The sequence below is a fragment of the Siniperca chuatsi genome, linkage group LG10 (assembly GCF_020085105.1).
Source record: "Siniperca chuatsi isolate FFG_IHB_CAS linkage group LG10, ASM2008510v1, whole genome shotgun sequence".
In the NCBI taxonomy this organism is placed as follows: Eukaryota; Metazoa; Chordata; class Actinopteri; order Centrarchiformes; family Sinipercidae; genus Siniperca; species Siniperca chuatsi.
Window position 1 is genome coordinate 21,088,061 of NC_058051.1, and position 208,269 is coordinate 21,296,329.

General features: G+C 41.4%; 12 protein-coding genes across 40 annotated transcripts; 3 read left to right on the forward strand and 9 right to left on the reverse strand.

Annotated features, from left to right (window-relative positions):
- The first annotated feature begins 297 nt into the window (after positions 1–297).
- Positions 298–63,452, forward strand: plxnd1 (plexin D1). The gene is made up of 36 exons (XM_044211965.1): positions 298–1,719; positions 3,431–3,607; positions 6,685–6,816; positions 7,300–7,400; positions 11,993–12,122; positions 16,045–16,222; positions 16,499–16,607; positions 21,169–21,268; positions 22,713–22,811; positions 24,362–24,451; positions 24,750–24,858; positions 25,921–26,078; positions 29,585–29,730; positions 34,338–34,443; positions 35,820–35,959; positions 36,466–36,645; positions 37,029–37,113; positions 37,779–38,048; positions 41,141–41,290; positions 44,088–44,202; positions 44,819–44,926; positions 46,502–46,614; positions 47,539–47,643; positions 48,731–48,861; positions 50,353–50,551; positions 50,641–50,787; positions 50,941–51,097; positions 51,464–51,567; positions 54,277–54,340; positions 55,639–55,673; positions 56,309–56,413; positions 56,584–56,747; positions 56,840–56,987; positions 61,052–61,192; positions 61,313–61,387; positions 62,419–63,452. Exons 1-36 carry the CDS (start codon positions 511–513, stop codon positions 62,533–62,535), a joined length of 5,697 nt encoding a protein of 1,898 aa, XP_044067900.1. The 5' UTR covers positions 298–510; the 3' UTR covers positions 62,536–63,452.
- LOC122883384 (rhodopsin-like) lies at positions 63,206–68,463 on the reverse strand. The gene is made up of 5 exons (XM_044211972.1): positions 67,519–68,463; positions 67,054–67,222; positions 66,681–66,846; positions 65,240–65,479; positions 63,206–64,574 (listed from the first exon to the last, which is right to left on the reverse strand). Exons 1-5 carry the CDS (start codon positions 67,877–67,879, stop codon positions 64,446–64,448), a joined length of 1,065 nt encoding a protein of 354 aa, XP_044067907.1. The 5' UTR covers positions 67,880–68,463; the 3' UTR covers positions 63,206–64,445.
- Positions 68,464–68,581: 118 nt separating this feature from the next.
- ift122 (intraflagellar transport 122 homolog (Chlamydomonas)) lies at positions 68,582–87,428 on the reverse strand. The gene is made up of 29 exons (XM_044211966.1): positions 87,243–87,428; positions 86,787–86,853; positions 86,602–86,686; positions 86,437–86,515; positions 86,263–86,339; positions 86,058–86,124; positions 85,823–85,969; positions 84,971–85,046; positions 83,843–84,034; positions 83,323–83,461; positions 82,688–82,890; positions 81,643–81,780; positions 81,239–81,403; positions 80,798–80,995; positions 80,454–80,594; positions 80,060–80,113; positions 79,248–79,409; positions 78,258–78,424; positions 77,238–77,409; positions 75,899–76,001; positions 73,678–73,818; positions 73,465–73,562; positions 72,212–72,312; positions 70,876–71,041; positions 70,622–70,739; positions 70,406–70,534; positions 69,730–69,806; positions 69,442–69,606; positions 68,582–69,264 (listed from the first exon to the last, which is right to left on the reverse strand). The coding sequence occupies exons 1-29, from the start codon at positions 87,284–87,286 to the stop codon at positions 69,178–69,180; spliced, it is 3,558 nt and encodes a 1,185-aa protein (XP_044067901.1). The 5' UTR covers positions 87,287–87,428; the 3' UTR covers positions 68,582–69,177.
- Positions 87,429–87,449: 21 nt separating this feature from the next.
- mbd4 (methyl-CpG binding domain protein 4) lies at positions 87,450–93,422 on the forward strand. Of its 3 annotated transcripts, none has more exons than XM_044211969.1 (13): positions 87,450–87,590; positions 87,772–88,089; positions 88,204–88,955; positions 89,577–89,642; positions 89,758–89,892; positions 90,008–90,207; positions 90,346–90,449; positions 90,555–91,255; positions 91,356–91,492; positions 91,623–91,750; positions 91,880–91,939; positions 92,085–92,274; positions 92,469–93,422. In XM_044211969.1, exons 2-7 carry the CDS (start codon positions 87,794–87,796, stop codon positions 90,355–90,357), a joined length of 1,461 nt encoding a protein of 486 aa, XP_044067904.1. In that variant the 5' UTR covers positions 87,450–87,590; positions 87,772–87,793; the 3' UTR covers positions 90,358–90,449; positions 90,555–91,255; positions 91,356–91,492; positions 91,623–91,750; positions 91,880–91,939; positions 92,085–92,274; positions 92,469–93,422. The 3 variants fall into 3 exon arrangements, with proteins under 3 accessions (XP_044067904.1, XP_044067902.1, XP_044067903.1); XM_044211967.1 differs by having other exon boundaries at positions 90,008–90,157; XM_044211968.1 differs by lacking the exon at positions 92,085–92,274 and having other exon boundaries at positions 90,008–90,157.
- A 7-nt stretch (positions 93,423–93,429) lies between these two features.
- On the reverse strand, positions 93,430–98,997 carry LOC122883383 (protein disulfide isomerase Creld1). The gene is made up of 11 exons (XM_044211971.1): positions 98,696–98,997; positions 97,667–97,787; positions 97,488–97,570; positions 97,029–97,139; positions 96,593–96,684; positions 96,219–96,398; positions 96,014–96,109; positions 95,834–95,917; positions 95,103–95,198; positions 94,867–95,007; positions 93,430–94,776 (listed from the first exon to the last, which is right to left on the reverse strand). Exons 2-11 carry the CDS (start codon positions 97,781–97,783, stop codon positions 94,556–94,558), a joined length of 1,221 nt encoding a protein of 406 aa, XP_044067906.1. The 5' UTR covers positions 97,784–97,787; positions 98,696–98,997; the 3' UTR covers positions 93,430–94,555.
- A 493-nt stretch (positions 98,998–99,490) lies between these two features.
- wu:fl23c11 lies at positions 99,491–109,554 on the reverse strand. 2 transcript variants are annotated; one of them, XM_044211975.1, is made up of 16 exons: positions 108,992–109,554; positions 106,730–106,757; positions 106,492–106,626; positions 106,106–106,225; positions 105,857–105,969; positions 104,769–104,880; positions 104,637–104,678; positions 104,317–104,447; positions 104,196–104,216; positions 104,012–104,069; positions 103,679–103,911; positions 102,676–102,723; positions 102,184–102,235; positions 101,903–101,998; positions 101,782–101,820; positions 99,491–101,015 (listed from the first exon to the last, which is right to left on the reverse strand). In XM_044211975.1, exons 1-16 carry the CDS (start codon positions 109,115–109,117, stop codon positions 100,207–100,209), a joined length of 2,163 nt encoding a protein of 720 aa, XP_044067910.1. In that variant the 5' UTR covers positions 109,118–109,554; the 3' UTR covers positions 99,491–100,206. The 2 variants fall into 2 exon arrangements, with proteins under 2 accessions (XP_044067910.1, XP_044067909.1); XM_044211974.1 differs by having other exon boundaries at positions 104,154–104,216; positions 108,992–109,539.
- A 521-nt stretch (positions 109,555–110,075) lies between these two features.
- On the reverse strand, positions 110,076–120,635 carry LOC122883385. The gene is made up of 18 exons (XM_044211973.1): positions 120,381–120,635; positions 119,267–119,339; positions 118,489–118,504; positions 118,276–118,383; positions 118,064–118,152; positions 117,835–117,927; positions 117,625–117,727; positions 116,849–116,997; positions 116,690–116,758; positions 116,523–116,589; positions 114,157–114,338; positions 113,944–113,991; positions 113,456–113,501; positions 113,206–113,357; positions 113,043–113,111; positions 112,886–112,937; positions 112,619–112,726; positions 110,076–112,473 (listed from the first exon to the last, which is right to left on the reverse strand). Exons 1-18 carry the CDS (start codon positions 120,530–120,532, stop codon positions 111,482–111,484), a joined length of 2,568 nt encoding a protein of 855 aa, XP_044067908.1. The 5' UTR covers positions 120,533–120,635; the 3' UTR covers positions 110,076–111,481.
- A 2,063-nt stretch (positions 120,636–122,698) lies between these two features.
- brpf1 (bromodomain and PHD finger containing, 1) lies at positions 122,699–135,044 on the reverse strand. 4 transcript variants are annotated; one of them, XM_044211994.1, is made up of 16 exons: positions 134,803–135,043; positions 132,685–133,466; positions 132,088–132,277; positions 131,698–131,985; positions 130,725–131,242; positions 130,224–130,413; positions 129,948–130,088; positions 129,206–129,334; positions 128,549–128,942; positions 127,503–127,811; positions 127,085–127,363; positions 126,846–126,993; positions 125,837–125,970; positions 125,023–125,138; positions 124,746–124,900; positions 122,699–123,836 (listed from the first exon to the last, which is right to left on the reverse strand). In XM_044211994.1, exons 2-16 carry the CDS (start codon positions 133,419–133,421, stop codon positions 123,653–123,655), a joined length of 3,912 nt encoding a protein of 1,303 aa, XP_044067929.1. In that variant the 5' UTR covers positions 133,422–133,466; positions 134,803–135,043; the 3' UTR covers positions 122,699–123,652. The 4 variants fall into 4 exon arrangements, with proteins under 4 accessions (XP_044067929.1, XP_044067931.1, XP_044067930.1 ...); XM_044211996.1 differs by having other exon boundaries at positions 129,948–130,079; positions 134,803–135,042; XM_044211995.1 differs by lacking the exon at positions 134,803–135,043 and adding an exon at positions 133,580–134,756.
- A 468-nt stretch (positions 135,045–135,512) lies between these two features.
- LOC122883387 (serine/threonine-protein kinase WNK2-like) lies at positions 135,513–180,618 on the reverse strand. Of its 17 annotated transcripts, XM_044211987.1 has the most exons (32): positions 176,176–176,741; positions 174,956–175,783; positions 161,997–162,169; positions 161,612–161,832; positions 161,365–161,522; positions 159,354–159,442; positions 158,641–158,860; positions 156,133–156,409; positions 155,930–156,045; positions 154,699–155,613; positions 152,837–154,057; positions 152,672–152,710; positions 151,949–152,143; positions 151,277–151,699; positions 150,534–150,860; positions 150,297–150,340; positions 149,176–149,335; positions 148,952–149,068; positions 148,185–148,355; positions 147,874–147,925; positions 147,499–147,597; positions 146,307–147,085; positions 145,807–145,864; positions 145,644–145,717; positions 144,821–145,479; positions 143,691–143,917; positions 143,273–143,488; positions 141,821–141,919; positions 139,200–139,244; positions 138,414–138,718; positions 138,204–138,276; positions 135,513–137,233 (listed from the first exon to the last, which is right to left on the reverse strand). In XM_044211987.1, the coding sequence occupies exons 2-32, from the start codon at positions 175,601–175,603 to the stop codon at positions 137,220–137,222; spliced, it is 8,214 nt and encodes a 2,737-aa protein (XP_044067922.1). In that variant the 5' UTR covers positions 175,604–175,783; positions 176,176–176,741; the 3' UTR covers positions 135,513–137,219. The 17 variants fall into 17 exon arrangements, with proteins under 17 accessions (XP_044067922.1, XP_044067913.1, XP_044067912.1 ...); XM_044211978.1 differs by lacking the exon at positions 176,176–176,741 and adding an exon at positions 180,533–180,618 and having other exon boundaries at positions 135,513–138,276; XM_044211977.1 differs by having other exon boundaries at positions 135,513–138,276; positions 176,457–176,740.
- Positions 176,969–188,136, forward strand: LOC122883393 (ninjurin-1-like). The gene is made up of 4 exons (XM_044212007.1): positions 176,969–177,271; positions 182,417–182,654; positions 185,406–185,564; positions 187,042–188,136. The coding sequence occupies exons 1-3, from the start codon at positions 177,230–177,232 to the stop codon at positions 185,546–185,548; spliced, it is 423 nt and encodes a 140-aa protein (XP_044067942.1). The 5' UTR covers positions 176,969–177,229; the 3' UTR covers positions 185,549–185,564; positions 187,042–188,136.
- Positions 187,635–193,583, reverse strand: LOC122883392 (caspase recruitment domain-containing protein 19-like). Of its 7 annotated transcripts, none has more exons than XM_044212005.1 (7): positions 193,446–193,583; positions 192,862–192,989; positions 191,278–191,423; positions 190,956–191,112; positions 190,271–190,339; positions 188,556–188,621; positions 187,635–188,337 (listed from the first exon to the last, which is right to left on the reverse strand). In XM_044212005.1, the coding sequence occupies exons 2-7, from the start codon at positions 192,866–192,868 to the stop codon at positions 188,222–188,224; spliced, it is 561 nt and encodes a 186-aa protein (XP_044067940.1). In that variant the 5' UTR covers positions 192,869–192,989; positions 193,446–193,583; the 3' UTR covers positions 187,635–188,221. The 7 variants fall into 7 exon arrangements, with proteins under 7 accessions (XP_044067940.1, XP_044067937.1, XP_044067936.1 ...); XM_044212002.1 differs by having other exon boundaries at positions 188,556–188,624; XM_044212001.1 differs by having other exon boundaries at positions 190,887–191,112.
- On the reverse strand, positions 193,101–199,240 carry LOC122883391 (sushi domain-containing protein 3). The gene is made up of 5 exons (XM_044211999.1): positions 198,606–199,240; positions 196,637–196,831; positions 195,663–195,810; positions 194,388–194,552; positions 193,101–194,280 (listed from the first exon to the last, which is right to left on the reverse strand). Exons 1-5 carry the CDS (start codon positions 198,688–198,690, stop codon positions 193,938–193,940), a joined length of 936 nt encoding a protein of 311 aa, XP_044067934.1. The 5' UTR covers positions 198,691–199,240; the 3' UTR covers positions 193,101–193,937.
- Positions 199,241–208,269: the final 9,029 nt, after the last annotated feature.

Below are 208,269 nucleotides of genomic sequence, written 5' to 3' on the forward strand. Positions count from 1 at the left end.
CATGATCAATCACAGCAGAGTGGCAGTGAAGGAGGCAGTACCATTCTTCAGGGTTAATGAGTTGACACCCCTGTTCCCAGTGAAGTCCAAGTTTACTTAAATTTGCACTTTATTAATGCTGATTCTTGAATAAGCCGGCCTAACACATGACTCCAAACAAGTTTGATCACCTTTGTGCGGGCATGACATTGTCCAGAAATTGCGCTTCAACAAATCAACTTTATTTGTCTCTAATAGACTATTGTTTGAAGATCATAAAAATCGCAACGAGGTATTGTGGCTCAGTGTGCCTCGGGAGAGAGGCTGCTGAGCTGCACAGTGGGCAGAGAGGGACAGAGGAGGCAGCCTGAAAAGGAAGCACGACTCGCTTATCGCGTCATTCTGGGTTTAGGCGTTGAGCAGGAAACAGCCTTTCCTCTCGGATTGTCGCAGTAGGAACAAACACACAATTTTGTCTTTGCTCAATGCACCCCTCGGCACAGAACACGCGGAAGCCGGTCAGAAGGAAAAATGCCTCCTTCGATAGAGATAGCTGTTCTGCTCCTCGGCGTCCTGGCTTTGGAGACGCGCCGGAGTGCCAGCGCGCTGCGCATCCAACAGGCATTCGCGTCTCCAAATCAGACCAATAACTTCGTGGTGGACCCGGTGTCCAGAAAGGTCTACCTGGCCACCGTCAACACAGTCTACCAGCTGAACGGGACTTTGAGCGTCGAGGTGGAAAAGAGGACCGGGCCGGTGGAGGACAACCTGTTGTGCCATGCGCCACAGCTGCCCCAGGCTCCGTGCGAGCATCCAAAATCCCTCACTGACAACTACAACAAGCTCTTGAAGCTGGACCGAGAGCAAGGGGTCGTGGTGGTGTGTGGGTCCGTGTATCAAGGCTTCTGTGAGCTCCGAAAAATGGAGAATATTTCGGAGATAGCGGTGGAGTTCCCACCCCAGGGCGAGAAGACTGTTTTCCCCAGCATGCTCAACATCGCTGCCAATCATCCAAACGCATCTACTGTCGGGCTCATCTTCAAGAGCCACGGGGGAAACACCCGGCTTCTTGTCGGGGCGACTTATACAGGGGCTGGTACCCAGTTTTTTCCTAAGAACCACAGCAAGGAGGACCTGCGCTTTGAAAACACCCCGGAGATCGCCATCCGTTCCTTGAACATCAAGGATTTATCCAGACTTTTCACCTATGACATTAACCCTTCAGAGGATAATGTATTCAAGATCAAACAGGAGGTTAAAACCAAAAACAAGCTGAACTTCGTCCACGCTTTCATTCAGAAGGCTTATTCCTACATCGCCTTCAATAATGATGCGAAAATGGGCCACAAGGAGAGCCAGCCCAACAGCATCCTCGCCAGGATATGTCTGGATACCGAGAACCCCCGAAAACCCACCGGGCCGGAGAGCAAGAAGCTCACTGAATCCTACATCCAGATGCCTCTACAATGTGGATTTAACTGGAACATTTACAACCGGCTGCTGTCCGTTTACCCCGCGGAGATCCACACAGACGACGGGAAGTCAGAGCCGTACTTGTTTGGAGTGTTTTCCAAGGGGGACAGAAAGTCCGCCCTGTGCGCTTTCAAGTTTGGAGACATCGAGGAGGAAATCCGACAAGGCCGCAGGAACTGCTCCAACTCTCCCAGCAGCGATGTTCAGGTGCTGGACAGCGTTATCCAGGGCTCCGGGGCAGCCTGCATTCAGAAGGGAAACCTGGTGGTAAGGGTTTATAGATCTCTTTAATTAGCCTACATATAAATATTACATTTGAAATGAGTTTAGTTTAGTTTGATTTCATTTCATGTGGGCGTGGTACGTAAAAACATATACATTTTATCAAGTGACATTGATATAAAAGTCTAATTTAACAGAAAAAATGGGAAGTGGTCCAATAACTGAGGTATAGTAAGTGTGAGTGTGTGTGAAGTGTAAGTATCTTGATGGGGCAGAATAAGTGACAACATTCACAATATGGGAACAAAAGACTCATTATTAACCTCACCAACAAATATTTCCACTTTATTGAAAATTCAGTACAATTGTTCTGACCCTACAAAATAAGACAAACTCACTCAAGTCTGCTTTATCTCTCTGACAGTTTCCATTTTTGCTTACAGCAGTTATCCTCTTTAGCCCCGAGACTCATGAGCTGGAGAGAGGATCTCCCATGTCACTGTGGAGGTCATGATAGCTGGAAAAATGCTCCAGAATCACACTGGGGGTTATGGGAAGGTTGAGATTCCTCTCACATCCAGCAGCTCCCTGTCTTATTAAATATGGAGAGATGAAGGGGTCAATGGTTTACAATTCTTTTTAGTTAAAACTCTTTTTTTTATTGAGTGTGTGCTTCCAAATATAACTCAACCACACATTTAACACAACTTTAGTGAAGAAATGAATGAATAGTGAATATATAGCCGCTTTATCATAAACACATGGTATATTATCTAGTGGTTTTTAATTATATACTTTCCACTCACATACCAGACAAAATATTTGCCCTTAAGGAAACCTAAGCATTGCACACTATATTTGCCCCGTGTGTTTTCCCTCTGTATTGATGGTGTCTGATGATAAAGACAGAGAAAGCTTTGCACAGTTCCATAGAAATGCAGTGATATTCCAGCTTTGCATTGTGGCGGTTTTGACTGACAGAGTTGAGGTTAAAAGAGGCTGTCTGGTGACCACAGTGCTGTCAGGTCAGAAAGTTGCCCTCGTCGCCGGCACTGTCTTGTCGGTTGTTGACTCCTCCCGTGACCAGTTTTCTGAGTACTATCTCAATTGGCCCACAGGCCTTTATGAGAAAGACAACTGCTCAGTTCAAAGTGGTTTAGCGTGGATTTTTTTTTCTCTTGCTGTAATACAACCTCACAGAATAAAGTTAGTCTTTCTTAAGTTTTGCATTTGTGTTGCCATGGCTGCTGAAATGTTATCCTTTTTGTAGTTGACAGTCTGAAGGCCAGCACTGAGGGAAAGCCAGACACAATTTATGATAAGAGAGATGAGGCCGCGAGCAGAAGGGCCCGTGGGAAACGACTCTACAAATATCCACTGTGCTTAATTCTTTTTTTTTTCGCCTGTGCCTGCTCTAAAATATTCAGAGAATTCCCAATAGATCCTGGTGCTCATCCAAGCATGGTACTAATGTTTTATCATTGCCCGCAGAGGATTTAACAAAAGCAGAGTCTTATGAGTGTTGAAGACCCTTGTAAGCCCTTTTCAAGTATTCACTAAGATGTCTAAAAAGTGATTTAGAAGAATGAGCAGCACCATTGTGATAGCTTCTATCAGCTCTTGTTTTCCACTTCACTTTTAATCATGTGGCCCTCTTTTTGTGCTCTGTCCTCTCCTGTTTTTTTTACCTCTATGTAGTGCTTCTATATGAGAGCTGATGAGAATTGATCTCTCTCTCATTTTGTCTATATTCTAGTTGCAGCCCGAGCAGCTGGACTGCGGTGCAGCCCACCTACAGCACCCTCTGGCCCTACGGCGGCCCCTGAGGGCCATTCCTTTGGTTGAATACCTGGGTCTCAGTTCAGTCTCTGTGGACGATGTACACAACCACACTGTAGTTTTTCTGGGAACCAGTAATGGACGACTTCGTAAGGTGAGACACATAAGAATGACCACACACACACACACACACACACACACACAAACACAAGAAACTTTCTAAGCTAACATAACCTCAGGCCCGCAGTTGCAGCAGATGGTCACCGCTGAATGGAGTTAATATTTTTAATGTGATCAAGCCCTTAAGCTTGGAAACAGTGTAATAGTAACAGTTACATAGTGCTGCTTTGATGTGGCGGCTGAGTTAATAAACCAAACTTAGGTGTGTGATGAAACACTTGGAGCAACGGCAAAATGAGCAGGAATGTCTGCTTTCATCTCATAGGTTCTCGGCACTGTCACCCCCTCAACCCACCTCGCTCCATTCATCCATCACCCATCATGGCCCATTAAGTAGTCCTAATCATGTGCTCTAATGTTCCTCAAGCCTGGTTATTGTCTGAGAGATCACCAGAAAGCCATTTAACAAGATCGGTTAACAAAGTATTACTCAGTCCTGCCGTGTTGATCTGCGACCTCAGCTTTAGAACATCTGCAAAGGGTCCAGCTCGTGAAAACCATTTCCCATCCAATTAACAACATTCCTTAATTCTGTTTGAGCCACATTCCTAGTCACCCCTGACTGAGCTTGCTAAGCAGCAGCCGGCCTGCAAGCGCCGCAAGCTGCTTCTCAGCTGTCTGCGGAAACAACATAAACTCTGAAAGCTTTTTGACCCTATTGTTTTGCATTAGGCTGGTACCTATAACATTTACAACATTAAATCCATTCTGCTGGAGGGGTGTTTCGTTTTGGGCCCACTAAAAGAGCTTCTTGTTTTCCTCCCCAGATGAAGGTACTGTTTTAGCCCCAGCTGAGCATGTAGTAATTAGTTTTTGGATGTTTATACCGGATGCACAACATTGGTTGGGATGGTGTAAGCAACTGTGCATATGAGTGTGTTTGTCTGTTTCCTCGCTTGATTGCAGGTTTGACTGTGTCTTTAGGTGTTTGACTCTGTCTGTAGGCCAGTGCGAGTGGTTTAGTGATATGTGTTTACTCAGATGAATGCATGCCCTGTGATTATGTGCTATATGTGTGTGTTCTCTCAGCATGTGAGTCAGCCTTGTTATATAGGGCGCATAGTATTTCTGTGGGTAACAACAGGCTCTGTGCTTTTTAGCTTTATGTGTCTTTTATTGTTTGTGTATGTATCTGTGTGTGTGTGGCAGCGTGTGTGTGTGTGTGTGTGTGTGTGTGAGTCTGTGTGTGCCCCGAGGATAGAGCTGTTACAGAGGTTAATGGTGCTGTTAGTGTGTGTAATGTGATTCTGACTGTGAGTTTGGCTCAGACTAAACACAGGGGAACAGTGGTTGAGATTAAGTTAGGCCTCTTTTACTGTCTTTGAGAGGGCCCTCAGTGAAGTAATTTGTAATTACATGCATTTTTTAATGAAGTCTCTCCCTCCCCATTACAGCTGACTTCCATATTCTGCCTCTCCCAGTGTCCGCCTTTATCTCACTCACTCTCGTCCAATTTTGCTCCCTCAGTTGATCCACCCCTCCACTTCTCAGTTCATCGCTTCATTGTCTCCTCTCTCTGTTCCTCTCTTACTCCATCTCAAATACAAAAAGGCCCTTTGATTCATTTTGCAAACAAACAGACTTTATCGCTTTCTCCCTCTTGTTCTCTCTCTTCTGCCCCACCTCCATCTGTCTTTAATCTCTCTCCTTTACACCCAGGTACACATCCACACAAGCACACACACACACACACACATACAGAGAGAATGAGCGCACAGCAGCTGAGCACTCCTTGGTTGAATAGGGTCTTTCATCTGCAGGCAGATAGACAGAAAATAGAGTCAGAGCGACCTGCCAGTACAGCAGGTGTTTTGTTGGTTGACCTGGTGGTGCACTGTGCCACAGCTCTCCTCACTTTTCCTTCTTTCTGCTCCCTGTCCAGGTGTGTGGGCTGCTGTTTACTCACTCCTCATTGTGTCACTCTGCGTATGTGTTTGTAGTCGCTGCGGCGTGGGGTGAAGACATAGCACAGCTGCTTACTATCTCCAAGGCAGAAGAGTGTGTGTGTGTGTGTGTGTGTGTGTGTGTGTGTGTGTGTGTGTGTGTGTAGATGGTGAGTGGTGTTATAAAAATCAACACAGGTTAAGCCAATGGTTTACTAAGCTTCTGTCTGCTCTGGTTTAACATTAACCAGCACGTCTCAGGTCGTGATGTGTTTTGTGTGTGTGTATGAGGCTGTTTGTGTGTTCAGCTAATGGAGAAGTTACACAGCCCGTGCTTGTCACCAGATGCCGGTCAGTTCGCCAGTTCCTCAGGATGGCAGGATGTCTCCATTGAAGGGAGACTCAACAAATTGCAGAAATAAGAGCTTTCACTGTCTGCGTGACAGGAAGTCTCACTCAGCACAGTTTGTTTTTCTATGCAGCTCTGTGTGTGTGTGTCTGTGTGCACGTATGTTTGTGCGTACGTGAGAACATGTCACCCGTTTTATTATCTTGAGCTGTAGGAAGGCCAGTGTGTAGATAAATCACTGCTTGGCGAAACAAGATTAGGCACACAGCTTGAACAAAGGACCTCCTGTAATATATTTGAAGGTTGAACATATAAAAAAGATTTTGAAATAAAAGATTTGTGATTAAAAAATACATTTCACTAAATCTGACAGCTATTGTTTATACATACATACATTAATTTCATAAACAATTAGAGTTTTTGCTGCTGTCTTGTGTATCTCAGGTAGGTTCAGAGGAGCTAAAGCTTCCATATAAGCAAATGTATTTATCTTGTTAAAGCACCTTAGTGCTAGATACTAGTTACCTCAGAGTTAGAGGAGTTATCATGTGGATTGGTGGTGTGAATCCCCTGCCCTGAAGTGAATAAAAAAGCTGCTTCTTCTGAGGTGTTGCTGAGCAAAACGTCTGGCCCTGAATTTGCACTAACTGAACTGAAAAAGACTGTGGTTATATTGAGCAATTTTTAATATTTTGTATGTTTTTGTATGTAAGTAGTTGACTTTTCCTAGTTGAATTAACCATGAGACAGTATTCATTCTGCACCTGCTCCAATGCTGTAATCCAACCTGTGTCCTCTGCTCTGATGTCTTTTTCACAGCTGACCCTCTTGGCGAACATGACCTTGGCCAATCAGTGGACACTGAAGCTGCCAGCCAGCGAAGCAGTCCACCACATCATGACCTTCGACCCCAACGACAGCAGCTTCCTTTATCTCATGACCTCTCACCATGTAAGAATGTGGCTGCAGACGAGGCTCTGGTCTCAAGATGTCTGTTGATTCTCCCCCGACTTCTGTCACTGATTTATTCATATCTGCATGAAGAAGAATTATAATAGCAACAATCAGACCTCATTTCACGTCCAGTGAATCCTCCTCACCTCAATTTAGCTGAACACTCACATACTTGTGATGAAAATAGCCACATGTAGCCCCCCCTTTATTGTAAGCAATAAGTGCTTATTAATGTATTTGTCATCAGCTATAACTGCTCCTGCTCCTGTTTGTTTTATCTGCCCAAATGTCCAAAACCCAAAGATATTCAATTTACAATTACACAAAACAGAGAAAAGTAGAAAATTCTCACATTTAAGAAGCTGGAACCAGTGAATGTTCCAGTTCTCTGTTAAAGGCCTGCATGAATCTTGTAAAAGGAGTGTTTAAAATTCAGTGTGTGTGTGTATGTGTGTTTTCTGTGTGCGCTGTGGTGTGCAGATGCTCAGGGTGAAAGTGGCAGAGTGTGACCAGTGGAGGAGCTGCAGTGACTGTTTGGGAGCAGGCGACGCCCACTGTGGCTGGTGTACTCTGGAGAATCGGTAAGAAACACACACACACACACACACACACACAGTTTGTTTCTTTTTCTCTGTCTATTGCTCCTCCATCTATCCAGTTAACAGACTTGTTCTCTTTCTCTCTCGGCCTCTCTTCTGCTGCCAGCAAAACATATAATACAATCAAATTATCAAATGCTTTGGTGTCACGCACATGCCACATGCTTTTTGACTTAATCTGCTGAGAAAATGTTCAAATGTCTACTGTCTCTACTGAGTATTTAAGCAGTGATCCAGCTGCAGCTGTTTATATGAGTGATTGATTTAAGTTAATGCTAATTTTCAAGCAATAAAAGATCAGATTGACACCATAATAAAATGATTTGAGCTTGTCCTTTTGATACTTTTAGCGTTTGAATCAATAAAACCACAGATACTCGTTTGCTGGTTTTCATCATCCTCATTCGCCATTTCAAAATGTCGCCCGGCTGAATAAGTCTTGGCAGCGACAGAGTGTGTTTTTGGGTTGGAAGGGTGTTGTTGGATCGAGCAGGATTGATTTGCTTTTCATTAGGCCTCATACTGGGGAGAAACATCACTTTTTGGAGCGGTCCCCTGGGTAGTTTGGGGAGGGAGTGACAGGCCGGGAGTGCCCAGCGAGGAGTGACTTGGCTGAAGTGTTACTGTGAGCGAGCGAGAGTACACTCTGATAAATGTGGCTCTGTCAGGACCAGCTCTCTGGCTCTGTGTTCACTGGCTTTCAGCGAGAATATGTGTGGTGTCGAGATGTGTTTGTTTGTGTGCTGTTGTCTTTGTGTGTGTGTGAGTTGGTTGGTTGCTTGGTGATTAAAGCAGATCAGACGAGATAGTGAATTTTGTGATGAGTTGTGCTGCAGCTCTGGAGGCTCTGGCATTGCCAGGGGCCATTCAGAGCTGGAAGAGTGGAACTGATGAGAGTTGTGTGTCTGTCTGTCTCTGTGTGTGTGTGTGTGTGTGTGTGTGGTCAGACTGTCTCGCTGTCATCTCCCTGTCTCCTCTACTTATTTATCTATCTGTCGTCTCTTTATTCCAGTCCTTTTCTCGCTTCACTGCATTTTTTTTTACCCTTGTGATTCTCTCTCTGTCTTCGGCTTCCTTTTTTCCCTCTTTCTTTTCTTGCCCTCTTATTTTCCAGTAGCTTTGAGAATTTAGCTATCCCTCTGTCAACCTCCCTCTCTGTCTCACTAGTCCGTGTCTCCTCCTCCTCCAGTGCCCTTGTCCTCCTCTCTATCCCTCTACAAAGGAGCGTTGATTGTGATGATGGTGGTGGGAGGGAGAGTGCACACTGGTTCTTTTGACAAGGAAATGTCAAAGTGTGTGAGCCTGTGTGTAAGTGTCAGCGTGTGTGTGTGTGTGTCACTGTCTGGCTCTCGGAGGCCAGGGAGCTGATGTCATGAGTGTGTGTGTGTGTTTGATGCACTGTTTGGCCAGTCATGCCAGCCGCTGGGCAGGCGCTGTGGCCTCATAGCCTGGGGGATCAGGGGGTTGATGTGTGGGGGTGGATGGTCTCCACCATCACCTCGCTGTCTGATACAACTACAGACACTGAGTAGAGGAGAAAAAAAGGACCACTAGAGAACTATCTCACAATCTGTGAAGCCACCCCTGTCTCTGTGGGTGTCTGTTTGATTTTATGCATGGCTCTGACGTCTCTCAGCACGTCTGCATGTAGAGAGAGCATGAAAGCATGTCTGGTCGCTTGTTGGAGTCAGCATTGTTTTCTGAAAAAGAGAAAAGAGCTAGTTTCTCTGACAGAGATACAGCTCAGTCCTTGATCACTCTTTTCATGTTGGAGATGGTTTAATCTGCCACATGTCACAAGAAAGCACTTAAATATCTTTAATTATTTAAGTTATGCATCATGTGCAGTCTTTGCTATTCATAAATTATCACATTTATCTGCATGTGCTTGTCTCATAGTGACTTTGTGTGTGTCTGTGTGTGTTTCTGTGTCTGTGTGTGCAGTTCATATGTTCTCCTGCTGTTTAACAGTCTCACTGGTTTCCCGCCTTATCTGACGCACAGACACAAGAGTGATGAGTGATGAGTTTTCTCAGGTCATATTTTAGCTGCATATGTTGAATCTGTTTATTTTAAGAAGCTGCTTGAAAAGCTTTTAAAGTCAGCATTCTGTAGTGTGGAAGGGGTGTGTGTGTCTACTGTATGTTTATTGTATGTATATTAGTTGTTCCAGCCTTTTAGAGAAGAGAGAAGTGCTTTGAATTTATTTTTTCGCACCACTGCACTTGATCAAATTGTCATTTGAATTAGCAGGAAGAATAGAATAGGAAAAACAGAGAAAGGAAATGATATCAAGATGTGAGTGACTTGGTGAGTTTACTAGCCAGTTGTTACAAATCATATGCTGTTTGCTGATGTTCATCTGAGACAGCAAGTCTTTTTTTCTTTTGAGATTGTAAGCTGAAGTTTCCTGGATGCCTGCTTCAGTTTATACCAAGTGGCATCTATGAGGTATTCGGTACTTCAAGATAAAATCTGGAGTTTACTTGATAAATCTAAATATATTCTTCTAGATGGAAAACAAGGAGGGCCCTTTTGACCCATTGAAGCTCAAGAGGAAGTTGTGTTTTACTTCATGATTTCAAAATGAAATGTAAATAAATCTCAAAACACAACATAATTGTTGAACCTCAATACTTTTTGAGTGCTGACTGAAATGTGCCTGTAGCATGGAGTATCAAAAACAGGCAAACCAGAAGTTAGCATCGAATGCCTTATCAGGTCTTGTTTTGCACTTTTTGGTCAGATATGTCCTGATTTAAGTCATGACTTTGCTAATTTTGTACTATTTTATTTTGGCAATGTTCTTGTTTGAGAAGTTTGGCATGTTTTGTTAAGTGAACAAAATGGGTTTACTGTAGAAGAGAACAAGACTGAAGAGTCTACAGCCATGCTAGCAGCTCAGTGAGGCTGCACAGCTAAATGCTAATGTCAGCATTCTAACATTCTCACAATGACAGTGCTTTCATGCTGATGTTTGGCATGCAACTAATGTTTACCATGTTCACCATCTTAGGCTTGTGGCAATGTCATTAGTTTTGCAGGTATTTGGTCGTACACCAAAGTGTTGGACAAAGTAAAATATTTACCTGATGATGGCATTAGATGAAAAGTCAGGAGGTCACCAAAGTTATTAGAATTCATTCTCTGGGGACCATGAATATCTGTACAAACGTTTGTGCCAATCCATTCAAACAGTTGTTATATGGATTTGGACCAAAGTGGTGAACCAACCAACTGACAAGTGATTATATTCATCAGAGGTATCAAAAAAGGATCATTTTGGTCGGCTATGGCTTAGTGGTAGAGCAGGTCGTCTAACAATCAGAAGGCTGGCGGTTTGATCCCAGCTTCCCCCAGACCACATGTCAAAGTGTCCTTGCCCAATGAATCTTCAGTGTGAGTGTTTGAACTGATGAGCAGTTAGCACCTGCCATCAATGTGTGAATGGCTTAAATATGACGAGAAGTGCTTTGAGTAGTCGGGAAGACTAGAAAGGCACTATACAGTAATACTTATGCTATACTATAAGTATAGAGCATTTACATGACAGCAGTATCAAAAATTTTCAAGCTGTACTCAAAGAACAACTTTCATAATGAAAATGAAATCAATAGCTAAACAAATGGTACATTTCCAGTGTATTACAGTGTAAATCCATTTTAGTGTTGAGTTTCCTGAGAGTGTGTTCAGAGTTTATGAGTTTGTTTGTGTCTAGGGGATTTTTGTGTGGCTCGCAGAGCCACTCAGTTTTATTTTTAGTTCAGCAGCTGACCTCACAGCCCCTCTCAGTCCCTCAGTGCCAATGGGACTGAGAATCTGGACATTCACTTTCCGGACACAAATACACTTACAGCCATGCGGGCACACAGACACACTTTATTCTAAAACAACTATGGAAGTGTGAGAGGGAAGTGGGATGTGCCAAACTCATTATGTGGTGTGTTAGGACGTTGCTAAATGAGGCCTGTTTGGTTTCTCCTTACTCTGAGGTCACTTTGTCCTTCCAGTCTGCACTGCAGATGAACTGAGCTCTGTGCCAATGGCCAGTGAAGTTCATTAGTGAAGCAGAAGTCAGAGCATGAGGCCACCTTGCTTGTTGAATGCCCTACAATTCATCTGTGCTACACCTTCATTATACTCACAGATGGGCACATGCACACTGTAAGCTCTATGCATGTCCACACAAACACACGTTCATGGATGCACTGTTGGTCCACACAGATTGAGAATCAGTTGTATTTTTCGGTATCGGTAACCAGCCCCTGATCCTATCCTGATCCGGTGCCAGCGGGATAGGTTGCCATAGCAATGTGTGTGACCTGGAGTCAAGTAGTCTTTTGTGTTGAGCCAGACAAATTGACAGTTGAGGTCTGAATGTAACATTAAGAGACCAGAGCACCTCATAAATCTGTGGGGTTTTTTTGTCATGTCATTATTCATTTTCCATGACATGTTCAGCACAGGAAATCTCCAAATACCCCAGTGTCTTGTGCTTTAATGTAATCTGCACCTAAATATGATATGATAAATATGATTACTGTACCAAAATTTCTGTCTGTCACCTTGTCCAGATGTACCATCCAGAAGGAGTGTGCTCAGAGGCTGTTGGCACGCTCCTGGATCAGCATGGGTGAAGGCCTCCAGCAGTGTCCCTCCATGACCCTGACACCCCCAGAGATCAGCATCTTTGCAGACATCAAGGTATCATGAACTCCCTCACACCCATTTCATAAGTCAAATAGACATTACTGTTTCTTCATCAAGTTATGTTTGTCATGAGGGCAGTCTATTTAAAGCTGATGTCTCATGATCACCTTTATAACTTGACACCTCTCGCTATTATTATTCACGGTATTATTATTACTCTGCTGATAAAGTCTTGCCAACAGTGTTTGCTGCAGCAGCTCACTCCACCACCCCAACTTCCTCTTTACAGTATATGCTAAGTTTTGGTAAAGCTGACTTTACTAAGATAAAATCGATATCTTTTATAATAACAATGTATCAAATGACAATGTGAAAACAATGTGACAACAACACACTCTCACCGCTCTCATAGCATCAGGCAGCTTTTTCCAGCCACAAATCTACTGTACGCTACCTGGCCAGAAACACAGCTCCAAATAAATGATGATGTTGCTCCATAACAGCTGGATGTGTGAATAAGCAACTTTTGTTAACAAGTTCCCCATATTATATATATTATATATATATTATATACAATATAATATCTTTATTTTCCTCATCACTATCAAACAGGTAGCTCATGTCTGTTTTTGGAAAACACAGTACATGCACATCCTATTAGTTATTATTGATTGAATGTCTCTAGTAAAGAGTGCATATTTCTCGCTATCCTGTACAGTCTCTCCTTTATTCTGCATCATAACAGAAAGCTGAACTTAAATAAAGTTAAATGTGTTGTACAAAGTTAGAATATAATATGATTTACTTTCAGCATCACACATTGCCAATTGTTCTTCTGATCCGTGAAATGAAACTGTGACTGTGGCTGTTAGGGGTGTTACTCATATGATCACTTCTGAATGTGTGTCTCCTTCAATCCACAAACTAATCTGAACACACACGTAATCATTCGTTCTTTCACAGTTAGTTGATCTGTAACCAAGACACTGAGAGCTTGGTTTACATGTATCACGCTGCTCTTAAAACACAAAACCAGCTGTATAAAAGGAGAGTTTACCGGCGGCACAGCGTGAGAGTGCATGCCATACACAGATGTCTCCCTCTTTCCTGAGTGTCGGTGAGCAGGAGCTTTAACCATTTACTGACAGTGATTAACTTGTGTTTTTGGTATTTGTCAGTGCTGTTTGGGCACAGCAGGAAAAAGTTACCTCTAGGTCTCCAGCTGCTGCCTGAAAACACACCTGGTTAACATTTCTTTATGCGCCTCAGATTCATGTAGCCTAATTAGCTTAATTATGATGGACGGTCAGACACCTAATCTCATGCAACACCATCAGATCTAATTCATGTGAAGTTTTCCTATTTGGAATAAGGGGGTGAGGCAAAAATATTACGGATCTCAAGCCCCTCAGAAGCCACAGCTGGTGCCTGTGCCCTGGCGCAGAAAGTCCCACGTGTGCAGCAGGCCCAGATTGCATAGATTTTTCTAAAAATATTCAAATTTGGTGAATGGATTTGTGCAAATTGAAGTTTCTCGTATTTCATGATGTTATGTGGAAAATGCCCCTAGTCAGTCCTGAAACTTTGCAGCCAAGAAATAATGGCTGTTCTATCACACATATTCTCCGTCAGCAACAGCAGTACTCACAGAGAGCAGACTGGACTATAATGTTCATAGTTTGCATTGCATTCCTGTCGCTTTCACACCACATCACAATAAAACCATTCCACATTTTCTAACTCGCAATAAAATTTAGCAGACTTGTGGAAATAAAAAAAGAGCTGGTTACTAAATACTATTACACAATAATATTGCCTCTTAAGATAACTGCACCCTATTTAATTTTCTTCAACATTGTCTCCAACACACCTGGCTATGCAATTCAGCCATCATGTAATTGGTTTATGACATGCAGATATCTTATCATATACAGGTCACACTATAATCTGATGTAATTCATATTTATTTTTATTATTTAAATCGGAGTGGGGTAGCAAAAATTGCGGGGTGTCTGTGCTTGTTTCGCTCATTCATCTACATTTGTAACAACTGTTTATGTCACCTTGTGTAAAAGCCAACTCGGCCGTGAGTAATTTACCAACGTTATTAATGTGTGTTTTGATATATAACGGTGCTCTCTTTGGAACAGCTGTCTGGAAGAAACGTCTTCAACACACCTGCCTGCATCATGTTATTGATTTGATGTCTGATGGACAGTCAGACATCTGATCTCATTCTCATCAGGCTACATCATCATCTGATCCAATTCACATTTATGTTTAGGCTATTTGTTGAAATTCAGGGTTGGGTGAAACTATTGTGGTACTCAAGCCCTTCAGCAGCCACAGAGCTGCAGCCTGTTCACAGTTCACAAATTCAGTGGCTGTAAAACCGTTAATTTAGCAGCTCTTTATTCAGAATTAGATAGTGGCTGTATTTTCACCTATTTGTTATGTTTGCCAAACATGTTTGCTTGTTTTGAGATCTTGGGGGGAGGGTATTGCATTTTTGTCAATGTCAAGAGGAGGCCAACGAAAATATTATTTTTTTAATATATTTTTATAAAATTAAATATATGAGTCAGCCCCCCTCCCCGCCCCAATAATTTTCATACTGTCCCTAAGTCAATAGCAACAGTAAAACAAACATAAATCAATGCAAAACTTTAATAAACCATCACGTTAGCATAATTTAGCATTAGCATGCCAGATTATCTTAAGGGGGTGGTTAATTGACCAATAAGATTTTTATCAATCACTAAAAATACTGTGGAAATTGATAGCAACAAAATGAGTTACATTATCAAGAACATATCCAGCATGATTCCTTTTAAATGTGGTTCTGCTGTGCAATTGAAGAAATGTTAAGTTTTCAGACAAACGAAAAGACGCAAAGGCTCTCCTGCCGCACTGAACATGAACCTTAAAGTAGGATAAGCTTCATCATCAGCTTCTTGACTTGGATGATGAGCATCGCCTGTAAAAACCTGTGATCTTATACACTTCACCTACAGATATGTCGTATTGTATGGATTTGGGACACAGAATATTGAGTGCTACATAACACCACCAGTTTGATTTTTATCAAACCCGGCAGGATAATATATTCTGGCAAAAAGAGTGCCTGCATCATACTTGGGGTATGACATGTAAACTGTTGTTTTTCATTTCTTCCAATTAGTATATCCTGTAACAGAAGCATAATAACAATATGATAATGAGTTCAGTGAATTTTGACACTTGGAATATATTTGACCTTTAATTACAGCTCATAATTAGACGAGGCTGAGAGACGACAGGTCATTAATTGGTTCATTAATTGTGGATATTTGCTTGTTATGTAGGTCAGTTTGGCTGGGCTGTAATAGATCTACCAGCTGCCTGGTCCACAGCCATCCTTCAGAGGAACAGGAAGCTCAGTTCAAGGTTGTCTCCCCAAACAGGAAGCAGCAGGCAGGAAGTCAGGGCCTTAGCCAGGAAATGATCAATTCCACTGGACAATAGAGCAGATTTTTTAAAACATGTTAGCACATGTCGCTGGCCACTTCAGCTCTTATCTGCTGAGCCACAGCATATGTCATCTTGCGCTCCCTCTCTGCTTCACCATCTTTGTCTGCCTGCCCCCCCTCTTACTTTTTTCTCACATTGAAATCATTTAACTGAAATTCAGTCATGTCAGTGAGGTGTTATGTTTCTCATTATACGCCTGTCATACTTCATCACAGCCAGATTTAGATGTGAATGTAGCACTGTGCCATCTGTTTCTTCATTGCATATTAGTTTCTCTATTTCTCTTCCTGAACTCCTGAACAAACTTGAAGTAATGCCATAGCCGTTTGCCCACTACCAAAGACTAACTGTACTTACACTGGATTTGAAAATATGTGTGTGGGGATGTGGAATCGAATTTGTAATTAATTTCTATGAAGATGAGCAGCGATTTATATTTATGCTCCTATCTCTCTTTCTGTCGTAGGATGTCGGCATACTGATAAATGGCAGTGTTCCTGATCTGGCCGGCTCCCAAGTAGAGTGTGAATATGGGCCGGGTGTTTCTACAGCTGCTACAGTGCACCTGGACTACGGTCTCACTCAGATCCAGACCTGTCCCCTGCTCCCTCGAGAAAACTACCAACCAATCCTCCCTGGCACAGGTGAGACTGAGCACAGGAATCCATTTGGCTGTGTGCCCATGCTGTCATACATTTCTCACAATACAATTACAGTTACAATATGTGATTCTTTTTATTTTTTGTTTACAAGATCTTGAGCTATATTAGAACAAATGTAATTTCCCCTTTCATCATTCAAAATACAGAAAAGTCAGTTTAGCATGAGGATGTATTGCTGTCTAGTTTGTGTTATGACAGTGATACTAATCTCGAATGCTTGACACATGCAGCGTTGTTTACATGCCTTTGTTTCTCCAGATCATCTTACTGTTTCTGTGGCGATAAAAGTGAATGGCACATCCGTGGTATCTGGTAGCTTCATCGTCTATGATTGCAATAGGACTGGAGCAATACACCCCAAGACACCGTGAGTCACACGTCCATTGTCACCGCTATTGATCCTATACTTCTTGATTTATTCGGAGTTGGTGATGCTTGGCCAACTTACAGCATCATTCTGAACCCTTACATTCAATTTCATTCACTTAGACACAGTGGTGGAATTTACTCAAGTACTGTAGTTAAGTATAGTTTTGAGGTACTTCTACTTTACTTGAGTACAGTTTATACTCATTTATACTTATTCTCCACTTCATTCCAGAGGGACGTTTTGTACTTTTTCCATCACTATGTTTATCTGACAGCTAGTGCCTAGTTACGAGTAAGATTAAGATTTCACATAAAAACTACATATGATCTCTACCTCAACCAGCTATAACCAGAAAATGCTGCTTACACATTGATGTATTAGTATTAAAAATATAATAATAAAGTCACAGGGGCTGTACTTTTCATGGCGTATTTTTTCATTGTTTTATTTGTACTTTTACTTAAGTACAGGATCTGAGTACTTCTTCCACCACTGCTTAAACCTTCATCTACTGGCTACTTGATTTACAGGCGATCCCTCAAAACAAACCTTCCTAAATGAGACCAAAATACCAATAAACTACAATTATAGCCATCCCTAAACAGAGGGCTCTGCCAAACTAAAGCACCACTCAAATGTCAGCATGAGTCTCTGTGTGATTGTAGATGCACAACGATAGCTGGAAACTGAAAGAACAGCAAAGCTTCTCAACTCTGTCTCAAAGGCCTTTCCGCTTTGTCCCTAACCTCTTCCTCTCATGTTTTCCCCCCTGCTTTCTATTTAGGCCTCAGTGTGTAAATATTGCCGACACATCCTCTTGGAGGGCTTATTGTGTATTTGGCTTACTCAAGGTTTCTCAGTGCAGGATCCAATGTGGGATTAATATGCTGTAAACGTTAAGCCAAAGGAAATTGGATATGTATGTCTGGCTGGTCATGTTGATGTTTGTTTTTGTGAAGGACTGCGACTTGTATGGCCTGGTCACAAAGAGGGTTTTCTCATATCTGGAGGCAATCCAGCTGGCTTCCTCTTGCATGCTGGACCATGTCAGAGCAGAGGATCCACTTTATCTGATGGGCAGATCTTAGGCTTAGAGGGGCATCTGTGTGTGTGTGTTTGACTGATTCACTGAGACTGAAATCGTTTGGGTGTGTCCCTTTTGTTAACTTTTTGAAAACAGCCTGTAGGTGTGAACACAGGAGTTGCAGGTACATGTGTGCAAGACTGCAACCAATATGTGCACGTGGCCTTGGTGCTCGGCGAGGTCCAGGAGTGTGAAATTAGATGGTGGTTTGTTGAAGGTGATAATGAGCAAAGTGCCATTCTCACAGGATGAGCATTGGGCTGCAAACTGCAGAGCTATACTCTATCTGATTTTAATCACTTCAAGCTGTTTTTTTTAATAATCCCTAAAGAGAGTCTTATGAGCCAATTCTCCTTAATGAAACTAGATAGTAGAATCTTTGTTTTTTACTTTATGAAAAAAGCCATTACTTAGGTTTTTTCATATATTATTTTTTCATAAGCTGAAATGTTACATTTTTTGGGTAAAAATCTTTTATGTCATCTGCCAATGCTTGTTCGACCAACAGTCCAAAACCCAAAGAGACTCAATTTACTATCACATAAAGCAGCAAATCCTCACTATTGAGAAAAAGACAAACGATTATCAAACTAGTTGCACATTAATTTTCTCTCAATCAACTAATCAATTAATTGACTAATCATTTCAGCTCTACTATGTTTAATGAAGTATTGACAATATGAATCTTTTTTTCCAAGCTAGATTTTCTCATGCCCATGTAATTAATTGAGAATAGCTCAACAACCAATGACAGCTGACAAACCAACTGATTTTACACATAAAGAATACTACTCATGCTGTGAACACAGTTGTATAATGTCTTGTAGCTCTGACAGGAGCTTTTTAAAGTCTGACAAAATAACCCTGATGATGTCATAGTGATGTCATCAGGGTTATCTCAAATTGAGCTTGAGTCTTTTAATAGTGTTAACTGTGTTGAAAGATGTGAAACTTAACCAGTCAGGGAGTGTCTAAAGAAAGACGCTATTAAGTTGCATTAGGGGAAATGTAAGATCCAGTTTTTGATCCGGGAGCTTGGCCCATACTAGGAGCTAAAATTCAGAATATCTCTGCCTTTTTTGATTCAATTTTGACCATTATTTTACGTGTCGCTTGTGAGTCCACCAAATTATCAAAAGTGGAGTCCCCCTTTTAACTAGTCCTACTGTAATAAACCAGGATATTAGAAATGAGCCGACATAAGAGAGGAAATATCCACTGATGTAGTAAAAAAACAAAAGTCACCACTACGATTATCATCATCAAAGTAAATGTGTATGCATTATTTTTACTTGAAGTTTGAAAAAACAAATCTGTGTGTTTTGTGTATGTGTGTGTATATGTGTGTGGGGGAGAGTGTTTAGACAGTTCTCCCATGACCCATTGAAAGTGGTCACTAGGCAGAGTGTTAATGACAACCAGACCATAGCATTCCAGTCTCACCAAACAGCCCAGTAGGACAACCACCTAACCTGCCCTCTCACTCTGTTTCTCTCACTCCCTTAAGCCCCCCCCCCACACACACACACACACAAACACGCACTCTTTCTCTGTTTTATTTGCTTTTTATGTCTCTCTCTGTGTCTCAAGTGTTTGGCACTTCTTTCTTTCCCCCCTTTCCCTCATCTGTCTCTGTTCCTCTATGTTGCTCCCCCTGAAACTGGTCTTTTCTTCTGGACGTATTTCTCTTTGACAGAGACGTGATTGAGGATGTATGTTTAACTGCTGTGTCCACTGAGAGGCCCTGAGAGTGCGAGCCTGACTGTGTATTTAGTGTGTGTGTGTGTGTGTGTGTGTGTGTGTGTGTGTGTGCATGGTTATTATGAGTATGAGTGGGCAGTGTCACAGAGTATTTACTGTCAGCGTGAGGTCAAGCAGAGAGAGAGTGTGCGAACAATCTGTATATGTGTGTGTGTGTGTGTGTGTGTGTGTGTGTGTGTGTGTGTGTATAAAGGTGTTTTAGTAGGACAGAAAGGGAGTCAGGGAAAACAGAAAAGCTGCAGCTGATAAGAGCCTTGAGGAGGTCGTCTGCTTCTAATCAGAACACACACACACACACACACGTTTTGATTACGTTTCTGCATCCCCTTACACCCATACCACTCCACTTCCCCCAGTCTAAAGACCCCCTCGGAGTGCTGCTATCACTGGAGGCGCTATTATTCCTAGTGTGAGACATCTGTCTCTTTCCGGAGGCAATACAGTGATACACACTCGACTCACACACATACTGTACAGTAGAGTTCCACTTAAGGTAGTTTATCTGGAAACACACACACACACGTTTGTACACCATCCACAGCAAGGATTAATACAGTACAATCCATATTCCCAAACGCTACCCTTAATCTTCTCAACTACATGTCTAACCTTAACTCATAGCCTATGTTAAACAGTTGATCAACCAAATCAAGACAAAGCAAATTTTCATATATATTTATATTGAGGTGGTGGCAGAAATAAATAAGGTAAGAGTAGCGCAAGTAGACCATAAGTGTGTCAGACAAGTCAGCTACAGCAATATCTATCTATAGTTTGTTAACATTAGCCACCATACGCTACTGGTCATATCAGACCAAGTGTGGCTGAAGTAGCAAAAGTGTATTGAATGGAGCAAGGGTGTGTATTATTGCATATGAATTCAACATTTCATTTGTAAGAAGAAGAATGTGTTATTTCTTCTTTCAAAAGTTACATAGTGTTGCTTAAAAGGATAAGGCTGGCAATATTTTCTATTTTTGCTATTGTCAACAAATCCCATAAAAAGACCAAAGCCAACAATGTGTTAGTCCGTCTCTCAATACTTTCCGACTTCCCTACCCTGTCTGTGGCTCTCAGACCCAAGCCGATTCATTCCTACTGAACGTAAATCTTTAAAAACTGGTCATGAATGTATAGTTCAATTTTTTTTAAAGGCTAAGTAATTTCTTAAAACAGCTCAGCACTGTAGTTTTTAGCACGTTACTCAAACATATTTAGCAATTTGTTCAGGACCAATGAGCATGAATTGTATGGAATCCACAGGCTGCTGATGGAACTTCTTGCCAAAATGTCCTCACTTAGGTGGAACTAAGACTCCAAATGGTTCTCACAAAGATAGAAATACAGGAGACAGCACTCACACACACATCATCATTTACCAGTCTGAGTGTTTATAGAGACGTGCTTTGTTTCATCTCAGCAGATTTGGCCCAGTTTGACCTCCTGGCTGGCTGTGTTGTAACTGTGGAATGAATGTGTCTGCTACTGTGACTAATCATTACTTCCTTTTATTAAAGCTAAACTTTGATGCCTGTAATCGGTTCAGCCTCTCAGTTTGTGTTACACTCGAAACATACTCAACTTTTAAAAAGACTGTATTTACTGCATGGGAAAAGATCAGGGGGATGATACAGGGGAGAAATTATGCCAGATTTGGCTAATTGTGATCCTCGTTTCTCAACTCATCCATGCATGTGTGTCCATCTATGTCAGATGTGTGAGCTGCCTGAGTACCAGATGGAAGTGTTACTGGGACCAAGAGAAACACCTATGTGTCTCCAATAAAGATGAGTCAAAGCAGGATCTGCTAGAGGTGAGTAATTCCTTTTTTTTAATTCATCAACTAAACAGATGCCTGGAGGATCTCATAATATTAAGATCCCACTAGTCAGAGCCTCAGACATAATCCAGACTCTTCTGTCCAACAACTCCAAGTGTGCTGTAATGATCTGAGTCCACACAGGTTAGGCAAGAGCAATCATGTGGTAATTCAGTATGAGGTTTCAAGTGTCTCAACTACAGTATGTAGAAATGTTGAAACCCGCTATAAAATCTCAGGAGGTTCTGATTTAACAGACTCCTTACAGGGTAATGTACCATTTTAAAGCTCCTCTGACCTCCTCTAAAGTTTCTCTTTTTGGCAGTTTAGTTTGATATCCCAGCATGTGGAAGAGTAGGTTCACTGTGTCCCAATTTTTATAGGGAATTATTACTAAATGTCAAGACTGCTTGTTGCCAACAAAGAGATAAATCTACACCTACATTTTCAGCCATGGTTTTAAATAACCTTTCGTTTTAAGTAGGTGACTGTAGAAATGGATTATGTAGATGTATATTTGGCAATGTAAAGCCCCATGAGGGTGTAAACTACTCTGAAAAGCAAACAAACCGAATAGTGTTAAAGGCTTGGCATGAAAAGGCTGTGAAACTGGGAAAATTATCCAAAACTAGAGTAGCCTCAGTGAAACCAATTACAGCTCCCCAGACACCACTGTGCTTTGTGCGTGTTCCTGACAACATCAAGACCAACTCAGCCATCGTATTATTCCTGTCCCTTCTGGAGTTTCATTGCTGTGTGAGGAGGTATCCTCCCAGCAGACTTTGGCCCTGAGGGTGCAGGGGTCTGACTGAGTCCACTCACAGTACTTGTCCCAGTTAGAGTGGAGAGGATGTGACTCACAGTCCTCTGGTCAGCTGTTGGTCTTATTGTAGCGGTTAAGTGTTTTATTGCTGTGAATGTTTATGCTCGCCATTATATCACAAGACCTCCTGAAAAGGGAAAGAGCTGTTTTTGTTAAACAACAGAACTGATACAGACATCATTGCATTTTTCTAAGCAAACGCAATAAATGCTAGTCAGGCATGCTGTTTCACATCCCAAGATACACAAAAACAAACATATTAAAGCACAAGAGGTTTGTGGTTTTTAAGTCAATTTTAATTATTTAAATTTTAGGTTCTTTTTAAACATGAAAAAACTGAATTAGGTATTTGTAATTTAGATCATAAGGAGATGAGGATGTGGGTTTTTTTTCCCTCTTCTGCTGAGCCCATCACAGTGTCCGGTGGGTCTGTTTTTCTAATCCCTCATCGTCTCTCTATTTGAAGCTATTGTTGTTTCCTTCAGTGCAAGACTTTACCCTCTCATTTCCTCCTCCTCCAGATAAACAGGACAGGTATTTTGGGTTGCGGATGTGTGCAGAGGAGCCATTGTTTTCTTTAACTCCTATATGTCACTTCCTGCCCTTACACCACAGAATGCAGCTTCCTGTCCCAGCCTGGTTGCCTCCGAGGTTCCTCCATCACCATCAGGAATGGCCCAGGACTTCACCGTATCCCTCAGCAACATCCAGGAGGTACAACAGTCAACCTCCAGCTATGGAGCTGGACTTGGACTTTGTCCAAAATGCGTGTTGTGAAAATGATTGGAATAAAACAGAAGCATATGGCGTGTTTGCTTCAAGCTGAGTTAAACACAGATGGATATTTGTGTGCTGTGATTTGGGTCAATGAATGAGCGAAACCTGAATTTGGGTGATCTCCATGTTGTGAGATGGATATGAAAACGAAGAATGAGCGAGTATCTTTATGCTTATGTTGCTCACTGCTCAGCTGTCTGGGCCCACCGTGCATCTGGTATCTAACTGTGACTAGCTGAGTTGTGCCTTCATCAGCACAGTGTACAATGTGCAGTCGGTCTGAGGCAGCACACGGGGCAGGAGCTTTATTTCACTCGTGTTCATTTTAAATTCGACTAGTCCTTCCAAATCAGTTTTTTTAAACTCCTATTCTCATCCTTAATCCACACTGAGCGAGTCAAACGCTGATCCTGCATCACTGATAAGGACACGACTGGGATCTTCTAAAAATTCCAATACTGACTAGTTGCCAGGCGTGGTCAGTCACACGCCTAACCCTGGCTGGCCTTTTGAGCCCTCTCCTGGTGTGTTGCTATGGTGACAGACACTGAGTCACATACAAACCCCCACACACACACACTTCCTCAGGGCAGCCTGGATATGATTGGCTACTAATATTACTCTTATTATTATGGAAGTTTATACAAACTGACGCTGTTTGAATAATGTCTTCATCTTGTCGGCAAGTCAGTACAGCAGGAAATGTGATGTCACTCATGTTCGTGCTCTTCAATAAGCATCGCCATCACTCAGACCCCTCTGGAATTTGTGGTGAATTTTGGTTTGGTTCTCACACTTATTTTGACAAACCTAAAATAAACTGTTTAGACTTTACTGTGATAAACAGTCATACCAAAACATTTAGCAACAAGCAGATGCTTGCAAATTTCTCCAGTATCTATTAGTTTTCAGTCTGAACATAAGTCCAGGGAACATTTTAATGTGTGGGAAAAAGAACCTGCCAAATGCCAAAAATATCAAGCTTCTCTATTGTCAAAAAGCACAGAGATATAGGAAAGTGTGAAGAGGACAAATTATTTCTTCCTCTTTAAGTGCTTATTCTTTACTGCTCTTACCTACCATCTTAGCTTCTTTATGGGCTTACCTTCACATATCTTGGCTCAGTTAAACTCTGGGCACTCATTTTATGAAGAATGAATTCATATTCATTACTCTGGCTCCCAGATGACTTGCAGAGGTGTGGGAGTCCAGATGTTTATGAATATGAATTTTGAATGGATTGCATCTTTTCCTGGCAGGGACAATTATTGTGGGTTATTTCAGTTTCCTGGTACTTTTTCTGAACGGTCAATTGTTACCAGACATGTTTTAGAGAGCATTTCTTTGCAGAAGCTTTCTCTAATTCTCGGATTTTGGGTACTAAAGCAGTGATTATCTCATTCTGAGAACAGAATAATGTCACAGTTTGCTTGCTTGTTATTGTTGAAATACTGAATATTGTTTAAAATATGTGCTTTCCATAACAGGGGGAGGAGCTGGAGTGTGATTTTGGGACGGAGCAGCGATATGAGGCCACATGGCTGAACAGCTCGACTGTCAAGTGCAGTGTAGTAACAGTAAGTACCTACCAGAAATAACTAGTAAGTCTGAATAAAGGTTAGTTAAGTTCTAGCGCAGTTACTGTGCATTTACTGGTTCAGTGTGCTCATTATTGTTAGGTTTAAGCCTTGTTTGTAAGTTGTTTTTATTGCAATTATTTTAAACCCTTGCTGACTAAGTTGACTAAGAACCCATTATTATCTAGAGCAACAGCAAGAGGGAGTAAATGCATGTGGAAGCAAAATGACATACAATACACACACATTCGTAACACAACCTGTTTTATTGTTTCCTCCTACCTATCCGTCCATGTAGCTGTCTACCAATCAGAGGAGTCAGGTTTACCACCTCAACCTGAGGAGGAGAGGATATTTAAGTAGACTGGGGGAGGATATTTTTGTCGACAGCCCTCAGCCCATGAGAGGTAAGACATTGCACTCATGGTGATGTAGACCAAAAAAAAACACAAATGAAAAATACTGTTGCCATCTGCTATGCTTCAGCTATTTGCTCAGTTCTCCCGTATTTGCAGCATAATTAGACACTCGCAAAAACAAGAAAAAATCTGACACTGTTGCTCCCAGAATGCATTTCACCTGTGCACAAATGTTTTCTGATGAGACTGGTGGATTTAATTAAACCTGGAGAAAAATAAAGAATCGCTTACAGGGACAAACAGTGTTAGACTGCCTTTCCCTTGCAATAATAGTAGTTGATGTATTACAACATATAATTTGCCAACAACTAGTAATTTACCATAATATCATATTCTGCTACTGTCTAATTACACATAATGATTATAGAACATGGGACCTGCAATTTAAGGTGTTATCAATGCCTCATACAAGCTATGTCCATATGTATTGTTGCAAATACAATTTGAGCTCCATGACAACAGTGAGATCATAAAAAGTGGCTTGCATGTTGTTGATGTTGGCATGTTGTCTACAGTGCAGCTACAAGCCAATCCTTGCCTATCCCAGTCCCAGATGTGCTGTTCACAGGCCATGTGTCTACCATGTGAACAACAGCCCTGGGCCGCTGCCAGACTCTCTGCACTGTCACATGTTGGTTTTTTCGTAACATGCAGAGTCATCAAATTTTAAAAAGACACACACTTTATCACACACATGCAGGCACATACACACTGTGATATGCACACAAATGCATGCACAGATGCACATGCAGTGATACAAATGGAACTTTTCACTGGGCACATTGGAACATGAACAAAATCATCTGTTTCTGGCTGACTTTGTTCTCTCTCTTTTTTCCTGATTTATTTTTTTAGCCATGTATCATCCTGCAAATGCTTATGCTGTGTATTTAAAGCATGCAACCCATATGGTTCATATAAGCTATAAAAGAAACTAAGGAATCTACAGTACCTTAAGTTAACCAGATAAGGCAAACACAGTTCAGTAATGCTGTATTACAATAATAATTGCCTCTCTGTCTCCCCCCCCTACCTCCCATCTCCCTGTAGTGGAGGTGTACAACTGTAAAGTGGGTAGTTCGGACTGTTCCCAGTGCTGGGGCCGGGAGGATCAGGGCCACCTCTGTGGCTGGTGTGAAAACAGCTGTAGGCCAAGGAATGACTGCCAGCCAATCAAAGCTCTATGTCCTGCTCCTGAGATCCACAAAGTAAGATCACAAGTTAAACATGCATGAATGTAGGCTAAAAATGTTTGCATTAATCCTCCTATACTCTGCACCTCCTTTCTGTCCTCCAGCCTCTATTTTCAGTCCATAAAATGGTGAATCATTTGGTCACTCGCATGGTGCGGTGCCCCCATGTCCAGTGTCTGCTGCTGAGGGAGCCTTTGACAAGAGTCATATTAAAACAGTTCATGCAGTAATAACACTAACACTCACTTAGCCACAGCCCTCAGGGGACACAGCAGAGTCGATCTGCAGTCACTCAGAAGGGCATGGGAACACCTTCTGCCCTGTGTAACTACAGTATGTGTGTGTGTAAAATGTGTGGATGGTGTTTGAAAGCTATATGTGTAGAGCTCTTTGTGTAGAAAACCTCAGGAACTAAAAGAAAGCAAACAAGAACCATGAGGGATTTTAGATTTGTGGCCACAAAAAGAGCAAAACCACACTGGTAAAAAGGAATTAAGGAGTGTTTATCTTACACAGGATCTTACTGCAGTCACGTCAAAATGTTCCATCGTGATTACAGGCGGGGCCTTTCTTTAAACTGTTTATGGAGCTCATTTGCATGATCATATTCATTTGTTTGTCCAACTGTAACACGAGTGAGCCATTCTGCTGCTACCGAACGTTATATCAGCACGGCCACGGTAGACGGTCATGGGAAGCACGCCTCACATGAGACCTAGTCGGCCTGAACTTCCTGTAGATAAAACCTGGTCGGCCCAGGAGAATAAGTGAGCAGAACAAAGCGGGCAGACACACTCACACTCACACAGGCCCACAATATGTCACACAAATAGGCCATATTGAAGCATTCATGATTATCCCTCATTCTTTGTAGCTGTCAGCGTACTGTGACTAACAGGATGCTCTGTGAGAGTCTAACTTATGTGGACTTACGCAACTGAAGTTAGCTGGGCTGAGGTGCCGTATGCGTGGGTAGACCATTGTTGCAATACTCTCTCTCTCTCTCTCTCTCTGTCTCTCTCTCTCTCTCACTCACATAAACGCACACACACACACACACACATCCCACTGGCTTTATAAGGAGAGCCAGTTGCAGAAATGATACTGAGGCTGTGGTTATGTGGGGTGTGTGATGCAATGCTTTGGCAGCCATGTTTTCCCAGAGAATCCACCGGGGTTTAAGCCCGAGTACTCCGGCTTACGGAGGAAAAGATCAGCTCTCCCTAAACATTCACACACACACATACCACAGCAGCTCTTTATTATATAGTCCTAGTGACTGCGTGTACGGCTACGATGATTAAACGTTTTTTTTCTTGCTCTGCTTTGTCACATACAATCTATATCACAATATACTAGCACCAAAAAATCAATAATATGGAGGAGGATTTCATTATTCCCTAAACTTTGCCACACACCACCTAATTGTGAAAAATGCTCTTCGTTCAATGCAGTGATGTAAGACAATGGAGACATTTATTATCTCTGCAGGCCCTTTATTCTCATTTTATGTGTGGGCTAGTCTACTGTTTAAAAAAAAAACATTGATTAGAGGTACTTCAGCATCCAAAACAGGAACTGCCAAACATAGTTTATCCACGACATGAAAAGAAAGAGAGAACAGAGAGATCTGGGTGAGACATGAATGGTTTGGGAGAGAGGATGGAGAGGTATTTGGACGGAGAAAGGGTTGAGAAGGGTACAGTATAGTGAGAAGCCTTTTCCTGTTATTGTCCTCACGTCCTCTGTGATTAGTGTGATGCAGAGGAACTTGAGTGAGGAAAGGAAGATAAAAGCTCTGGCCTCAAAGCGATATATTCAGAACAAAAAATAACAAAAAGAAAACATTTTATCAGTTAGGTAGTTTATCTGGTGCAGGTTGCATATCTGCATGTGCAATACATTTGGAATATTTTTGGATGTGGAATAATTTAGTCCTCAGATGTGTTTAATAGCTCCAACATTCCTTGTGGAGGTTTTTTCGCAGAGACACATTCACACCATGTGATCTCCCTGGAGCCCTGGCAGTTTCTGCTGTAAATCAAGTCTAGGTGTAAGAACAGCAGAGGTGTAAATGAACAGCATGCCAGCTGATGTTGATGTCAATGCTCAATGGCACCACATAGATACACTAGGGAGCTATAAGATGCATAGTGATAATAAATAACTCTCTCTGGGTGGGTGCTTTTCTGTGTTTGACTGCCATGCTACAGTATGTGTGCATATGTGCTTGTACATTACATGTGTATGAAAGAATGTGAGTATGTGTTTTTGTCAAAGGAAGTATATATATGTGGTGTAAGTAGGCACAGGGTGGTCACACTTAATATCCAAAAGCTTAAAATAACCACCAAAACTTTTGCATCATTTGGTGTAGATCCCAGAGAAATACTGTAAGTAAAGGGTTTCCACCAGTTTATTTTCACACGATATTAAAAGTAATACACTCTTTCTTTACTTAACCGCCTCCCCCCTTTTAACTGGGAAATATATGGTTTATTTATCTGCGCTGTCACTCTTGCGGGATCCAAATTATCTGAATGCAGAGCCAAACCTTGTCCTCTCACCTAGACCAAACAGAAGTGCTGTTTTCATTCTTAAGCTCAGTTTCTGATAGAGCCGGAGCCAGGCTAATAACACAGAGGGGTCACACTGACCTCGGCTCAGCCAGGGGGGTCATTCAGAAAAGCATCCATGCTGCCGGGCTAGCTATGCTACAGTGGCAAGATGATGGTAGATTGCTTATGTCTGGGCGTTGGAGATGCTATCTCTGAAGCTGTGTTTCTGTGGTGATTGGAGAGGTGACGTCCTCTCTTTTCTTTCCACAGCTCCTGAGTGGAAAGTTAAGAGACCAAAGGCGAGGGCTGAAATGATGCGTGAGAGTATGCCCCTGAACAACAGCAGAAATAGGACTAAGGAATTTGACAGAGCAGACACAGGAAAACAGATGAAAGGGAATAGCACTGTGCATTAATTCCCCTCTTAAGGCTTTGCTCTCTCACCACCACCATCAGCATTCACTCTCCTCTCGACACTCAGTTCCCTAAATTGCCTCCCCACTCATCCACCTTTCTGCTGTGCTCTCCACCTCGCCTCTCCAGCCCTCTCTCTCTCACTCTGTCTGTCTCTTGTGGGATGTGAAGGGGGCTCTTAGGCTGCTCTTTATTTGCATGTGCTGTAGAGGATTAGAGGCTGAAGAGTCTCAGACTGGCACAGTTAAGAGTCTGCTTTGTGTGTGTATATACCTAAACCACGTGTCTATTCTGTTAGATCTCAGTCTTAAGCAGAAGGACACTTATACAGGCCACTTGTCCTTATCTCTCTTTGTGTCACACTCCATGTCAGCATCAGAGACAGCATCTCCATTCTCTTAATTCTCTGCAATGTTCATTATCACCTGTCATTAGTGGAACATTTTTAGGGAGGTAAGCTACTTATGAGCTCTAATTTATTGTGCATTTTACAGGGTTTTCACAGGCTTTTCTTTCTCCCTGTTCATTACTTTATTATATCTTTGTCAGATCTTCCCCCTGAGGGGTCCAGTGGAAGGAGGCACCCTGCTGACAGTACAGGGCAGGAACCTGGGCCGGAGGGCTGGAGAAGTAAAGGTCTCTATTGGAGATGTGCCATGTACTCTCCTGCCCGAGCTCTACACTGTCTCTGTGGAGTAAGTACTATAACATATGGCTGAATTATGATTGATACATTTGCACATATGGGTTTATGTCAGCTGTTTCCAAAGTGTTTGCTGAAGCAGAAAAGAAAAGATGGAAGAAATAAGAAATAAGTACGTCCGATACATCAATATCATTTGTATTTAAAACCCTGCTAAAATATGCAGTTATGCTGCAGCTAGGACTGGGGAGATGATAGCTAACAATTACCTGTTGTCATGGTAACCTGGCATGCTTTCATGCAGGTGAGTGGTCAGATGGACGGCAGGCATAAATAGAGACTATCAGAATACTGATATACCTTTAAAGAAATCCTGACATATATATATATATATATATATATATAGATCTCAGCCCTGTGAAACCAGACTTGAACCAGTGAAAATAAAACTAAAGAGCTACCTGAGTTATTACATTTAATAGAAAGAGGAAGCTAGCTGTCCCTCACTGGAAGGCCTTATCTGCAGGCCCATGCATTAAAAAAGTTTGGGAACCAGTGCAAACTCTTGAATACCTGTAATACAGGAGTTACAGTATATTTAAAGAGAAACACCACCAATGAGCTTACCAGACCTCTGTAGCCCACTCCTCATCTCTGCTTGAGACTAGCAGCTCGAGGCTACATTAGCCGCTAATAGCATAACACACCAGCCTGTCTGCAGTTGAGTTGCATTGTAGGTAATGTAAGCACCCGGTTTTGACAAGGAAGAAGAATGCGTGGAATAAAGAAGATATCTTCTATCTCTGGTTCTGTTGCATCAATTGTGGTTATTTTTTTAAACTGTCCATTGTGACTCTGAGTCTATGTTATAGGAGTGCATATATGTGGAGTACTGTTTTAACTCTGAGCAAATGAAAAGTTGAGAGTTGCCATTGGTATATTACAATCCTGGCAACAAATTAATAGACAGAATTGCAAATTGCAAAATCGCCATTAAAAGCAGCATATGTGAGCCCATTATACTTTTCAGTTTGTAATTGACAAGCTTTTATTTAAAGAATACCCCAGATGAGCCACCTTTAAATGAGTTACTAAACTTCCTCTCACATATCACCATCATAGAGCATTAACAGAATCTGCCTCTTACAATCTCCATCAGTCTTGAAAATAAAATGGTAACCATCCCTGCATGGTTTAGTTTTCATGTATTCATGAGGCTAATTTTCACAAATATTATTATGCAGCACACTTCTCATTTTAAATGACTCCATCGCCATCCCTCCGTAGCTCAGGGACCATCACACTGTCACCATGGAGACAGCAGGACCCGGCTTTGACACCTGCATAACAGAACTCAGTGGAAGTCAGTAACTCTAGAGTTACATCCAAACTTCCATTAAGTATCTGTAATGTTCCTTGAATGGAACTGTTTATCTGGTCTTGCTCCACTGAAGCCAATCATTGTATTAAGACCAGTTGGAGGGTGACCTGCAGGTCTTACCTGTCACTCCAGCTGCCTGACACATTCAGCAAAACCGCACGTGTTGAAAACAGCGAATCGCGTTTCACTCCTGGGGTGTTCTCATCTTGTGTCGTCATTCCTCATTGGCTCCTGAGGCTGGTTGTTATGACAGCAAAGCATAGCCTCGTTGCTGGAAGTGACAGTGACAAATCATAACACGTCAGTGCATCTGACAATGTCAGCACATTTGACTTGCACACATACACACACATATGCACGAACACACGTACGTCTTTATATTTCTATCCGTGAGGGGACTTCCCATTGATTTGATTATATATTTTAAACCTTATTTAGAAAAAAAACTAAACCTATTCATACCACATCCCTAAAGCCGCTTGATTATGTGAGGACTGTATAAAATAACCCTGTTTCACAAAAATATCCTCATTCAGAAGCTCAAAATTGGAACTGGCTATTGCAGAAATGCCATACACAAACTCACCAGCACAGACACACCTGCACATGTGACCTCATTTACGAGGGCTGTTGAAACAGGTGTCTGCTCGTGTGCTGAGAGGTGAAAGTTCACATCTGTGTGCCAAAAGGAAAATGTGCAGCACTGGAAAGACTGCACTCCACTCACTCGGTGTCAACATTTTAATTAATGGCACAGTCAGTCTGGGCACACCTCATTTACTGGAGTACTTCTCTGAATTTGGCTCAGATCCTCCATGCTGCCCTCACTATCATTTTAATATGAGCCTTGAGTGGCATTCACCCTGTCCATTTAGCTGCACCGCAGACAACACTCACATCCAAACACACACAGACTTGATTGTTGATAATCTTCATCATCCACTCAAGGGAAATGATCAGAGACATCTTCAAAAAACTAGTCAAAATATCACCCTCTGAAACCCAAAATGTCTCCACAGTGGGGCGGTGCTGGAATGTGGAGCAGAGGTCACTCCAGGCTCTGTCTCTGCTCTGTGTCCTTTGACTGGGATCACACTGCATCAACATCACACTCAGCTCACACACACACCAGGGTATCTGTAGGTCTGCAAAAGTCTTAAAAAGCATGGAATCCAGTATATCTAAAAGAAAATTTAAAAAAGGCCTTAGAAGGTGTTAAAAAGTCTTAAATTTCATTTACAATCATAGTGGGCTGTTGAGAGACACCTATAAATTAAAAGTGGGATTGTTGACAGTGGATTGTGCGCTTAATTGATTAGTCGATCGACAGAAAACTAATCGGCATCTATTTTGATGGCTGATTAATCTTTTTAAGCAACTATTTTCTGGTTTCAGCTTCAACGTGTATATTTTTTGCTTTTCTCTGTTTTATATCATGCAAAGTGAATATCGTTTCGTTTTGGACTGTTGTTCGGACTAAACAAGACATCTGAAAACAAAACCTCACCTTGGACTCACTATTTTGTGGTATTTTATACTATTAATTGGGAAAATAATTGTCAGAATATTCGATAATGAAAATAATCGTTAGTTGCAGCCCTAACTGCAGGGAAGTACAGGGAAAAAGATGTGATATAATGATAAATAACTCTAAGGCCATAGCGTCCCTACTGGGTTTCCATCATACTTTCATACTTTGGCTGGTATGATGCTGAAACAGGTATTAAACTGCATTCACTGTGCTATTAAAAAGGTCTTAAAAAGTCTTAAATTTAACTTGGTAAACCCTGCAGAAACCCTGACACACCCAGCGTATGTGTACTGCTACAGGCTGACTTCATCATACCTTCTATTTGTTGATAAGCCTTTGTCTGTACTCTTCAAGAAATATTGTTTTTATGTTTGTCTTTTTTGCACAGAATAATGCTCAAAATTATGGTTCAATAGCAGATATCTCATAATGTGATGTGATAACAGCTTGATTCTCAGCCTGAATCCAGTTAGGCCTGAAGCAACCCTATAGGTTCAGGCTGATTCAGGCTCCAATTTCTCTTGTTTTCCTCAGGCTTAAATCTGTGAATAGTGATGCTTCATTTTTTTATTTTTTTATTTTTTATTTATTTTTTTCCCAAAATCAGCGCACGTGAAATGATGCATTTTTTTCAAACAGGTGCGCTTCTGCCCTTGTGCCACGTAACTGACAGGAGTGTAATCTGAGTGTAACGACATTCTTTAACTGATGCTCAAGTAATTAATGAGCAGAAATGTAGACCCTGCTATCAACAGATGGCTGATACTGCAGGTTATTTTAGAATAGTTTTAACAGCTATTTGGGCTTATAAAGAAAACCCATGTTTTAATTGGGCTCATTAAATTCTGCAGTGGTTTGAGCTTGGGTTCGGTTAAAACAGAGAATTTCTTTGAGTAGTATCAGGCCTGACATTTAAAAACTCAGACACAGCTTTCTCCCTAGTCTCAAACCTGACAGCTTGACCCCAGCCAAGCCCAACTCTGTCCAGCCTAGCCTCATCTTACCGTATGTCCTGCCAGGTCCTCCTACATAAAACACAGCTCCTCCGCTTATGTAAATTCCCTACAGTTCCTCTGTCAATCATACGATCACTTGCTGAGAATTTATAACCATTGTGGCACCAGGCACCTGACTAAATAAACCGACAGGGTGTCAAGCTGGAAGGGGATCATGTGAGGTGATAAAGGTTGTGTTACCCCCCAGTACATGTATCCCAGTGAGGCCCCTGAACAGTAGATCCCTGTGCCTCGGGAAACCACTGTGTCATTAATATGAGACGTCCCTGTAGAGTGTGCACTGATGACACAAGGCTTAATCACAGCCAGGAGGCGAGAGAACAAGCCGCAGCAGCCCCTTAATCTCCTCTGTGGTTAGACACATCTGGTCTGAGGAGCTTTGAACTTTACATCTCCTGATATCAGATACTGCAAGGCTTTATTGGATTCCATATGTAAATGCAATATGGTTTGATGAATTAGTTCATAACCACCATTTCTCCAAGACTAATTATGTGTCTTTGTTTAGCAGTCATGATCAAAATCTCTTTCTTCATCTTCATATTGGTTCCCCTCACTTTCAATTTGAGTTGAGCAACTCCTTTATTTCAAATTAGTTTATTAAAATAAAATTATAAGCTGCTTTTTTGAGTGTTCTTTTCCATGATCATTGTTTCTTTTTATTAACCGATGTCTGATTATGGTGTTTTGACAACCAAACAAGGAGGTCACACTCTTTTTAAATTCCCCAGGCTGGTGTGTGTAACTGGGCGGTCGCAACATGACAGGACAGATATTGTCCAAGTGGATGTGGATCCGAGTGAGATGGGGACGTCAAAGGAGAGCTTCTCATACTTAGTGAGTATTCTCCAGACATCTACCCTTCTGCTGATCTTTGCTGTCTATTCGATCTGTCTCTCCCTCCACATTCTTCTTCTTATATGCTCTCTTGTTCCTTGTTCCCCACTGGGAAAACCTTCCCAAGTGTGTCAGTTGAGTGTTAACAGATGCATTTTATGATTCTGAAGAATGCGAGTGTGTGGGATTCTTCAAACGTTCATCTGAGCTGCAAATAAGCACCATTGTCATTCTGCACTCGCTGCCAGCAAAAACAAATATGGCGATTGTTGGAATGTCCCTTTGCTCTGAATTCATCACTGGTTAAGGCGAGCTAGCCAGCATTGTGTTAATGGACCTCGACCCACACAGTCTCCCATTGGATTTTGAGTATTCATCCAGTGGAAATACCCATATAAACCATTTGTGTCTTTTTGTTTATAGACAGAAGAGTTTTTTATAATTCAGTGCTGGAACGGTCTATTATTTCAATGGCTTCTTAGAGCGGCTCTGCCTGTGAGTCATCCCACAGAGAAATCACCCCAATCTTGAAGCCCTCCTTGATACATGAGGATAAGGAAAATCCAGAACAACAAACATTATACTGTTGTGGGAACTCCTCTCTGGATTCCTTATCCAACTCTGAGATGCTCAGTGTGAGAGGGTTTTTTACTACGGGGTGTTGAGGAGACGATGTGGGAGAAAGAGAAAATTGTTTTGGAGACAGGATATGCGTCTCTACTGCATCTCCTTCCTCGAACCTTTAGACGGAAACATCTGCCTCCTTACGCCCACTCTGACACACAAACACACAATAGGTCTCCTCCATCCGTGCATACTGAGGAAGTGAATCCTGTCAGTGAGGATAAGAGGTTTCCCTGGAGGCGAGGTTCATGGCGGGGATAGAAAGTTTGGGAAGAGCAGGAATGCTGATGCTGGTAGCTGCAGAGCTGGACAGGGATATTCATCTTCGCCCCAGGAGCCTTTGTGTGTGTGTGTGCGTGTGTGTGTGTTTGCATGTGCATATATGACTGCGTGTACAGTGCAGTTTTTCTTGTGTATGCTTGAACATTATTGCTTCTTACCAGTATAGCTGTACTGCAAGCTTGGGCCCAAAGGCCTGTTGGCTTCAGTAGCACTTTAACATACTGCAGCATGGGCTGTCTTCAGAGTTTTCTTCAGTAATTTACTGTAATAGTCAGCAGCTGTCTAAACCAATCTGCAAAGACAAGATATTTGAACCTCAAAGGATGAGGAAAGATTTTATTTGGTGTCAGGAAAAGCATCATAGAGCACAAACACAGTTTTAAGTAAGCCTATCTTTTCCAGTGACAGCAGCTGTCAGATGTCTAGTGGTACATCTGATGTCATGTGCTGTATCTCTCGTCTGTATTCAGGTTCCAAAGCTGCTGTCGATGGAGCCGAGGAAGGGCTCTCGTGCTGGAGGAACTAGAGTGTCCATCAGGGGGGAACACCTGGACATTGGCTCTCAGGTCAGAGTCATGGTCAACAACACGCTGGAATGTAGCATCACAGAGTGAGTACTTATTTTAAATTGCTTGTAGTCTTTGAGGCAAGTCCAGGTCAAGTCTCAAGTCTGATAGAGCAGCAAGTCTTCATGTCTCTTAATGCTCTAAATGACACAACATTTGAAGGTGCTTTCCTTGTATTGATAGTTTTTTTTACATAGCTGACACCAAATGTTGTCTTCAAGCTGTGTGGCTATGCATGGCTTGCATTAAGCTGGGGGGGGGGGGCAGAACTTGAGACTTGAAAGTTTTTTGCTTTCAAAGCTCCAGTAAGTAAAGTCTCAGTAAAGCCCAAGTCAAGTCTCAAGTCCTCATATTTTTGACTTAAGTGTCAAGTTTAAAATCTGCTGCTCTGCATAGCTAAAGTAGTGTGTATTTCAAAAGAGTGCTTGTATGAAAATCTGCCATCCAACTGCAATAAACATAACTTTTAATCTAAGAGGAAACATTTTGTGGTTTGAACACTTGTAGACATCACAAGATGTGCGGTTACAATGTTTTCCACATTTTTTAGGAAAACAGATGAAACCATTGAGTGCACCATGCCTCCAGCCTTACAGGCACACACTGACTCAGTGGCAGTGTGTGTGGAGTTTGAAAACCTTCCCTGTCTAAGTGCCGAGCTCAGCGCCACCTACACCTATGAGAAGAACCCCACCATCAGCTTCATCCACCCCAAAAAGAGCTACCTCAGGTAGGTAGACTGCTATACACACCACAAGCATTAAAACCAAAATGTCTTAAACATCTCAAGCTGGATAACTCTGCGGTTCACCTCCCAGAGTCACTGACATAAGTCGTTATTGTAATGTCATCCTGATGTGCAGCATTTTCTCCCTATTGTGTTCTAAATAGCAGCATGTGTGTGACAGGGTAGATGGCATGTCTTTGATGACGTGCAAGTGGATTTTCACTGCAGTCAAACTGTTTTGCATTATTATCTGGTCCCCTGTTTATCTCTTATTGTGGTGCAGTGTCCCAAAGTATTTGTATCCCAGTATGAATTTGGCATATTTCTATCATGGCTGAGATGTGACTCTCTGTCTACTTGTTTGTCTGTGTGTGTGTGTGTCACAGTGGTGGCAGGACCATCACAGTGACAGGCCAGGGTTTTGATCTGGTGCAGAGTGTCACCATGCAGGCGCTGGGAATTGGACAAACAGTGAGTAATCAGCTAGTGTTTCCTTTTTTACCCTGTGTAAGAAAGTCATCACACTTCTAGCAACCCAAAAAACATACAGGACTATTTTGACATTTTGGGAATTATGCTCATTTGCTCTCTTGCAGATAGTTAGATGAGAAGATCAACACTGCTCTCCTATTTGTTGGTTTAATATGAAGCTACAGCCAGCAACTGGTTAGCTTAGCTTAGCATAAAGTCTCGAAACAGGGGGAAAACAGGTAGCCTTCCGTCTGTCCAAAGGTAACAAAGGTAAATAAAGGTAACTAAAGTGTCAGGAAGTCACTGCACCGGCCAAGATATTGCCTCGCAAATAACCCCCATAAAACTACAAATTGTAATTCTTACACATTTTGTATGAACTTAACAAATGAAATATAACATGTTAAATGTACTTAGTGAGCTGTATGTTGCTGGTAGGCTGATTTTTTTACCTTTGGTATGGATTTTCTCATCTAACTCTCTCTCTTCACTCCAAGAAAGTGAATAAGCATATTTCCCAAAATGTCAAACTATTCCGTTAAGAAAGATACACAAATTGACAGTTTAAAATTAATTATGTTGCAGGTAGATGATGTCATTAACGATCTGATAGGTAAATGGAAAATGCATTTTAAGCTACCTTGTCCTCTCTGGTCCTTCTTCAGCACTGCACAGTGGTCTCCCCCTCCATGATTACCTGCCCATCCCATGCATCCAGCCAGTCCCAGCAGACCTCGGTGCAGTTCTTCCTGAATGGAGTCCTCTACACGGGTGACAGCCCCTCCTCCTTTGACAGCGAGCCAGAGGAAGAGGAGGGGGAGCCTCATAAAGGTCACTTCCTGTTGGAGTACGTGGAGGATCCTCAGTTCTTCACTGCCAACAAGGAGAAGCTGATTAAACACCACCCTGGAGAGCCACTGACACTCATCATCAATGTGAGTGACACTGCTGAGACAGGTAGTTCAGATTAGTGCTTCACTGTTATGGTGGTTTCCTGATAAGTCAAATGTTCACCACTAATTGGATGGGTATAGGGTGCTGTTTTATTGATTACATATACTATATATTGTGTGGTTGGTAAAAGCAGTAGTTATAGTAGTATAGTATAGTAGTAGTTTGAATTACTTAACTTTTTAGGTAAGCTTAGAACATGTTTAAGTAACAGCCATTACCATTGACCTCATGGTTTCACTAGATGACAAGTAAAAGGATAACCAAAGGAGACTACATCCTCTGGGGACCATGAGTACCTGTACAATGTCTGAACAACTATCTATAATAGTTGTTGAGATATTTCAGTCTGGACCAAAGACGTGAACTGACCAACCAACAATGCCATCCCTAGAGCGAGAAATCGGACAAAAACAGTGACAAGTCGACATTTTTTTGTGAGAAAAACAGTCAAACTTGAAGTTACTATCAGCAGAAAACACTTGGAAATTCCATGTTCAAAGTCTACATAGAACAAGTGATGGTATTTTCTTAGGGTTGCTTGTTTCTTGGCTTCAAAAGCACCACTGCTGTAAACAGACTGCCCCCACTGTGAATAACAGACAAGGCTGAACATTCCTTTATTCATATTCACATAAACCAGAGGCGCATAAAAAACATCAAAGGCCCACTTTCACTGAAACGTGTGGATTTCTGGTGGAGGTCCGAGGGGGGAAGGATGCAGTGGCAGCTCAGTGGGAGGTCCCTTGTTCCTATGGTCTGGCTGATCTAAGCACCTGTCTGCATGGATTCATCACCCTAAAGGGCTGCCAGCTGTGACACCTTGTATGACATGCATATGCTAACAGCACAGACAGGGAAGTTTGAACATAATGCAGCTTCCTCTTGATGTGTTTGTGTGTGTCAGGATGAGGCCCCTGCAGGAATCGCTGCCTCAGCCTCTCTACTTGGGTGACTCGTCTGTCGTTTCCTGTTTTCTTTAGGAAGGTGGATTCTACTTGTGGTGGACCTGAAGGGGGGAAAGAGACTGGAGAGAGAATGTGTGTGTTTGTTTAATAGGGAGCTTGTTAGTCAGCCAGAACCTATATTAAGGACCTGAGCTGGAATGTGGGTGGGTTTTGTTTGCTTTCATCCTGTTTTGGCCTCTAGAATCCATTGTTTTGGTGTGTGAAAATGTTGTGTTGAATATGGAGGTTATACAGTATATTTTACAATATGTTTATACATATTTTGTATGATAGTTTGATGCTCTTTGTATCTGTATGTGTGTATGACGAATGTGTATGTAATGTGTGTGTGTGTGTTGTGTTGTGTTAGGAAGCATTTGTTGACAGAGACCCAGGGGGTGGCATCCTGCAGTAGGGACAGGACAGGGCCCTAAGGGTGTAATCAAAGCAAGGAAGCACACTGGGGATGAACACACACACACACACACACACTTCCTCACTTGTCATTCTTTTATTAAAGGGAAATTGCAGTTTCATACAAATTATTTTTGTAGTTGTGGGTGGCCATTATTCTTATATATTTATAATAACATGGTACATACAAGTTAATTGCAGCTATCTAGGCATGCTGATATTGCTAAAAAGAAGTCCCCTAGGTTAACCAAACTTATTTAGAAGAGAAAACAAAGGAGAATAGTCAAATGATTCAGTTTGAAACATCCATCAGATTTTACAGGCTTCCTGGTTCTGTTTTAGCTCCAAATACAGAGTTTTAGATATGTAGCTAAACTGTTGGCTTGTTTACAACCTGTCTGATCGTCTGTCCAGTCATGTTTCTTGCCCTTTCGAACTAAGTTGTAGCAATGTTGCCGCATTCCCTGATCCCAGCAGTCACTTTTGGGACTACAATGATGGCCAAACCTCTAAAAATAAGAGCCAAGTTGCAACCAGAGATTTTCCTGTAGAACCAATCTGAGTGTCCTGTGAATTAAACATTCACTGAACATACTGTATAATCTTAGCGGCGCCCCAGTAGCTCACCTGGTAGAGTGCGCGCGCCGCATGTACAAGGCTGAGTCCTTACTGCCGTGACCTGGGTTTGAATCCAGCCTGCAGCCCTTTGCTGCATGTCACCCCACCCCCACCAGCCCTCTCGCACACTTCCTGTTTCTCTTCAGCTGTTCCTGTCAAATAAAGGCAAAAAAGTAATCTTTAAAAAAACATATTGTACAATCTTATAGCCTCATGTTCTGTTAACTGTAAATTAAGTATGGAGACTTGCTAAGTAGAAATCCATAGAGACTTGATGCTATTCACATTAAAGGGGTATTCCAGTGATTTAGTATTGCTCTGCCAGAGAGTTTGGGGACTTTAGAGAGACAAAAACAGGTCAAATAGAAGCAGCAGAGGCTGAGATATCCCGGGATTTACTCTCTAGTATGGAACAAGCTCTGAAAAAACACTGGATCCTACATTTCCAATGATGAACTTAAGAGCATCTTTCATTAAACCTTAGAGTAATTTTTCCAGATCTTAGAATGCTCCCTCCTGAGCCACAGAAGACATTGTGCAACTGTTTTGTTGTTTGTTTCTGTTTCTGTCATTTGTACAACAGGTTGAGTAGTACTCTTCATGACTAGTAAACTGAACTTTGGTGGAGTGCCCCTTAATTAAAATAGAAGTTAGTTGTGAGAGGCGGGGCTTGGATTGACACAGGACAGAGTTGGATTGATAAAAAAGGGCTTAAAAGTTTATTCCAACAGTCTCCTGTAAAGGCCCTGAGAATATTATTTTGGGCAGAGGCAGAGATGACTGTCAGCGAGTTTGTTTGTAGAAATTTCCCTGGCCATGTGAGAGAGGCAGCGGGAATGTTTGCTGCTTTAAGCTGAACTCTAGCCCAAACTAGATGAGTTTTCTGCTGGCTTCCTCTGTGTCACAGCTGTGTCACAGGCCTGCCGCAGCTCGGTTTCTGTGTGTGTGTATACAAGAATGCGTATGTGTCTGCACATATGTGTGGGTTAAACCTGTTTTGGTCTTTATGAATGTTATCTGTGCCTGTTCAAACCAGACCCCCTCTGGTCTCTTACCACTGACCCGCTGACGGCTGTTTTTGTTCGTTTCTGGAGCAGAAAGGGCCGAGCGATCTGGAGCTGGTGCCGGAGGAATACTCTGTGATGGTTGGCTCCTATCCCTGTAACATCAGCTTCCATAATGACCAGCTGTTCCACTGCACCATCAACGGACTGCTGAGCTCCAGCGAGAGCGAGCTGCCTGTCACTGTAAGTACACAAGCATGTAAAACACCACAATAAAATACAAAAACACATACAACCTCGTGTTGAAAATGTTGTTAGATAGACCCTGATAATTTAAGGATATCACCCATCTGTCACGCAGTACTCAAGCAAAACGTCAGAATCCAGACCATCTGTGGTGTCCATTGAAACAAATTTGTTCTGCACAGGTCTCTCTCCATGCATTATGAATGGTTTGTAGTCTCTGAGCATGCCGCCATGAATCAGCAGTTAGTGGGGGTGGTGCCACAGTAGAACACTGCAATGTTTACCACGTCCCCTTTATCTCTTTAATCCTTAATCAGTCCCTCTATCATCACTGACACAAACGCCTATCACACAGACACTATCGGCTCTCAGCGAGACCCAAGTCTTCTGACTCAGTGATGATCTCACTCCTCGCTTGTGTTTTTGTTTTGTCTCCAAGTTCTCACCATCACTATTAACGGTCTTAATCAAGATGTGGTCGAGCCCTGCACTGTCCTGATAAAACCAGACACTTGCTTTTCTCTACCCACGTTTCCCATCTGTTGTTGTCCATTCTGGTCTGTTTTGATAGGGCTTTATTAAAAGGGGAAAGCATTCATCTATTTTTAAACTGAGCTAAACTGTGAGTGGCTTGCTGAAATAGCTCAGAAACATATGTTAGTGTGTCTCTGTCTGTCAGTTGAGTTGTACTGTAAGAACCATTTCCCCACTTTGACAGAAATAGGAGAGCTATTCTATTTCTCTCCCTCCCTCCCTCCCTCCCTCCCTCATTCTCTTTCTCTCCCTCCCTCCCTCCCTCCCTCCCTCATTCTCTTTCTCTCTCCTTCTCTCTCTCTCTCTCTTTGGTACCTGTGGCTCATTCTTGTACCCCCCACACACACACACACACACACACACACACACACACCTCTGTCTCTCAGGATGTCTGTGAATAACACAGGCAATTAGCAAAGACATAAAGGCAGGGCAAGGGTCAAATGAGATGTCATAACACAAATGGGTGGGCTGCCTGCGTGTGAGCAGTGAGGATGATTAGTGTGCACATTCAACAGGGGCATAAACAGAGCGCATGTCCATTTTCCTTTGTGTCAGCGCATTTGAATAAATGCAAATATGTTGGGCTGTTGTATGGCTTATGGCCATTTGTGTTTCCTCACTTACTTTCGGTGGCAGATCTATTTTTACATGCTTGCATTTTGCTTGGCTCTGAAGTGGAGCTGAACTGCAGAAAATGGATGTGGGGAAGCAGTGTTTTTTTTTGTTTGTTTTTTTTGGTACCCCAAGCGAAACAGGAACATGGAACAATAGCATTTTCCCCTCCATTACACTAGACTTGAGTGGTGCAGTCTCTGGAAGAAGGCCCTCTCTCACTGGTCTTGGTAAATAAATTCCTGGACCAGAAAGAGAAAGAGGGAATGAGAAAAGAAGGAGGGAGCCCAGTGAGCCAGTTTCCCCCTCATAGTAAGACCAGTGTTAGAGGGATTTGGTCTGGCTTTTTAACTGAGGCTCTTTTTATTAAGTATGTTCAGATTGGGGAAGGAGAGGGAAAGATGTGAGGAGGGACCACAGAGACCCTGCTGACTAATCAGAAGGCAGAAGTGAAAGTCATTTTCTTGTCACATCTGGGTTACTCTGAACTGGGTGACTCCACCAGCACGGTGCAGTGAGAGACCATTTTTCAAAATCTACAGTGTGTGATTTTTTTCTGTGTCTGCACCTGTGTCCATGAAAACAATTATGCATCTGCGCATATGTGCATGTCTGCAGGCACTTGCGTTCCCATTAAGAACTGCCATGATATATTATTATTATTATACTGCATGCATTTTTACACTGTATTACAGTTTACAATAGTATAATGCTGAATTTTTAAGAAAAAACACAACAAAGGATTATATTTGACTCCAAGTATCCAGGGAGGTTAACAGCAGCAGATCGTGAGAAAGAAGTCCATGCCTGTATTTCCGACTACTGTAATTCTCTTTACTGCTACTATAAGTCAATTGCTTGTCTCCAGCTTATCCATTTTAAAAAACTTTAGTAAAACAGATCACATCTCTCGTATTCTTGCATCTTTGCACAGCTTTGGCATAGACTTGTGACAATATCTGAGCAGCAGCTCACCCAAAGGATCTTATACTTGGTGTATTGTACATGGGCGTCCTGGACTAGTGAGATTTCATCTTTAATTTGTTTAGTGTATGGTAAAATTCATAAAACGCAAATGTTTCCTGTGTTGGAACGACGGTCTGTTACAGATCTAAATTATTGCCTCATCAAGACAACTTAAGTTTGGAGCATTATGTGAAGCAGAATTTAAGTTTATGTTATTTAGGTTCAGGTACACTACTATTAGCTATAGGTGGGGTTGGTTTAATGGGCTCCCTTAAGAAGATAAGCTTTGTTTGTTATGTGATTTAAGTTAATTTTATTGTTCTATATATGATGATTTAAGGGATATATAAAATGTCCTTCATCTCTTATGACTTCTTTTAGTTGGATGATGAAACACTTGAGTTTAGTTTTTTGGGAAGGGAGCCTTTTGTAGTTTTTTTGTTTTATGTAAGAAGTTATGTTATTTTTCTGACAAATTTCACCCCTGCAACGGTATATTTGGTCTCCATGTGGGCTGCACAAAAAAAATGAAATAAAATAATATATATGACATGATGACTTTAGCATGTAAAGGTAATGGTGAGAACCATAGAAGAAAAGCGATAAAAGAAAACAAAAGAGAAGGCAAGTTTTTGAGGAGTTCAGTCCACTCATGTGTTGTTCCTCTTTCAATTTCTAGGTGCAAGTGGGGAACTTTCGTCACACCATCGCCAAAGTGCAGCTTGGCGGCAGCGAGCTGGCCATTGTGGTATCCATTGTGGTGTGCTGCGTGCTGCTGCTGCTGTGCACTGTGGGTAGGTTGTGTACACATGCTAACCAGCAGATGATGGATGTGTGCCTGCTGTAGCAATGGATGCTCCAGATGTGGAACAGATAAAAGGAATTCGGGGGTCATAGTTTCACGCAATTGCTTCATCCCTCCTCAGTACCCAAAGCACAAAGACCCCACTGTTTCCCTCACTGTCTTCTCTGTCTGTGTGCTTATGTGTGTCTGTGTACTCTATTCTGTAATCGTAGTGTGAGTGTGTGTGCAGGGCAGGTGTAAGGGTGAAAATTGGTGCCAGTGTGGATTTTCACACAGTTTCCTGCTTTGAATCTGTTCTCAGATATTCACAGAATGCTTTTTTTCTTTTTAGACTTTGTATGTGACACAACTGTTGAAATACTATGTGCATCAAAAACATTCGCAAACTTGAATGTTCTCACAGTCAGAAACATTCTTGCAAATATTTTTCACAGGCTCACAAAAGGTGATATAAAACCGTTTCTGAACATCATTTCATTAACTCAAAATCTTAATTTTTTCATTTTTGATCCTATTCATTGCATCCTGATTTACTGGAAGCTGTTAGTGATAACAGTCTTTGTGTTGAAACATGCTGTATATAAACTGCATTTTGTCTTTCTCAGCTCTTGTTGTGTACTGCACAAAGAGCCGAAGGGCGGAACGCTACTGGCAGAAAACTCTACTCCAAATGGAGGAGATGGAGTCCCAGATCAGAGATGAAATCCGTAAAGGTGTGTTTACACAAAAACCCATGCAGAGACACGCACACACACACCTCTACTATTGTACAAGCTCTGGTAGAGTTTTTTAGACCTCAAATGATGTTTTGTGTCGATTGACATGAAAAAAGAGCTTGTGGGAAGACAGAAATATTGACCACATATATTTGTGTTTGTGCACGTCCTTTTGTGTGTGTGCGTATGCGTGCAAAATGTGTGTTTGTTTGAGATTTGTTCTAGTCTGAAGTGGGAGGGAGATACAACAGTTGACAGATTTGTGCTTAGTAAGTGTGACTCATAAAACACTGTCTGACAAATGATCAGTCACACGCAAGACGGACCAAGTGGCCGCATTGCCTCTGCTGTGTCTACCCTGTAGGAACAAGGCCTGTGTGTGTGTGTGTGTGTCTGTGTGTGTCTAGGGCATTAGAGTAAAGCCGTGTGAAGGCCACTTTGTGTCTGAGCACCCAGATTTATGGTGTAGAGATAGGGGGGACGGATAGAGAAAGAGAAATGGAGGGAGGAAGCGATAGGAGCGGGAGTCAGGGCTGTTAGTCCGGGGAGAAGCAGAGGCGTGGGAGGGAGAGGAGGAGAGGTTATTTAGTCAGAGGACACAGATAGATTTGTGGACGAGTTCAGGGTGAGTGTGCAAAAAGCGAGGGATAGTTCTGCTGAGACGCAAGATGTGATAAAAGAAGAAGTGGAGGGAGTGAAGGATGATGGGAAATTGACATATTCCAGGTTACAGGAATGGGGGGTTGGTATTTGTCTGAAAAGTGAGGCAGAGGGGAGGTTTGGTATTCGGGCCTGCTGCATCCAATCAGGAGCTGACGGTGTGAACTGACTGGTGGTTTAAAGGACGCTTTAGTGAGCAGGAAGATAAATAACCTGGAGGAGTGATGAAATATGCTTTAACTCCCCTAGGTCTAGTATTCCCTTATTTCTACACAAACACAGTCTGAAGAAACTGGCATTGTAACCCGAATATGTCTCTCATCCTGCGACAGGAAGAGCCTTTCCATAAAGGGATCTCCAGCGTCTCATTAGAGCAGAACATTATCCTCTCTTGGAACATGCTATCCAATAAAGTGGCTACAATATTAGCATGCAGATTCAAGTCAGTGTCTGGATATGCTGATACTGTTTCCGCAGCATGTTAAGCTCAGCCTGCACACATGTTTTGGATGAGGGCCTCCGACTGGATTTGGCTACTCTGATTGTTGTTTGGTAAATATTTGCCTGCATGCCGTGCTGGACTGCAGAATCTGGCAAAGAGAGAGAGGAAGAGAGAAAAAGAGAGGATCAGAGCATCAGTGTTTGGTACATTTAGTATTCAACCAGAACATGACACTAGGTCTAGGAAATTAAATGATACATTTCTGGGTCCGATCTGAAATCTCTTTAGTCAGCCAGATTCTTACAGATCCCACGGCAGCCTGGGAAAATTTGATAGTTATTGCATTAGCCTGTGAACAGATTTCTGACTCATTTGGCTTGGCAACAAATGAAGCTTGAGGAGACAGAAACAGGACTGTGATTTAAAAACAGTCCCAGGATCCATGCCCTACTGTTTTTTTGTCCTTTCAGGCTTTGCAGAGCTGCAGACGGACATGACAGACCTCACCAAGGAGCTGAATCGCAGCCAGGGCATCCCCTTTTTGGAGTACAAACAGTTTGTCACACGCACGTTCTTCCCCAAGGTGAGAAAGCCTATTTTTTCCCCGCTATCTGATTTCGCCTGGCACACTGACAATACCATTTTTCTCAATGGGGTTTTAATATTTTTTCCCCTACATGTCCCATTTCACATTTCCCACTGCTTGTAATATGCAGGATAAAAATTCACCTTGGAACTTTTAAACACACAGTAGACGTCTAGCAAAGTGTAGCTCAGTTTGGCACCCTGCAGGAGAGTTAATGCATTCTCTATAGGTAAGCGTTTTTCTGATGTGTGATCCACCCTGAAGGTAGATTGTGGGTCTATCTGTTGGTGGGTGTTTTTCCACCGATACAGACAGACACAACTCAGCAGGCTTTGTCTTCCAACCACAGGCATGGATTTTCAAGGAGACAGAACAATGGCGGGCACTGAGACAAGGAAACTTTCCCCCTGATTTCTCAAAACACACTCCTCACTCAGCTCACACACCCACACTCTGTTTTGCAAGTATACATGCTCTTGCGCAACGGCAGCCGTACTGGTTTATTGCAGTGGACACTGTTTTCTGTTGTGAAGGAAGTTAGTGGGGAGGGTGTTGAAAAGCTGCATGAAGGGAAACATAAATTCAAGTGTTGCTGCTTCAGTATCGTTTCTCCGTAACACTCTACTCATGACCCTTTTTTCCACGAGAGCTTCTGGTTCTCTTAGATTATACACAAACACACACACACACACAAAACAGTGTTAGACACAGACGTAGACACAATTAGAATCCAAGCCAAATGTAGCTCACCTATTCAGGGCCTTGTCAAGAAATTCTGACCTTTGGGTCCAGACTGCAAATTTACTGCCAAAGTCTAAAGGCCAGATCTTTTTGTTTTCCCTGTCCTCTCCATCTTCCTGTGTTTACAACCAGAGATGACTTTGTATTACAGTTTTCTCGGTGTGTTTATGTGTGTTTCAGATGTGTTCAGATTACGAGAAGAGTCTGGTCCAGCCCGCCTACGAGAATGATGGTCTGGGCCCTCGAGCGCTGCCAGAGACCCACCCGCTGCTGCAGGACTGGCAGGTGAGGGGTTAAGCCATTAGGATGTTAGGTTAGGTTGCACTTTCATCTGCCAGAGTGCCTCGATTTGGGTTCTTTTTCACCCCTTTGCTTCTCAACTGGGTCACACTGAAGCTTGTTAAGGTTTCACAGTGGGGTATGTTGTTGATGAGTAGTAAAGAAAAGCATATTGTGCATTTTTGCCTTTTGCATGCTTGTTATAATGTGTGCGTGTGTGGAGTATGTCAGTGTACTGTATGTGTCTGTGTGAACTCACATGCTCTTGTGTGTGTGCATATGAATACTAATGCATATCATTCATTGGTTTCTAGTGAGCGAGACACAAAAAATGTTTAGCTTGTCAAAAAAACACGCCGCCCACCAAGTTGATGGCAGGTTCTTGGACAACCGAACAGTATGCTTTTCATAGAAATCTATCTCTAGTTGTTGTGTGTGTGTAATGGAGGGGAGTGAGAGTTATAAAGAGGGAGTAGGAGAGGGAGCATGCACTTTCACACAAACTCTGTGTGAACGTATGCTGAAAGTGAAAGCACGTGCATTGTGTGTGTGTGCACATAGGGAAGAGAGAAAGTAACGATTGAAGCGCTAGTTTTGGGTCAGCAGCCGGGGGAGACTGTCTAACCGTGATGAAGTGCCTTGGATCCACATCGTCTTCCCAGGAAGTGTTTTCCAGGTCACAGCAAATAAATCTCACAGGCGGGCATTTATCTTAATGGACACCCCTGTTCTCCTTCTGTCAGGCTACAAACCACACCATATGGCTGCAGTCCAGAGGGAAGACTTCATCACGCTGCTGCTTAGTCGCACCCATAGATAGGCCATATTCATTAAGTCGACTCAGCACATTTAGACACAATCACACACAGTCAGGGACCGGAGCGGGAGATACAGACACTGTAGAGAGAACCGGAGAGGGAGGTGCCTGAAGAGGCAGGCGGAAGAGCTGTGATAGAAAGATGAGGTGTTCACAAGATGGGTCACTCGAGACAAGAGGTGGTGGTACAGATTAGGGAGGCTGCAGCGGGTGTGTAATGCAGTCTGGGTGAAATCACGCAGAGAAATAACTGGTTCTTCCACATTCTGTCATCAGGCCACCAACACAACAAGGCCGAACATAGAGGAGGGCATCACTCTGTTCTCCACTCTTCTCAATAACAAGCACTTCCTGATCACGTTTGTCCACGCCTTGGAACAGCAGAAGGACTTTGCTATACGGGACAGGTAAATGCATCAACTGATATATGTTTGGCAGTTAAACAAGAAACAGAAAAGACATTCATCCAGACTGACTTTAGGTCATTAAATCAGTAGAATTTGCAGATTTACAAGATTTAATTGCACTATACTAGTAACCACTGTCAGAAAGATGTTAATTCAATTCTGTGGTCATTTTTTAAAGCAGTGGCAGTGGTGTTGTATTGGATTGTGAGGCGTTTTTAAAGCTGCTATAATCAATTAACTGATCAAAGGACTACATGTATGTGAAAGGTTTTGCTTGTAGGAACACACCTACAGAGAAATATCACCTGCTTCTGCAGTTCCCCTCAGTTCTACAGAGTGTTTTACCATCTTTCAGCTCATTGTTTTGGTTTTCCAGCCCACAACTTTGCTGTTTTGGTTGACTCTCATCAACCTTGTTTCCAGCCCAGGACCAAGCAGCAGACAGACAAAGTTAGCGACTAGCTGGTGAACATAGTGGAGCAAATACAAGCTAAATATATATATATATATATATATATATATATATATATATATATATATATATATATACAGATATATATATACAGTTATATATCTCAGGAGTTGTTTGAGACCGAAAAAGAGCAGTGGCCAAAAAGTTAATGCAGGTTTAATGTTTTAACGCCTCTATAATTTTTTTTTAAATGAATTGGATAAAACATTTAAAACACATTTCAATACAACAGAAGCACAAACTACAGCCTCATCACTTACACAACCAAAGCAGTAGTCTTATATATCTATCTATCTATCTATATATATATCTATCTATATATATAAATCTATCTATATATATATATATATATATATATATATATGTTTGTATATATACATATATGTATATATATACATATACATGTATATATATATATATATATATATATATATATATATATATATATACATACATATGTATGTATACATATATATGTATATATATGTATATATATATATATATATATATATATATATATATACACACACACATATATGTATATATTTAGCTGCTGTATACAGCACAAAAATATCTTCACTGTTCAGAAAAGTGGTTGCTCCAGTTTTATAAATATTTGGTCATTTATCTGTGTAGCTGTTTTGGTCCTGATGTCCTAAAACTAACCAGTCATTGTGGAGGATCAGAGAAAAATTCCAGAGGCAAGACCACATCCCTGTCCCAGCTCGGCGTCAGCACTTACTGACTAATGTGGCCCTTTCTCCTGGATTAAAGGGGCTTTGTTAGGGAAATCCCCTGCACCTCTGGATTTACTCACCCAGACACTCCCTGCATTAGATCAGGCCTTTATTTAGTTCTGCAGTCACAGGTACTACTGCGGGGAGGACGAAACCTTGTTGTTGTTTCTGTAATGTAGTCATTTTTTAAATCTCCACTGACCACACACTGACAGGGCATGTTTGTAAAAGCATGTTTTTGCTCATCTGTCTCCTCTGCTAATCTGTTTTCTCACCCTTCAGATGCAGCCTGGCGTCTTTGCTCACCATCGCTCTCCATGGAAAACTCGAGTACTACACCAGTATCATGAAAGATCTGCTGGTGGACCTGATTGATGCTTCGGCTTCCAAGAACCCCAAACTGATGCTGCGCCGCACTGAGTCTGTTGTGGAGAAAATGCTGACCAACTGGATGTCCATCTGCATGTACAGTTACCTCAAGGTGAGGATGGAAAAGAAGGAGGCTCAGCAAAGTTATGAGGTAGGATTGATTAAAAGGAATTACCTTCACCTCTCTGCTACATTCTTCAGGAAACAGTGGGTGAGCCGTTCTTCCTGCTGCTGTGTGCAATCAAGCAGCAGATCAACAAGGGCTCCATAGACGCCATCACAGGGAAGGCCCGCTACACGCTCAATGAGGAGTGGCTGCTCCGCGAGAATGTTGAGGCCAAGCCACAGGTCTGATACCTCACACACTTTCAGTTCATCTTTCAATGTCAAACTTACACGTTCAACTAAGTGGACTGCCAGAAAGTTTCAGTCGTGTTAAAATTCAAAACTTGCACATTTTTGCAAAGTATGAAATGTATTGCTCCCTGTTTGTTTTTGCAGAACATCAACGTATCCTTCCAGGGCTGTGGCATGGACTCGCTGTCTGTCAGGGTCATGAATACAGACACAGTCGGCCAGGTGAAGGAAAAAATCCTAGAGGTCTTTTATAAAAACCTGCCATTCTCCCAGTGGCCCCGAGCAGAGGATGTAGACCTGGGTAAGAGCACATTTTCTCTGATTATTTTCATCCTTTCCCCTTGCCAACCCTCCGAGATATAGTAATCTCCTTTGCAAAAGGTCAATTCCTCTCATGAAGCTCAACTAACCTGAGGCTGCAATATAATAAATGACAAAATGCATTGAGGACAGTGTACAGTCATAATCACAAAGAGTTATTGCTTTCAAAAGCTGTGGAGCCTGCAGAGCTGATTTGATTAATGGCTCAAGAATATTTCCACAGGTCGTGACACGGAGAGTCAGAGCACGGCTGCCCTCTGTCTCGCATATTCTTTTCCAAATTTAGGAAGAAATTGTTTAATATCACTCTCCTCCTCCTCACCCCCACCCCCCCCCCCACACACAGAGTGGTTTGACTCTGGCAGCAACAGTAAGCTTCTGCAGGACCTGGATAACTCCTCAGTGATGGAGGATGGCAGGAAGAAACTCAACACAGTCTTCCATTACCAGGTGTGTGTGTATGTATGTGTGTGTATTTGTGTGAGACCACTGTGGTGGGTGTTGTAATGGTGTACCTGTATATCCCTGATATTGTCACAGTAACAGCAAGGGTGTTGAAGGTGAGAAGTCCTTATAAATGGTGTCACTGGCTGTCCACAGGCGTGAGGATAGTCTCTGTTTCTATGTGGCCGTACACAGTTAGTTGTAGGTGCTTCTGTATGACTTTTCTCTTTATGTACAGATTTACTGCAGCATAGTAGTAGCAGAGCTGCTGTTTTTATACTTAGACATACGGAATACAGTGTGTTTATGTAATTATTACAGTAATTAGGTAACATTTTAAGATAAAAAATTATTGTTGATAATTAGTCGTCAGTGAATTGTAATGTCTAACAATTATTACTGAATACAAAATAATGTTATTTTCAAATTAGTTACTTGTTAATTAACAGTAACTATGACAACATACATGATTTAATCACTGATCACAACATTTTGATAATTAATGTAAAGCTTGCCTCCAGACGTGTTTTAAAACATAGAAAAATATTCAGCTTGGAATAATAATTTGTGTCTAATATGTTTTTTCCACAAAAAGATTACCTACCTTTTGTTAAGAATTCCTAAAATGACATCTGTGAATATGCAAATATTGTTCATTTCAAAAGTTTCAAGAAAAAAGGGCACTTGCACACTGAATAGATGCTCCCAAAAAGACAATTTATTAAGTACAATCACGATGTTTCAGGTAATATGAATGACAATTATGTCATAACTGTAACATTTTTGCCCACTCACCTGATATCATATTGGGATGTGCATACACTACCTTGAAGCATTCTTTTCAAAAGTTTAACTGCTGGACACTGAAAGGTCCATGCTCAGTGTTTGTGACCAGGAGGTATCACGTTTCCACATCACACTTGAGTAAGTTGCACATTGGACTAATGATTGGCTTCCACCGAGTTGTGATGTCACAAAATCCTGTACGTACGTACATGACTTAAACTCAGATTTAAGGTGAGCACCACTTTAGCAGACCAATGTTAGAAAAAAAATACACATACATCATTCTGCACAGTGAAGGTCAAACATTCAAGTGACTTCAAGTAACAATAAGCAAAACACATTTTTGAGTGGAGGGGGACTTTAATGACTTATATGTTTTGTTAACTGTTAAAGATGAAGTCATTAATAATGAAAGTTTGAATTTATTAGCCAGGTTTGACACCTAAATACTTGGCTGAGTTCTTGTGAACTAATGTCACATAAATGTGTTTTGCTTATTGTTACGTCACTTGGATGTTTGACCTTCACTGTGCAGAATGATGTGTGTGCAGAGTTTGTTTTCACATTCATCTGTTGAAGGAGGTAAGTTTCTCTGTGTTCACCTTAAAATCTGAGTTTATAACGTGGATGTACATGATTACTAGACTGGAAGCCAGTCGTGGTCCGATATGTAACTGACACAAGTGTGATGTGGAAACTAAAGAAACTTACAGTGCACATATTCTGACAATGGACTTTACATTGAAGTAGGAGACGTCTTGTGTCCAGCAGTTAAACTTTAAAAATGAATAATGTTTCCATATTCATAGATTCTGGATTTTTCAATGAGGGAGAAGAAGTAGATGTTAGATGTCATTGTAAGAATTTGTAATAATCTTTTATTGTGGAAAAAAATATTATTCAAAGCAGAGTATTTTTATGTCTTAAAACATGTCTGATGGGAAACAACTGACATAATATGAGCCCTTAAGAAGTTGTATCTGATATGTATAATGCTTAATCATTAATTAATATGTACTTTAATCATTTACTACACACTGCATACTACAATGCAGGAAATGAACCAATCATCACTTACATATTTAATAAATGTACTTTAATATACATCATTTTATAATCAAATCAAGTTTATTTATAAAGCACATTTAAAAACAACCAAAGCTGACCAAAGTGCTGTACAATAAATTAACATAGAATAAAATCACATTACAAGGTAGCCAGCATAAAAATACTATCCCACACACAAATAAATAGGTAAAGGAGAAATTAATAATAAAATTAATAATGATAATAATAGTAATAATATGCATACATACATATTCATTATTACAAATACTTAAATAAATAATTAAAGAAATGCAGGAAATTAAATAATTCTGAATTAAATTTACAATACATATATTGTAAATAATAAAATAATAAATATGTGTTATTTTTAACGCTCACTGTGAAGTTTTATAGACACTTTTTTTTTAAATATAACAATGTCATGCCTGGTATCCCATTAAGAATATCTTTATGTGTATGTTTGTATGTGAGTAAACAGTCGTTCAGTGACCCTTGACCTTTGACCCTTTACCTGTACTTGTTAAGTGCTCTGTTTAGTTTTTGCTGAGCCATGGGGACAGAGCTATGAAAGCAGTGAGCTGCAGCATGTACTAACAGTCTGGGTTCACTGGCAAGGCTGTTCAATCCATTTCACCACAGGTTGACTTTAATGAGCCCAGCCAGGCTCCCGCAGACTTACCACCACTCTAGATGCACGCAAGACTGACACACACACCAACATATGCACCTCTCAACACCACACTCTCCTCAAGGGCATGCTTAATAACTGTTCTGGTGCACCTAAGCTCACCCCTGACCCCTTGCCCTCTGTCCTCTCTCGTCTTTCCTCCCTACCTCCCTCCTTCCTCTCTCCCTTCACAGATCCCAGAGGGGGCATCGCTGGCTATGAGCATGAAAGACAAGAGAGACAACACCCTGGGGAGAGGTACGTCGCCTTCAAATGCACCCACTCCCCGTCCTTTGTCACACACACTCACCCACACTTGGATAAATACACGCACTCATTCGATCACAGGAAACACCACATGCTTAGTTGAACACAAGAACATGATACGCTCATGTAAACCTGCATGAAACCACACACCCTCCCGTCCCCAGAAGACACAGTGGACACCTAAACACACTCGCACCTAATAAATCACAACACATACTCTCCTGCTTCGCACACGAGTTATGCCACCGCTTCATTTAGCTATTTTTCCGTGTATTCCATTAGCAAATGTCAGCTTGAGGGAAAAAAATGCGACACAAGTTGGCCCATTGTCCAGCCTCAACCCAGAATATAATGACTGCTCTGCCTGTTGACAGATGAGTTTACATACAGTCTTTAATGGGCTTGTCCATTCGTTGTCTTGGGTCTACCTTACATAATCAGTACCAGACCAGAGCTCAGTTCTGCTCAGGCTCTGTCCATCAAAGCCTCTCCTCTCATTCACACTGGGCCAAAAATAGGCTTATGTGGACCAAACCTGGCTCTGGCTTCAAAGCACCAAGGGGGTGTTATGAGCCTGTAGTGCTCCCTGGCTAATATAAAACACTGTCCTGTCTGCCTGTGATCAGTGTTGAGGGTCTGGACTGAGGCCCGGTGGGCAGGAGCATCTCTGGCAGAGCAGGCTGTAATGAGAACACACTACACCACTACACTGTTTGTGTGTGTATCTGCACAAAATGCCTGTCTTTGTTTTTGCTGGTGTGTGTGTGTGTGTGTGTGTGTGTATGTACAATAATTTACTGTATTTATTTGTGTCTGCTTTGAGTTTGTATTTGGACATGTGTCTACATGTATTTGGGTATTCGTACGTGTTCATGCATGCATATGAGTGTGTTTGTGTTTAGGTCTATATATAAACCAGCAAGTTTAATGCTCTTTCCCAGCGTTGGCTGAGCATTACCATCTCATTACACCGGCTCCAGAACCAATCACAGACTCTGTGTGTCTGTCTCCCCTAATCTCTCTCTTTTCTCTCTCCTTTCACTCGTAATCTTTCTCTTTCATTCTCTCAGACAGCTCCCCTCCCCTACCGGCCCACAGTCCACCTTAATCACTTTCTTCTCTTGCATGTACTCTATCTCCCTTGCTCTCCTGTCAATCTTGTTTTTTTTCTCTCCCGCCTATCTGTCACACTCCTCTGTGCTCCCTCCTCCTGTCTCCTCTCATTCTCTCAGGTCTCGACCTTGCTGATTGCACATTGTTTCATGCTATATATTTCTTTTTCTCCTTAGTTAAAGATCTGGATACAGAGAAGTATGTCCACTTGGTGAGTATCTCCACATAGGTAATCAGAATGTTTCTATAAGTGTGCTCTGAGTTTATTACCAGAGCTTTTCCTGTGTGTGCCACTGTTAGTCAGCCCGGAGCAGGCCTGACGACAGAGAGAATGGGGGTGAATGGAGGTGAAAAGGAAAGCTGCTGAGAGGACATGACAGCACTAATGCAGCTTAAGCTCTTTTATAAACGTCAGCCAAGATATGGGCCCTTTGACTTTAGAATAATGAGTTCCTTGGAACACAATTTGCCGGCTGAATAGTTAGTTTTACAGGACAGTTCTGTAGTCCTTTTTTGACACAAGTCTGTGGATTTTGACTCCTTCTTTCTTTCCCCATCCCCTATTTAGACCTGTATGAGCAAGTCAGAGATATGATCCTGTACACAGCAACCAGAGAAAACCATGAGAATTTCCCAACTCCCATCACTTCCTCAATTCTGTATATTATTTATGCTTCAAAATACCATCATGTGGTTTCTGGATCATGTGTCTAATGCAAGAAACAGAAAATTCCCCTCTGACAACTGAGACAGCAGAGACAGTAGAGCATTCATTTAGCTACTTATGTGGGGTTTTATTACCTAAATTTTTGAGCAGTATGTTGACCTCTGCCTCTGCTTTTCTAGGTCCTACCTCATGATGAGCTAATGGAGACCAAGAGGTCACACAGGCAGAGCCACCGCAAGAAGGTCCTGCCTGAAATCTACCTGACACGCCTGCTGTCTACCAAGGTGAACACAAGAAACAAGAGACTGTTTGTTAAAACTAGAAAGAGACTTAAGTCACAGCTTGATATCTAAGTCTTCTTTTTATGTCTTGTTTTCATGGCCCATATTGTCCCCACATCTCATGAAACCATGTCTACGTATGTATGAGCTGCCTTTTTTCTTTTCCTCCACAGGGAACTCTTCAGAAGTTCTTGGATGACCTCTTTCAAGCTATCCTCAGCATCCCTCCGGACCGCCCCCCTCTGGCTGTCAAATACTTCTTTGACTTCCTGGAGGAGCAGGCTGACAAACGGGGCATCACAGACCCTGACACCCTGCACATCTGGAAAACCAACAGGTAGATGACTAAACTGTTTATTAAAGTCCCCTTTGGTCACCTCACTGTGTAAGTACAAGGTTTTAAAGGCTTACCTTTCACTGTCTGTGCAGTTTACCTCTACGTTTCTGGGTGAACATCTTGAAGAATCCTCAGTTTGTGTTTGACATTGATAAGACGGATCACATGGACGCCTGTCTGTCTGTCATTGCCCAGGCCTTCATAGATGCCTGCTCCATTTCTGACCTGCAGCTTGGCAAGGTGAGATTATCTATCTATCTATCTATCTATCTATCTATCTATCTATCTATCTATCTATCTATCTATCTATCTATCTATCTATCTATCTATCTATCTATCTATCTATCTATCTATCTATCTATCTATCTATCTGTCACAGGGGTTTTCAGAGTCTGACACTTTGGGCTCCCCCTCAATTGAGAGAACTGACACCCCTTTTTTAGCCTGTATTTATTTATATATTTGGCAAGTTGGCCCGTAGTGTACCCGTAGATGTACAGACAGCTATCACTGTGATTTGATGTTATGTCCAAATTTTGACACAACTGTCCCTTTCACCTCATACAGTGTCTTTCCCTGACATCTCTCCCTCCACACCCCTCTGAGGAGGCGCATCTCACAAACCTCTGATCTATTGTACTGTACCTATGTATCATATTTACCTGATTAATGAATAAGTTCCTGATTAAATAAAGGTTATATATACTGACAGATACATATACAGCTCTGGAAAAAATTAAGAGACCACTGCAAAATTATCAGTTTCTCTGGTTTTACTATTTATAGGTATGTGTTTGGGTAAAATTAACATTTTTGTTTTATTCTATAAACTACTGACAACATTTTTCCCAAATTCCAAATAAAAATATTGTAATTTAGAGCATTTATTTGCCGAAAGCAACAACTGGTCAAAATAACAAAAAAGATGCAGTGTTGTCAGACCTCGAATAATGGAAAGAAAATAAGTTCATATTCATTTTTAAACAACACAATACTAATGTTTTAACTTAGGAAGAGTTCAGAAATCAATATTTGGTGGAATAACCCTGATTTTGAATCACAGCTTTCATGCGTCTTGGCATGCTCTCCACCAGTCTTTCACATTGATGTTGGGTGACTTTTTGCCACTCCTGGTGCAAAGATTCACGCAGCTCAGATTTGTTTGATGGCTTGTGACCATCCATCTTCCTCTTGATCACATTCCAGAGGTTTTCAATGGGGTTCAGGTCTGGAGATTGGGCTGGCCATGACAGGGTCTTGATCTGGTGGTCCTCCATCCACACCTTGATTGACCTGGCTGTGTGGCATGGAGCATTGTCCTGCTGGAAAAACCAGTCCTCGGAGTTGGGGAACATCGTCAGAGCAGAAGGAAGCAAGTTTTCTTCCAGGACAACCTTGTATGTGGTTTGATTCATGCGTCCTTCACAAAGACAAATCTGCCCGATTCCAGCCTTGCTGAAGCACCCCCAGATCATCACCGATCCTCCACCAAATTTCACAGTGGGTGCAAGACACTGTGGCTTGTAGGCCTGTCCAGGCCTCCGTCTAACCATTAGACGACCAGGTGTTGGACAAAGCTGAAAATTGGACTCACCAGAGAAGATGACCTTACTCCAGTCCTCTACAGTCCAATCCTTATGGTCTCTTGCAAACCTCAGCCTGGCTCTTCTTTGCTTCTCATTGATGAAGGGCTTTTTTCTAGCATTGCACGACTTCAGCCCTGTCCCTAGGAGCCTGTTTCGAACCGTCCTCGCTGTGCACTTCACCCCAGCTGCCTTTTGCCATTCTTTTTGTCGGTCACTTGATGTCATCCTATGGTTGTTGAGTGACATTCGAATGAGTTGGCGGTCATTCCGGTCAGTGGAGAGTCGTTTTCGCCCTCTGCCGGTCTGTAGCTTTGTTGTCCCCAATGTCTGCTGCTTGACCTTGTTCTTATGAACCGCCGTCTTTGAAATTTTAAGGATGGAAGCAACCCGACGCTCACTGTATCCCTCTGCCAGTAAAGCCAGAATTGAACCCTTCTTTTCCTCACTCAAAACTTTCCTTTTCAACTTTTTGGCATGGTCAATAATTATTTTTTGATTCCAATTACTTTTGAGGTACTACTAGCACTGTTTTTGCCATCCAGCTGGACCCACTGCAAGAGGATAGTGATGACCACAGAAGTGTTTTTTTTAAACTTTTCCTTATTAAATAAGATTTGGTTCAGGTGATCACCTAATCAGCTCCTCATTCAGTAGAATGAGGTGTGCCTGTGTTGGAATTCAACAGACATTGGAATGGAATGGCTTCCATACTTGTAGAGATGCTGATTTAAGAAAAAATTGCAGTGGTCTCTTATTTTTTTCCAGAGCTGTATATATATATATACACACACACACACACATATCTATTTATCTGTCTATCTATCTGTCCATCTATCTATGTATGTATCTATGTATGTATCAATCTAATGCACACACACACACACACCTCCCAAGTCCCCCTGTGAAACCTTATCCCTAAGCCTTCAGACTGTCAGCTCCATCTACCTCTCCTCATGTTATTTCAGCCGAGTCGGCTGATCCAAGGTCATGAGCATCAGGGATCTCTTTTTGTGCTGCACGCGGGTGCATGCGTGTATGTGTGCGTGTGTGTGTGTGTGTGTGTGTGTGCGTGCGTGTGTGTGTGTGTGTGTGTGTGTGTGTGTTCAAGCATGTATATGTCTGTCTGTCTCTGTGTGTGTGCTTGCATGTCAATGTCCTCACTGCTCACAAATCCGTCTCATCCCTCAGACACCGTGACCCTGAACACGCTCTGCTTCCTGTCTCTCTCTGACTGGCTTCCTCCCTGGAGGGAGCCGAGGACTCATCAAATAATGCTCCTCTTTCACAGAGAAACAGTCTGATTTATATACTTCAGTTCAGAGCCAAAGAGCCAGTGCACTCACGGCAGCAATATTCACATGTATGTGCAGGCAGGTACATACCTATGGATGCACAGAAACACATAAAACCTCTAGCGATGAGACATTCTGTACAGATTTTGTCTACTGCCTCCTCATTAGCATCTCACATCTGGCTGTGCACGTATTGTAGAGTCACCAGGTTCAAGGATATGGCCACGTTTTCGCCTGTAGTTCAAGGAGACTGGCATGACACACCTCTTCATTTTCCTCAAGTGTTTACAGTTGCTTGTTTGTGCACGAGTGTGTGTGATGGCCTCGGGAAAGGGCAGTGAAGGGTACGGGGTCTGGATTAGCAGGAGCATAGCAGGGGTGAGAGAGAGGGGTAGCAAACCAAGCAACGCTCGCTGTTTCCACGGAAACCCTCTTATCTGGCGAGATGCAGACATGGAGGGCCACGGGGTCACAGGGGGGTTACCAGGCAGATGGGTGAACAGCAGGAAGTGACCTTGTGGACAGGAAGAGAGAGGGTTCCCTATCAGAAGGAGCGACGGTGGCCACAGCCTTTCCACTCCCCCAGCACCTTTAAAACATACAAACACGCACACACATGCAAACAAACACACATATTAGGTGACACAAATAACTCATGACACATAGAAATATTAAGGTGCGCTGTAAGCACATTCACTGATGTTGAAAGCTGAGGCTGGCCGCCTCTTTTTCCCTGTCCTACTTTCCCTCTTGTCCCTTTCTCTTTCACACACACACACAGCTCACAACAGTAGTCACCACTAAAACCAGAGTATGCCCACAACCTCTTAGCCCCGCTATTTTTCTTCCTGCTTGAATAAGCACCAGTGCGGGAGCCTGAAGTGACTGTGGAGAGAGTGGCAGAGGTATGAAGGAGTATTGTTTAGACTGGAATGTTCCTTCTCTGGCTCCGAGTTTTTGAGTCTCCTGTTGTGTGGAAAGGAAACTGTTCCCTCCCCTCATTGTCTCACTTTAGGCTAGTTTGGACTGGGTCATCAACAAATAACATCCAGTCTAACCGAACAGCTCCTTATTAGGACATTAGCACCTGATTGCAGACTGCACAATAACATACAAGTCTCTTTATTAAAGTATGAGGTCCAGTGCTAAATTATTAATCATCACGTCATGTCCATGACAACAACAATGCTGAGCTCTGCATCCTCGCTACTACATTGCTTTCAGCCTCCTCCTGTTTTAGCATTTAGTTGTACATGAATTTTGAACATGTGTTCATATTCATCAAATGCTGTGTATCTCAGGCTCTGCCAGGGGGGGTTAGTGAGCTCAGAGCCACACTGCCAAACTAAAATGTATATTGCTGCAATATGTGGTTAAAACTTTGACGGTAGTGTCTTGACTGAAATGTGTTGGGTTTTTTTTTCAGGACTCCCCTACAAACAAGCTGCTGTATGCCAAGGAGATCCCTGAGTATAAGAAGAGAGTGCAGTGCTACTACCTGCAGATACAGGAAATGGCACCTCTCAGCGAGCAGGAGATGAATGCTCACCTGGCTGAGGAGTCACGAGTGAGTACAGTGTTCAGAAAGTCCCTGTGTGTTAGTCATCTGGCTCCACAAAAGCCTGCAATTACATGCAAGTTTTATTTTGGAAGTGAATCTAATATAAGTCTGTTGTCCATCCTGCAGAAATACAGAAATGAATTCAACACCAACCTGGCCTTGACAGAAATCTACAAATACGCCAAGAGATACAGAAACCAGGTAAGAGAAGAGATTCTTAAATTACTTCTCTGTCTTTCTGATCTCAGATTCAGATTAGATATGTTACTCATGTTTAAACTGGCCCCTTTTCTGCAGCCACAACACCTCAGTCAACCCCTTTTGCTGTTTTAAGTTTCGCAGACGGGTATCAGAGCGTGACATATCAGCGTGGAAAATCATGTGCATGTTGAGAGATGTAGCACACTGTAAATAGCCTTTCAACCTGTCTCTCAATTGCCTGATCATATAACCTCAAATATCTGCACTAAATAACTCTTTTCTTTCCAAGCGGAAATAATCAGATGTGAACTATCTTTCCAGCAGCAGCCACCATTTAATGTGTCCAATCCTCCCTTCCAGCCCACATATACCTTTCACTTTAAGCAAACAACGTGCTGTTTACCTTCTCTTTATCCGCCACCCCTATCTGCTTAATGACACTGTTAAGTTGCTGCTTCATATCTCCTGTTTCTCTTTGAACTAGCCCTCTTCAAGCCCCTGCTGTCCTCCCCCATGTTTCCTTACTGCTGTGACTATTCTCAGGAGAGGCTTAGTCAGTGGTGACTGTGCCTTAATGGAGCACCCTCATGATAATACCATTTAGCTGCTTTCCTCTGTCATGCTACTGTACTGACGTGGGCCAGGGGCTTATAGACTGATTCACAGAGCTCTCTGAATGCCCCCTGATTGCCTATTCTCTCGCCCCAGCTCAGTTCGCTCTGCCTGGTAGCACACTGCCACTGAGAGCCCCTAAATCCCACTGACACGGTGACAACTATTGGGCATGAATAACAGAGCAGATGTGGGTTTTGTAAATATGTGAAGAGCAAAGGCTTTTGTGGTGTGGAGGCATGCGTGAAGGCTGGAGAAGAGGCAGAAGCACTTCAGTTGTTCCTCTGCTTTCTCTCGTTCAACTTTCTATGTCCAGGCAGGTGGCTGATTTCCTCCCTCTCCTACATAGATAGATGCATGAATGCTCGACAGCCACTGAAAGTCATCTTTGTTGTGTTTTTCTTTTCTCCCTCCGTCAGGTGGTGAGCGCTCTGGAGTCTAACCCCACCGCACGTCGTACTCAGCTGCACCACAAGTTCGAGCAGGTCATTGCCCTTGTGGAGGACAACATCTACGAGTGCTGCAGTGAAGCCTGAACCTGCCAGTGTCTTTTCTACTAGCCATCTCTTTTTCCTGCTGACAGCTGCCTTCCACTTACCTACATAGTTACTTGGGAATGTCAGCCACTAAGGAGTTAGCCTTTATAAGTGTCATTATTGTTCCCACAGACTTTAAGAAGCGTGAAAAGTGGCAGAGCAAAGGACTTAAACCTGCCTCTCAAGTTTCATGCATTTGTGAGGTGTTCCTCCTCTGATCTGGGAATACCAAGCAACTTTTCCCTAATCGTTCCCCCATCATACGGACAGAATTCCAGTCTGGCTCAGCTATGCTTTAGAGGAAAAAGTGTAGGAGCATGAAGATGAGGCTTTTTCTGGATGTCTTTACAGTTACTGGGACCTACAGTAAGCCCTGGTGGCAATCTTAACGCACTGAACCCTTTTCTTAAGGGAACTAGCCAATGATGCACTGTACTGTATTATAATGTCCATAGCAATATTTATAGATGTGTTATAATGCTTTCAAGTTGCCTGTTCATCAGGATGAGTCGGAAGGGCCGCGATAAACTCCTCCCATCTCCTAAAGCCTGCAATGTTCTCAGGTTTGATTGGTGAAGATGGGTGACTCACTCCCATCGGTGCTTTGAACAATGCGTCCCAGTGTGCTTTGCGGGTTGATGATGGGTTGAGGAGGAGTGGAGAGAGGAATATAAATGACAAAAATTTATGAAATCGGATGTAATGCAGTTTACTGGGAAGAGCTGCATCAGTATAGAAGTGTCGATCAGTGTGGTTGTAAACGAATTAATTTCATGGTGGATTCTGACCAATTTCAAAGAGGGAAATTTACATTTATGAGAAAAAAAAATGTGAGCTCAATATAATCTGAGGAGAGACTGTATTTGTGATGCCAAATGACTTGTTAGAGTTTGTGAAATAAATTACAGTATTTAGGATTTATTGTGTTTAATGATGACAATGTTTATTGTACTAAGTCTCAAAGTGCTTCATATCTAAATGCATTACAGCATAGCAAATTATAACATTTGAGAACCATTAACATCTGGCCTGCCACCCAAAAGCCCGCAAACTAGCATCTGGAACTTCTCAGAAAGCCTTGTAAAAAAGCGAGTAAGGGAAAAGTTGTGCAGACATTTAGCTTTGTTTTTATTGCAGGACACAGAACAACTTCCACAACAGACTAGCCTTTACATAATGAACAAAATAATATCTCTTTAAGACACACAGTGACATTCTTACATCCATTCAAACACATAAACATCTTCCACACACACACACACACACTCTCTTGCAGGAGGCACCTTCTCCCTGTAGAGGCTCTTTTCAGGTCCATCTGTTTACACTCATGCCTCAGTCGAGGGCAAAAGAAAACAACAACCTCAGCTTTGTCACCATAAAGACAAGAACAGAGACAGAGAGACCAGAGGACAGCCCCCGTCTGATGCCTTATAAACTCATCTGAGATATCTAAACAAATTCCTGACTAAGTTCACCTAAGTATTCATAAAATCGATTGTTTAAAGCGCATTTTGAGGATACATAGCTGCAACAATTACTTGAACAAGAGCTGATGAGGATGAAATCATGCAGTGTTGAATTAGATTTTCACCTATTATGTGTTTTTTGGGTAGCGGGGAACTTGGAATGGGTTCAGTTGGATAATCACACAGACAACACCCCTTTGATGCCGGGTTAAACTCTGTGAGGCCAGCTGAACTCTTTCCATGATTAAAGTGGATTGAAAATACACATGCTGGCTCTTGAGTATTTCAGTCCCACCAAAAGGTGCGGTTGTGCCGCTGCAGTGGAGACACATGGAGAGGTAAGTCAAGAGGATTGGCCAATAGAACGCAGTGCTGCTTGGCGGTGGTGGGTCCCTAGGTGTGCAGGGACAGATGGGACATTGAGGGGGGAGGAGGGGGTACAGGTCAAGCGGGGGCCACCTGGCTGGAGGAGACTGATGAAGTCTGAGTTTTGGAGACAGCAGTAGCGGTTGCCTCATCGTCTCCAAATGGGTTTTTTCCACAGCACACCGTGGTGATCATGCAGTTTCTGAACTGGAGGCCAAAAAGCAGTAGAACATCAGAATCACAGTTATGATACACCTTCACTCAGTGGTAGAAGAAGTATTCAGATCCTTTACTTGAGTAAAAGTACCACTATATGTAAAAATACTCAATTAGAAGTAAAAGTCCTGCATTCAAAATCCTACTTAAGTAAAGATAAGCCTTTATTTATCCCCAAAGGGGAAATTCGGATGTATTAGACGTACATAAAATAAAAATAAGAATAGAAATAAAAATAGAAACTATACAAATTTAAGTCAAAATTACAAGGCAAAATGTACTTAAAGTATGAAATGTAAACGTACTGGTTAGATAGAAAAATTGTCAATTTTTTGTAATGGGTCACAACCCAAAAAGGTTGGGAGCCACTGATTTAATCTTTAACAAGAGTTTTATTTTATAAGTTTATTATACATGTTTAACATATAATGTTAATCTGAAAGTAACTACACCTGTCAGATAAATGTAGTGCAGTAAAAAGTCCAATATTTGCTTCTGAAATGTAGTGCAGTGGAAAAATAAAGTCGCATAAAATGGAAATACTCAAGTAAAGTGCAAGTACCTCAAAATTGTAAGTACAATACTTTCCACCACTGCCTTCACTACAGCTCTCTCTTACACTAAAATAACCAAACCAGGATATTTGCTTTACACACCTGTCTGTTTAGCAGAATGTAGATTACTGGATTGTACAGAGCAGCACTCTTGGCGAAGAAGGCTGGGGCAGTCATGAAAACTGGTCCGAACTCAGTTCCCTGATTGGCAAAGATGTACCAAGCCACACTGGCATAGGGCACCCAGCACACCAGGAAGGAGATCACCATGACAATAACCATACGTGTCACCTCTTTCTCCGCTCTCTGGGTGGTTTCAGACTCCTGCTGCTGGGCAGCAGCCTGAGCACAGACAGATGCAGGTATTTTAATCAATGGACAATATAATCTACAGTAAGTTAGTCATGTTTTCTCATGCTGTTGAAGGCTTGTTTACATATGTGATGGTTTCAAACACAGCATTAAAACGTATTTTTAAATATTAAGCCAAACTCTCCAATTATACATGCAAATATATCTGTAATTGATGTGTCAAATCACAGATTGAACCTTTAGGAACACAAAGGCCAGTGCTTTATCAGATTTTAATTTACGATAACTGATAACTTTTTGGCCACTTGGGGGCAGCGGAAACAAGCTGTGAATCACCTATTAAATTGATATTGCGAACTTGTCAGCAAATAGTTGCTTATTTACACATCCAGCAGTTACAGAACAACATCATCATTCATTTGGACTTGTGTTTCTGGCAAATGTGAATATTAAATTCACCAGGTAGCAATATTCACTCTCTTTAGCTCTGTTTTCGGTCTCCACTAGCCACAGTTTGTGCCTCTCATGTATTAGCATACATTTGGATCACAGAGGTAACTGTTACCTCTGTATGCTAATACATGAGAGGCACACACTGGGGCTAGGTATCCACCAACTCCTGAGGGAGATATCTGGCTCTTTAGCTGCTAAATGCTCCACTATGTTCACCAGCTAGTTGCTAACTTTGTCTGCCTGGCTTTTTGTGCTGAACAGGTAACGTACAGAGGGTTTTGGGGGCGTTTTCACTGAAAACGGCGCTATGAGAGCAGCACTCTGAAGCTCCGTAAAGCCAACTGGAGCTGCAGATTCAGGTGACAATTCCCTGTAGGTTCATCACTAAGAGCGTCCCTTTCACATTGTCATTTGATAGATTTTTAATATAAAAATATAAATTACAGCCACTTTAATTAAGAATTTAAGCATTATTTTTTAACTATTTATGACTGCTAATACATTATCAATGTTGTTATACTATTATTAATGAGGGCATCAGAATGACACAGTGAACAGGCAGACTGCCCTCCAGCTGGAGGGCCTTGGTATAAGCTGCTATGTTGGCAATGATCTGCCCTCCTGAGGTGTCCTTGAGCCATTAAATCCCTCACATCTCCAGAGACTGCTCTGTGATGCTGCTAACCTCCCTGTGGAGGGTAGAAAGGTAAAAAGAATTTTTCTAAACAAGGTATCACATCCTTATTATTAATATTGCATATGGCAGTGGTTTTCTTACCGCTCGCACAGTGCAGAGCAGGCGACCATAGCAGAAGAAAATGATGAAGAGGGGGATAGAGAAATGGAGGACAAACATATAAATGACGAATGAGGTGTTGTTGATCTCAGGCTTGGGAGTGTAGTAGTCAATCCCACAGGAACATTGCATTCCCTCTGGGATGTACCTGCATCCACACATACAACAATAACATAAGAATTTCTATCAACACCATCACACACAGTATTTGATACTAGATATGTGTCTCTGAGTAAGTGTGCTTCAAGTAAATAAAGATAATGTCTAAGGTGCTTTAGTGTGCAAATGATCAGTACAGTATTTGTATGGTTTTAAAACCTTGCAAGCACAGTCTAGACACTGAAACATACAGTACCGGGACCATCCCAACAAAGGGGGAACTGCACAGGTCAGCGCCATGATCCATGTGAATGCCAGCCCAGCGATGGCATGTTTCTCCCCAAAGCGGAAGTTGGTCATTGGCTTACAGACCACAATGTAGCGCTCAATAGCCAAAACCACCAGAGACCAGAGAGCAATCTCTCCTGAGACATAAAATAAAGCAGGTGTACATTTTAAATACAGCACATTTTTACTTGATATTAAACACTTGTAATTATGCAGACACAGTATTTTAGATTTCAAGTATTCACACTCACCAAATTTTCTCAAAAATAAAATATTAATAATATAAAATAATGTACATAATAAAATATATATTAAAATATTGTCAATTACGAAATTGACACATAAGGGGCAACATTTATATTAATTAATTAAAATCTAAATGAAAGCATTTAACACACAAGGTACATTTATGAACAATTTCCCCATCTCTTACCTCCTAAGGTGGCAAAGAATCCTTCAATGTAGCAGCCAATGACTCCTAAAATGAAGTATCCATGCAGGGCTGTGTAGAGGGTGACGGTGAAGCCTCCAATGATCATGAAGAGGTCGGCCACCGCCAGGTTGAGCAGGACGTAGTTCAGAGGGGTCCTTAGCTTTTTTTGTTTGATGGTGACATAGAGGGTGAGAAAGTTGATGGGGAAGGAAGTGATCATGAGGAACAGCATGTACGCAGCCACAAGAGAGTACTTCCAGGGTTCAGCCAGGTAGTACTGAGGGTGCTCAAATGGGCTGCGAACCAACCCAGTCTTGTTAGACATGGGGACATAAAAGTTGGGTCCTTCTGTGCCATTCATGACTGCAGCTGGTGAAGTTTTTTCTCTCCTTCTGAGACTTTGACACAAGATAAAACAGTCTGTGCCTCTTCTCAGAATAAAATACTATGAGGGAGTGTTGTCGTGCAGCTGCAGTGCAAATGGGGGGGAAAGGATGGCTGGATCCTGTGAAAGTAAGATGTGCTCTGCAGCCCCCTGAAGTGGTGTGGCACCTTTTAACAGGCCGGTCGGATTAGGGACGTGCATGGTGCAAAGTGTTAGCAGAGATGGAATTAAGACACTCAATCTCAGTCTCCCTCTCTCTCACATTCGCTCACACACACACATAAAGCTTTACAGGAGAAATAGCTATGCAATATCTTAAGCATTTTCAAGGTGCATTTTCAATGCATTATTAGAATGAGAGTTGGGAGTGGGAGGGAAGGCAAAGACGGAACCAGCCTATTTGTGATTTAAACTGTTCAGAGTGGACAAACTACAAATGAAATTTCTTGAGCAATCCAAATGATTTGCATCCATTAAAGCCTAATCCCTAACCACTGCAAAATGCAGAGCTCAACTCATAGCCTTAACTGTAATCGGAATCAGTGGGGCATACCGCCCATAGCATGCACTCTCACTCCAGTTCTCTCTTTCACAGACACAAATCCTAAAGTTCAATCTGCAAGAGTAAGACGTAAATATTACTCAAGTTGTCTTTGTAACATCATTAAGAAAACCCACTGTCATACCAAAATATTTTATTGAAAAGGCTTGTTTCCTTTGTAACAATATAAAAAATACATTCTCATGACTAAACAACAGATGACATGCCCCATACTGTCATAAAACATACAGTACAGCTTCAGTATTCATTCACAAATGAAGCAAACAGATGTATTCTATTAGGTTAAAATAGGTTTTTTTTACAATAAATTTGTTATTATAGTGATATTTTTTTACACTATACACCCATGTTTCCTTTAAATTGATGATGTAATCAGTGACAGACGAAGGTAATCTGATCCTAATAATCCAATTGGGTTGATTGGCTGATGGTGCACTTTTCTTACACTCTATAATGACCAACACACAAACACTACAGGTATTACTTCAGTCAGTCATCCTTGGAGGACAAAGGGCTGCTCCTGAGGATGCATGTAACACATTCACATTAATTTGACAATAAACAGATGTCTATGTATATTACAGTGACAACTACAGTATATTACAATGAAAAAGAATAATGACAAAATGTCAGAAAATCTAAAGGACAAAAAGATTAGCGTGATCGTACAAAAATTGTAATGTTTTAAATAGCTGCTCCAGTTTTAAGTAGATCAGTTTGGTTCGTCGATGGGTCTGCGACAGTAAGGACAGCAGTTGTGCTGAAGCACCAGGAGCTCATAATCCTCACTGTGAAACATCTACGAGGAATAAATAAACAGAATAAACAGATCTGAAAAGAAATGTTATCTATAGAAGATGAGCAACGTGACAGAAAAGTGTTAGTGAAAGAGACAAGTGAAAGAAAAAAAGACAGATAAACTTTGTCTGTGGTTCACACCAGGTTATATGAGCCGTGTGTGTTATAAAGGCTGTACCTTGAAGCAGGTGGGGCACATGGTGATGCTCACGTCAGGCAGCAGGGAGCGGAAGTATTCCCAGTTGAGCGGCCTGGGCCAGCGTTTGATCAGGACGTCCCTTCTACTCATTGAGCGCAGCACCAAGCGACTCACCTTGACTGGGACGAAGTTCGAGCCCCCCTGCTGTTTGGACACACACATGAACACATCCACATTCTATTATGGACCCCGTCCTTTCACCCTCTCCAGCTGGTTTGCCCAGTTGGTGGAATATTAATCGCCCTCATCTATTCTGACCTTTCTTACCTCAAAGCTCATTTTGGCTGTAAATGGATCTTCCTCTGCATCATCCAAACCATCATCCATCCTCAAAGCCTGCATATCTGATTGGTGTTAATTAAGCTCAAGCAATGCATACATTTCACACAGTTCAACATCATATTTTACTTGTTATGTATGTTTTCTGTAATTCTATATTTTCAAAACAGGAAAAACCCTGAGAGACTATTCTAAAAATGAGAATCAAATGAGAAAGCAGTCATGCCTGTCAGTCACGTCACAGCTCCGGGGGAACAGAGCAGACCTCAGTGCCCTTGAGTGTCTGCCGGTTAATGCAGGTTAATCCCTGCACTAGGGCTGTGGCTACGGCTCTCGGAGGGTTAGTGTCATTAAGATGAGACAGGAGAGCCTCACTAACCCTATTAGCTCAAGAGCTAAGATGACTTAGCTCTGACAGCTTACCCACCAGCACAGAATCGAGGCCAGTGCAGACTAAACTGCTTCTTAGAACTGTCACAAGGTGGAGGGGAGTCACGTGCTTCATTTCGAAGAGATGTGCAGTGTGTTAGGGAGATACAGACTCTCAGCACCAACAGAGTGAGGAGTTAATAATTCATACAAAGCATGTGAATCATCTGTTACTCTCTGTGTGAGTGTGTATGTATTTATGTGCAGTTAAACATTGTATATGGCCAAAGGATACCGCCATTGTCCATATTGGGCCAGTGTGCGTCCCTCTGATCCGTGTGAGGAACTTCTAGGTCAATCAGAGACACAGCCTCTTCATCACTGATGCCCTCCTCCAGGTAGAACTGCACCAGAGGCAACACCTCTGTACAAGGACATACGCTACATTAAAAACACAAATGGAGACCTCTCTGTGCAAATACTGCACACAACATGTTTGTGTGTCACTGACCATACGATGAAGCTGAGTAGATGAAAGGCTGCCTGCAGTTGATGCACACACTCCCCTGGTTGTTCAGCAGGGGGTTGTTGGTGGAGCAGCGGTAGCACATCATGCCCTCAATCAAGTCCTGCAGTAAACACATGGAAGTTTAACCTACACATTTAAGAACACAGGGCAGGGATAACTGCTCTAATATTCAGAGAGTATTTATGAACAATATTTCAGAACAAGTTAAATATACCAGCCAACATCTTAAAACACACCTCGCTGTCGTGGAAGGGTTTGGAGCGAATGGTGAGGCTGCCCAGTTCGATGGACTCCTGGAAGCGAGAGGGAATGTGCAGCTCCTGGAGCTTCTCGTAGGAATACCTGGCAAGCTTATAGGCACCCAGTTTTCGACTCTGCTTTGCCAACGCATACAAGGTGTTACTAATAAAGAGGTCAAGGAAAACTAATGTAAAAGGAATAGTTGGCAGTCTAAATATAGTTTCACTGGGACATTGATTTCTAGATGTCTCATTTTAAAATTAGTTGTTTTTTAAGTGGAAAAACTACACTTGTGTGCATTTATAAATAGGTATAATGGTATATTCCCTCATTTCTCTTAATGAGTAGAACAACAGACGTGCTGAGCCAGCAACACTGGCTAAATGCCTTGAAAGTAATACCTTGGTAAGGTTGTTTATGGGCTTGTGTGTGTGCTTATACAGGCCTGTGTGCCTGATTTTGTGTTTGACTCGAGGAAATTGTTGCTTATTCGTATTTATATGGAGACAGATTGTTAAGAGAGCAGCTCTGAGAGTGGCAATGACAGGTCAATGAGTTGCAGCTGCAACAGCTCTAAATTGGCACTCCTCCATCACCGAAAACTTAACACTACTCCTCTCCTTTCCTCTCCACTCAGCTACTCTCCAGCTCCTCCCACACACCCAGTTCTGTTCCACGGCTGGGACTGTTGATAAATGCATGTCCTCCTATTGTGTAAGTTGTTTAGTGCAGCTTTTCTGTGACATTGTGTTTAATTGTTCAAACCAAGTCCAACGCAGCACGGCTGACTCTATAAATCTAAGTTCAAAGTTTTTTGAACACCTCAGTTTGGCCACAGAGGATCCCAGCTGCTCAGCCTGATTTCCTCTTCAAAGGCTGGGCTTTCCTTCCTCATGCTCTGCCTCCACTGTGTGTGACCACATGGATTTGTCTGTGTGGCTGTGGGTGTGGGTGGCTTTGTGTGTGTATTTTTTCAAATTAAAGCACATTGTTTAGTGTGTTTATGTATGTACACGTACGCACAAAGTTGAGTAATCAAAGCATTTGTCTAGATAACGGAGAATGTGCCTCTTGCTGGCATCGTCTCCTCCTCCCCATCATCACCCCTTCTCTTTCTCTCAGCAGCAGCATGGTTTCCGCAGTGGCGCCAACTCTTCCGTTTTCTCTTTTCCACCACTTTATCACCACTGTCTCTGCCAGTCTTGATTTCAGATTGGCATGTTTGTTCTTGAGAGTTTTCTAGAGAGGAAGGGCCCGAGAATACTTTATTCTTTAAATATTCGCTTGACATCTTACACTACATTAGGTCTACTTTCTCAATTGCAAGGATACACTTTAGAAATGCCTGGTGGTATGTCCTTGGTGAGGTTGTTCAGGAGGAACCTGCAGATGTTGAAGAGCGTCTCTGGCATGTGGGAACTGAAGGGCTCATCCTGAAGATGAGTTAAGAAATGAGAGATGGCAGGTGAAGGGATTATAAAATGAGAGAAATCTCTGATAACAATTTGCATTTACATTTTTTTAAAAGCTCTATCTCTCCTACTCCCTTTCTTAATTTGTTCATCTTTTAAACTGGTCTAAAAGCAGCCCAACCCCTTGCAGTGCCTCATCCCACCTCACAATGCCCTGAAAGACAAAAAGGAATTTGCTACAGCAATCACTAACAGCACTTTATCCCAAAAGTTGATAGTTCAAATCTATAGCGCCTGCTGCCCATGAGAGTTAAAGTGAGATATAGAGGTTTCCTGCTCTGCTCTGGATCACAGAGATGCCTCACTATTGCAGGGGTGTGACCACAGCCGAGCAGAAAGCTGAAACAACAAACTGAGGACACTGACACAGGCCAGGTCACCCATATAGTGCTCATAACCACGAATTGCTTGTTTGTAAGTAGGTTACGGCTGGGGGCTGGGAGAAGACCACTGATTAGGTAGCCATCATGATCAATCAAGCAGCTGGTTACCATGGAGATAGGGGTCAGAGAGGTTGCAGAAAGCGAACCATTTTGACTGTTGCATAAAGGGCATATCTATCACTACTAGCAGTTAGGTGTAGTATGTCCATCTGAAATTTCCCATCAGTCAACTTTTAAGTAGAACGATTGCGGAAAAAAAAAAGGTAATAATGGCGGTTCCTGAGTAGTTCAAGCTGATTAATTCCCCTTCAGTGGTCTCCACCTGAACACCTAAACTCTCTTTGGTTCACTTTACCTAACAACTTCTGTGCATATCTTAATTTCCCCTTTACCCAGAGTCTCATTTTTGGATTGACATAATCTTGCAGAGCCAGACCTCCCTCTTGTCAAACTCACAACGTTCTGAAGAAATTTGAGTACAACGGTTGATTAGAAAGTGGGCAGAAACGCAGAGAGGCTGTCAGTATACTTCAAGTTAAAATAAACCTATATTAGGAGCATGAATGTGTTTCGTACCCAAACAGAAATCTAACCAGATATTAGGTACTGTTTCCAGGGCTTTTAATTTGACAGCCAATAGTATGGCTGCCTTGTAACATCTAAGGCCTCATCCCACTTTTGTCTGGTCTGGCTGTGAAAGATTAGGGTTGACAAAGTAGCACGTTCTCACCGTGTAGCGCTGAATGGAGCGATAGACATGGTAGAGCTCAGCAAGATGCTGAAAACGCTCAAACTTCTTCAGCATTTCATCCCTCTGGTCTTCACTTTCTGATTCAGACAAACACAGACATAGCAAAGGGTTTAGTAAAAATCAACAAATGCATCAAGCTTTACAGCAAAAACTAATTGTGCTTCTTTCCAGTGCAGAGAAGATGGGTCTCACCTCTAGCGATGTCCAGACACTGCATAGACAGCATCCAGTAATAGTATCCTGCGTCGTTGAACCTGTTCTCCACCACTGCATTGTGGGTAAGCTGCTCCAAGACTTTCACAGCTTCGTTCTGTCGCCCTGCCTTGTGAAATGCTAAAGAGTGAAAGAAAGAAAGTGGTGATGGATGGATTGTTATTATGTGCCCTTGAAAAACTGTCTAGTCTTGAGGTAATGCGGGATTTAAAGTTTCCACCCAAGACACCCTGCTTTATTTTTGGGTGACATCTTTGGTGCTAAGTTGTTATTGTGTGGTGTTTTTGCACTGTACTTTATTATTATTATTTCACAGTCAAACATTAGGCAGGTATTATGACAACTTTTTTCTTTCTTTTAATTAAGTTTCCATTTGAGTAGGAAGTGCTCTTTGTTTTGGCTGTTCAGCAGTGGTGCCTCTCGTGTCCTGAAAGAGGTACCAGACACTGTTAAGAACAACATAGTTTTCATGAATAGGCTTTGGGTTGATTATATTACATCAGTAACACAGAGTACAAAAGCAGTCATTTGTGTTGTGTCTATACTCACATGCATCTATAAAGAATCATTAAAGATTAGCTGTGTTTTCTGATAAAATTGCATTCTCAAACTACAGAATTTTATAGTTATAAAAAAAAGCATATAAAAGTGTACAAGTATATAGTAATAAACACACACACACACACACTAACTAAATGCCAAGATCAATTGTACTTAATGGACACAAGACAAAGTTTTCCTAATTTTTTTACATCTAATACCTAACATAAGTCTTTTTCCAAACAGGGAGGTTGCTCCTGAATAACAAAAACAACAACACACTGACTTTAACGCCCTAATAACCATGAGCTCTATTCTTCATGCTCCTATCAGAGGGTGATTAGAAGCAGCTTTAGGGAGTCGACCCCACCAGTGACCCTGCCCCTGCAACCATAGCAGGGGTCAGGATATATTAGTGACAAATATTTATCAGTTTACCTGGATAATAACTACATTCAGCTGCTGCTGGTTAATGTTAGGAAGGACCACACACCCCTTTCCCCCTTACAGAAACACAAAACACAGGCTGACAAAGATGCAGAGTACAGCAGTGCTTCTCAACATTATCTTGTCAAAGCTCAGACAAACACACTTTACCATGTGCTATAATGGTGAATAAAGATAACAAGGTCATCTTTAGGAGAATTGTAATCTCAGCACCCATTATGTTTTTCTATGTGTATAGCAGAATTCAGGTCAATCAACAACTTTGTGAAACTTTACTGTCTGCTTTTCATTTACTGAGGTGAATTACCTTTATCAGTCAGTTAGAAGACTTAATCCAGTTTTGCAAGGTTTGGAATTATGACAATTATAACATGGCAACTGTTAAAAATATCTTCAAACTAAAGACATGGGAAATGTGAACAATGAGAAAACAATCAAACAGCCTTTTGGTGATGGTGAAAATGCTGCAGATCCGCTAGAAACTCTTGATGAACCCTTGGAGGTCCAGAACCCCATTTTGGAAACAACTGAGCTACACTTGAAGCCCCCAAAATATGTACCCAGCCAATTCAGTCTAGCGTTAACCATTTCTAAGGCTGTAATTGATAAATATCAGCACAGTGGACGGGGGACAAGCCAGAATCTTTGACTTAGTTGCAATCACTAGTAACACAATACTGCGTCACTCACCGGCTGACAAAAATACACACAATCAACAAAATGCATGACCATAAGCAAGCTCCAATACAATCAGGCCTGTTCAGTCATGTATCCCATGTCGAGACAGGCAGAGGAAGATTATGTAGGAGAGGAAATATGCCTGCTGAGATCATAATTATAAATCTATGAGCTGATTATAACTATGGTTACAGTTGGTAATCATCATCAGAGCTGCTTGTAGTACTGGTGATTAGAGGCATGCATGCATGTCATTCAGTTAACAAGCAGCCCAGCTCTGTTCTGCTCTGCTCCTGCAAAGGGGATCATGTTTTACAGTGGATACAGAAAATCTTAAGGAAGTAGTGAAAAATGTCTGCATCCAGAGCTGGCCAGGCTTTATCACTTCCATATGTAAACACTGGCTGTTGCTGTAGACTTTAATGTTCACTGAAATAAAATAAATTTAAAAAAAGAATGTGAATGTATACATCAGAGCAACCCATACAGGCATACTCAAGTTGAAGGTGTAGCCCTGATGGTGATGCAAACTCACCTTTTTGTGCTTCTTCAAAGCGGTCGTTCTCAGCCAACCACTGGGCATAAGGCACATAGATGTCATTTTTGAACTGGGGGTGCTTCTCCACCAGTGAGAAGGCCTGAGAAATGGACAGCAAATGGAGAGCAAAGAAGAGAGATGTAATAAAGTACATGTGACAAGCGTCAGACTGTCCTGGGTAATTACAGCTGAACTGCAGTTGATTTAGGGACAGACGAGTTGCCACACATTATTCAGAGAAACACACATTACTTCCTGTCAAAACATTGCTACAGTATTATCAATTAGTTGAGAACAAAGAAAAGTGTATGAGCGAAGTTGATTTCACACTCAACTAGAACCACAACTACAGCTCTTACACTGTTTGACTGACAGAATATAAAGAGCTGTTGTAGTGTCCTGTGGACACATATTTGCCTGTCATAGTGACTGATTAATCTAAATGTCCTGTGGCAAAACCTGAGCCAAGAAACACACATCACTCATACAATACAGTAAAAAAGAGACAGGGAGGGTGTGTGTCCAAGGCCTGTGAGCCCAAAGTCATTTAAAGAAATACTTTGTTTTAGAAAAGAGTGGGTGCAGTGAATAGCATCCATATGGCCCATGCTGTAACTCTAGTCTGTGCTCTGTCCTGCCTTGGTGTCCACCACCCCACCCCCGTGAGGCACATAAAGCCTAACAGTTCTCTCGACCTCTGCCTCCTCTGCTCTCTTTTTTCCTCTCTGAGGATCATATAAATATCCAGGAAGACTTTCTCAGACACTACAGCAGAACCATGTGATCATGATTTGATGTTCTGTTTTGGACTCTCTTTCAGCATGCAAATGCCAATGTGCATCTCTGTAACGCCTTTAACTCGATTAAAGACTGCAGATGGATTAAAGAAATTCAATATTTTCTTCATGTCTGAGCAACAAAATCCACCCTGATGGAGGAATTTGATTGGAAGCAGAATAAAGCTTTAAGCCGATACTCTTTCACTGCAGTAGACTGTATGGATTCAGAGAAATCCAAAGCTGGATGATTAGTTCTGGAGTGTGTGCATGGTTTAAGTTTGTCAGTATATAAGGAAATTAGGCAGATGTATTGTCTTGTTTGCATTCAGCTGCGATAACAAATACAATACACTTTTCTGGAGATCCCTGCAAAAATTGAACAAGCCATGAACATCAAGTGGTTTACAATATGGGTTTCTGAATACCACAGTAGTTTATTTAGCACAGTGGCTCACATTATATTTATGTGATTGTCTAAGGACACTATATATAAGCCATGATGTGCGGAGCAGGTGTGCGGAGCAGGTGTGCCTCCCGTGTGCGTAAGTGTGTCAGACCTCTTCCCAGTGCCGGGTTTCCACATGCAGCTGCACTAGAGCCTGCAAGTCTCCCATCTTGGAATAAGTCTCTGAGGCATAGCCATGGTGCTTCAACCTCTTGAAGTAGAGCGCACACTTTGCCAGTGGTTCACGCTCAGCCTTGTCCAACTTACGAGTGATGTCGATCAACCTAGATGAGAGAAGAGAGGAATGAGAACACACAGAGAGGGCGAGTGCAGATAAACCCTTACATGGGGGTCCATTGTATCAAACTATGCTTATGACCCCAAAAAGAATATGAACCAGTCAGGGTCACTAGCTGAATCAGATTCAGGTTAAAGAGCCCTGACTCTGTTCAGCTGAAGTGTTTGTTGTGCTGACCCACTGGTAGCACCACAGGAGGCTTACCGCATGCAGACAATCGGTCAGATGGAGTCAATAGGGAGTTCTGATATGACTAAAAGACACTGGCTTATCAGTTTGCCTCACATCCCACATTCTCACTACACATGTATGAGTGAAAGCTAATGGAAAGGTAATCATTTTGTATGTACTTTCTTAGCTACTGTAGCTTTCAGCATGTCAAATATATCATTTAATACTGATCCTCTGAGTGAGAGATACGTGTTCTGGATATTTATTATTTTATTACTTGTTGAATCTTGATGGCTTAGTTGGCTAAGTGTGCATCTGTATCAGATTCAACCCTGAGGTTCAGGGTTTGAATGTGCATCAGGGTTTAAATCTGGCTCTTTATCATTTGCCCCCTCTCTGTCCCAAGCTAGCTTTACTCCCCTACTTAAAATAAAAACTAAATTATGGTCTTCTGACCATATTACACATACCTTTTGTTCAGTTATGAACAAGAAAATGTGCCTATTTACTATATTGAAAGAAGTATTTTGAACGACATTGATAGACATAGATTTGGGAAAATCACGCACACAAATCTATAAAAGGCGGTTTAGAAAAGGTCAAACAGTGTATCTTATGGTGGAAGACTGATCTAGAATGTTTCATACATTGACTGACACCTACATATCTGCCCAGCCGTGTTCGCCTATAATGTCTATGGCTTTGAGATGTTCTCCTGCTGACAGGTACATCTCTGCAGCTGCCCGGGGCTCCTTGCTGCTCTGAGCCCAGTCTGCCTGCTTGGTCATCAGGATCCGAGAGCTCTTAGGGTCTGTCGCTCCAACAAAGTCCTGCGAGAAAGACACACTGAGAGTCTTTTCACACAGTTACAAACTTGTAATTTTACAACTACAATCCTAATGCTAATCTGGAAGGAGAGCAAGAGAAGTCCAGTTCAGACAGCCAGAACCATGTGGGTCAAGGCCGAGACAGGAGGAAGAGAGTCCCACAAACAGCAGGGGGCTAGAAGGCCTTTCCCTCCGGTGTCCATCCTACCTAAAACAAACAGCCTGTAGGACCAGATGGCCGCACAGCCACATAAATATACAGCAGCCACATCAAACACACATACAATCTGATACACACGCGCACACAAATATACATGAACAAGTCGTGGCTGTGTCATCTGCTCCAGCAATGTGAATGTAAGGCTGGTGATCAAAGTGTCCCCCCACATGTAAACATAATAAAGCATGAATTTGTCTCAACTCCCACTGACCTCATCATCAAAGTGTTCATGTAAAAGCAGGCGCTCGCCTTATTTCTCTGCATTTGTGCTCTATTTCCAACTGTAACTATGTGTGTAAGTTACCCTTGTGTTGTACATGGATATATGTGTAAAAGCAAGATGTGTGCGTGTGTGTGTGTGTGTGTACTGATCAGATGATATATGTGGAGATTCCAGTGATATATGAGGAGATGAAAGACAGACGGTAAAGGGGGGCCGTTTGAACACAGTGCAGGGCCCCAACTTGGCATAACTGCACATGATGAAGAAAAACATATGTTTTACACCCCTAAAACATGCAGCGCTTTACAGGTCATTCTGTCCATATTGATACAAAGGTATGTTGTACATGCTTATGTGTTTTTGTCGATCGATGATTTAATCACCTTGGCGTACTCAAACATGCGCAGGTCAGTGTACATGCTCAGGGCTCTGGATTCGTGGCCAGTGTGTTTGTAAAGCTTGGCTGCCTCGTGGAATTTCCCCTGGTAGGCATAGACGTCTGCCAGGAACAGCTCATTGTCGTTCTCACCCCGCTTCTTCCTCTCCTGCAAATCAGTCAACACAAACACTGGCATATGTGCAGAGATAAACACTCGAAGGTATGTACACACACTCACACACAACAGTTATGCATGTGTTCACGCACACAATGAGTCAATCTATTGGCTTCCTGGACGCAATCAGCCGCACTTTTGAACCCATGCTAGACTCATATACCATCAGTCATAACGAAATTCGAGAACAAATACTATTTTTATAGAATACAATGAACATTTCTTTCATATCACTGAAAAAAGCACACTTTCAAAGTAGGATATTTCCCCTTTTCAGGAGAAACTTTCTCCTGGCACTAGCCAAGTTGAAAAAGACTTTCCTCTGCTCTGCATGCATATTGTCAATATTGAATGTGTGTGTGCTTTGCTGTGTGCATATATTTGCTTGCATGTGTGGGTGGATTGGATGCAAGAAGGTCATTCAGGATACAGGTTCCTCCCTTGTTCCAGGGTTTTTAAGTGTGACCAAGGGCAAAGCCTAGCAATTAAACGTATGATGACCATAATTGTGATTGGCCCAGTCTCCCCCAAGCCTTGTCTAACTTTGATGATGTCAGCTCTGGTCGGAGCAGAAATCAGCAAACAAAAAAATATGAACTTGGCTTTACACAATTTTCCCCTTTCTGAAGAGTAGGTATTACCTCGATACTATTGATGAGCTCCAGGTAGCGCAGGTCTCTGATTCTAATGAAGGCCTGAAAAAGGGAAAAGATAAGAAATTATTTACAGGATGGCCTCTCTGAACCTGATGTATTGTGTTTTCTTTTGCAATACCAACTTCTTAAAAATCCTGCCTCAAAGATTTAATTTGAACATTGCTTGTGTTTATATTTGGCTGCCTGGATTATGTACATGATGTCAATTGGTGGTGCCTGTTGCAAATGACATGAAGAGTAAGGCCAAGGTACTGACACCACATTTGGAGGAGTTGCTGCTATTTGCCCGTTTTTATTATTCTGTGAAGATCAAATTAGTAAAATGAGTGGGTCGATGACACTGGTCTTCATCAGGACGATTTGTGTGTGTCTGACTGGCCTTCTTGGCGGTGTCAAAGTCAAGTCCTTCCAGGGCCTCTGTAGCTAAATCCCTCCAGTCACTGTCTGTCACACCTAGACAAGCGATCTGGTAGGCCTCCTTAAACATCTTCCTCTCCAGGTACTGGTACATGGGTGCTGACTGGGAAGAGCAAAACCACCATCAAAAACCATTAAAAACTATACATTGTGAAAACAGCAGCAAACAAATCTTCTTGTTAGTACAAACAAATATCATGATATTTAAGATATTCCGACCACTGGCAATGTTGTGCTATAATTTCTACATTATGACCACGTGGAACACAGTTATTGACTAGGACCAGCTGACAATATACTACACACCTGAGGCACCTCCACAGCAGACATGGAATAGACATGGAGACAGAAGATCTTAGAGCCGTTGTAGCCGACCATAAAGCCTTGCATCTTCTGCTGGTGCACAGGAAAGTTGCTAGCCTTGATGTTGAGATAGCCGTTGCCAGAGAAGCACAGCATGTCCTCACACTGGGTGTTCCAGGCCACGCTGTTAGCATTAGGCTCCTACAGGGAAAGCATAAGAGAGGTGGCAGGTAAAGGAGGGTAGCGGGAAAATAAGGTCTAGAGGTGAGTGTGGAACACAGACCAGGCAGGAGTACATGAGAAAGATATGTACCTGTACCTAATGCAAATACGTATACATACCTGCATGTTTCTATTTTATTCCATCCCACTGCACCTCTGAAATGTGGTTTAAAAGTTAGGTTCCTCCACTATACCCTCAATCCTACTCCACTGCCTGCTGACCTGAAAAAGCAGTTCTTTACTGTTGATGTCGTAGACCAGGAGAGTGTTGTGCTCATCCACCACAGCCAGTTTATTGCGGGAGGCGCTCATGTCCAGGCAGCGCACTGACGTTGACAGCTTCAGCAGTGTGATGGGAAATGGGTTGTCAACAAATATCTTCAGGATCTACATCACAAAAACAATGACCAGCAGAGTGAAATCAGAATACAGCATCAGTACTAATGCTAGTTAAATCCAGTTGCAATAAATGCAAACACTACACCTGCAGTCCCATCATCATACTCATCTTCTTCAAGAAGATAGCTGTTTCTTTTATGTTCAAATTCATGGACCACTGGCTTGTGACCATGAGTGCCACTTCTAAGGTTACTTAATGTAGGAATGTATTTTCTCAAAATACTCACAGCTCCATTCTTTAACCCTACTAGTAGGCCCTCTCTGCCTGGCGGACCCCCAATCACTTTGATGTAGCGAATTAGAGACTCCATCACCCATTCTTTTTCCCTGACACTGGTGAAGGACATGCACTGGAGCCTCTTCTCCTGCACAAGAGCATAGTGGGAAAGGTGAGACCACAATTACATATAATACACATACATTTACATACTCTAACATGTCTAACAAATCTTAGCACATTGTTTTTCTAAAACTGCAAAGTGTGGCTCAACGTCAGAAAGCAATGCTATAAAGATAAAAAATGATTTGATTTGACACAGACACACACAGCCATTACGAGCACAGCCCATTTCTATGGTCTAAAAGCTGTCTGAGGCATGAAACACAAGCATGCCTGTTAAAGAAAGATCTGAAGCACCTCTGTCACACACAGACAGATTTAAAGAGAAATAACCTCCGTGTTATGGCTGCTCCGCCTCCCTACCAGCCTCTGTCAAACACATAGAGACAAGAAGCAGAGAGGAACCCCGAGGGACACCCACTGGTTCAGCAGACTGTGGTCCTTCCCCTTCATTCAACTGTCGTGTTTTATCCAGTTTGAAGAGGGTTGAGAAGGGGACAGAGACAGAGCCTACAGAGCACATGCACAGCTGGAGCCTTTTGCAAACTAGGCAGAAACATCTGGGAAACCAGCAATTTAATAATATCATTATTGTTCTCTGGACTGTTCGGGCTAGTGTGGAATGGCTAAATACTGATTCACTCTGCTTCCATCATGTTAATAGTGCTCAAATGTCTCTACAGCCTCTTGCGCAGTCTGTCAAATGTGCATTAGTCTGATTTACAAAGAACAAGGGTGTCACTGCAGGTCAGTAGAATTTAGTCTGAGGAGAATAACTGAAGGAAAACTTTTTTTTTTATTATGTGAGGAAAGATCCAAAACACAAACAGGCTCTGGCAGAAGCAAGAAAGATATTTACATTAGTGTTTAGGATGCTTTGTTTTGATGAGCATTACACTGCACAATGGCTATGGAACTTTATCTCTTCTGACCTGACATAGGATGATATGCTGGGAGCAGACCACCAGCAAGTTGCATTCAAACTTCCTGCAAATTTTCTCCTTGATGCGATAGTGCATGTCTGAGGAGTCATCTGAATAGAGCTCATAGATGAGAATCTTCTCGGGCAGCTGGATAGCAAGACGGTTTCTGTAGATGGCGATCTTCTTCACCAGCTCACGACACTTGATCCTCACTAGGGAAAGAAGGAAATGAAGGGAGAGAGTGGACATGTGAGAAGGGTGAGGAAAGTCCAATTATCTTAGCCAATGCATCCTGCTGAATGAGTCTTCTCAGGGGTGATTGTTACAATTCCAGCTATGCTATCATGCTGCTCTTTCCTATATGTGTAAAATATTAAATACTCCTTTATACAAATAGATTGCAGACTACCTACCCTTACAAAATAGTAATTGGATGACTGTTGATAGGACAGATGTGGTTGATATGAAAAATTATAGTATATTCCTATTAAAGTTATTGGTGATGTTTAAAGTTTAGTTCAGAAAATACTGCCTCTATACCCTTACACATACACACACAAGACACATACAACCTATCATTTGGAGTGGCATCACAATAGGTCCTCTATGAAACTTAATATCCTGTTGCTAAAGCAAAAATGCACCTTTTTGTTCAGTGATGAGGTGCTGGACAATGACATCAGTCATGCTGTCTCTATAAGCATAGCGATCTTTGTAGAGGCCATGAACTGTACTGAAGATAAGTTGGTAGCAGGCGATGGTCCCATCCTGGCAGCCCAACACCTAGATAAGAGATAACAATGTAGCAGTACATCCTATTAACACCTCTAAGAAAAGACTGTGAGAGTGGGAAAATGTTCCTGTTGTTAAAGCATCTACACAGTAGAACTGAGAGAATCTGCCAACAACCAATTCTCTCTTGTATGCCTCATCACTTTCAGTTAAATATGGTAAAAGGAAAACCTGCTAAGGTGTTACTGTAAAATAAAATGACTTGTGTATCCATGTAGCTAAAGAGTTGTTCAAGAAAATGTATCAAATGCATACTGTCACTCTGAGTTTTATCAGTGTTTTTTGCATTACATTTCCCTACTTCTTCTTCACTATTATTTAAGGGCAGGGATAACTTCTCTAGACATATGGCTTCACAAGCTGTGGACCCACCACAAAGTTGGAGTCAGGCTTTACCCGGCACGTCCACACCCAGGCATTCTGCTCTCCAATGGTACCTAGACGCACACCATCTTTAGTGTAGAGGGAGGCCTGTTTATCAGAGCCACCCATGACTATATATTCGCCCTTGGAGAAGTAGCTGACGCAACAAGGGTCATAGGTAAGGGTCCTGTCTTTTCCAATCTGAGAGAGACAAAGAGAGAAGTAGACATTAAATCAAGAATAAAACAAGTATTTCTCATATTTATTGCCCATGGGCCTAGGCCAACACTTCCCACTGTCTGGGCTGAAACACATCAAAGTTCACAGTACATTCAACCATCCCTTTGAGTGTTTGATGAAAAGATAAACAAAAAATAAAGTGCTTCTCTGGTTTAAATAGCCTCTATTGTATTAATGTTCAAAGGCCATTTGCACAACATCATATTAGTTCCCCAACTCCATGCATCTGTTTTTCCTCACTCTGGAAAAAAGCTGTCTGACAATCCATAGTTATTTTCTTTTATTGCGAAAAATTCCTGCTGTTGTAATCAAAACAGGGTGATCACTTGAATAGATAGATAGGCCGATGACAATATATGAACCTAAGGCATAACGGCAGAGTAATGAACAGTGCATATTTGTCTATAATTACAGTATTGCCCACAGGGAATTAAGGAGGAAGGAGGGACAGTGAAGGGGCCATTAAAGCATAGCAGGATCACTTCCAATGTACTGTTATGGTTTCAATAGACCCTGACAGTTTGATTACAACAGGAAACACACATCTTAAACTATGTAAAGTGTTTGCAGTACCATGGACAAACAGACAGACTCAAGTATTCTTGTTTCTTATTGAGTGATAGCACATACAGTGAGCTGATAGTGTTTCAAAGTGTTATTAGTCTTCTGGTTTATCCCAAACAATGTAATGGGACTGCCTATATTCAGTCACCTAAAAGCCCTTTTAAACAGTATGACGTGGCAGAGGAGAAAGGTTTGTTTTACTAGAACATATAGTATATACAGTATGTATGTATATGTATATGTACATTGCACAAGTTATTATGTTGGTTGTTCTTAAGTATACCATATGGTAATTTGGGATTCAGGATTATTATGTAGTCCTGTGGTATTCACCTGCTTTCCACTGAGCTGATAGAAGGAGAGCTTCTGACCCCAGTCTGCCACAGCCAGAATGTCATTGTGCTCATCCCTGTGAAAATACAACAAAAATGACTTTAGGCATAAGTACTCCTGTCAACATACTGTCCTGATGGGGCTTTGGTTGTTTAGGTAATGATGACAGTGTTAATGAAAGCAGAGAGGCCACCCTTCAACTAGGGGACATATGGCACCTGTCAACTAGGGAACGTATGGTCAAGCTCTTTCCCCTAACAATGGAAAGCTTTTATCTTTGATATGTTTGGGTCCTCAACAATTGTAATTGCATGTCAGGACAGAAGATTGTATATATCTTTATTATTATCATAAACTGTAAGCGTATGAGTCTATCTATCTAAGCCCTTGTGCAGAGAAGAATTCACCCTGTCGAAGCAAGACACTGAATCCCTAGCAGCCCAAGAGAAACTATTCCCTGGCTGACCTCTGTGTGATAACCAATCATATTAAAATAAAGCAACCCAATAATAATATCTCTGGTGCATCTTATCATTGTCTCTCATCATTTGCCCTTCCTCCTGCATCTTCCTGTCTGCCCTTTTCGCTCAAATAACCAGTTCAGTAGTCCTGTGCAGTGGCTATAGCTGAGTTCCTGGCTTTGGCTATAGGGGGTATCAAAGAGCAGAGACAGCTGCTCCAAGGCATCATAATCCTCTCCCTCACAGAAACAGTACCACCACTCACTGGTTGACCACTGCCACCTGCTGGCCCCACACAAGCTATTCACTTAAAATGCAATGTACTCTCATTCGCACATCATTACTTAAAATAAAGTAAAGTGTGTGTGGCAGTGTGAGGAGAATGACTAACTTAGAGGGGTTCCAGGCTATGGACCAGATAGGAGATGAGGAGCCTCCTGGACGTTCTATCTTGACCTTCTCCTCTCCGTTTTTGTTCCGAATGCTCACCACTCCATTCATCATACCAAGGGCAAGGTACTGGCCATCATTTGTCCACCTTCAATCAAATGAAACCCTTCAACATAAATGTGTCACCTTAAAGTGTACCAATGTTGCAGACAATTATAACTACAGACTTCACTTACCCACAACATGTTATTTTGCTGCTCACTTTATGTTTGTTCACAGATTTTTGTTCCGGGGACCACAGACCTAAAAATGCAAAAGTTACAAAGATGTCCAGTGCCCCATGGGGGCAATCTCTCCTTTTAAAAATATTTATAGGTTTACAGAATATTATTTACAAGATTTTAAAAGTCCAGAATAGACTCAAACTCATGGTGCACTCACCAAAGTCACCAGAAGAGCAGGAGGCAAGTTGGTGAGTGACAGGGTTGTAGGCAACGCACTGGATAGAGTCATTGTGACTACAGACGAACACATGAAAGAAAAAAAATGAGGTAAAGGAATACACACTGCAGAGGATGCCTTAATACTAAAGTGATGAGCAAAAGTGACACTTACGTATATTTTAAAATACCCTCCAGTTTAGACGTCCAGATGATGATGCTTTTGTCTGCTGACCCGGAGGCAAACCTTTTACCTGCAGAAGAATGCAGTAGTTAGTAAGATAACAATGACAACTGATACAGGAAAATGTAGTGTACAAATGGAAAGCCAGTTGAGTACCATCTTTAGCATAGGCCACACAGTACACTGTGTCTTTGTGTCCTTTTAAAGGCTGGATTATAGCTCCATCTGTTGTGTCATAAACCTACAACAAAAATACAATACATTAAATGTAATAATAATGTATGTATTCTTTAAATAAGTGCCTTGGCCAAAGAAAACAAAAGAAAACAAGAAAGCCTTACCAGGACACGAAGCCCTGCAGCAATGATGAGTTGGCTGCCATCTGGCTTGAAGGCAAGGTCATAAACACTGCAAAAGAGAATAATGGTGAAATGGTTACCCAATTAATCGATTAGTCGATAAACAACCATTTTTGATGATCCGTTCATTGTGTAAGTCATTTATTAAGGAATTCGTTAGCTCCGACCTAACGTTATATCGTGCGACATAAGAAAGGTGACATGCTTCACTATTGATAGGACACATATAATGCATGTTATTTTAGATACAAGAAATATACACCAGCTTTAGTATCTTTATCATTTATGAACGATAATATTATTGCTGTGGGGCTAATGCTAGCTTACGTAGCTGGCTAACACTAGTTTACATGGCAACCGCCGTTGCTAACCGCCTAGCGTTAAATCCTAGTATCGGACCCAGGTTGACAACGAAAACCTAAAAATCTAGATTCTCACCATTGTTCACGAATTGTTTCTTTCCATGCTAGAACGGCTCTCATTTCCACCTTTTAAAAGAAAATAGGACTGATGGGTTTTTATCAACAGGTTGTTGTTGCTTGTTCTGTCGGTTTTTCATACTAAGCTCCGTTTTCACGATTTGTTCTTACTGCGCAGACTCGGATCTGCTCGCTACTTCCTGCGTGGTGCAAAGCAAGCCTGGTGTGTTTGTTCGCCAAAACTACACTTCCGCTCCGGTGTTGACACCAGGAAAGTAAGCGGGAGGACAGAGCATAGACATCAGTCCCCACATTTGTCCTACGCGGTTGTAAGGAAAGAAGGATCTCGGGGTTGACCAGTATTCATGTATGTCGTGTAAACCTTAGAATAAGTCTATTATATATTTTTGTGCTTTTCTACTTATCATGTCAACCTCTGCTCTTCAGTAACATCCATAACATTTTGTGTGGTGTTACTTGCCTACTTTATGTGATACTGTACAATGGAGATATGTCGAGATGTGTCATGTATATGTTGTAAATTGTAGGTAAAGATGACACAGACCAGGAATGGCTGCTGATGTGGAAGTAAAAAGTCAGCTGCTGGACAATGACTTCAACACTGACTCCACCACTTCAGATTCCACAACTGTCTCAACTGGGTTCAGAAACAACAACACCCTTCTGAAAATGCACCCTACTAGCTGTGATATCCAGCTGGAGACCAGTGAAGACATAAATACCCAAAGTCACAAGGACAAGGATGATTCTTGCCACACTTCCACAATGCCCCCTGGCTGGATCAGAGAGGTAAAGCAGAGGAAAGCAGGCAAGACAGCAGGCAAACTGGACATCTACATTACAAGGTGACTCAGTGTTTTCTTGTAATCCTCTCTGTATGTAATCATACCGAGCATCATGACTAAGTGCATTGCAGATTCAGTTAGATCAGTGTCTAATGGATCTTTCTGTCATTTAAGTCCCCAAGGGCTGAAGTTCCGGTCAAGAGCATCCCTGCACGCTTTCCTCCTAAAAGATGGAGATGGGAACTTAGACATAAACCTTTTTGATTTCACTGCATCCAAATGCAATGATGTCACCACTTCCTCCCAAGTGAAAGAGAGGAGAAGAAAGAAAAAGCATGCAGAAGCACAGCAGGAGAAGACAACAGAAATACTGGATCCACCTCCAAATAAATCTAAAAGAGCCTCTTCCTCCGTCAGAAGTATTAAAGAAGAAAAAGTAAAGCCTGCAGAAGATACTAACCATATTAATACTGACATTGTACTAAAGGGGATTACACACGTACTTGAAGTGTGTAGTGACAAAACTGATGAGACGGTGAAGTGTTGCATACAAGCTGCACCTTCAACTACAGTGGGTGACATCAAACTGCAGAAGAGCTCTCAGAGGGTGGGTCTGCTGAGAGAGAAGCTACTCAGACTGGCTCCTTCCAGTAACCAAGAAAACACTTTCAGTGTTCACAAGGACGATCAGGCAGCAGACTCGCAGCGTTCTGTCCCGACTCTGAATGTTGAACCTGCCGCCGAGAGTGTGAACAAGAGTGCGGATGAACGAGGCAGAGATGAGATACAGATTCACACCGAAGGTGACAACAAGCCTAATTCTGAACTGGAGGCTAATGTTGACAGTCACCAGGATGTGGAAGGGGAGGTGTTGTTACCTGACATCACTCGTGGGAGCTGCACACCAGTGAGAGATTCCCAGAATAGTAAGTATGAGCTACACTGTCGGACAGCTTGTAAAACTTTTTTTTGGGGTCAGCATATTATACAGTGGAGTACAATTTTACATTTTAACATGTCAGTTTTTCTTTATCCAGTTTCCAGCTGCCTTCACATTTTTCCAGTTATAAATGCATAGATATTCAAAGAAACTAAGTACAGAACCTAAAGAAAAATAGGCCTTAGTGCATATGTGATTTGTTCCATTAGAGTTCCCACAGTTTTTGAATCCATATGCTGTATGAGGCCAGATCAGGTTTCAAGTAATAACTAATATGATTTGTAACAACTAATGTACTTCTTTAAGAGCATCAAACACATAAATGATGAGTATGCTTTATCTCTGATGTCAGGAAGTGTTTTGTAGTTAGTTATTTCAAGTATTTGAAATAGTCAGCAACTGTGCCTCCCTACATTATTTTCTTCTTTATTTGTAAGATGTTGTTTGGGTTCATGCACAGAACTATTTGATATACATTGGAGATTACTTTTACATCCTCATTTCTAATTTTTAATTCTGTAAGGAACTGTTCTGTTGGAGTGGGAAACATTTTCCCATTACCTTTATTATTATTGTTTAGAAACATACATGTTCTCTGTCTGCCTAGAGTCCAAGAGCATGGAGGACAAACGGAAAACAAGCTCTTACTTCAGCAGGAAACCCCTCGGGGATGGTAATGTTAAAATGGTTCATTTAATACAAGAAGCAGAGGAAACCTGTGTATATAAAGTATACCTCAACATTTTAAAGTTGAGGCTTCAGGAGACATGTACACTGTCTGTACACAGGCCTTAGCCCACCCAAGAGGAAGGCCTTCAAGAAGTGGACGCCCCCTCGCTCTCCCTACAACCTCGTACAGGAAACCCTTTTCCACGACTACTGGAAGCTCCTGGTGGCCACCATTTTTCTGAATAAAACCAGTGGTAAGATCTAACATACACATACACACATTGCATTGCAACAGTATTGTACCAACCACTACTCAAGTCTAGCATTTGTCTTTATTTTATTTTTATTTATTTTTTTACAATACTCCAGGAAAGATGGCCATACCAGTACTGTGGCAGTTCTTTGAGCGTTACCCGTCTGCAGAGGTGACTCGGGAGGCCGAATGGAAGCCCATGTCTGAACTTATGAAGCCACTAGGCCTGTATGAGCTTAGAGCCAAAACGCTCATCCGCTTCTCAGGTGATTGTGCTTGTCCACTGTATGTGATGGATTACAGTTTCAACTTCTGGGTACGTGCAGTATGTTTGTGCACAGTATTTACAGTATTATTGAAATGTTGTCACTGTAGGCCTGAATGGTTTTAGTCAGAATATATGAAGCAATATCAGTGGCCAGAAAAACCTCACAATCTATTCTCTCCTGTGTAGATGAATATCTAACTAAACAGTGGCGTTACCCCATCGAGCTGCATGGTATTGGGAAGTATGGCAACGACTCCTACAGGATATTCTGTGTGGGAGAATGGAGACAGGTGAGCGTAATCCCAAAAACTATTTTACTTTCAGTGGATAACATTAGCTTTGTAATAATAATTAATTCCAATTCTGACATTTTATTGTTATTTTTTCTATCACAGGTGACACCTGAAGATCACATGTTAAACAAATACCACACCTGGCTGTGGAAGAACCATGAAATGCTCGGAATCTGAAACACAAAGTATGAGGAACTGCAAGGTTTTATCACATAAACAGTTATTTAACAATGTTAGTATTTTGATGAACTTGCCTCCTAAATTGCTTTAAAATTATGCAGTGACATTCTGAAGCTATCAGAATCAGTGTTAGCCTTTCTGTAAAAAGTTTGACTCAATGTGTAATAAAATGTCTTAAATGGTTTAAAAGATCAAACGCTTCACGAGTGCATTATTCAGTCAGTCTTCTGACTTGTTTTCTTGTGCCATCCGGAGACTTCTGACTGTATCTGGTTAGTCCATTGTCACAGGCTAATAATCTTTCTTTTTAAGTGCACGGATGCATGACCTTACACTCCACGCAGCAGCTTTCTTTTGGTGGGGGGTAACGTGATTCCCAAGGCAACTGTTGCCACCGCAAAACACTGAGTGAATGCACAGGTCCTGGTTTAATCTCTAACTAGTACCAGTACAGTAATTAGCTATATTTACATTTGGTGTTGTGTTATGATTTACTGTCAATATAATTGCAACTTTAAGAAGATAATTAAATACTGCAGGATTTGACACTTTGGAAAGTTTCATTCTACAGACTGGACTTCTCTGGTGGGCGAACAGAAGATCTTGAATGAAAATGAAACTACGTAAGAAAACAGTTTTGTTTTTCCATTTGTTGTGTATTTTGGTGTTACTAGCAAACATGTTAAACATGTGCTGTAATTCTGTTTATCTTCAATACCGCAGCAGCCATCTCTATACCTTCCACACCAGTGCGTATTCCTCACGACACACCTCCTGTCCGGCAGAGTCGCTGCCTGGTGGTCACTCCCATGACCTTTCCCATTATCTCAGACTCTGCTCGGATGTGGACAAGCACTCAGGTGAGCAGAGATTCATTGACACTTCATTCATTGTCTGCCTGTTCTCCTGTTTCTTAGGAAGATGGTGTTTGCTTTGAGGTAAAAAAAAAGAAGAAGAAGAAAATAATACTTTCATAAATCTGCTCCGTAGAGTATTCCAAGACTGAACCCTTTACATCCACCTTTGGTCCATAAACGCACCGTCAGTCTGGAGACACCAGCTGTTCACCACCACAACCACCAGAGGACACTCATCTTGCAGAGGAGAGAGCATTACAGGTAGGAGCATCTGACCAATACCTCACTGTAATTATTTTTTTATATTGAGAATTACTGATGCCATTGCCATCTTTGCTTTGGAGAGCTGAGTTAAAAGTCACTGACTTGTAGTTGGTTGGTTGGTGTTAGGTATCATCAAGTGTGGCGAAAACCCTTTTATGGAACCAGCAGTGAGAGAGAAGAATACAGGTAAAGTATTGAACACTTTTACTTCACCTCCTGTACTGATGGGTCTTTTTTCTTTTCTCCTTTAAATCTCTCCTAAATGAGGAATGCATTACATTCTGCACATATACTTCTTAATGACAAAGAAAAGTTGTTCGCTTTCCTGTAGGAAGGAGTTGCGAGAGCAGTTAAAGAGGCAGATAGAGGAGAAATGTGTAGCACTGAAGCTGCAGCTGGCCAGTAAAGTGAAGGAAGCAGATTATCTACGAGAAGTGGACCGCCTTGCCCTGTCCAGTGAAAAAGAGCAAAGAATCCAACACAGCAAAGCAATGACAGCTTACAGAGACGAGAACAAGAGGGTATAGTCCCACACATACATTATGTATCCACTGCTAATGCTTTTGTATTTATGCCCCTTATGGTTGTGTCCTGAAAATGCTTTAACATGCTAGCTGCTCTCAGATTACTACAATATAGGGAGTGTTTGAGGTTTTTCTCTTGTCTCTGCTGTGTGTGTGTGTGTGTGTGTGTGTGTGTGTGTGTGTGTGTGTAGCTAATGGAGCAGAGCTGGAGGGACAGAGCACTAATACGCTCTCAGGAGGCCCTGAAGGAGAGAGAGCTGCTGTGCTTCAACCCCATTAACTGGAGTGGAACACTGAAATAGGTTGAACCTCAACATCCAGAGTCACAACTTCAGGCTCAGGCCTTGCTGTAGCACTTGGGCATGCATGAATGGGATGCAACATATATAGTACATGTAATTAATGTTGTGATACCTATTGAAGGACCTTAAGAGACCTTAGGATTTTCTAAACTGGGAAGAACCAAATTAAGCTCTTCACCTTTATTCTTAATATATAAGAATACTGATTTATTTCCAATCTTTCTTTATAATTATTTAAAAATATATTATATAGGTATATCTTTATATATTATATAGGTTCTTTTATCTGCTGCTCTGGGTACAATACAGTAAATCCAAGATTAAAGAATACCGATTCAGCATTGCACTCCTATAACATTGCCAGACTTATGGACAGTTTTTAAATAATAGTATCAAAATCCATACACAGAACCAGAGATATCGTCTTTTTTTATTCCATGCATTCTTCTTCTTCTTCCTCATCAAAACCTACATTATCCACAATGCAACTCGACCGCCAACAGTTCTGTTGGAGATTTGTGTCTTATGCTAGTAGCGGCTAATTTAGCCGAGCAGAGATGAGGAGCAGGCTAGAGGTCTAGTAAGCTCACTTCTTTCTAACTCCACACCCCCTCATTTTTTTCATTTTCAAACTTGTAGTCTTCAGTCCCAGACAGACTTTGATGTGTAAAATCTGTGGTTACCCTTTAAGGGTTTCTCCCAGTCACCAGTAATTTATGGTGCAACATTCTACACAACTGTAGAAAATAATACTCCACAAGCTAAAATGTTTTTCCTCATTCTGTTTATGTAAAGAGCAGAGGAAGCTTGACAAATTAAATTTTAAAAAATTGAAATAAAAAACATGGAGTGATGGATTTTTTTTTATTGTAAAGCAAACATCTGTAATTAATAATGACACTCTGGACAACTTTCCACTCTAGGAAAACCAAAGATAAATAAATATGGGCGGGTATGAAGTGATGCTTCAGTGGCTTTCTTACATGATGCTACTATATCTGCTGCTAGAATTACAATTGAACAGATTAAAAAACTGCATTGAAAATGTACACAAATACACAGAGGAAATGTCAAGAGCAAAATATGATAAACATCTTTCCAATAAATATTGCTTTCAAAATAAATTAAAGGCAACAGAAAATGGCTTCAATCATCCAGATTAAAGCTGGTATTTAACTAAGCACATTCCCTCACACTCATTAAGTGGTCAATAGCAGTAATGTTGATGATCCAACAGTCTTCCATGCCAAAGTAAGACAATAAATAAATAATACATACTGTGTAGTATCTTTCATTTCAAATCCTATTTTCATGCATTACTAAAAAGAATCGTTCAGTAAGTAAGGAGGTAAAAAGTCATTCTGTGAACATAAATAACCAGTAGTTCATAATGGAAATATCCCAGAGTTTCGTTGAGCTTTCTTTATGGGGTGATTTGAGGAAATTCTTAAAATTCCCTTATCCAACCCTGTGCCCAACCTGACACAGCCAAAACTTGCGTACCATTCAATCTATGTGAAAACCTCTGCTTCGTAGCATTGATATAATGAAAAACATGATGGACATGATGACTGGAGGTTTTGATTGTGTGGAAGAAAACGACATCATTTCTTGAGCAACATCGAGGCCAAATGAGACATCCAAATGCATAATAAATTTTAACAATCAGTAGTCACAATGTCACCCTTGTTCCCAACAAAGTTGAGGTAGGTGATTAAGTTCAATTCTTTTATATCAGTGCTTTGTTATTCCTCTTCAAGACTGTTGGCTTCATAGCCTTAAAGTTCTCACTTTTTCCTGCATTATCCTATTCATTAACATAAATGAACCCAAGCCCTTTCAAGTAACTCCCCACTCCCAAATGAATCCCTGAAAGGCTAGCATTGTAGGGATAGTTTCCTGCCCCCAGTTGAGTCTTATTTACCCTAAATAGCTGGTATTTCAAGGTCTTTTCTCAAATCGTGGCCCCAGACAGTCTAGCGTCCCTTCAGAAATCCATCCAGCATGTAGTCTCCCTTTTCTGTCAGCCAGTATCCAGCCATAGCAGCCACACCTCCAATGAAAATGGCTGTGAAAACCATGTCACCCTTAGCAGCGAGCGTAGCTAGGGCACAGATTACAACGCCAAAGAACATCTGCTGCAGTACAAGGACCTCATCATCTGTCATGTCGTCAAACAGCCCCTTCTCTGGGCCAGCTACGGAGGTAGACAACAATAAAATTAGCCAACAGATCTAAGAAGCTGTCAACGTTACATGTTTGTATATTTACTGCTACGACTACTTACCAGGGGGCTTATTCTCAACACAGATGCTATCTCTTCTAATGAATCCATCAGCACAGTCACAGTGGAAGGAGCCCTCCTCATTGATACAGGCCTCATTGAGTCCAGGGCATGCTATTGCACGTTCGCTACATTCATCTATATCTGTGTGAGGAAGCAAAGAAAAACTGTTGAAGGAAATCAGGAAAAGGTACAGATGTGTGGCATAAAGATTCAGTAAATAAGTGGTATATCCTTACCGAGACACTTGGCTCCATTCAATCTGTAGCCACGTGAACATTTCTTACAGCGGGCAGGACCACTACCCATGCAGCCCACACATGCCTGGTCACAGCCTGGATACAACAAAAGCACAATGGTCAACATTACATACTAAACTGGGCATTAAGTGCTATATTGTATGAATAACTATGAATTTGTTGCACATTGGAAAATGTTTACATTCCCAATAAAAAAAAAAAAACACTACAACTTGTGAATTCTAACCTAACCACCTAACTAGAGCTGCAACGATAGTCAACAGAAAATTCATTTGCAGCTATTTTAATTATCGTTTGTCATTTTTCAAGCAAAAATGCCAAACATTCACTGATTCTAGTTTCTCAAATGTGAATATTTGCTGCTTTTCTTTGTCATATATGACTGTAAACTCAATGTATTTGGGTTTTAGACTGTTGATCATATAAAACAGGCAGTTTGCATACAAATTCATAAACATTATTTTCTGACATTTTATAGACGAAACAATGAATTGAGAAAAAGAAAAAAAAAATCAGCAGATTAACTGATAATTAAAATAATCTTTAGTTGCAGCCCTTAACCATACCAACACAGAAAACCATTCATATTTTGTGACACCTCTTATCGTTAAAAAAAAATTTGAAAAAAAGAAAAATCATACCAGCTGCAGAAAATCTAGCATGCTTACAATACAGTACGCTGACACCAGTAACTACACAAGAGAGCATACCTCTGCATTCATATGATCCCTCTGTGTTGTGGCAGTAGGTGTTAGAAGGACAACGAGCCAGCTCTGTACCACACTCGTCAATGTCTAAGAGACATACAAGGGTAGTCAAACAACACACATCCAGAAAACTGGCACAGAGTCAGTGAAATGTTACCACATGACCTCTAAAGCCAAACTCACCCACGCACTTGTTGTCATGAAGGATCCAACCGGGTTTACAGTCAAGGCATTTGTAGTCCTGCGGGCCGGAGCATTTCTTACATGAGTGGTAGCAAGCTACAAAGGATGAAAGACAAGGACACAGTGGGAGGGTCAATTTTAGATGACCTCAAAACAGAATCAAACACAGGTAGAGGGTTGAAACAGTTGTCTGAATCTGGGGCACCTGCACAGGCTCCTGTGCTGTCGTTGGAGCTTTTCTCTCTGTAGTAGCCATCAGCACAGCTCTGGCATAGACGGCCCGAGTATCCGGGATCACAGACACACTCTCCATCTCCCAGGCGAGTCCCTTCCCCTTCGCAGCGGCCAAGACCTCCACACACACCACCAGGGCCGGAGGGACATTCTGTATTGGATAAATATGCTATAAATGGGACTTCAAGGCAAAACCAAGGCTCTGAATTAGCATGGTGATTTTTACATATTTATGAAGTCTATATCGTTCTTCACATGGGGCAACCAAGGATAAATGAGATTTGGCATGGTAAAGTTTTCTATACTGATATCAGGAAGCTTCTGTTTAATGCTTTGTTTTCACACCTTTGCAGTGAGGTCCAAAGCGTCCAGGTGGACAGCAGAGTCTCAGCTCCTCTATGCACAGCCACTCAAACAGGTCCGGTGCCTCCTGCTGCCTACAGTACACATACATTACATCATGGCAGTCATGACAGTTAACACAGGGGCATGGTAATACATCTTAACAAAACATAACTACACACACAGCTAGGGCTAATACTGTCTCAATTTAAAAAATAAATGTAGGATTAAAACTAATTTAATTACAGGATATCCAAATTTAAGACAGACTACTTGAGATTAAAACAATAAGGTCACTCATTACTTAAATACTGAATGAGGATATTCCTAATATTTGTTTTCCCATGTTTTTTTGTTTTTTTTTCACAGAGAGGAACAGCGAGATGAGTGATGTGATTCACCAAAAAATTCTACTACATAATGCACATATCACATTTACCTGTGGAACCACCATGTCTCCACTTGGTCCTCTATCTGCTCCAGCAGCTGGTTACATTCAAAATCTGTTTTCTCACAAGCAGCTTCTACTATCTCTAGGAGCCGAGTCTCACTGAAACAAGAGGCTAGCAATTAGAAATGCACAACAAAAGTAAAATTCAGAAGAGATGCTGTCCCACTTCCCCAAAGAATAGTGGAGCATTTCACTGGTCCACTGAGAGAATTCACTCCCATCAGTGGGCTGTAACATTTGAGACATGTCTTATGTAATCACTCACATATTACAAAAATATACAATCAATACATTTTCTACGATAATTAGCATTATCTGTTTGTCTTACTTTCTGGCATTTGTGATATAAAGTACTAACTGACTGCACACTCAAGTAAATAATGATAAAGTTATGATTTTCAAGAAACTCAAAGTGTAGGTGTGACTCCAATTAAAACTTTCTCTTACCTGCGTGCATACTTAGCCAGCTTTTCTTCTTCCCAGGCAGTGTTACCTCCCCCAAAGTTCTTGTTGGCAGTTTTCTCCAAGCCCTAAAAAGGAGGAACATTTCAGGACTCAGGAATACTGAAAAACTTGGCCCAAGAAGACGAGCATGAACTTAAGGTACTGCGGTTAAGTTAATGTACCATAATAAAACTCTCTGTGAGTTTTCGGCAGGTCTGGCATGGCGCAGTCTGGACTCTCACCACAGAGAGCTCTGAGAGAAGCACCAGAGCAGGCAGGAATGGCCAGGCCCACCACATGATCCTTCAGAAAACACACACACAAAACCAGTAATGTATGACAAATGATCGGGTTTAAATACTTCTCATTGATGGTGTAGTCCCTCATTCGTCCAGGAGTGTTCTATCGTAGAAAAGGTTTCAGTCATAGTCACTGGACACTGTTTTCAAAACAGTGTCCAGTGACTATGACTGAAACCTTTTCTACGACTTCTCATTGATATACATGTATACTTTCAGAAAAGCTTTACCTTTCATGTTTCCTAGTGGAGACCCTGACATAACTTACAAACAGTACAAACTGGCTGCTACATACAACACAGAGCAATCCAAAGCCATGCAATATACAGTATACTAGCATTACTTTTGTGAAGCATAATGTTCAGTATTTATTGGGATAGAGTGGTGATAATTTCACTATCTTTTTTAAGCTGTAGTATTTGTAGTTGAACTGCTGTCCTGTTATTCAGTTCACCCTCACGTCAAAGGTATTAATGTTATTTTCATACAGTTTAAATTGTTTTCATAATTTGGGTGAAATTTAAACAGAGGGCCCTTCACACAATGTAATCCTCAAGTAGCTCAGTGACGGGTCTCCAAATGCTGTTACAATCATTCAATCTTGTTAGAAAAGCTTTACACACACAGTTTCGCCTGGATGCTCTTCTTTCACGGTTAGCTTAGCTAGCTCAGCATCAACACCACACAAAATTAGCCAACTAGCAGCTGGCTAAAGTCAATATATTTAGCTGTTAGCCTAAGCTAACGTTGTCTATCACAGTCTGCTCATCTGTCCGGTCTATCTTTAAAGCCTATTGAACTCAGCGATAGCGTCCTCCTGGCTTTAACATTAGATATCTGCTAAATTATCTTTATTGCCGTTATTCTGAAATTAGCTAGCCGAACTGTTTTTATCGGTTATTCTGGTTTTACCTTATTGCAAAGCCACCACGTCCGCAGCACCACTGATGATTGTCTGATTCCCTGCTGGTTCACACAATGCAGGAAGAGTTTCACATTTTGGACAGCCACTTTTAATGCTTCAAGTGTGCCATTTTAGTTGGTTAAGCCAGAGCAATGGCCAACCAGCTGAATGGCTAGCTAGCTAAAGCTGATAGTGCTCGTGCAGGCTGGTGTGGCGCGAGGATGCGCTGGGAATGGATGAATGAATGAATGAACAGCTTCCAGTTGGTTCTCTGTTTTCCATGCAGCTGAGCCACACAGAATATGGCACCGCCCAAACCCGCTGGGATTTAATTCATCAACCAATCACTCAACATCCAATTTTAAACAGATGGTCCCGTATGTCAGTGATGTCATATTGAGAATACAGACGCATCATGTTTATCAACCAATTTAAATAATGTCGCAGCTCTTGTCTATAATAACAGTTTAGATATTTTTAAAATACATTTTAACGACCTATATGTAAACATTTAGACAATTTAAGATATCTGCAATTACTGATCAAAACTAATAATTCATATTATATGCTATATTAATATGCTAATTAATTTTTACATGTCAAAACCTGACAGGCACATTGTCCCGCACAGATAATTTTACAAAATGTAGACTTACCCCATAGCAGGATGTAGTTTGTGGGTTCCCTTGTAAGAATGCTCCCACAACAACCTGAAGCCATTTTTGCTGAACATGAACAAGTTTTTTTTGTTGTTTTTTTAATGAATAAGAATTGACGCCGTTTTGTAGTCAGAAGAGCATCTGTCTACATTATTCAGACACATTCTTTATTCAATCCCACTTTAAAGGGTAAGACAAAACACAGTATAAAATGGACTCACCATGCCTGGACACGGAATTGATAATACTCATGAGCAAACTCAGAAGGGAAATAGCTTACTTTTGTTTAGTATTTTTCTTCATGTCTCTAAGGGCTTTCATATGCAATACATGTGCATGCAGAATGTCAACTCATAAATACTTCAAACACACAATGGCTTGGACTGAAAAACGGCTTAAATAAACAATGTAGTGTCAGGACAAAAACAATGAGGCAATTTGCTTCATTGAGATTCTTGTTTTGCATCTTAGTGTAATTTTGGTAGTCTACTAAGGCATGCTGTTTTTGAAATACAGTATATTCACCAATTTGTGATCAAACTGTATCAACTGATGTATTTTTCTTTGAATTTACTTTTAGAAGTAGTGTGAAGTTGTAGTGTTGTGCACATTTATTTCTCTGGAGCAGCAGGAGCTCAACCTATAACAAACCAGCTTTTATTTGAAAAAGAAACTACTGTTTCTGCTGCCAGAAACATAAAACACTTCACCCCCTTTTCAACAGCCACTAGACCCCAGATGTTTAGACAAGCAAATGCAAAAGCTGCAGACCTATATTGATTTGTCTGAGCATCTCCCAGAGCATCACTTCAACTCATTACTGGCGGCTCATCCCAAAACTGAAGCGCCCTCTCCTGCTGTCAGACCCATTCTATTTCACTGACCTTAGGGCTTGTGTCAGGGCTGGAAGGAGTAAAAAGACATGGCTGCAAGGGCACTGTTTCCCCAGAGTCTTCCCCTCCCACCCCAACACAACTCTTGGACACTCCTGCAAGGTGTAATACAGATGTCCCCGCTGTGAACCCCGACAGCCCTCGTGCCAGAGCTCGGGATGCCATCCTGAGCCCCCCTGCTCTTTTCCGTCTGGCTGATGCTTTAGCCATTTGCCGAGAACCAGCAAGTTCAGTCAGAAAACCCAGGCTCTGGGAGGGGAGGCTGTAGACATGAAGGCCGCGGAAAAGTTCTGGCAGCGGCCGGAAACCACCTGGAGGCTCAGGTGGAAGTGATTCAAACTGCACCAACATAAACCGCTCTCCAGCGCGGCCCTGTAAATAGTCAGCTAGAATACAGCTCAATGAAGCAGTAAACACATCTACACAGGGAGAAGAGGCAGTGTAGCTTCTTCCCGCTTCCTCTTCCTCCATGTCTCTGTTCCTCTCCCTGGGAGTGTTTCTGTCCCAGCTCCGAGCTCCCCATTCTTCAGCCCTTATCCAGGCGGCCTGGGTTAGGACTAGCACCACTTTGCCCCCCTGCCTTTGCAGTCTGTTCAGTCTTGAGTGGAGCCAAGGCACAGGGCCCAGTACGCTTAGCTCGGCCTGGCTCCACAGGTCTAAAGACACGCTGAAGCCCAGGCCTTGGAGGGATGTGCCCAGGTGACTCATCAGCTCTGGAAAAGCCAGGTTGTCATCAGGTGGGTACAGCAACAGCACATGACCACCACCCACAGCACCTAAACAAATGAAGATTAAAACCTTTTATAAAGTTTAAAGGAATAGTTTGACATTTTGAGAACTACGCTTGTTTGCTTTCTGTTAGACGAGAAAATCGATACCACACTCATATCTATCCGTTAAATACAAAGCTACAGCTAGGAGACAGTCTGCATAATTTAGTTTAGCTGTATCTTGTTTGTTTAATCTGTGTAAAAACAAAATATAAAAATGACAATTTGTCATTTTACAGGGGGGTTATGTGCCAGACTATTTCTTGGCTGGGGGCAGTAGTCATTCTTCGCTGGTTGCCTGGCAACTGTTCAGAGGTAGATTTTGTTACCGTTGAACAGAGCCAAGCTAGCTGTTTCCCCCTGTTTCCAGTCTTTGTGCTAAGCTAAGCTAACCGGCTGCTGGCTGTAGCTTCATATTTAACGGACAGATACGAGGGTCATATCGACCTTCTCTTCTAACTCTCTCTGTGTTTCCCAAAATGTTGAACTATTCCTTTAAGAATATTTAAACTATGAGATAGGATAAGAGGAGATTATTTTTTTGGATTCCTTCAGAGAAGAATGAGCCATAATGTTTTCAGTAGCTATCAGAAAAGATGAGAATTTAGGAAGAAAGGGTAATAAATGCAAGTGAAAATTTAAATACAAGAACATTAATATTCATACATCTCTACACATGTATGAATAAAAGTATGAACATGTAAACAGTATAAAGGGGATGTGCAAAATAGTGGTTGCCCAGTATGAAATAGATGGTCAGGCTTTCTCATACCTTTAACATCATCTTCTTTCAGCCATTTCCACACATAGCCTAAAAGGAAAACAGAAGTACACATTGAGGTATTTTGCTAAGGTGCTATTAATATTCAGTGACCTACAAATAGAAAACTGACCTTTTAGGACACCTTGTATAAAATAGGCTCCTAGTATGGCCAAACACATCAGTAGTACTACGACGAGGAGTGGCAGACTCCATCTCCATCGAGATGCTGGAAAATAAATTAATGATTAAGTATAGAAGTTTCACAGACACTGCTAATGTTCCAAGTGTACAGTGAATTAACAATGATTTATCTGTCATATTCTGATGACATAATTTAGCTTGTTTTAGCTGATAAGAGTTGAACATTAAAACACACTTAATCTGGGTGTGGACAATAATTAATAGTCTTACTTGCAAATGGACACTGGGGCTCTGAGTATGACTCCAACCCATGTATCATTATCTAAAAAAATGAGTGAAAGAGTTAAGGTTAGTACAGCATGTACTGTAGGAAGAAGTGAAACATGTTTACAATTGTATGTATAAATTGTATATTATATTTAAAGAGTAACGAAACCCCAAAGTTTTGGCCTGGAAATTCAAAAAAATGCCTCTAGAGGTTGGTTGGTGAGGAAAGCTGCCTCCATATACCTCACCTGCCTCGAGATCAGCCAATAGCAAAATTCAATTGCAATAGTCGGGTTTCAACCTGTAGAGGGCGGTCGCTATGCCTATTTATAACACAATATGTAGAATTTAAATACTTTGCACTAAAATGTCAAGATTTGGACCTGAATCCATCAACAACACTACTAAATACCTATATAAAGTGGTTTTCAGCTGAAAAAAGTGGTTTTGGGGTTTAGTTACTCTTTAATATATCAGGACAAAGACAAGGATCACCTGAACACAAAGCAGAGGATGTGACGACACATTGAACTCTCCTGTTTTCTGAAAAGTAAATTAAGAAATAAATCAATGAATAAATAAAGTGAAGATTCATCATTAAACATAATGTGTCACAAATGATCTTAAGAGTTTACACTGAAACATTACAACTGAGATTATGTAATTATTTTGTCTCAATTCATGGACGGTTTTTCATTATTTCACTTTTTAAATCAAATGAACACCATGTGTAACTTTAGTTATCAGTTACTTTGCCAATTCAGATTAATAATAAAAATAAAATCAACAATTAAATTGTGATGTATTATTATAGGTTAAGATAAGACTTAATTTATCCCCTGGGGGAAATTCAGAAGCTACCCAGCAGTATATGAATTAATTCAAAGTATCCACTTTTGCCAGCTGCAACATTAAAGTGATGAACACATTAATGCATCATAATTATAATCCAATAATATAATTTCTATAAATTATCTATAAACTAATATTCTGAAAGTGCAGTTAGTGCAGTCAATGCCACAATGTAAAAATACTTCTGCAAGTAAGTCATGCATTCAAAATGTTACTTAAGTAAAAGTACATAAGTAGGATCATCAAAATGTACTTACAGTATTAGAATTAAAAATATTCTTTAGTCAGAAAAATGGTTATATTAAGCACAAGTGTTATATTATAAAATATTATATTATTGGATTATTGTTACTGATGCATTAATGTGTAAGCAGCATTTTAATGTTGTATCTAGTCTTGATGGAGTTTAACTGATTTATATTAGGTAGTTTAATCTGTAACTGTCAGATAAATGTAGTGGGGAAAAAAGTATTTCACTCTGAAATGTAGTGGAGTACAAAGTAAATTTAAATATTTAAGTAAAGTAGTACCTCAAAATTCTATGTAAGTAAGTACAGAACCTGAATGAATCTACTTAGTTACTTTCCACTACTACTGAGGATGTGACAGCTTGCAAATAAAGCAAAGTTTTCCTTGATGTTTTTACCCAATGTCCGTTGCGCGTTGCTCTCCAGCCAGCGTGTACATGGTTGTGCAGTCTCTGTCTGGAGCCCAACACCTCTTCACAGCGGCCTCCTGCCAGGTCTTTCTTGCACAGCCACACCTCTGCCTCCAGTCTGCAGGGGGCAGTCACATTCCAGCTCAGCCCCGTGCCACCATCCCTCATCTGAGATTCCACCACAAACACAGAAACGTTGTGCTGCATTCTTTCTAGTGCATCTGGGGAAAAAAAAAGATAAGAAACATTACTACGCCGTGAAATCGTTTTTCATGCAAAATGTATCTTGCTCTCAGGTTGACCCCAGTGAACACCCTTTACCTTGTTGGTTTTTGAAAGGGCAGTATTGTCGTCGGAACGCCTGTCCCTTCCACCACATCTGAAAACAAAACGTTTTTTTAAACATCCAAAGAATGTTTGTAGCTGTCTTTTTCTTGTCAGTTACAATTAACATGTCAGATACCTGGAAGCACAGGCATGGTGCAACAAAGTTCGACGAAATTACCATTTCTCTCTCGCCTTTGGGCTGCAAAGGTAAATAGAATAAAAAGTTAAAGAGATACACAGAGAATATTGATTTTCGGCTAAGAGTGCAGATTGATATGAATAGTTTAGCATTGACTGACCCATGCAAGAACTTCTCCAGGCATTTCATTCCAAACCATCTGGCACATGGGTTCATCTTGTCTGGCATCAGTGTTTTCCAGTTGGAGGACAACATTTCTCTTATGATCAGTCAAAGCTCGGAGTCTGGGAGCTGAGACAGTGGACAGATCAGTCATCATAAGTTCTAATTGAGCTGTATCACTCTCACAAGGATCGCTGTCCCTATATGCTAGTCTCAAAAAACAACAGGTGGAAGCAGAGCACACCTAAGTATTTTAAAATATGTTATCTTAATACATTTGACAACAAAGATTCTTTTCGATTTTAAAACACCTCTTACCATCACATTCCTTTACAGTCCCGTCCAGTTTCATGGAGCAAACTAAAAGAAAGAGGGAGGAGTGGATGTTCAGTGATAATAGTAGTCGGCAATTCAGCGTGTCTTTTCTTATATTACACCACTTAACCTCACCTTCTTCTAAAGATGGCATTGTGATATTTTGAATGTTGTGTGCTTCATTTGAATGTGTGTGGACGTGGACCACAACAGGAATGCCAAACTTCACTTCCTCTGTCAACAGCAGCTGCATTTGCAGAAAATATATGCATATTGTAAACTTTAAGTATGTAAAAGACAAAGATATTTTGGAAACTTCCTTTACTTGAGTAAAAGTATCAATACAACAATGTAAAAATACTCCATTACAAATAAAAGTCTGGCATTGAAAATCCTACTTAAAAGTTCTGTAAAAGTACAGAAGAATTATCATCAAAATATACTTAAAGTATGAAAAGTGCAGTAAAAATGCTCCCTGTGACTACTATTATATTATTCAATTTTTAATGCTGTAGGCAGCATTTTACTGTTGTAGCTGGTCAAGCTGGAGATAGCTGATCTATTTGAAATACAATTGGGTAGTTTTGTACAGTGGTTCCCAATCTCGGGGCCGGGCCCCTCTTAAGAGTCACAAGATAAATCTTGAGGGGTCATGAGATAATTAATTGGAGAGGAAAGAAGAAGAAAAACAAAGTTCTGCTAAATAAATCTGTATTCATTTTTTGGACTTTTCTCTAATCTTTGCTTTTTTGTGTGAAATAATGGATACTTTTACCTTTTGGGGCCTTGAACAGTAATATTAAGCCATCTGAGAAGTTTAGAGATGAAATGTTTCTTTGGTGGAAATGCTAACAACTCATGGACATCTGAAAAGTGGCAAAGTGATCCAACCAGACACCGCTTTTTTGTAAAGAGTCACAAGCTGACTTGTTGGAAACCACTGGTTTAATCTTAACATTGTGCTGTATGTTATAAGCTTATCATATGTTTTTTTATGTAAAATCTGTCAAATAAATATAGGCGAGTACAATATTTTCCACTGAAATGTAGTGGAGTAGAAGTATGTAACATAAAATGGATGTACTCAAGTAAGGTACCTCCAGTACAGTTCTTGAGTAAATCTACTTAATTACTTTCCACCACTGGAGACTAGTTAATTAATTAATCAACAGAAACACCAACCAAATTAGGTAGTTCCTTCACACCTGCCCAATATTAGCTACCTTATGTGTGGGTTGTTGAGAAGCTTGGTCTAAACCGGAGTAGTTTGGCTTAAACCGGAGTGTCTTGCAAAATTCTATGGAGCCTGGGGAGCTGAGACACACTTTCACCAAAGCTGTAACACAGAGAGTAGAGAAGAAGAAGAGTTAACTGTGTAACTAGAATGAAGAAGTCAGAAAAAGTACTCTATCGAAAACAATGTGTTTGACTTTGTGTGTGTTTTGGGTTGACCATATGGTTCTACACTGTACCTCTTGGCTCAGGAAGCACAAACTGACCACTTCCCTCTGCCATTGGATCCGTGCCAAACAACACATCTTCATCATTATGTTCACCAGAATCCTCAGAAACCTCCTTTGCATTATCTACTTCTGCAACGACAATGCGACAGTAAATACCACAGCAGAGGACACAATGTTTTAAAACCACACGAGCAGCCTGGTAGACAAGTCCAACAACTATGATAAGAATGGAGGAAACAGCTACTCAAGAAATGATTTGACAATAATAGTAGCACCAACAAAGATATCTACTGTGATAAGGAAAATGCATGATGCAGTTAGGAAAACTGATTCAAAAAGTTCAAGTGTGTCACCCTCGCTGATATCAAAGACATAAGCTTTATGACAATGTTTACCTTGGACTGTGATGACGATTTGCAGGCAAGGTTTACAATCACGTGCAGCTGAACAGCACAGAATCACTTTAAGCTGCAAATGTGTAACATTCACTGTATCATCTGGATCGGGCAGGGCAGCAGTGTACAGATGGGCTGTGGAAACAAGAGTGTTTCTGCTTTAGACAAACTGTAGGCTTTTTCTAGCAGGAGGTTATTACCATGATATGAGATGCACTTGTGTTGACCGTGTTGCTACCTGAGCTCACATCGCAGTCCGTCAAACCCTGAAGAAAGGAAAGTTGTGGATGAGAACTGAATGTTCAACAATTCCACTCACCCATAACGAAACACACAGTGAGTACACTGTTGACAGGTGTCAACAGTGGTATTCAGATTCTTTATATGAGTGAAAGCAGCACTGCCACAAGTAAAAGTCCTAATTATTAAAAGTAAAATTGCTTATTATGCAGGGATTAATTCTTTAAAAATCATTGTATTTCAGTCAAAAAGGAGGAGCTTCAGAAGTTTAGAAGATGATTAGAAATAACTAAATAAAACACATTTTTAAAAATGCATGATCAAAATGGAATTTTGAAATAAGTATGGTAGGGATGTGGCTGTTAGATCAGATGCCAAATACTTTGTGTATTGTAAGATGGGTATGTGTAATAAATAAAACTATTTTATAAGGACCACAGCATTTGACCAACATTATCTCTCCTCATCTTGGCCCATTGGCCCCCTCTGTCAAATCACATGCAAAAAACCTTGGAGCCGTAATCAATTCAGGATTGAAGTTTAACATACAAATCAATCAGGTAGTAAAATTAAGTTTCATGCAGCTCCACATCATCTCCAAACTCAGATATATTCTCTGTACTTCTGACCTGGAGAAAGTCATCCATGCCTTCAAATCCTCTTGCCTTGATTACTGTAACTCGTATTTTTTCTTGTTTATCCCGTCTCCAACTAGTTCAAAATGCAGCAGCAAGAGTTTTAACAAGGTCAAAAAAGAGGGAGCACATTACTCCCATTCTTGCCTCCCTTCACTGACTGCCTGTTAGTTACAGGATTGATTTTAAAATCCTGATGTTTGTCTGCAAAGTGTTAAATGGTCGTGCTTCCTCTTACGTTACAGAACTCCTGTCCCCATATCACACTGTGAGAGAACTGAGATCATCTGACCAAAGACTTCTGCCGGTCCCGAGATGCAGAACTAAGTGTTATAGGGACAGGGCTTTCTCTATCGCTGCCCTAAAACTATGGAATTCTCTTCCTCCCACCATCCGATTCTCCCCCACTATTGAGACTTTCAAGAGTCACCTTAAAACACACTTTTATTCACTAGCCTTTAAACTGTGCCTAACTTAACCAGCCCAGGTATTTCCCCTGAAGGCTCTATAGGTCTGTGTTGTCACTATGGGCTCTGTGTAACCATGTGCTTTACTATAACTATTGTTGTTGTTGTTATTGTTATTGTTATTATTAGTATTATCATCACTCTGACTTTTATTCTCGTTTTTGTTTCATTCTTTCTTGATTTTTTTCTGTGTGTGCTGTAAAGCGTGTGTTGTGTGTTAAGTGCTATATAAATAAAGTTGAGTAATAAGCTGTAGCTTCAGCCTGTAGAAGATATTTTATGTTGTATTGTTTTATTCTGTACTGTTAGTTGGGAGTAATTGCCTTTTGTGTATAATTATTTACAGACTGCATTTCAATGGCTCCTTTCAAAGTTTTATACATATAATAGCAATGGAAACTACAGACAGGTGGCAAATTAAAAGGAAAAAGAGTATTTAGTTGAGCACTTCAGTAAGAACAGTGACTAGAGTGACATCTGCATTCAGATCTACTCTATGGAAGTGACATCAATTCCTCTCTTCCTATTTAAAACCTTTGTAATGTTTAATCTCGTCTATTGTTGTAAAGTTTTGATTGTCGCATGTGCTTGTAAGTATAAATGATACATACATACTGATGTTTCCTTTCAAACAAAATTCAGTGAAAATTCAAGCTATAACAACCCTCCTTGAAAGTGGAGCAGTGGAGTAAGGTGTCATGCTCAGGTACCATAGTAAATAAATAATGGACATTATCTGATCTCTCTGTGTCTGTCTGTCTTGTCTCTCCAAACTGGCTAGACAATATAGATAGGTGGTAACACATTTAATTTAGAGTCCAAACAATACACATTCTTTGATATAAACAATATTTATATTAAAGAAAAACTAGATGAACTAAATTATAAACAACCTATAACTTAATTTATATTTGGCAGTTGTTTTGTATCATAAAGGGCACATTTTATAATATAAGAAAAGGTAGTTTAACAAATGACCCAATACAAACAAACAACAATATGGCCTATATATTATAATAAGACGTATTAAACTCACTACCACGTACATAATATACAAATACACGAAACAGAGTAGTAGTCACTCTGTTACAGCCTGGTTCCATAGTAGGATTTCTTAAGATATTAAGAAACCAGAGAATTATCATGGTGACTTGTTACCTTGCTACAGTTCAATTCAGGTGTGTCTTGGTCAATCATCTCCAGCGCTCTCGCGGACATGAACAGCCAGAAGTACAGCAGTGACAGCAGAGAACCACGTGGCACCCGAAGGAGCGTGAGAGCCATTTCTTGGAGAGCGTCTCTGCGCCTGGCACAGGGTGCCTCTCTCCGGCGCACGTTTCCTGCTCCACGGCTAAACTCTCCTCATCCGAAACACAAAGAGCGACAGCCTTGTAACACTTATATCCACCCAGCAGCACGACATGACAGTGGTATTTCCTCCGAGAAACCAGTGACCAGGGCTTGTCCCACGCTGGCCAACTGTTGTGCCCTAACCTAACCTTCCTGGGTTTTTGTTCCACACGTCCTTCCCGATGATTGACAGCTCGGGTGTGGGGCGTGTCGCAGCGTTCTGGAAGACGTAACTTGTCAAACACATCACAACATACGTCTGATTTGTAATAACAAACAGCCAAAGACAGGTCTGCTTGACTCATGCATGGCGATTCAGATCGTTGCAAGGTGACAAGGATAAGGTAAAATATTTAGGTTACCTCACAGACAGTGGTGGCAACAATGAAAAGGGCATGTCAGTTCTGTGGCCCATCAATGTGCTAAGATTTATTACGGCCATTTGTTTTGAAGCATCCAGCTGAAACTCTTACAAGGAGAATGTGGACGGGGGTTCAGTGTATTACTCAACAGCATACGTCACTCAACATATTGGCTGTTGCGGGAATTCAACCTGTCAGTATTTGTTCACAGGGTTTGGCCCATTAACTCTAAACCACCTCTGCACCCAATTTATATTAATATATAGGAAAGCATTCGGTTAACATCTAACTGAAATCTTTCAGCTGGATTGCTGAAGTTTAATCATTAATTAAGTAGGTAAGTTAAATCCACGGTTAGAGATAAGTTGCAGTCTTGCTTATCTGCTGCACATTATGAAGCCCTAACATCTGTGTTAACTGTGTGCCTGTGGTCCTTAGGGCCAGTTAGTGTGCAAAAATGCAAAATCATTGTGGATCTTAAACGTATTTGTTTTCCATTATAGCCACGTGCCCAAAGAACACACTCAAACTCTGCATTCAGCTCTTTATTATAATAAAGCCATGTGACTAAATTGACCTAGTTTGTAGGGGATCCTGTTTTCATATAAACTTAAAAGTCAATTGATACTGTATTGGCAGAATAAATAACCTTTTTTCCCCATTTTATGACTATTACTCATACTTTGTATGATTTACACCTTGAATTTACATCAGCCTAATAAAAGGTTATGAAAAATCTGTCTTAGTTCAGTGTCCACGTAGTAAGTTACTCGCCTGACACGAGATTAACCTTTACGTGCTGAACTTGGATGTTTTTGCAGTAATGGGTAGTTCCCGTGTTTTATCTACTGTGATGATTTACTTCCTCATTAATCCTGGCTAGCAGACCTGTCACTCAGCTCCACAGTAGTGGAGTCTTGTCAATGTTGTAGTTGTTCCACATAACTCATTTGAATAAACAGGTTTCAGGAAACACATGAAGCTTATAAAATAGAGACTCATAACAAGAAAAAAAACAAAAAAACATTTCAGTTATATAAAAAGCAGGTTTGCCTCTCATTTCTTGTCATCACAAGTCATTTCTGTAGATAAACATGAATCTTTTTTATTAAAAGCATTTATTATTTTCTATACAGAATTGTATAATGCCAACAGTGTTAGGCTAATATCCCAACATTGTTCCTTGAAACAGGAAAAACAAATTATGGAGTCACTTAAGACATTGTACAAATAATTCTTCAACGGACAATTAAATGTTTACTGAATAAAAAAAAAAGTGCAGTATGCCGGTAAATAAAATTAAATAAAACACTGACTTATACTTTTTAGTAGGTAGCATGTGTGCAAATATTTAATAATAGGGCTGCAGACAGTTTATGTAATATGTAAAACACTTGAACACATGTCCACATTAATTAACTGCCAAATAGTCAAGCACACATCAGCACAAGTAATTTCCTCTTTGCACCTGTTGCATTAACACTGAAAATCCTGGGGCAGCTTTGGCACAACATCTGTTTAGGAAATCCTATGCAAATTTGCATGTTCCTGTAAACAGCATTCATACAGTTTCTCACCTGTGCACGCAACATTTTCAAACATTAAATGCACTCATGAAGAAAGTGAGGTGTAATTTGCAAACAGTTTTTCATAGCAGTTAGCCTATTTAGAGAGATAAGGCAGGTGTTCACTATGGCTTCAGTCAGGAGAGCAACATAAAGAGCCTCTGTTAGAGGCTAAGTGCAGGGGACAGGACAGTATTTCTCTTCTTAATATGCAAAACAAGTGGTGGCATTTTTGATATGATAGCACCAAGTAATGTATAGTTCTTGCAGAGTGATTGGCTCCGAAGTGCTCACAATGGATCATCAGGCCCCGTGTCTCATGTACGTATTTTGTTTCCAGTCTGTCCCCATCAGAAACGTGAAACCTGAGATTAAAGCTTCTCTGCTCTCCATAGTGACCCGTGGAGAGGCTCATGCTTTTGTACAGGTCTTGGCCTTGCCCTGTTGGCTGCCAGTGGCAACTTGAGCCTGCTCTGTGTCTTATCTGACATCATTTTCAGTGATGAAGTGACACTCGGCCCTTGCATTTTATTTCCCTGCATTTGAGGCACCAGTGTTTGTAGTTTTTGGGCTAGCTGCCGTGCCAGCCATATTGACAGCACTTTAGACAGGAGTCTGGGCCAGCAGTGCCTCCTGAATTTACCGGCCTTTGTCTGCCTTCTCATCCCTCCCAGCTCCTGTATTAAACCCCTGAAATCCTGTGGTAAGCAGTACCGAGGGACACCTCTGAAGGCCTTCGGAATGTCCCTGCTGTGGCAAAGGCCCTGGAAATAGACAAAGGCCACTCCTTGACCTTTGCAACCCTGCAGCTCCCCCTCTAGGCAGGCCAGAGCAGCCGTAAACACTGGTGCTATCACAGCAGAGGGCTCGTTCTGGGAGTACCAGTCTTTATCATCACATAATTTAACACAATCTTTTTTTCCTGCAGCCTTCTCTTTTTTGCTTTTTGCCAGGCTTCTTTCATTTTGTTTCAAATCCTCTTCCACCTCTACTCTTATTGTCTCATGTCTCACCTTTGCTTTGCTGCAATCTTCCGTTTTTCTCACATTCTTATCCACATTTTCCCTCTCCACCCTCCAGTTCTCATAGGTCTTCTTGGCTTCAGGACTCCAGATAATCAGTACTTTCCCTTGTGCCTTACGCACAGATTCCCACTGCCCGTACAGCCAGGGAAGTGGACCCAGATCTGCCACTCCATTCCTGACCCCGGCCTTTGTTTGAGAGCTTTGGGCCCACAAAGCCATGTTCACTTTGGCACTTAGCTCCCCCTGCAGGATTGAGGCTAAAGCACACACAGCAGAGATATGGGCTGACTGCTCTGATGAGCACACCAGCAACACTGGCTTCTGGATACAAAGCCAGCCTAGAGATATGGGAAAAGACAGAAGAATAAAATAATGTATTATTTTGTTAAGGCAATACAATGTAATTAAAATTATTTGAAATCTGAAGATGGAGACATGCAACCACTGCCTTGAAATAGTATTTAAGGAGGTAACTGAACTAACCTGCAGCTCCACTCTTGGTGAGACGGTGGATGAAAATTCCCAGTAATGAAACAATAACCACAAATATCAAAGCTGCCACAGCATATACACCACATCTGTTGTGCGTGTCTATAGAAACACAGAAAAGGCAATGTGTCTATTTACTTTGTAGGAGTTGTGTGTACATTCATGCATGGATTGCTACTCAAAAGTTCATATGTTGGTACACTTGGGCTTCTGTGTGTGTGTGTGTGTGTGTGTGTGTGTCTCTCTCTTTAGTACACTTACAGTCTGGGCACAGAATTCTTTTACCACGAAGAGCAGGATTTGACTGCCACACCTGCAGAAAAGCAGATTGAAATTGTTGAGAAGAAAGAAAAAGGTAACGCACCAGGTCCAGAAAGACCTCTCTCAGTCTTGCACAAAGTTATGGCATGTACTTGACCTGCACACACAGCTTCTCAGCAAGAAAGTGAAGAGGCACATTTATCCTCGATTGAGTAGTATTTCCATCCTGTAAAATTGATAAGAGTCATATTTGCTCTCATTAACAATTGAAATTGTTGTCTCTTTAGCACTCTCTCTCACAAACACATATGTATGTTTACCATTGTTACTGAGTGGACCTGCCCCATGGGTGTACATCCCCTCTCATTAAGGACGCAGAGTTGAGCGGAGAACTTTGCTGGAACAGAAGAGGTGAGATACAAAAACACACTTTTTCTGCCCGGTCCAATATACACCTCCCATGATGACATATCTGTGAAGGACAAGGAGGGAGTCAAGAGAGGGAAACAGATAGATACATTGAGACTTAGCACAGCTATAAACAAAATAAGCTCCCTCTGTGTGACTCACCAGCCTGGAAGGGGCAAGAGATATGATGGCTGCCTTGTAGAGAAAACTGCAAAAATGAAACACATGTGAATCTGCAACTCAACAAAAAGGTAGGCAACTGGGTATACAGTGCATCCAAAAAGTATTCACAGCGCTGCAAAGAAGAATGGGAGAAACTGCCCAAAAATAGGTGTGCCAAGCTTGTAGCATCATACTCAGAGACTTGAGGCTGTAATTAGCACCAAAGGTGCTTCAACAAAGTATTGAGCAAAGGCTGTGAATACTTATGGACATTTGATTTTGTTTTCATTTTTTATTTAATAAATTTGCAAAGATTTCAGATAAACTTCATGCTGTCATTATGGGGCATTGTTTATAGAATTTGAGGAAAATAATGAATTTAATTCATTTGGAATAAGACTAACATAACAAAATGTGGAAAAATTGAAGCGCTGTGAATACTTTCCAGATGCACTATATCAATGCAAGCACATTTGGCTAGTTCTCACCTGCACACACATCTGAGGGTGTTTGTCCACTTCAGATGTGCTATATATCTGTTGAGGAGACACAGTGGGTGTTTGAGAAAGCTTTATTCATTTTAAGTCAAGTTTATTTCTGGAGCACATTTAAAAACAAACATTGACCAAGTGCTTTACAAAGAGATTAAATAAAAACACAGGAATCTATCACCAATACCACTGCTGTCCTGCCAAACTTACCAGGTTTGGTCCACCTCCCTTCTCTTCCAGTGTGGAGTTGAGTACAGGTGTGCAGAGGTGTTCTTGTTGCCACCAGCAGAGGGACGCAGAGATCTTCAGGTCACTGACAGGACACTGAGAGCTCAACTTGAAAATTGACTCATACAGTGTGACTTTAGAGGAGGCCCAAACATCTCTGACATCTGTAGAGGCAATATGGACACAGATGTTTACAACACTGACAACATTAGGATATTTGTCTCTGAAACAGTCAAACCTTTTAATTCCATTCACCGCCATCGAGGTGAATGGAATTAAAAGGAATAGTTTGACAATTTGGGAAATACGCTTATTCGCTTTATTGCCGAGAATTAGATAAAAAGGATTGATGCCACTCATATCTGCTCATTAAATATAAAGCTACAGCCAGGTGACCATTAGCTTAGCATAAAAACTGGAAACCAGGCAAACGCTTAACCCTCTGTAAAACTGTCACCCCGAGCTAAGCTATGTGCTGGAGATATTTCTTGGCTGGGAATAGCGACTTTCTGGACTCGCCGCTGGTTCCTTGGCAACGTCACTGTGTCACGGTCAAGAAATTGTCCAGCACATAACCCCCTGTAAAACCTTGTCATTTTTACAGTTCAGTTTTTGTTCAGACTAAACAAACAAGATATGAAGCATTAATTAGTGAGCTTTATAGGTGCTGGTAGGCAGGTTTTCTTTCCAGTCTTTAGGCTGTTGCCTTATATTTACCGTACAGATGACATTGGTATCGATCTTTTCTAACTCTCGGCAAGATATAAGCATATTTCCCAAAATACTATACTTTTCCTTCAAATTTGTGCCTCTTACAGCAATAAAAAAAATAAAAGAAAAATGTAATTTGAAAACCTCAATATCACACCGTTGGCAAGCAGGAAACAGGGAAAGGACCCAAACGCAGACAGAGGAGGCAGAACAATGACTTGAGTGGTTTATTAAGAGCTTACTGGCAGAGACAGGCGACAAATAGGTTATAGGCAGGTAGCATTAATTCCAAAAGGCAGACAAAACCGAGCCAAAATAGGATAATAATAATAAAAATAAATAAAAACAGGAAGCAAAACTACCCAACACATGAGGGAAGGGGAGTCTTTCAAAATAAAACAGGAAATAACATACATAAACCCTCAAACCACAACACAAAAGCAACTTGTCTTTCCAGAGACAATGCCCTCTTTTTCTTTGCTATTAGTTTCAGTAAAAGGAGAGGGAAATTGTTCCAGTGAAATCTGTACACAATGAGGTCTATTATCGATGAGTTTTTTCAAATGTCCTTTTTCTGTGCTGTAAGTGCCACAAAGTTCTTAAAACCTTGACACACATTAAACCAAAACTATTTGCATGGCTAGATACCACTTAGTAATTTATTATTAATTATTATTATTATTATTATTATTATTATTATTATTATTATTATTATTATTATTATTATCATCATTATTATTATTATTAGAATTTTGGTTAAAACTCATGATTTCCTCAGAATATAATTCTCAAAACAACAACAAAAACAAAAAAACACAAAAAAAACCTCCAACTAAAACACTGATGGCAGTGCCTTGCTGAAACATTTGGGCGCTAAACAAAATGTCAAACAGGAGCAAGTCTGTGTCTATAATTAATTCCAGTTTTACCTCATCTAACATCTTTGCTTGGCTATGTTCTCTTCCTTATATCTTTTTGAAAATGTAGCAATGTGAAAAGACACTACAGTTTGTATACTAGTTTACAACCTATAAGATTGTGCACTTTTACAAAAGCTGCTGATGTACAGTGAGCCCTGTGATCAGCAGTGTAGCATTGAGGCATTAGAACATGCCAAATGAAAGATTTTTATGCTAATTTTTTTCCCCTCCAAAACTAGAAAAGTAGCTAAATGGGTCACATTTAAAATGCTCTTGATTCAAGGTTTAGGTCATTGCGATAAAGGCTACGTTTGCTTTATTTCCTGCCAGTAAATTCATCAGGCCCATCTGCAGGAATGGGATAACATCTCACACTGCAGAATCCTACATTAGATTAGCCATATTTTTAAATACCTCTAAATAACAGAGTGTGATTGTGTGTCGTGTTAGAAATGGACAGAAGGAAATGACATATACAGTAAATGATAGGGTTATGAATTCTAACGAAATCTAAAACATAGCCTCTGGTGGGATTTCTGTTTTCTGGTCTCGTGAAAGAATGCAAGACACCCATTAAACAGATGAAGGGGAACACCCCTGTTTTGTATTTCTGAATCTCAGTTGTCAATTACAAAACAATGGTAAAGTAACAAAAAGTCCCCACAAGATGTTATTATTTTCAATCTGACTCTGACATGAATCATACGTCACACTCACCTGCGAGGCTTTTCTTTTGAAATGGGCACTTTTTTTGTCGCCGGGCATCTGTATGGGTGTAATATACCTGTCAACACAGACACCGCATGTACAGGCGTGAAAAACAGACTGATTCAACAAAATAATAATATTTCCTGCATCAAAAAAGTATTGGGAGCAGAAAGTACCTCCACGCACACACAGGGCAGCAGGTAAGGGATTTTAACAAGAGCTGATCGAGACTGAGATGGATCAATCTGAAAAGAACACACAAATACATTACAGAAAAAAAACTTTTAGTGTGTACAAGTGCATATATGCAGATAAAATGTGCCACTGATACTTACAGTAATTGGTGGGGAAAGTGCCCCGCCAGTGCAGTCCACTGCATTTTGTTGGTAACACCATCTGGCATGGACTTTGTCTCCAGACTCCACAATGACAGTGATGGATTTAGACGATTGATTCACAGACAGATCAAAGTCCGGTATGGGATCTAAGTGGCACACACAAAAGAAAAATAGCAACAGGCTATGATCATTACCGCTTGGCAGGTCAAAACATACAGACAGGTAACACATTGAAGGAAAAACTTGTTTTGTTTCCAGCATAACAATCCGCCCCCATTCACAGGGCATGAGGGGTGACTGAATGTTTTGATGAGTATGAAAATTATGTGAATCATATGCTTCAGCCTTTGCAGTGACCATATCTGAATCTAAATGGGCACATATGGATGATTTTGGACAGATGTGTGAGACAGCGCTCTCCACCACCATTGTCAACACACCAAATGAGGGAATATTTTTTGGAACAATTCTGTTTGATCCATTTAGATCAGTTCAGATACTTGTAGAAATTATACCAAGAAGCATTGTAGCTGTTCTGGAGGCTCATGGTAGCCCAATTTATGTTGTTTTTTTCCTTTTAAATTTGTCACCCATCTGAGATAGGACACATCACACAAGACACTTAACCTTGCCTTTGTGCTATAGGCTGCTCTGATGGAGAAAGAATCAGGGAGAATGTATTAAAAAACAAACAAATGGAAGATCAGTTTGTTGCAGAAAGGAAAGATGAAACCAAAACATGAGGCCTGATGCCAGAAATCCTAAACACACACCTGGTACTGTGTAACTGACATTGCAGCTCGTTGATGTGGTCTTGTAGGACACAGAAACAACACTATCTGTTTCAGCCTTGACACAATCATGCACCAGCTCCCACTGGACAAAAAAAAAAATAATAGGGAACACAAATACACAATCATCAGAATTATCTTCATAAAACCATCTTCAGTGTTTTAGAGCCTAAAACAGGAAATTCAACTTACCACAGCAAAACTGGTATTGCTATGTGGCAACAGCTGTGTGACACCCCTGTAACACTTGACTCTGGTATCACCTAGTTTTCTTACATTGTCACACTAAGAAAGAGAGAATAGAGAAAAAGAGATAATACAATTGCACCTCACCCTCTTGAACTACAATGAACTGTAGGCTCTTAGTGACATTTTGCATATATACAGAGTTTGGGGCAGGTACAAAGAAAATAAATCCAACCTTTTCTTTGTTTTTCCTTTTTTTCATGGTAGGCCTAATTATCTCTGTAATTGGGGAGAGAATTTTAATCTCTGGGGCCTTAAGGAAGTCTGGAAGAAAGCAGTGCGACATAAGTTTCAGCATTTTGTCAGACATGCAACATTGAAAGCTTTAGAGATGATGAAATGTATGATGAACAAAATGGACTTTGCAGCTATGGTGTGACTCCGTACCGTCAGCCTTCATCCAAACACGGACAGTGACACATTCTGAGTAACCCCCCCAAGGGTCCTGGGACAGGGCTGAGGTCAGTTTCACAGGGCAGTGTCCCTCAGCATAATCTGTCCAGACAGAAAAGAGCATTAGTACAGCACACATGGCTTCCACATGTAGTCAGTGAAATTAAGCTGTGGGATGAGAAAACCTATATTAATTAGAAAACTTACCATTTTGATTTCCCATCTAAAAGTAAGGAAAAAAGAAAGACATTTTTTTATTTAGTTAAATGAATGTACAATGTGTGAATGTCATACCAGTTCATTTAACAAAAAGAAAAATAGCTACATCAGAAAGTGATAATAAAAAATAAAGATTCATTTTGACTTCTTCAGATAAACATCTGAGAAAAACTACTGACTCTTAAGTGTTACATATTTAGAGAATCAAAATAACATTTTTCAATTAGAAAGAGGTTGAATTAATTAAGAAATGTTGTTTTGAATATAAAATACCCCTTATAAAAAGAAAAAAGTTAATAGCACATAAATTGCTATCATTACATTCAAAACAAGTGATAATATTTCCCCCCCTCAATGATAATAGCATGTGTTGTTTTGCACAATATATAATTCGCCAGTCTTTTCCCCAGTCTGCCACCATAGAACAGACGAGTTATACTTTCTTGTTCAGTATTGCAGATAGTATATTTGTTAAGAACATCTAGAAATCTTGAAATGCTTATAGATGTTTGTTGGATATATTTTGTGTAATATTTTCAGATGTATTTCTCTAATATTAAGAAAGACAAGGAAATATCAACCATTCATAAAACGGCATATGGATTTGCCCATTTACCCACCATGCACTTATCACAATATTTTGCTCTCAGTGTTTTGGATAGAATATATCTAATCTTATTTAAATATTTACAGTGATCTCTCCCAGGTACTACCCTAACGCCTCTACTGTATGGTCCACTCTGTAGCAACACTGATTTAAACTTACCTGACATGTCGTGGTACATCCCAACAGCGGAGACACCATGACGCCAATAAATGCCACCGTGGTGACAATGCGCCTTTTAAACAAATGAAACATTGAAATTAGGAGATTTGCGTAGTTAAAATCCAGGATTTTGTGCCCTCGCGAAGCCATGGTTTTCTGCGGGTAAGATCCAAAACGTGTGCAATGGCTGTATCCTCTGTGTTAAGCTGCTACACCGAGACGCTCTGCATGACAGCTTGTGGGGTAATCAGCTACCCCAAGTTCTCAGATCATGCGAAATGACTAAACCATGAGGGCCTATGTAAAGAAACAACAACAACATTTTGGATGACTATGCGCTGCGACCTCAGCTCCGTGTCATCATCAGGAGGAAACGACTCTGAATTCAAGCCCCGTTTTTTTCCTCTCTGAGGCCACTTTTGTGTTGACGCCCATTAGCAGAAAGTAACGTGCACTGCTCGTAAGCCTAGTGGAGCATACTTAAAAATAGGATGTTCTGCTGTAGGATAACACCCACCACAGGAAGTGATGGTGAAGGCCCCAGAAGATTTTTGTCTCTCTCTCTTTTAGTCACTCACTCACACACACACACAAAGCCCAGGTAAGCCTACAATCTCCCCCCTCGGTTCCAGTTAGCAATACAAACATTTCACCAAGACACCCACCTTCAGTCATATAAAATTTAATCACTCCTCTTTGAAGTAGAGTTCATGTGGCTTTTTTTTACGCTGATCAACAGAGAAATACCCCTTAATGTCAAAGTGAAAACACATGTCACACATAACACATGTCTACAAAAGTGGTCTTAATTAATTTGAATTTTACAAAACACATGTTTGTTGCAAGTATTCGACCCCGCCCCGCCCCCCTTAAATATGACACAAAGCATCACTGGTGCAGCCAATAGTTTTAGAAGTGACATAATTAGTTAAATGGAGACCTGTGTGCAGCCAACGCGTGTCATCAGGCCGAGTCCGCAAATTGCGCAAGGGTCCCGCCGCCCCCTCGTCCCAAAAGTCTCGATGTCTACGACCTCGATGCGCGAGGCGGAAGTAACCGTCCGGCCACAAAAAGATAAACAAACACCGTGAGAGTGAATTGCGGGAACAGTTACCAAGTAAACGGGTGTGCTCTCCTCTCTCGTGTGTCTGTCCTGCTAACGTTAGCTGGGCGGTGCATCTCTTGCTCCGTCTGTGTCTCGCTTGTTTGCCAGCCACTTCCAGGGCTGTGACTTTGTGCCTGACAGAAGTGGGAGTGAAATACCATCGAAAGCCACAGGGCTCACAGTTCATCTCAGTTTCCCAGGCACCTAACTTTTACCAACAATGAGCACATGTTGTTCTTTTATCTGTAGGTTAATTTTGGTTGATACATGAATGGGTTAGGCTTTGTTTTGTTTTGTCTCATCTAATTTATGTCCTGAGTTTTGTTGAATTCTTAAGTTGGTTTAGTAATATCAGGACACTGTGACAAAAATCTACACCAACCTATAACAACAGTTGGCCTGGTGCTTCACAGCTTTATGGGAAAGTGGCAATGAGAAAGCCACTCCTAAAAAAAAAAAAAAAACCCACATGATGTCTCGGCTACAGTTTGCCAAAAGCTGGAAGAAGCTTCAATGGTCTGATTTGCAGTTTTGCAAAGTAGATGTAAAGCTGACAGAGACACATCCACACAGACTCAAGGCTGTAATTTCTGCCAAAGATGCAATTATTAAATACTGACTTGGAGGAGGTGAATACTTCTGCAAATTAGTACTATATTTGTAATGAGATCTGTTTTCACTTTGACATCATTTTTTTTGTTTTTGTTGATCATTTGATTTAATGTTGTATAAGAATAAAACATGAAAATTTCCAAGGGGAGTGAATACTTTTATACTTCATTGTAGACTGTAAGTACCAAGTAGTGAACCTAAGTACACCTTTGAGGTACTTTACAACTTTATACTCCACTACATATCTGAGGAACCTCCATTTCCTTTATCTGAGAGACTAGTTGCTAGTTACTTGCAGATGACTTTATCAAATATTTGTTCTTTTAGCATCTGGCAAAGCCTTTTAGCCAGGTGAGCAGTGGACACTTAAGCTCTTCAGGTAAAGATACATAAAAACACGAGTGCATAAAAGATTTGGTTTAGCTTAACTAGCTGCTGTGGCATTACCTAAATTATCTGGTTTGTGGTTTATTTCATCCATTAAATAAAAACATATAACCGCACTAAACACATACACATAGCCCATGCATTATTGTGTACATGTGTGTAGAGATAGGGTACAGTAGATGTAGCCACAGTTAAAACGGAAAGCTAAAACAGGTTGAAATAGTTGAAAAAAAAAACCCATCACCATGAGGTCACCTCATGTGCCGATGCTTATCAGTTGTTTCCACTCACATTCTGAGCATTGCTCAGGGCAGGAAACAAGGTGTCTTTACTCAGAGGGGTGTTGTTTTGGTTGCAAATATGAAGACATAGATGTTGTGGTGAGTGGGCGTTCCAGTCGTGTGGGGAATCTTTATCGTGCATGGAAAAAAAATATCTGAAATGTTTGGTTTGGGGAAAGGAAATTCACATTGGTTGTTGATTTTAATCATCATGGGCAAATGAGCTCACAGCAACTGATAATGTAAATAGTCAGGCAATTTATGGGAAATGTAATTAAAATGGCATCAAAAAGTACTACTATAAAGGTATTATACCTGAAAATACAGTGACATCCTGTATCTTTTAAGGCCTGTTTAAATAATTTTACGTTTTTATTTTGACAGGTTATTACATTATCTGGGATTATTATGGACATAAAAATCAGGTATAATTCTCAGGCAACCAAACCACTACCTTAACATCTGCATTCACATTCACACAGTGCACAAGACTTAGCAAACACCCTCTGCAAAAAAAACTTTTAAAGAGACACAGTACCTGTGTGTTTTTGTAAAGGCTGTCCAACCAGTAGAACCAGTGTACAGTAAGCTTGTGCTTTATATACCATAAAATACTTCACAAGGCAAGAAACCTGCAGAACCAATGTGAAGCCCCGATTGTAACTCTACATTAAGGTTTCAGATGTTGGGACACATAGTGTTTATCCTTATTATAAAAGAGGAAGTTAACTTGAGTGTTTAGGCAAATACGGACCCTAAAGAATAGACAATACTTCCAAAGAAACATAAAACCTGACCCGTCAAATCTTGCACCTGAAGTGTTGTGCTGTCAGTCTACGTGGATCAGTATCGGAAAAAAACAGCGCAACAAGTCATGAGAAGCACTTGTGAGTCATAATTTCTTTGAAAAGAGGTAATGGGTGGGTAAGAAATTTCTGCTTAACAGAGAGAGAGATATTCCACAGAATGGTCTCCAGCAATCAACAAGGAAACCAGGAAGAACACTGAAGGTGAACAGACACAGTGACCACAACACGACCCACAAAGTTTAAAAAACTCAATTCTTTTTATTAAACTTCTATCTTTATGCAATCTGTGTATATATAAAAGTTCTAAAGCCATCAGCCTGAGACTAAGACAGACAGTGAGGCAATCATGTGTTTCAGTTTAGTCCTCATTATTCATTGACCAGCGGCCTGTGTGACACAGACGTATGTTAACAAAACCGTAAAAACAGCAGACATGATGAACACAGAGTGACAGACGAAAAAGACCACGCAATGATGTCTTGTGTAGCCGGAGTGAGTAGAAGTAGTCCATGATAAAAACGAGTTTGTGGACCTTGTTAAGAAGGAGTAAGCTGAATAAATAACATCAACATTGGTTTGCCCACAGTTCAGGCTGCAACAGTCTCTCTTTGTGCTCATCTAACAAATGACTAGACACTAGCACCAGGCCTGTTTTTTAGTTTTGTTTTTTGGAGCGGTGGACGATGGAAGTGCAGATGTGCTGGGGCGATGGCACTCGCAGCCATACCCACAGTGTGTGCATTTAATGTACACTACATGCATTTCCCTGTTCAAATGTAAAATTACACGTGTGAATGTATGTGTAAGAATGACAGGGAGTTGTGTATGCATCATAGTGTAATACTATGTTCATCTTTTGAGTCTGTAAACCATCATCTCATTTGTTATTAAACATATCGACCACACACAAAGAATATTTTGATTGGTGATTCTGAACATAGCATATTTTTCCATCATTATTAGTAATACAATTTTTTTCAATTCTCTTAAATACAATATTTTACATGTCAGATTAAATACGGCTTAGTGTGCATGAGTGTGTGAGTCTTGGAGCCAATTTTAGTGGATGTTTTGTCCCACTCTGTGCTACTGGCACTGTTTCATGTGTTCTGAGATAGAGGGCTGTGCTCTCGATAGAGAAACGTATACTCCACAACACCTGCAAGGACCGAGACATAAAAGGTGTGTGTGTTCAGTCACTGTCACTGGTCTCGCTGCTGGGGTCTCCCTGCACCTTGCTGCGGTGCTGCATGGCACGGTGGTAGGCCACCTGCACTGACTTGCGGATGTTGGATTTCCTGCCCTCCAGCATCTTCTCCTTGTCAAGCTCCTGGTCCACCCCGAGCGGCACCAGCTTAGAGCGCGGCAGCCACTGCCTGGATACACGCAGACATATACATACATGTTTTCAATTATTTCCAATCAAACAGAGGTAATGTACACTTAATCTACAATAAAAAACATGCATCAAAAGCAAAAACAAAATGCACAGTGAGATTGTCCCAACATACATGCATCGTCTGTAATTCCAGACTTTTAATAGCTTGTTAAAGTGTCCTAAGATACAAGATAGTTTTTTTGATCGTTTTACAACACAGGGTTGTATATTGAGATTTTGTTTTGTAGTTCCCTTTATGCTACTCCAAAATAATTTATATACAGTGGATCAATGAATAAATAAGTCATAGAAAAAAAATCCTCTGTAGGCATAAGAGGCCAAGTCATTTCATGTGGAAGCTGAAATGGCTAAAGTTCCTGATTCTTTAACTCTTGAGTTAAAGTGCTTTAACTCAAGAGGGTACGACCTGAAAGCAGTTCAACTTCCGAATGCCGTCTAAGGGGATCATCATCAAGGCGGTTAAGAATGGCTGTTGTCATCATTTTTTCTCACAGATTTCTTTTGAACTTAGGAGCAAACATTGAACAGAAGTGATTGCGCAGCACACAATGACCTAAAATAAGATGCATTTCTTCCCTCGTCTTCTATTCTCAAAAAACACATTTGCCCTATTTCTGCTAAATGTTCTGTCGTCTTGCACTTTAAAATAAGGAGTACAGTTTCCTTTGAACTGCTGCCACTGAGTTACTTGTGTGCACACATCCAGTAACATCAGAAGCATATTTTGCTTGCGTCTTGTGTTTTACTGTACTTCATCATTTTGGGGGGGGAATCACAGAATGTCAGTGAGAACAAACAAAGAAGAGACAAACTTTAAGAATGATATACAATGACAATACAATTAGTGAATACAAAAAGATGAGATAAGAGGACCCAGAGCACTGACCAAGTTCTCTTGTTGTCAAAGAAGAGGACCAGGAACAGGTGCTCCCTGGCCTCCTGGGTCATTTGCTCCCCTAGTTTCAGCACATCCAAAGGGGGGACAGGGATTGGGACACCCCGGTGGAACACCCCCTCCCTGGGCATTTTCGGGTCAATTATCTGCAGGCAAACGGTGGCAAGAGCAGGGTTAGACAAACAGTCATTAACCTACAGGATGTCCTAAAGTGACCAGGTCTCTTGACTTTGGTCCATGCTATTTGCAGAGTCCACCTGTGCCTCACCAGAGCAGGATATGAAGGATAGCCTCTGCATTTGGCCCACACCAGGTCCAGAGCTTCCAGAGAAGAATAGTCATCAGAGGTCATCCAGCATCCTGACCTGGCCCGACCACGCACCACTGATGGATGGTATGGAACACAAAAACAGGAAGTCATCATTGCGCAACCTCACTTCTAGCTAAACAATGGTTATGTACACAATCACCCTATTCTACATGGGTATTACAAGATACAACTGTAATGTGTCGGAAAAACATTATGTAGCTTTTGTTATTGTTTCATTTCCCCTCCATATCATACACAACAACTACAGCAGATATGCCTTTGTCTAGTGTTGAAAATGTCATGTTTTCTGTGCACCTATGCTGCTCATGAGTTATTCTCAGCTTTTTCATTAGAGTTTTTAGTTTTTACAGCAGACTATTGCAACATCAACCACAGAAAATAAGTAGTTGTGTCATGACATGGAAGAGGCACTGTGTTTCTTTTTTTTTGTGGGCAAAAGCAAAAGTACATTATAAGTCGCAGAGCAGCCTGTAAGAAATATCAGTTATTTATATTATTTTGAATAGTGCATAACTCCGAACCAGTGTCATGACAACATCATTAGTCAGTTTACAATTGGTACTCAAGGCCCTGAGTCAGATCATATTGGATTAGTTACAAAGATACTGCAGCTTGCCTGTACTGAATCACTGAAAAACTACATTAAGATTAAAATCATTCTGAGAAGACACTCACTGACTACATAAATAGAAACTATTTGCATGTGCACTGTCACATGGATGCGTGGGTCTGTGTGTTAATACGTGCTTACAATGTGAAACGCTCCGTGATCCTCCAACTGAGTAGGAATCATTTTCAGTGCCTGATGTCTCCTCACTGCTGTCCTCCTGGAAGGCAGAGCGAGAGAACGACGCCTTCCCTCTGCCCTGCTTAGAGGGGGTAGTACTGAGAGAGAGAAGAGAGACTGGGCTATAAAGATGCATATAACTTGTAGGTAACTTGTGGTAAACAAGAGGTTGCTAATGATCTTATTTTCTTATAATTTTATACTTGTAGCAGTTTAGTGCTACTAAAAACAATTATTACATGTTATTAACCACTGCATAAAAGCCATAATACCCTTGAGATGATGACTTGGTTGGCTGACACTACTGCAACATTATATCTGTAAGCACTTTAAAAAGGAATAGTTTGACATTTTGAGAAATACGCTAATTTGCTTTCTTGGCAAGAGTGAGAGGATAGGATCAGTACAACTCTCATAACTGTGTATTAACTATGGAACTATCTTAGCTTAGCATAAAACAGCCTACCAGCACCTCAAAAGCTTAGTAATTAACACACTGCATCTTGGTTTCTTAATCTGTACAAAAACTGCAAAAATGAAAAGTTGCAGTTGTACAGGGAGTGACATGCTGGAACTGTTTCTTGATGACCAGCTGCTGGATGCAGTGACTTGCTGGAGTCTCCGCTGGCTGGCTGGCAACCTCAAAGTGATGACAAGACTCCAGGAAGTCATTGGAAAGCAAATAAGTGTATGTCCTTTTAAAACTGCATTAATAGATTTTTTTGGCAACTTGGGAGGCAGAAGAACTCCACAACAAGGTTACAGACACACTGCCCTGGTATGGCTAATGTGTCACCTGTTAATTGCTAACTTTGTCTGTCTGCTATACAGTGGGTTCATCTAGTAGCAGTGGGTTCACATGTAGTCATTTGATTCATTGGTAAAAATCTATGGATTAGAGGAGCTCTTAAGAACAACAGCTACGTACCGCTCTGTATCTAATGAACATCCAGTATGTTTGTGCACTAATCACCTGGTCCTGTCAGAAGCTGCACTGCTGCTGCTGCTGGTTGTGGACTCAGAGTCTGAGCTGGAACGAGGGAGACGAGGCTCATTTCTGTACACACGGAAGCTCTCGGTTACTGGCTGGTTTCCTCCATCAAAACCGTTACTTGGCAAACCTGAGGAAAAGAGACAGAAAGAGAGAATCAAGTGAGTGTGTGTGACTGAAAAATTGTAGGTTAACGTTTATTGTGAATCTGTTTACTTTACCTGGGAGCAGGTCATCATTGTCACTGTCGCTGTCAGAGCTCGAGCTGCTGCGGGGGCTGCGGGGCCTCTTCCTCTGCCTGGTTGTTGACAGCATGGGCAGCTGAGGGGGGCCGATAGGGCTTTGGCTCACCCCCGCCCCAGCGTAGCCAGCATCCCGGTTCTTGGGGGGGCGTCCTGGCCTTTTGGGGGGTCCAGCCATTTTTTGGTTCTTCTTGGAGAAGAGGACAGATGTCCGACGGCCAACCTCTGGAGCAAGGGCAGACGAGGACACACTCAGATCTGGAAGGAGAGAGAGGTCTACAGGTTAAAATTCAAGCGAATGTTTAGTATGTTACTTTCCTTTAATAGCGATTATCTTTTTCATGTTGCACATCAATGATATTTTATTTTTATATTTTATTGATCTTTCTAAATTCACCTTTTCCACCAATCTCCTGGCTGCTGCTTTCTCCCCCCTCATCGTGGTGTATTGCAGAGGATGGGTGATGAGGGAGGGAAGAACCCCGGTCTCCTCCTCCCACAGACTCCCTGCTCCCCATACCGGAGCCTCCCTCCCGCTGGTGCGCGAGCTTCCTCTTGATGACACTGATCTCCTTTCTCAGAGCTTTGGCTCTACGAGATTGACCAATGCTGTGCTTTCCCGAGCTCACCTCATCAAGACGCACCTGCAGGTAATGCAGCTGCTCTTCCAGTGGTAGCCGTCGCCTGTTCTCTGGCAGGAGCAGGTCTGTGGGAGGCAGAGAGAGAAAGGCTGTTACGCATCTTCCGAATGTATGATGAATGAAGAATGAAAATGGCTATGAAGAAAGTCAAATATGACTAGACACTGACAAAGGGAGGTATGTGGGCTCTTTAAGAAACCAAGTTTTTACAAGCAAATATGATTTGTGATAATGATCTGTGATAATGTTTTTTGTGAACTGAATGAATGCGCCACCTACTGGTCAAGAGGCTTTACTGTGCCAAAGATCTACAACATCTTTTTATTCAGCATCTTACTCCACATATGTCCAGTACTGTTTCAGTGCTCAACGCTTGTGACAAGGAATTTATTGTAATTGACATTCAATCACTGAAAGGAGAAAAAAAACAAATCCCACCAACAATAACAAAAATCGAGCCTAGAAAGAAGAGCATAAAAAAATAATAAATACACTTCACCTCCCATCCTCCTCCCATTTCTCTCCCACCCTAATTCCCTCCAGTATTTTACTCACATTTGTGTGATACAGTGAAATGAAGCTCAAGTGTAAATTTTCATCTAGCTTCTAGCCTGCCAAATGTTCGTCTCCATATGGGAGTTATTAATTGGCCACCAAAATGTGGTCGGACGGCCGAGAAGTTCTCTTTGCCAAAGATAAATCATTTGAAATATTTTGCCTCTCACCTATTTTTTCACTTTGTTGCTTGACAAAAAAAAATGCTTTGGCTGCCATAAACTTCCCAACCAAAGTGTTTACTTACCATCTTCATTAGAGGACAATAACCGGTCTCTTTCTCTATCCCTGTCTCGCTCCCGTTCTCGCTCCCTTTCCCGCTCCCTCTCTCTGTCTCTGTCTTGGTCACGCTGACTGTCTGGGCTCAGCTCTCGGGGGAGGTGCATGCCAGCCTCGTAGTCAAAGCCTATCCGTTCAGCGTGGCGCCTGGCGGTTCTTATGACGGCCCCGCCCATCTCTCTGAGTCGCAGGGCAGCACGGTAGAAGACTGTGTCCTTGGCGTTGTACTTGAGGCAGTTGTTGACAATGAGGCCAAAGTCGGCCTCAAAGGCCTCAAAAGTGAGGTAGCGATGGGACTCCAGCAGGTTCCACATGGTCTGGAAGTCCATTGGAGTGTCAATATGGTCCAGGTAGTCTGGCACCTGGATAGTTGAGGGTAGAGATCAGGCAGAGGCATCACCCGCATGGTCCAAGAAGCTTTTGTTTAGTACAGTGAATTTTCAGTGCAGATGTGAGTGTGCAGAAGTCAGAGCGAATACATAATTGAGAATGTGATTGTATTCCAGACATGAAATGCTAAGTCAGGATTAAGACAGCTATGAAATGGGCAATATAACAGCTGATATTTGTTCTCTACATAAACACACAAAAGTTTTTGGCAATCAAATGTATTTATTATATTCACCTCTGCCAGCGGTACAGGCTCAGTAAAAAAGTTGTTAGTGTCTCTTTCCTGTAGCTGTTCCAACGTACTCCTCAACAGCACCAGGAAGGGAGTCAGCTGCATCTCCAGCGCCATCTGCTGCACTTTAATCTGAACACAGACACATTTTTTTTAACAACATACACCTGCTGACTGAATAAATAAAACAGAGAGAAATCTGTGTGGTGAGAACTGTGTACACAAACTCAATTCACATTTATGCATGTACATACTCCTATGTGACTGCACTAAGCTGTAGCAAAGGAAAGTTTTGCTTTTCATGTACAGAGTTTATTTTATTTGACAAGTGGAATGGGCGTGTGTGCACTCATGTAGATCAGTTGTTTTGCAGCTGATTCTTAAAAGTCAAATGTTGTCAGAACTTCCCGGCAGCACCTAACCCTCCCACGCCCCAAAGACCTGACCACAACAAATAAATTCTTCACCTCTGAGAAAAACTGATGAATGAGAGAAAAAGGAGGTAGAAAAACAGAAAATATGACTGAAATAGCTAAAATGGCTTTTAGAAAAGTAGTCTTTTATTTGGACCTAATTATTGAGATGGTGTTACATTGCCTGTATAGAAGAAAGTCTAATCCAAAGAGAATACTTGCATACTAACCACTGTCCTATACAGCTCACTGGGAAAATCATAGTGTGCTATTGTCAGTGTTACGGTTTTGATATTTGTTAGTGACAGAAATAAAGCTAATTTGTGTCTCACTGTCTCCCTCTTGAGTTTTTCCCTCTTGCGGATGAGCTCCACCAGTAGCCTGGCTCTCTCCAGGTCGTGTCTCAGTCTCTGCCATGCCTTCAGCTGCTCCTTTAAAGCACTTTGTTTCTCCTCGCTGTCCCTCTGCACCACCAACATGCACAAACCCACAAACATGTTAGACAGCTGAATGAGGCAAGTACAGAATTAACATACACTAAAAGAAGTTGCTGCATATATATATATATATATATATATATTTTTTTTTTTTACAATTACACAGGTTACCGAAGGGAGTTGTGATGGAGGTTGTGGTGGGAGTGGCTCAATATGTCGTTGTGACTGCAGGTGGGTTTGGAGCCGGCGTAGCAGAGGTACACCATTTCGACTTTGCCTCTTCAGGGTCCAGTAGCTGTGAAGTCGTTGCATGAACTGGCTCTTCCTGGGTACCGTCAAGTTACTGGTGATTTTGCTCAGCCTAGAGAGAAACAAACACTTCTTGAACTCTTGTACTCTCATGTCATAAATGTAAGTTTCTTTTTTGTTATAGGGAAAGTTTCCCCTGATCCAGGAGGTAACGGAGATTTACAGTGCATCTATTGCTAGCAGAGATTGGTATGCAATGAAAAAACACAGGGACCTAAGTCATCCTAATAAGTGACAATTTTGGTTCCGGTCAACCTGCTGTTCCACATACAGTTTTGTATAAAAAGGTAAACAGGCATATGTGTGTCTTGGAGCTGTGAAACACATACAGTTCAGGTGAAACATGTAGTGTATACCACGCACCTGTGCGGAGGTATGCAGGGCACAGACACCACTGGCGCAGCAGCTCTTCTCTCAGCTAAGATCTTCCTCGCTCTTTTCATCTTCAGCCTGGACTTGGCCTTCGCCCTCTTGGCTCGCTCGGAGCTCCAGCCCTTAGAGTCATCATCATGGCCGATGCTGGGCTCGTCATCCTCCTCCAGCTCTCCTTCACTGTGAGATGAACCCATGCTGGCCCCGCCTACTCCTCCCAAAGGTCGGGCTGATCCTGGGGGCGTGTGGATGTCACAGTAAGCCGTCTTGCGGACGCTGAAAGAGGTGCCATTGGCCCCAGTTTCTCTGACAGGCTCCATTTTCATATAGAGGCCCGCCTGCTGGGCACAGGTGACGTGGAAGGCTGTGTAACAGTTGGCTTTGTGACACTGGATGCAGGCGCCTGAACCACGCTGCTTGCAGATGTAGCAGGTGAGCTTCCAGCGTGCAGGAGGAATGTGCTCAATACTATCGATTGGCTCCAGAAAGACTGTGTTAGCAAAGCAGACCTGAGGAAAGGCAGCAAAATGAATTTCATTGCAATACTCTAATCAAAGGGTTCGGGTAGTAACAAGATAAGAGGCTGAGCCCTGCTAAACTGTACACTGATGTTATTCATATGGGTGTTCATTTTAGTTGTGTTTTGCTATAATTCATGCATCTAGTGCTATTTCTCAAACCACTTGCACTTAACATGCGACTTAACTGCTGAACAACCATACATATACTGTATGTGCAGTATCTCATATCATCCTCACAGTCTTGGACTGTGTAAGCATCAGTTAATAAGGTTAAATCCTTATGCACCCACTGCAGAAAACAAGAAACTTTGATTCTGAAGGCAACAGACTAATACTAAAAGCTGTGTGCACCACAGATGAACACAGCACAATGCAGAGCACCTCAATATCTGCATAATTGTGTAGTTCTGATCAAGAATTCATGTAGTGGTGTATGAATTTACCTCTGGGATCCAGAGGGCACACACTACATGCGCCCAGCGTGAATCGTCTGTCTGTTTGAAAGCGCCTCCCTTGTTGGGACAGAGAGCACAGTCCACAGCTCTACTTGGTGACTGCAGGCAGCGACGACATAACCACTGGCCCTCTGGTATGTAGGGCACACCATAGCACTCTTGGTGTACTGCCAGGTTACACATGTCGCAGAACAAGATCACATTGCTGTTCTGACACTCTCCATCGTTACAGATACAGCAGACAGCATCTTCATCGATTAGGGTACTAGGGTCTGCCTGGGAGAACGGAGGATCAGGAGAGATCAGAATTGGATGCATTCTAAATATATATTTCAGTGTTAAAATATTATTTTCCCCTCAGCTTCCAAGTTCAGGTACCTTGTTGTGGCTCTCGAAGTAAGACTCCTTCTCTAAGCGGTCCATGAGGTACTCAAAGACCTCCTGAGGGATGGGTGTCACACCGTCACGCCGCCTCTTGTCGTTCATGATGTCAAGCCAGATGTAGTCCTCCTCATCAATGTCATACTCTACCTCCTCATCCAGCTCCTCCACAGACTTATCAATGTACCTGAACACCAGAGTTTAAACGAAGAGGGAAATGTGCTTGCATTATTACACTATAGTACATGGGTAGAAAAGAAGTGTAATTAATTGGGAGTATAGGACTGGCGCCAACTTCAACTTTCTGTAGACAGAGGAAATAATGACAGATTAAAAGGAATCTGAGGTCAAATTAATTTCCTTTACATGCACAACAATGAGCTGTACAACTGCAAACAAGTGGTGACTGTGTGACTCACCAAAATTTATGACTCACCAAATCTATTTTCTGTTTCAAAAAACATTCTCTACACATGCACCCCATTACAAATTGTCTTTAAAATGCCTGCCATGTACTTATCAATAATCCTGCGTCTAATTCTCATAGCTGCTATGTAATTATTAATGAACCAGATTATAATTCTCAATGCAGACCTGTAGTAAGATAATGGCCGAGGAGGGGCATCAGGTCTCTCTTGGTCCAGTTCTCTGAACACCGCCTCAGGGAGCTTGACTGCAGGCCCGGACTGAGCGCTGTGATGATGAGATGAGCCATCCTTCTTCTTTTCTTTACTCTTATGCTTCCCAGACTTTGGCGTGGATTTGCCCCCATTAGAAGATGGGATATCTGGGCGGTCCTTGCCGCTACCTCCTAACTCGCTACCTCCACCATCACTACCGTTACACACCCCTCCACTAATACCACCGGTACCAGATGGTGGAGCATCCTCCACATCACTGTCTTCCTCTGACACCACATCAATGTTCTCAAAGATGCTAATGCGGTGGATCCGTCCTTGGATCTCCAGCTCCACCATGCGTTGTGCCTGGGCATAGGTCATTGTCTCTCTGCCCGGGGAGTGAGAGCGATCTGACCGGTTGGGACTACCAGGTGTGTTCCCCTCGTGCCCTGGTCCTCCACCTCCGTTACCTCCACCATCATCTGTATCCCCTGACCCAGCCAATGAGGCGCGAGGAGGCCGTCCTTTTCTCTTCTTCTGGGGCACAGCCTGAGCAGGAGTTGGATTGTCATGGTCATAGTGGTATAGGTGATACTCAATGCCACTGTAGCTCTTGTAGACCTTACGGCAAGTCTCCACAGGGCACTCATAAGGGGGCTTGGTGGCCCGCAGATTGTGACAGAATGTCTTTACATCAAAGTCCAGCCCCATTGTGCCAACAGCCACTGCTGGGACAGATGCTGTTCAAGTTTACATCTGAAAGAGGGGAACACAAAGGAGGACCATTGGAGGATCAATTCCAGAGATTTAATACCGATTGCTATTTTATGTGTTCAAAATACAATACATTAGTTAACAGAGATACTCACTAATGTCACTGAACTGTAGCAATTAGAGACACCAGTCTAGACAAGTCGTGCCTTCGCATTGTACACCTGTTATGGTGCAGTCACGTGACCATGTCCCCTACTCCCGGTAGCAAACAAATTACGTTCGGTCACACAATAACAGGTGCAATTTAGGTCAATATTTTTGCTTCTGTTCCTTACTAACTACAGTTGTGTTCGGTTAACGTGCAGTGAAACAAATGGCATAACAGTAAGTCTAGTTGACAGACTACTGTCAAGCTTCTTTACAGCCCATGATTTAGAAAGATATCTGGCTAAGACAGGACAAAATTTAGTTTGAAAATCCCAAAGCTAACCATAGGAATTAAAGGCACTCTAATCCAGCTAACGTTAGCCTTAGCATTTTGCTGATGCTTCCTCAAACAATGAAACATTGCAGCCTGACGCTGTTAGCTAGAAAGCTAACAGCAGCTAGCAAACAACAACACCAATTCATTCTCCAAACAGCATAGCTACAGAGAATATAGCTACTACTCACGAGTTAACGTTACAAACTAGCTACTGCTAGCTTCCGTTAATTTTTCATCTTAGTCGAAGCTCAATGTTTCATTCAGCTCAGTAACGTTAACTACGTTTGTTTAATTGGCGTGCTAAATTGTGGTTGTATCTGTATTCACAGTGCAGACGTTAGCTGCACAAAGAGAAGTGTCACTTTAACGTTACAGAGCATTTTTGTTATAATTAATAACAAATAATAACCAAAGGAGTGTTTAAAGTTATATACACTGCAGCCTGACTGTAACTTAAATGACCATTCAGCTCTCTAACGTTACAGTGTTTCCCTCCACAATGACCTCACCCTGTGAATCCAAGATACTAGCAGCAAAATTACAGCATAACGTCTAATTTCATAAGGTTACCACACTACTACCGCATGGTTGAAAAGGTCTATTACTTAATTAATTAGCCAAGGTCGATCAACCAATTAATTATCCTTCAATGTGGCGAAATAGCTCTGAAATGTTGTGCGATACGAGGAAAATAGCCAGGCATGCTTATTTTGTATTAGGGCTTTACTACTTCGTGTATTTCAGGGTACAGTGGGTTAAGACGCAATACTGAAATTATCGCAAAATTACACCAAGAATTTAGCTTTCAACTGTGAAAATGTGACCCAATTTTCCACAAAACGAGCCTTCCACCGTACAACGCTACAGATCTGGACTAACGTTATAAACACTTACTACTCCACGTTCTTCAAGACTGCGTGCTTCGGAAACCTCACACCAGATCGGAAGGGTTGCAGATCGATTTTATTTCATTAGATAATCCCAAGTGAGATCACAGCAAGCGTAGGTACACTGAAATGTTTTTATGAAACAATATAATATCCCGATCATTTCATTGTGTTAGGAATTATTCAGGAACTCGGTTGAACAAAAGGGGCAACCGTTGCTGTAACGTTACGCCGCAGACGCGGGTTGACACATTCGCCACACAAAGCAGGCTCTATTTCTCGGCTTTTGGTATTAAAATAGAGCCTGTATGCACATTTTAACCAAGATTTCATAATAATATAAATGATATTATATTCGACACGTCTATCGAATAATTTATTTTTCCTCGGCCGATAATTTCCCACAGGTTATTTTGTGTTGAATGTTGCGAATCTGTGGCTTTGTTTCAAAGATGTCGGCAGGACTGAGTGAAAACCAGTCTATGTTGAAAACACAAGTCTGACCTGAGCGAATGTCGCACTTTCACATAAATACACAAAAACTTGAACATCCTTTTAAAGCGAAAAATGTAGCCACTCCTGATATAGATTTTATTGATGCAAGTGATCCTAATTGTTAATCTTAACTTCATACTGCATACGCTTGTATTAATGTACTTTTAAAAGTGATATAGCCTCGAGAAATAAAAATGGAAATAAAAACAATGAAACATACCATCAAGCACAAAATATTTATTTCTCTCTCAACATACAGTCTGTGATTAGAGTGCAGCAGGGTGGGGTGGGGTAATGCAGTGGGACATAGAGCAGGCAGAAGCAATCCCACAGTTTAAATACAAGCCTTTGACAATCAGAGTATATTCACCAGGGGGCAATGTTGTCCAGAGAGAAGTGACATGAGCAGAGTAGGAAGTGTCAGGGTTCTCCTCCTCTGTGCATCTCAGCTCTCCGTTTTATTACGGCATCCAAATGAATATGCAAGCAATAGTTACTCCCTCCTCTGCTCCCCATGAGTTAAGCCTGGCTTAAGTCCAATTTATACTTTCCACGTCACGTAAATTTCGTCATCAGAGGGTGTACGCGTAGGCTCTGTGCAGACATCCGCGGTACAGCGAGGGAGGTGGAACAAAACATACTAAATACAAGTGACAGAGAACAGAAATCTCTTACTGCTGGAAGTATTTCACCAAAGCAGACGACTCTGCATAATATCCTATAAAAGTCCAATTCAAACCGAATTGATGGAATACTATACATCAAAGCAACCCCTCCACCACCACCACCCCTCAACAGTCAAACAAAATGTACAAATATAGACTACAAGAAAACTGTACAGTTCACACCTTGGCAGGATTGGGGTGCTGAAACATTTCAAATGTGTTGTGGAGATGTGAAATTTTTAACCATAGTAGCTGTATTGTTTATCTTTGCTTTGTGGAACATGAAAAGTTGGCCATGCTTGTCAGTGATAAAAAAGTACAGGCGGTGAAACCCACTATATACAGTGTAGGAAACTCTTAAACATTGGTTAGAATTAAGGGAGACTATATATTGTGCAAATGTCCTGCATAATGTATCATTTTAATTTTTCAATAATATATTACTGAAAAGAAAATGAAAAAAAAAAAGGCTGTCATCAAAAGCAACCTGGGAAAGAAACTGATCAAAATTTCAACAAGGCAATAACACTGCTTTGTGAGCATCTCGTTCGTTAATTTAATTTGAGGAGTTTTCTTTAAGTATCATCGTATGTGAGTAGAATGCTTAACTGTACAGTGAAATCACCTCAGACGATAGCAGCATAAAAAATAAATAAATAATCAAGCTTTAAACATCAAATAATTTCAAAAAAGTCAGACTTAACTGGTGATTGCACAAAACATTTTACATATACACTGTATGCTGAGTAATAGGACAGCCAAGTTGAAAGAACATTTAGCAGTAGTGGCTTCAGAGTTTGAGCTTGGTGCTTTGTAATGTTTATACTTTGCCTGGTAACTTATGTCTGTTGCTTGGTGATTTGTAACTTTTCAGCTTGCTCCTGTTGCACACATCAGAGATAAGGCTTGTGGCAAGGCCACGATCAAAGCTTTGTGGAGGGGTTAAATTGCACTTTTAAGCCTCAAGCCTTCACATATTAATTGCTACATTCTGATCAGAACACTACCAGAGGCATATACTGTAGATATAACTATGTATAGCATATATGGCTCTGAACACTGCCTTTCCTCTGTGCACAAAGCTACAACAATGCCAACTCTTGTGCTGTCCAACACATCAGTTGTCCTATCAAAAAAAAGACTGTTTCAACTGAACCATTAGACCTGAAAGAGTAGATTTTGGCTGCTGGCATAATTCTTTTTCTTCCTCTCATCAGTCGTACATTAACCATTTGTTTCTGCAAGGCATCGGTACATCTCACCACTATGGCATTCCATCTGTCACAGGGGTGGAAAGTAAACAAGGGTTAAACCATGATTTTATTATTTAAATAAGAGCATATACTGTGTTAATAGTGCAGTACTACAAGGGCATTCATATGTAAACCAAAAAAACCAAAAACACCAAAGTGTTTGTAATGCATAAGAAAAAAAAAGACTGCACTCAAGCTACCATCAAATAAAATAACTTAGATGCAGACATGTTTTGTTTCACAGAAGAAAAAAAAATATAAATCAATGTTCAAGGCACTACATTCCTTCTTCATCATAAATACTGTCCTGTTACTGTATCTCAAATCACTGGTATTTGGATTCCAATGTAGTGTTTAACATGTACGTAACACAGAGAAAGGCTAAATCAATGTGAAAACTGCAGTAATAAAGAACAGTGAAATATGTTTTTGTGACCACAGACAAAATGTCTTGTATGGCTGAGTTTAGTCAAGACCAAAGCCAAAAAGCATTAGGTATTCAGACATACATACGTAACATGTACTGTATAGTATACACACATACGTACACACACACACACACACACACACACACAATTAACTACAGATATAAGTGTTGTATAAAGAATATCAACACTCGCGTCATTATTTACAAGATCAGATTATGTACATGTGTTGCTCTGGTGAACCAGAACAGACTATCCTGCCCATACACATGAACACATTTTAGTTAGTAGATTAAGTAGTCCTAGTGGTTTTTAGACAGCAGCCATTCTCAGGGTCGTGCACGACCAGAGGGTAGGCTTTGATTCCTGGGTTTGCCATTGTGGCATAGGGCATCATTCTTGCAGCACCAACCAAGCCTACAGGACCCATGGACCCTACAGGACTAGGCATGCCAGGCCACTGCTGGGAGTAAAGAGGACCAGGAACCATCCCGCCATAGGAGCCTGCTGGCAAAAGGTACCCAGGAGGGAGCATTGCTGAGGAGTTGTTAGCTAGGGTTGTTGGCATACCAGGGCCTAAAGCAGCAGTCAGGGGGCAGGAAAGAGGCAGCTTGAACTTGCTGGGACCAACATGGCATTTAATCTGAAACAGAAGGAAGTTGTTGTACAAAGTAGTGCATAGACCGCCTCATAAGTACATCAAATGTTGTAGATTAAAGTACCACTCAAAAACTGATCCTTAATCATATATCCCTGAGTGCACATCTCCATTTCGAATACCTCATGCGCTGCAGCTGCTCCCATGGGCGGCGCTCTGCCTTCCAGGTCCTGCTGGCGTCTCTGCTGTTTGATCTGGTTCAGGGAGGGGCGCGATTGATTGGCTGCCGCAACAGTCTCCTTCGTCCAGTCGTCTACCAGTTTGTGAAGATCGTCGGTGAACGTGCCTCTCTTGTTGTTGCTGTTGTTGGTCTGGACCTGAGCAAGTCGTGTGATTGGCTGAGGAGATGGTGAGGGTGTGGCTGTAGTGAGTGACGGCTGTGGCTGACTCGAGGCCGTTGGAGCTGTGTTGGTGTTGAGAGAAGACCCTGAAAAGACACCAAGGTCTTAAAAATCTGGCCAGTTCAAAAAATTGATGGTCAAATCACTTGGCTGCTGTATGGCGTAATTTAAGGCACTTGACACAATGAACTTTAATACTTTAAGAATCGTCCCAATGGTTTTGTTGGGGCCAGAGCAAACGTGTATACAACTTATTTATCGTGACACATATTTTGCCAACATAGCAGCCAAAGGATTACAACATAAATTACTTTCATGAGTAGTTATAGACAAATGAAATGTTTGATATGCAAGCAATGACAAAATTCAGCAATCAAGACATTGAGGCTGCCATGCAAAACAACAACAAACGTAAATGAATGCAACAATCTGCAGAGTACTGACATTTTCAACAATAACCGAAACAAAACAAAGAGAAAAAAGTGCACGTACAAACATAAGGAGGACTAAAATAGTGAGGACAGAGTAAGAAAGACAGAGAGTAAGAAGAAAAAATTAGATAGTTACTACTACTGCGCTCTTTGCCTAGACATAGTCGTTTCAGAGTGGACCCTATAAAAAGGTAAAACAGCACAAGACAGAAACAGTTAGGCCAGGACACACTGCACACCACTAGTATGTGGACAAGCTGCTTCAAAAGCACATTCAGCTATCAAAACAATTGGGGAGAGAGAAATAGGAAAAGGAGGACAAGGGGTTTGTTTAAAAATCAGTGAGGAGGATTGGAAGAAACAGCCTAGGTGTTCTCTTTAAAATGGGCAATCATTTGAAAAGTTGACTGTTACTGTAGAAAGTGTACCTGACAAGCTTAAGAAAGAGAGCACACCTAGTCTTAGTTTGTGATGTTGCATGCTAATTAGTTCCTGCATTTCTAGCAACCTTGTCAGGATGAAGACCATCATATTTTATGCTGCCTTGTAAATTAACTTTCTGAAAACAAATGAAAGAATGTCTCTCTCTCTCTTTTTTTTAAACACTGTTGTGTTGGACAGAAATCTGGTAAAATGCAGTCACTATTATCTTAATTGCCTTTACTAATAATTCTGATTTATTTGTTTGTAACATTTGGTATGAATTATTGGTCCATGAGTTCGGAGAGGAGAGACCATAACAAGATAATAGTGTTTTCTAAGAAAGGAATGGAGCCTGGATTAAAAAGAGATCCCTTTGTCGATGTGAGAATGCCTGTGAAACAAAACATGAAACCAAAATAAATAAAACTTAAAAGAGCACACAGATACTAGCTGGAACTCATCAGAGTCAGCACTTGTCAGAAACATGCAGGTAACTCAGGAGAGGTGGAAGGAGGGGAAAAAAAAGTAGTAATAGTAATATTGATGATACAGCCCTTCGTATGGCGGAGCAAGTCTCCATCAGTGCCCTGCCTGGCGCCTGCACCATGCACGTCTTCTCCGTCCAAACATGAGGGACAGAGAGAGCTCTCCTCTATCACAGCAAAGGGCCTGCCTATCAGGGAAGGGCTGGTTGGGGTTTTTTCTCTGTGTTAGTATACAGAGGATTGCTGACTTGGGCAAAGTGCCTTGACTTGGGAGATGTTCTACAATCAAAATTAACAGTGGATGGAAACACAACAAATAAATAGGGTATAAAGGCTTTGGCATTTTCTCACACATGTACACACACACACACACACACACACACAGTCTTGTTTTAGATCTGACCTCAGGCCCATGTTTGGAGAGAAGTAGCCCCAGTGTGCTCGTGGGGTCTATTTTTTTAAAGCCAGAAGCACTGCACCAAGCATTTGCATGGGGGGGGGATTATACCCACAAATTAATGGTTATGAATGTAACTGTGGTTCTGTGGATTGTTGATGATTGCCAGAGGAAAGATCTACAGATAAATACCTATGACATCAAAGTCACTTGCAGCCCTGCAGCCACACACACAGACTTATAAGAGGCATGCGCACCCTAGAAATGTTTCCTTTTCAACCTTCATGCAAAGAAACTGAATGGTGGTCAGACAGAAAAGTCACTGCTTTGATAAGACATAGCATCTTAGTTCAGCATAACATACAAAGCAAAAAATCTGACTGCTGAAACCCATCTCAATCTAAATGCCTTAAGTCATCCTGCAACTGTTCTACAAATATATATATATATGTATGTGTGTGTGTGTGTGTGTCAGTGAATTTGCAACTCTGTTAAACATGCGTAGATTGCTGTCTGCCAGTGTCTTTCTCAATACTACCACTGGGGAGCACCAAAGTCAGAAAAATTCAAATTCTACATGTAGTGTCTTTAATCAAATTCACAAAATGGCGATAACAGAGGTGCAGGATGAATTTATCATGCTGATAGCAATAAAATTACTTGCAATAAAAAGATACTATCAAACTAAAAGCCTGATTTATATAAGGAGGGTATTTGGAGGGAGTAACAGGTCACATATTTACTCCTGTCCCATCAGGAGTCAAGTGTAAATACTTATGACTCTTGGACAACAGACGCTTAGCAAAGGCAAAACCCAGAGTTCTAACAGCCGTTTCAAATCCCTTGGTCCCAAGATTTTAAATAAAAGCTGAAACAGAACTTCAAGCACCAAGACTGCACAGATTTTATGAACGGAAGTCATGAGCTCTTTCCAGGATGTGACAAACAAGACTGGGAACCGATCATGCCATTACCTACCTTTAAGTGCCACAAACACTTCTGCACCATCTGCAGTGTCTAACAGCAGTAACAGGTGAAGGAACTTTCAGCAAAGTCATAAGGTAAAACACAAGCAACACAGAAATATGACCTGCTTCATTGATTGCTTGAAGATGAAAAGGAAACACATCCTGGCTGTACAAGCCTTTTATTCTAGTGACGTGTGCCTATGTCAGCTAGATTCAGTTGTCTTTGTAGATATGAGTTTTGAATACCAACATCGCATGTGCATGTGATGGATATCCTCTGGCGGTCAGAAAAATAAAATCATACAGAACACAAGGTTTGAGGTCATTTAGGGAGGGTAGGAATAGAAAATGGGTGATGTATGACAGGTGAGAAGGATCCATTATATTACATATAAATTAAAAAAAGTTGGTTGAAGAGAGAGGCAGGTTAAATAAAGAGAAGATGTAAATGAGTGTGGGGAAATAGAAAAGAACAAATACAAACAGATGGACAGAGACACAGGTCCACTGAGGAATCTAGTGCGTGGTTTGCTACTAGATTTATAGGTGACTCTCTCTGACGTTTGGTGGTAAACCGTCCAGCCTGTAAAAATGAATATAAGAGGGAAGAAGAGAAGAAACAAGAGAAACACTTTGTAAAAGTGCACAGAGACTGGGATGAGAAATCCCCACCATCAAAAGCACCAGCAAAGGATAGTAAGAAGGAGTGCAGGATCCCACTATATTATCTGGTAATTAATGGGAAATTTCAGCCAATAATTACAAGTGATAATACAGAGTCTTATTAAGGGAGCTGGGAAGGGTATTGTGGTTGTGTCCTTGGGATAGACTTTGACTGAGGCTTAGATCTAACAAAAAAGATTTTAGACAGACATCTACATTCATCAACTGCACAAAGCTGTTGAGTTCTATTTTAATGTAAGTTGAACTACAGTATATTAAAACATTTCAAACTAAAAACTATGGAAAACTGCAACAGCTTCAAGCACAAAACCAGTGTCCTGCGGAAGAATTTAAGAGGTACAATGACATTTTACGAGGGTGGATACTGTGGTCACTAAAAAGTCTTTCCCTTCTCATTGCTAACTCCAAAATACTGTCAGCAAACTACAAAAAGTATTTATTATCTGTCAGTTGTCAGCAGGTGTTATTGTCTGTTAGAATGGAGACACAGCTCGTGGGTTTTATAATAGCCAAGAGTACAGTGACCAACCTTTTAGCCTTAAAATGTCTCTATTTCTGTGCATTTGTCTAACTTACAGTAGACTAATACATGGCTTGGTTAATAATTTGGTTGTAATGGCTACTGAGAAAACAATGAGAAATATTTATTAAGTACTATTTATTATCAAATCATTATCCTCTATGCTACTGATTGTAGTAGATTAAATGTGAATCACTTTCCATGTATTCCTGTATTTTATGTTTTATTTTTAGCACCAGTGTACGTGTCATTTTTACATCAAGTTCTTAGCATGAACTGAATATTAACTATCATTATCAGCTCAGAAATTCCACATTGGTGCATTCGTATTACTTGCGACACAGATGGTGTCATACCAGGACACAATGCCCATATTGATGTATATCACAAAAGTGCCACTTCTGTCAATCTGACAGATGCTAGCCATCTGATAAACATACACATTTGTAAATTTACTTAACACATGGTTTTAATGTTAAATATGTAGTATTTTAAGTGGTTCTACATACAGTATGAAGTTAACAGTTGTTCAGTTAAAATTAGGTGATCCTGTTTGTGTCTGTAATCCTTCAGGGTGAGACTCTTGATCCTTCTACTTGCAAAATGTTGTCCATGGACAGTATGGACAACATTAACACTGTTAAGCATTTACCTTAGCCCTAGTGGCTGTTTTGTATATAGCATGTCCCATCCACACACACATCAGCATGCACATGAACCTATAATGTGTACCTTGGCCAGGGCCTGCTAGGTTGGCCATTCCATCACCGTGTAGCCCTGCATAGATGTTGTCTGAGGAGAAAGAGCCCTTCAAGGAACATGGTTGCTGGGTGTGGACCTGCTCTGGGGCTGTGCTGGGCTTGCTGGAACTGCCACTGCAGTGGGCAGAGCCATCTGACAGAACTGTACTTTTGGCCAGGGAGCCAGATGAACTGGCAGCACTCTCACCTTGGTGCAAAAAACAAAAAAAGGAACACAAAAAAAGAAAAAAGTGTGAGTCAGAGTGAATCACTCACTCCTACGGTTTACTGTACCTGACGCCATTCCTGTGTTTTCCACTTGTGTACTTCAGACTGAAAATGCTCTCCCATACACACAAATCATCACAAGCCACTTATCACCCCACCCTCCACCCTCCCCACCCACACACCTTTCCTCTCTGCGGAGGTGTTAAGATTGTTTTTGAGCTGCTGCACCATCGGATTGAGCAGTTTTCCAGCCTTCAGCTTGTGTTTGCTGGCCCTGCGTCTGCGGCCACTTGGGGGTGCTGCGTGAAGTAGACCAACATTGGGGGGTAGTGTTTTGCCCAGCTCCTTGTACAGACTCTCAATCTCACTCTTCTGGAATGCCTGTAGCTCAGAGATCTCCTTCATGTGTCTAGTGAGAAGGTACAGGGAGAGAAGAGACAGAAATTAACTTAAAATATTTTTGACAGGCTGCTAGTCAATGTCCTCGTCTTTTTTTCAAGCATTCCCTCAGAGGCTTTATTGGACTACTTGGAGAGTAAACTCCTGTCATTAGGGCTTGCAAACTTGATACCTGTGTCAAGGGACATCCTCTTCTACTGTGTGTGCAGGATTACTGAGTCATTCAAAAACCTCTCCATGTCTTACAGAAACAAGTGTCAACTCGACAAACTTCAACTTAGTGGCATCTGATCATTTTATGGGCTTCTACATGATCATTAATGTCACTGAAAATACTGAGAGAAGGCAATAGCAAAAAATAAATAAAAACACACAACAACACTGAAGCTTTTGATGAGATCACAGTAATGTCAAACATTTGCATCTGGCAGCCAAAAACTGCAGTCATGAGTTTCATAGTGTATTTGGGTGTATCATGTTATGAAAGTTAAATAAGACATAAATTTCATTATTAACGCCATGATTTTAGCATGGCCTGTCTGCTTGTTGATAATTGGCTATTTCAGCAGGATACAAGTAATTTTTTTCATACCATTACAAACCATTACGTTTGGATTTCTCTGCTACTAGCACAGAAAAACACACAACCAAGTCATGGCTACTACTGTTGCTGATGAACTTGAATGTGTGGCATCTACAATAAATTAAAACAATTTCGCAAGCACTCACTACTGTGGGAAATATGAACAATCACATCTTCTCTTTTTTAAATGAAGTCAGTAAAAAACAAGTACTGTAACATAATGTGCACAGTTTAGATTCAAGTGAATAATGTTTCATGAAAATAAAAAAACTCCTACACAACACGTTTGTGTAGCTGTGGCTGAGTGCATATGTGCGTATGTTACTTTACTTTTCTCTCAATTTCTGTAGTTCTTTCCTCATATCTGCATCCTCAAACTCGGAGTCATTGTCACTGCTGATGTAGGATGAGTGTCCTGCAGAAGGCGAGGGAGCATGACCATTCATTGCCACGGGCTGTCGGCTTGGTGAATCAGAGCTTTGCTCACTTTTACTCCGACCAGAGCGCCGCAGGAAGGCTACTGCCCTCTTCATGAGGTCGCTTCCACTGTGCTCAGACAGGGCATGAGCTGGGGGAGCAGGGTGGGCTGGAGGAAGAGCTATGCTGCTGCTGTCCTCATCTGCTGAGTCAGAGCAGAGGTGAGAGGAGTGGTGGTAGTGGTGATGGGTCGGAGTGTCGATGGTCTGGGCCCGGGGGATATGGCGTGGGGTGACATCAGGGCTGGAAGTGGGGGAGGCGTGGTAGAAGTTCGGTGGGGCAGAGTAACGGTTACTACTGTGGGGTTTGGATGTTCCTGCATTCTCATTATCAGCTGCAGCTGTCACAGAGGACCTATCCACAGCCACACCGCCCTTCTCTTTCCTGCCTGGGCCCTGGGTCTGGCTGTGAGACCCTCCAGAACCACTAGAGGGAGCTGGAGAACTGTGGGTGCTGCAGCTCGTCTTGCTTTTCTCTAAACGAAAAATTACATCTGGTGGAGTGGGAATGATCTGGAAGGAAGAGAAGCCCACGTTCATAACAAAATAAGGGTCAATAAACATCAGCAACCCAGGACAAACAATGGCATTAAGTCATGGCCTGTAATATAATTCAACTTGGTCAAATTACATTTATATTGAGCAGATTTGCTCAGACTTTGAAAGTGGGTTCTTACTTGAAAACGGCTTTTGGCGCTATATGAACTTGAGCTGGTGGTCATATCTCTTCTGTTTAAAACCCTGTTAGTGGCTAAAGGACCAGGAAGAAGACAACACATGATTCTCAAACTATCATTTGTAATAATGTGATACGGACATTACATAAATAATGTTACCTACCTGCCACTGCAGAGTCACTTAGTGCACCCACACTATCTGTGCGCTCAGGAATCTGAGGCTAACAGAGAAAAAGAGAAGGGTATGCGTGTGGGAGGTTGCAATCATTTGAATAGTGACAAGATAAAACACTAGATAACGGTATGCTAAATCAGTGTGGTAAGGGTTAGCCATTATCCTCTCCTGATCTCAGTTTTTACTGAATGAGTCAGACCCTGATTTGCTTTTGGTAGCATTCATGCACACAAAGAAACACACATATAAACTGAAGCTGCCACAGAGAGATCATGATAAATTATCATGTTGTCAGCAGTAATTTTGTTACCCTTCCCTATTTCTAAAGACAGTATTAGTCTTGCTCTTTACAGCCAATAGTCAAATCAATAACACAGTGCAGGGAAACAATTCAATTATGCTGCTATTAACTTAGCTCCTAACCAATGTCTGAATGTTCAGATTTCTCTCTCTCACTCATTCACTCACTCACACACAGTGTATTTTACCAGTGGCTCCCCTTTCTTCTTTGTAAGTGCTCCCTCGGTGCTCTGGCCGTCTGAGACTGGAGGTGAGCTGACTCCCTCTGTACTGGAGACGTGGGGGTCAGATGCAGTGCTGGAGGGCTGGGAGGGGGCATGCTCCTGATACAACAGGTTTCTCAGCTTCTCATCCAAAGTCTTGATGGTGCGGTCAACAAACTCCACCCTGCGTGGTCCCTCACTGTCCGACTCTCCTGGCCCCCCGCTCACTGGCTGCTGGTGGCTTGAAGACTGGGAGTTCTGATGTGCTGGACTCTGAGGCTGGGAGGTGACTGTACCAGGCTGCATGGGCGTGGCATAGGGTTGCTGCAGGACCACCGACTGATGGGAGGTCAGGTGAGGGGGTAGTTCTCCAGTAGGACTGACCTTCTGATTAGTTTGAGAGGAGGCCAAACCACCAGAAGCTCCTTTATCAACAGAATTCACATCCAGAGACACAGGTGGCACAATAGCGCAGCATGGCATGTCTGTTACCATAGAGACAGCAGAGATGCAAGGCTCTTCCACGGGAAGGGAGCTATGATGGCTGACACCAGCAGCAGCAAGGGCATGTTTAGTTAGACAGGGCTGAGGCTGCTGGATCCGGGCTTTGTCAGTGTTTTGGTCTTGTGGTTGCACTGAGGTCTGAGCTGCAGGGGGCAGAGAGGAGGAGGATGGACTTTGGGAGGATAAAGATGCGAATGGGGTAGTCACTGCAGTTGTGTTGCTGTTGGGCCTGACTGATGATGAGGCAGACTTTTCAGGTTCTGGAGAAATAAAAAGGTTTATTAGGAGAAGAACAGATTTGGAGTTAAACAGCCAAGACCATGAAGAAGAGGAGCTGGGGTCCTGTGAGTTCATTGCTTGTCTTCCCCCATCAGGCTCTCTCAGCTGGAGTATAAATCCTGCCCTTCATTTCTGCCTAGAACTACTGCAGAAGCACTCTTATATAACTGACCCCAACAGATGAACCACACACACACACACACAAATACATGCGCAGCGTCTTCACTATATCAACTGCAGCAAGTAAGACACAAACTATTCAGTTTATTTCATAGACAATACACTCCTGGCAGAGAAAGCAAATCCTTGTATTAAGTAATTTTGCTTAGTAAGTAGTAAACCTGTAGACATGAAGGAAGCATGAATGATATGTATTTCTGAGTGTGCAGCATACCCTGGGCTGTAGAGGTGTGAGATGTAGTCTTCTCTTTGTCTAACATGGGCGTCTCAGCCACAGGGCAGATGATAAACCAGCGCTTGCCAGTGTGGAGGACTGTCAAGGACAGAGAGAAAGAAAAAATCCACATCTACTATGAAATCAATTCAAGAAGATCTAAAAAAAAGGTACTGATTGACCGCTTTAAAAGCAAAATAACAAAGAATGGGAGAATACAAACAGATTTAAAAGTAAATCATTTGCATTCCAATGTTGCACCATAACAGGCCTCTTAAGAATACAAATGTACAGGGAAGCAACTGAGCTTAACTAGAACGGAAATGTTTGAGTTGATTTTGTTTGAGTTAAGTTTCAGGTGGCTCAGAGTCTTACCATTTTGCTGGTACACCAGCTGTGAGGTGCTGGGTGTGGATGCCTTCAATCCCTAAAGAAAAGGAATGGTTACTACACAGTTTTGATGCATCACTTTAAAAGACATTTAAAAGGTTTCCCTGAGCTGAACCTCAGAAATTCAGTTAGCTCAAAATGTCACATCAGCAAGAATGGTATTTTTGGCAGCTTCTTGGCAGCATTGCATGCAAAGTCATCTCGAGAGTGCTCTCAGGATGATGTATCCGAGGTACAGCCACTTGTAGACAGATTGCGCCATCTCAACTATTAACTATCAACAGTTACTTTCTCACCTCAGTTCCCAGTGTGCCAGCTCCCTCACTCTGTTTGGGACTCCCTCCCTGGTCAGAGTTCCTCTCACCCTCAGTGTCTTCACTCAGCATGTCCTCAGCCTTGTCGACAATGTCCTTCAGCTGCTCGATAAACACTTCTTTTTCTAAAGGCAGAATGAAATCATTCTCCACCTGAGGGTCACAATAGCGAAAAGGGCAACAGAACATTAAAGTTATTAGCTTAACAAGCTTAAAATACAAGCATGTAAAAGGGGGTAAAAACACTGTAGAGTAAACAAAATTATTGAAATTCCAGATATATTCTCTTAATGTAGTTTGCTGTCAAGATAAAGCAAATGTTATAATGTTAAATATTCAATGTAAGGCATACGAAAATCCAAGGACTACTTTTGCATCATTTGTTAGTTTATTAAGTATTTATATTTCTAAGCATTTTACATCATAAAAACATATTTAGATATATTGCTTTAGTAAGCTTCACAAGTAGGTATTTGCCTTCGACCACCCATTTTACACATAATAAGTTGGTGGAGCAGTTATAAATATTCATCTATCTATAAATATGAGCCCAATATGAATTGGTTGGGATTGGATGAGAGAGAAGGAACAAGAGAGAGACAGACAAAGATTTTTTGCTGCATTGCAGCTGAGAACAGCAACACAGGGAGTTTCAGTTCTGAGCCATAAGAAAATATCTCAGACAATGCACAGCTTACAGCACGCTACAAAAACCTTTGCATCAATTGAAGTAGCAGTGACCTACATACCATGTATGTAGCAATCTCTTCCGGTGCATCTCCATCCAGGTCAAACTTGAAAGTGACCATTTTATGGTTATGAGTTTCCAACTGACACTCTACCATCTTATCGCCAGTGTTACACACCTGCAACAAAAGCAGATACAATAAATATATTTGTCTACTTTTACATTATTTTTGAACATGGGCTTAAAGAAATATGTTCCTTGTTGGAATATATTTTGGGTACCCACATTGAGCATACTGAGTTTTGGCCTGTTGATCTTCTCTTGCCGAGAACGAGTGCGTGTGGACCTGCGGTGGTGTTTGCGGACTTTTCCTTCGCCTTTACCTCCATGTGTCCCCTCATATCCATCACTCATCTCCTTCCCTGATGTGGCATCAGAGTTGACACTGATTTTGGTGAGGAAAAGCAAGTACATCAGTGTAATATTGTTATATTCATGAATACCTGAATACCGAACACACTACATTTAGGGGGGCTATTGTGGTTTCAAGATTAAAATGTGCCTGCAGTTGTACTCAGTGCCTAACAGAAACTAACAAGCAACAAATATGCACAAACACGTTCAAACTGTTATGGCTAAATAAAAATGGTGGCTTGACAAAGGGTGAAATAGTAAACAAGGCATGTGATAAATAAAAGGGAATTATCTAAGTGAAATTTGAGACAACTCTTTCTAACGTAACACAATCTTCTGGGTGCAACAGAAAGAAATGTACTGGAAATGGAAACAGGCTAATGGTCTTTACCTCCCCTCCTCGATACAGAGCTTAGTGAAAAAGTTAAGGAAACATTTATTGCTGCTCTGGAATGCCTGCAGAATTTGGCAAAACTGATATATCAGCCATGGGTGACGCTAAACTCCACATGACCTTAAAGGGGATATAGATTTGTGGGGGATTAGCTATCTGCTATCTATTATGAAGGTACAACTGAACTTTCTGAAATTAAAACGAGTCTTAGCTGCTGCTGGTCACAATGATCTGAAAGACCAACAGATGCCATCAGAGTGTTCATCAGACTGCACTCTTGTTTTACAGACATGTTTGTGTCTAGCTGGAAAGCTGTCCTTTGGTCAAAACACTGCCAGAGAAAGTTAGCATAGACGGCTGTCAACTAGGTCCAAAACAAAACAACACAACTGACAGAGGAAGGAAAACTGTTTAAGACCAAATGCATTGTGTCAACATTTATGTCACTGCTTATCAAGCAGAATGTTGCTCTAGGGATTAATGTCCATTTGACGGCACCTGAGAGCTGACTGAGATGACTCATCCGAAATGCGTTTCTTAGAACTACAATCACTGGCTTGTCACCTGCAAAGATGGCTGAGGGGAAATAAGATAGTACCTGTCATAGCTCTGTCCTCCAGTGTGTTTCTCTGCGGCTTGATCCTACAGACAGAAAAAATAAAGAAACAAACAACCAGAGAGAATGAATAAAAGAGTAACATGTCAGACAGTGACTTGAGAGGAAGTACAGTGATATTACATGTGAGTGCACTGGTATCTTTGCAAATCAAGGTGGGCAGAGGAAGAAATAAGCAGTGAGAACTAATAAGTGTGGGAGTGAGTCATGTGTGCATACCTCTGTGTTGGTCTCTGCTGGACCCTGACCTGCAGTTCCTGTGAGAGTAGTGAGCTGTTTCTGCTGAGTCAGAGTGGAACTGCCAGACCCAGATGATGCTCTTTGAGAGTCAGAGGGCTGCATCACAGGAACCTGGCTCTGAACCTGACTCTGGGACTGGGCCTGCGGGGGCAGCTGGCATGGGTTCCTGTTGTCCAGCTGGGCAGCAGTGGTGGCTGTGCCCAGGTCTGACCCATTCTGCACAGGTGAGGAGAAGACTGCAGGTTGGGTGAGCTGAGCAGAGGGGACAAGCTCAGAATGGTTGACCTTGGCCTGCTGGGGAACCTGCTATAAAAGACAAATTATTATAATAATAATAATAATTATTATTATTATTCACAATGAGGTTATCTTGAAAGGCTCTAAATCCTTTGTACACATTTTGAGATATTTAAACATTTGGCTGTTATGGCGTTTATTGATAATACCTCCAAAAATATTCTACAGCATTTTCATCTATGAAGTACAGTTTGCATCAACAACAAACATTTTTTCATCTGTATTATTTAATTAACCTTACTTTGACACGTAAACATTCATTATCCTTCAGCCATAGAACAACAGCACAGTGACTCTAAATATACAGCTTTTTTGTGATGCAAACAAAGATGTAGAAACAATGTGACAAAGTATCATAAACAAAAAGGTTCCAGTTCACACGTTCTTGGTAAACATCTGCACTCCATTGCAGCCATCATAATTACCTGTATCAGAGGCTGAGTGCTGCCATTTGTGGGAGGGTGTGTGTTCTGGGATGGGGCAGGGTGTGTGTGTATGGGATGGGTGGTAGTTAGTGCTGATATAAATGCAGGTTGTGAATGAGAAGCTTCAGATCTAATACTCTGCTGCAGAGCAGCAGTGAGCTGGTGCTGCGGGGATGTTGATCCCGCCTTACCCAGCACAGGTGAGGGGGAAGGTACGAGGGACACTGGGATAGGTGAAACTAACACATTTTCAATGTGCAGAGGAGAAAGGGGGGAGACAGAGGAGGACACAGGGAGAGTCTGTCCAGGAGAAAGGAAGATGGAATTAAGAGAAGAGGAGGTTGAAGGGTGAGGGGTAGTGCAGGAGTGAGGGTAGGAGGATTCACAGTCAGTCACAGTTGTCATCACCTGGACTGTGGGATACTGTGAAGGAAATGGAAGGGAAAGGGAAAAAGAGGAAGAAAAAGAGACATCAAATAATCTAGAGAACAAAGTTCAAACATAGGAGGATGATGCATCAAGATAACTTTTCTTTCAAGTCTATATTGTTATTGGTCTGTATAATCCAAGCTAGAAAAAACTGCTGAGACATCTGATAACTCAGACATAAGAAAATTAACCGGTATCATCCGGGTAAGATATTTGTGAAAGCAATGAGAAGACTGACAATACCTGGGATGGATGTGTTGGTGGTAGAGAGTTTGACATCTGCAGAGGTTGGAGTTGTTGGTGGACAGTAGCCTGAGCCATTGACTGCTGAGGAGGAAGTGCCTGGACTGGCACACCAGAAGCTGACTGGCTGAGATTCTGCCCATGGCCCTGTCCATCTTGTCCAAGCTTTGAAATGCTCTGACCAGCAGGGATATTCTACAGAAGAAAATGAAGAAGAGGGAGAAAAAGAGGGAGGAAGTTCAATAATGGCAGGGATTCCAGTGTCATCTCTCAGTTTGGAAATCTGCATTTCCTGCTATTGACCCAGATCAGAATAGCTCACAATTTTCCATCCTGTCACTAAGTCTGGAATCAGTCTGAATCTGCTGCACACACTGGAGCACTGTGTTCGAAAGACACAGAGCAAGCCTGGGAGGGCTGGCGGATGCAGTGGCTAAAACCAGTGTTATTGTTTTCATTACTGTTTCCATTATCTCCCTGCTGGCTGTTGTCCGAGGAAACTCTTGTTTATTGGGCTGTTCATTTTTTCATTCACCTACTGTCCACCACCAACACAGCTGCTTCCAATTCAGCTGCACCAAATCAAAACCAGGCACAATAATATGAGTAGCTCCAAAACTAATAACAGCACTGCCATAACCAACATGTTCAAATGCATTATTTTCTGTCCCTCCCACATTGAGTTCCACAGTGACAAAGTGTGTTGAGACAAAGGCGTTCTACCTGATTCAGGAAAGCAGCGATGCAAAGATAGGGTTGAAACTGATGAAAAATGAAAATAGGGTGAGGTCAGAGGAGGGAAACAAACATAAAATTCAGAACTGGGGCACTATGTATGCTACCTAGCTGCAATGTACTGTATAGTGATCATCAACGCTGTACACTCACCTGTTGGGTGAGATGTGCAGCCTGGCTATGCTGGGAAGAGGCTTGAAGGCTCTGATGAGTCACTACCTGGTTAGCTCCTCCATAGCTCTGTGGAGCAGCAGTAGACTGTGAGGGCAGGTACTGGCTCTGAGCTGGAGCAGTCTGTTGCTGCAGCGCATTGATGGCAGAATGTGCATAGCTCTGAGAGGCAGCATCAGGTAGACCTGCAGCATGGTAACTCTGGTGTGTGGCTGCAACTTGCACAACTGTGGTTGCTGTAGGATGAGGCTGAGAAGCTGGGGTCTGGACCTGTTGGACTGTAGACTGGGACACATCCTGGCTCTGTTGTGGAACTGCTATGTGCATGGTTTTCTGACTGTGCTTCTGTAGAGTTGGGGTGTGTACTTGTTGCTGACCAGGAGACTCAAGACTTTGAGAATGGTGGGTAGGCTTTTGTGCCATTTGTTGATGTATAGTATGCTGAGTTTCTTGGCTATGCTGGAGTTGAGGCTGAATATAAGCCTGCCCAGCATGTTGTATTAGTTGTATATTGGACTGAGTGTTTTGCAGTAAGGGCTGCTGGTGCTCTTGCTGAACAGGTATCTGTTGGCTGTAAAGTGCTGGTGTAGAGGAGCTCTGACCAGGCTGCTGACTTGGAAGTTTGACTGCACCTTGGACCTGTTGCAGTGCGCTGGGAGCTTGTGCAGGATGACACTGGGCCATGGTTGCCATAGTTGGGGCTACAGATGCAAGAGGGTAGCTTTGTGCTGACTGCTGTGCTGGCAGGGTGTTTGCTGCTGCAGCAATCTGTTGGTGAACTGGAGTAGGATATCCTGATGCAGAGTGAGCCTGTTGTTGAGTTGGGGCCGCACGGTTCTGACAAGTCTGTTGGACTTTCAAAGGAAAATTCAAAGAGCTTGCTGCTGTTGCCTGCTGCTGTTGATGGCCTGGTGCTTGGTAGCTCTGTGCAACATGTTGTGGCACAGCTGATGCTGGAATACCTGCTGCAGTTTGGGTCTGTTGCACACTTGGAGGTGTGTAGCTAGCAACACTGACTGTATGCTGGATGTTGACTGAACACAGACTGGCTGGAGCTGGTGTTGCAGCACTGTGTTGGCCAGCATATGGAGCAGCAGGGTAGCTGTGTCCAGGCTGGAGGTACTGCAGTGGTGTGTGGACTGCTGTGCTAGAAGAAGGCAGGCCCTGGATAGATGGTTGATTCTGGTGACCTGAAGAACTGGCCTAAGTACACACAGGAGAGAAATTCAAATTAGACTCTCTAGGGAGGGAATTTTACTGGTCAAGGATAAAATCCCACAAAAGCTAATACGTGTGCCAATTACATTAACTCATATCGGATGCAAGTATAATGAGAGGATGAGGGATAAAAATAAGTTAATGAAACATCTGTTTCAGCAATGAGAAAGCGGTGGCAGGTGTGCGCTAAAATAAGAACACAAGGTAGAAATGGTAGTAGAGACCAAGAGGAGGGAGATCAGACAGGCCGCCCCTTCTTCTTCAATCAGAGGCTGTCTATCCAAGGCAAGCTATGGAGCAAGACAGCTGTAGCATTGGCCCAGTAAAGCAGAAAGGGAAAATGTTAAAATTACGGTCAGTTCTAAAAGTGATTGATTAAGGTTAATCAGCAGGGAAACTTGGCCTGTTAAAGATTGCGGCATTGTCCTCAGACAGGAGCAAGCTTATTTTTACGAGGATGGTCAGCTGTGTAGGCCTATGCAGGCAGCAACCCAGACAGTAGAGAGGAGACCAGACCAGCTCCATGCAGAATAATGCTGTACCTCCTTCAGGCTGGGAGAAATCAGTTAAGCAGGTGTTGGCCACATATGGGAAACTAAAGCAACTTGTTTGTTATTGTGACCTACCACTCCCACAGCCCTGGTAACTTGCTGATCTCCAGCACAGAATCTATCCTCGCATTCCTGGAGTGGATCTTGGTGCCCAACCAAACTGCCACTCAGGAGATGACTCTTCAGGCTGCCGTCTCCATCACTGCAGGCAGGCTTGTGGGCAGCTGAGGAGTGTAGCAGGTAGGCTTGGGTGGGTGTGGTGTGACAAGGGGCTGCTTTGCGGCTAATTATATTGAACAGGGACTGCTGAAACAGTGAGAAATCGGAACAATCACTTGAGCCTTTCAGCCTTCCATAACCAGGGGTGGTCATTGTTCCACCAGAGGACGAGTGGTGTCTAAAGTCACATGGACAATGGTGTGTTGGTATGCCAATAGAAGGACAGCGGAGGCTCACTTCTCGTGACCTTAGAAGAAGCAAAGAGAGGCAGGCCTGGCACACGTGGCTTCTATGCATTGCAAAATGGTGGTTATGAGAGTTTAGATTCAGAAGACTACTAAGGTCAGAGTGTCTGCGTCCACTTGGCACAGGCAGTGTTAAGTTCTCACTGGTGGCCCCTGATGACAGTCTGATGCTGATGTCACTGAAGCGGCGGTACTCAGAGGACGAGGAGACAGGGGAGACCTGCAGTACTGGCAGAGCACTCTGGGGAGGGGGCCCATCCTTAGTCTCTGAGTGAAGCTCAGAGGGGCTGAGTTCCGACTGGTTCTCTAGTACTGTGGGGGTGGGACTGATTGATCTCTGAGACTGAATGAGGGCATGGAGTTGAGCAATGTGGTTTGCCCTTTGAGTGTCAATAACAGGGGCACTTGCTCTCCGGGCTGCAGCTCCCAATCGAGTCCTCAGCTCTGGGCTCAGTGTTGCCCCCCACACTTCACCCTTCTCACAGGAGTGAGGTCGATCTTTCAGAGAAGGGCTACTGCTCTGGCACTGATCGAGGAGCAACCCAAAAGCAAAAAACATGTTACTCAAAATGAACGATGAGGAGATGAGGACAAACAAACTTGCTTGCAATGACACGAGAATGAGAAATGCATATGCATGTAATGTTATGTTAATGAAGACTGACCTGCACCAAAAATGTGTAATGGTGGTAACTGTGCAGATGAATGTGTAATAGTGTGAATACATCGCCTGTGTTCAGATTCAAGACCACGTGAGCAATGGCTGCCTTCAAAGAGTGTGTGTATTTTAATAAATCTGAATGTACATGGTCCACCTGTATGTGTATGCTACTAATACAGACCTGCTGTGTTGCCATAGTAATAGGCTCCAGCAGGGACTGGTAGAGGACACTCTGTTGGCTGCTGTGGGAGTCTGAATACACAGTAGAGCCCATGCCACTGTCAAGTGTGCCGTCTGCTGCAGAGACACACAAATAATGCACTCATAAAAAGGTCAAAGATTAAGCTCATTTGTTTCAGAGTGGAGGAGAACAGAATCTCTCACATGTCACTGAGGTTGCACTGGCTGGTAGGTTACGCAGCCTGTTGTGCTGGTCTGCCTCTGGCTCTTCTGGTTCCAGCAAAGGCTGTCCTACATGTGCAGCCCCAGCAGAGATGCCCTGAGATGGTGTCATCTGGACCCTGTGTCCCCCTTCACCTTGATCCACTGCAACTGCAGCAGACACTGTTCTCTCTCTTCTCCATTTGATCAGTGTCACACGGTCCCTGATCGACTTTCCCACAGTCTTAGCATCACTCTCGTGAAAGAAGCCAGACTCCACCTGACAAAAAAAAAGGGAATAGCATGACTTCCAGGATATTTTTAGCGTGGAGCATGAGAGAGAAGATGGGGCGCATTAAAAAGGGGAGTGTGTGAGGTAGAGAGAAAGAGCATGAAAAGGAAGGAATAGAAAATCTATTTTAAGGGGATAAGAGCAGTGGGGAACTATTCCCTTTGTCAGCATCTTGCTTCATTGTTCACAACAGAATTGTCTGGACTGTTACATCTGTAAATAAAGATGGAGACAATGCATAGAACACATGTACAATGCACAAAGCACATGCACGTTATAAAATGTAATTTAAAACACATAGTGTGGAGGAAAAATACAGATCCTGCTCTGCTAGGCATGCTCTGACATAGTCAGAGCATCCTGACATTGCGTTGAATGTAGGCTGATAAAACAAACACGACTTCTGAAAAATGTAACTAAAGCAGAGCTTCCTCAAAATCCTATGTACGTTTTTCTTTTAGTGATGTGATTTGTCATAACCAATAAGATTGTTCCTACGTACGGGCTTCTGAGTATATAAAGATTGACTGCTAAAAATGATATTTTGCCTTTTAACTGAGACAGCTCTGTGTTATCCCTTGGTATCATACCCACTTGCAAGTGTAAGAAATAAACACAGAAAAGCCACTTCCTCTCTTGTGAGTCTTTTACTACAGAGTTTCCACGACACATAGTAAGAGATCCAGGCGCATCAATGGAGACAAGTCACATATCTTATGTTGCCTGTCTGTAGAGAAATGACTCAGAGTGGATGACAAGTGACTTGACATGGGAGCATGCTGGCCATACAATCTCATTGTGCTAATTGTCTGCTCTCATCCCCAAGGCCATTGTTACAGAGAGGCCTTCAAATTTTTCCCCAGCTTCATAGCCTGGTCAAGGCTAAAACAGCACAGTAAAATGAAGGGAGAGAGATGTGTGGGAGAAAGAGAGAGCAACAACTAAAAGGAAGACACTGGTTAAAACAAGAGACAGAAAAAGCACCTTACTGTGATTAGTGATTAATATGTAGACCTCTCAGCTGACAAACCTCAATGTCTTTCGTTCCTCACCATGCATGGAGGGTTCCATCCCAAATCCAGCACCCTGAGACTGTACGCTAGCCGTAAGGAAGCGGCCGTGGACTAGTGAGTGAGAGCCACTATCCAGGATGAAACATCCAAGATCCACAAGTACATCAAAAATAAAGCCCCAACAGATGACGTGCTCAGTGAATGTCTCAGGCAATGGGGAACAGAGGAAGAGGTGCTGGAGGAGGGACCATCATGGGAGGACAAACCCCTACATGAGATGTACCACCGGAACATAACTGAAGTGGCTGATATAAAGAAATTCTACCAATGGCTAGAGCGGGACGGACTGAATGACAGCACAGAGGCACTCATCATGGCTGCACAGGAGCAGGCCCTGAGCACCAGAGCAATAGAGGCCCAGATCTACCACACCAGACAAGACCCAAGGTGTAGGCTGTGCAAAGAGGCCCCTGAGACAATCCAGCACATAACTGCAGGGTGTAAGATGCTGGCAGGGAAAGCATACATGGCGCGCCATAACCAAGTGGCTGGCATAGTGTACAGAAAATGACTGTTTACATTCTCCAGCTGAAGTCGAGCTGTGTTAACTCTCCCATACCCCAATAAATAATTTCATGGTGCAGCAGAATGTTAGATAAGTGATATAAATGCTTCAGGTCGGTATTATCATGGCTCCCACACTAAGAGAAATCTTCATTGAACATCATCAGATAAGGTACTCCGAGGCCCTGCAATAAAAACCTGGCCCAGAAACATTTGAAAAAAAACATGTAAACAACAGGGAAAAAATAAAACCTCAAATCATTGTATTCCTGGAAGAGCAGAGTAAGTTATCACCAGCAATCTGCATTTGAGTGCATTCCCTGATGAGGAGATAGGAGTACTCCCAGCAGCTAGAACACCAACCAAGCCACAAAGACATGCAAAGCATGGCAAACTGCATTAACTAGCATGGGTTAAAACTAATGTATTTTTGAAACTAAAATTATGTAAAGGATTTTGAAAAGGTCAAACAATGTCTAGATGACAGTCAATATTTTTAAGGTAGACAGCACAATGTAAAACAAAGAAGTACATAAGACAAGTTGCAGGATTCCAAATCGAAATTTATCTCTAAATATTTTTAGATTTTTAAGTATTTGTATGAATAAGCTCTTCTGACTAAAATTTCAATTATTCACTCACCATCTCTTGTGCCACATTCTCAGGGATCTCCTTTTCCAGATCAAACGTGAACTCGATGGCTCCACTCTCCTTGTACTTCCCTTTTAACTTCTTGTGGTCCTCCACCCACAGTTTCAGGGCTATGGAGGCCTTTTTCCCATCATCCTCCTCAGCAAGCTCCACCCTTACACCTGTGTCCTCAGCAAAGAAAGCATGGTTCAACAAGTCCTTGATGGTGTACCTGGGAGAAGGAACACCAAAGCTCAAGACTCAAGACTCTGGCACAAACGTGTACTACAAACACTGATGCCATTTATCTGTAATGTACAGTGTTTGCAGATAGCGTTGACATCAATATGGTTAGCTGTAGTACAAAAATTCTGGTGTGTTGATAGTGAAAGGAAATCTTGGCCTAGTCTAACATAGTAATATGGACATGGATTACCTGTGCTGCCATGACAAAGTCACTCACTGAACCCAATCATGCTTCAATTTAAAAAAAAGCCACTGGAAGCTAATTAAGGGTTATTTTCCCCCTCTGTACATAAGCTCATTATGTAACAGAAATGAAAGACACCCTGCAGATATGGTGGGAGACTGCAGTGCTGCTGACAGCCCAACTGTCAGCGCCACAGCAATGAAGCGGGGGAGGTAAGTCAAGGCATGGAAGATGAGAGGGCACCTTGTGGGCCCTTTTGGCTGGACATTGGACAATGATGGGGACAGTCACTCACCGCTCCTCTTTCTTTTGGCAGATACACTCCCCAATAATCTCCTTGATTTCAGGATCCATGACCTTGTTGTAGCTCGCTGGCTTCACTCCCTGAGGAAAAGGAAATATAAACAAAATGCTGAGGACACGCCATGAAAGGATACTGTGTTGATGAAAAATAATGACGAAGGAAAAACAAAGGACAGACAGTGCGGGGATGTTTTTGTTATACTCCACCCCAAATGTTATCTTTTAAGTATCACACACACTCGCACTAGGCTTGGCGACCTTGACAGAGCATGGCAGCTGTGGTCAGCTTGAATCCATGTCAGTTGCAATGGATTCCAAAAAGCATAAAAGCATCCATAGAAACTTCTAAAACCACTCCTGCAGCATAGTCAACTTCTCTTTATTTAAGAGCTCAGTATGTTCACCCAATTATAGCTTAACACACAACTTCCACCTCAATTCTCTGACACTCCCTTGATGCGTTCTTTGGGAGGTTCGAGCACCTGTCTCCTGCTCTTCCATTGGTCAGGAGAAGCAGCTGTCTTGAGTCTGCCCTGGTTCCTGATGCTGTTTTGTTTGTAAACTACAATTAAACCACCATAGGAATTAAGGCCAACTGTGTTCTGACTGCTCAGAACATCCTGAGCATATGAATGGACGCTGACAGCAGTAGTGGTTTGTGAAGTTTCTATAGACATTTTCAGACTTTTTTTCAACTGTGAGTGTTTGATACTCAGTAGATTTTGGTTGGAGTACTACTTTTAAAATGGTGGCATTTTTGGTGATACTACTATTTTCTTAGCTCAGCACTCTGACCTTCCTTACTAATCTATTTTGTTGCAGGGACATCTTGCCCAGTTTTACTCTCCATGGTGCAGCATTATCTGTGGTGATGAAATAACTTGTGAGATCATTAATTCTTAAAAGAGACACTTTCTGCATTTATGATATTAAGTATATGCATCCTCTGGATTAACATTCCTACGAGTTATGCAGCTGCATGCTGTATGTGCTCAGGGAGTAGTATAAAGCTATCAGGATTTCTCTTTGATCAATCTCCTATTAATATCCTGCAGTGGTCCCTGCAGGGCACTCTAATGTGCATATGGCAACAATGCAGAGAACAGTATCTAGAGGCAGCTGCACTGATGCTGCCCGACCATTAATATGGGAATAGAGGTCTTCTCTTTTCTAACAGCAGGTGAAAGAGTCATCGCTCAGATTCCAACCCTGCCAAGTCGCAAGAGTGGAAAATCAATACTCTTCATTAAATCAGGAAGTCTATCATGACTTTAGACACCCCCTAATCTAAAAACAGTTTGCAGTATGCTTTGCTAGAAGCGACACACACATTGAAATGGAATGGAATACAGCCTTTAGGCTTTATCTAAAAAACAAAGGAGATTTGGACTCCCTCTGTGACTCCATATGGCTCATTAGATTCTTCACCCAAGAAATTCAAGGCTGAGGATCCATCTAGCTGAAAACACCAGAGCAGATCTTGTAATAAAAAGTTGCATTTCTGCAATTAAAACTCGCTGGACTTATTATGTTGTGAAGCAGCTAAAAACATCCCTGACATTACTATGGCCTATATTATGGGTTCACTAAGTATGACCCTGAATTATTACAAAATGCATGCTACAAGCAGGTTTCTTTTAGAGGACTGTGGCATAAACAAGCTTTTTTGCTGACAATTTTAGAAACAAAATTATAGAGTTACACTGTATGGCTAGGAGAATGAGGAGAATATTTGTAACGGTTTTGTTATTGATATAGGATTACTTCTGATACATTTAATTTATTTATAAATGTATTGGCTAAAAGTTGTTGTATAAAATGTGTGACAGTTAATGCACAATTGCAGGCCCTGTTTTGTCTGTATAATAATAGCACAATTATCAGTACGCTCTCACAGCTGGTTTACAAGGTTATTATGGTTAATTTATCTGTTATCATTTTGGGTTACTGAACTTATCTATTATCTGAAACAAACTGAAAAAATGTACGGTATCTGGACTTACACTAGTGACTTTGCGGTATATCTGAGCAGCATTCTGGCACTCGGAGTAGGGGTATTCTGAGGTGGCCATCTCTAGCATACACATGCCAAAGGCGTAGACATCCACAGCCTCATCATAGTGTTCCTCATACATCTCTGGAGCCATGAACTCTGGGGTGCCTGAAGAGAGAAGAGTTCCCAATGGATGTCATTTACTTCTTTACTGTAAGAACCATTTATCAGCCAAATTACATTTCAAAGTTTCCTACCTATGACACTCTTAGCAAAGGAAGCCGCCTTGAGTGTTGCCAGTCCTAAATCCCCTATCTTGACCGAGCCTGTAGGTCCAGTGATAAAGATGTTATCACATTTGAGGTCCCTATGGATGATGGGAGGGGTCCTGGTGTGGAGAAAGTGAAGGCCTTTCAGGATCTGTCTGCACCAGCTCCTCAGCACCTTGGGCTTCATTACCTTGAAACGCTTTAGGTAGCTGTAGGAAGGAGAGGGAAACATTAGCTTACAATCATATGGGTTTCAAAATCATGTGTAAAAATCTGTCTAAGGCACAAATTGTTATTTGAATATGTGATATTTTCTTTCCACTTATTTGTCAGAGGAATTGTCTGTACAATATCTGCCTTCATCAGTACTCACGTTTTTAGTGTTCCTGACGTCATGAGCTCTGTTACTAAAACAATGCACTTCTTCCCTTTAAGGGGTGATTCCCAAAAGTCATAGAAACGGACAATGTTGGGATGTTGAAGACCCTTCAACATCTCTGCCTCTTCCTTAAAGCGCTGACGTTCCACTTTTGACAGTTTGCGATCCTAGAGGAAAGACGACAGATGCAGCGGAAAGAAATAATGAATATAAAGCCCTAATGATTAGATACTTATTATATCATATTTGCTTCACAGGAACTAGCAGATGGAAGAGGCCGTCACCTTGGAGGCACTTCCCTGCACATTTTAAATTCATGCATCCAGTATGTTTTTAGGAAGTGGGAAAGACAGAATGGGTCAGAGAGAGGTTAGTGTCAGTCTTTGAGCCATATACACATCTCTAATTGGACCATATGTATATCAAAGCTAATGACGGTCTGCAGTTTGTGTGTCGGGAAGAATTAAAATCAGTGGCTTTCTCAAGCTGTAAGAAGATTCAGCCTAAATATCATGCATGTGTATTATATTTAAAGTATACCAGTCAGACATGATCTCTCACTTGTTAGCTCTCTTTCTTCCATCCTTCTCCATCTCCCTCACGTGCTTGCTCACTCTCATCCACTACCTTTTGCTCCTTTCCCCCCTCCCCCCATATCTGCAATTTGTCTCCCTGTATGCACCCCTAACACCAACCACTCCCTCTTCCATAACCAAACATCCTCCGCTCCCTCTCAATCCCTTCCCTCACCGACTCTATAAGGCTGACCCTACTCTGAGAGCACCTTGCTCTAGGTAGTGCCAAGGGTTTCTTTACTGTGATTTCCCTTTTTCTTTTTTACCACCACAGCAACGACTTATGTAACACACATACATACACTCAGCACTGAGCATGGACTAGAAGCACGACCCCACCCCTCACAGAGATGAACGACACTGACAGTGGAATGCAATGAACACAACCTAGCGAGATCTAATCTATTTAATTATTCAACCACAGTGGACTCCCTGTGAGATGGCACAGCAGAACAAATACGAAATCAGCCTGAATAACCTAAAAATTAACAGTGAAGCAAGATGTGCTGTGATGCAATGTGTTGTGAAGTGGAATGATAAAGCATGGTGTGTGTGTGTAAATGTGGGATATCAGGTTGTGTGTGCAAGTGTGTGGGGGGTGGGGATTTTCACTGCACTCTTCTAAAGTCCTATGAATAATTCAGTTCTGCAGAGAACCCTTTCTACTGAGGCGAGCTGAGCAATAGAAGGCTGGGGCCAAATTGGGCTGGGTTATCCCCAAGGGCTCTTTGCTGCACAAGAGCAGCACATGGACCGAAGTTTACCTGAACCACAGGTCTAAAAGGAGAGACACTGAGGAATGAGACAGACAGCTAAAGCACATTTTAACCCTTGAGCACTACAGCTTTTTTATATCTCTCATCATCTCTGCGCTCATCTTTCAGGACTCTTGCTGCTGCTTTTTCTAAAAAACCCCCACCACAGAGTGTTCCCCCAAGTCCCAATCACTTCTGTTTTCCCTCTCAGCAGACACTGGGGCTTCTGCATAATTCAGAAGCCACATGTAGGCCTCAGAGGTGTTGTGCACAGCATGGCGAGATACACAGACAGATACATATGCACACTGAGACACTAGAAGAATGTCACTCCCAAGGCACGCACACACACACACACATCAGACAATGGCTATCACAGAAGCAAATATATCAGACTTGTAAACTGTTTCATAGTTACTGTGAGGGATGTGAGCTTTTAACAAGTGTGACTCATTATTACATTAGATTTGAAATCCAAGCAGTGCTGCAAACAATCATATAGTGTTTGTGTGGATGTATGATTTCAGAATATTATCAAGCCTGCACTGTACACTTGGATAAAGAAAAGGCTGAGCTGGCCACAGCAAGGTGTGGAGCCACCCAGGCAGGGTTAAACACACACATAAGAAAAACAAAAGGCAGCAGGGACAGAAAAATAGATTGTGACATTAGCAGGAAGCAATCTATAAAGCTGTGCTCCACTCTGCTGCCACCCACTACATCTGTGTGCTGAACTCTATTAGTTCCACAGCTCTGGTAACTCATACAGCAACGCAGACATATCAGAATAAGATACCAAAACAGGGGGGCCTCGGGGGTACAGGGACCAGGTAATAGATTAAAATATTAGTCCTGGGAACTTTGCAGGCTAATATACCATGTAATTGCAAAACTATGTGTTCAAATCAAGTTCTTGGCCTAATGTCACATGTCATCTTTAAGGCATACTGTCCATTTAAGAGGAAAGCGCCCTTATTGTGGCGAAACAGCTGAGCTACTTTACCTGAGGATCTAAGGGTAGATACAACAAAGCTGTAAGACTGACAGTTCCCAGATAGAGAAGTTAATTGGTTTTATTTAAAAATGCTCTAGCTGTTTCCCTGCCAGATACTGAAATAATCAGCAATGAATAATATAACACTATGGGCAGAGTATGGCACAAACACTGCCGTAATTTGGAGTTTGAATTCCACTGAGGCCACCTATGCTAGAGAATGTATGGTATGCACTGGTAGATGATATCACTCCAGGTGCCTTACAGTGCCAGCAAAGTGGATATTTTGTTAATCAGTACAATTCCTAGCTAAGTCCACTTTTAAGTACCCGTATTTATCTGGACACTTGTTAAACAATACGTTTTAAGTTTGTAAGTACAACATACTGGAGCTGAAGCCATGCCATTGGTGAACCTTTGATACATAAATAGCTTAGATTATTGAAGAGAGTGATGTGAACCTTTTAAAAAGAAAAAACAAGCCTGGAAACTAGTCTGTGTAATGTAGTCAGCATTGCTGATCAAGCTTGATTATTGGCTTATCAAACTCATGCAGAGAGCAGAGAAAACACACATACATAAATCAACATAAATCTGTCGAAAAAGGAACATCCTTCATGTGAAAATAGCTCTGGAATATCCAGCTCTCCAACAAACACAAGTATGAAGCAGTAGAGAGAACTGGAATTTCTGCCATGAACAGAAGCGTAAAAAAACAAAAACAACTTGTCATGCTCAAACATCATCACAAACACAAAAAGTGTGTACAAACACACAGTGCAGGCACAATTATGTGTATACAGGTGAGTCAAAACATTGTTTCATTGACAACAGAATGACGCAGCCAATTGTTCCTCAAGGGGACACTTCACAAAAATGTAGTGAAGTACCACAGGGATTGAATTGTCTATAGCAGGATGAGTATCTACTATTGATTATCCACTAATAGAATCAGACTGCCCGGGGGAGGGGGTGTTGAGGCAGGCCACCTCTCTGGAGCGTCAATCTAAGATATTTGACAGACTCACACAAGTGTACGTGCACACACACGCGCACACACACACACACACACACACACACACACGAATGATAGATGCTGATGTCGTTCTTAAGCAGAGAAAACTTTATGAATGCAAATTCTGAAACTGAAAACTCATGGGTAGTGTATTATTAACACTAACTCCCATCTGTCATCATACACAAAATTCACATTCTCACACACACACACACATTGTTTTAGAAATGCAAAAAAGGTGAGTAATGGCATTTATCAAGATGGATTCTTCACATCTCATAACTGAAATTACATACCCCAAATTAAGGGTGTGAATAATTCTACACAAGCCAGATTTCAGTAGACTTAGAGCAGGTAAACAGACAATAACCACTTTCTATTAAATGAGTTTATTACTGTAAAATGTCAGAGGTAAACAACAGCCAAATGAATGAAACATAAAATAATTGCTGACTGTAAATGATATATTGTTAAATATTTGAGTTTCTAAGTCACTCGTGATATTCTGAAATATGGGAAAGGCAAAAACAAAATTTAAAAATTCTGCTGATTAGTCTCTTGTATTAATGGGCCTTTATGAGGGGGTGTCAAGTACCCGCTTCTCAACAAATAAGGTTGGTACTGTCACTGGTTTGTGTGTTGTTGTGTTTATAAATGATCAAAAACAATCTGCCTTTCTTGACACTCACACAAAAATATGGGACTGGATCTTTATTTTCAACCCCACAAAAGTACCCTCTATGAAATGAACAGTCCTTTCCTTTGGCTTAATGCTTATGGTGCACACACAGCATAAAACAGAAAAGGCCAGTAGCAAAGCAGAGACAAAGATAACAGGCTTTATTAAGAAATAGTAAGAAAGTAAGAGATCTTAGGACCATAATGTTTTTGTACATTGGCCCAGATGGGTCTATAAAATGACCAAGCAGCTGACCCAACTCACCATCTAAACACCAACCAGTCTGTCTTACGTAGTGCTCCTTATTCTCACAGTACCACAGATGAGAGAAAAACAGTTCACAGGTCTTTACCTAATATTCAGATCTCTAAGATCAGCGGACTAGTGAGATCCACAACCAGAGGAGGAAACTCATTAGGAGTGTAACAGGTTTCAGCATTAGTCCTAATTATGGCAGCCAAATTACACGCTCTAAACGTGGTCTCAACTTGGTCTCTCTCCACAGCTTTGTGTTCCTAATTACAATTTCCTCTTTCCCCCATTAACCTGGCCTCATTTTGACCCTTGGTTAACAAGGAGCAGATTAGCATCATTTGGCTTTAGTAACAATAGTATGACAGGGATTTATATTCAAACAACCTCCATTGTAAAACCTAGACAGCTAAACCCAGTGTGCTCGATATGTGTCACAACATTTGGCCAAGGAGAATTAAGAAAGGAAATATTTCACTCCAGGATGTACTTGTAAAACAAACTAAAACCAGACTCTGATGAAATCATAAAGACATTTAAAAAATTTCAATAATGAGGATGTTTGGAATCATGGGACATGAACCCTGGTTGCCAGGTTGAAGAAGGTATGCTAAATTACTTGGCCACCCTGCCACCGTCTGCACCCATCCTCCATAACAGATGACTATTGCAGTGCTTCCGCTGCCGTAACAAAAGCTGGTGCAGGGCAAGCCATGAGCCAGCAGACTGCCCGCAGCTGAATGGTATCCCATCAGTCATGACTGCAGGAGAATTTGGCCAGCAGCTGTGCTGGTTACTCTGTTTTCTCTATTTCACTGTTACCCTGACATGCAGCATCTCTACACCCAAGCTGTGCTAACTGGCATACTGGCACTCAGGGTGGTACAGTATAATATTTTAAACGAGGAAGAGCTGCTGAAAGGTACAAAAATGTGCATGCATCACCTAGCCTTGTCAAAGAGGAGCCTGAAAGACAGGAACACCGTCATGAATGACAAGCCACTGCGATACTGTGATAATAAGACAAGAATACTATTGAAACCAGCTTATGACCAAATGACTACTCTACTGTTTGGGTGTGAATGGAGTGAGCTAAGAAAAATGAGGGGAAAGAGATAAGGAGAAGCCACGAGGAGGAGATGTATGATACCACCACATGCACAGTTAGTTAACAGGAATAAAACAGGGCAACAACAAAGCATTATGTCACATATGCACTTATAACTAAAATGAACTGTAAGTAGACCTTAGTGAAAGGCACTTATGTATTATGTATTTGTTGCATGGGTGTTTACGTGTATGAGTGTGTCTGGCTGATTGTGACCGGTAGTTAGCCAATGTGGATTAGGGCATACAAACCTCCTATAAACCTCTTTTCTGTCACAGACTAAAAGCGTAGGCTGACAAACAAACATTTCTTTGACGCAGAGACAAAGAAACAAAAAATTCAGATTACACACTTGCCTCCTCACAAGACTAATGCTGCTTATGCAATGACCATGACAACTGCCAACTGATCACATCTTTGTTTAGAGCGTGACTGACGCTGGATTTTTGAGGCCAACGCTGATATAAATATTTGAGTTTTAAGGATCAGATAAGTACCTTTAAATACCTGGCAATATTACTATTTTTCTCACATACACACACACAAACAGATAGTCTACTCTCAACAAGGATCACTCAAATTTGCTGCAGTGTTATGACAAAGATATGTAATGAGGTATAGGATATTTTACAGTTGAACTTAATAATTAAAGCTGACTGTAACAGAAAATATAACATCAGCAACAACAACAGCAAATTTCTGAATTGCAAACTTTACTGGAAATTCATTTTCTAAAAATAGATGTAAACAAAAAGGCTTGTAAAATTATATTAAATAATGGTCAAATATACATTAAAAAAATCATAAAAATATTTGTGTACTGCAATATTCTTTTTGCATTTCTGCTAATGTACATACATATGTATATACGGACACATCTGTGATAAGCCAATTAGGGCTGCAACAAGTGATTAATTAAATATTAATTAATTTATTAATTAATGAATTAACAATTGATTAGTCTGTCCATTATTTCTTTGATTAATTGATTACTATTTCCCCCCAGGGATCAATAAAGTATTTCTGATTCTGATAATGATTTAGTCTATAAAAAGTCAGAAAATAGGGAGAAATGGCCATAATAATTTCCAATAGCCCAAGGTGATGTCTTCACATTGTTTTGTCTATCCAACAATCCATATATATAAAAAAAATTACATTCAATTTACAATGACATAAACCAGAGAAAACTAGCAAATCCTCACATTTGGCATTTTTGCAATTTGATTCGACTAACTGAGTAACTGAAATCTTTTCAGCACTAAAGCCAAAACAGGCCTGCTAATGTATTGGCTAGGCTCCAATCTTCTAAAGGTAACTCTGTAAAGAGAAACAGTGAAACAGAGAAAGAGACAGAGAGGGACCCCATGGTGTTCTAATGATTGTTGAAAGCCTCCACCATTAACATATAAAATGAATACACTTTTATAAATAAACTCCAGGGAAAAAGCAGAGGCACTACTTCACACAGCAAATACCTCATATTCAATGAGGGTGATTATTGTTTAGACCATCATCTGCTGACTAAATTGATTACAAGACAAGATGCTCGAACCCTAACCCAAAATCCAACTGGCTCACCACCTTGGCTAAACAACTACCTGAGGGAAACCTTGGTGTTTCTACACCATAACTACTAATGCGGTAATAATCACTAACATCATTTATCCTATATTGTGATTCTACAGTCAAGCAGCAAAGATCAAAATAGGCCATGTTTTCTTAGCTTTTTCATTTTTAATTAACAAGGCTTCATAGTGGACAGGAGGCAGCATTAACCAGTGTGTCCAGCAGAACCTGAGGCACGACAGCTGATGGTGACATCTTCAACAGACACTCCAGCACAGACACTAAACATCCATGGTTAATGGTAACACACAGATATTCAGACGCATTGTAAAAACCATACAGTAGCTAATACAGCTAGCTACAAATAACTGTGGTGCTATGATACCCAGGGTGGCAATTTCACCCAGCTGCTCTGAACTTCAAATATTCACAAATGTGCTCAGTGTAAATGACTAAAGCCTAATGAAGCCAGAGTGGACTTGTGCAAGCCAGAAAGTGTGGACAGTGGTGCACATGTGCCCCTTTTCCCACATCACTGATGATGAGTGTTGGAGCTGAGACAAGGCAGAGAAGAGTGGTGTGCTGTGTGTAGAAGTCCTGAGCCGAACTGGGCAGCCTGGCCAACCCCCCTCCCTTGACCATTTTATCAGCCGCTGCAGTGTGGGGGCACAGAGCCAGAGAGACAGCCTTGATTCAGCATAATACCCTGACCCAGACTAAACACCACACAGGCAAAACACAAGCAAGGGTTTTTCCTGCATGGATAATTTAAAAGCAGCCCTCGTCCTTAATGTCCGAGGCACCTTTGCTAAAACTCGCCCAGGTCATCAATAATAAAACCAATTTCAAGAACACTGTGTTAAATGCATCACTGCCAACTGTAACTGCAACTACTACTCAGAGTTGCCATAGGTAAAAAGACAGCATAGCAGCAGGATATGCTGGCTTATAAAATCATATTCATACTAAAAAGATGGCTTAAATTTGTCAGGTTTGACAGACAGAGGGTCCTGGGGCTAAAGACCGCAGTATTTCTAATCACGCTGCAGCCTCTGCCCGGCTTGCTGTGTCATAGCCGAGGTCCTACACACACATGCACACACAAGCACTGCGTGCTAGCTCCGCACGCTATTAATAGCAGATTGTTATTAACAAGCTAAAACGAAGCTGTCCGTATGTAGTCTGCTTCTTTGTTTGCCACGTAAGTAGTTTGCCTTAAAATTTGGCAGATTCTTGTAAACTTATTGCTGCTTACCAGCAGGTGAATCACAGCAGAAGCAGAGGGAGGAGGACAGCGGATAGGAGGAGGGACTAATACTGACTGACGTCTGTGTTCTTCATTCTTTCTAAACTTCACTCAGTATTTTGATGTATATGTTTTAGTGTATATGGTGTTTTTATGTATAGGATTTATTTTATTAACATTTTACATTTGTTTCCAGTGAGATATTGAGTTGATTTAGTGACTTTGCTGTTACTGCTCTTGAAAGAATATTTTGTTATATTTAAAATATTCATTTTATTTATCGCAAATCATATAGTCATCGCAATATTGAACAAAGTTATCGCACATCGCAGATTTTCCTCATATCATACTCACTGAATCCTGTTATGATCAATGAAGACAACACTATAACAATCAATCAGTCAGATGTTAAAGCACAGCAAGCACAATTTCATATTTTGACCACTTGATAAGCAATATGTGTCAGCTATAATAAAAGTCTGTCCATTGCTGTTTTTTTGTTTTTGTATTTGCAGTATACTGTAAGGCGTTTCTTTAATTTATTTTTCTTTTTTTTTTAAACACAAATACTCATAATCAGCATAACCTTGCTTGTGGGCTCTTCAACTGTAGTAAATGAGGGGGAGAGCTTTCCCCATTTGACAACACTCTAATTCTCGCAACACTAACTACAAGTGGTGTGTGCATGCGTGTGTTCCTAATGGCCTTTACCAAAATATGAATATATACAAAAACTGGTTGCACAAAGCATAAATTAGTTTAAGAGGAAAAGTAAGCTGATTTTGGAACATTTATTTCCAGGCATTCGTTCCCTTTAGACAATGTGGGACTAAGGCTATGGTGTCAGACTAAACTGACATGCCAGGTTAGTCACGTTTTAACAGTCAAGACCTGCTCTGGTTTTACAACTCTGAGCTACATGGCTTTGATAGCTATTTCTTACTATATGCAGCCACCCCAGGGAAGGAGAGGGTGAGGAAGAGCAGGTAGAAAAATTCCCACTTGTACTAATATACTATACACACTTCTTTCGACTTCTGAGATTGTATTTGCGTTGTTCATTCAAATTAGTCTCAACTTTTACCTCTCTTCTCTTTTTTTTTCCTAATTTTTTCTGACAGTGCAAAAAGTTTTTAATAATGCTAGAAAAAGACTGTCTCATATGTAGGTAGATCTAGATTCCATTAACAAGCCTTTTAACAAGCCTGTTGGAGCTATACCACAGGCCATATTGCTGTGGCTCTAACAGGCCTGTCCTCCTTCCCTCAGGGTCTTCAGTTGGCTGAGTGGCACGGGAGCTCAGGCATGCCTGAAGATGAGGCCATTGATAAGGCACGGTTAGCTACAGCCACTGGGTCTGGCTGCCCTTGCTTCCCTGGGCCTCTTAATGCCAAATGGGCTGCAACTAATGACCCACTTGGGCATCTCCAACTTTTTTTTTTCTTTTGCCATCTGAGAAGTCAAGAAAAAGTCTTGTTGTTAGCGCTATACATGTTAATCCGAAGAGACAGCCATAAACTATGCTCAGAAACACATTACCATCCTATAAGATGGCTCAGTCTAATCTACCATTACAGCAAAATCCAGTGTTTGGAACCAAGACATTGACCTTGTGAGTCATGGTGTCATTTGCTGGGTTTGTTTGGTTCAAGAACGCCCAAATCTCCAGCACACACTTAAGCGATAGGCAGCTTCGTATCACTGCCGTGGTATCTTTGCCAGCTCTGCGTTCACAAGCTGAGAACCATCTTAATCAGAACAACAAGCTCACTGCCAAATACCACAGAGAAGTCTGCACAAAGTCAGAAGTAAACTGTCTGCCAGTGTGCACACAGCATTCAATACGAGATAAAAATCTATACACAGAGCCACAATTGGGAGAAACGGGAAGCTTCCAAAGTTTAAAAAATAAATTCCAGTGAGCAATGATAGAATGAGACAAGGCCGACAGAAACACAAGAAGTGTTTCTTCTCGACAATGAAAAACTCACAACAGGCATCTTTCTCTCAGATTAACATCCTTGCCTGAGCCAGGGCCATCTGTGTTATGCCAGGAGCCTGGCACAGAAACAGTAATGTGGGGGAGATGGGCATGGGAGGAAAGGGGCAGGGGGGAGGAAGAGCGAGAGAAAGAATAAACACAGGACTAGATTAAAATTTCTAGGCAAGAAAGCCATGTGACCATTGGAAGGAGGGAAAACAGTGGAAAAACACAGTCATATCTCTTTCTCTCTGTCTTCCACAGAAAGCTCCTCTGTCTTTCACAACAGTTCTCTGAACAAGGAAAAACTGGCATCATCTACATGAAACACTGAAGAGTAAACACGCATAACATAACAGCAGAAATCTTGCTGTTGAATTTGACCAAGAACATCTGGCGGGATTGTGGGCAGCGTGGGTTCTTGGCTCAGACAACCAGTCTTTATAGTGACTCCTCACATGACACAGAACAACATTAAGCATGCTGATAAATCCCACTGGAGCTACAAACTTTCTCTTTAAGGAAGTCAATAAAACATTGCTGCACTAAGATGAAGAGTCCTCTGGCCAAGCTTAGTACACCTACTCAGATCTAGGATGTGTTCAGTGTACACCATTACACAATGAAGCACCTCTAAACCTTGTCCAAATGACTTTACATTAAATGGCACTTTGATTGTGGCTTTATGTTCTAGAATAGCTCAAACATACTTTGAAATATCCAAAATGACTAGAGCTGAAACGATTATTCGATTAATAGATTGCTGCCAATTAATCTGTCAAATTTGATAATCAGTTAATTGTTCAAGTCATTTTTTAAGCAAAAATGCCAAAATTCCCTGTTTCTAGCTTCTCAAATGTGAATAGTTGCTGGTACGGTTTTGGACTGTTGGTCAGACAAAACAAGACATCTGAAATAGAGCTTCATGTTAAATTTATTATCGATTAATATGCAGATTATCTTCTCAATTAATTATCTGGTTTATAAAACACCAGAGAAGAATGAAAAATAACCATTACAATTTCTTAGAGCCTGAGGTGACATCATTATATGTCTTGGTTTGTCCAACCAACAGTCCAAAATCCAAAGAGAATTGATTTACTCTAATGTAAGACAAGGAAAAAGGAACAGATTCTCACATTTTAGAACCTGGAACCATCACAATATTTCGATCGACTAACTGATTTATCGACAAATAGTCGCAGCTGTAATCTGAAAATATCACCTTATCCAACTGTTTTTTAATGGAAGACCGTCAGCTCAAAGTTACAATACATGTGAGAGCAACCAGATGAGAACATGTTTGTGAGAGAGGACCATTTGTATTGTGATTAACATCCATTATTGATTGTCCACTAGAGGGAGTTTTAATATGTGGCACTAGGGGAGACTAAAATACAATAAATTGCTTCCGGTTCCACATCCTATCATCCGCTGAGTCCAGTTGCAGCTCAGTTGAGGGAGTTGAGGGAGATGTGGGATTGCTCACCGCTACTATCAGTCTGCATGACATCATCATCCAAATGAAGTCATCATGACAGTGCTACTGTATCTTTACTCATTCCTAGCCATTGGCATGTTATCGTCAAAGTCCAGTGATGAGATGTGTCACTGCCTTGTGATGCTAGTCATACAAAAACAGGTGTAGTTCTTTCAATGCATCGAACAGTCTGCATTCTTTAGTCTCTCAGGCTACTGACGCAGCATGTTTTCAGTACCCTAGGCATTAGTATTCATTGAGGCCACAGGACCACCAAACGGTTCCCAGCAGGTTACAGCTGACTTCAGCTGCTTCCTGTCTGCATGTTATGAGCTGTGCTACTGCCTACCTCCTGTTGCACAGAGGGAGGGAGGTAGGCAGTAGCACAGCTCATAACATGCAGACACACTGCTGGGACAGAGCACATACAAGCATCTCCTGCACTGTCCGATCTAATAAGTATGCTCAGTGTCATTACATTATCAGCTGGGCAAATGACTAGAGCAAAAATGAAGGATGGTTGAACGTAAACTGTTGAAAATGAATCCTTAACAATTTAAATCTTAATGGTGAAAGAATAACAAATCACAGTACAGGTTTTCTTCCTTTGAGGGGACCAGTGATGCTCACTGTAGTCCCCCTTAAGCCTCCTGGGAGAGAGAGGGAGAGAGAGAGAGATAATCCCTGCTGCAGTCTCCAAAGGACGGAAATAATTAGTTAATACCTTTGCACAGTCTAAGCTAGTGATTTTCCTGTGTCTGTGTAATGCGACAAGGTAGACTCTCCTTGTGCATTTGCAAAATTGCTGATCACTATACTTTAGTGGTTGGTGCGTCTCCACGTCAGCAGCTAATGCTTGTAGATCACTTTTTCTGTGTAAACCATTTAAAATTTAGTGGGAATCCATTTACACTTTAGTGGACTCCCTTGTGAGACTGATTGACAGCTCCCTGAAGACATCACCATTATACTATCATGATGTGTGAACCTTGACTGACAGAGAGGTGAGCACAGAGAGAGAGAGCTTCCTGTGAGAATCAGGCATTCCTCCACTAATATAAATCACTGATTAAAAATAAAAAAAACTATTTGTTGTAGAGAACAAAAACGTAAAGACAGCTAATACTAAATTACATTTATTGTTTGAAAGTGTTTTCCACGCTCATCTGCAAGTATAAGAATTAGGAAAAAAGGTGGTGTGTGTGGCTGTTGCATATGCTTTGTCTATTCTGTACTTACACTATGCTTGTGTGTCACAGAGAGAGATTGTAAATCAGATAGACAGTTTTAGTACTTTACCTGCAGCTCACACCAGGCAACTTCCACCCAGGTCTCAGTATCCAGGCCCTTGTAGACCGTCTTAAAGGACCCTCTCCCCAGCTCAATGTCAAATTTGAGGAATCTTCCTCCTGGAGATGTGGAGACTGCCTTCATCTCTGCCTCCTCCTCATTCTCCTCACTGGCTGCCTTGATAGCGGTTTTACCAGCATCATTGCATGTAAGATTTAATGCATCTCCACCTTTCTCCTTCTCCTCATCGGCACTGGCGCTCTCTGTTGCACTGTCTTTTTGCCCACCTTGACTTTCAGTGCTGGAACCTTCCTGTATCCCGCAACTAGTCCCCCGCGTCCTGTCTACTATTGTTCGCAGGTTTATGTTTAGGATCTTACTCCTGTTATCACATTCAGGTGCTTCAAAGGCCTGTTCATCTGTGTCCGAGAACCACAGACTTCTCCTGATGAATCTCTGATGCACATTCTTCTGATAACTGGAGGAAGGATATGCACTGGGGCCACTCCCACCTCTCACTACTGAGTCCACAAGATTGACATTTCCATCACTCATAGTCTCATACATATTTAAGGCCAGTTCACACTGAGAGTTGGGTACAGATGGACATTTCAGTTCTTGGTGGACCTCGGAGTTTGAATTAGCTTCCGGCTCCATGGTGATTTAAAAGTTCAGTCACTTAGGTTTCCAGGTCATTCGTGCCATGGCTAGACTTCCCAACATGCAGATTTAGAGATGAGTACCTGCAGCGCCCACTCGGTGACGCAGTTTGCCAGCAGAGGCCCCTAACAACACTGGGATGGATGGCATGGATGAGATTTCATCCAATATCAAGAGCTGCAAAAGAAATGTTGCCAGTTAGTGAAACAGAATCCAACAATTTCCGGATGTGTAGGGCAATGCTGAAGCTAATGTTAGCCTATGTATTGGTTTTATGGGTGTCAATAACGTTACGGAGTTTAAGTTAGTTGGTGTCAATAAAAGCAGGTGGATGAAAAGACAAGCCCACGAGTTAAACCCATATTGTTAGCAGAAGCCATCACCGACCAGGTGAACGAAAAACTAGCAAGCTGGCTGTGACGACACAAGTTAACGTTAAGTTTGGCAATACATAACTAGCTAACGTTTTATGGCGTCAACTTACCGTCACCATTCAGAAAACAATAGGTTAACTAGTCTTCTAACATGCTATTTACAGTTACATTTAACCAAGGTGGGACACGACTTACCCTAGTTCAAAAAGCGAGGAAAATCGACCAAACAACCTCGGCTACAGTCACGCTAACGATACACGAAACAGACAGACCTGCCAGGTCCAGTATTAAAAAAACTCGCTAACATTAGCCGATTGTCCATGGGAAAATGTGGACTTTAAAACGCCCTATCTGTATATTATCCCCATTTTCACGTACAAGAGCCACCCAAACGACCACAAATAAATGCAGGTTCAGCTCTGCCTTTGCTAACTAAACACAGACCCCATATTAACGAGAGAAAAAAAGACCAATACGTTGTATTTATCTCCTTTCTAGTCCCCGCATCCCTCTCCTCGGTTACAGCCAACGATGCCGCGTCTCTCCTTCGTGGCTGCTGTATGCGGAGCGTGTAGCTAAAGACCAGTCGGTCCGCTTTAAGACACGGGAAATTAGTTTGCCTGTCGTCCCGTCGGCAATTAATTTACGTGGAGAACTGTTTTCGCTTGTCATCGCCTCTCCCCATTAGGTTAAAACAACGACGAGGCGCACAAATGTGTTTCCCATTCAGCTCGCTTGGTTCCACGCCCCTAGTAACGTCTGGAGGGACCGTCCAATAACACAGCACGCTGGGACACCACAGAGAGCCAACTCACTGCTGCACTGTTCAACAGCAATAGTGACACATATCTCACATGAAAAGACCATTAAATACTGTCTACAATCAATGCAAGTAAACGACAAAGCGGTTAAATGATTATTCCTTGCAAAAGCCGGTTATTGTCTGTAAAACTGCCTTCACCAACTCGTCCAATCCAATCACGTGCCTCTCTGCCTCTCACTCAGAGCTCAACAACTTGCTGAACAAAACAATTTTCTAAAAAAAAAAAATAATTATAATAATATAGTAATAATATTGTTACTGTTGTTGTGGCACATCATAGAATAACTGCATGTGCATCTGCTATTATGTCAGGTAGGCTATATTCTTCCCGTCCCGTCTTTACTTCCCCTACAACAGGACACTTTGCAGCTCAATTTCTCAGAGCTGCAGCCTGCAGCTGAGGTGCAGTAGCATACCTATTGGAAAATGATGAACATCAGCAGCAGCAACAGGGGAAGTGGGGCTGAGGTAAGATATTTGAAGCCATTTTTATAAGAGAAACAGTTAAATCCTGGGTTGTGCCATACTAGGCTGTATATGTGACCGATTTTTGAAATACAATAGTATGATAAGTTGCGGGTTGGACAACTTAAAACTGCCTACCAGGGGGTTTTTCATTCTTGTTTTCTTGCAAACAACTGTATCAAAATCCAAACATAGGGAAATCCAGCAAGTGCCAAACAAGTGCTTAGAGATGGACACAGGAGTACCTGGAAAATTCAATGCAGCAGTCATTAAACTTACATTGTTAAATTTTTGTTTGGACTCTGTCAAAGAGGTGTTGATTGATTTTTGTGGTTTCTGAAACCATAGTCTGTGGTGTTGTTGCATTTCTATGCAAGGTGATCATGTTAAAGTATTCACCCCTGTGTTTTCTGCATTTTCATGCCACTTTTGTCTTGTCATATTACATGTCATATATATGAGGGTAAAAAAAAAGTACATTAAAACTTTGCAGAACATAAATGATGCTGAACGGGATAGATTGCAAGTCTACACAGAAACAAGTCAGTAAAAGAGAACATTTAAACAGAGATCTTCACGTCTGTTTCAGACATGCTGGGTCAGATGACATTCTGGTTCGGTTGAGGAGTGCAACATTGTTGGCACCTGAGTGACCTTATAAATAATGAATGTGCTCTTTTGTTTCCACTTCACTGGCCAAAATGTACACACACAGTTTCACTTTTACATAATGTCATCCTACTTCATGCTACAACTAGATTGTTGCAGGACAAGGAGTGTTTATTGTGTTTTATGTGGCGATTGAAATTGCCATTTGACAAGTAATTACAATATAGTAGTTCAGAGCTGCATCCAGTTTTACAGGGCAAGGAAATGAGCGTCACTAGGTCATCTCCATATAGTCACTGTTTTAATAGCGGCATTTACTTTCAGATAGATGTATAAGTGTGTGTGAAGAAGAAGGGAAGAGGAAGAGAGAGAGAGACCCTGGCAGTGGAGATACTTCCTTGTGACTGTCAGAGCTCAGCCAACAGATGCAGAATGTAATACCCTCACGCTCAATAAAATGAGCAATTGGTCTCATTTACAATGTGTCTCCCAACAGCATGAGTCAATAAGAATGGAATCAATCCATGGTTGTGGAGTGAAGATCTTATATGCAGACCTCCCATAGACTTTTAATATCTGTGCCTGTTATAAACTGAAATCTAAGACCGATCAGATTCTGTGTCAGATTTTGGTACAGCACTAGCACATTCCTGAGCATGTCATTTTGTCTTTTTTGATAATCAGTAGGTTTTACATTGCAACTTTCTCTAGAATAAGTGCCATGGCGGGATGGACCACACTCTGAAACAGCCATGTTTGCTGTGTGCACTGTGTAAGGCTGTAAAAACTAAAAGCCCTACAGAGAATCATGGAAATTAGATTTACAGTTGGGTCGATACTCATCTGGAGGAGGGCCAGAGTTTGAGGTGAGTAAGAGAGGAAGGCCACTGATAGGACGTGATGGATGGGAAGCAAAGAAGTGCTGATGTATAAGAAAGGGAAAAAAAACAAAAAGGAAGCGAAACACACACCCATGCAGTTACAGATGCAAGTTAATTTTCATTTTTCATCATGTTGCTGAACAGCAGCAAGTTCAGTTAACTACGGTAAATAATAAATGTAGGGTCTTAAGTGGTGGCTTCCATTGTTGCTGCAAAGAGCTTTCTACATGTCAGATACAGAATGGTACAAAGCAATAGTCATGACATACTCTCACAGCAACTGACATGCAGGTATTTAGCTTAGCTGTAATCAGTTAGTGTGACAATGTGGGAAAAGGGGAAACGTTTAGGATTAGGTGTGCAAGTTGAATGAGTTAATTTATTTTGCATGGAAATAAGCCAAAACTTTTGTTGGCCTTTAAATACACAATGAATTTCTATGGTTCACTTAGGTTTAAGGTTTAGGTTCAATCTCAGAAATGTAGAAATTGCAGCCTTTCCAGAGGCTTCAAAGCAGGTAGCCTATTATACTGCAACTATCTATAAAGCAGACAAAGATAGTTATTTATGATGGGACACACCTTTATTCAATTTACTTTTAGAATCCTGTTTATCAGAAATACTTTATTGATCCCCGAGGGGAAACTCTTTTGTTGTTGTTGTAGAAAGATCTGTTTTATTAAATCTACATAACTATTAAGCAACTATGATTGTCCATATTTAATCTGTTGTATGTGTTCTTTGTACTGTGCATTTTATGTCTATATTAAAAAAATATTATATTCAAACATAATTTTAAAATAGGAACATATTTCATATTACCTAGTCCAGGTTGTTTGGGTAGTATTTATTTATTCATCAAGTCATTTAAGTTATATAAATGTATCTGAACTTCTCAGTATAGTACTTTGGTCAATATTAATCATTTTAAGAAGTCCTCTATAAATAAATTACATGACCATTTGATTTCCTTTCTCTTACTTCCACACACTGTAATATTAGTGACACCTGATCTGATTCTGCAGAAAGCAGCATATGTTAAATATTACTGCACAAAGCTAGTTGCTACTCCACAGTGATGCATAACTGAGAGTTAATACACATTCAAACAACTTTTCTCACTCTGTCTTTCCTCCCCTCCACATCCTCCTTCCTTTCTCTCTCTGTGGTGTGTCCCCTGAGTCTATTTCAGACAAGGAATGCAGTGTGAATAATTCATCACAAAAATAAGCATTGAAACTTAGGACCAGTACAGAGCGATTGACTTAATGAGAACCTTTCGTTTTGGATTGTGCAAAATAACAATACATCTGTAATAGCTGGGTGACTGACAAGCGCTCTGCTTCTCAAATGGGAACACAAAAGTCAGTGCAAATATGCAAATGTGGGTTTTCTTCTGCGTTTCTCAATTTGAAGCCTGGATCAGATGTATCCTCTAATATGGTTTTTGCACGTGTAGCACTGTTTTTTTCCCCCAACATGAAAGCACAGTGTGACATACCATGACCTATATTCACTATCTTTTTGTTCTACATTGTCTCCTCAGCTGTGATTAGTTATTATCCTATGTTCTCAGCCATATGATATGAGTAGACAGCAGGCTATCCTGACAAAAAGCTTGGACTGACTGAGTAGGTGTCCTTTAGTCTTGGCCTAGTACATACTAAACCATAGTATAAACATCAAAAAGAGTGCTTTCAATTCATCTGCTGTGTTTCTAGACATACTGACTGCACGTTACAAACCTGTGATCTCACAACAACTATTATCTTACCGTGGTCTGTTGACTTGGAGATAAAGGGCTGTCTTTTGAAAATCCTGTCAGAATGAGAGCAGAATGGCTGACCCTGACACGTCATGACAGTGTGCCATTTTGTAGCATTTGGCACAAATCACAGTCACATGGGCACTACAACACACCACACTGCTTTTCCCACGGAATGTAGGGAAACATGTTTTGAAGAGCTGTTTATTTCCTTGTTATGAGTCTTTCCACAGGGCATTACGGCTCAGAGTGAAAAAGATTTAGAGAAAGCCCATGTAGACGTTTTTTTTTTTGAAGGTACGATGAGGTATGCTGCCAGATGAAGAACTTGGCCAGTGACATGTGTAATCCATGTCCTAAAAAGCAATGGCTTATGAAGAGAATTAAACATTGCTTGTCCAGTAGTTATCACAGGAAAAGAAACTCATAAGAATAATTACTGCAACCAGAGTACTAGCTCTTCTCCAACCCACACGACCAAACTTTCTGTGCAGTTTGTACTTCCCTCTCATACATCAACTTAACCATGCCAACTGATTGTTGTGAATCTCCTAAAGACATTGTAATTCAGCTGTAGCCTACCCTGTAGCAAATTAGAGGGTGCAGCTCTTCTTTTCTCTCTTTTTTTGTCTATCCCTGGAGCAGAGGGAAGACAGTTCTTACCAGCTCTGTGGTTTGGTTAATCCCCGACAAACTGGGCTCCCTGCAGCTGCAGGGGTGTGTTGTGAGAAAAAGGGAAGGCTTCAGTGTCGAGGAAGAGAGTGCAAGCACTGCTGAATATTTCATGTTCGCAGAGAGTGTGTGAACATGCAGGTTTTGGCCTTGACACGACCAAATTTTCAGTGATGGTGCTCAGGTGTTGCTGAACAGTAGGTCCAAGTGGATGTTCATTCAGCAGCAGTGCTCTGAAGTAAGATGCATTTTCCTCATTTTAAAGGAGAGTGGTTTCTTATTCATCAACATGCAGACTGTTTATCCAGCACCTGCTGAACCAGTACATGTTTTTCTCTTTACGGTGCAGAGTCCAATGGGATGGAGTGGACACACACACTAGCTTAGCTTTTGTTACATAATCATCACCCACACAAGAATCAATATGTTGTAGAATTCAATGTAAAACTAAGATTTCCTTTTTTTCCATAATGCTTTTGGTTATGGCCTGTTGATCATTCATAGACAGCCTAAATTACTCTCCTCATTCCTAAGTCCCTGCTATGTAGAATATGTAATATAATAAATCAAATACTCTGTTTGGGTGCATTTTGTTATCTGCTTGATATACAGTACAAATAAAATGTTGATACTGTTGATAAAAGAGCTGTTCTGGCTTTTACTGAGTGCAGTCACTGCTAACTCTGTTACCCTGTATCGAGAGACCGGGATATATGAGCAGGATATGACCTAAGGGTCACGGTATCATCCACTATTAGTATGTTTACAACCACAAGACAGCAAAACATACAGTATAATATGCTTGGAGCTCACTGAGCTTTGACAGAGAACAACAAAATGTGCAGACTAAATGTGATCATTTGAAACCGTAGCTAGTGGAAAGCCTTGAACACTGCATATGCTTCATGTTAACCGTGTTTCAATGGGCCTGTTACCAGTGTGTCAGTATCTCTTTGCTGTGCTAATGGCTCTGTTTTTAAAGGTCACTCTTCTGTAATGACTGCATGTTGCGTTAATTAGGTCAGAATGATAACCAGATCCTCACCATCAATGCACAGGAAGCACAAAATTACTGCTAGTGTCATCAACATGCTGCCTTGTTGCTCTGTTGGGAGAACAAAACACAGCAGCACGGAGCATGCCTTTGTGTTTATTTTCACACATTCTTCTTTCAGGCGTTATCTTGAAGCCATAAACTTTATTACTTTCTTCTCTCCCTAGGCCTCACATCCAGATGCTTGGCCCAGCAGCCCAGCCCCTCTGAACATGAACCACTATGCCAATAAGAAGAGTGCAGCTGAGAGCATGCTGGATGTGGCTCTACTGATGGCCAACGCTTCCCAGCTAAAGGCTGTGCTGGAGCAGGGGCCAAACTTCTCCTTTTATACCCCCATAATCGCCCTAATCAGCATCTCCCTCTGTCTGCAGGTCACAGTCGGGGTTCTGCTTATCTTCATAGGTGAGAAAATAAATAGAACCCGAGCCCTTTTGGTGTCTTTGTCGCCTGGCAAGCTTCACAACTTTCACTTGCCCTTTGTGTTTCATCCCCTCCACCCTGTCCCTCAGCAAGATTCACCAAGTCAAGTCCACTGACTCCTGACAAACAGCCCTCTGGACTCTAGCTGTAACCATGGCAACCAGGCCTGACACCAGGTCAGAGTTCATTAGGTTTTAGTGCTGCTGGGAGTCCAGGGAGGGAGGTTATTTCGTTTCTCTGCTGTGTATGTGTGTAAATGTGTCAATGTGTCAGTCTGCATGTCTTGGTGTAAATGGAAAGAAAGTAAAAAATAAACTATATATAAAACCATTTAACAGCCACAGCTGGGGTCGGAGAAACAGGTCCATTAAGATGGGAAGATGAGTTAGGATGAGGTGTAATATAACCCTACTGGTATATACTAACCTATATCTCTTGTACTCCTCTCTCAATAGTAATCTATAATCTTAATAATCTCAAAAAAGATATTTTAGGTCATATGAATGTTGGGTTTATTTTCCTTCTGTCTTACTTGAACCTCTCTTTCTATATATTTCTACAATTGAAATATTAATTATTTACCAGTTTCTAAATTTGCTCTGTGTTAAAAAAACACAACAGCCCTATTTAATCATTATTATTATCAATCATAATCAACTCTAACTAAAATAAGATTTTGTTTTTGTATTCTAAAGGATCACATGTCAGAAAGACGGTCGGTCAGCATGTGAGAGTCATCACACATTCATGAAGCCCCCTTTGACCCCCTCCATCCACCAAATCCTCTGACTCCACCGGCCCCCCCAACAGCCCCCCTCGTCTCCACCAGAATATCAAACACATCTCATTCTCATCGCTCTTTTCATTCCTCTTCCTTCATTTTCTTTGACTGTTCTGAACCCTGCTGCCCTCTGTGCACTCCCTCCCCCTCTCACCCTCCCCTCCCTCTCCTGTGGATCCAGCTCTGTCTAATGGAGCCAGTGGTGCGTGATGTGAGTGGCCTACATACATACACCCCCCCCCCCCCAACCACAGTCCACCCCACCCCAGGCAGATCAGACACACACACACAGCCAGGCGGGGTCCTTACACCGTTTAACCTTTGGTAATCTCCCCACAACCACACATGTACACGCACGTACACATAACTTGTGCCTGTGGAGTCACAGCTACTGTATACTCCCCCCTACACACACCCTGGTCACAGTTTAACATTATTCATCGTCCAGCCCCTGTGATGATGGAGATGACTACTTTTATTAATTATTGTTATTCATTATCACAACACGGATTAGTTGTTTTTTTTCCATAATCTTGTTTGGATCAAGGTGTTAACAAATGAAATGAAGCAGTATTATACAGGAAATACAAGTTTCCCTTAATTACTTTTCCCTGTATTGTTCTTTCTGTGTGCTTTGAATCAGAAGCTTGTTGTCTTAAATGAATGAATCCACAATGATAGACTGATGCCCAAAAATACATATTTGGATGTTAAGTCAAAAGTAAAAATACATAAAAACGGTTTGTTGTACCATTTTATACCATACATGCCCATTGCATTTCTGAAAAATATATTCTTCTTATATGATAACCATTTGTTTTGTTGACATTAGCTTTACCACTACTGATTTTTTGGGGTCTCACAGACTCCACTGCTGTATGTATAAAAATAACAGTAAGTAGTGAAAAATCAAATTACTTTTTTTTTCCTGACCTTATTAAAACCCAAGTATTGAAATGGTAACCCTTCCTTTGCCAACTGAGTTTACACATTTGATGAATGTACCTGGAGAGGTAGACCCCAGAGAGGTTTAACCTCCTGTTATTACCTAAACAAACTGTTGTAAAACAGAAATCTAAATAGACTTATTTGGGATTTGGTAGGGTGGTGCTGCGTAAACAGTACTGTCAACACCAATCACAGATATATAGAGCAGATGAATCCATTGTATTTAACCTGGTTAGGAGTCTCTGACACCTCAAATAGAAGTTATGCATCATTTTCTATAACGCTCATCTGAAACATGTCATCAGTTCAAAATCATGTTTATAAGCAATTCTCATAGAATTAGGAAAAGTAGTATCAAGGTGATAAAACAATGTTAAGTATATTTTTTAAACTATTAAAGAGGGCCCCGGGTCTTCAGGAGCCCAAACATTAATATTGAATATTAGTATTAACAAACATATCTCATCATTTAAAAAAGTTTTTGTCATTTACTTTGTGATATATTTTATACAAACATGAGTTTACATACTGTAGTGTAAGCTATTCATAAAAAAAATATTTAAAAAATTATTTGTGAAATTGAAATTATATAAATGTACACATTTTCAAAGAAATAGTTTCCAATTTTCATTTGGTGATGACAAAATATGTAAAATTCATAATACAAACGTTTTTTTGTGTTTCTGTCATTCATTCATGACAAGTTTCAGTTACATAGAATGAAAGTTGTTTTTTCATCCTACTCATCTGTGTTCTGCAAAAAACTGAATCATATTACTCCTTTATCCTCATTTGCCCTTGTCAAAATGAAATATTTGATACTCATTTGTGTGGGATCACTCAGCTTCGTGCACCCAGAATTAAGTATATATGGATTAATGGTTGACAGTAAATCTGTATATAATGAGTTGGCTTGAGTCCCAGAATAAAGTAGATTGCTGATGTTTGATTAGACTTTCATTGGGAGTGTGTTATTAAATTATATTTCATGGTTTTGTCCACAGTTCGATGGAACCTGAATGATGAGCAAAAGCATCGGAGACTGAACATTATGGAAAACCTGGCCACAGGCTTGGTTTTTATGATAGTGGTAGTCAACGTCTTCATCACAGCCTTTGGAGTCCACAGGGCGAACCGCAGCGACTGACCAAGAACACACACAGGTATTCTTTTTTTTTTGCTAATCACATACATTCTTTATGTTCACCCTCTTTCTCTGCTCCCCTCTCTCTATACAAACAGGTATTTTCTCTCCTGCCTTACTGTGCAGTTTGCTCCTATAGACATCCATGTAGTCAGCAAGTTTTTGGTCCTCTCCTACCTGACCTACAAACACACTGACCTCTCCAGGCTCTCAGAGAAATTTCCACCGGAAAAACAACTTAAAAAACTAACTCCAAGCAATGTTCATTTACCAGAAAAGCATTGTCCTGCACTGCTGCAGGCAAGGAGAGAAAACAGCGAACAAGAGAGAAACAGCAGTAGCAACAAAGGGGTCTGTTATGTAAACAACACAACATTTGTTGCTAGTGGACAAACAGGAAAGTGGAGACAACCGGCACATGTGACCTCACACTGTCTGTCTCCTTTGCTGCCCAAGAGTGACCCCAAGCACTGGCCAGACACAAATGCACACCCACCGTTACACACAAATGCTGACAGCTGAACAGGCTTCATTTTTTAATTGCATTGATGACGTCCGAGCAAGATGTCATTGGTCTTTTCCAGACAGCTCATACACAGAGGCTTGATGGGTCTGCTGAGCAAATGTATGCAGAGCAGGGTGTGCCTCATCTGACTCAAAGCTCCGATACACCTCCGCAGCTTTAACCTTACCGACACATCTGTCCCGACCACAGGCGTCATGCCTAACATTCAATTATAACAATGTTTGGTTGTGCCATGACCCTCTATGCTATGAGCTAAAAGCTGGAGTGTGTCTGTGGTTCTCTGGACCAGCAGCTGGTGAGTCAGAGTCAACACAGCACAGACCCCAGCAGAAGTGCTTGTTAAAATGGAACCCTTAATTAGACTGTTTCAGCAATGTCACCGAAACCCCAATTAGAGCCAAAGCAAATGCTCAATTTATACACTTCAGTGGTTTAACACAAGAATATATAAGCAGTTTGAGCCTGTTTCACATCTGCTAAACACCTGAAGAATATTCATGTTCGTATCTAATCTAATCTAATTTCTTCAACGTGATTGTGACAAAGCACCTTTGAGATGACAAACCAACGTCACAATCTGATCCTTTTCCTCCTCCACAACTATCATTGGTAACCGTGGAAACAGCGAGATGAGCCGAGTGATGACACACACAGCTCCACTCAGGGCAGATCTGTAGACTGATATATATACATAATGTATGTGTATGGCTCCTACACTTCTGGCTCCATCTCAGTTCTGAAGTTTAACAAACTGGCTAACTGGCTAACATCAGAGGATGCTGATGATGAACGAGGAGTTTTAGGTCATGTGAAGCAAGACTATTAATTGCTCCCTCGTGGGAATGTGGATGCCAGTATTCAAACTGGACAATCACCCTGGTGACACTTCCAACCCTCTTTAGCACCTCTCCATCCCTCATCTCTCTCTCTCTCTGACTCCCCTCTCTCATCTGTTGCTCTCTCTTTGCAGAGAAGACAGAGGCAGAAAAGTCTCCTGAGATCACACACCTGAGCTCACCTCCACAGCTGTACTGTATATACCATCTTTGATGTGGCCATTTGCCTACTGATACATTATTATAAAAAATAACTGAAAGGGCTTCAAGTGAGTATGAAAGTCATCCACCCTGCACACAAGTCTGTCTTGAGCAGTCAACAGCGTTTAATGTAGCATTTAATTAACTTTATTCATTCAATCAATTTGATTGTCATTATTAATTAATGCGGGCTGTCTGTTGCCCTCGATTGTCATTGTTATAGCACACCAGAACATTTTCCATTATCCTTGTTTCCCTCTTTGTTGCGCTGAATGAGGGAGCAGTGCCCTCTAGTGTATATATTGATGCTGTTTAGTCAGTGAGATAAATGTTTTATCATCATCTCCATTTCACAGCAGACAAAACAGTGCCAGACACAAACTTAGAAAAGCTAATCACTATACTGCTCATTACTGTGATTTTTCCTATTAGACTACAATACCGTACAGTGTTTGATACTAATTAATTGTATACATTTCTATGTATATCTTTGTATACTAGATTAAAAATAAGATACAACTCCAAGTGATGTCAAAATGTTTTGTGCTTTATTTGAGCAAAAGTTGAACATTGTTATAGTGAATCAAATTCTTGGTCCCTGCACACCAACACAGGTGTTTTCACTTATGTTGCCTAATTTGACCTCTTCTCAGGAAGGTGTGGGTGTGTGCAAACTGCACTTGATTTGAATCTCCCTCACCCTTCTGTTGGTTTTGTTGTACAACTTTAGTTGGGACATCTTAACCCTTACAGGTACATAGTGTTTGGCTACATCATGTAATTCCCAGCATAGCTCCACCCAGCTTCAACCTGAGCAGATGTCTAATTAGGCAGAGTGATTGAAAACACCTGTGTGGGTGTGAGGTTAGTCAGTTAATATTAGGCTTCATTTTAGCTGAAAATGGAATTGGAGTCCTTAGTGCTGCACACCCAGTAAATCCAGGTAAGACTCACACATACAAGTATTATAGTAGAACATTATAAATGTTTTTCATATAAAGAGGTGTCAGTTGTTCTCAAAGTGTATATGAGTTTGGCACAGCAAAGTGGCAAATTGCATGGCTTGTTGTTCTCACAGGGCTCGTTCTTAAATTTTTCCGCACCTTAACAGATTTATTTTTTCTGTTTTCCAACCTCAGCACAGGAAATTAAAACATTTTTAGCACCTTCACTAAGTCTTGCTGCAGAGCGCTGAAGAAGTGGACCGCTGCATCTCAACGTCTCACCCTCTGTGGGCAAAAAAGAGTGGTAACAAAGAGTTAAATATGAAGAGCGTGGTTTAGAAATGAACAGAGTGGAAAGTAAATGCTTTGTTTGTTTTATTTTAAACATAATTTAAAAAGTTACAGGGGGCTTTGGATGCTTTTGTACACTGATAATTCTTGGATGTTCCAAAGTAATTTTGAAAACAAGTCTGAACACTTCTCCTTTATTCTGTATGACTCACCTCTGTAATAGTAGAGCATTGCAATACCAACTACAAAACTGAAACAGCTCAGAAAGAACAATGGTCCTGCTGAAGGAAAGAGAGGAAGTTCTCATCAGTGACTAATAAATTTTGTTAACTTAAAAAAAAATACTAACATGGAAATGTACTATATATGGTGAGGCAAGAGTCCAAAGCTGCTCTGTGAAAAGGAAAATTGTCTTGTTGTTCAGTCTAAACAAGCCAATAATTTTTGTATGACTTATGATTGGGAGTCAGTGTGTTTCACTACATCAGTGATGACCCGTTTCCCTGCTGACACTTTTGACGCAGTAGCTGTGCCCCTGACTGTATGCAGGACAGAGGAAGCTGTTTTGGAGAGGGGTTTACACATGACTCACAAAGCCAGAGCCCTGGATGCAATGGGATGATGACTGGTGGAGCAGAGCAGTGGGGCCCACATTCTGATGCTCAGGGTTAAAAGGTTCAGCAGACAACTACATTTGCTGAAGAACAAAGCTTAGTTGGGCTTAAGGGGCTTATCTGAGGATCAGTGAGGGGTACAGAGGCACCCTGACACACACAAACTGTAAGACCACCATATATTTAAAAAAAAAAAACACCCTAGTAGTCATGTTGCCAAATTAAACTTATACAACTGCAGATTAAAGGTGTGTTTTAGCCCAATTATTACATTACACTACTGCCCATCACTTCCCAAAGTTTAACTTTAGTTTTTGACTTGCTACTTTCCAGGTAGCAACTGGTTTCAGTTCATGCCAGTATAAGATTAAAAGAGACTAGACATGTTCTTTAAACAGATAATCCATCACAATGCCCATTTTGTTTGACTGTGTTTGAACTCTCTTTTTTTGGGGGGGGAAATCATGAAATAAAAACAAATAGAATAAAGTAACAGAACAGATTTTATCACCAAGGACAATATATACATAAGGGTGTATTTATGGTATGTTATGGGTTACTTTCCCAATTTTCACAAAATTAATACATGTCATTATTAAGGCCTCTACCACCTCCATACAAACACAAAACTCCACAATGCCCGTTTTTTTTGCCTCACTTCAAAGTTATGTTATCACATTTGAATGCTGTTTTGAGCATGGACATCTAGGGAGATGGCTGTTATGTTACAGTCACGCACTTATGAGCTCTGTTGTCATGCAATCAAATATAAATTAGTCACGTCTATATAAAACAATCATGGATATTGAGAAAAGATTGTGCATTTTGTAGTTTCTTGGTTAACAAGATTGGTTTTGGCATACAATCATCAAATCTCATGTCAAAGTGTTCTTGACTGCACCAGAGAGGAAGTGTATTCATATTAGTTCCTGCTTGCAACTGCCTTTCTACATGGTGATAACATAAACTTGACAAACTAAAGCTGACTGACTACATATTGTGATGGATTACTATTAACTATTCTCAATTAAGTTTAAAATCACTGCAAGGTGATTTTCCTTATTCTAAAATTAAAAACTACCAAGAAAACAGGTAATCAGTCCAAAAACAAATGGTGTGCTTTGTTTGCAGTAAAGTCAAGTGTACATGGATTGTACATACTTGGCTAAAACCACTGGTGTTGTCCTTTTGTTACACTAACACTCAGATAGTAGATGTCTATATTTGCAATTTAACTTAGAAATATAAATCAAAAACAGAAAGCACATATGTTCTACTGCACTCAGCAGTAGTATGAGATGTTTTATATTTACCATAGTCATTAAGCACATATCGGTCTGGGTAGATTGCCACATTGTATGTCCATTTTGGATCTGCCATCTCTAGAACAGAGTAAAAATGGTTAATGGGTAAACCCCACACTTTAAATAACAGCCTGTGTAATGTCAGATCCACTACTTGAACTGCAGTCCATGTCTGTATCTTAAATAGGATAAGCCTACATAAGGCCAGACAAGGCAATTACACAGCAGGGAACCACCATTATGGGACACCGGAGAGGTTGCTAGTGTCATTTGCCATCTCTATCTATCCAACCATCTCACTTAAAACATACTGGATAAATGACAGTCTCCAATATGATACATGGAGCTAGAAAAGTAAAACACTCTATATAGTAACAATCAAATGTACCCCAAAATGCTTACAATTTTTGATCCACTCATCCCTCTCCTACACACCTGTCTCTCTTCTGACTCATTTTATTTACCAGGATATACTTTTTATTGTTAAATTGCTATAAATAAAACCTGCTCTGATTCTACTGTACATTTAATTTGATCTCCCCACTAAACTACTGCAAAGCATTTCTGCGCTAAATTACATCTCAACAATACATTCAGTAAGTCTGCAGGACCAGAGGGTTCTCACCTGACTGCAGTTCTATGTGGCAATCTTCAGTCACTAAAACGTCTGAGAAGCCCTGCTCAGTGTTTTTACCTCTTTGTGTGACTCTGGTGGGCAGGCTGGAGTAGACGTCCTCAGCGTGGATGTGAAGTCCTCTGTAGAATTCATGACATGCCTCCTCGCCTTTCCCATGCAGGTGCTTCAACAGCTCAGCTAACCGCACCTTGGTGGGCACGCTGAGGTTCCTGAACTGCAGGGAGACACATGCTGAATTGAATCACTGCACATTCCTACACACTGTGCTTCTGTTCCAAGTCCAAATACAGTTTAGCAGATTCAAGTGTAGGACATGTCAAAGGACTGTCAAAACAGGATGTTTTTTGTTGGAATGGTGTCATATATTATCTGTAGTGACCCTGTGGGCTTCCTTGTCATTGAGTATCTGGGGGTGGATCCTGTTCAGCTGCAGAACCAGTCTGTCAACCAGTTCAGTGTCCATTCTCTGATCTGAGCACAGGAAATGGGCGTCCCTCCGGAGCTGCTCATGGTAATCGTCAATGTCTAGCCAAGAATGAAAGAGACGAGCAAGAGACAGTGTTAAATAAAATGCTCTCTAAACTACATACGCACTTTAATTCCTAAATTAATATTCTTAAAAGGCATGAATGTGCCATAGTGTGGAGGATTCAGGTTATGACACTTTACAATTGGAGCATGCTACAAAGCTCTAATTGAAGGCCTGCAGATTTTATGTCTAGTCTTAAGTAGTTTCCTAGTAAGCTGGTCTTGGCATCAGTCCTGTTCTGAAAATAAATGACTAAGAGGTTTATTCTCCCATTTAGAAAGGTGAACACACTTACTGCAAAATTGTCTATTTGGCCACACTTTATTTGAAAAGCTTAATGCTAATACGATATGAGTGACATGTCTACTGAGTTAAGGCATGCACAAAATAACGGATAGACTTTAGGATACAAAGCCTGTGAGGCTATAATACAAGATTGGTGAATTTCTGAAGCTTTAAAACTGAATTATCAACAGTGAGGTAGAAAAACCGTGAGCTTACTGGGCAGTGAAGATATTTGAGGGCATGAATGGGGGTTAAGGGATGAAAAGCAGTGTTTAATGGCAATTTTCCTGTTAAGTATCCTTCAGTGAGTCTTGAATGAGGGTTTAATTATGACCACTGTTTCTGCTGCTTTCATGTGCAGTTGTGTGTTTGATCTGTTATCATGATTTTTGATGAGCTTCTGCCACATTACACAGGTTGCTATGAACAGCCTGTAGAACTGCAGAAAATAGGCAGGTTGAGTTAGTTAAGCACCAGCTATTAGCAAAATTAAGTAGGTAAGTACTTGGTGAAGTAATATTTTGTCCAGTGTTATATTTTATCATCCATTTAATCTCTAATCTGTATAGTTCTTCCACTGTGGCTAAGATCACTTCAACTTTTCTTTATTTGATACAGCTGCAACATTTGAACAAAGTGGGGCAGAATACCCTGACATAAAAACAAATTATGTAAATAAATGCTTTCAACAGGATTAAATAAAATTATCTCATCCCAATGACAGATGTATGCCAGTTCTTTATTAAAATTTTAATTGGGACTCTTACCCAAACCAAATTTGGATGCGACTGACATAAGGAGCTCATGCATGCATCATGCATATTTTTAATAAAGGTCTGGATAGCGCTGACGAGAAAGGCAGTCCATATCGTATTAAATAAGGCATTAATAAATAGACCAGTCTATCAAACTGCTCATGCTTTATTTATAGGCTGTACATTTGGACAGTATTAAAGCTATTTCAAGTGGCGTTAAGTAACGCCAATAACATACCGCTATAGCAGCGACTAAACTGTATGCAACAAGTGGCGCACCCACGCAGCACAGTGGGCGGTCAGCGATCCTCTGTATCCTAGAAGTCAGCGCGCAGGGATTATTGTTGTAACTGATCAAAAACAAGACAAAACATCTTACCCTTGATTCACAAACCTGTCATACTGACAAACAAACGGCGTGTGGGACTTGCTCTTTCCGACCGACAGCCTCCCGGTAAAACTTCCTGTTCTCCCCGGTGTGACGGTCTCTGCTGAGCCGTTGCATCAGCACGCCGCGCCGCCCTGCGCCACATGACATGATAATGATGATTGCGTCCGCAGACTGAGCTGACAGGCGGATTACCACGAGCAGCAGCTAAACTTTCCATTGCAAAAACTGAACCTGGACAGAGGTGTCATTTATCACTTTATTTCATTCCCTTCTTCCATTTATAGGCTACTAATGACAACTGCAATGGGTCAATTAGACCTGGCAATAATAATAATGATAAGTTGCGTTTTTTCTTCACAGTAATACATTCTTTACCATTTCACTTGAAGTTCATGTGTGTAAGCTACATTATTACACAGTCAAAATCAATGCACTACTGCCGCATAATGTTGACTTGTAAACAATTGCATACGTCCCTCAGAGGGAAATGTACACCGTTGCACTCCTTCCATTGCAATACAGTCTCACTCGTTATCAGTAGAAGTCTTTAATTTATTTACATTCTTTAAAAAATTATATTTACATACTTGCCAGTGCTTTCCAGCTGCTCTCCTCGTCCAACAAACTGGACTCTCCTGCCCTGAGATGAGTTTCTCGGACTCCTACCTCAGCCGCCTACAGTGTGTTATGAACTATGTCAATAAACACCTTAATTGTTAACTTTAACCGCAACATAACATTTTACATTGGTTTTTGAAAAGCTCAATTAAGGGCATGGAAGTGCCTTGACCTTCTAATTACAAGGGAGTGCCATCCAACAAGGCTGGTGTCCTGAAAGTGCAATGGCTTCCCTTTTCAGACAGAGGGCAGTGTGCCATTACAGTTTACAAAAGGCACATAAGTCTGTCAGATCAGCATGCCTATAGAGCCTTCATATTGTGTAGAACTGCAGACATAATCATGACAACTTCTCATAGTCCTTGTGCACAGTCCTCATCGATACAGTTGACACTGTTGTACATATTTGGTCAGTAAACAAGTTTTTGACTGATGGAATTCACCTCCTGTGTAACGTGTCCTCACACTGATATAATCCGTATGGAAAATTCTTTGGCAGAGTTTATATTCCTCGTGTTGGACTCATTTGTGGTTGATGGGTTCAATTCTGACAAACTGCTCTGCTGTCCTCCATACTGCCACACCAAACCAGGCCCTACTGCTGAGATTTGGACCAGGCCTGGGCCAGTAGGTTGACAGGACAACTGAGAAGGTCCGAAGTATTGAGGTGGAGGACCAGAGATCTGTGCGGATTCAGGGTTTCGGGGTAAAAGAGGCTGGTCGTAGTCATGGCCGGGGAGAGCAGAAAGCGGAGGAGTGGGGCCATATGTGCAGACAGGAGCATAGGCGTACTGCTGATGACATCTGTGGAGGAAAAGACAGGAAGTACTGTAATGTTTCTGCTGATCTGGTTGTCTTCAGGGATATTTTGAATTCCCCCCTTTTGATCGTTTAAGCAGCCCATGTCTCACCTGCAGGCTTGCATGTTGTCACAAATGTGTGGGTTACCGGTGTCCCACAGTGAAAGCACCTTCTCCTGGGTGTTGTTGTTATTGTTCCTGCCTTTATGGCTGTAGTGAGACCTGTTGTCCTCCTGATGTTGGGCCTGCTCCTCCCACTGCCACACATCTGACTCCCTGTTTAGACCCCAATTAAGAGCTGCATGTCAGTATTTCAGTTTGAAAATGCATCACAGGAAATGGACTGATAACTCTCTTATTTTTTTCTCTCCATCCTTTACTTCCAGTGATGGAAAGTCACTAAGTACATTTACTCAAGTACTGTACTTAAGTGCAATTTTGAGGTACTTGTACTTGACTATTTCCATTTTATGTTACTTAATACTTCTACTTCACACCATTTCAGAGGGGAATGTTGTAGTTTTTATTCCACAACTATCTATTTGACAGCTATAGTTATTAGTTACTTAACAGATTTTACATTAAAACATTGTAAGCTTGTAAAATACAATATATCGTTCAAGATGGTCTCAAACACACCAGCGGCCTCCATTTGGTGTGTGACCTTTTACAAAAGTGTTTACTAGGTGCCCCTTGTCATGTTTCAGATGTCTACGAGTTGTTTTATTAAAGAGACATTTCATCTCTAATCTTCTAATCTTCCCAGATGGTTCCATATACAGTAAATACTTGTTTTAAATCCAAAGAGGTATACTTATCCAATATTTCACCAAAAAAGGAAAGATTAAAGTAATTTGTGTAGCAGAACTTTGTTTTTTCTTCTTTCCTACCCCATTATTCATCTCACAACCCCACAGATTTATCTTGTGACGCTTTGGAGGGGGCTCGACCCCCCATGTTGGGAACCACTGGACTAAACTACCTAACTTCATAAGGTAGTTCAAACTAGCTCCACCTCAACTGCTACTTACGCATGATGCATCAGTATTAACAATCTAATAATGTTATGCAATACATATCAGTCACAGGAACCATTTTTCTGCATAATGAGCATTGAGCACTTGGATGTAAAGGATCTTAAGGAAATACACGAGGACATACAAACACATTTGTTAGAGCTCAAGGATACACACAATGCATTTTGGTGAGTAACACTGAATGTCAACATAACTTTTGTTTTATTTACAAGAAAACTCCACAGGGCACTTTTTAAGTAGGATTTTAAATGAAGGACTTTTATTTGTCATATAGTACTTTTACACTGTGGTATTAATACTTTTAAGTTACTTTGAGTACTTCTTCCACCACTGTTTGCTTCTCACTCACCTCTCCTGCTTTTTCCTTTTGTCCTCTTTGATGCAGTCAATCAAACAGCAGGTGATGAAGGCCATGGACATGAAAAATATTATGGCTGAGCTTACAATGGATGCCAGCACAGCCACACGGAAACCATAGTCCCCATAGGAAGACAGAGCTGGAGTGTGAGAGAAGAAGACTGTTGACTGATTTATCGACTTAATTTCCATGTCATGCACTCAAAGTATTAGACAACTCCATCCATCATGCTGCAAAATCTATGTATAACAATTCCTAATCAGACTGAAGTACCACACAAAACACTGTCACCTTGCTTAGGCTGCCACATGGACTGCTATATCACAAGTCTTTCTTTGTCATTCACCCAGAGGAGATTGGCAGAAATATAGTCATTTTGTAACAAAGTTCACCTGCCAGCTCATCATGGAAAGGACAATAAAACATAAATTCCATTATTAATTTCTTTCAGTTTCAGGCAGCTTCTTCTCTCCCAAGATGATTGATCCTGAAACATAATTAAGATTATGCTCTCATTTATTCCACTCGCTCACCAAAAAAATTACTAACTGTGCACCTGCTTGAAATTATTCCTCTCTACCTGCATTAGCATTAATATGCCCCTTAAATGAGCCTCATCCCCAAGCAACAAATTATTTTCTCTCACATAATTTAGAACAATCATTATTCCAAGCCAAATAATAGTGTCTTCGTGTAACATTGCCTATAGCCACAATACCTATCACATAATGTTTAATATATATTCCATCTCTTCAGAATAATGAGCGACGGACAGTTCAGTTTTGCAGCCGCTGCAATTCTCCCAGTAAAAGCATTAGAATCATTTAATCTGCACACAAACACATTTTGGTTATAAAGTGTATGAATAATTAGATTCATACAGTACCCTAGCTACAAACAGGCGACTCAACGAGTGCCATTCTTTCTGTATTAACTGTCATGTCTGGGTCTCAGTTTCTACTTACGTTTACAGTAGGTCTCCCCCACCCAGTGGGTGCTGTTGGTGCCCATGACACACATCAGCTCACTTCCTATCAGTTTGTGTTTGGCCGGGCACTGCAGGGAAATGACTGTGCCCACATTGGTACCGTTGCCCTGGATGATCCTCTGGGTGCCCAGGGCTGGCAGTGGCATGGGTGCACACTGAGCCTGGGGCTGACCTAAAAGAAAGAGCTGATGGTCAGTTGGTGATGCATCAGACTGTGCGTATCAGAAACAGTGGTTGTGATTGAATTATGTTGCAGATGTGATTAGATGTGCATTAATCACCAAAAGTTCACTCAAAGTGTGAATACATGCATAATTCATGTATCTTCAAAAGAAACAGGGATGATCAGACAACTCAGAATTCAAAAGTAGCACAACAACAATTCAGGGTGAACAGTGTGAACAACTAAGAAGAATGGAGCACTGCATAAAATGTTCAGTGTAGAATGGGACAGTCATTCCACAGCTATCAGCGCTGAACCCCTGTAGGGCTGCACAACGCTGCATGACAAAACACTGCCCCTCCTGTAACAGCCTGGTGCTGCGCTGCATCAAATTCTAACCGTATCGAAGCAGGAAATGTGATAAATCGTTAAACAAAAGGCCTGCGAGGCTGGTGGAAACACACAGGCCATCTGGAGCCATGCTAAACAATCCGTTATCCTACAGCACAGCACAGCGCTCAGCATATTACAGGAGGGGAGGTCTCTCACTGTGTCAGCTCAGTATGCCAGCAGTCTGGCACGACGACCCTACAACATAAGAGTATCACTTCATCATGACACAAGCTGTTGGAATGCAAATAAACACAGTGACATCAGTTCTGTGGTTTCCAACAGAACTGGGAAGGATAATGTGATCACGCCCAGGAAAAGTCAAAACCAGCTTGTTTACTTTGGGAATCCTGCTTTCTGGTTTTCATTAAAAACAATGGACTTGAGACATAGGAGAGATTTTGCAATGTTCTTCTTTGTAACTATTAGATGAAGGAAAATATCCAAGAATGTGAGAGGGGCTGTGCACTTCTGGTAAAAACATGTAGTGCACTTTCATCACCACAAGGGGCGTCAAATCACACCAAAAGTTCGTGGTTTCATTGACAGACAGAAAGAAAGAAATGAGGTTAAGGAAGTGTATGCGCATTTTCTTTTTAAAGAACTACACAAGCTTCTGATCACATTTTACAACAGCACTGGGCCAACTTGGATAAATACTCCCCTGAGGGCCATTAGCATTAGCCCACCATTTTCAAGTTTATGTAACACAAGGGCGCACTTCTTTGCAGATAAGTAGAGAGCATCATTTTTATGCAACGCGTGTGTGTGTGTGCGTGCGTGTGTGTGTGTGTGTGTGTGGCTGCATGTGCGTGCGTGTGAGACACCCAGCTGTGCATAAGAAGTTTCTGATGTTAAAACCACCGGCGTTGCCTCTCTTTTTTTCACTTCCTCTTTGTAATTATGAGAGCTAGAAGAAAGGTGTGCATGAAGTTCATTCAATTTCCCCTCAACAACCCCAGATGACACTCAGTGTGTGATGAAGAGTGTATTTATTAATGCGATATATATTTCTCAGAAATGATTACACGCCCATCGATAAAAGACAATCTATTAATCCTAGAGTAATTGTTAGGAAACGGCTATCACAGCAAGTACTGCAAGTCCCTAAAGGGATATTGTACACGAGGAAATATAGCTCTAGCATTAAGGTAACCCACACACATTAAATCTCTTCTTTAGGGGTCAGTGTTTGAATGAGATGCACAACTTGTAGATTACCTTCTCGTAAAATTTGTTTATGTAAAATCCTAAAAATACAGGCCTTTATGTTAATGAACAGAAGTGCAAAGGTCCAAAAACAACTCTCCGTAGTACCACACACATCCTACACATTCAGCTGATGGAGCCTATGAATTAGACACCATTTGGTTTGCTATTTCATCTGTTTTACCTGATTTAATCCGGTCACGGCTGTCATCTTTGTTTGTAAAATCAGTCCTGGACACATCTGCTATAGAAGCTGTTGCCGCTGACATGGTGGTGACAGACAGACGCCCCACAGTCCGCTCTTTGGTTGTGCGTAAAGACTGCGCAACGGTGCTCCTCTGCTCCCGGTACAGGGTAAACAAGTCGGAATTCTGTAGCTGGAGTTTTGCCTGAGCTTTTCCGTGCGATTTTGTTCGCCTCTCTACATCCCAGTGAACAGCTTGTCATCCACTGAGTCCTCCCACAATGCTTTCTCACCGCATCATTCACTTCTTCTAATGCCCCGGTTTGGCCAGCGCGCTGTGGCAACTGTCGCGCGAGCGGATGAGCCCTCGAGAGGACGAAGAGAGATGAACGTGATCGGTCGAGACCTTGTCGACCAAAGCAACAATGACTTTGTGGATTACACCAGGTCAGGTCAAGTTGAATACCAGAGCTGCGCTTTGTGAGCAGGACAGCGACGAGTAACTACAGCAGCAATGAACCGCTCTTTCTTGGCAGGATGTCGCACCGCTGTTCTTTTTGAGCCTGTCAGTAAATGCTGCTTCAGACAGCGTTGGGAATATGCAAAACACACATAATCAGTGACGTACAGCTCATCTTTAAGGACAATGAGGCCAATAAGAGTGTTCTATTTGCCACTGCACAGTTTATAATCCTGACATGAATATCCACATTTCTAGAATTAAAATCAAGCTCAAGGAGTTGAGTGAGTGAGTTCCAAATCAATTAGAGCTGGTTTATAAAGACATGAGTTGCTTGATTATATCCAAACTGGCTTTTGGTAGCCTCTATAGCATCCATAAGGAGTTCATACTTATGAACTGATGCTCAACATCAGCTTCAAAGTAGGAGATACAGGAGGTTCATTTAAATGATTCTGGCAAGTTGCAACTGTAGCAGTGCCAAATACAGAGGGAAGACAAGTCAGACTGATTGTAATGGGGAAGGGTCTTATAAAAGGTGCTAGAGGGAGAGACCTTTCAGCTGAGCCCAGTCAGTAGTGTTTGTGCATTGTACAACACATTTTCCGTGAAGTTAACTGCATGGACTACATTGGACTGTACAGTCTCTTCTGTTTCTCAACCACATTGCTTCTTACTACACCTGTGTCTGACTACATCTCAGACAGAATTTTTTCACTTCCCTCTGTGTCAGGCTGTGTCACTGCTAGGTCGGTTAGGCTTGTGGTGAATGTGCTAACTGGTGGCCTGAACGATATGAATCATTTAAATGTGTAACTCTTACTGACAGGTTTCTTAATAGAATGAAGCCAGTCAACATCAGCTTAGAGAATGCGCAAACAGCTCCGACTGGGGCTTCATTACACAATGAGTAACCATGGATGGTTTCTACGTGGAAATGTAATGACGATGATAAACAGCTATAAATGAAACTAAAGCAATTTCAAAATGTCAGGAAGGAAAAAGTACCTGATGCATTTCCTGTTCTTTAACATGAGGAAAATCTATCTTTACACACACGCACACACACACACACACACACACACACACATTACAGAAAAAAAAACAAACAAAAAACATATAAACTCTACACTCATAACACTATGGTCCCTGTTTTCACTTTGCATTCTGAAAGCAGTACTTTTCTCTTGTTCAAACTGCATGTGGGTCTAATGTCATTGAGAATTCTGGGCATGCATGAGACTGTGTCTGCTGTGGGTGATAAGTGTCTCCACAGGCGCAGCCCTGTTCACCTGAGCAGACCACCACACACCACCTCAGACACACACTGGGAGCCTCTGTTCAGACAGCAGTTTGCCTCATCATTCATGAATATATTAGCATTGCTGATTAAAAGTGTTCATACGCGAGACTTAAGGACTATGTAAATGCTCAAGAGTTATGTCCATACCTGTCCTAAAATATGCTGTTTATTGTACCCTCTGTGTAATGGAGGAACACTGTTCTTTAGGACGCCCTTATCTAGAGAAAACTTGTCAAGTTAGGAAGCAGAGGTATATGTTATGGTTGTTTTCTCTTCATCAGTCTGAAACAAGCCACAACTCTGAAAGAGAGGCTGGAGTTCAGCTCCCAATGTCACTGGTAGTCATAGAATTTATTTTTTACGAGTAATGTATTGAATTTTAATGAAGATAAAGTTGAAAGCAAGCCAAATCTCAGAATGTGTGCCTCTCCCTTTTTGTTATATTTCATTAACTGCTGAGTGCCCACAGTTATACCACTTTGGATTTTATGAATTCAGTGTTTAAGAATATTTTATATCACCTTTAGAGGTAGACAAGGAGGAGGAGGAAGATAGAGAAAGAGACACAGTGGATGAGGACATTTTGAGAAATTAGTCTGCTTAAAGTGTTCGAGTTTTCTCTTCTGATTTGGAAACGGTTGCTACAGCAACAGTTAATGTGGTCTGGCATAGTCTCAGCGGGTACAGTTTGGATCTCAGTGCCTTCCACTTTATTCCCCGCGCAGGCTTGTGTGCTCTGTACTCTGTGCACTCCAATAGATATATAATGAAGCCCGGGGCAGTTAATGATGCCTCTTTTTTGATATTGAGTATTTTGTTTACCAAGTGGCATCATCACCAAATTAAACTGAAAGAAACAGTAAGAGGCAAAAATAGATTGGAGAAAAGCAGAAATAGATGATGAAAGATTCACCAAAAGGAAATTGCTCTCCGGCTGTTGTTTTAAAAAAATGTATTATCTGACAAGATAAAGAAAGGTGAGGCAGGTGAGACTGGTCAGCTCCGCGTGTCCGCACTGCCCCTGACACAGTGTGACACAGTGACTCTGCTGTTGGGTGAACCACTCCATCACACAGGTAATTAAGTAGAGCAGGAGGGGCCCCGTCAACATCGCTGCTTGAACCAGGCCACATATGGCTGGAGGTCTGGGTGGGGGAGACCGAAGGTGCCCTCTCCGAAGTGTCCTTGGTTAGTTTCTGAAGTGATAAAACAAAACAAAAAAGTGAGATGTTATTGTTAATTGCTTGACTACCCAGCACCGCCATGAGGCAATTATTTTATACAAAGATTTCTTCTACATAGGGGATGAAGGGCTTTGTTGAGTGATATGCAAATAAGGCCGACTGTGGGTCACTGTTAGAAGTATGAGTCATCATAAACCTGCAAAGCTCTATTTTCGACAAGTGAAACATGAAGTTTTTTTAAGAATAGAATGCTTAAGAATGAAATTCTTCCCAGAAACCATTTAATGTTAACGCCAGAGTCTCATTAAGGATGGATTGTCTCTGTACTGCAGAGAAAGGCATATAGTTGACAACACTTGTGAAACAGAGACCATCTCTCTCTCTCTCTCTCTCTCTCTCTCTCTCTCTCTCACACACACACACACACCTGGTGATCTGTCCATAACATCATTAATGCTCCTTTCTCTTCTGTGTCTGTAATCTCCGAACAAATCACTTGTTCAGGCTGGATTGTGGCCACCAGCAACTGGGCTGCTCCATAAATCTGCACCTCCATACACTTGCTGGGAGAGAGCAAAAATAGAAGAGAGAGGAGACTGGAAACGGATGGCAGGTAAGAAGAATGAGACTTTAGGAGGAAATTGAGTTGATCAAGCATTTCTTTGCCACAGTGCTTCCTCAGACGTGCACAGTTTGCAAGGCATGGGTTGCAGATGCACAGCATTTCTCAGACACCACAGAGGAAAAGGGACAGTATGTGCTGGGAGGAGAAATTGAGTCAGTTAGGCATACTTTTTGGCAGTGATTTGTTGAATTGCACCATTACTTTAATATCCATAAGCTTATATGATACAGAATTTCCTATCCAGATGGTGATTGTTTTTTTTTATCACACATGCATACTATTTGAAACATTAAATGTAAGAATCACTAAAAGAAATAGCCTTGGTTAAACAGGATTTGGCTTTTGTTGCTGACACAAAGAAAACAAGACATGTTAGCTGCTCTGTGAGGCTGTACTTAGGCTGTCGGCTGTATTAGCTAAATGCTAATGTCAGCATCATAGGTCAGCATACAAACATCATAACAGTGACAATGTTAACATGCTGATGTTTAGCAGGCAATGTTTACCATGTTTACCATTATAGTTTAGCATGTTAGCTTCTATTTTATACAGTCTATAGTTAGCATGCTACCTGTAGCCCTGGGTGCAGATCCGGGGGGGGGGGGTCAAAGGGGACGACTAATTGAAAATATATATTTAATAGAAACTCCACTCACACATAAACGCGACACTTTTTATACTTATACTAAACTAGTGGGAATTTGGGAAATTAAGTTAACAGTTTACCTAATCCTGATACCTTTGCATCTCCGTAGCATGTGAGTTGCGTCTTCGGTGACTGCTAGGACCATAGGCTAGTCCTGTGACAGATGCCTAGTGGATGGAGCGGGCGGGACCGGGAATCATAGGTCTGTTTTTATATATAAATATGCAGTTCTAATCTGAAAAAAAAAATCAGGAACGGGATGGGAGTCATTATTTGATCCAATAATTGTTGAGATATTTCAGTCTAGACCAAAGTGGTGGACTGAACAACATTTCCATTCCTAAAGCCACACTGCTAGCCTGGCTAAAAATGTAAATATTGTCAATAATTTCTGACTTTGTTGACCACAGAGGAGAAAGTCTCATTTTTTTACACCCTTCATAGGCAGCTAAGAGTGACCAGTCAGCTGTTATATCACATTGCTGCAATACTTCCAGTTAAATACATCCTCCTGCAGCCCTTCACCCAGAGGGCCATGTCCTTTCACCACCCCTCACCAGAGAGGAAGAGAAATGTATGAAGACAAAAAAAGATAAAGACATAAATAAAGAGGGAGAAAGTGAAGGAAAGCATGAAACATAGCAAAGCATATTGCACCACTTTCATTGTGTCACAGCTATCCTGCAGGTTCCTTAAGTGCTTGGACATCCATGTCTGCCGAGCAGTGTTAATATGACTAGTGCAACCGGGGACAATTCCCACTGAGGTATTGACAGAGCTGACAGCAGGGCGGCCCAAAGGTGCTTTAGACAACAAATGAAAGATGAGAGAGTCTGGAGGGTGGCAGGAATAGATGTGCTGAAAGAAAACAGGAGAGAAAGGAAAGAGATAAAGCTTGGCCTGAACATAGAAGCTGGCAAAACTAAGGAATACTTTAGAGTTTTGCAAAGGAACGACAAATCAGAAAACGAAAAGACAAGGCACTGAATTTGATGACAGAGAAAATAGAAATCTGCTTTTCATACCAGGGCTGCCATGGTCTGGTGGCTCCACTGTGAACTTTCATCCACTTCTTATCTTGGGTCTGTGTCTCTGTGCGTTTATCTTCCTCTATTCACAGCACAAAATATACAAGCTGCACCTTATTATTTAGGACATTTGAAGAACATGGCCTCAGCAAACCTTTTTATTACAGTACATAATGTCCACACAGATTTCTAAACTCAACACTGAACATAGTCTCTGGGTCCAGTAGAGCTTTTACTAAAACTGGTTCCTTGAGTAATTGCTCAAGTAGTGACTGGATGCATTTCTATAATAAACATTTTGTGTATCTTAGAAAAACAGTGCCTTTCTAGGTTCTGTTTGTGTATGTGCACATTGTGATTTTGTTTAGTTGCATCTCACTTGACATTTTATTTACATGCTACTGCCAAATGACTCATTCTGAAATGAATATTCCAAACGGCTCCTTGTTTCTTTCAGTGAGCTTTGGTGCTGCCATGTTGCTCCACGTCATTTCACGACGTTCCATACAAGTTCATGGGATGTTAGGTGTTCCGTATATTAAGATATTCAGGTCGAGTGTTTTACAACATCATTTGTTCAATGGCCCAGAGTAGACAGTGTTCAGTTATGGATGGTGTTTTCGTCATCAGACATGCTCATTTAGGCGGCAGCATAATTTAATATAGTGCAAGTGCGTACAAGTTCACACACATTTACATATCTGTCAGAATAAAAACATAATAATAATGATAAATCAGATATTAGGTTTACTTAAGAATTAATTGAGAAGTACTCCATGTTCCATGAAATAATGCAGTTTTGTCTTGTGGGAGGGTGTAACTAGATTTAGACAGATTTAAAAAGAGGCAAAGTCAAAGTCGGGGTGCTCTAGCTAATGGGACCATAGATAATACAGCTCTTCTGAGGCCATTCTGGTCATTTGCTTAAATAGACCTCAAATTGTCATCATCAAATCCAGCTCAACGATTTCTAATTAGTATATAATGATAGGACCAACCCTCTCCAGTGGCTGTGAATGTGAATGAGGTGTCTTTTTTTCCCACCTCCACTTAGGCTGTGAAGATGAAGATGTGAATGATGTTTTCTCTGGTGATGTATTGTAACTATTACAGCAATTCATCACCATCTTCTTGTAAATTTCTATCATGTACCTTCAGATTCTGTGAATGAATGTAGGATATTTCTCCAGGGTGTCTGGTGGAGCTTCATTTCAGCGACGAGGCCAAAGTGTGACATGTTCAGATCCTACCAAGAACTACGGTTATGAAATTCTATTGTGTCTAGGATCTCACTTCCAGAGAGTTTTGTTTGGTGAGTTGTGAAAACGTCATGCATCAACTTGCATCAACCTCACACAGGAAATGAAACGGGGGTGGGGGGTGGTGTTACATGTATGGAGTCCAGCACACGAAAATGGCAGGAAACAGTCGCAACCACTTCCTTCACAGAAATGGAGAACTGTTGACTTGCTTCACTACAGAATACAGGCTTCAGCATTTGCATTTGTGCTGCTGCAGATATGATGGCAGCATGATGCAACACATCCTGACTATATTGTACATATGACCCTTGGTTAGCCAATTCATCATGTTTTTAACCAAGAATGAATGGTCCAAGTGGAAAATGAACCCAAACAAAAACACTAAACTAAAATTGTTGGATGGGTGAAAACATGGAGAGAACATTTGCTGTTTCATCCATACTACATGATACAAAAAATGTAACGTTTGGTCTGAGGGTGATGCCAGAAGGGCTTATCAATAACTTAAATTTTAAGATTTAGAGGTGTTCAGGGTTACACCAAAGTTATTAGGAATCATCCTCAAGGGACCAAGAATGTCTGTACCAAATTTCATGTCAATCCATCCCAATGGTTTTTGGGATATGTAACCGACATCGCTGACAAGGCACTACTTGTGTGGCTAAAAAGAAAAATGCAAATGTTTCTGGGCCACACAGATGCATATACACATGCACACACACACACAAACACACAGAAACAGCTGGTAAGAGGCTTACGCTCCAGTGGCATATGACAGCTTCCATTAAAACCATTCTCCTCAGCTGTTATGAGAGAGGAACAAGCCTCACAGGCCACAACCTGAAACCCTGAACCCTGCTTTGCTGTGCTTTCACCTACACTAACAACAATTGTTTCTGGCAACAATAATGGCTCAGTTCAACCAACCCTGCCTTTTGTGCTCATTCAAAGAGGTTGGTGCCCTTGATGAATAGAGCCATTAAGAGAAGCCTTGAGGCCTCTGATAGAGGTCAATTCGACATGTTACAGTTCCACTGCAACCTTGGTGGAAATAGCTGTTACCGGCAAAGACACATAAAGAACTGAAAGCATGAAAGAGAGGTGTGAGAGGGAGGTAAATACAGCTCTACAGTGAGAAAACACCCACTCATAAACAATTAGGAAGAAGAAAAACATCCTGCCATAAATTCAGGTTGTCAATTGACTAAAACTCCTATTCTACTGTTGAGGAAAGAGTTTCTCAGATACTCTATATCTTCAAAGAAAAAAAAAGTCAAAGATTAGTTAGAAAGAAAAACAGCAATACAGAGACTTGAGTTTTCTAGGAGAGGACTCTGGAGAGATGATGAGAGGCTGATCTCAGCATGGTCTCCGTCCTGCAGTAGACACAGCACCCACCCTGCTCCACTCTGTTCTAGATGTACAGCATGTAAAACTATGCCAGAAGGAGGCAGTCAGCAGTTCGCTCTCTATCTCTGCAACACAGCTCTACAGAGACGCCAGCCTTCCACTTCATCATTTTGACACTTAGTGTTTACTTGCTAAATAAAGAAGTTATGGTTCATACCACCTATCAATAGCTGTCCTCTCCTTTTTTTGTAAATGTACATCAATACATTTATGGCCACCAGAACTGTAAAAACAAGCGTGATGACTGCAAAGTGCAGCCAAAACAGAGGGAGGGAGGATGAAACTGAATTAAATCAAGATGTAGAAAAATGGAGCTAAGGCGGCTGAAACAGCTTTCTACACACTTTCCACACCTTCTTTTATATACACACATATCTGAGCTGAAATCAGCCATAGTTCAAGTACCCAACCCTTTCAGTGAATCAGATTTTCCTATAATTTATATCTTTCCTTTCTTAGTTTCGTTTTCTTCTGTCTCTTGAAGGCTGCATAACTTGCACAAGTTGACTACACATGCGCACACACACACACACACACACACACACACACACACAGATCACCAGCATAAACCAAAGCCTGTGTGTTCAGTTGATTGATATGGTATTGTTTAAATTGCTTGAACAGCACTTTTCTTAGTATGAAACAGATCACTTTATGTTGCATACAAGCAGGTGATTTACTGTACAGCTGTGGCTCTCTGGAATCATTATCTTCTGACATCAGATTGAAACAGCAGTAATGAGAAGACCATTAAGTGCTCTAGCTGTATTACTTTTCATGTTGAGAAGCTTGTCATAAGTCATCAAAGTACAGCGAGTTTCAGTGCTGTCCTCATGGCGACAGGTGGCTATATATTGCTGCACACAGCAGGCAACGTGTTCATGACTTCATGTCAATAAAGGCTTTTGTTCCCACAGTTGCTATAGGTCTATATTGTTCAGCAGCTTGAATCCACAAAACACACTCACGCCAACAAGAAAACGCACTGAGCCAAAGCAACGGAATCACAGCTGACAAAAACTGAAAAAAAAGTAAACAGGAAGGTGGAAAGCCTGACATCTAAACTGAAAAAATAATATTAGGCTAGCGGCGTGGCTCTAGGGATGGCAAAGTCAGTCTGTCCACCACTTTTCTATAGAGGATGAATTCTACTGACTTTGGTGATCCCTTGCCTTTCCATCTAGCGCCACCAGCAGGACAAATGTTTTAATCCAGTGAAATATCTTTACATATACAAGATGGATTACCATAAAATCTGGTACACATTCATGTCCCCCTCAGGATGAACTGTAATCACTTTGATGATCCCTTAACTTTTCACCCAGCTGAATCATCAGGTTTTAATTTAAATTTGTCCAATACTTTGGTTTTATAAAAAAATATTCTCATTAATCTCAGCTGTACTTTGTGTGTGTACTGTGTTTAGTGCTAATTCGCAAATGTTAGCATGCATGCAAAACTATAGGATTATCACCATGGTAAACATACCTGCTAAACATCAGCATGTTAGCATTGCCATTGTGAGCATGTTAGCATGCTGATGTTTATCTCAAAGCACCACTGTGCCTAAGTGCAGCCTCACAGAGCCGCTAGCATGGCAGCAGACTCTAAGTCTTGTTTTTTAAATGAACATTGTTTTTTTGTTTTGCCCTCTGCTATTGGGTGCAAAGTAGAAAGAACGATTCAGGCAAAATACCGAATACCAAACCCATCCACAATTTTCAGTTACAATGAATAAACCAAACT

What these genes read in the sequence shown, in the direction of transcription:
- LOC122883391 (XM_044211999.1), bottom strand. Translation starts at nt 198,690, where the DNA reads ATGTCAGCGGCAACAGCTTCTATAGCAGATGTGTCCAGGACTGATTTT. An exon ending in AAAAGGAAAAAGCAGGAGAG is followed by an intron (nt 194,553 to 195,662) that starts GTGAGTGAGAAG and finishes GGGTCTAAACAG; the next exon opens with GGAGTCAGATGTGTGGCAGT. An exon ending in GACAACATGCAAGCCTGCAG is followed by an intron (nt 194,281 to 194,387) that starts GTGAGACATGGG and finishes TTTCCTCCACAG; the next exon opens with ATGTCATCAGCAGTACGCCT.
- ift122 (XM_044211966.1), bottom strand. Translation starts at nt 87,286, where the DNA reads ATGAGAGCCGTTCTAGCATGGAAAGAAACAATTCGTGAACAATG. An exon ending in ATAGCCTGGAACCCCTCTAA is followed by an intron (nt 85,047 to 85,822) that starts GTTAGTCATTCT and finishes GTATTTTCACAG; the next exon opens with GGATGAGCACAATGACATTC. An exon ending in CAGCCAAAATGAGCTTTGAG is followed by an intron (nt 69,607 to 69,729) that starts GTAAGAAAGGTC and finishes GTGTCCAAACAG; the next exon opens with CAGGGGGGCTCGAACTTCGT.
- LOC122883384 (XM_044211972.1), bottom strand. Translation starts at nt 67,879, where the DNA reads ATGAATGGCACAGAAGGACCCAACTTTTATGTCCCCATGTCTAACAAG. An exon ending in ATTCTTTGCCACCTTAGGAG is followed by an intron (nt 67,223 to 67,518) that starts GTAAGAGATGGG and finishes TTTATGTCTCAG; the next exon opens with GAGAGATTGCTCTCTGGTCT. An exon ending in ACATTCTGCTAAACAGACAG is followed by an intron (nt 64,575 to 65,239) that starts GTGTGTAAAGCA and finishes TTTGGCCTCCAG; the next exon opens with TTCAGAAACTGCATGATCAC.
- mbd4 (XM_044211967.1), top strand. Translation starts at nt 87,794, where the DNA reads ATGGCTGCTGATGTGGAAGTAAAAAGTCAGCTGCTGGACAATGACTTC. An exon ending in CAGGAAACCCCTCGGGGATG is followed by an intron (nt 89,643 to 89,757) that starts GTAATGTTAAAA and finishes GTCTGTACACAG; the next exon opens with GCCTTAGCCCACCCAAGAGG. An exon ending in AACGCTCATCCGCTTCTCAG is followed by an intron (nt 90,158 to 90,345) that starts GTGATTGTGCTT and finishes TCTCCTGTGTAG; the next exon opens with ATGAATATCTAACTAAACAG.
- wu:fl23c11 (XM_044211974.1), bottom strand. Translation starts at nt 109,117, where the DNA reads ATGGCTCTCACGCTCCTTCGGGTGCCACGTGGTTCTCTGCTGTCACTG. An exon ending in CTGGAGAAGTTCTTGCATGG is followed by an intron (nt 104,217 to 104,316) that starts GTCAGTCAATGC and finishes TTACCTTTGCAG; the next exon opens with CCCAAAGGCGAGAGAGAAAT. An exon ending in CAACGCGCAACGGACATTGG is followed by an intron (nt 102,724 to 103,678) that starts GTAAAAACATCA and finishes TTTACTTTTCAG; the next exon opens with AAAACAGGAGAGTTCAATGT.
- LOC122883385 (XM_044211973.1), bottom strand. Translation starts at nt 120,532, where the DNA reads ATGGTATTTCACTCCCACTTCTGTCAGGCACAAAGTCACAGCCCTGGA. An exon ending in TGTCAGTTACACAGTACCAG is followed by an intron (nt 116,998 to 117,624) that starts GTGTGTGTTTAG and finishes TGTGCCACTTAG; the next exon opens with ATCCCATACCGGACTTTGAT. An exon ending in CTGAGAAGCTGTGTGTGCAG is followed by an intron (nt 112,938 to 113,042) that starts GTCAAGTACATG and finishes GCTTTTCTGCAG; the next exon opens with GTGTGGCAGTCAAATCCTGC.
- LOC122883387 (XM_044211978.1), bottom strand. Translation starts at nt 175,603, where the DNA reads ATGGAGCCGGAAGCTAATTCAAACTCCGAGGTCCACCAAGAACTGAAA. An exon ending in CCTAGCAGGCCCTGGCCAAG is followed by an intron (nt 141,920 to 143,272) that starts GTACACATTATA and finishes TCATTTTTACAG; the next exon opens with GCTGGACGGTTTACCACCAA. An exon ending in AGGCAAAGAGCGCAGTAGTA is followed by an intron (nt 138,719 to 139,199) that starts GTAACTATCTAA and finishes GTGTCTTTTCAG; the next exon opens with GGTCTTCTCTCAACACCAAC.
- LOC122883383 (XM_044211971.1), bottom strand. Translation starts at nt 97,783, where the DNA reads ATGTGGTGGGCCTGGCCATTCCTGCCTGCTCTGGTGCTTCTCTCAGAG. An exon ending in TCACAGAGAGTTTTATTATG is followed by an intron (nt 97,571 to 97,666) that starts GTACATTAACTT and finishes CCTCCTTTTTAG; the next exon opens with GGCTTGGAGAAAACTGCCAA. An exon ending in GAATGGAGCCAAGTGTCTCG is followed by an intron (nt 95,008 to 95,102) that starts GTAAGGATATAC and finishes TTCCTCACACAG; the next exon opens with ATATAGATGAATGTAGCGAA.
- plxnd1 (XM_044211965.1), top strand. Translation starts at nt 511, where the DNA reads ATGCCTCCTTCGATAGAGATAGCTGTTCTGCTCCTCGGCGTCCTGGCT. An exon ending in CCCAAAAAGAGCTACCTCAG is followed by an intron (nt 36,646 to 37,028) that starts GTAGGTAGACTG and finishes TGTGTGTCACAG; the next exon opens with TGGTGGCAGGACCATCACAG. An exon ending in CTGACCTGCAGCTTGGCAAG is followed by an intron (nt 56,988 to 61,051) that starts GTGAGATTATCT and finishes TTTTTTTTTCAG; the next exon opens with GACTCCCCTACAAACAAGCT.
- LOC122883392 (XM_044212000.1), bottom strand. An exon ending in CCACATAGAACTGCAGTCAG is followed by an intron (nt 190,340 to 190,886) that starts GTGAGAACCCTC and finishes ACTCTGTTCTAG; the next exon opens with AGATGGCAGATCCAAAATGG. An exon ending in ATATGTGCTTAATGACTATG is followed by an intron (nt 188,625 to 190,270) that starts GTAAATATAAAA and finishes TCTTTCCTTCAG; the next exon opens with CAGGACCATTGTTCTTTCTG.
- LOC122883393 (XM_044212007.1), top strand. Translation starts at nt 177,230, where the DNA reads ATGATGAACATCAGCAGCAGCAACAGGGGAAGTGGGGCTGAG. An exon ending in ACAGGGGAAGTGGGGCTGAG is followed by an intron (nt 177,272 to 182,416) that starts GTAAGATATTTG and finishes TTCTCTCCCTAG; the next exon opens with GCCTCACATCCAGATGCTTG. An exon ending in GGTTCTGCTTATCTTCATAG is followed by an intron (nt 182,655 to 185,405) that starts GTGAGAAAATAA and finishes TTTTGTCCACAG; the next exon opens with TTCGATGGAACCTGAATGAT.
- brpf1 (XM_044211994.1), bottom strand. Translation starts at nt 133,421, where the DNA reads ATGGGGCTGGACTTTGATGTAAAGACATTCTGTCACAATCTGCGGGCC. An exon ending in CCAGGAGATTGGTGGAAAAG is followed by an intron (nt 127,364 to 127,502) that starts GTGAATTTAGAA and finishes CTCTCCTTCCAG; the next exon opens with ATCTGAGTGTGTCCTCGTCT. An exon ending in GCAGCTTCTGACAGGACCAG is followed by an intron (nt 125,971 to 126,845) that starts GTGATTAGTGCA and finishes TCTCTCTCTCAG; the next exon opens with TACTACCCCCTCTAAGCAGG.